At 33.9% G+C, this 288,358-nt stretch overlaps 2 protein-coding genes across 2 annotated transcripts in view; both read left to right on the forward strand.

Moving 5' to 3' along the window:
* LOC145692079 (uncharacterized) overlaps window positions 1-56,593 on the forward strand; it is a 290,578-nt gene extending 233,985 nt beyond the window's left edge. The window contains exons 15-18 of the mRNA XM_081767371.1: window positions 5,643-5,678; window positions 16,098-16,130; window positions 48,027-48,077; window positions 56,499-56,593. Of these exons, the coding sequence (XP_081623497.1) occupies window positions 5,643-5,678; window positions 16,098-16,130; window positions 48,027-48,077; window positions 56,499-56,593 (215 nt within the window). The remainder of the gene's footprint in view (window positions 1-5,642; window positions 5,679-16,097; window positions 16,131-48,026; window positions 48,078-56,498) is intronic.
* Window positions 56,594-68,332: 11,739 nt separating this feature from the next.
* Window positions 68,333-233,399, forward strand: LOC145692080 (uncharacterized). The gene is made up of 14 exons (XM_081767372.1): window positions 68,333-68,336; window positions 76,646-76,693; window positions 81,810-81,851; window positions 92,459-92,485; window positions 100,916-101,368; window positions 148,809-148,865; window positions 154,245-154,289; window positions 179,294-179,347; window positions 184,529-184,585; window positions 190,168-190,224; window positions 202,528-202,551; window positions 211,571-211,642; window positions 216,007-216,036; window positions 233,326-233,399. The coding sequence occupies exons 1-14, from the start codon at window positions 68,333-68,335 to the stop codon at window positions 233,397-233,399; spliced, it is 1,044 nt and encodes a 347-aa protein (XP_081623498.1).
* Window positions 233,400-288,358: the final 54,959 nt, after the last annotated feature.

Here is a 288,358-nt window from a genome sequence, read left to right on the forward strand (position 1 = left end):
TTAAACCGTAATATTTGAACCTTACAATGCATTTGGTATATTTAAATGTACTTATGTAAAGGTTCTAGTACACTAGATATTAAATTCTTTTTTTTACTTATACTAATTATTTACTACTTATAAATAACATAAGATTACTGGGAGAAGTGGAATAAAATTTAGTATTAGGTACCTTGTGACTTTTGACTTGATCACGTGACACAGTCTGCTGCTTATGACAAACTGGACAGGCCCGAAAATTAAACAGTTATAAATATAATTATATATATTCAACGCAGTTTGTAGTAATGATCATATAATACAATTAATTAAGAAAGTTAAAAAACTCAAATTTATTAGATAGTTTTTCATAACATTAGAGAATGTACAAGAAACATTAAAACTTCATGTGGTTTGTAAATACAGCAACTATTTCTAAAACATGAAATGTTTTCAGAATTTCCATTTTATCAAGTAACGCACCTTCACCTTAACAAAAATAAATTAATTTTGGTAATTTATTAGTTAACAAAGACGGATGCTTAAGTTATTATGTTGGCCGGTATAATCACAGTCTAGATATTTCGAATTTTTAATTATATTGTTTTGACACCTCTCCCACATTATCATTAAGTAAATATTATTGTTTCAATTGTTGCTATTTCTTACAAAAAAAAAGTGTAAAAATAATAAGTTGTATAATTTGATTCATATTTGACAAAATACAGACGGTATATCTTGGTTATTTAGCCAGAAAGAAGAAAGATACTCAAAATCAAACTCCATTGTACGTGTTTAAATTGCGTATTTAATATTTGTGTTACTGTTAATTGTTCTATATTAACTATATTGCGACAAATGGTATTAAACTCTATAAAAGTCCACTAAGAGTCAATAGACATTTTTCTGTATAAAGAATTAAAATCTAATGTTTGAACTATAGGATGTGAATTTACTCTTAAAATTATATATATGATTTGAAAAAGGTCAATACATTTACTGAACATATAATCAACTTAAATTGATATACGAACAAGCTGGACACTTTCCCCAAGATATTTCTCTTAAACCACCAAAGGTTCTACTGCTATATATTTAATAATATAAGCAAACAAATAGCAGAAAATCATTTTATCATTAGTATGGTGTGGAGTGCTATTGTCGTAATATAAATATTTATTATGTTTTGATCATTATATATATATATATAGGTTTTACAAAATGTGTCAATATTTTGGGGACATATTTTGTACATCAAAATAAGAAAACATTTCTTATGGATCTGTGCTCAAAAGTAGATAGTTTCAGAGTTATAGGGTGTCGAAAACGTGAAACAAGTGAAATTTAAATCTTCATAGCTCCACTACTATCGGACCTGTCATAGTCGGATCAAAACATCACTGAGAAACTGGTATGAGAACTATCCAAATATTCAGGCTTAAGAATACTCCAGTACTTAAACATCAATTTTTTAGAGAGATAAGTGGAGAGTGATCAAGTATTCCAGAACAGCCTTCCTAAAAATGAGTATGCAAGTACCGGAAGTTCTGAAACATGGATATTTGGATAGTTCACATACTAGTTCCTCAGTGATATCTTGACCCGACTACGATCGTTCCTATAGTAGTGGAATTATGGACTTTTAAAGTTCATTTTTTCACGTTATAGCACCCTCTAACTACGAAACTCTGAACTTCCGATCATAAGCCATGTAAATTTTTTTCTTACATTGAAGTAAGGAATCTCTTTCCAACATACTGTGACACATGTTTGTAACACCCTGTATATAGATATAGAAAATGATTTATCTGGTAACTTTGTAATTTAAATAAATTGTATACGGTGAAAACTTATTCCTATAATATTTGTGAAATCGTACAATGCCCCCACAATAATTTTGTAACATATGATTAATCTACTTACCTAACTGGACTAGGTTTGTACTAATAAAACTGTAAAATACCAAATAGAGTTATTCTACATCATTGTTGTCTAATTACGTTAACTATGTAACTTTTCAATTAAATGTAATTACTTCTATGATTTTGATTATTAATCTGTTAAATATAATTGTGAGACTTTCAAGATTTTTTTTGGTTTTAAGGTTGTTAATACGTTTCAAATGTCAATAACATAAATAGTTCGTAATTATACTAAATTTAGGCATCTTGATAACTAGAAAACCACATTAAGACATTTGAAGAGAACATATCCCATATTTTTCTAATAACGTTTGCTATTATAGAAGTTTTTAAACATTTTCCAAGCAAAAGTTTCAGTGAATTAAATGTTTCGTACAGTTTAGTTTATGAAACGTATAACAAAACATTTACTAAATTGCGAATTACAATATGCAATATGCCCTTAGTTCTGTCTCAAAGAATAAATTTAAAGAAAAACTTTTGCTAACACATAACATGAGATCACACAATTACGATTGACACTGATTGCACTTTAGGTATGACTGACTAATTTCTTTATGTTTTTATAAACTGTTTTTATTATAAAAAAAGCATAGTTTAGAAGTTATAGGGTGGCGAAAACGTGAAACAAGTAAAGCTTAAAAGTTAATAGCTCCACTACAACGAACCTATCGCAGTTGGGTCAAGACAACACTGAGGAACTGGTGCGTGAACTATCCAAATATCCATGTTTAAGAATAGTCTAGTACTTACACACCAATTTTTAGAGAGGTAAGTGAAGAGTGATGAAGTACTCCCAAACAACCTCTCTAAAAATGATTGTGCTAGTACCGGAGGTTCTGAAAAATGGATATTTGAATAGTTCACATACCAGTTCCTTAGTGATATCTTGACCCGATTACTATAGGTGCCATAGTGATGGAGCTATGAACGTTTTGACGTTCATTTATTTCACGTTTTCGGCGTCCTATATCCTCGAAACTATGCACTTCTGACCACAGGTCTATATGAACTTTTTTCTTATTTTGATATGAGAAATTTATTCCCAAAATATATGATAAACTTTTGTAACCCGCTGTATAGTATTTTAGAATTATTTACCAGTCTAACTATATATATATATATATATATATATATATATATATATATATATATATAGGGTGTCCCAGGAGGAAGGGGCAATATTTTGGGAAATGGTGATATGGGTGATTCTATGCAAAAAGTTCATTTGAACATAGGTCCTAATATCAACGGTTTAAGAGTTGCAGGTTGTGAACCATTCTTACATTTTGTTGTGCATTGATCACCCCATATTTACTCTACAAAGGTGAGACATAGCGAATTTGAAAGGTGATGGAATTTCTTTTTGAACGGTATGCAACACGTGGCAGTGATATCTTTGGAAGGGAAGCTATTGAGGGAAATTTGGGAAAGTTAAGGTTATTTAATGAAATTGGATGGCAATATTGATTCCCAAATATCCGTCAGTAATTTCACTTCCAAAGACATTACTGCCACTGTTGGATACCGTTGGACAGGCCATATCAACATCTTTCAAATTTGTCCCTGTGTTATCCCTGCAGAATAACTACAGGGTGAACTATATGCAATATAAAATCAAAAATGGTTCACAACCTGTAGCCCTCAAAGTGTTGAGATTAGGGCCCATGTTCATATATACTTTTTTGCTTAGAATGACCCATAATACTATTTTCCGAAGTATTGCCCCTTCCTCCTGGGACATCCTGTTGTTTCTAAAACATTCCGGAATGATTTTACTAATAGTAACATATTTATATCGATTCTAAGAATTGGTTTAATAAATATTAAAAAATGTTTTAGTAACATATACATATTTAAATAGTTTCTAAGAAATGTTTTGATAGATAAGTAATTCGCTAACTTTTGATAATATATAATTTTAAATGTGTTAATACTGTATGTTTGCTAATATGTTACTTAACTCAAGTAACTCAAGTATTCATCAATATTTTGGTAATCAATCGTTTCTTCAAACATTTACTATTATATAGAAGTTTTGAAATATTTCCCAAGCAAAGGTTTTTGTTAACTAAATATTTCGTAAAGCGTTTAGTTGATTAAACATATAACACAACATTTACTAACATATCTTGCTACTGAGTCTGAAGTAAGCTTACCTCTTTACTCTTTGATCTACTAATTTACGAAATATATTTCTTGTTGGCAAACTTATGGTAGTATCATGCGTCAGTTGCGAAATGACGAAAATAAATTAAGAAAAATTAGAAAGAAGAATAATGAAATACAATGGAATACAATCTAAAATAAAGATGATAAATGAACAAATCATTCTATCTACTAATTCTTGCATTGAAATGTAGAAGAAAGTTGTAAATTGTATTTATCTTTCGAAAAGGAAAAAAAAAAAAAAACTTTTAATGATCTGAATGAAGCAAACGTGAATTTGTTTATTTTTCACAAATCACACTCCAACGTAAAAATTAACAATTGTCAGCATATTTAATTTTAAGTTATAGTATGTGATTATTCTATCACAGCCTAAGTTAATATATTAACATATTTCAGTGACTTATCAATATACTTATGTAATTCTTACAAAAGACGTGTATGAAAACTGCCACTAATTTTATGTGCAACCTTTGTTAACTAAGTTTTTATTTTCAAAGATTCTCACTGTACTTCCCACAACTCATTAGTTTCTGAACTAAGTTGAATGTAGCAAACAATGTTTTATTTTTATTTTTTTATTTTTTTTATTTTTTTTAATGAGATCATTTGATAACTTACAAAATGCTACAAAATGGACTTATATGCTATTTAGAAACCTTTCATATAGCTCACAAATTTGACATTTACTGATAATAAGAATTGTTGATTTACAAGAAAAAATATCGATGTATTTATTATTTACTGCTTATTTGTTATTCTTTATTTCTTGAACTTTAAAATTAACATTGGGAATACTCTTAGGGACTTCAGGGAAAACCGTTAAGTTAAATTTACTTTGATGCACTTTATGTAGAATACTTGAAATCACTTTCTCTGTTCAGGAATAGGTATTCACTAATAAGTGAGATTATGGCCATGTACTATACGATTAATAATGGTGTTGTCGATTGAAAAGAAATATTATATTGTTCCATAAAGGTAGGAAATTATCGAGTAATTTAGGCCTAGAATTTTGAACTGCCCAAGTGTTTCATCCCAAATTTTATATAATTCAATAGGTATAGGTATTTCTCAACTACTGCGCTCTGTCTCTAAAATAGCATTATCAGTATTTATTGTAGGAAACACTAGGCCTTGTTTCGAGATATAATATCTTAACAAAATATGTACAAAATAACATCTTTCAAACTACGCCCACCCTAGGCAGCCCAAAGCCATATCGTAATACTTAAAATCCATTTTACTTCCATAGTTTTGCGTTTCCTTGTAAATATGTAATGATTTCCAACACAAATCCCAGGTCTTGCTGTCTTCGAAAATATATGTATCCTTGAACGTCATTTCTAGTACAAGCGACGTTACTTCAATATTTCTAACTCTTAGAATAAAACATTTCCAAATAATTAGCACTCCCCATTGTTTTCTCATGAGATTCAACATGAATTCAATTACTACGCACACTTTCGCGTACTAATTTCGCGGCTGAACGGGAACGGCGAATATATATTGTTATTATTAATATTTATTGTTTTGTTAATTAATAAATAAATTATCTTTTTCATATTTCAGTTCCCAAGTCAAGTGAAGAAATAACAACGGAGTCTTGTAAGTTGTGCAAATTTATATTTTTTTCTGCAACTTCCAGTTGAGCTGTCAGAAGGCAGACTAAACTACCGACATTTTCGTGCTGTGCGAAATAGATTTTATTGAAACAGCGACAACTTGATATGAGCTGCTGCAATAGGTACCGATACTTAAGTATCATGTGATCGTTGCATCGGTTTCTACAGTTAGTTCATCGTGGCATAAAGTTTGGCGTCAAATACACATAACTCAAAAGATTTCATGTTTAAACTCAAAAATCGACGAAAATGTGGTTAGTATAGTCTGGTTTCAGACAGCTCGAATAATAATACTATAATTGAGTGTTAACGTTATTACTTGCATAATTGATTTCTGTGCGTATGAAATAAGTAGCTATGGACAAAAAAGATGCAACTTTACTTTGGACCGTTTCTCAATGTTTGTGGTAGTTGATAAAATATGTACAATGACATCAAGGTCAGAGACTGGAAACTTCAAGGTCAGAGATAGAAAAACAAAAAAAAATCTTGTATAAATGAACTTTGAGAAAGATAAATAGAACTCAACCATCTTACTTCAAGTTGGTGAGTTGATTTTCACTTTAACGTCCCTTTCAGCAGCGAGGCTATATGAGACGGAACTTACTAATAAGCGTGGAATCCGAACCAGATCAGATACCTCCAGAAATCGAACCCGGGTCTTCCACGCCAGAGAGGCGTACGCCAACCGCTTAGCCATGAAGGAACTCGCATCTTACCTCTAGTATTAGCTATGCCAGTTTAAGCTACAGAGATCTACAAATTTCTTAGGGTTCTCTGGTTTTCAGTTACAGTCTAATTCCATAAATTCGTTAAAAGCTTAAAGCTAGAATATAAACATGTCATGCTGAAACTTCCATTATGAAATTTTCTTTTGTATTAATTTTTGAAAACATTCACCTAATTTAACAAAAAAATTGGTTACTTACCAATACATCCTCTCGTGTGAAAACTATTCTTCAGACGTATCGGAACATCAAGCTAGTTCCGTTTTCAGTGGTAAGCTAACAAGGGTAAAAATGGATAAGAAAGTGAAATGGAATCTTTAAGTTTTACGTCCCACGTTTATGCCGTCTAGGCTAAAAAGGACGGTGAATATTGAGAAATGAATGAAATGGTGGAATGAAGAAAGTGGCAGGAAATGGGAGAATCTCGAGACAGCCAACGGACACGGTGTTTGTCCAAAACAAATTTCACTTGGTGCGAGCTGAGATCGAACCAAGAATCCCATGCACCAGAGATGAACCCATGCTTCAAAAATGGATAAGAGAAATAAGGTATAGGAATAGGAATATATAAAACTAAATGAATGTAACGTAAAAGAAATGGTTACTGAAAAGAATGAGCAGAGCACTGTGGGAAAAAGAAAAAAGTTGAGTTTGAAAGAAGCATGGTGTTTGCGCTACGTTACTGTTGCCAGATCCAAAATACACATCAAAGTTAGGTAGCCAGATTTTGTCTATGTTGCCAAAATCCAGATTTGAATTCGGTTTATATTTATGAATAAAGAATAATTCTTTAACCTTCTTCTTCTTCTTCTTTTTTTTTCCTGAAGCTACTACATTAACTTGTTTCATATTATCTGAATGTTGTTTTAGGTGAAGTGACAATCTCGACATACCCTCGTCTTGTGACATTTTTCACTGTGTAATGTGTTCTTTAGTTCGGGTGTTAATATTGCGTTTGGTTTGACCTATGTATGAAGAGTCACATTCCCATTGAACACAATAAATGCCTGAACCATTTAGTGTATCAACAACAAAATAACTTTTAAAGCCGGTTAGATAAAGTTATTTTATTTAAATAACATTTAAATAACTTTTGATTTAAGAATACTTATTAAATCTAGAATTTGGTAACATTGATAAAATCTGGTTAGCTAACTTCGGTGTGTATTTTGAATCTGGCAACAGTGACTTAGCATAGACAACACGTTTCTTTATTTCACTTATTGTACTCTGCTCGTGTTTTCTAGTACCCATATATCACGTTATATTTATTGGTGGTACGTATTACTTTTTCCATACCATATTTCTCTTATCCTTTTCTATGCTTGTTACCTTACTAATGAAGACTGAACTAGCTTGTTGTTCCGATACGTCTGGAGAACCTTTAGTTTTTCTACGGGAGAATATTTGATAACTAACCAATTTTTTTGTTAAATTCTGTTAAGTTCGCAAAATTAATGAAAAAGAGAATTTAACAATGAAAGTTTCAGGAATTTGTACTTTTAATAATTACACCTTTATATTTTACCTTTAACCTTTCAAGGATTTTATGAAATGAAACCGTGGGAAGAAATGAGGAAACCTCAAGAAACCTTATTAACATTATTATGTCCAACACAAACTAAGATAGTCAGGAATCGAACCAAGATGCCTTTGCATTAAAGCTGTATCTTCTACCACAAAGCTACCCTACCGCTCAAAAGTGTTTTAAGAATGGGTGTGAAAACATAGGTGCAGGAGTTCTGTAAAACTATAAAGGAAACAGCTCCTTTCCATCTGTCCACTTACTTCATGCAGCAAAAGAAAATCGTCAAGTTAGAGACAATAATAAGCGAAAACTCATAAATAACTAGTGATATTATCCATTGTTCGGGACTCCCGATGGCTCAGTAATAGAGCGCTTACCTCTGGTGCGTGGAGTCTCTGGTTTGATCTCCAGTGAAATAAGTTTGTGGGGGACAACATCCTGCTTCTTTAAACTATTCCGATACCTGTCCTGAATCATAACAGAGTCTATCTGATATCTTCCGCCGTCTATTGGTAATTTCCATGTATATCTTCTTCTCTTGTACTGATTGAACCAAGTGTTCCCAATTACTAGTGGATTCTGTCTACAGAAATTCACCAGTCCCTCTCCCCTTTCATTTCTTTCACCTAAACCATATTTGCCTACGATACTACCTTCCTGTTTTTCTCCCACAACTGCATTGAAATCTCCCATTAGAATTATCCATGCACCCTTCTTCTCCCTATCTATAATTTCTTCTATTTTCTCATAATTTTCCTCTACTTCTTCAGTTGCATGCGAAGTCCTCGGTACATATGTCTGTATAACCACTAAATCCTTCGTTTCCCCTTTAAGTCTTAACATCATAACTCTATCATCAATAAATTCTACTTTCACTACCTTCTCCTTTAAGCGCTTTCCAAGAATAATTCCTACGCCATTATGACCGCCCTTTTCATTACCTGAGTAAAACATTCTATATCCTTCGCTGTTCAATACCCCGTTACCTTCCTATCTAACTTCACAAACGCCTACCAAATCTAAATTATTTTGTTTCATTTCTTCTTTAAGATTTTCTAATTTTCCTCCCTGTAACATAGTACGTACGTTCCATGTCCCTATCCTAAACCTTTTGTTCTTCCTTGTCTTTCTTTCTGTGTCTGTCGTCCCCCAATTATTACTTGCTCGTCCAATAGTCCTTCCCAAGCCATCCTCCTCCCGGAGATCCGAATGGGGGGATATTTTACCTCCGGAACTACATTTTGACCTGCGAAAGACCATTGTTCATATGTTCTCTTTTTGCTGCCAGCAAACTAGGGAAAATAGTGTGGTGGTTTCCCGTTGCCTTCCACCCCGCAGTATGTCAGCCGTTAAAGTCACTCTGATCACGCTTGGGACTAATGTCCAAGTTGCCATACCAATCACTATGATTTCCGCCAACTTGGCTCCTGGAGAACTGCTGCCTTCTCCCAGAACACTCTTCGTCTGGCTACTCCATTTAGACCAATTCGGTAGGGGTGGCTCTTCTGGTAGTGAACTACCACCGACACAGCTCTAAATTTCACTGTAGCACGCAATCCTCCCCACCCGACACATAAGTGTCTTCGTAAACGTGGTGTTTATCGGGAAGGGCTTCAAATCATGATGCTGTATCATGATGAAGCGAGCGATCTTCCTTCCTGTTGACTTCAAACTATATGAATACGTCTGTGAATTTCAACAAAAAATACATGTACTATGTACTATTAAAGTCATTTATAAAAAATCCAATGCTTTATTTAAAATCGGAGCAAATGAATCTTCAGATATATCTCTATGCAATTATTTGCAAATGCAGTAAGAGAAGAACTGTCTCAAATAGATATTTTAAAGGCGAAAAGGTAATGTGAAAAAATTTAAAGTGCCCTGATATTATTTATCTGCACAGACATTTTTACTATATTTAAGACATTCCTTAAACGTAAATTGATTTCTATAGTACCTTTCAAAGCGAGGTAATATTACCCCTAACTTCTAAAAAATTATGTGTATTTCAATATGTACTGATGTAATAATTAGATCTATAAAACATTTTAATGCACATCTTCTATTACCTAGGTAGTTCGAATTAACAAAAATATATATTTCCAATTTTCTACTTAAATCTATATCTTTATTGAAATGTTGCATTTGTAAGACTATAACAAATGCCATAAAGGTATCCCTATTTTATGAAATGTATAATTGAATTACGTCCTTTTATTACAAAAAATAAATTTACATCTTCATTTATTATATCATTTTAAAAATATGTGTCAAGTTTCATTTAATGCATTTGAAATGTATGTTTCCCAGCATTATTTTTCTAATATGTAGCAAAAAAATAACAATAATAATAATAATAATAATAATAATAATACCTGGTTTCATCCAACGTCTTATTGATACTATATCCTGTTCTTTTGTAGTAGTCTAAGATTTAAGCTATTCAAACTTGATGAACGTCAGTCTGTGCAGCGTTGCCAAAGTCACAAAACGCAAAAGCCAAACAACAGCATGGAAAAAATTATCTATACATCTACCATCAGAACTGAAGTCATTAATTTCCTACCTGCATTACCTTAAGGTACATTGTCACACTCTGTTGAATACGAATTTTGTTCTATTACACAATGCTACTTCCAATGTACTTTAACTCACTTTACAATGATGTGAAACTTAGCATAGTGTGTCAGAACGGAATACATTTTACAAAAAGTTATCATAAAATTCCTTTTCCAAAATCAGGAGAGTGTAAGTAAATACATTCTTTGTTCATTACTTATCGTCCTTCAACACTCTTAGGAAAATATTATTGCGAACCGCAAGGGAAATATGTACCATATTCCCTCAAAACAATTTTTTTTTCTTTTTTTCTTTACGAAACTTTTGTGGAATATGTTTTAATCGGGGCTGAGCGGGTTTATTCTTACTACATAAGGGGACTAAATTGATCGTTTATTTTAATCCCAAGCACAGAGGATTACGGAAAAAGTTAAAGAAAATAAACGTATTATTGTATCAAGACCGAATGAGTTTTATATAAGTTATAGTAGAACTCCACAAAATTGACGGAGGTAACACTACTAAGTTATACTTCATTGAGCTCAGCTCTATGTAGAGTGAATAATTGATAAATCTTAATGAAAATATCTAATATATTACACCAAAATGGAACAATTGTAAGGGAAATTATCTAGAAACATATATATGGAGGTTGTTAATGAACCATACCGACAAACTGAAAGAGCTGGTTCCTTACATCAAAATAAGAGAAAAGTTCATATTGACGTATGGGGAAAAGTACATAGTCTCAGAGCTAGGGCTGTCCAAAATCGCGAAAAAGCTAAATTTCGAATTCGAGAAACTGTGGATTGTGGTAGTTATCAGGGTAAAGGGAGTCACGCATGTACAATCCAGAAATGCATATTCCATCAGTGTTCAATACGTGTACATGGTATTCCGTGCAGGATGAAATTCCCAGACATACCGTTAACCGAATTTTCAGATGTGCTCTAACTTTATGCTTGGTCCAAAGTAGGTAAACGATAAGCTTTGACAATATTGAACATGGAATCCTTTGGTGGGATGTCAGAAGTGTTAAGGAGCATGGTCCCTCGTGTTCGGGAAAGGGCGTGCTGCGAAGTTATCTTTCACGCTTAGAAGTGCAAATACGTGAAATATACCGTGATGAATTACATCACAGTACACGACACAAAAGAAAGTAGAGCTGCGGATACCTAAAACTTCCGACTTCCCTCAGAAGCACTGGATGTTCGTTGTTGTCAGTGTTTACATCTTGGCTATTTGGATCCACCTTATAATCAGGGCATATCTGAGAACACTGTTGAGAGCATATGTAAGTAAAGCGCCCTGTAGAGAATGCTTTGCACACCCATTGAACATTGATTAAATATGTATTTTTGGATTGCGTATGAGTGACTTCCCTTATGCTGATAAGGACCACCATCTACAGTTTCTCGAATTCCAAATAGAGCCTGTTGAAATTTAGCTTCTTCGTGATTTTGGACAGCCCCAGCTCTGAAACTATGCACTTTTCCCCATAGGTCCATATGAACTTTTTCTCTTGTTTTGATGTAAGGAACCACCTCTTAAAGTTGTCGGTATAGTTCATTACAAACTGTATATATATATATATATAAATTGTGGGCCTAACCTATACCGCATGTGGAAGGTGAATTCACCGTTCATTCTTGAGTAATATTAAATACAACCATTGTGGATTACGAAAAATAATAAAAGAAAATGCATTATATTCTACCAGAACCGAATCAATTTTAGAAAATTTGATGTCGAACTGTGGGGACGTAATGAGAAGTTTCTTTCTTCTTCACTGATTTTAACTTTCTGGAGATGGAATGACTTTGAAGCGCATACAAAATATACGACATATTACGCCAAAGTTTAACATTTTACACGAAAATAATCGTGAACACCTTTTTGAAGTTGAGGGGTTGGGTGACTTCATACCTTTGTTCTTCGCAGATCTTTTAGACACCAAAGCTAGCTGGATATTCGCACTGTCAAAAAGAAAATATACATTCTCTTGTCATAATCGAAATTTCTTTACGTGCTTTGTGGTGCTTTGTGTTGGAAAATTGTCTCCCATGTACTCGTGACTATTTGCTACATGGAATGAATTTTATCCCTCCCCCTCCTTTTTCTCCTTATACTTAAAAGATTGTAACCGCAAACAACATGGTTATTTCTGCAAGTAGAAAAATGGTACATTCCAGGTTTCATCAAAATCGTATAAGTATTAACGAGAGTTATTGTGGAATGGAAGGACGGATTTATGGAGAGACATACAAATGCCAACCAAGGTGAATAGTAGAAGCTTCGAAAACGTTCGTTTCAATTAACAGATAACTTTTATGCAAATGTTCTGAAATCGGAGTGTTTTGTGGCTGTCAAGTAATTAGATACGCTTTATAATATATTAGATTACAATTTATTAGATATATGGAAAATGGTTAAACCAAAAATTACACACAATATATCCTCTGTAATTTTAGAAAAGAATTGCAAAGAGTACTCTAAAGTAGTAGGGATTATCTTGTTACCAGCCCAATGTAAGTGTACAACTAATAACAATAAGTGAAGCAAGCGCTAGCATAGCTTCTACTACTTGGCTCGATTGGCATTTCTGTATTCATTCATCGGTCTGCTCCACGATAACTCTCGTAAAACTTGATCAATTTTGATGAAACTTGGTATGAGTCTACCTTCCAGTTGCAGAATTTACCCTACTTGTTGGGGTTGCAATTCATCAAGCATGATGTGTTAAAAGGGAGTAAACTCAACCCCATGTTACAAATATGCTAATGAAAGGAGGAAACATAGCAGAATCCTCTATAGTGCAAATTCTATAACACACAAAGAGTAAAAAAATGGCCGACTGGACCAAGACTCGAACCCGGGATCTCCAGTAGACTGGGTGACGTTATGGTTAACGCATCGGCACGGTATGCCGCAGATCCCGGGTTTGAGTCCCAGTCCAGTTAGTCACTTTTTTATTCTTTGTGTGTTGCATATGTGGCCCATGTGACAAGTTTACACAGCTCTAACAAAGAGAATTTCCCAATATAAATCAGGTGAAAAATGTTCCATTATGACAAATCTTAATATATACTTTCTTTAGAGCATTGTAAATACTCGTCCCCCCCCCCACACACACATACACACACACACACAAAAGAATTGATATTAAAATCTACCAGGAATGACAGTTTACATTAATCTCTTTTCCTCCCGAATTATATATATGTATGTACTATGATAATCTTCGTTAGAAAGTGTTTAAGTTTGACATAATGTGTCACACATTTTCTTAAAGAATTCCCAATAATTCCCTCTGTAATGAGTTGAAATCAATGAAGTATAAAGTAGTGGATTTATCATCCTGACCCTCCACCCTCAATTTCTTGCAGGCTTTAACGATCAATTTTCCAAAATTCATTCTGGCTTTATACAACGTAATGAACATTTTCTTGACTCATTTCCTTAATTCCCAGTGTTTGCGATTGAAATTAGTAAAGGTTGTACAGTAAATTCATTCATTCTCAAGTGGTATGGATTACTACACCTTCTCCGAATTAAAAAAAAAGAAAAGAAAGAAAAAAACGTATGTTTCTCGATTATTTCCGTTCCAAGTATTCGATTTTGGTATAATATTGTACTTTTTCCGCTTCTAAGATATTTACCTTACATGAAACTAATATAAGTAAAGAATAAGATACTGGTATTGCTCCTCCCCTCTTTCCGAATTTAGAGTTCTAACATAACTTACATAAAATTCATTCGGTTTTGATACAATATTATGTATATGTTCTTTGACTTTTTTCTGTAATCTCTTGCGGGTTAAAATTAATCAAGAACGACCGGTGAATTTAGTCACCTCATATGGTATGGATCACCCCTCCATTAAAAATATATTTCACGATAATTTTCTGAACGAAATATACTTGGATTTGAAGAATTACGATGTATGTTTTGTGAGAGCTACGCAATGATTCCCTTTGAACAGTGTTTTAGAAATATCAGTGCAGAATAAAGTGTGCATTTAACTCCTGTGCCGATTTTAAGTTTAAAAATTTCAAAATATTTTTATAAAATTCATTCCATTCTGACACTCTACGATATACTGCATATATGTATATGACAATTTCACAACATTCTAAAGTAAGTTTACATACCAAGTTACATTATGTATAGTTCAAACACAATTTGTATTGAACAGAGAGTGACAATGTCAATTTAAACAATGTAGTAACTTCAGTTCTGATTAAAGATATGTAGAGAACTGATTTTTTTTTCTATTCTGCGGTTGTGTTCCGTGAATCTGGAAGCGCTGCACGAGATGGAGTTGATCGAATTTGAACAGTTTCAATTTTCGTTTACTACAAAAAAAGTATGTATTATTGACAAAATAAAGTTTCAAGCAAGGTGTTATTGTTTTACTGGAAATCAGAAAAGTAATGCTACAAATTCTATTAGGTAATTGAAGTAAAATCAAAGTAATAGTAGACATGAATTGAAAAATTTTATGAATCTAATTATAATGTCGGTGGATACTCAATTATAAGCACTTATTTGGAAGTTAGGGTTAACATTATCTCACCTAGAAACATGAGCAATAGAAAGCAGTTTGTTTCCCAAATGTCTTAAGTGTAATGAAATTTCTCTGCGGATAAACAAGATAGGGACACTTCAAAAAAAATTTTCATACTATTCTTCTTGCTTTCAATACACGCATTAATATAATCTATATAATTATTTTTTGACGCATGCGCAAATAATTATAATTGCTTAGAGATATACCTAACATGTTTGCAGATTTATATGTTGCCCGATTTAGAAAGAATATATATTTTCAGTGGAAATGAAAAAAAATCTATTTTTATAGTACACGATAAATGTTTTGTTGCAATTTACAAATATACTCTGTAGGTTGTTAGTGGGAGCGACGAGAGAGGATCGCTCGCTTCAACAATGTAGAGGAGCTCCTTCGTGGCTAAGTAGTTAGCGTACGCGCCTTTCGCGCGTGAAATCCGGGTTCGATTCCCGGCGGGAGTTCATGTGGTTTGGATTCCACATTAATCAGTAGGTCCACCTCTCATATAGTCTCGCTGCTGAAACGGACGTTAAACTGAAAATCAACTCAACTCAACAATGCCGAACATCACTAGCTACGACTCTTTGTAAGCCACAGAGTATTCTATCCAGTGTACTCAATAGTTATTGAAAAGCTAATATTCTTGTTTGTTACAACTATATATGACGTTTCCAAATACTATGGTCGATTTTTGCCACCCACCTTTCGCAATTGCTTTTTCGTTTCATATGCATTTTAGTGATTGAGAGGAGAAAAAATAATAACAGAGTGCAACATTCATGAGATTTTAAAAATAGGAGTATTTTTGAGCTACTTATTTCATATAAGCCACAACTTTAAATGTAGGTCCCAATATAAAACGAATTTTGATAGTTTTATTGCTTGTAACAAACTCTTCCACTAAAACTTTCAAGTTGTTGCTTGATGCTACACAATGGGTTAATATTTTTCTAGCCTGTAAATTTAGCTTTGTTGTTGTATACGTAATTTACTTACCATGAAACATTTTTGCAGTTGAAATTCCAGATGAAATAACAGAAGAGCCAGGTAAGTATTTCCCATATATAGTGGAATTCTTTTTTTTTTTTTTTTTAAAGTTACTTAATTGTTTAGTTAACATGATATATAGTAAAATGTAGTACTCAGACAGACAATCCTTTTCAGAATTCAAAGTATATTCAATTAGATTATTTTAAGAAAATACTAGTTACTTATGCAAATAAATATTGTCTATCGGTGTTATAACAATAGGATTACTTATGTATACTTTCAGTTTTATTTCATAGTCGTTTCTAAATCAATATATACGTAGAATTATCTTTACTGTGCGTTCAATAAGTTTTGGGATTATCCTGAAATAATTTATTTAATTACGTCAGAATAATTTATTGCCACGCTACTTATAAATACCTTCTCACGCTGGACACTTACGTAATCGATCATAGAGGCTCTGGAATGTATTCAAAACATATTCACTAGAATTCTGTTCATTACTAGCTTGAATCGAAGCAATATCCTCGAAACGCTCCCCTTGTGGACAGATTTTAGCTTAATAAGCTTTAGATAAAGCCTTCTATACCCAAATCAGTTGAATATGTGGGTGTTCAAGGACTGTGATCCTACTTTTGGACAAAAATTGACACACAAAAAAGCTGGTATGAGTCTCCACATTGTCGTGCAGAAGACACCATTCACCGACTCGCAAAATCCATGTCGGATACGACGAATTCTGACGACCAGACGCTTAATGATTTACACGCACAATGTCTCTGTCACAGACTGGCCAGGGGAACTAACTCCTAGAGAATTGGAAAAAAATATTTTGCATTTTGCGTTGGATTTATGGGGAACAAATTCTTCATACAACTTTCGCTTGTGTAACTCCTCACTCCTGATATTGTCTAGAAAAATAACGAGTTCACCTGTTATCTCCTTTATGCTCCTTCGTTGAATAACGAGAAGTACTGTACGTGCACAGTTTGCATTTACCTCACTTTGACTGCTCACCAGCTTACTCGCACGAGGATTGTGTTCTAGAGGCTAATAACCAATCTTAAAAGACTGCTCACAAGTCTACTCTACGAGGATTGTGTTCTAGGGGCTAATAACCATTCTTAAAAGACTGCTCACAAGTCTACTCGTACGAGGATTGTGTTCTAAGGGCTAATAACCATTCTTAAAAGACTGAAACCAATCAAAAACTTGCATCGACTAAGACAACCATATCCATATGCGTCATTTTGTGTGTTTCAGTCGTGGTTTATCGCATTCAACACAAAATTTGATCACTGCGAATTGCTTCATTCTGTCGATACTGAAAACTAAAAAAGAAACATTTACGACACATAAAGAAACAAACCAATTAAAGAACATATTGGTGGTGCTGAATAGCATTCGAATCGACGACTTTCTTAGGACAACACAGAACCTCTACGACCGATGCCGCGAGTGTGTGACAGAGGAACTGGTGTTGTAGAAAACTATCAAGAATTATTTTCTGTCATCGTTAATCATTTCATGGTATTCCTGGAACTCGTTGAACGCACGGTGTGTGTATATATTACTTACTATTTTACGGTCAGTATTTTGGTATTCTTAAATAATACTGCAAATAAATATTTTAATGCATTGTAATTCCTTTGTCCTACAGTGGAAATGAAGAGAACGGAAGTGTACCGAGACAGCGTAAATAATACAAAATGAAAATGAAATGAAACGAAATCTTTGAGTTTTACGTCCCACGGTTATGCAGGCCAGGCTAAAGTAGACGGTGATGGGAAATGAATCAAGTGGTAGAATGAAGAAAGTGGGAGGAAACATGAGAACCTCGAGGAAACCCATACACACGCTGTTTGTTCACCACAAAGTTCACTTAGTACGAGCTGGGATCGAACCAGTGATCCCAAGCACCAGAGGTGAACGCTCTACCACTGAGCCACCGCGGACTCTAGCGTAAATAATACGTAGACAGGGAAAAGTGGAGTAATAGTGGCTTTCGTATTGACGTTTAACTTTCCACAACTTCATATCTCTATTAGCCACATTATTTATTAGCAATATCTACCTGAGAGTGGTGACGTGGTCAATAATCTAGATTTCTTGCTGGCAACATAGAGTGGTGGGGAACAACTCATAAGGGTTTAATCCCAGCACTGGCGCAAATCCCGGGGCATGAGGGGGACATGTTCCCTCAAATCTTGGAACTGGGGAGACGGTCCTCTTCAATAATCCGATTTGAAATGTCTTTTTTTGGGAGAAATGTATGATTTGTGTCCTATTGCCACAAAAGAAAGTAAGATGAAATTGATCTTCCCAGATTAAGCCTCAAATCTGCCCAAATCTTGAAGACAATTCTGCTCCTCTGGTCCTCCACTGCATTGTTTTTCAATTTCACAAATATTTTGAACATCGCAGTATATATATATATATATATATATATATATATATATATATATATATATATATATATATATATATAATGGGAACGGTTTAACTCTTCCCCCCAATGTTGAAGATAGATTTGCGCGGCTGGTCCCTAGCAGGACCAAGAGAGGGCTACAAAGTGCCACATTTTGAAATTTGGGATTTGAAACGCAAATATGTGTGATTTCGGATTCAATATTTTTATTTTGTGTTAACGAGTTTATAGAATATTTGTTTCCATGGGACAAACCTTCAAAAATTGTATCTCACAATACGCTGACGGTTGTTATTGTAAAGGGTATCTTGTATGATGTATGTTCAAGAACCAACTGTACTAAATATAAACCTCATTCGTGGTTTGCAACCAACGTCAGTAATAGGTCCTGTCTTTCATAATGTAAAACACAAACACTCAACTGATCTAAGTGATTATGAGCTACGCAGCAAGCAAACACAAATAGTATAGATCGTGGATCGATTATATCGAACCATTAAGTATCGATTATATCGAACCAAATGTACAGTAAATAGAATGACCTTTAATAATGAACAATTACATATTATGTGAATTAAGAGAAAGTTATGTAACGTCGATTGTGATGAATCTTGCAACTTTAATGAGTAAAATCAATTATATTCATTTGACTTCTTTATCTAGCAAAAGCAAGTTCACTCCTGTTAGACTTCTAAACTGCGATTTGTACAAGTACGAGGATTCATCTGAAAAAACACCGTCCGTCTGTCTACAAGTATCAGGGCAAAAACAATGAGACATTGCGACAAATGTTATAAATTTAGTATCTCAGGAATAAGTTAAATAAAATCCCTTATCACTATATGAAAACCGGAAGTGGTAAATTTGATATTTTTTTACATTCAGGAAAAACGATAACACATAGAAAGAAATTGTCTTTGGTATGAGTTCAGTGTACTCGGAATATATTTCATGTGGACATTTATCAGCTGTCAGAAACTATAAATTTTCGATATCAATAAAGTGAAAACGGCAGCAAATAGAAAGCAATGTTATTGTATCTGTTCAGAATTTCACAAAGAGGTTTTCCATATCCACTCAAAAATCGCATAGTTATGAGAACTACTGTAACCTGACAGTGTCAAAGAACACTAATTTTATTCCAGTAAATTGTTCTTGTTAATTGTTATAATAGAACAGTTTCAGATTGACACTCTATGATCTGATTTTATTAGCTCCTGCCAAGAATTCAACCTAAATATCATGTACTAAAGTCAAGACTGCCATTGTTTATCTATAAAGAAATTAAGTACCTTTTTAAGAGAAGCAGAAGCAAAATCATTTTTTTCAGAGGCGTGTCACCAAATTGTATTTCCAGTACGGTGCTAGGCTCAGATAAAATTGTCAATAGTGGTACGATCCTAATTTTAGTGATAGATATAATCTCATTTAGCATAGATGCTATTATCTCCTTTAGCCTTAAGAGTACAGCCGTGGACTGCTAAACAAAAAAGTTTTTGAAAACGAAGTTAAATTACATTAAATCAAGTCAAATCAAATATTACAAAAGGTGTAAAATGGCACAGAATTATATATCGCTAATTTTTCAGAAGATAACCGACAACGAAAATAAATATTTAATAAATTCAAACTATAACACCGCATATAAACTTTAAAACGTTATTTTTTATCATATTTTTTAATATTAAAGAATAAACATTTTCTGTAGCATTCAAGTCAAACAGGTGAAGCAAGTAACAGAATGCAGACATCTACAATAGTTGTAAGTAGAGACCGGATGTTTAGGCACTAAAAACCTGGAAAATATACAGGCAAATAGGCACTAAAAATTTAAAAAGTAGGCAGTAAAATAGGCACTAAAATGTAACTCTAGATAACGAAGATAAACACTCAATACAATTATAAAATAAATTCAAGTCATAGATAATGTTCAAAGAATATAGAAACACACCTGTTTGTTAATATCTTCTAAACAAACCTACGAAACTAAATATTGCATGTATATTTGGTAAATACATTTTCTAAGCGCTTTATCACTACAAATTTTATACACACAGCAGTCCAACGTTTTACAGCACTTTATCAGTACACATAGCAGTCCAAAGTTTTACGACATCTTATCACTACAAAAAGCATAAATTTTTCAGAAGAAGCAGAATCCTTTCATGAATCATTAGATTATATATACTTCCCCAATAAATTCTTATTTTGAAGCAAATGCATAGAATAGGCAACATTGAGCACTGAATCAATTATTGAGGCGGATTGGGAAAAATAGTCAAAACAAAATTGGCTTAAATTCAAAATATAACACCGCATATAAACTTTAAAACGTTATTTTTATCATATTTTTTAATATTAAAGAATAAACATTTTGTCTAGCATTCAAGGCCATATCCAGAAGTTATTTGGATGAATGAGAAAAAAAAAGTTCAAAATAAGTAAGAAAATCGCCCTCAAAAATAAATTAAAATGCAATTTAAATGGAACAGGTTACTAATTAGCACATGGATATAAGATGTAAATAATGAAGTCCAGAAATTCCATAACACTAACATAATATACTTCTCATATAAAAATACTAATAATGTACAAAGTTTACGAATGAAGATTGTGAGAAAAAGAATATTGATAATTCAGGAAGAAATTGAATAGTTAATATGTTTATTCTCTAAACAAAAATTCAGATATAAGTATAAATTATCAGTTTACTGTCAAACGTAAAACTAAATTTTTAACAAAAGGCAAGAAGTTGACAGGACGAAAGCAAATATATATATATATATATTCAAGTTCATATAATACATTTGCTAAGTATTGCATTGAAAACTGATTTTTTAGTAAAAATGATCTCCGTCGATAGAGGTTGGTTATGTACTGGTTTCCTTATCAGCGTCCTCATTACAACGGTACATAGTATATTTGTACTAGGCTGGCTGATTTTAATATCAGAAGAAGAGAAAGAAAATAGATATAATGTTAATGTATGATATTCAAATGTTTAAATAATAAGACTTTGGAACGCCTTTGTCAAGACAATATATAAATAAAATAAGTGGAAGTATGACATTGAAAGTTTGCGTTATGGAGGCTCAATTTTAATTTAAATAAAAAGCGAACCGTTCTATATTTGGTGCCGAAAGCCGGGAAGGAAGGAAAAGTTAAACCGTTCTATATTTGGTGCCGAAACCTCGGAAAAGGAAGTGTATCCTTTGAAGAACAGTAAACCGAGCACCATTGAGCCTTAAAAATGAGCACTACGAATAATGAAACCTCGGTTCAGGCCGAAGTGTGGGTATTCTAAGAGGGATATCACAACAAATTAAAGACGTTCAAGATCAGTCATAACAAATTAAGGACCAAGCTAAGCGTTTTGAGGAAAAGCTTGAGCAATTGCAAGCATGCAATGACGATAAATGGGACCGACTACAGGAACAACTAAATCAGGTGAACCAGATAATTACAGTCCAATTCGGACATCATGATAAAGAAATTGACCAGAAGAACATCATAGAAACCACGGAGGAAGCAAATTTCGAATCTGCATTGGTGGAATTTGCGGAGTTCCCACAGAAGCATACTGCCGTATCGGTTGTATGAGATTATCCTAAATTCTTTCCTCATTAGAATGTTTTTGACGGCTTTGCTGATACTGTGTACAATGAAGATTCTGGTATGTATCAGTATGCGAAAAGTTATGACCATTCTTATCTTGAGAACGCTATTAACTGTCTGCGTTACCCGTATATTCAACATGTTATTAATCCTATGGTTCATCTAGCAAGAGGTAAGTTGATTCCAATATTCGTGAACTGCAGAAAGAAAACATATGTTCCTATTAGTGCTTGTGTTGATTGGTCGAGTGAATTAAATCTGTTGAATTGTACATTCAACGAAAAGAACCTAATGATGTTAGTAAACAATCCGATGACGCTTTCACAGAATGTGATGAGGTGCGTTGGTTTCCATCATCCAAGTGTGATGTTGCAAAGTTTTGAAAATCCTTCAATGGTTCAATACAGTACTAGCTTGCATCAAACTAACCTTCGTAACCAAGCTCAAAGTGTCCATGTGAGATTAAAGTGTGATTCCAATGTGAAAGGTTATGTTAAATCCATATGTACCGGTAATGTAACCGAGCCTAATTACAGAAGAAACAGAAACCATGCCAGGACAGACTACCGTGGATGTCATGTAAAGGATAAATACAGATCGATTAGGAGACACAATATTTCATCACCTGTGAAACGAAGAAGAACTGAATCTGATTTGATCGATAACACAACACCATCTAATCAGAGTCGAAATAATACGATTTGTCAGAAACGCTGTTCAGATGGCAGGAATTACGGCGAAAATTCTCAACGTAAGAAACTAAGAACTGTAGAAGTAAAGAAAGCGGAAAACCATATTCCGCTTTGTGACTTTCAATGTGACTTGAATGAACTCATTGGTCATGTAACTTAACCTAATATAGAGACGTCCCAAAAGATCTATCAAATTGATTATTAATATGACCATATATGTCTTATTGTTACGTGTTTTCTTTGATATTTGTGTTTCATACCATTTATGTGTTTTTATATGATTGCCAAAATGCAACATCAATCACATTATTCATGTTACGATGTTAATTATTATATTATGTCCTGATTTTTATCAACCACATTATTCATGTTATGATGTTAATAAGACGTTAATTATTATGTTATATCCTGCTTATTATCGATATTTCAATCTTAACCTATATTTTGTTTAATCATATCTTATATTTCATCATGTTGTGTTCAAAGAATAACTATATAAATATCACATAAATCTTTCTCCAAATATTTTTCATGAAGCGTAAGTAAATAATTAATAGTTTGTAACCAGCATTTAATGGACCCGAAAAAGGACTTAAAATTAAACAACTTGCAAATAAAATTTCGAATGTGCCTTATCGTCGTCGTTGAAATGTATAAATAAATGAAGATGATGATAAAGTATAAATAAATGAAGATGATAAAATAACTATGATAATAATATTGTTATAGAATTAAATATGATATATATGTATGCACAATTATATGAATTGTAATTTTCAAGAATACGAGGTGCATTCGAAAACTCGAATGATTGATATGTAAAAGTAAACGGTCCAGAATTCTTTTTCTCTTTATTAAATAAAATGAATAAAAAGAAAAGTCCATCGGCGCCATGATATACAACGGTACATTGTATATTTGTACTAGGCTGGCTAATTTTAATATCAGAAGAAGAGAAAGAAAATAGATATAATGTTAATGTATGATATTCAAATGTTTAAATAATAAGACTTTGGAACGTCGTTGTCAGGACAATATATAAATAAAATAAATGGAAGTATGACAGTGAAAGTTTGCGTTATGGAGGCTCAATTTTAATTTAAATAAAAAGCGAACCGTTCTATTATAGCCACTGGCATTGTCGAATTACAAAGAATGGTGTATCAATCTAATAAAATGTGTAAGTATACGAAACGTGGATGATATTCAACAATTTGATCAAGAATACAATCTAATGACGAGTTTTCGTCGGTAGACAATCGTTAGTTAGATATTCGACATATCTGAGGTAAATCCAACCGGCTTGAACAGTAGTTAAACAAAATTGTGATGTCCATGGAGCGACGTTTCCAAACCACTTATGAAAATAATACATCATCATGTACTATATCAAGCGTATAAATATTATGTTGTGTATCAAAATTTAGAAACTCACATATACAGCTAAAACACATATCGGATTGTCTAAAAATTATTTAGTCTATACAAGTAAATACGGATCTGCAATATCAAAATACCATTAGGAAACCAATTTTGCACCATTTTGTTCCATTTTATTCGATGGTCTGTCATTTTTCTAGTATCGCCATAATCTGGTATCGCTATACAATTTCTGTAGTTTCTGGTCAAAAATTTTGAATTTGATTTCCAGAGGTCTCTTTTCAAATTAACTTCATACCATTGACAGAGATCTGCAGAAACGACTAAAACAAATTATTTGCTTGATAGTAGCAAGTTCTGTTTATACACGATGGTTGCATTAAAACCCACCAGCCTAGTTCTCTCAATTTCTGACAGAAAGTTGAAAACGTATACGGTCTTCCTTTGTCAGCATGGTAGACAAGAATCTCTCCTTTTAACAGTTTCTGTCATTCATTTTGAAATGTTAAATGCTTTCGAACCAGCTATTGAAAGTACATGTCCGAGTGTATCGTTCTGACTAACCTTTCCAATTCCATTAAGTGAACAGTGTAATCTTCCTGGGCGTCAGTGTGAACTCTGTCATATAATAAAACGTCTTCACGCTTCGTCCATGATCTTATCTATACATTGTTGTAGCTTATCCAATTTTTATCACTTGTGATCAACCGCTTCAGAAAGGACTCGAGCTTTTTCCGTTTTAATAGTGATTATTAGATAGAAATTCGATCGAGTTAATGTTTCTAGTCAAATCATAGGGCATTGAAACGTTGAGCGTTTGTTTTATCCTGCTTTTTCCAAATTGTTTAGCACTATTTAGTGATGAATGTTTAGTCGCTGGTGATGTCCTGACTACCCACGTCCCAGTCTTACTCGATGTTTTCCAAAATATCATCAAATTTTACTGAAATTTCTAGAACGAAACCGACGTAATCATTTTTTCCTATTGCTTTTGAAAATATTTTGTCATAACAATAACTAATTTGTTTATAAGTCTGCGTTGCATTTCTGCCTTTACTGACATAAAATTGCAAAATCCAGAATCAGTTTTGTTAAAAGTTCATTTGTTTTCACTATGCAATACCTAATCTCTGATTATAAGAAACCCGACACTATTTTTCTGCATCAACTAGCTTCAACTGCCACATGTCCAGTAATGTCAGACTTATTTCTCTGGAACTCATATACGGTAAGCTGTGGGACACTAACACTGTCTCACGAGCATAAGGCTCAATACTCTTTAGAATACCTGTATGAAGTTACAGAAATTTCACTATATTAAAAAATCGCAAAAGATATTTCATGGAACACCTAATTTCATCCAAGATTTCTGCCTGAATAAGATTAACATCTACGTTTACAATGAAATATTATTTATATAGTAAGAAGGGGAAAATCAGTCCACGACTAAATTTGTTCGTTATTTCTGCTAGTGTTACGAGAATTGTCAGCTGTTGTAATACATGAAATGTTGAAAGTCTTGAAGCATATTTTTTAATGCTTAGTGCTATGGGATAAGAAATATAATTTACATTTCAGTTCAAGAAACAAGGAAAATATGTTTTCCCTTTACGAGGAAAAGTCCTATCTAAAATTCACTATCTTGAACACCAGTGACTTAAGTAAAAAAGAAAATTGTTCATAATAATAATTAATAAAAAGAAAATTGTCCATAATAATAATTAATAAAAATCGTAAGAATATTAAATTTTAGATGGTATAAACATAAAATATTTTTCAAAAAAAATTACTTAAATTTATTCCTCTTCACATAATCTTATTAAACTTGTCGTTCATTTCTTCCAATAATAAATTTTCTATATTTATCACCCCTGGAATAACAGTTTTAAATAATTAATGTAATTAATGAAAATGTAATTACTTTAGTATTTAAAAACTGGAAATATTTTACCAGCAATTAAAGTTTCTTTTTAATTAATTCTATTCTTTTACTTATGAAAATAACTTTTATTGCAGGAATAATGTTGTATACAAGATACAAAGTCACGAGATAAAGATTTTTAACTAGATATTTTTGTAGGGAACATTCTACTCAACACGTTTCTTAAAAGGGAAATATTATGCTGTAACAAAACCGCCTCAATAAATCCTTACAAACTATAGTATACTCACGATCTATAGTATACTATTCTAAAGGTCCGTTTTGAAACCCTACTTGCAGCATAAGTGATGATGTTGTTACCAAATCGGCAGCGAGAAAGAAGAAATTCATATTTGTTTTGAAACGTTTCTCAGATGTTTAATATTTGCCTTTATAATTTTAATGTTAGATATTTTTTTGTTCATAAATGCATGATCTCTTTTATATTTTTTTGCAAATTGAAAAAATAATAAGATAAGCATTCAAGCCAAAAATGCCTTGAAACCACCAACGAATTTATTCATATTACATTGCGAATTGTAGCCTGTACAAATATTATCATTCACGAAACGAAATTCATTCAATACCATCCTAATCACTAAGAATCCATCATTTTTGTGTCTTTCAAAAAGATATACATGTCTTTCTTTTTTGACACTCCGCACTCTATACAACATTATTCTGGTGAATGTTTCCCCCAAATATTAATAATTATTTACACAATTAATATACAACACATACAATACAACATAACAACACAATTTGCGCAATAATATTAATATATGATTCCATAAGAATTATGAAATTAATATTACAGAAAATAAAATAAAGAGTAAATACTTAATAAAGGATTGCTAACCTATTTTAAATAATACTTAAATAATACTATACTAATATAATGCAATAATATGAATATGTATATCAATAAAATATAATTATACATCCATATTGTATGCGTAACTTAAATTCATGTTTTGATTTATGCTATTTATATAAACAGATCCCAATAACAATGAGGAGGATGAGTGTTCTGAAGATACAAACAAAACGGAAAACAATAAATGGCCTGTGGATCTAAACATGTACCCAGAAGACATTATATATAAAATTTTAGGCATAGATCCAAATAACAAAGGTGGACCTGAGATCTGAAATGTAAATCCAAAAGATATATTGCGTGTTGTGTTAGGCATAAAAGAAAGTGTAAACCCAAATATAAATCCAAATGATTTGATAAGTGAGCTAATAGGCATAACACCAAGCAATAAAAACAAACATGATAGTTGGCATCAACTTATAAACCCAAGTGATAACGAACCAAACGTCCCAAACATAAACCCAAAACATAAGATTCCTGGCACATTAACAGACGATACATCGATTGAATATTCAAATCCATATGAAAATAATGAAACGCCATGGAATGCGTCACCAAATATGCAAGAAAACAAAATATTGCATCAAGTCCCAGACAAGTTAACAAACGACAAATTGACAGAGAATTCAAGCACGAACCCGATGGAGGAAAGACCGCAAACTTCAAATGAAAATATAATTGGTAAGTTGACCAGTAAAGTAGACAAACTTCCAATTTATGTTTGGCCGTATTATCTACATATAAATACACATAAAATACCTCACGATTCAAACATGAACTCAAATGATAATTTAACTAAACCATACACATATTCACAAGAAATAGACCATAATTTGAAAGAGACATTACCGAATGAAAATTCGTATGAAGATTCAAAATTTGTACAAAATAAACCAGCACTTGACGTCTCCATCGAACAGCCAATAGACAAATTCCTTGAGAAGCCAGACAAAAATATTAATGATATTAGGATAAACAAAAATCTTTATAAAAGCCATGGAGATATCTGGGATCAAATTGTAGAAACATACACCGCTGAAAATTCGCCTGAGATATTCAACGGAAAACTAAAACACAAAAATATAGATACGTCATATGACACACAAATCGACAAAATGAAAGGAATTTCAAATAAAAATACAGATGAATATTGGATACCAAATTCCAAAGAGAGACCTGAAAGTAATTATAATGACATTTTAGGCACATTTCAAGACAATGAATGGTCTCAGACCTTAAGTAAAAAACCAAAAATTGAAAATCAAGTTAGTTCTAACGAAATAGTGACTTATGAACTGTCTGATATAAGAAACAAAAATCAAAGTGATAACTGGATAACAAAATCGAAAGATAAAAAATATGATTATTTAGATCATATTTTAAACATTTTTCCCAGTATTGAATTGTCTGAAAGTTCAAGGGAGAAGTTGAAAGCTACAAGAGAGAATATCTCATATGGTAACGAAATCAATGGATTGAATAAGTTAACAAATACAAAACCGAATGATAAGTGGCAAACAAATTCATTCGAAAATCCTAGAGATATAGCTAATCAAATTTCGGAAGAGTATTCTACTAACAAATGGTCGGATATTTCAAACGAAAATCCAAAAGTTAAAGATTTAGATTTCTCAGACGGGAATAAAAAAGACGAACTGTATGAGCAATTTAATACTAAAGTAAATAATAGATTACCAATAAATTATTTCGAAAATAGTAAAGATATTTACGATCAAAATTTAGGAGAGTTCTCTGGTGATAAGTGGTTTGGATATACAAGAGAAAATTTAAAATACAAAATTCAAGCTATCTCAAACGAGAACCCAATTTATGAGCAGCCTCACTATTTAAATCACAATAGGCCAAAATATCCTTTCGAAAATGAGAAAATTGTTTCTGATCCAATTTCAGACGAGTATTCTGGTCATAAGTGGTCTGAGAATTCAAACGAAATTTTTAAAGATAAATCTCAAGATTTCTTAAAGGAAAACACAATCGACAGATTTACTCAGAAACCAATAATCTATACGAAGGATAAATGGTCATGGAAACCAAGTATGAAACCGCAAGGGGTTTCAGGTGAGAAGACAAAAGATAAACATCAACGTATCTCAAAGGCGAATGCAACTGATGAACTTAGTTCAAAAGACAATTTATCAATGAAACCAAAGAAGAAATTGAAAGGTTTAGAGAAAATTACAGGTATTTCCTCTCTTGATAAATGGTATGTTATTTCAAACGAAAACCTTGAAGATAAGGGCGGCGATATACTGAAGAAGAATAAAAACGAGCAATCAAGTAGCAAACAAAATAACTATTGGCAATCGACTAGTTTAGAAAATAGTAAAGATATATCAGCTCAATTTGCACTCTCCAGTGATAAATGGTTTGATAACTCAGATAAATATCTAAACTATGAAAGTCAAGGTATTTTCATCAAGAACATAACTGACGATTTGCACGAGAAACCAGCTAAATATCCGCTAAACAATTTGTCACCGAAACCAGACAAAGAACCAAAAGGGGTTACATATGAAATTTCAGGCATATCTTCTGATAATAAGTGGTTTGATATTTCGAAGGAAAATCTAGAAGATAAAAATGAGAATATCTTAAACAAGAACAAAATAGAGGAAATGAATACGCAATCAATTACTGAACCAAATGATAATTTAGAAATGTATTTACCCAAAAATCGTAACAATATTTCCAGTTACATGTCAGGCATATTCTCTGGTGATAAATGGTCTGATATTTCCATCAAAAATCTAAAAGATAAAAGTAATAGTTTTTCAAACAAATACGATATCAAGAAACAACCCTATAAAGTAAAGAAGAAAAGGCCAACAAATATTTTTGAAGTTAATAAAAGTATTTCAAACCATGATTCAGGTATTTTCCCCGCTGATAAATGGTCGGAATATTCAAGAGAAAATCTAAAAGATAAAAATCTAGGTATGTTTAACGAGAATGAAGTCGACGAATTGCCTCAGACACCAATCAGATACCCAAATGATAAATGGTCTTCAAAGCCAAAAAAGAAATTGGAAAGGGTTTCAGGTGAAATTTCAAGTATATCCTCTGAGAGTAAATGGTTTGATATTTCAACCGAAAATGAAGAAGATAGAAGTAAGGATATCACAGACGGGAACAAAATTAACGAATTTCCTTATCAATTAATCCCAATCCCATTTGAACCAAACAATAAAGTCGTAAATATCTGGGATCAGGTTTTAGACCTCTTTCAAAGCGGTAATTCTTACAAGACAAACTACGAAAATCATGATATCTCTCATGAAAAATTTGTCAATGTATCACCTGAAAATGAACACCAAAATCCAAACTATAATTGGCCAACTACGCCTGAAAATAATGAAAAAGATATTTCAGATAATATTTCCGAGTTGTTTTCAACTTCTAATTGGTCTGAAAACTCAAAAGAGAACTTAAAAGATAGAAGTCAGGACATCTCGATGAATCAGGAAATTGATAATTTTTCCGGACAAACAAATACAAATTCAAACAAGAATTGGTCTATGAATTCTCTAGAAACTCATGAGGGCATTTCAGATCAAGTTCCTGGTATATTCTCTGAAGATAATTGGTCTGAAAATTTAAGTAAAAATGGAATAGATGATATTTCAAATGAAAAACAAGTTGGGGATTTGTTTGAAGTACCAAACAAGATTCCAAATTATAATTGGTCAGACATAGACCCTGATATCTGGAATAAGACCTTAAACCTATTCCAAGGTAATGAATCTTCTGAAAATTGGGAGGAGGAACTAAAACATACAAGTCACAATATACCACACGAATCTCAAATCGATGAACTTCTACAACAACAAAACGAAATTGCAAATAACAGTTTGTTAAAGAAACCAAACGAAAGTAATAAAGATATTTCAGAGCAAAGTTCTGACATAACCTCGATTAACAATTTGTTTGAGAAATCAGACGAAAATATAAAAGGTGATAAGTCTGATATTTCTATCGAAAAAGAAATGAACAAATTGCTTGATAATTCGAGCGAAAACCCAAAGACTACTAGCAATGCTTACACAGGTATTTCTGATGAAATTTCAAATATGCTTACAAGTAATTCGTTCGAAAATTCAAATGAGAAACTTAAAGGTGAAAGTTTGAAAATCTCAAATGAGAATCAAGTTGTCGAATTACTTAAGGAGTCTAACATAAATCAAAATTATAATTGGTCCTCTATACCAGACACAAATGACAAAGATATTTCAAAGTATATTTTAGAACATATTTTTAACATAATCTCCGATAATAAATTTTCTGAAAAGCTAAAAAGAAAACTAAATGATAAAAGCCAGGACATGTCAAAGGGAAATGCTTATGATCGCCATCAAAAATATGAAAAGAATATATCGAAGAATGCCACACAACTACTAAATATAAGCTATAAATTGCATCATAGCCCGAGAGATAAATGGTATCGAATCTCAAATGTTAATAACAAGAAGAAATGGAATAAGATGAAATATAAATGGGCTCATAGACTTAAAAATATTAAGGGAAAAGTTATTGGAGATAACCATCCAAATAAAACATTCAGTAAGTACACACTACTATCTTCTTTAATCATCTTGACTACTAAATTTCACTAGAATAATCTAACAGGAACTAAATACATTAATGAAATATGTAATATTAATACTTAACAAACTAATTTGCATTTTACAAAATTTCAATTTTAAGATCATTAAAGTGAAGAATACGCCTAATGCTTGTGTATCTTGCTAAGTCTTCCAGTGCCTATGCGGTGAGTTAGCTTACCATATTACGATAGATCATTATACAAATTAGGAACATAGTTGTTTGCTTTACACCAAGAAACAACACAACAACTTTTGTTGCAATACAATATTCACGATTAAGAAACTGAATTCATGAACGGAGAAGTAAATTAACCTAAATTTTTAAAGAATTATTTATTGCCTAGGTCTACTTGAGTATGGTGCCATGTCATAAAAGAAACTATTCCTAGCCCATGGCGTCACTTAAAAAAATATTTGGATTTTAAAATTTAGCCGTTTTAAGTATGAGTTACACCGTTTCTTAGTTTTCCCTGAAATTTAATTTTTAATACTCTGATTTTCAAATGAGTAACACAGTGCAGTTTTAAAGATAAAGAAGATGATATGTTTCAAAGACATTGGTAGAAATTTAAAATTGCAAGCTTACAAAGTATCTTAAAATATAAAGTCTTGAGATAAAAGCAAACTATTTAGTAACCGAATTTGTGTAATTGATTGACATTTTTAGGATTCTTTGTAATGAGATTTTGTTTACGAGAAAACCATAACCATGCCTTAGAAAATGACATAAAATAGGTCTTCAGACAAACGAATTTATAAATATTACATATTTTCAAAGTTATAGGGATGGTTGCTCTCTGAACAGCCTTCTGTGAAGGTGAATAGAAATTAAAATTAAATTTTAAAAAATCTCGTATGAGTAATGTTAACCTATTTGCTTACACACGAACATCATAAGATAACAAAAAAATATCGAAGAGCCAATTAATTTAATAGACTCATTATTATTGGAGCATTATTTCAAAAAGGCCGAACTTTTCTCTATACGTTTTCGAGAAAATTGACTGTAAACTTTGGCGAAAATTTGAGATATTTCTACACATCTCATGAAGCGGAACGAAATTGGTGTCGGGTCGAAAGATTACACAGAAAGTTATTCTTGGCAGATACTATGATTTAAACAAAGAAGCAAAATGTTTCCATGCAACGGGGATACCCACAGAAAGTTGGGGAGCCAAACTAAAAGGGAGGTATCAACAAAACCAGTAAAAGAACACAATGCATGGTGACATTCATAAATAAGAACATTGAAGAAAATTCTACAAGAAATTTCGCCAGAAGGATTCCTGGAGGCAGCACAGTATCCTTCTGAGTCAGGAAAGAGAAATCGGTCATGCTACCGAGATACAAGGTTTACTAGCCCTGACCAACCAATACACTGAACAGGAGCAGTGTAAAACAATTAACGTGTAATGTGTAACTAGTGTTCGAAACTGAATGCAAAACATAGTATATAGCTCCTTAGCAAGTTGCAACAGTACATGCAGGAAATGGTATAAGAAGCAGTACATATACATTGTCGCCGGATTGAGAGGAGAATGACTTGACAGAGAGAGAATGTTTGTTGTTTTGAAGGTATCCTCCAAGAGATTTCACTATGAGCTGGGCATGGGCATGAAAGCCATTTGTCCCTGTTGTGTATCACCATAGAAACAATAAATATCCATACTACGAAACCTACAAGGTGTTTAGAATTGTTTGTAGCATAACTATATACTATTCAAAGGATTTTCTGGTTAGTTTTAGAATTATGCCATCAACGATGACGAATTGCATGAACCATGATTTTTCCACTTTCGATGAATGAAACGAAATTTGGTCGCGATGTATCTCCAGTTTCCATATATAATTCCAATATATGGGGAGAATAATCCATATACAAGGCCACAACCACCAAAAATTTTGTATTAATATTTGGACACATGTTAGGTGACACTATTCTTGAGTCATATATGCTACTGCAACGCCTGATGGACAAGCACTATCTATATTTTCTGCATTATGTTATCATTTCTTGTGGATAACTGCACATACAACGACTTATATCATTAATACAAAATAGCGTTTCAGCGTACTTTTGTTTGCAAGTTTATCAGAATTTAAGACGGATTATCCTCATAGATATCAAGAAGACCCTCGCACTTACTGCAGTTTAATTATTGTGCGTGGTCTTATATACAAACACTAGTGTGCGCCGAAAAGGTGCTACATCAACAGAACCTTCATTGAACTATGTTCGGTGTGTGTGCTAATATTCAGATACAGACTAGAATCCCCGTACATGTACATAAATTGATGATGTGACATTGCATGAAAACACTTCGAATCTGAGATAAAACTTCAATATCAGTGTGTTTGTTTTTATTATTCATAAATCAATGTATCATTGCAGTTTTTGGTGCTCCTTTGTGAGCCAGTTCTCAACCTTATCTGTACCGCACTGTTTCAATAGACCTGCTTCCATTATCTACGTCTTATGCCTTATTCTATTCCTGTCGCTAGGTCCAATAGTCGAATTGCTTGGATATGCTATCGTACCCTGGATTCTCATGGCTATATAATAAGTTATACGTCTTTGGCGTGGAAACTTATTAGCTACTGTAGTTCGAATCCAATGTTAAGCCGTACATCCATGTCTCATATGGGGACGTTATACTCAACTCAACCCCCAACCAAGTTATCGTACCCTGACCAAGTCTACGTTACTCTGTGTGCGTTTGGAAAAGTGGCTACACGTTTCTGGTACTTTGACAGTTTTGATTTCACCTGTGGTATGTATTTTGGGATTTATGATTTAGATTTCTGGACTTTCGGCATCTAAGGCCATTTAGCTCTTCACGATTTGTGTGACAACGTCCCTCGGCGACCACACAATCCGGGGAAAGGGAAGGAACAAGGGATTGGGAAAGGAAGGAAGCGACTTGGAACCTAGGTACCACCCCGGCATTTGCCTGGTGTGAATGAGGAAAACCCAGGAAATCCTCATTCAGGGTGGCTGGCCTGAAAGAGCGTGTTACACTTTTTCGACCGAGTGATCGCACTGGAAATCGAACCCGGGACCGCTCCTGTGGTATGTATTGTTGTTCGAGGATGTTAAACCTTAACACAATCAATCTTCTTATTTGCTTCAGAATGATATTGTGCTGCCTCCAAGAAATCGTCTACGCACATCTGTTGGGTGCTTCTCTTTCTTCTTTGTCGCTATTTATGCTTATCATCACGCGTTGTGTCCTCTTTTTCTATTTCTTTCTTGGCATCTATTTTCCGTTTGAGGTTCTTCATCATTCTGCGGGAATCTCCGTAGTACGATGACTACCCTGTTGGTTGTATATATATCAAGCACGATATCTAAAATTTAAGGTATGATCTCATCTCAACCTTCTACGTTCTGTGCTCTTTTCTCTTTCACCGGAATAACGCAGGACTTCGTGTATCGAGAGCACACACGTTAATCACAACATCAACATGATATAATGACATAATGATTAATTTCAGCCGTATAATGGACACGACAAAATTAGTGTAATAATAATAAAATTAAAAACGTAGATAAGTGTTCCGCGTCTCTTGCCACGTCTCTGTGCCAACCAGTTTGTTTGAAGGTCATAACTCCGTTCAAGCTTCTAAATTTATCTAATTTCAAGTATTTGTACACGTATAATGGCAAATGGTAATAATATGAAAATATTTATTTTTGCATAATATCTTGCTCAAGAAGAGATTGCAAGCCAGAACCAATCTTGTGCAACGGTGCTGACTTTCCCAAATGTATGTGGGTGCGCATCAATGGCGGGTCGTGTTATCTTTCCAAGGGAGTTTCGGTACTTTTAGTTGATTTCCTTTTAGTTAAAATCTTTTATGAACACTGTCATAAAAGGCTGTGCTGTGATAAGGTAAAATATACCGGTACTATAACGATAAGTTGGGGCTGCACTAGCTTTGTCGGTAACATGGCTGACTTAAACGCAGAGAAACGGGTTCAAACTCGATACCAAGGTTAAGGATAAGTTTCTGTAATGAATATTCTCAACATATGTAATCGTAACATTAAGTGTATACTTTAAACAACTTATGTGATACACAATGAGTACAAGAGGCAATGATATAACCAACATGTTAATTAAAGAAAATACCACATTCATTCAAATTAAAATGATAAAACAATCTTCATAAAAACAAATAATTTTACTTGTATTTCGGAAAGAAGGATTTTGTTATGAACATAAACTACACGTGACTAACTTAAAGTATTGCTTGGTTGCTTTTCCACAAACACATTTGAAACAAACAATTATGTTTTAGCGGTTAGAAATTTTTACTTATATCTCAATATTTTAATTGCGTATTATTGTTTGATAATGGCAAGTGAGAAATATTTATTTTATATTGTTTCTGTCAAAGTAAAATTCTTGTAGCTGCTGGAGTCTCGGAGCACACACGTAGTCGGTGCGCATGTTCTTGTGTACACCACTGCTGAAAACAGTTTTAGCAACCCTTTCCTCCTGCGCCAGAATAAATAGTGGAAATTAAATCCAGAATTTGTTTTAAAAATTAAAATTGAGAGCAGTTTTAGTATATCCGTTTATGTACGTATATTCATTCGACCCCCGCGAGTTGTCCTTCATATCTTATGCCTTTGGGTGTTAAAATTCGTAACCCTTTACGTAGTAATAGCCACTCTGTGTTTCCGTGATAATAACTAATGTATTTGGATCGTGGTAATTTCAATCATTATAACATATTTGGCTGGGAACATGTTTAAGATTAATTGATCATGGTAAAAACCAAAAATGCTAAGAAAGATGAATTAGGAGTAGCTACAAAAATGTTAAAAAATACAGGAATAAATGGCTGAGTAATAAAATACTAAGAAAAACCTGATAACATAGAAGTCCGCAAATTATCAAACATCACGTGATGTAAAGTTAAGAAATGCGTGTTACTTGTTGGGACAAATACATGAAGTATAATAATTATTCTACCTTGATAAATGAAGAAAGAAGTATTAGCAAGAGTAACCATTGTGTAAGGAATTGAGATGAAATATTAACAAGGTTTTTAACTATAGTTTAGATGACACAGGAAGACCTCTTCAAAGCTTTTGCTTGTATTTCAATGAACCTTCAATTATATATATAATTAATGGACTAAATAAAGTTGTATATAATTTCCAATACTCTGATTTCACTATTATTCACAAAAGCAACAGTATAAACTGGTTGTATAAAATTAACAAGTCATTAAGCATTTCACTTACAATAATTTACTTATGCATATGTCGTAACATTAACCGTGTTCGTTCTTTAAATAAAGTATGTCTAATTTTACTATAAATTTAACCAATTACACGTGTAGATAAGTGACTCTATTCTAATTGCATTTACTTATAAGTAAAGTAGTCTAATAACTATTCTAATGATACTACATGCTTATTAAAATACCTAACCAAACTAACTTTACAGAAAAAGAAGAGTCAACTGTAATAAATATTAATTTTCTTTTATTAGGGGGATTAGCAAGCACACACTTGATCTTGATTCCAGATTGGACTTTATCGTAAGGTCTAGATATTATAGCCTACACTATAGAACTGTGTGTTTGAAATGTTAATACAAATCATAAACTGTTGGACGTTTGAAATGCAACATCATGAAAGAGAAAAATTAGCAATCCCAAACGTGGCAGCTTAAAGTTAAAGAGGTTGAGACCTTGGATGTCTTTCTTAGATATGACATGCCGTATATCTGCAATAAGTTGCCACAGTTTATTAAATAGAGTTATAACACAGAGCACGTGTGTGTATGTGTATGAGAAATTGTGCAACCATGGATCATATATGTTTAATCAGTGAGTGATCATGTGGGTATGATGGTCAAAGAAGCAGCGGAGTATTGTAACTATCAAACATGTAGTCCCTCGTTATTTTGTTTAAATATAGGGTCAAATTTTATTTTAAACTAAGAGACAACAACTTCTTCGAATACCTTAGTGTACAGTTGGCTATTTGATGACCAGTAAGTACTTATTATATGTGTGTGAATACGGGGTCAAATAATGTCGTCGCCGGATTGTTGTGGGTGTGCCAAATAACGGCGCCGTCATACGTACTGCTGTCAAGAATTTTCCAGTTACTGATTAGCTACAATGATGATCCAGGTAAAATCGGAATTCGCCAAATAAGACGGTGTCATGATATTCCGTTTTTCGTGTATTATTTAAGGCACTATCTCAGCCACATACATGTTGCCTGTAAAGTTAACGGAAGTCGCTGTAGTTCGCGCAGTACCAATATGTCGTTATGTGTTCGTGGACACTATTCGTTGCCAGAAACCAGGAATTCGTTCAAAAGTAAGTGTTCAGGATGCGGCTATCTGATTTATCATAACCATACACATAATAATGTGATCTTCTTGGTCCGTAGTATAAGCTGGCCATTAGTATACTGGTATGTTGTGAATTGCATCTCTAGTAAAGGACTTCATATTCAACTAACTATTACTTCTTTGCGTCCAACTTAGACATTAATACCATAGAAGGGTAGTTCGGAATTCTTCGTAATCAAAGAAAAAACCCTGCTGGAATGCTCATTCACTGACGAACCATTGCTTGATAGTCCTCATAGACCCATGTCACTCAAATATTCAGCTATTAACAAACTGTGTATTTGTGGCTACATGGAATTGTTATAAGACCGTGCACATGATAAATTGTGTACCTGCAATGTTACTTATTTCACTATCCTGCAACTCTCTGAAAACATTCTGAAACTGTAAAATAAATCGTGGTGGCTTCTCGGTGTTACATTATTAATATCCAACAGGTAGTTTAATTTCAGAGAAGCTTAAGTGAGCAGCTAAGCTTTTTCTTCATAATTATAAAGTCACTGCTTGGCATCTCCTCGCCAAACATTATCCTTATATTCTGTTCTACGATAACTTGTGGTGAATAGATACTCATAGATACAGGCAATGAGTGACTGTCTAAAAATTCGTGCTTGCCTGCTTGCGTGCTTGCCTGCTTAACATAAAGTGATCAACTCCGTTTGAATCTCAACATTCATTGACATATATCATATTTTTATTGTGTAATTCTCATCCGGGCAATAGACTGACTATGTTAAATGTTTGTTTCAAATGTATTTGAATAATACATCTAAATGAAAAACACGTTTTAACAATTACCTACTGATTCTCATGGGCTGAAAATATGTTACTTAAGAAAATATTAAAACTAACAAACTAAAGTGATATGTGTAACCATAATACATTTATGAAATTTTCATACATAAAATAAGCATAATAGAAATGCTCGTGCATTTTATTAAGATATTACTAACTTCATTGGTTTGAATCATTTATGAATGCCACAATCCTGTTGTATAATTTTATTCCCTTTTTTTTAAATAATTTAAAATTGGATTTCTTTCAGATGAACTGTCGACAGATGACGAGCCAAGTGTAGAAAACAATAGAAATTCACACGAAGAAAGTACACAGGGTAGGCGTAATGTGGACTCTTTAATAAAAGAACTGATAAATGCTTTTTCTAAATAAACGTAGTTTTAAAACCTCGTGTAATAGTACCAAAAAAGGATATAATTTAAATAGTGTTTACACTTCAAGTGCTATTTCATTTAATATTCTTTGAATATATACTGATTAGTTTATTTCGTGGTAAGCACAATTTCTGATTTAATTCTTACTAGTCTACTTGTAATTTCATTTATGAACATTTCTTTTTAAATGTATTAGCCTGTAGATACTTGTTTGGTTTAAACTTCATGACATCAATACAAAACAGTACCTCGTAAGTTGACTTCCGCATAGTAGTGATAAAAGTAAAGAAGTAAATATTAATTACATTACATTCCTTATTTTTCAAAGGTGTTCAGCAAAATCTTTACAAAAATTTGAACTTTTCCCTTGTTCTTCATTAATTCATATATGATTTTGGTTTACCATATATATTTAAAGTTTCCTCTTCAATATGCCAAACACAAATGCAGTATTAGTCTCTAGTTTCAGCTACACGCTCCATGATAACCAAATATTGAAATAAACAAACAATTCTTAAATAACTCCTACTACCATTTGTAAGAATAGTGTATAACACACCAACAAGAAAAACTAAATTATCTATAGGTTGCAAGTACTTCACACACAAACATAAGCTCCATTAACTTTCATTTTTCAGATTATAATTTTAAAAGTTTTACCTGGATAGTAAATGGCATGACAAATGTTCTTATTACTCTGCTTTGTACGACTGTACACACTGCCCCAGGAGTAGAGTATATAAAGAGAACTGTTGATCAATTATGTTGATTTGTTTACGATAGAATCAAAGCAGTTATTTTGTATATTAAATGAAATAGATGATAAATTAAATTATCATTGTGTAGTGGAACGGAAATGATAGGGGAAAACGATATAAAACTAAAGAAACTCATCTTCTTGTTTTCACTACTCAAAACGCACATGGACTGGAAACGACCCAGTATCCTTTCACTGTAGAAGTACAAACTATTAATCTATGATAATCATAATATTGCCAGAAGTTTATTATTAACGCTTTATATTTTAAAATTTTGAAATTTATTTCGAAACATTTCACACTTATTAATTTACCTCAATAAAACTTGGCAGGAATATTATCCATAACATGTATGTAATAATGTTTAGGACGTTTGATGATTTACCTCGGACAGAGGCTACATCAGGAGTGCACAGATTACTAAACAACATTTTTTTTAGAAGCTTCAAAAAATTTTCTGGGTTTCAATAAATTTGTTGATCCTGAGGCATGTGTATAGTATCATTATAAAACACAATTCAATACAAAAATAATAATGTACTACCATAAATCTGAGGTAATTAAGATAGGAGCTGAAGCTTTATAAGCGAAAGACTAAAATTTACTTTTAAAGGAAATGTGACTTTCAAAGAACTAGTACTATTACTGGAATTATTTCTAAATTATATTCTGGAAATTATTAAATTCAGATTGATTGCAGCAGCTCGAAAAAAAAAGTACTGTTCGAGGAACTACTGATGGAAATATAGACATTGTTTTTATTTTTTCACGATAATGTACACTTTCTCTTTTAAAAACTAAATTTCTCCAAAGCTTTCAAATACGCTAATACACACAAGTTAGATAGATTTCCATCACGTTTTAAATTTCTGTAGCACTTCGCCTCTAATTGCTAGGAGCATCGGGTAAAATAATAAGCTCCAAATCTCATTTGAATATAGTTTCATCTCAAATAATATTAATGTTTTGCTGTTTAGCAGTAGTTTCTGCTTACTATTAAACTTTTGGCCAAAGCTGTAAAAATCCTATATGCATTAATAGCAGTGTCTGACGTACCAGTTTTCACAACAATGTGCAAATTGAATTTATAATCAGTAAATAAATCAGATTCTACCTTTGAGCTTACAGAACACGTAATCAATTCCTCAAAGCAGGCACAGTGTTTGTCTGCTATTGCTAAATATACTTTACACAACTGAACCCTACAACTAACAATATGAGTGAAATTTCCTTCGGGGAAGAGTTTATAACAGCAAAATGCATCGAAAGTAATATTTTTTCTTCAAATAGTGGAATTTAACTAGTAATAGTATTTGCTTTTGTGATGTAAAGTTGTTAAATTTATAGGAAAAGCGGAACCAAAAGTAAAATCATTATGTATAAAACACAAACAGTAACAAATGAATGGATAATAGGTTTACCTCGATCACTTATACTTTCGACGACTATTTCAATACAATTACATATTTGAAGTGAATGTATTTTAGTTCATTCTAAATTTAGTTTCGATTGTTCTAATATTGATTCTGTTTTTTTTTACTTGTTTGTACTTTATAATAGACAAAAATATTCTTCTTGCCTAAGACTTAAATGATATGTAGAAATTTTTAATTGAAGATTAAAAAGCAGAGAAATATTATAGTGTTCATTTTTTTCTGCAATGAAAAGAAAAACCATTTGAGGAGAAAAGGGCAAATTATTAATATTTTGTATTATCGTTTCGGTTGTTCGGTTTAAATCATCCAACGCGCAACACAACTGCTACCTGTGTAGTAGCCTCATTAACATGAAACCGCCGTTCCTAGTGTGTTGTTTCATCTTACAGGTGTCAGAGTTCCTTGTTGGTACTAGTAAACTAGAACCTGCTGTATTTCGTAGCATTTTCCCTAGCATGTCTGGTCCGATTGCAGCGCCGTGGTGTGTTAAAAGAAAGCGAAAGATTTTGTGCCAAATATCTATGCTGTTTGTTTTGTGTGGGAAACTAATTGTAGTAAAGAAAAATGAGTTGGAATAGGGATGCTATTATTATGCTGATTACAAAATATGAGGAGCATCCGTGTTTGTACAAAGTTTAAAGTCCTTTGTATTATAATAAGCATATGCAACAAAGGGCTGCAGAGGAAATAGCGACTGAAATGTCCCTTTTTAGTTTTGGTGCCGTTATTGTGCTCTTCTCCAGAGATTTATTTGCTACGTCACCACAAGATGCTTATCAAAATGCTATCGTGTAAAAGAACCATATAAATTTGTTACCATAGAATATTATACGAGATTTTTGGCAGCACGTCTGCTACGAGAAACGCTACGATAAATGCTTCCGTCTAAAACTAGTCTAATTGACAACCTCTGTAAATTCAGTATCCTCAGGTGCCAAATTTTAAACATAAGACAGACTACCGCAAACTGTACGGAAGATATTTTGAAAGGGTCAGAATGGAAGACACTCAAAGAAAATTGTGCTTCAAACTATATTTTCCACACCGTGAAGCATGGTTGCAACCCAGTAATGATATTCTTTCGTGGTATTCCGTGAGTTGTGTGAATACTGTCAGAGAAAGCATCACATTCAGTAGTTAAGTGATGTATTCATTTTAGTTGACCACATGCACACAGTTGTTCAGATGTTATTTCCGGCCAACGATGTAATTTTCAATATAGCAATACGCAAGTTCATTAACAATGTAATCAACTACACCTTTACCACCCACACCGCAGATTTCGATATGTGATCTACAATTGTTGAAAACCTGGGTCTCTTCTATGAATTCTGTCTTCGAAGCAGATAACCCCTTTCAGCCTTGCTGAAAGATTGAGTCTTGTACTATAGGTTAAATGGTACAATATTCCTCTGGAAATGAAGCATGATTTATATAACTATATTACAAAGAACAAAATCTGTTATGTTTGTTAATGATGGTCCAAAATCTTGATATATAGGAAAGTTACATTTTCCTTGTGTACAGGGTGTCCAATATATAATGCGACCCGGAGTTTGAGATAGTAGAACTTTTGAACCTGAAGTGATACACAAATAATGGTTATACCAAAATGAAGCCTTGTTCATGCATATATTTTTAAACTAGAAAGCGATGATTGAAGTACACTAGGAACGACACAGTCTTGCCAGATGTAACCGAAGGTGTAAATCAATTTTTCTGCAAAACATGTAAATTGACTTATAACTCATACGTATGGATGTTCTGTTATTAATTTTCAGTTTGCTCAGTTGGAGTAGCTTGAAAAATATGGAGCAGAAAAAAGAATTTTTCATTTCCACCGATAACTAATCGGATGGGGCGTCTGTAAAGGGGAACTAGAGAAATCGTAGTTTTCACAAATTAACACTCTGAATTGGCAATTTTGCTGAGGTTTCAGTGCATCAAAAGGTGTGTTAACGATCTGTCTACATTACGAAATTCCTGAAAACAATGAAAATCAAACTTTGAAATGATCATGATAAAATTTTTACTTACATGCACCTACAACACTGCTATTCATTTCTACGGGGCTATAGAAGAGATATACAAGAACAATTCTCGAACTATTCAAGACCTGGAAATGAACATTCGCAGTGACAATGAGAACATTACCACGTCTAATCTTCGTAAAGTTGCTGGCAACCTGGTGAAACGTGTGAACCAGTGTTTGAATCTAAGCAGGGGACACTCCCAACATCTACTGTAGAGCTAGTAACTCATTTCTAATAGTAGCAGTTTTACCGGGTGCATATAAGTAAACGTTTTATCATAATAATTTCAAAGTTTGATTTTCATTGTTTTCAGGAATTGCATAAGGTAGACAGATCCTTAACACACCTTTTGATGCACTGAAACATCAGCAATATTGCCAATTCAGAGTGTTAATTTATCAAAACTACGATTTCCCTAGTTCGCCCTTACAGAGACCCCATCCGATTAGTTATCGGTAGAAATAAAAAAATTCTTTTCTCTGCTCCATAGTTTCCAAGCTACCCCAACTAAACAAGCTGAAAATTAACAACAGAACATCCATTCGTATGAGTTATGAGTCAATTTACATGGTTTGCAAAAAAAATTAATTTACACTTTCGGTTACATCTGGCCAGACTGTGTCGTTCCTATTGTACTTCAATCGTTGCTTCCTAGTTTAAAATATATGCATAAACAAGGCTTCGTTTTGGTATAACCTTATACGTGTATCACTTCAGGTTCAAAAGTTCTACTAACCCAAACTCGGGCTTGCATTGTACAGCGGGGGACACTTCTAAATGGTACAGTTATATGGAGATTTACGGCTAAGATGTACCATTTAGAAGTGTCCCCCGCTGTAAATTGGACACCCTGTATTTCCCTTGTTTATTTGACCGTCTACAGGTACTCGGAATTCTGTATTTCAGTGCCTACTTATCTTGTAAAGTTCTTACAAATGTAATCAAACCCAATATTCCATGTAACTCTATCCATCTTGACTCTGAAACTCATTACACTTTATTTTAGTTCAAATTAACTGTTGGAATACTTGTGACAAGAATGCTCACACGGGATAAAGATGTAGCTCATCAGGGGTTGGGACTGAATAACAATGAACTCCTTTAACTTGTCAATTACATACTAATCGCATACTAGGATAGTCGATAGAAAGGCACACTCATGTCCAAAATTATTGTCGCATGTCATTAAATATGTTGTTGTAAAAATATAATTTGATAACGAATTCGCCCGGTATTTCTTAAAACGTTAGTGTGTGTATAGTGTGGAAAGTTTCATGTCAAAAGAGTAGTAAATAAGAACAATAAAACGAAAATAAAACTTTCTTGTCTATTTAGCAACATTTTGTTTTACTCATTCTAATTTTCGTATTTATAATTCTTTTCCTATGAAATTTCTCACAAATATACATTTCCCGATTATACACATAGTATCAGTATTAAAAGTACCCTGCAACTGCATTTCTCACAACTGCCCGCACAGTACGATCTCTTAATAAAACCATGCAAACAGCTATTGATGCATTCGTGCGTTGGTGTCATATATGGAGGTTGAACATTAACTCTTCCAAAACACAAGCCATAGTTTTCTTGCCACGTAGACGCCGCTCTCGAGTCCATCGAAATCCGAATCTACTTCGCCTTCAGGTTGATCTTACGCCTGTTCCCGTGTCAACTACTATTACGTATCTCCGTGTCATTTTTGATACTCATCTTACCTGGACTCCACATCTTACCAAACTCATAAGCCAAGCACAAAACCGACTTAATCTTCTGAAACGGCTAGTTGGCACAACTTGGGGACTACGAGCACGTACCGTAATCAATACATATAAAACATTCATGCGGAGTACGTTAACGTACGGACATACAGCTTGGATATCTGCACCGTTAAAATTCTACCAAAAACTTGCTATTCTCGAGCGCCATGCTCTACGCCTAGCATATCATATAAGTCTGCCGCATCCAACGAGATTACTTTATGAGATGATCGACTTTCCGCCATTACTAAATCATCTTGAACAACTTCGTATACGTTATATCCGCAAACGAATTGCTCAGCACCATCCCCTGATGCTTGAAATTGTCCGCTACGACCGTGATAATGATGCACCGCCGAATTACGTTGACAGTCCCCTTCAGCACTTCATGACACTATATCATTTACAATTAGATAACGATATGCTGGACCCCGAAATCTTTGCAGTTTATCGCCCGCATGAACTTTCATCTCATATCTATCCATCATACGCACAGTAAGTACCTATTAACAAGGGCCCCCTTCGTCCTCATCAGTTCCTGAATCGCCCCAGGGACAGAAGATAACTTCATTCGTCTGAACTAACATAACCCAGTGATGTGACGTCCATAGCACTTCATTTCATCCATTCCACTAATTACATTTGCACCTTTATTTTTGAGTCCTCAGAAACCTCCATGCTTTGTGTTCATGTAATATCTGGCAATTTTAACATATTAACTTATAGCACCTAAAATATTATCATTCATGTATGTGTTTCCTTTTATATGTATGAATGTCTATGGTTATATTAATATGATGAATAAATAAATGATGTATAAGAAACCTCTTAGACCACCTACATTTCCTTCAATTCAATCAGTCAAATTAATGCACTTACCTGAAGAAAGGGCACAACCCTTTAACCGGGATGACGGACAAAAAACGTACCCTGCAAAATCATTATACAATTATATTCTTGCAAGAAGACAGTTATAATTATGCGACAATTATTATGGACATGAGTGTATATAGATATTCATTGTGTTAACATTCCAAACTACTGTGTTTGCAAAGAAAATAATAAGGTTGGGCTAGAATAGTAACCTGGTGTGCACTGAAGGTTTACAAAACAAATAAAAGGTGAAACATAAAGGATTTTAAATGTATAATGTAACAAATTAGATCACACTTGTAAGAATGTTTACCCATTATCAATGTCTTTCATTTTTTAATGTAGGTTTGTGTTCAAATATATAATCAGTTATTGCTGTATGAGTTGCGTTTGTATTATAGGTCTGAAATATAAATTCAATACCCTCCAAAATTCAACATAGAAACTTTATAGCATCACATGTTTTCGTTTTTTTTTTTTTTTTTTCTAATGGGAAAACAGTTCTTGGTTTGGGTGAGATTAAACTCTATGTAATTAACTGATTTCTAAAACTCATAATTATTTTCCTAAATGTTGGAAGTAAAAAAGTCATTGGGTACTTAAGAAGTTCAACAATAAATATATTTGGCTTTAGCAACGTGCACAATACAATAACCAGATATTGTAGAACTTTCCCGAGTTTATGTCGATGATGTTATTCAATTAATTTAAGTTGTTCAAGTTAATTGCTACAAAGGCTTTCCAGAGAGTAAAACTTTATTGTTTTTCTTCTCCGCAATATTGCTCGTTAAGATTTAGACTACGTGACAGTTTCAAACAAAAATAGTCAAATGCTATATAATGTTGATGGACAAGAGTTGTTCTGATTATAAAGCCGTTTCTCATGAATTTTCCAGTGCTTTTGGGACGTTTTGAAAGACATTGAAAGCATGAACAAAAATCAAAAACTCAAATTTACTGACAAATCTTATCGTTTCAATATATATATATATATATATATATATATATATATATATATATATATATATATATATATATATAGCGTGATACGGAAGTGGGTGTACTCCTAATTGGTGTTTCCTGGCGGTTTTTAGATTTTAAACACATTGTTTGGTAACATTGCTTGCCATTGTCTGACAACATTGCTATCTATGTTCGTTTGTTTTCTGCTTGGCAACAGTTTTATGTAGTGAAGTTGGAGTAATCAACAATATGTTATCGAAGTCCATATGATATTGAAAAAAGATTAGTTGTTGCGATTTGGCTTAATTAAAGACGTTACAAAGGTGACAGCATTGAAAGTGTTAAAACGAAATTTACAGACCGCTTTTTTATTAATCCACCAAGAAAAGCAACAATGATGGTTTAGGGAAAAACGTGAATTTTGCTACGGACAGTGTGAAAGACCTTGCGGAGGACTGATAAAACAGAGGACTTAGCGCAGTATTCAGCTGTGTTACGTCATTGATGGTGATCATACCCATCTCTATAACTCTTAATACTCTTAAAACTTCAAGGTAACTGTATACAGGCGTTCTATCATAACCAACACTATACTGTTGAAACTAAAAGGGGCGTACTCTCACTTCATATATATCTTCAAGTAAAATACTTCGAAAATAATCTCGATCGTTGAGCAAGTTCCTCTTTAAAATAAAAATTTAATAAGCGATATTAACACGTTCGCTGCTGAGGACGCCTATCGGCGTTCAGTACTGAATTTGGCATATGCGCCGGACGCCTCTCGGTGGTTGTCCCTGCAGTTGATTCACTTTCCTGCCAGCGCTAGTGGAGGTATTGGCGAAAAAGTGAATCAGCTGCAGGGACAAGCGCCGAGCGGCGTCCGGCACATATGCCAAATTCAGTACTGAACACCGATGGGCGTCCTCAGCAGCGAACGTGTTAAAGTTGATGCACGTGAAGGAGTTATTTTAAAATGAAGAAATGCTACACCATACGTTTAGTCTAAAGTTTATGCTTACTTTGACTTCGTTTATTTTTTACAGCAATACCATTGACTACAACAAGACGAGTCAAATATAGAACTACAGAACGAAGTAAGTGAAAATATATTGTAAAATATGTTAAACTTTATTAAAACGACTTGCCTATTCATACACAATGTCAAATATTCACAAGCTATGAAAGAAAAGACCATCTCTTGTTTCTTTCTATGTACCCAGTGCTCGTATATAGATTAACCCTGGAATACACAGCGGGGTGCTGGAGCACCCCAGACGTTATACTCATCGCCATTATGGCTCTGTTCTCAGGCACAGTGGTTGGTGCTTCCGTGTATTCTCTTTTTGGAGCATGACATTCACGGTGGTGGGTGTGAAGCAAATTGTCTCGTTTTAGAACAGAATATATTCAAGGGGTGGGGTTCTCCAGCACCCCATCTGTGTATTTACGTATGTGAAATTCAATTTTTGACGAAATTCCTTTTAGATACTTTGCATGCATATTTGTTTAATTGCATGATGACGAAAGTGTGTGCAGGTTCAAGCAAGTTTATAGACTTTGTACTGAACACATTAGAAGAAGATTATGATTCTGAAGATAAATTTAGTGAGCCTGATGACAATATTGAAGTATGATCGGAAGTCGATGATGAAATTAGTGGAAGTGACACGAGTGTCTCTGAGGGTAACATCAAAAATGATCCAGCTGTAAGGGAGCCTCTATATTAGGAAGAAACGGTCATAAATGGACTTCTCAACCATCCGTGGGGAGTTTCTAAAAAAAACTTGGGTTGCAGTTAGCTAGACCCTACATGCTTGAGCGCCTCAAGAAGAATCTTCCGACTAATTTGTCTATTGGTATCAGAAATATCCTTAGAATTCAAAAAGGACTGTAACCTGTAATTGATTAAACATCTAGTCTTCCAGAGCAAGCATGTTGTCGAATGTGCCCTAGGAATAAGGACAGAAAAACTAAATCTTTTTGATTAAGATGCAAAGAGGCTGTTTGTGTTGAGCACAGAAAGGAAGTCTGCATTTCGTGCAGTAAGAAATAGCTGTGTCTGTTCAAAAATACATACAAATTCCTATTGTGTATTCTTGTAACTGATAAAGTAAAATAAATATATTTAAGTTCGTGTATTATAATTTTAGTAGCGTTTAATTATATGGGATGCGCTGGCACCCCACCTGTGTATTCACGTAAGCTTTTTTTTTTTGTCTGTGTATTCCAGGGTTAAAAAAGTTATCTCAAATAATGTCGTGTAGGAAAATCTCACTGAAACATATTAGTTTAAAGCAAAGTGATATACAGCCTCTTCAGTAATAATAAAATCTAAATTTTCAATAGTGTTGTACTTGTGACAAGTAATTTCAATATAAACATATTTAATTAAGATAAAAAATGAGATTTGTAAATAATTCCAAAATTGGCTGCAATCATTTAGGTTTGGGGGCAACTCTTTGGTAAAGATTAGAAATTTTCAGATTGCCAAACACACTTCGAGAAGAGTATAAAAGCATTGCATATTTTACAATGGAGGTATAAGAAACCGTCACTAATTGCCAAAATTTTTAAAGCACGTTCATGCCAGAGGCGAATTCCAACGTATGATGTACTCCAATGTTTTGTGCAAATAAAAACTGTAAGCGAGAATGGTGACCGTTCTCGTTTGTGCACTAGTGGCATTCAAAAAGTGCAAATCGTGCCACTTTTTATGAGACTAACTCTCATTGCCATTTCTACTAGTGTTCGGACACATTGTAACGAAACAGCTCATTCGTGGCTAAGCGGTTAGCCTACGGGCCTTTGGCGTGGGAGACCCGTGCTTGATTCCCGGCAGGATATCATGTGGTTCGGAATGCACGTCAATCAGTATGTCCAGTTTCATATAGCCTTGCTGCTGAAAGGGACGTTAAACTCAAAATCAATTCAACTAAACATCGTAACGAAAGAAATTAAATAATTAGAGACTCACCTTTAGATCATAGATCTTGTTCGTAACATCTCTGGAAAAATAACCAAACCATTAAGTGGAATGTTTCCTTCCATTCCTGTGTCAAGTGAAAGCATAAAGCAATATCCTTCTTGACACATGGTCCCGACAGTGGAATGGAGACATTTACAAACAAAGTGTTCGAAAAGATGTCGGATATACATTAATTAAAACGTCGCTTTAATGCAAATCAAATGTATCTTTAAATTTACTACAGCTACGTTGATTTTATATAGATTATCAATGTGAAGTTGTTGCATTTGTAAACTGAATCTTGTTTTTTTTCAGTTAGTACGCATACCGACTCCATACAGATGAATTACATCACAACTTAGAATGAACTACATAATATTTCTGTATATGGTTCTCTTGGTCATTTGAACTCTCTAATGCTTTGTTCTTAATGTGAGAAAAGAATTTGTTTCGAAATGAACAGCCCGCAATTATGCTCGTTAGGCTAAGGAAGACGATGATTAAAGCAAGTAAATGATAATAGAAAATGGTGGAATGAGAAAGCGGAAGGAAACGGGAATCCGCTCAAGAAAAGCCACGAGCACGGTGTTGTCCACCACAAACTTACTTGGCCAGAATCGAATCAGGAACCCCATGCACTAGACGTAAGCCCTCTACCAATTTTCCCATGAACTTCCTTATCTACTTATTACTAGTTTTTACCTAATTTTACTCGCTTTATACTTGTTCAACTTGCGTTACCAATAACCTAGAACGACAGAGACACGAACAGAGAAACATCGAGGATAGTTAGAATTCCAAAGGCTCTCCCAGCAGGAATCGAACACGGAACCCTGTATACCAAAGGCTCACCTGCTAGCCACTAAACCATCAGGGAGGGCACTGAGCCAACGTGCACCAAAGTATTTTTTGTACCTTGTTCAGAACTTAAATGTAACCTTCATACTTTAACATTATTTGTTTAATTTTCGTATTTTGACGATAACTCGAATGCAAATCAAGTTTTTTACTATCCCACAAAGTTTTCTCGAATGTAAAAAACAAACGTTAGAAAAAATAGTTGCAGTGAGTAAGACTTAAGCCTTGATCGGCTCCGTAAACATTCGGTACTTTAACCAGAAGGAAACGGGAAGAACTGTTTTGCGATGTGAATATTAGTAATTTTCACATTACTCTCTCTTAATTTGCTTCAATATTCTATGATATTTTGTCCAAAATATTTTGATATGGGAAGTATGTTATATCGGTTTGGAAACTATTGTATTCCGAATATTCTTTGCAAAATTAGTGCATATATTTGTGTACTTGAGATTAGGAAATTCCTTTTCGGAACTACTTTCGTCTTGAATCATTACTTGTTCACGTGTATTTTGTAATCTGTGGATCATAGCTGTATCAATCAACTTTCTCAAATATCTCTTAAAATTTACTACACTACTTTGTACTAGACATATGTTTGTGTTTACCATTATACAATAATCTTTTATACTTAATTACATGACCAATTGCCTAATAAAAGAATGAAAATGATCTTAATGATTTGGCAACACTTCATTACCTGTCACATAGATGATAATTCTATTGGATGTCCTATACAGTGTATATCTGGGTTTCTCAACCTGGGAGTCCTTTGGTGTGGGAGACCCGAGTTCGATTCCCGGCGGGAGCTCATGTAGTTCGGAGTTCACGTTAATCAGTAGGTCCCACCTCATATAGCTTCGCTGCTGAAAGGGACATTATACTTAAATCAACTGTACTCAACCAGGGGGTCACGAAGATAAGCGAAAGAGAGAAATATAATTATAATCTACTGTAATGCCGGAAAATATTTTAAATATTATTTAGAATTTATTTTTACTGACAGGCATATTTTTATTTTTATACATACTGTGAAGTACAACAAATTTATAGGTCTACTAAATATTTTCAACCTATGCAGAGTTGTTTGGAAATCAATTTTAATGAAAGAGGTACGATATGAAACTAATGAGAACTGCATATTGAAATACCAGAAAAATACAAATACATCAAAACCTGCATATTGAAATACAATTAAAATTGAATGCTAATGAGATACCTGAGTATGTTGTGATAGCACTAGTGTGGCAATGTCTGGTTCAATCTTCATAACCTACATTATCAAGCCATTTAAAATACTCAATAACTTTTTAACAACTATCCAAGCTTTTTAAAACCAAAATTAGAAATCATTTTTTATCATATAACTCAAAATTAAGGGAGTTATGAAGTTTTACAATTTTCAAACGGCCTCTATTCTGAAACAGTGTGACGGATCGGATTCGATATTTGTAACATGAATGAATGGATCAAATTTGGTTTTCATCCATTTGCTTTCATCCATATGCAAGAAATGGATTCTACTTTTTTAGAAATAGATGGATATATCCAGATCTCCGGAATGGGTATATTTAAAGTCCCACACGAGCTTAGTACAAACCGGAAATTGTAAGCGGGTGGCTGGCAAGAGTATTTGACAGGAATGGGGAAAATGGGGGTCGTGATAGGAATTACGTTGAGAAACACTGGTGTATATAATATTATAAAAATTCTTATAGTTCAAGACATTTCAAGTTATTTGAATTTGTCTGTTAATGAATATCACTGTCTTGGTTCACTTTTCCCAAATCATATCCCCAGTTGATATTACATAACTTCATTACATAACTTCATTATTTATGCCCATTAGAAGCTGAACCTTAGAAAAATAATTCACTTTTGAAGGGGCTATCTAGATCAGTTTTCACATTATGTAAGACGCATTTTCCAGAAGGTCAAATCACTTACTCACGACAATGGATTGCAAATGTCTTCAATGATCATTTTCTAGATAGTGTACCATTACCTGACCCCATACAAGCGAGTTATGACGACTCGATGAAATTTCCAATGCATTCACACACGATTTTTTTAATTCCAGCAACAGTAGAGGAGTTATGGAAAATATTGAGTAGGATGTCTAATTCGGGATCTTCAGGTTTTGATGAAGTTCCAGTGACTGTTATTAAATTTTGTTTTCCTTTCATTGTAAATTATCTCTGTTATTTAGTAAACCTATCTCTTGAGAAAGGATATTTTCCATCAGTGTTAAAAGTGGCAAAAGTAATTCCTCTCCATAAAAAGGGGAGTATGCATGATGTAAGAAACTATCGCCCAGTCTCCATTCTTTCCACGTTTTCAAAAATTTTTGAATATGTGATGAAGTCACCACTCTGCAATTTTTTGAATTCATGTAACTTACTATCACCATCACAACATGGCTTCCAAAATAAGAAAAGTATTGAAACAGCCTTGTTTGATTGCATGTCCAATATAGCTCTTGAATTAAAAAACAGTAAATATGTTGTTGGTCTATTCATCGACTTATCCAAAGCTTTTGATACAATTGATCATGCTATTCTTTTAAGCAAGTTGTATGCTTATGATATTAGAGGAGTAGCTCACAACTGGTTTCTGTCTTATTTATCCAGTAGGCAACAAGCGGTACAAATATCAAAATTAGCTGCAGATGGGTTTCAAACAACTTGTTCGTCTTTATCAACTGTAATCAGAGGTGTTCCTCAAGGTTCCATTTTGGGTCCTATTCTCTTCCTGATATATATAAATGACTTGTTAGAATTTATGCATCCAGCAAAATGTATTCTATATGCTGATGACATCAGTATGATAATATCAGGAAAATCAATAGAAGAAGTTGAGAGGAAATCTGACATTTTTACGGACAAATTAGTAAAATGGTTAACAGCGAATAGGTTAATTATAAATCATGATAAGTCGATACTCTTACATTTTCATTTTCCAGGAAAACCGCGTATATCACCTAGAATAAAAATATCTTCTAACTTACTCCAATATTCTTGCATAACAAAGCTTTTAGGTGTAATCATAAGTGATGATCTTTCATGGTCTGCTCATATCTCCACTTTAAACAAGAAACTAAGTAGCGTGTGTTTTGCCTTATACAAACTTCAAGGTACTGTATCGAGAGAAGCACTTCTTAGCTTTTACTACGTCAAGTTTAATTCATTAATTAACTTCGGCATAATACACTGGGGATCTGCTGAAAATAGTTTAAGCACTTTCCGATTGCAAAAGAAAGCGATTAGAATAATTTTTGGGTTACCCACAAAATCGACATGTAAAAAGGTTTTCAGAGAATCAAAAATTTTAACACTCCCCAGCTTATACATCTATAAATCTATTCTTTTTTACTGTAAAAAACAAGCATCTTTTTATCTTTAACAAAAATGTTCATGGCCATAATACAAGACAAGGTAGTGACATATTTGTGATGCATCAAAAATATGCTAATATAAGCAAAACCGTGTACATGAATTGTGTCAGATTGTATAATAAACTTCCTCTGTACTTGAAAAATATGACCAATGTTTCCACTGAAGCAGTGCGCGTCGAAGGTGTGTGAGGAGAATTGTAGACCACACTGCTTGAAAAGCTTTCCAGAGCCCCGCTATGGTGGTGGGAAGCCTTCGCGCAAAGCCTTGTTTCAGAAGGCCAAAGGCGCAGAAATCCATCTGCGACGCATCTGGTGACTTGACAGGTATGGACGAGAAGGGTATAATAGACACACCAGTCTCCGTGGCCATACGCCGATCATACGTGACAGAACAGCGAGCAATGTGACTGGATGCTTTGTCTATGTTGATCCATACTTTTCGGATGTCCCTGCCATACAACTGGGGATATCCGTTGTGTATAAGGATTCCGTGATATTCGTTTGAAAGTAGGCTGCATTCACCTTGTCCTTCGAATCCACACGATGCATTGGCAACTTCTCAGGGCTCAGAAACCTGTCACCACCATGAAACCTTTCGAAAACTTCTCGCGACATGCACGGACGAACTCGCCGCGGCCCTTCGCATCATATGGTGAATAAAAATGGCCCTGAGCTTATTGGTGTAATCAAGGTAGATCCAGGCTTCATCCTGAGTGACAATCCATTGCGATTTGTCACCTGAGAGGTACTATTCATACAACTTTCTTTCGTTCGTGAATCTCTCTTGAATGTGCCTTGGTGATAAGTTATGCCCCATCGTCTTATGACGTTTCTCCGTCCCAAATCGTCCTTTATGATTTGACACACTGTGCTCTGTGATATCCTGCATGAGGTGGCCAAGTTGCTTTGGGTGGGTGGGTTCTCCTTCCCAACTGATGTTCTGATGTTTCTCACAACGCGTAGTGTCCTGACTGGACATGCCAATTTCCTTTTCACTCTCACTACGGTATATTTAGAGTTGTTGCTTTCATAGCGCTGCCTTACCGTTGTTACTGTACGACTGCTGATATTGTTGCCCGTTGCCGCATACATTTTCACAATCACACGCACTGCATTGTGCATCGGAAAGTTTACATATGTACCCTTCCCAATAAGGTTTTACTTTATAAGACATAATAGCTGTTCACCACAACAACTTCCACACAGCGATGTACGTGGCTCACTACTGAATTCACCCTCTACTGACTTCTGGTTTCTTTTCCTACGCCGTGCTCGTCATCATATCTGTACAATTGGCCACCTTATATAAATTAACCTTCTGCACAGTTGGAAATCATTCCTGGTTGGTTCGAGGATCATAGCATAGAGGATGTTGTAGGCTGCAGTTACGAGGCAAATGGAGGGCAGTAATGCGATAAAGTATGTTAAAACTTCTGATGTTAATGCTTCTCGATTTTTCAAGATCTTACATTTCTAATCAAATTTAATACTGCAATCCTTCTAGTAACTGTTCTCATTAACTTTAAGTTTTCTTTAAAATCATTCATAACTAACCAAAGACATGAAACTCACAAGGAAAGCTCCAATGCTTCGTATTCTTCCTTTCATTCTTTTATTGTAATTTTTGTGTGATAATATTCTTTTAATGAATGAGATTACCTCCAAGTTACGTCAAAATAGACTCGAAAATGTTTATAACAAATTACTATCCAGAATTCATAATATAATTAATTTTTGGCAATGAGAATTCTTCTGCGATGATGAAATTAATTGCAATACAAAAAATGTTGCAAGGAAGAGTCCATCTTTGGACTATACGTCGTGGCTTTCTTAGTCATACCAAGAGTCAATCCCAAATAAATAAATATCAACTAATGTAATGGCAATGAATTTTGAAGCTTATTATTGACAAATATTACATTATTTTAAAAATAGACAAGAAAATTAGTGTTTCGTATGAGTTTTCAAGGAATTAACATAACGAAACAAAATTTCCACATTTCATTCTCAAAGAAGAGTGTCACTAACGATATACAATATAAGATTATAAATTTCAGAGTGCAGTTAGGTTATAAATTACAATCAATTTTCCTGTAACATTTCAACGGTGAATCACTTTAAATGAACTTGAGCAAATTAAAAGTTTAGGTTCTCAATTTAAGAATTTTCTCCTGTCTACATTAATAAACAATACTGAAACCTGTTAACTTAAGAAGAGCTTTATCATATGAAATAGGAGAGCAGCAAAGTTTTAGTACAATGAGTTTAAGTTATTTTAATTATACTTACTCTTTTCAGCAACACCAAGGACTACGACCACTAGACGACCAAGAACTACAACTACAGAAGGAAGTAAGTCATCAAAATACATTTTCAAATATATTAAAAATTAAGAAAATTACTTAAGTTTTTTATACATAATTTTAAATATTTGTAAAATAGAAAAGCTAAGGAAACTTCATGTTTTTATATGTACGAACAACGGAGATATCAAATGAATCAACTCAAACAAGCAATGTGGAAAAATTCCACAAAATAATTACAAATCAATCTTTGCTAGTTCCTTCAGTAAAATTTAAATATAGTTTATTCAAAGTGTTGTATTTCTGTTACTTGTAACCAACTATCTTATTCAATTACGTTACATTAAGCATGTCCAATCTTTTCCTATGCCCATTCAAAATGTAATGACATTTTATAAGAAAGTTTGAAAAATGTTTTGTTAATGACATTTAGGAATTTGTTCAAATGATTTTGAAATCATTTTCTTAAAATTAAAAGAGCTTATGAAATTTGATGAAGTAATATTTGAAAAAAATATTAGACTTATATAGATATATTAGAAAGAAACTGGTGTAAATGTTACTAAATACCAATAAGAATTTGCTAAAAAAAAGTTTTACTAAATTTAAAGTAGAACTTCCTCAAATATTTCGGTTAATTACTTTCTAAGTCCTACTAAGGATATTCAAAGCATTTTGGAAAATTTTGGACACTTCTGATTACAGAAACGTATACTACTTTCCAGAGTCCTTGTAAGTCCGATGAAAGCACTAACCTTAGATAATAACGAATTCTTTTAGATTTGAATCCATTTTCCGTCATTTTTGCCACTGACAGCACTGCAAATTGTATGACAAGTAGTATCACATGTATACTGTAAATTCGATGTCTATAGAGTGTACGATCATATCATAGCTACCACTCTGGTAAATACTTAAATTTTTGAAGTTACATATTTAATTACGATTTATATTTTAAATTTAAAACTATTAAAGAGAAAATATAGAAGCAACATCATAATTAGAAATAAGCTTCGATGGTTATCCATCTGCATTACGTGTTTTCTTATCGAATGTTCCCATGACATGTGGTTGTTCAGTGACATTCCTTGGTTCCAAAACGAACATGTACCTTATCAAAAACACACAAAAATCGGCAGACTACAACAAGCAAGAAAAATTGAAAAACATTCTACTGGTTTCTGAGAATGTCACTCATCCTATACAGCTTTTGTAGAGGACGTTGACAGGAAAAGCATTATTTTTTCTGAAGGGATTGAAGATGTTAAGAAACTAAATACATTCAAATTTAGTTCCAATGTCTATTTCGTGACACAGTAAAACTACCTATGTTAGAGTATAACACCGCTGAGAGTAAATCAAAATTGATACGCCGATATGAGTTTTATACATTTTGCCGCGGATAGTGCGAGTTTTGTTCTTTTTTAAAGTCTATAACTTAATACAATCATTCTTTCAACGAGGCATCTTAAAAAGCATATTTTATTTTATGTTACGTCGAACTTTAGTAATTATTGTTAAATAATATTTGAGATATTGAACAGCAGGTAAATCCGTGATTAGTACTTGAAAAAATCATGTTAAGTTATGTGAAAAATCATTAAAATAAAGAATATATATGGGGGCTTGTGTGGTCTGATAATCCCAAGAGCTACACCAGAGATAGCTTTGCTATCTGAGAGCTTCTCATGCAGGACAGGTCTTTAGTGGTAGGAGCCAGGCAGAGAGATATTGTGGTAATGGGAGCAGCTCTACCATTACAATACTGAGGATGAAGATGATTGATATCAGCAAGGCTCAGATGTGGACAAAAACAGGCAGGGACAAGATGAGTTCTATTGCTATTTCACTGCGAAGTGGAAAGAGTTGTGACACCACCACCTCTACTCAGTTCCTAGGAAATAACATGAAAAGGCAAATAAGAACAGCACAACGTCAAGAAAAGTTTTAAAATTTAATGCTGCCTACCAACCTATGGCTAAGGTGGGAAATAAGATATATATATATATATATATATATATATATATATATATATATATATATATATATATATATACAGAGTGTTAATGAGTTATAACGAAAAACTGTCATAGGTATTTTCCTCAAATGAAAATAACTTTTAAAACGTTCATAGGGATTGTATAAAAAGGTCCATAGTTCAGAACTAGTGTTATTCAAAATAATCGAAAATCTAAGTTCCAACACCTGCTATTTGGAATTCGAGAAATCGTGAAGTGGCAGTCCACATCAGAAGAAAGCAAATCATACATAATGCAACCCAAAAATGTATATCTCATTAATGTGCAAGGAATTCCCGACAATTCCAAGACATGCTCAACAGAATTCCCAGATAAGGCCTGGTTTCAAGGAGAGTGTAAAGTAGGCAGGCAAATGTAAGCTTTGACAAAATTGAACACGGAATGCATCGTCGATAAGTCGGCAGTGTTACGAGACGTCAACTTTACAACCCCTCGTGTTTGGCATAATGCGTGTTGCTATGTTTCGTTTCACACTTATACATGAAAAAACATGAAGTATTTTGAGACAAAATGCGTGTAATTTTTAAAATATTATAGTGTGAGTATTTTTACTTTTCTTTAATTTTCTAAGTTTGATAATTATTACTTTTCTACTTTACAACTTACACTAAAACGATTGAGTAAGTTGCAGAAAAATCTTTACTTATGTGGATAGAGTACTGCAAAAATTGTTGATTTTGCAAAAATTCTTTATTATTCAAGCTCCCATTATCCCCGGTCTTTCAGGTTCACATTGGGTCTACTGCACCTGGAAATAATATATTAGCTGTGATTGCAAGATGGAAAAAAGCTGATCGTTTAACATGAATTTTTGAATGTATTTGTCACCTACCTCGAAATTGGTTCTTATTATATCACTTCAGATGAAAAGCGTATCTCAAGGTGGCATGGGGAGTCAAAATTATGAAAACAATATGTCATCTCATAAACCCGTCAAGTTAGGAAGACAAAACGCAGTGTATAAACATTTCATAAATAAGCAGACACGTGTTCAGAGCATGGGAATTGGAGATTTGAAGATTGAATGGCAGATCACTAACAAGATCAGATATGCAGATGATACGGTTATAATAGCTAAAACTTGAAGGAGGACTACAGAAGATGATTACTGGAAAACTTTATGGAAAGGAAATCAGCATCGAAAAGTCGAAAGTCATAAGAATATCCCGTGGAAACACGCCCTTATGAATCAGAGTAGAACAAAGAGAACTTGGAGAGGTCGATTATTTCAAGTATCTAAGAAGTACTTTTTACGGGAACCGCTTACTGCACCAAAGAGATAAAGTCAAGAATTGCTAGAGCTAAAGAAGCATTCAACAAGAAAGATCACTCTTAACTAGGAGGCACAATATTGGACTTAAGAAGAAGTTGGTCAAAAGGGCTATATATCGAGCATTGGACTGTGTAATTCAAAGACTTGGACGTTACGGATGTTAGAGAAGAAATATTTGGAGAGCTTCAAAATGTGGTGTTGAAGAAAAATGGAGAAGACAAAATTGACAGAAAGAACAGTCAGATTTCAGTTTTTTTTTTGTAAGATGACAGGAAAACTTAAGCACCAAAATTGCATCAAATTTTGACAATTCGGCGATACCCAAGCAAAAACTATGCAACAGGATTGGTACATTCAATTTTGAACGAAATTTGGGTATGAAAGAGCATCCGCGAAATTTAATTGAGGCTTTCATCGTCAATCACAACATTCCTGTGTGTCGTTAGTTACCCGACATGGCTCTGTGTGACTTTGAGATTATTTTCCAAACTGAAAATGGAGCTAAAATGAGCTGATTGGAGTTAAGAGACGACATCATGCGGAATGTGACTGCACGGTTGCTCACCATTTCGCAAACTGTGTTACAGAAGTGTTTCCAACATTGGCGGGATCGCTGGGAGAAGTGTGTGCATTACCAAGAAGACTACTTTGAAGGGGATTAGTGTTTCAGATTTCCAAATAAATACGTGTATTCTTAACAACCAAAGGTTTGTTACTTTTCACCTAATATACGCTTTTCTTAATTGGGATCAGAAGTTTGGATCGCAATAAATATAATTTGTAATAACTTTTTTGTGCAAATGATACAAGAGACTTCCGACCGGAGATCAGAGAAGAATATTTAGGTCATCCTTCCTAATTTGTACGTTATTTGCAGAAGGTATCTTGTTTTATCCCCGGAGGAAAACACGAAACACTATGCTGTTTCATATTCTGTTTTAAACTATACATTTCCTTCTACAAAGCCTTATTGATCAGAAAGTGCATAAATGTTTATGAATTAACAAATGGAGCAGCCAAAGTTAGAATTATTCATAATGGAAAAATTGGAAGAGCAATCGCCAATTTAGAGGTACAACAAACTGATTGATAAGAAAAATATGGGCGTAACGAAGGACTAAAATATTTTATTTGTGAGTGCCCACTTCATACTGAAAATTTGAAAAAATAGAAGAAGTGTGCAAACGAAATAATGTAGTGAGAGACGGGGCACGAAATATTTATGTCTGAATCTATTAGTCGGATCAGAGTTTGGTCACCATTTTTCCCCGCAGAAACTCAATCTACGAAGAAATTTTAAAAATATCAGATTTAATTTTCATATGGCAAAACGATGTAATATATCTAGAAGTGAAAAAATGAACTACAGTAAGTAAAGGCCAAATGCGTATCACCAAACTAAAATATTTGAGTGTCAATGACGAACAGAACTTGTGCTCACTGATTTAAAGTACCTGAAAAGAATAAGATAAAATGAAAGAGAAGGAATTTAAAACAACACAGTTCGAAATTTCGTAGTAGGAAACGGGAATGCAAAAGGGAAAATATTATATAAGGAAAAATATTGTGAAAACGAGTTGCTATTCTAGCATCCAGAAAGAAAAAGGAGCTGAAATTATGGAAAAATACTCCTCTGTAAACTATGAATGAATATCAACTGGCCCGGTTTATTCAACGTAGATCATTTTTTGTCTACACGCAGATTTTCCGGATGCAGTAATCATGATATGGCTTCTGGAAATCTTGACTGCTGAGGTGTCCGGAGTTTTGGTCACCACTTTCTAGATAGTGATAATACCGTAAAGAAAGTCTTCTTCTGTGGTGCTTCTAATTTGGTGGGAAAGAAAATTGTAGTTCCCTTTGCCCCTTCCTCTCTTTCCTGATACCATACCCTTAAAATGGCTCTCATGATACAGTTCCTTCTTAGCAAATGTCCCAATCAGTTTCACTTCCTCTTATTAGTAAAATCTAAAATTCTTGTTTTTCTCCTCTGCCATTTCTAACATCCTTTCATTCGTTCCTTGCTCGACCATACTAATTTTTTCCATTCTTCTCTACACCCGCATTTAGAGTTTTGAGTCGTCTTTCATCATTTTTGTTTACTGTACATATTTGTGACCCACACAGCACAATTTGCCACACGAAACACTTTGTGAGTCCTTTTTCTCAACTCTTTGTTCAAGATCTCACAAAGTAGTAATTTCTTCCTTCCAAAGACTTCTTTTTTCATTCCTATCCTTGTTCTTATTTCACGTTCACACTTCATATCATCAGTAACAAATCTACCCAGGTATCTAAAACTATTTTCACCTGTTCTATTTTCTCTCCTCTTACGTATATAAATATATAGAAACAAATAAATCAAAACACTTCTGACTGTAGTAATTGTATTCATAATTAAGGATATGTGGTATTGCCATATTTTTATGTAACTTTTGACATGAATAAAAATGAAATAACCTAATTAACAATAACTACAAGGTTACATACATGAGATAAATATCGCTCTGCCCGCTAGTACAGTGCATAGTACGTGTGTCCTGGGAGTACGTGTTCGTGGTTTCGATTTCCAGTGCGAAAGCACAAAAAAAGTCACAATCAATCACGTTCATAAATCATCCGTCTCCTTCAGCATAAACGTGTGACATTAATTTAAAAAAAAATCATTTTTCATCTTCAGTTAAAAATAATTTACTTCAAAATTTATTAATGTATGTTGTCGTTTTCAGCTTCAAAATTTTAAATTTCCTATATAATAATTCCATGTTTTGTTTAATGATCACTACTGTGTGAAATATTAGTATTGATGATTTATTTTCTATTTATTCATTTATTTACATTTATTATAAAATATTAATCTAATGACAATACACAGAATTAACAGAATTCACCAAGTATATTTAGAAGATACAATACTTGACGACAGTTACATCGACAGCATGAAATAATATATTAGAAGAATTGAATATCCCGGAACTTAAAAAAAAACTATTACTTTTATGTGACAGCACTAAGTTTTGAGTGTGTTATTTATCAAGGTTTCTCTACGATTTATACGACTAATGTTATTAGTAACAAAAATCCAACTTTTTAAAATAAAAATTACTACTTTTACTATAAATTTTAATTATTCTTATTAACCGTTTATTTGGTCTTGTTGCTTACAAGCAACAGCTCCTTTTATTGCATTGTGCTCACAAACAATAACTTCAGTGGTCATACAATATATTTCATATTCACATTCATACATTCTTTCATAGGATATTCATGTATGTGATTTGCATATGTCTTGTTTAGATAATTTCCGTCAATAGGGAACAGTCAATCGAGTACTGCATAAGCTTTATTTTCTGCTAAAGTTTGATTCATTCGTGGTTTCTTGGTCAGCAGGAAGGTACTGCAGCAAAATCACGAAAATTACAATATTTCTAAATTTACGAAATCATGGTCAGGAAGCCACGTTTCAACCATAGAAATAAAATAAAACTTTTGTGCGGGAATTTCTTAATGCTTGTCAATTAAAATGTTAATTCGTGTGAACTATTCTAGTATGTGCATCAAAAACATTGATATTACATAAAAGTGGTGACAAAGATTAGTGGTTTTTGAAGTATGGGAAAGAATGGAGAAAATCGGCTGGGTCGAAAGGAAAACAATGAAAAGGTGTTACAAATAGTAAAGGGAAAAGAGATGCTTTAGAAGTAATCGAGAAAAGAAAGATAAAATGGTTTGGTCGATTGCTGAAAAGGAACTATATTATATGGGCTGGGCTAGAGAATGTGCTGGCAGGAAAGACAGAGAGAAGGCGTTGGATTTTACATGAGTTGCTCTGTATTAAAATAGAATATTTATTCATGAAGATGCAGAGATTAACTAAAAGCTCTGGTGCATCAATCGCTCTCAGTTGTTACCAGTCACTAGCCAATAATGACAGAATACCTATGATAATGATATTAAGAATGTCTCCGTTCGTGTGAAAACTATTATAATGAAGAGTCTAAAGCTCGAAGGATTGATGTTTTCTATTGACAATTAATGCGGAAATAAATTTAAAACTTCCTACTAAACCGTTAATCAGTTCCCACGAAAAGTATTTGACTACTTAAAGACTTTTTAATTATACTGAATTGTACTTAAATTTCTGTAATATATTTCGATGGACTATACTAACGCTGCCCTTGTAAGTAATATAAAATTGTAATATTGTGATATGTTAATTTAATTAAGATTAATATTTATGTAAAAAAAAGATACGATACAAAACTATTACAGCTATTAATATGATAATAGTAACATTACTAATAAGAAAAGAACTATATATTCAAAGAGTTCTAATTTTATAATCACGTTTTTTATAATTATGTGAAAACTGTGGCCTGATATTTCCCCGAAAAGTTGCATTGGATGCATAGATTAGTAATTATATAAAAATATCTTCGATTAGTCATCTAATTTTACTTGTATTTAAGTAATTTTATCTATTGTGTCTATATTAATATTCTTTTAAAATTTTCCTAAAATTACAAATCATAACTATATTTAGAATGTCGCTAGCAAGGAGAATGGAAGTTGTCAATATATTTTCATCAAGATTCAAATAACCTGAATTTATTATAATATAAGTACAAGTATAATACGAATATATTGAAATTATTTTTGTGCACTGAAGTCTAAATTTTAAATAATGTGTTAAGACTTTCTACTTGACTCATGCTTAAAAATAAATATGAAGTGTAATATGTATGAATTAATATATAGGACAATGATTTGGAAATGAATTGTAATTGTACACCAGATTTGATATTTAATACAAACTCTTTCTACTGCAGTGGTAGAAGGTTCTTCAAACCTTCCAGAAAATAACAATTACTCTGGTTTTCCGCTAAATTCGCATTGTAGAGTAATGTCCCATATGATCTGATGCACATAACCTAAAAAAAGCACGCATAATCTGTAAACCGGACTGTACTATCAAGACTTCATATCATTATTTTTCTATTTTGGTCAACCAATACATTTTCTACTCGGCGAAACACAAGGGTAACGTTCGTGTTGTAATATTCAATACTAAAATTAAACCGTATTAACAATCTCTAATCTATATCATGCTCCTTATTATAAGAAGTAGGTTAAAAACAGTAAATGTGCAGTGTATAAGATATTTTACAATGAAACACCTTCTGAAAGTTTCTCATGTCTGACGTGTTGTAACACTCTTTCTCTTGTTGTTGTTGTTTTTGTTTGAAAAACTAAAAACTCATAACCACTAATTTTATCAATTCATAAATGTTAACCCAGAAAAACTAAAATCTTTAATTGCAGAGTGCATATTTTGCCGGTGGGTTGTAACCACGTAGTTTCAATAAAGTTTTCTTCTATAATTATACTTATTATGTGATAAACTTAAAAATGTAATATTAAATTTAATTCAGTATAATTTACTAACCGTTTGAAGCTGTCCTATTAACATCTCAATTAAGACAATTAATGTCTGTTTGCAGTGATCGGATAATGATAAACGTTCTGTCCTCCTTATAGGGAGTTTCAATGCCAAATAAATTATCAGTTCCTTATATTTTCCTCAGTTCAATCAGAACAACAAATTTGGGAATTTTCCAAACAAAAGGCTCTGTGTTCACACAAAACTGTTTTGCAAAATATACATTCTTCTAATAAGGAAACGAAAACAAGTATTATGTTTAAATGAAACAATTGAGTAAATCTGTTTGGCAATGAGAGATACTAACGAACAGGCAACTAAAGTCCATCCGCGCTAAGCAATTGAATCGGGAATTTATGGCCATTCCTACGCTAAACCCGAACTGCTGACAGGCTGTAAACGGTGCATTTATATTGCAATATTGCAACCTTTTCTGAAGAAGAACATTATGAATTTAATACAGTTCTACAGCCTATAAAGAAATTTCCGTTTCGCTAAACTAACCTACCAAACTTATCCTAAACTAACTTACACTAACAAAACCAACATAACTTAACAAAGCACAACCCAACGATGCCACAATTAAGGATGTTTCTAATTGCAAAAAAATGTAAATAGGTACACCTGTACCCCTGTCAGAAATACGAAGTTAAAAAATATCATAGGTATCCAAGGGTTAAGAAAGAGAAAATAATGTATAGATATTTGAACGACAAATTAAGAAAAGAAACAGTCTAAGTTAGAGAAAATACACACAAGATATTGATAAAGAATAAGTAGAAAGAATAGGTAGTATTGGGTAATTTATAGAAATTTAAATTCAATGGAAAGGAAGAAAGCATAATAAATGTCTAGGACAACAACTGTAGATATAAGGATTGAAAGACCTTTCGTGGGAAAAATTAAATTCTAGGCAGATGACAAGGATACGTCGATGATTTGTATCACAAAAGGAATCAATTGTGTGTTTTGAGTATTAGATAAAAAACGAAGTATCCAAAATGACGAAAGGATTGTAATATTGTGATATGGGTTTGATAAAACTTTATAAAGGATGAAGATGGAAAAGACAACTTTGGTAAACTTTAGTAAAACTAGTAAGTTGCCATAAGATTTCTTAGATAGTTAAGAAATTAAATACAGAAATATGAGAACTATGGACTTATTAGCATCACAACTTAAGCATTCCTTCAAATATTTCAGCGATTGCAGAAACAAACAAAGGAGGAAGTAGAAGAATAATAACTTCATGTTAGGAGGGCAAATCCTCTCGAAATGCAATTGGCTGCATTGGATGAAACCGAAAAATGTTTACACACACTAAAGAAAGTGAATGTAGTTTCATTGATTTAGAAAAAGGTTTTTAACTATTTGATCCAGTCAATTCCCATTAAGAACTAAATTAGCTTGAGATGAAATAGAAATGAAATGAAATTGTTAAGTTTAACGTAACACAGTTATATCGGCTATGCTAAAAAAGACGGTGACGACGAGAAATGAAGTTAATGGTGGAATGAAGAAAGTGAGAGGAAATGGCAGAACCCCCAGGAAACCGACACACACAGTGTTTGCCCACCACAAAGTTCACTTGGCGAGAGTTGGATTCGAACCTAGGGTCCCATGTACCAAAGATGAACGCTCTACCACTGAGCCACCGCAGCCCCTGAGATGAAATAAAAGTAAACAAATCAGTAAAAATTATAATGAAAGAAGATATGACATGTAACGTAAAATTGAAAGAGGGGCTTAACAAAAATATTTCTACTTATCGATATCATTCAAAATCTACTTAATGATATAATTTTAAATGATTTGAATAGAAAAGTTCTTATTGCAGCATCTAAATTGAAAATAGGCGTAACCGTATAATACATGAGGAAAAGGTTGCAAGGAACATGACATAAAAATAAATACAAAGAATATGAAAGCAATAGTAAATGGACCAAGAGAAGAAGTGATAATTGTGGAAGTAAGAGGGAGGAAAAGTAGCAGAATGTGTATTGTCAATAGAAATAGAGAACAAAGATAAAAATTCTGAAAGTTTTTTTTCAAAGACAATGACGATTGATAAATGTTATATTAGAAAGATATTACACGTAAAGAAAATTGACATTATGTAGGTCACCGAATGAAAAATAATAAAAAAAGGTGCATGAAATATTTATATTGCCCTATAAGAAACCGAAATATAAACACTAAAATTTACAAAGAAAAGGGCTAAAAATATATATTGATTAGAAAAAGAAACTAAGATGGATGATAGGATGAATTGATAAGATGAATTATAGGCTAGGACTTTATAGAGGGAATACAATTAATGAAAACTAGTAAAGAGATAATCCCTATACCAAGACAAATACTGTATATTAGCTGAGTTCCAAAGTATTGAGAAATTGTAAATTTATCAGTAGTTTATGTATCAGTAATAACAAAAAATTATGGTGATGATTTGTTTTGCTGAGATGAAAATATGGTATTCACTACTCTTAAGTCAAGTAGCCCAATTACCTCATAATTTTACCGTAAATTTAATTAAACTAAGAACCATTCTGCATTCTTGTACTTAACCTCAGTTTTATTTTGCCAAAGATATTCATCGCTATTACCTATCGAGATAAGCACCTTGAGTTTAACTTGTACTTACTGCATTTAGTGTGTGAGTTTTTTCTATATTTGAAATTGGTTTGGTTCTGTTTTAAGGGTAAACTTGTAAACTTGATTGCAGATCAAATAACAGGTAACGTTGAGATTTGTGTGTGTGGTTGTGTGTGTATTACGTATAATATGTATGCTTATAATCAATTGTGAAATATTATGTTTGTATGCTGCATATATTTACATGACCTAAGAAAGAAATGCCTAACATGAACGAAATGCGTCCATTTCAATTTCCTTTTTGCTTAATCGCCTCTTGAATGGAATGCGCTATTCTTGCAAGGAAACTGTAAACGAAACTCAGGCCCGTAGCCAGCCCAAAAATTATTTATTCTCACAAAGATAGAATTTAATTTTTATTTCTTTTTTACTTTTCAGCAACAGAACTTATTGACTCCTTTGAAGTTACCGAATCTGCGGAGATGAGTAAGTCATACAGTTTATTATTGTTGTTCTCATAATTCGAAAACTAGCGTTTTCTTTCTATATCGTAAATTATAGTTGTAATAAAGTTGGAATAGAAACAAAACTATTAGGAAAATAAAACTGTTATGGATTAAATCTTACAGGGAAATTAACAATAAAGATTATTCAGAGTATAAGACATGTATTTTTAAACTTACTGTTCATGTATTTTAAAAGTAAGAATACAATTTTAATATATAGAGTGGTACACAATGATATGTCCACATTTCAAAAAGTAATCCCTCTCCGAATAGACAACTGCAACATTTCGCTGCAACTGCAACTGAAATATATATGGTACTCAAGAATATGCTCACTTGATGACAGGATGCCAAAGCCCCATTTAACATAACGTGTTATTGTGCGCATGGTGATCATTCGAAATTTCTTCTAAAAACGCTGCGTTCAGTGTGACGCTATATCCCTGATTCCTCTCGAAACACTATGTCATTCCCAAAATTACAACAATTAAATGTTGTTCCTAGTGCTAGTAGATACTATTACACCTGCTCCTTAGATAAGCCTAGGACACGCTTATGACTGTCTCTAGTATATCAATGTGTCTCTCAGACTCACCGAAGGAATGCCCTCCTGTACTTTCATAACCTTTATAATGGGACTTGTCTTCTAGCTCACCACGTATATCTCCAAAATGTCGAGATATGACTATACTCTGGTGTAATCTTTCTTTTTGCTTGTCGTTAGAGCAATCATTTGCTGAAGTTTGTACACACCTTTACACATCGAAGATATATATAATCAATCTTCTATATACATGCAAAATTAAAGTATATTTATTTTGTACTGACACGATGTGCAAAATCAAAATTGTTCGGAAAGATGAAAGGAAGGTTGTAAGCTCTTATAGGCATTACATACTGGATAAGAGCACCCCAGGTAGCATGGCAGATGTTCACTCGATAATTCAGTTCTTGCCAGAAGCATATCAATATATTTTGGATTATCATATATATTGTACTAAAGATGCAATGCTTTAAACCTTTCAGGTTCTATTTCCATAGGGCGTAAAAATTGCACGAATTATGTACGAAAATGTCTCTACACTATCACGACCGACCATGCTAATTCAAATTCTTTCATGCAATACGCATCCTGTACCTTCATGGTCGCCATTTGTATGTTAACTCTTTAAAAAATAACTATAACCTTTAGAGGTTTGATGTAAACTACAAACATAGGCGTTTTTTTCTTTTTTATTTCCGCCTACTTTTGCTTTTATATGTCGTTCCACTACAAAATAAATACGTTTTAGTTTTGCATCATTCTTTTTAAATAATCCTATATACGCGGTGCAGAAATGAAATACGAATTTTTAGAGAAAAATAGAATACTTGAGTTTTGGAACAATCATTATCGCATTTTTTTTAAGTTTTCTGGAATTTTTTTGTAAATGGACGAGAGCCGTTTTGGAACTAGATGACTCAATTAGAGGTAAATGGTATGTATAACGAGAATTTAATTGCGTATTCTAACAGACTATTTCATTTACTTTATTGTACTACATGTATGCGTAAAATTTCTTCACTTAGCTATATTCTTCCGTAGTTTAGTAAATATAAGAATCACTATACGAATCATTTCGCTGGTTCAAAGTCTGCTGCACATCGAACCATAATACAAGTTTTGAACATCATTGATCAAAACGTGAGGAGTGGTTGGAACGGTCAATGAACTTATCACATTGCTGCTTTAATTAATTTATTCGAACTCTTCACCTCTGATACCGCTCATCACTTGCGTTGTTCTTCCTCTTCGATAATTACCGCCCACTGTACCTTTCCATCACATTCTTAGAATGATCCGTTCGAGTGAATTTCGCTTTCTTTGTCATAGCATCCAATATTTTTTCTTTACATAGTTATATATGACATCGTTTTTCGTTGTGTTTCTACTTTACCTTCAAATTCTATAAGTTAAGTATGTTCCTTTTTCTTCATATCTGCAAACATTAAATAACTTAAAATATTTTCTAATATTTTTTTTATTTTCTTCCTATCGCTACTTCATATAGTGTAATACTTTATACTAAATACGATGAGTTTCTTCCCAATACTTAATTCAGGGGTCTCTCAAGCATGAAGGTTTCTTTCTTCTTAAAAGTTATATATATATATATTCATTCTTCCAATCATATTCACAAAATTTTAAACTCTTAACCCAAAATTACAATATTTTACTGGCACAAAACGCTTTAAAATGTACGTCCATATTTTTTTTTACAAAATATTAGAATTAATCTCTTTAACTACTTTACTGTATTTACGACTGGATTGTATTTTTAATGCCAAATCTAACGCCACTTCACTTTTACCATAAATATAGTTACAAGTAAACGTAATGACAGTAAATAACTCTTAACATAGTTATGCTGTTCCAGTAAATACAGATGAAGAGGAGATTCCAAATGAAGGAACATACACATCAATATATACGCCGGAAGAAATTCGTAAGTAAAATATAATACATAGATAATATTAGTGAAGGTCCCAATTTGGTACAATAATATTTCAAAATTACTGCAATTAATAATACTTTTATTTGTACTTAAAGTGGAAAATATGCATATTATGTGCACTTGTTCTTAAACAAAACAGAATGAGTAAAAATGTATAATTTAAAAATAAAGAAATTCATATTGATATTAAAATACATAACATAAATATACCATAAATAGTCAATAAACATTCATTACTCAAAATAATATTGTAGATGAGGTTAGATTAGTCTAGGGGAAAGAACATAACCAAAATCTGCAATTTAATATACCTTGTACAAAGGACGTTTGAAAAATATCTGTATGAACTTGTGTTTGAGGATCCTTACACCAAATGAAAATTTTAAAAGATCCTAAGAAATACGGGATTGCTTTCACAATGTCGGAATGTTTAGAATGCTACAGGAATTACTAAAAATACCGTGGAAATCAGGAACCACAAATACATACAGTCTACTGTTCGAAAATGAGATAAAACCTGTCTTCTTTAATAAGAGATTTTGCACTTTCCAAATCCAAATATAAGACTTCATCCAATATAAGAATTCAATAGACGTGAAATTCTAATTTTGAACTTAATGTGTCGATGTTTTTCATCTCCAAATGTACGCTTCCTTTACACAATGCTAGAGAATCCACTTTAGAATTGGGTATGAAAAGTGTAATAAAGGAAGCATGGCGTGATTCTCTCTATTAAACGTGTACTAAGGGTGTCTTTTGCAACGTCTACTAAGGGTAGGACAGCCTGTACTGTTACTTAAATTTTCTTTATACCTTTTCTTTCTGCAATGATTGAAAAATCAAAAACCTTAATATTACAATTCGTTTCTATCAAATATTTTTAATTGATATCGAACTATAATAAAAGAAGTAAATAATGAATGGAATAGTATACAATAATATTTTAAATAATAATTACTATCCTTTTTACAAATCCATTCTAAACACCAAGGTGTGACATTCAAGGAAAATTACACAGGATGGGGCAAATAAAAGTGTCCCGAACAATTGGCTACAATTGGACGTGAATGTATACATGGAACCGCACCACGTGTAAACACAACACCGATCCAGATCTTAGTGTGAGCTATTACAGTGTGAGTTGAGCAGTGCACAGGTGAAGATGGTAATCAAAGTACAACAGAGGGTGTTTCGTTGTGGAAAGTTACGTGAAAACAAACTCGTAGAAAGAGTATGGTGAGTTGTTTGCTCATGAATTTCATGGTGTCAAAGTGCCAGCCAACAGTGCAATGCAACGATTAGTAAGAAAATGGCGTCAGACAGGATATGTTTTGAACAAGGCAAAAATCGTTCCGATACAATCTCCAAGCATATGAAATTGTGGTCATTTTCATTCTTATGATCATTCAAGAAACGAATGTTGGATATTTTCCACATCTGCTATAAGCATCCTTTCCTTTGCTGTGTTTCTTTTTACCCTGGAACCCTGTTCTCCGGGCCACTTTTATTTGCCCCACTCTGTATATCTATAGGTATATTCGCGACAATTCTTTGCCGCAGTCCCATGACGCTTTCCATGAGATCAAGAAAGTCAAGTAGTGCCAAGTCAGAGCAGAGAAAAGTCAAGTAATCGTTTGTTCACAGATGGTATTGCCATTTTGTTGTTACCTAGCATTATGAGAAAAATTTGGAACCTATTTGAAAACATAAGTATCAAACTCCAAACTATTTGGCTAGCATTAGGAACGAGGGAGCTGATGTACTTACCACATTTGAGCCCAAAGCCGCGGATGAAAATCAATTGCTGTACTCTTCCTTCCTGTTGCACTAGAAATTTAGCTTTTAGTATAAGCGCATCTAAGAAAACCGCCGACTTCTTTCGATTCCAATGAAATTAGCATGATTGAGTTTGTGTCTACAGCAAACGTCCTCCCAGTTTGAAGCACATAGTGCATAGGTCACCATACAAAGCCGATACTGCAGTAGGAGACATGTTGCTAATAGCTTGAATGAGATAAACACAGTTGTACGCAAATGCGATTGTTTCTCTTTGCAATGCCTCAATGATACGTAAACGCCTTCTGTGCAATTACTAGTTTCGAGCATAGTTATACTGTGAGTTTGTGAATGGCCATTGGTCTTTCAACAGGAATGCCATTCACGTGAAATGTAACGTGGCATTGGCCTATTGGTGCTGTTCACAGTGGCAGGTAACAGCAGACTGGTCGCAATGCCAAAGCATTGCAAACAAGAAATCCGTGACAGAAACCATTTAGGAAGATCTATCTTACAGTATTGAAACAATCAGTAAAATTAGATCATGTTTGGTTCGCTGTAAGAGAACATGACTAATAGAGAATTATTTATAGAATTAACATCTGTATTCCACACGCATGATTAGGTATTATATTACATAGTTGCCACGAACGTCTGCAGTGAGAGTATTCGTTTATAGCCTACATAGGTGAGTAAAAATTCACAGATCTTTATACTTTTCATAAAAGATTTGTAATCACCCTTCTGATTTGTCCTCCTCTGATCTTTATTTTGTAAAATATTACGAATGCGTCGTTTACTCATGAAGTCATTAGCCCTTTCGAGAAACATACCTGGATAGTTTGAAGGATCCCTGTCAAGTGACAAAACGACGCCTGATCACAATTTGGCTTCGGCAATGACAGCTGTCATCTTACAAACCATCACAGTGTAATATCGTATACCAGACATTTTCGCTGTAGTCTAACTGCTCAAATAGCTCATTGTGTAATACTCAAGGAAGTTACAGTACACCTACTAACCATGTGCAAAGTGTATGTCTTTAACACTCTTTAGAGCAGGTTAGGGATCCATGAAGGGCAAAATTTTGTGATCACTGGTACCATCCGTCAACTTCTTCCTATTTACTAACTTTGGGTCAAGAACATTAATTTATTTCTGCAGGGTGTTCTTAAATGTAAATAATGTAAATATTTCTATTGTAAAATGACAAGTGACTTCATAATCTCTTTCAAAAAGCAATTGCAGCATTTATCCTTCAGACTTAACATGTTAATATCTTGAGCGTTAATCCCGAATAAAGAATCGAAAGAAGAGAATATATTTCGCATCGCCCATTCTGGTCGCTGCTATTGAAACACAGCGATTCGTAATATCTTTAAGACAGTAAAATGTAGTTCCTTCTGATTTGTGCGTATTCCTAAGGCCATGTACAAACAAATGAAATCCATCCATAAAAAGCGATTCTGTTCCTGCAGCACCACCCCTATAGTGTGCAATACTGCATCTCAAAGTATATCATGTCAATCAACGCAATTGCAAATACTATAGATCTTCCCAATTTAAATGTCGCACAGGAATATTTTAGAACGCTTTATATACACTTATGTCCAAAATCATTGTCGCATATCTATAACTGCCTTCTTGTAAGAATGTAATTTGATAATGATTTTCCAGGGTACTTTTAATACTGAAACTATGTGTATTATCGGGAAATGTATGTTTGTGCTAAATTTCATGGGAAAAGAATTATAAATACGAAAATTATAATGAGTAAAATAAAATGTTGAGAAATGGACAGGAAAATTTTATTTTCGTTTTACTGTTCTTATTAACTGCTCTTTTGACATGAAATTTGCCACATACATGTCTTTGCCGATTATACACATACTAACATTATAAGAAATACTGGGCAAATTTGTTATCAACTTATACTCCTAGAAAAACATATTTATAGACATGCGACAATAATTTTGGACATGGGCGTACGTGACAGAAATAACGTTATTTTCCTATACAAATAATTCTTAATTTGGTATATTATTTAATGATTTTCTTGAACTAACATATTTTTTGTTTTTATTAAGTCAGTTAAAGAAACATAAATAATGTTAATTAATCTAAGTACAAACATGTCAATACTCTTAATTTACAGCATATGTGTTAGAGATAATACAACAATGCGATTTATCTAGTAAAATCTAGTAAGGAAGTCTGTAATTTTCGATTTATCAACAAGCCGAAACTTTTGCAAACCGGGGATGTTTCGTTCTTATAAAAATCGAAATATACCAATATAATAGTCAGCATTCCAAAAACATACAAATATAACAGTATTTATGCAAAAACAAGGTTCAGATTAGATGTTATAAATTTACACTGCAAATATATAAATTGAGTAAACTTTACAACTAAAGTACACCAAATAACTTGAACTAAATATTTTAATATACGTATCAAATTTGCATAAACAACAGTTTGAAATTATATCAATCTCAACATAATTAGTAACATGTTCTTGGAAACAAAATGTTGATTGGTTTATTTTTATTCTCGTCGTCTACATTGTTGGCTATACTGAAACTTGCTTTAATCTAACTACACAAAATCTAAGTTCGAGGAAAACAAATAGAAAAAGAATAGAATTAGACTAACAAAATAACTTTACGTCTAATTTGCTTATAAACAATGGCGTTCAAATTAAAACGTTATATAAATATGTCAAAAGACAACGTGAACAAGAATTAGTTGAAAATTGATTTTCTGATTCAGATATTTGGTAAATGTTAGTATTACCTCTTCAACTCATCCCTCCATTTTTAAAGTACGAATTAATTATGTAATAATACTATGAAAATAAATTTCCTATGGTCTTTTCTAATGCTCTAGTGACTATCCAACCCATATTTAGTTTATAATGTCTCGAGTTTTATTCCTGTTAGAGTGCCAAACTGCAATAGTTCATTAACTGCAGTTCGATGTTCCATATAGAAGCGGTATCAAAAAGAATGCTAAACTTTAATCAACCAACTGATCGAAACGAAAAATGTTGTTCAGCAGCAAAGCACATAAATCTGTTCATAGACTCCTGGTTTAGTCTCAGATCATGTTAACTTGTTACGATCATCTTTTTCTTGAGTTTCATTTTTCTGTACAGATTTTATGATGTTTTTTTAGATTATTTTGTGTTTTACTTCTCTTGGTGTTTGACAGTTTCCCACATTATTTTCATTACATCATTTTCATGATTATTCATAATTGTTAGTTATCTCCTATAGTCTACAGATCAAAGCTTTGGCATATCAGTCTCAAGATTATACTTCATTTCTTTGTATGTACTCACTTAATAAGAAAATGCTACAGGTTTCTAAACGATTACACAAGGAATTGAAATATTTCCTCTGTTTCTTAAATCTACAATCATCACGTCTTTTGTTGAAACACAGAGTACTCAATATTGCTGAAGATCGTGCACTAAAATATATTGTGTTCTTTTACTTTGGGCTGAACTTTCTTTCTAGTCGGAGATACAGATGACACGCATACTAAAATGTGACTGGCAATCTAAAGCACACGATATCAGAGTGTATATATTCTCATATATCTGTTCTATTATCTATCGTGCTTTTCTATGTTATCCAGGAGTGAAGTCGAAAGCGTGCTTACCTCAATGATCTTATATTATTTTCCTAAAGGTAAAACGAATAATAATTTTAGATTCTTCTGTTAATCCGTTACGTGCTTCCCTTATGAAACACAGATCTTGAAATAGATATAATATTCTTTCAGCAGAAAAAAATATATACAGGCACGTTTTGTTTTAAAGAAAATAGTATATATATATCATAGTGTTAACGAATACCAATAGCGAAGTAGTTTACTGGGGGATTTTGACAATGATATGTGAAATTTCTTATTTTGTATAGACTTTCACACTCACTAGTATTAATTAGCTGTAGTACTGAATTCACAATTATATGGACTTTGATTAACAGAAAAGTAATTGTATGATTTTCAGTTAGTGTTTCAGGAGAATATATTGTAACAGATGAACCATCTATTGAAAGTAAGTATTATATTTGGAAATTATTTAATTGACTTCTTTTGTATTAGTATAGAATGAATACGCTTCACAAACACTTTAAACGATATTAAAAATCTGATTATTTATTAATTTTTGTTTGATAGGTGATTGCAACGCTATTCATTATTCTCTCAAGGTGTAAGAAGAAATTAATTGACATTTTCATTTCTTGACGACTGTAGTTGCTTAATTTTTAATAGTGAAATTAGTTATTTTTTGTTATTTATTGTTCTTATTGAATGCTATGAAAAGTTTAATAGTTAAATGTATTTGTGTGTGAAGTATTAGGAATTTCAGTTTAAATCTATTGTCGTCGCAAATTTGAAGCTTAATATATATGAAACGATAATCATTTTTGTTGTTCTGTATAGTTGCGAAACATGCTCGCTTACTCTGAAGGAAGAACATAGACAGAAGGTATTTGAACAAGATTCTAAGACGAATATTCGTACCCAAGAGGAACGGGAATGGGGAATGGCGGAAACTTCATAACGATAAACTACAAAATTTATACGGTTTACCAAACATTGTTAGGATCGTCCAACCTAGTAGGCTTAGATCGGTAGGTCATGTAGCCAGAATAAAAGAAAGTAGGAATACTTTCAAAGTCTTAATTTGAAGACCAATTGAGAAACGACCATTAGCAAGATTGGAGGTCAATATTAAGATAGATCTCGCAGAAATAGGAATTCAAAGTAGAAACTGTATCGTGTTGGCTAAGAATAGAAATTAATGGAGAGCTTCTGTGAACGCGTTGTTGAACCTTCGGGTTCCATAGGCCATAGAGAGAGATATTATTAAGAATTACGTAGTGTTGTTCTATACGGTTACATAGTACGATTCAAAACTTGGAAATCTTTTGTATCTAAATGTCAGTTTTCCTCGCTAGATCCAATGTACATGTTTATTATTGCGGGATTGTCCTTCATACTTAGGGAGGATTGGACATACGATAAACAATTATATTAGGGAAAAAATGCTGTCAAGTAACAAAACAAAAATATTCCAACGGTGCTTCCTGCGGTAGAATATTCTGAAGTTAAAGTACTCTCCAAGTAGGAACTCCGAACCAGGATTACAACAGAAGATCTGAAGTGATCGTACTGGAAACGTGGAATATGGGACGTTTACTGCACACATCAGAGGAGTTTGAAATATTATGGGAAACGTTAAAATACTAACGTAGCGACTATGGGAGTAAATTGAGTGGGGAATAATCTTGTAGAAAGGCGATACAAGTTTTTATTTTTTTATAAGTAAACCGAAGTTGATAGCGTAGAAACTGAAATTTCAATTAGCAATTGGATACTGCTTACACTTGAAAGATTGAATTCTTGTATGATAGTGTTAATAATTTCATTTAATGTATAAATTTAAATCTAGTGTTTATAAATTTGCAGGTATCAAAGGAAAAGAACAAAAGATATAGCTTAAGATAGCGTCGTCTAAAGAATTGTGAAGAATAATTTATAAATTCTGAAAATGCAATTGTCAGTGATGTCAATGTAAACTTAGAGAGTTCGATCAACAATTAGCTAGAAAAACGCGCATAAAATGCAACAACCATAAAGAAAGATTAATAAATATCATAGTGTCTAAAATTTAATGGTCATGTTTTCAATAAAAAGATATCCATGTTTAGCAAGTAGATTTCCCCAGTTGGAAGAGAAATCAAATTAGCAATGACTGAATTGAACAAAAGAGGTACGCCCTTATAATTGACGTCCGTGTTAGTAGAGATAAACTGCACTACTACTATCCTCGGTTGAGAACACTTTTGTGCCCTGCATCCTTGGCTCAGGGACCATGATCCCTGTTGTAGAGGCCATAGTTTAGTTGTGTCATAGTTAAATTCCTATGTATCCCTTTAATTAAGAAAATATTACTTTAAAAGATCGAAAAATATACCAAAAGAATCAAGAATAACGAACCAGTCACTAGTAGATGATTTAATTCCTGAACAAACTGCTCAAACTAAGGGTGATAAGAGCCCACCCAATCTAATTTGTACATAGACTCTTCTGCCAAATATTTTAGAAACAAGAAATCCTGCAAAGCAATTAATGGTGAAAATAAGAATATGGAAGAACAAAGGACTGTAAATGTTCATTATCATGCTTGATTTAAGGAACAACAAATAAATAATGATAGTATTACGAGAGAATTTCATTTCTCGAAACTGCCTCCCGATTTAGCAAATATTCCTTATCGGTTAGCTAGGGTTAGTCCCTCACGCTGATCATGTAATTGAAGATATTCTTTCTATTCCAAGGTGCGCTAAGTCAACATAAACCAGATTTTCTATATAAGACACATATTTCAACATAATTGGAATTTTCTTATCTAGTTTACTAAATTGTTACAATTATTACTAAATTTACTAAATTATTAGTAAATTGCAAAAATTAGTAAAGGTCTGTCTTAAAGAAATTAGTACTATGCTCAAAATTTGGAAGAAGTTTGTCAGGCTCCTTAGCGATTTGCAACCGCTTAGAGCAACAAAATGTCATCTAACCATTATAATTTAACATTAGTTTCAATTACTTGATCAAGAAAATTAAATATAGGAAAAATAACTAACGTTAAATTATATTAATCAAATGTCATTCGACACAAATGATATATACCTCAAAAAATTTGATGTAATATTAGTGAATGAAAATTCGAATATCCCGTTAAAAGCGTAAAAGTTCAGTAATAAATTAATCATGATGGCAACAGAAATTCAATGAACATGTTATCAAATCAAAACTATTGACGGAAGCATTGTAGTTAAGGAAAAAATCAATTTAAAATTAAACATTTTTAAGAATATGTAGGCGAAGCTTCAACAAATAAAATGAAATTAGCGAGAGAACATAAAAGTAGATTGATCGCGAGGAATAGGTGCTACTAGTTTGTATAAAAATTCTTATCATCGCGACTTATATAGAGCAACTTAACATTGAAGTCTTATGTAAGAATGATGCTGCCTGTAATTCGCTGTTGGTACAAAATTTGGTCATTAATATGAGATGATATTCACAAGTTAAAACTTCCTAACAAAATTTGTGATACCAGAAAGAACAAGTATACAAGTACGCGGCGAAGTTATATACAGTTTATTAATTTGTAGCATGGATCACCTTATCATTTTAGTAGAATAATAGTTCTATTATTTGAAGTATAGAAAAATGTTTTATTATGGTTTACACAGTACAAATGCTTGTGTTAATTGAACATAATGACCTTGTGTTACTCTATTTGCTTTTCATTCTGATATCTGACTACAGACTTCAAACCCATTGGATTGCAGTAAATTTCTAAATCTTCGTAGCTAATTCAACTGCCTGGTATGGTTTTCAATAATTGAAATCAATCTGCAACAAGTATAAAATCATCTAAGAAATTGCACACTTATAATGTATATTTTGTTAGAAAATGCATATGCGTAGAAAACTATTTATGTTAAAAGTGAAATATAATATAACACGTTGATCGTTATTACTGCAATTATCAAATACACCACGTAAAGCTTTGCTCATAGTAAAACATTAAAAAAATCACAGTATCAATGGTTTACACACACACACACACACACACACACACATATATATATATATATATATATATATATATATATGTATTATATCGTTGAAGGCAATTGCAAGCTTAAATGTTACAATATAGGAGTGGATATCTGTAACATGTAAATTTAGGAATGGTAGGTCGTTCTCGTTGTTCTTAGCAAATAGAAGGTTAGGTTGATCACTGACGACTAAAACAATTATCAATATTATCACCTCGATGGCTCATGTTCACCATGCTATGTGTATCTAACTACTTATTATACCTATTGAATAATCATTGTAACGTAGTTCTTGTATTTGCGCTCCATCGTTCATGCACCTAGTTCTTTAACACAGCCGCAGTGTTGTTTTCAGACTACTCTGTATCAAACCGTTAACACAAGGTTTGTGTTAACATTAATACCAGATACTTGGCGTTCAAATGACACACTACAGTGGTAGATACGGGGGAATAACTTTTCCTGTACAAAAATTGCATTATACTGGCATCGTTATCTTTTGTTGTGTAATCTACAAGGTTCAGAACATATATTTACCGTCTATAATTTAGAAGAAGAACTCATAATTAATTACTTAATATTCTAAGGTAGTTATTTTAAAAGTTGTCCTGAAACTGCTCTGATTTATAACTTAATAAGAGTTTCAAATCCAACAGAATACGGATTACTGGCTAGGTTATATGGAATAACTACGTTCCTTTGAAGAATCCCTCGCACACCTGTTGCGGAGGTATGAGACAAACATTTCTCAATCGATTAGGTATGACTTCGAGTGTCATGTTCTCCACAGCACTCTCTACGTTGCGTTGTTTCTGAATTACAACACGCTGAAGTTCATTTTCCCATGCTTTTGGCACCTTATATCGCCGAAACTGTCCCTCACTGCCTAAAGTTCTAGAGGACCTTTTTGCTTGTTCCGGTGTCAGGAATCAGCTCCGAATAATTTCTTACCTCCCTGGATATATATATATTCATTTTTTATACACACAACTCCCTCAAGTCTACATGTTAAGCTTCATACTATTGTTATAATCAGTGTAGAGTTAAATATGTAAAACAGTGCAAAATGTAGATATAAAATTAATTAATTTTTTGATGTACAGTAGTTCCTGGTAAGAGCACAATGATTTGGTGTTCATTCAGCATCATAAGGTATTACGGTATGTGCGCCATGACAAGATTTAATTTAGGGCTATAAAAATTCGATATAGAAAACAAAAATAATTAGTTCGGAAGAAGATAGACTGACAATGGTCCTCCATGTTGTATGTATTTAAACTGGACTTGACTTTTCGCTAAAAAGAAATGACATGGACACTGTAAATCGCGTGAGTTCAATCGAACTCACCAAATCTGGATGAAATTTTGTATGGTAGTATAACTTGGCCTTCTACATAAGCTTAATATTCATTATGGTATCCAAACTCTTAAGTCTTTAAGATATATGTAAAACAAAATTCAAGTACAGAACAATTTTTACGACATTAAATTAAGTTCATTAATTAAATGATCTTGTTCTATTATTTCTAGCGAGTGAATTTATAACGGAAACACTTAGATACGACTCCAATGGTGAGTATTGTTATTTCTATTCATGTTGCTTTTAAACTCTATTATCACTTAATCATAAAAAAGTATATGTTTGAGACTATAATCATATAAAATATATGATTTGCTATAGATGAACCATGGAAAATCGCATATGATTTGTGAAATGAAAATATTTAACCTCTAAATTACACTAGTCGACAAAAAAGTACCTTTTCTCTGGTACACGGAAGAAAATACCTGATTTTAATAGACCTTTTAACCTAGAATTCGAATCCGCAATCAGTTTTTCTCCATTGCCCTCAGTTTTCCCGTGACAGAGGGATTTTGGGGAAATTTCCCTCAAATTTCCTTTTATTTTTACCATTTTTATACCTGTAGCTCGGGTACCCTTAGGTAGATAAACACACAAATTATATTGTATGTTAGCTTCATTTATATTTAGTATATCCTCTAACTTTCATAAGAATCGCATTATTCTTTCTAGAGAAATAAACATATTTATAAAAAAATATGCTATGTGTACTGTTCATTTTACCATATTCATTAGTGCAGATAAAGTCACATATAACTTCCACGAAAATTACAATATGAGTACGGTTTAAACCTCATTGGATCTGAAATAAAACATATTTTTAATTATGTATACATTGTGTCACCATTTTATGTCCACTTAATAAATAATACAAAAGAACTGGGAGATATCTTCTTAATAAATGAACACTTACTTAAATTAACTAAAATATTTTAGTAGTCGACTTTCTTCTGTGTTTGGCTTCTGGAACATCTCTTTTGAGTGTCCAACAGTTATCAGCTAGCATTTGTGAACTCCACCGTCCCTGGAATCTCTTCTCCATGGAGGAAATGTTCTGTTGAAAACTTTCCCCATGCTCATTAATAAAACAGCACCAAGGTTTTCAGGAAATAAACCCAGGTGGAGGGCTGGAAAGTGAACTTTAAGGGACATGTTGCAACCCATTTCTTTGAATGATTGCAGGAAATCACTCACAATTTCACGGTAATTTGGGGCTTTCTGGTTTCCTAAAAATTTCTCTATTAAACATTTAAATGAACACTAAGCTGCTTTCTCAACCGAAGTTAAGAGATACTCAAATTTTTGGTCATGAATCAAACATCTTATTTGGGGGCCTACAAAAATCCCTTCCTTGATTTTAGCGTCACTAACCCGAGGAAAGTTTTCCTTGAGGTAAAAAATCCTGCATTACTTTTGTCTGCAACTTGCCTTAACAAAGTTTTTGAAGAGCCCCAACTTTATGTGAAGAGGAGGTAGAATTATCTTATCAGGGTTCACCAGAGAGGAATAAACAACATTCTTCTGTCCAGGAGTTTATACACGCTTTGGCCATTCCTCCTTGATATAATGTTCCGGTTTGTTTCTGCTGTCCCATTCGGAGAGGAAACAACATTTCGTACAACCAGGCTGCAAACCAATTAACAAAGAAATAACTTTTAAATCACAGCAAACGGTCCACTTGTATTTCTCATACTGAATTCTCTCTAACACAATCTTGATGTTTTCAGAGGTTTCCTTCATATTAGTTGCATAAACCAAAGGCACTGAAGCAAATTTGTTGCCATTGTGCAAAATGAAAGTCTTCAAACTAGTTTTGGAAGAGTCAATAAACAATCTCCACTCTGTACTTATATGTGCATGTCCGAGTATCCATCACAGCACAGACATTATTACAATACACTAAATCATTTTCTTGAGAATAGTAGTTTTGAAACTCTGTATGACGATTTCGAAAAATACATACTTTAGTGTCACGATGGAGCAGATACCAGCCTTTAAGTCTAGAAGCAAGAAGTTCTGCCTGTATCCTGGAGAGTTTTAAATCCCGTACGAGGTTATTTATTTCACCCTCAATTATCAGATGGAGACCCAATGTAAATGAAGATCATCTTCATAACATAAGTAGGATGATCTTCTTCATTTCGAACTTCAGTAGTTGCCTCAAGTACGTAATCCTCATTTATCGTAAGATGAGCAGGAGATACTGGTACAGGTAATTCTGCATGTGTGGAACCGGCCTAATTGCTGATTGCAAATTAGGGTACTGTACTGTGTGCTTAGATTTACTGGTTATTCCTTTTATCTGTGTCATACAAAAGTAGCACTCTGAAGAATGATCTTTTGGTTCCCTCCAGATCATCGGTACTGCGAAGTTCATGTTTTCGTTCACCATTTGCCCACCCAGTCAGACGTTTCAGGCAAGTACAACAAATGTAGTGCGGAGATCAATTCTTATCTTGGTCTCCTACACAGCAACCGAAATATGACTGATAACACTTCCTCACAAGTGGAGTAAAACATCGACGTTGCGATTTAAATGCCAGCTCCCCACATACATAACAGAAATTGTCGGGGTGATTTACACACTTCCTCGGCATCTTGTATCCTGTAGGTAAGGTATCACACATACATACACACATGAATCTACACTCCATAAATCATGGAGCAGCACAAACATAATCTAAGTCAGTGCATCACCACACAACACAATCTATTCGAAATCCACAATGCACAAACACTTCAACTTACATGCGGCCACATCTAAAACACGTCCAGCTTGGACCGTCACTCAACGCTATTTGGTCTAGGAATTAATTCGTGCGGTTTTACAAAAGATGGCGTAACTAGCTTATTGTCCCATAGTTTCGTTGATCCAAACATGCGTTGAAAACTACTGTCATTGAGCATCTTGTTTAGTATATGTCAGTTGCTTGAATCGAAAACAACATTTTTTCTTCAACTGAAAATGGCGCATTTTGTGCCTGATAAAGTGTTTTTGCGGGGAGTTATTCTTCATTGCTTTAACATGAAGAAAAGTGCTACCGCAAGTCATCATATTTTAGTGGAAGTGTTTGGTGACCATGCTCTAGCTGAGCGAACGTGTCAGAAGTGGTTTGCACGGTTTAAAGGTGGTGATTTCAGCTTGGAAGACCAAAAGCAATTTGGACAGCCAAAAGAATTTGAAGATGAAGAATTGAGAGCATTGCTTGATCAGGATTCGTGTCAAACGCAGGACGAACTTGCAGAAGCATTTGGAGTTGAGCAAACAACAGTTTCCAAACGTCTCAAAGCCATAGGAATGATTCAAAAGATGTCTTATTGGGTTTCACATGAATTGAAAAGAAAGACGTTGAAAGAAGAAAAACCGTTTGCGAATTGCTGCTTCAAAGACAGAAAAGGAAGGGATTTTTGCATCGAATTGTAACTGGTGATGAGAAGTGGATTCATTACGAGAATCCTAAACGAAAAAAGGCCTGGGTGAAGCAAGGTGAACCAGGTCCTTCACAACCGAAACGAGATATTCATTGTGCAAAGGTTATGCTGTATATATGGTGGGATTTGAAACGTGTGGTGTACTATGAACTTCTGAAACTTGGTGAAACTATTAATGGACACCGCTATCGACAACAATTAATGCGTTTGAAGCAAGCTCTGGCCTGAAAACGACCAGAATGGAATAACAGGCATAATAAACTTATTTATCAAGATGATAACGCTCGACCACATGTCGCAAAACCGGTCAAAACCTATTTGGAAAATGTCGGATGGAAAGTGTTACTCCACCCGCGATATTCACCAGACACTGCTCCGTCTGACTACTACTTGAGCGATTGCATGAATAACGATTTGATTGGACAGCGGTTCACTTCTTCAGAAAATATCGAAAAATGGATCTTTGATTAGATTGCGTCAAAAGATGAGGAATTCTTTCGACACGGAATCCGTAAATTGCCTGAAAGATGGGAGAAAGTAGTGGCTAGCGATGGACAATATTTTTGTTAACGTATTCATTTACTTTGTTTTTGAAATAAAGCTTCAATTTTTATTAAAAACCGCACGAATTAATTCCTAGACCAAATACTTACAGTCATCAGGCTACGTGAGTCATCAATTTTTCATGCATTGTTACCAGATCAAAATATTAAAAAGTGACTTATTTTCCACAGAAAGCATGCGTGTTTGTGCTTGTATTTGAGTATCCATCTATGTGCCGACAATAATACGTCAACGTTAGGTTTTTGTATTGTAACAAAATTTATCAAAGGACGAATTCTGACCCGGCCAGTGAGCCTAGAGCAATAAAATACTCAAATGCCCACCACTCAATTATTATTTAATACTCTCGGGTATAGTTTTACTAATACCAATAAAGGTGAAATGCGAATGTGGGAGGAATTCTTGTCCTATATCTTATCTCATATACGTTGCTTAAATTGCTCCTTAGAATACTGCCTTCCATATACGTAATGAAATTTAAATTCCTTCCTACAAATATTGTTTCTCAACCTAATAAAGTGACTTGAGGTTTTATACTACAGAAAGAAATAAAATTTTATGAATTTAAATGTATCTTCTTTATGATAGAGAATCTTTTCAATTAAATACAAGCCATATACACAATTTCCCAAATATATAAATTTAGGGAATAAGTAATTTTCTTACAAATCAAAACTATTTCAGTTATTTTTTCTGAAATTGACTTCAATAAGTATAATATGAACCCACCACATACAAGCATAAGATTCTAACGCATTTTATGTTCGTTATTTGAAACAACCATTATTTAGCATTTCACCAATTGAGATAATAACTACAATATTACAAAGTAAGTCTGTAACTTACCTAATACGATATTGTACTCCAGCATACTCCGTGCATACTCCAGCGCGCTTCCTCCTTCCAGCCAAACTTCGGTTTTCCACCACCCCTTACAAGTGGTGCTCTAAGTAGCATTATCATTAATAGCGCGCTAGTCTTCCGATTAGTTAAAATTTGTAAATAATACATTTATGCGCAGGAGGTTAGGTGAATCCCCCTTCACATAAATGTCCTATTATCTCTCTCTCTCTCTCTTATTTTTTATATATAATAACGAGAAATAGTTACAGTGTTTGGTAAAAAGTCTTGCATAGTATATTCTTTATTAGCTATAAATAGACACAATAGTTTATATCTCTAGAAAGAATAATCCGATTCACATAAAATTAACATTATTTATTAAGTAGACATAAAACTATGTTTTAGTGCAGTTCCTGTTTCAGTATCATTATATATAAATTACAAGTTGAGACAAAAAAATCTTATGAACTACTTTTTAGAGGGAATTTCCCCCAACATCCCTCTAGAAATTCCCTCATACAAAAATTTCGACATGGTGTACACATCATTGAAAATACGTTTTATTAGAAGTTTAATGAGTTATAAGCCGTGCTTATATTGCAATTTTCGTGCAAGTTATAAGTGTTTTTATCTGCACTAATGAATATGGTAAAATGAACAGTAAAGATAGTATAGTTTTATATAAATATGTTTATTTCTCTAGAAATAAATAATGCGATTCTTATGAAACTTAGAGGGCTTACTAAGTATAAATCAAGCTAACACACAATACAATTTGTGTGTTTATATACCTAAGGATACCTGAGCTACAGGTACAAAAATTGTAAAGAGAAGATAAATTTGAGGGGAAATTTCCCGACAATCCCTCTGTCACGGGAAAACTGAGAGTGATGGAGAAAAACTGATTGCAGATTCGAATTCTACGTGAAAAGTTCTATTAGAATCAGGTGTTATCATTTCTGTGCCAAAATCCTGTTGACTAGTGTTATTTATAGAAGTAATGATTCTTCAGGGAGGTATCATCAGTAAAAAAACATTTAAGGTTCGCCGCCCAAAACTATAGTAAGAAACCTTATGTAATGTAATGTTCCTCGTACACAACTTTGGAAGCTTCATAAAGTTTTTCCGCTTACTTTGTAGCAATAAAATATAATTTTTACACAGATGTTACTTCTGTAAGTAGACCATCGATTTAAAGATACAGTAACAAAAGTGATGAAACAAAATATTGGATTCAAAGTAAAATCGTGTAGTGATCCAAGGGCAAATACAAATTAATAACTTAAAGTGAATGAAAATATTTCACTTGAGGCATAATTGTCAGAAAACACAGCAAGAAAAAATAACTTCGAAAGTACGTTGCTCAGAACTCTTTGTTTCTGCGAGATGTTAGTCTAAGAATTACATAGAAATTAGCATGTTTCAATGTTTGAAAGATATGTTGATTTATCACAAAAAATTTGGTGAGGATAGTGTACGATTAGAACACATGTACAACTAAGGTAATGATTTAAATGACATCTCTCTATTAGATGAATTGTTTTATACTTATATTATTTATTGCAAAGTAGTAGGGTCACTTTTAATTTTAATATAACAACATACATACGAGTATTTTCAAGTCCAATGCAACCACTCACAATACTTTTTTTGTATTTTTACATCAAAGAAATGTCATTGTTCCATGACATTACCATTCCGAGTTAGCATCAAGTCTAGACACTATGCGATGTGCATTATAATTTAATGTAGCATAACAGTCGTTAGCTTTTTTCGAATCCCGTGTTTCACAACAAAGCTGAAAACCCTGAGTTGACTAAGGTGTTTCTTTGGAGGTCAAAATTGATATTACGTCTATTGTCATTACAAAATAATAACACTAAGAAACGATATGTGTACCTATTTGTTCGATGACCTGTTGTTTTTATCAGTAAAATAATAATCTCACCTTGCTATGTACCTTCAATGCTTCGTAAACAAAAACCTCCGAAATGTGATTTTCATAAACCTCATTCGAAAACTAACTTGGCAATTTAAAGAGTTTTGTACAAATACTAAACAAATGATAGACTGGAATATACAGTTATTACATTAAACTCTCATATAAGTTCTCTGTTTATGATAGGTCGTTAAAGATGTATGTTATGGCGTTGTCAACTTGGTATATGACATCATTACTTTTAACCAGTTTCGCCTGTTTCTATTGACTTGCTAGGTGCAGTCGCACGAACTGTCGAGTGTTGAGTTCGAGAGTCTTCGGGAGCAGCTCGAGATTCACATGCTTGTCAAATTTCAACACACAGAATAACTTTTCGGGGCGATAGAGTGGACTTTGCAACAGACTGAGGGCTTCGTCTAGCTTGGACCAAAATCTTTTTCACACATTATTGTTCTAGATTATCTACTTTTCAACACTGGTTATCAACGTCTTGAAAAACGACTCGAATTCGTTATGTTTCAGTAGAAACTTGCCGATATAATTTCGGTCTAGTAAATGTATTTTGCTTCAGGATTGTCGCTTCCATGAATTACTTATTTTGCAAAGACATATATGAGGCCATCAAGTTTCTCTTCAAAAGAGATTCAGATTATATGACTCCTAAGACTCGAGCTACTTCTTGTAGTTACCTTTCGCCAAATGTTGTAACACTGTTCGGTAATGGATAATGGCTATGATTGTATCATGAATGCTTAAATGTAGGTGTTGCTCTACTTGTTCCATAATATTATTCCCATTTTCTATCATTGGTCGTCCACTGTGAAGAAGGATTTTGGACATCAAAATTTCAAAACGAAAACGACTGAACCATCTTTTGGCTCTTGTTTTTGATAACGTATCTTGCTCATAAACAGCACAAATTTCTTCATGGACGTACAATCAATTATGATTTTATCAAAATAAGGTTCTAAAATGGAGTACAGTTTTGTGAATAGTTCACTCATCTTCACTGCGCAATACCTTATGTCTAATTATAAGAATTTCAACAGCTTTTACACACCCACTAAAATTAACTGAAATCAGTACAATTATATCCCTCTCGAAGCAATCGGTAAATATGGCAGAATGCTATTTAAATGCCTACGGTAGAGAACAGATACTAGGTACTTTACATTCAAATTTATAAATATTGTGAGAAATGAGGCTTTTCTCGTTCCCAATAGTCAAGAACATAAGAAGAGTACTTAGATAGCAGTAATGGAAGAGAGATCAAATAAAATACAAAGGTCAAGCGACCTGAAATGTTGGTGACTTCTGAACACTCGAAGGTATCGTACCACTAAACCTAGTGCCATCAATCCTTAACAGAGATAACCGCCTAATAAAATTAGCCGTCCAATCGGACAGCCAGTAGAGAACTGTCAAACCATAACTTGTGTGTGTAGCGCTCGCTTCACAGGAGGAACGTCAGAAGCCAAACAACCCCTGAATATCATTTTTCACTGTACGCTACTGTGCCTGCAGACTTTCATGACCACAGAACATCGTGACTGAAGCATCAACTGTTGAAAGGGAGTAGCATGGATTCCGACAGCATCATGCTAATGAAATATACTGTCGTGCCTATTCAGGCATACCTAGTTGCGTCAAGTTGTAACTGTAACCTTTCATGTGGATTCGCGATGTTTGACATGTGTTATCTCTAGGCAATGTTTTGTACCTTGGTGCACATACCGTCAAATTTCAACACATCGAAGTACTTAGATCTGATGGGCAATAACTTACACCCCATTATGGTTTTCTGTTACCCGGAAGCAGATGGACTATACCAACAAGACAACTGCTTCTACAACAGATTTCGGTTGGCTGCAAAAAGAATCAAGGAGCATTCCACTTATTTATTGTTCCGGAAACGGAGACCTAAAAGCCCATGCCCTGAAAGACCATCAATATCATTTGTGTAATCTAATGAAACCCTTCCGCAATTCACTGAAAAATATGAATAGCCAAAGAAGTCTACTTCTTCACTAATCAGTTATCCCTAATTTAGTGACACTTCAGTGTATATTTTAGTGCTCATACTGTCTGGTAGATGTTAGTCTTTGTTGAATAATAACGACGCCACCAAATATAATTTCTGTGCAAAGAATGTACGTATTTTATCTTTTATTTAGTCTCTAAGAGTGGCTGTCATATTGACAGAATCGAACATTATCCTAAAATTATTTATATATTATATTCATATTCTACTGATGGTCTTGTCGACAATTCCCATAATGCAGCCAGATGAGAATTAAAGAAATTGCAGATAATTAGTTCATAGTAGATCTGTAGATAGTTAATCGTCTGATTTAGCCTAGCCAGCATAATCGTGGGACGTAAAACTGAAAGATTTCATTTCATTTTCCATTTCTGTTGATAGTTAGTTTATAGTAGGATCGAAAGGTAACGGTTCATAGAGGGTGAGGAGATAAATTGAAGGTATAAAGTGTTCCCGGATTCTTACACTATGTCCTGTTTTTGTTAGGAAATAACATCTTTTGACGCTTTGATCGTTTTGAAGTTCTGACATTGTTTCCTGAAGTATTCTAGACCCCACACCATCAATTTACGGTGATGAATTCTATAGCTATTAGCACTCGATTGTACTATGACAATTTTTAAACCTTCTTTTCACTGATAGCCCATCTGCTTGTCTACTCAATCTTGAAGGAGGAACAGAATGTATAGCTCGTACATGACTTGCATTGTTGATGTAAAATATGTTACGCTACATCCATACATAAACTTTGCTTTAATAATATTTCTTCCTAGTTTTAAAAAATAAAATATTACCTTAGAAGAACATGTGAATGATTAATTTCGGATATGTTAAACTCTGATACATAATCCTTCTGAAACGCGAATTCAAGAAACTTCCCTTCCTGAGCATAATAGTCTAATAAAATAACTATTTGAGGATAATAGTGTTAAGACGATAAAATAATTGTTTCTGAAGTTTGAAATTTAAGATAAGGATATTGTCATTCTTCTTACACAGCTATTAATCAGTCTGTAGTAGCCATTTACTACTCATCAACTTCTAACGAAGGACCAGGTTTTCACCATAGAATGGGTGGAACAGATTGAAACATATATTGGAAGTATTGAATTAGCAATGAACCCATGAGTAATGTATTTACAAAACGATCGAATATACTTTCTTGTCTTTAACCAATGTCATCTATCAATGATGCCATTGCTACCACATCACTATTTGCTCTGCAATTTACTGTGAATATGAACAGCAAACTCTGATATCATATAACATTGGAAATGGCTGGTGTCTTGTGTTTCACTAGTATCTAATGTATGTACATATTTAAAACGTACTTTATTTTTATACATTAGAACAGTCTTACGTTTGCCTAAAACAAATATCTCCCTTTTCTTTCTTATTTACGTTTCTAATTGCTATATTACAACTCGAGGCTGAAAGAGACGAAAATCTATACCTAGCTGTTATGCATTACAATCGACTGGTGTCAGCTTCAAATCCCACGTTTGTTCATTCTATATTTTTATCAAATATTTCCTAGCCCTACTATTCAAATACTAGCATGGAACGTTTAGTCTTTATACGGCCACCATTTTAATGAGATACATTTCTCTATGTATATGTAAGGTTCTAAAATCTGAGAAACCTCCATTATGAAGTAAACACAATCTACATTTAAATCAACAGATGCTTAATACAGTGCACAGTTACGAATATAGCATCACCATGACTCATAAAAAAGGAAAATAAACTACGTAATGTAGAAAATAAATAGAGTGCAAAATCAGTTATGAAAGAAACTTACTGTTTCTGCATTAGATCTCTCTTTGCTGGTATTACAGGAGTTATATGGCTTTGGTAAATTTTCTGTCAAATTTCATTTACGTTATCCATTGATTCTTGTATCTGAAACAAAATAACGTAACAGCTATGACCATCACATATGACAGTACGAATAAATGAAACGAAATACTGTTAATGTCTTTAAAATTGCTTTTCAGAAACAGAAACCGACTTTTCCGTCCCTGGTAAGTTGGTATAACTAGATACGTATCATATGTTACCATATCCTATTGAATACTTTACTACTGTTTTCTTTTTAAAGTAACTATACTTTAGTAGTAAATAATTATTTTTCTTGGCCATGATTCTTTTTCTTTTAACAAGTGTTCTTCAAACTCAGTACATGCACAATGAGTATAATTGATTGATGTATGATGATTACAAAATAATGGGTAAGATCTGGTCTGCAAATCAAAAATTATGAATGAGCAAGGTGTTTGGCTGTGCGAAAAGTAACATAATCGTTTATGAGTCAATCCATTCTAAGTGATCAAGCATGTGCCGCTCGATCATCTCCAAAAAAATGATTTTTTTCATGAATGTTTATACCATATCAAGGTACTTCAAAACCACAATTAATTATTTTTTACAACATCTCATGGCGACACATGGGCTGGCGCCATTTTGCGTTTTTTCGATTTTAGGTGTTTACGTTGTTTGGAATATCTAAGCATGTACATGTCCTAACAAATTGAAAATTGATCGACGTCCACAACTCGTGTAGAGCTAAAACTGTGATCTCTTAACATTTTTGCCTAAAATCATTTGAAGAGGGTGAAATCAGGGCCTACAGTAGTAACATTTTTGGACATTGAAAACATGTTTGGGAAGAGGGAACAACTGACGTAGAGATCTGAACTTGTGTTTGCATGTACTCCGGTTACATAAGTTAATACACAAAAATTTACAAACCTGTAGCTGCTCCAAAGATCTAAAAAAAAAATTGTAAAGTTGGGAAATTATGCCAATTTAGCATATGTCACTGTCAATTAACTCCAATGGGCCTGAATAGAAAAATTTGAAATTTTGTGAATAGTTAGTACTTTAGTATACCATAACAAAACGCAGTATGTGTTTTTGAGCAGAAGGGGGTCAAAGTACTAAGTAATGACCTCATACTCTAGGAGGTGTTTTTTTCATAAAATATACTGCAAACTTCTCAGTGTTTACAGCGAGTAAGTGTTCACTGAGTTCAGAATGTAGATCAAAAAAGGACAACAATCTCCTGCATGAGTTAACAGTTCAAACAAGAATGAACATGATTGAGTATCATTGATATAGCAAGCAGCAAGAGCAAGGAATACCTACGGACTTTTTTTTGTCAAGGGTGCATATGACTTTCCAGTGCTGCTTTGGGTCTAATAAGACAATATTACAACTACAAGAAAGAAACGATCTTATGAGCCTTGACTAGAATAACCATTCATCGTACTTTATTTTACTTCACAACAACAAATTTCCAGTAGATTTTCTGAACAAAACACCTCCTAGAATATGACGTCATTAATACATTGACCCCCTTCTACTCAAAAACACAAAACGCGCTTTCTTGTGTGATATGTTATATTACACGGCTAAATATTCCTAAAATTTAGGATTTTTCTATCCAGGCCCATTGGAGATATTGGACATGGAAATATGCTAAATTGGCATAATTCCCCAAATTTACGATCTTTTCAGACCTTTGCGAGCAGCTGCAGGACTGTAAATTTTATTATATTAACTTATAACCGCGGACTACGTGCACTCACAAATTCAGACCTTTACATCAGTTGTTTCCTCTTCCAAAGCATGTCTTCAATGTCCAAAAATGTTGCTACTGTAAGCCCTGATTTCAACCCCTTCAAATAGTTTTAGGTAAAAATGTTAAGAGATAAAAGTTTTAGCTCTACACGAGTTGGGGACGTTCAGCAATTTTCAATTTGTTAGGGTACGTACATGCTGAGATATTCAAAACAACGTAAACGCCTAAAATCGAGAAAAAGCAAAATGGCGGTAGTCGCTGCGTCGCCATGGGATGTTGTATAAAATGATTAATTGTGGTGTTGAAGTACCCTGATATAGGATAAACATTCATGAAAAATTAGTGGTCGAGCGGCATTTTTTCTTTTTTCTTGATCATTTTGCATGGATTGAATCTTATGTTTTAAAAATGATAATAACAGAAAATCCATAGTTGAGTATTATATACGTGAAAAGTTGATAAGTGCACATCTCGTATAAAGGATTTAGAATTTAGATTTCTGGGTTTTCGGCATCTATGGCCATGTTAGCCAGTCACATATGAGGGATGACGTCCCTCGGCGAACACATTATCCGGGGAAAGGGAAGGAAGAAAGGATTGAGGAAGGAAGGAAGCGACCTAGGACCATGAAGTAGATATCCAAATACTTCAAATAATAATGGAAAATGCAAGACCTCAAATGCTAATGGAACCATTAATGTTGACTACACTTAATTTATGAGATACCAGAAAATGAGTTCGTGTAGGTTTTAAGATCTAGATTTCTGGGCTTTTGGCATCTATGGCTATTTGGCCCGCCACGATTCGAGGGATCGTGTTCTCGGCAAGCACACTATCCGGAAAAAGGGGAGGAAGGAGTAAGAGACCTGGGACCTGTAACTTAGGTCATCCAAGAATTTGCCTGGTGTGAATGAGAAAGACCCAGGAAAATTTCATTCAGACGGGCTCGAATAAAAAATCTTTTTACTCTTTTTCAACCGTGTTCTTACCGGGAATCGAACCGGAGACTGCTCTCATCGAAGGCGAGAGCGTTCACGACTATGCTAAGCGAGGCCACACCTTGAATAAAATTTGGCAATTAGATATATATTTTTTTTTCTTAAATTTGTAATTCGAAATAAACGTATATGTGAAGAACATGATTGTAACTAATCATATACAATATATTTTATTATAGTTTTTCGAATAATTCGTGAATTACAAAATTTGGTACATCTACAAGGAAGAGAATGTCATGCCGTGCAGGATACGAAACTCTATCAAAGAGAAAATCAGTTGTTTTGTTTGTGGCTGAGATTTTTTTTAAATTTAGACGATAGTATTTTAATCAGTAAGTACAGTATTAATCATATGTTACCGATGTTTGGCAAGTACACTACTATCCTTACCGCGTTTGTGTACAATAAAATTACCAGTATGTTAAATTCTAATATTTTTACTTTGGAGACAACGTAACGTGGAGTGGCTGAGAAGAAGACGTTTTTAGGTATTACCATCTCGGTATATTTAATAAATCCCTCGGAATAATTTGTTTCCTCTGAAAGATTAAGCTTTCTTAGAAGCTCACTCACCAGTATTTACCCCTTGTCATTAATGGTGTTAATTAAAAGTAAATACACAATGTTCTCGACTGTCCTGCTTGGGATTATCGGGCCTCCGTACTATACGGCGTAACTAAAATAAATCCCTAATAAAGTGAGGAAGCGTTTTGAACGATTTACTTGATTTATAACGCCTTCTTGAAAACGTAACTTTGCCAAGAAAGAGAAGTAATCTATCAAGAACTTGTCAAACGCTAAAAACTGTAAGTTTTGACTCTTCTTTTATCTTAGGCTTATCTTTTCACATTTGTGTAATCATTTACCAATGAACATAAGTTTAAATAATTTTATAATAATTTAATAAAAGTAAATAATAATTTCAAATATAAATTTAAACTTTAAATACGTTTTAATCACTTTATAAAATTATGGTACATATTATGTTAATGTTTTGATTAACTCAAATTGTATGAATATATACCGTATATCATATATTTTCTAGAATTAAGCTAAACGTTATAAAAATCACCTTAAAATGTGTACAATATTTTTATTCTTTTACTTAATTTTTGATTCGACTTTTAAAAAAGAGTAGTTCTTCATTCGACCAGATTATGTATATGGGGATGTTCACACATAAGTGCATCTAGTTTGCTTCAAGACATTTTTTAAGATCAAAATTGATTTTTAGCTCAACAGCAAATTTTTTTGGCTTTAAATCTGATTTCCTATAATTCCAGCAAAGCTGATTTCAATAGGGGATATTTTTTTAATTATTCACTAAGTTTCATGCAGCACAAGACCATTTGGCTGAAACTGGACAACATTAACATTGAACACACAAATATAAAAAGAAGAAAGAAGAACCTTAGTGAACAAATAAAAGAACGTTCACCGCTAAATTTACAATATTCTTTTCAGTTGATATCTAAAGTTTCGTTCAGTTGAAAAAATGTCGAAATCTGCTGAAACTGTGTCATAATCTTGAGCTAGTCTACAAAACAAAGAGCGCTGGATAAATGATAAAATAGGAGTCTCATATGTTAATAAATTTAGAGAACGAGTTTGCCGCAGAGAAATTCGAAGGTTAATCTGCAATAATAAGAATTCAAAATCCACTATATGATTGATGATCTTATATAGGTAAAGTAAATCAGGTGCTGGGCGTCGTTTTTCAGGGAAGCAGATAGCGTTGAAACATTAGTGAATATGTTGAGGATTAGCGTCTTTTATTTACAATATGATGGTCCAATATTCTAACTTACTTGATTATTCAGTTTCACCAGACATATTCTGCCATGCATTCTTGGAGATACAAGTTCAGTTTTACGAAGAAAATGTCTGGAAAATACGAAAAGAAGACCAAAAGCACTAGTGATTAGCCCATTTACTTCACAATTTAATGATTTAGCATCACATGTAAATTCATTCCTTAGTTTCAGTATTCGAATGCTGGGAGGGCATCTGAGTTGCAAGATTCAATTCTATCAGACGAACGTCGAAAAAAAAACATCATAAAAATTTCCCAAGACAAATGTTGAAGAGAATTTTCTGGTACATTGAGCAAACTTCAGATGTTCTTACTTGCACCAGTCAAATGTCAAGGTCAATTTCATCAGACAAGTGTTTCAAGAGTATCGATAGTCAAATGTTTCCAACAAATAAATCTTGAGAGGATACCAACTCAAACGTTTTCCAACAAAAAAGGTGTGAGAATTTATAAACATAGCCCATTTCACCTTTTGCTGTCGTTGATTACATCTAACGTCTGAGAAGGGTTTGTGTGGAATGCAAACAAGGCGAAACTCATAGATTTATGGATTACTAAAAACAAACGTAGAGAATTTGAGCCTGGAATGTCTGTATCTTAAATTTATGAACAAAAACCCTTAACTCTGCTGCTGGAGTTTCTGTTACCCTATACGAATTCCTTTTTCATCTAGATCGAAATTTTGCAGATAGATGGACATGAGCCTCTGTGTACTCCTCTACGCAATTGCTGATTTCTATCTCTTCCCAAAGTGGGTTAATGCTAAATGAGTCACTGTTTGGGTCTAGAAGATTCCACCATCATAATAATGGAACGTTTCTGAGAAAATATACTACCATATATATTCGTTTTAACTATACTTTTTTGGCGTTATTGTTTGTTTGTGTATGCACATCATGCCAGGAAAGACTGAATTTTCCTTTGACGAAATTGATATTAAGCTTAAAGAGCCTATGTCGGAATATGAAGAGTTTTTGTTATTAAAAGGACAGTGAAAATAATGAAGACACACATACAGCCAGTGACCACAATTCAAGTTCCGAAGAAAAAGGATCCAAAACTGAGAGTGAAAAACGTGAATTCTGGCAATTTATTAAAAAAAAAAAAAAAAAAAAAAACAAGTGCATCAAATAATTGAAAAATGTTCTTATGCTCACGTTTGTCAAATTACATATTATTGTCTGTTTAACAGCACAAAGAGAATAGTGCAGCAAATTCCTCCTGGTGATCAGAAATCTACCTGGGTGTTTGCTAACAGATCATATATCCATACGGAAACAGTAAAACGTACTCGCGAACTGACAGCAGTAGTTCACAGAGAGAGATAAACATGTGACAGTAGTGTGATCGACATTCCACATGTTACCATGGGAAGGTCAGTGTACTTTTAGTACAAGGAATAAGGATATGAAAATAAAGGCTGTTGCTCGAAATGTAAGATATGTCTGTATTAGGAACATGGAAACGTCTTTTTGCCCCAGCTGGCTACGAGAATTTGTTTTGTTACTTACATACGATCTTTCTTTTCGCATAGTGGATTACAAAGATTATGTACTACTCTTGAAAATTAGCAGTTCTATCACATTTTGCTGTAAACCCACTCCTTGGTATTTAATCTAAAAATATATTTCTATAAATGTGTCATTGAACAAAACAAATGCATAAATTTCTTGTCTAAATTTGTTTTGATATCTATATTCACATTTCTTGTTGTAAACCAGACAGTAACATTTATTTGTATTACATATATCCTGTTGTATGCATTTTGGACAAATAAAACGTAAAATGTACAAAACAAATTGTGCGCAATAACGTCATTTAAACAAAATAAATCATAAAAAATTTATAAATTTAAAATTGATGTAGGGTCTTATGAACCTCACTTCACAAGCACGTAAACATCAATTGAAACTACTAGCATAGATAGATGTTAACCTGTTTTCGTACATCGTAGATGATAGAAAAAAGCGAAGTTAGCCGTAAACGTAGTTAAAAAATAATATTGAATCAGTCCTTGCACTTATAAAATCTTCAACAAAGATGTTTCCGCTTAAGTAAATCAGGAACAATTAACTAAAATATTTACACTTTTGGTATAAAGCACGGCATAATACCTCCCCTAATTTAAAATATATTTAAGAAAAAGATTTCATCATTAGTCCTAAATCAAAATTCTGAATGACCTACGTTACTTACACACAATCTCTACGAAAAATTCGAATTAATTATAAAGTGAAAGTGTGGAAAATGTTTGAAAGCATAACTAAGATCGTTTTCCTCAAAACTATTTTCAGTACCTTGAACAACTTGACGAAAGTACTTTAGGTCACAATTATTTAAAGAAAGAGGTAAGATTTCAGTATGAAATTTTATATGATGTCGGTATAAATATAATGTCGGTATTTTAACCCACTAAAATTTATAATAGCATCTTCATGAAATATTTTGTACTTAGGTCAACAAGATGTGAAACAAGATGCTATACCCCAATTACTGATGTCCAATATTCCTTTCTTAAAAAGCTTTAAAAATGAAATTTCGATTTACAATTTCAAAATTATACCATCTCGAACTATAAAGCGTAACATTATAGAAAAGTCAATCTGGCAAATCAATCAACCAAGGAACTTGAGTGACTTATAAACAACTCTAAAGAGGTCCCTAACACGTGACCAATTGCCAGAAATAACTTAAAATTGGTTTAATATTCTTTAGAAGATTATAAGCGTCCTTAAACTAACCACAAATCTTTGAAGAAATTAGGCCCTTCAACGTAGTCAATTGTCAAGCACACTATCAAGGGGATGGGAAAGGAAGAAAGGATGGAGAACGAAGAAAGCGGTTTGAGTCCTGAATGTTAGGTACCATACCGTTATTTTCGTAGCGTGAATAAGGAAAGCTCAGAATGGCTCGCCTGGAAAAGCTGTTGTACTTTCTCCATAGTGTCTCCACCGGAAATTGAACCCAGGACAGCTAAGCCAGAAGGAGTACAAGTCATGCGCCGTAGAAGTACCTTGCACAGGGTAAGACCATTAAAAGTTCATTTTTGGAACACTTCGCAACTCTGCACAAAATTGCCTGATTTAACAGTTACTTGAAAAAATTGCCTAAAACTCAGCTACTATTGCTACTACTTTCACGTCAGAATTAATTGATCTGAAACAGTAAACGAGAATCAAGAAGTGATAAGTAAATCATATAATTATGTACCATACCAAATGATTGAGATAACATAATTGCTGTAGTACGTAAAACTCTTTACAATAATTAAAGTAAAACTTAATTATTTTACACTGATTGTAAATTGTACACAGAACTTAAGAAATAAATTGAAATTATTGCATAGCTCTGAAGATTAATAACATTATATATATTACGTCCGTATATTTTAATGTGATATATTGATATTATAGTTCTCTTTCTGAAACATAGTCGAAAGATGACCTATACTTGCTGGCAGGAATCGAAAAGTGATTGTGATAAGATATAACCTAGCAATATATGCTGTCAAAGGATACGATTTAATAAAGAAAACAAAATAATTTAATCAAACTAGAAAAGTGTATTATAACATGTTTACTGTTTCCTATGAACTAAGTAATATGTATGACTTGTAATAGGAAAATTAACTTCCTTTAAATACCTACTTGATTAATATGTGTATGAAAGAAAGGGGTAATTGAAACATGACGAAATTTTATATATGGTTTATTATGTGGCGTATAGTGTATTGCCACAGATAACCAACTGCACCTTCAAACTAGCACGTTAAATGTAGATCCCATGTACAGTAGAACAGTAAAGTATCTTGAAGCTTAAATCATAGGCTTCACATCTATGCAAGTAAGTAATATACTTTGCTTTCTAAGGGAGTGTTTCTGTTTTACGTAACTAAAGCAGTGCACATGAGTATTTGAGAGAATTAACATACTACTTGGAACAAGAAACAACAAATTATTTTCTAACTGAAACCAAATGCAAAGGAGTAATAAATGATTATTTTATCTTATAGTTCTATACTTGAATTTGTCATTTTAATTACTTATGGTTACTTTTGAAGAAATTTCTACAGAAAAGGAAACAGTTCTCACGAGAAGACCACCAGTACGGCCGCCAATCAAGCCACCCAAGCCACCCAAACCACCCAAGCCAACTAAGCCACCCAAGCCAACTAAGCCACCCAAGCCAACTAAACCACCAACAACAAGGAGAACAACTAGGCCACCATCAACAAGGAGAACAACCAAGGCAACAACTACAAAAAGAGCAACGCCTACTACTACTACTCCCAAACCAACAACCAGGAGAACGACACCAACAACAACAAGGAGAACAACTGGGCCACCAACAACAAGGAGAACTACCAAGGCAACAACAACAAGGAGAACAACTAGGCCACCAACAACAAGGAGAACAACCAAGGCAACAACAACAAGGAGAACAACCGAGGCAACAACAACCAGGAGACCGAAACCAACAACAACAACCACAGAGGAATTTGAAAGTGAACCTAGTAAGTAAAAGCAAATGTTAAGAGTCAAAGTCGCTATTACTAATGCAACGTATATCCAATGTTAAATTGGATAGTATTCAATTCTCGTAGTGCTACAAATGTACAGTATAGGAATAAAAGTAACTAGTATGTTTATACATTATTGCTGTACATAAACTATTATCTCAATGTGCTGTTTGTATAAGTGTATTATTACTGTCAGTGCAAATGTGTGTTTGATTACGTTCAAACGAAATGGTTATTAGACTGCAGATAAAAGTACAATACATCAATTTTAGTATTATATAAAATGCTACCAACGATATGAATCCACAACCTAATTAGTTACACGAAACAAAATACACATACTAATCAGAAAATTGTAAGTAATAAAACGCAATGCATCAAAAGTTGCTTACTTAATGAAGCTAGTGTGATACTAATACATTTATCATAATACATTTATGAGAAAATCATGGCATAATATGAATAAGCAAGTCATGTATAAGTGAAATATTAATATAATAATACCGTTAAAAACCCCGGTTTCTATTTCCGACGGAATTAAAGGGAGTGCCAGCTAATTGTTTTTGTTATTCACTATATGCAATTATGAGTCGTAAGTCTTCTAATATTTTGATACACAATATACCTGCATGTATTACACCTGAAAGAAAAACTCATTAAAATTTAAAGTATAGTCTCTCGTGTTGGACTATCTGCAGCCACCTTCGTACCTGTTTCTCGATTCCATGTCAACACAACACTTTCTGGAATAGGCGACACGGTTTCTATTCCCGACGGGAGTTGATGTGTCCGGATTCCATGTTAACAAGTAAGCCCACGTCTCATATAGCTTCGCTCTTCAAAGGGACGTTAAATTTAAAATCAACTCTACTCAACCACACCTTGTGCTTAAGAGCAAAGAAATCAACCACTACAGTTCCGAAATTCCTTGTTGTTAGAGAAGCATCATGTTTGGACCAAACATGTAATTCGAAGTGCAAGATTAGAACTATATATGTTTGTGACATCACTTTGGTGTCATCAAATTCCTGCAATTTGTTGCGTTTTTTTTTTTTTTTTTTTTTTTAGCAAGGTGTGCTTTACGTATTGCTTAATGTAGCATGCATCCTCTTTAATTGTTCTGAATATTGGTCGGCATTGATGGTAGTAACCTAAGGAATGAACTCAAAGTGAACTACCCTCTCGTGGTTAAACCAGACACTGAGCATGACTTTATGATTAAAGCGGATGTTTCACGAGCAGTTCTTTAAGTAGCCTCTCGTTGAGTCATGATTTTGCATGAAAAATTCACTTTTGACGCATTTAACAATTCGTTTTAAGAAACTCATAGGATGCGGATTTTGAATCAGGTATCGGTACACATTAGTTCTCCTTTGGGAATGATATGGGGTTAACTTATATAGCACAATGCGGCGGCTCCTAATGTTTTCCCGAATTCGTGAGGGTGATAAACTACAATGGACTCAAATAAGCAGAATTGGTTTGACAATCGTGATAAGTTGGTGGATGAATTCTTCCGAATGGTGCGTCGTATGACCTCCAAATCTTATGTCTTAAGGCGGACAAGATTTGGCTGATATTACCTAGGTAGTAATTTTTAAAACTTGCACAAAATTTCAGAAACTAATAAGTTGTTATTCTGTGGTTCATTGTGGCTTCTCCTTCTACGTGACTACCATTCTGGGATGGCGTCACAGACTTATGACCGAGTCCAAACACATTACATAACAGTTCCAGAAATCAGACGTTGTTCAACACTCATCGTTAATGGCACTAAAGATTGTTTGAACATAATGATAATAGTCAAGTTGTTACATCTCTAACGCTAGTTTAATCTTGTGTTTACGGTTATTCATGGCTTATACACGCGCCTAATGTTTGTATTGTGGAAATATTAAAAGACTTATGACTTCATTACATAATATTGCTGTAAATAATTGTTTCAATGTTCTACTGTGTTACTGCAAGTATATAATGTTCTGCAATCAGTACGAATGTACTAAAAATGCAGGATGAATCGCTAAGGTATTCCATGTAAAATGGAAATTACAATACACAGTACACACTGAAGGGTATGGAAGTTCAGGGAAGGTATCATCGGTAACCTCTAGAAACATTTTAGAAGCAGTAGAAATTCATCACCGTGCCGTAAGCGTAATTAAGGCAGAAGGTGGAATTATGGCAAAGACTACAAGTTGCAACACTTAATTATTGAAACCTTGGAAATAACACTCTTCTCCGGAGTGGGTATGGACTGGATCCATCTCTGGCGTGGTGTTCTTAGGCAAAATGTCTAAAGTAGCAACCATCTGAACGTGGGCCGTCATCTTATCTTCAAAATGTGTCCACCTTCAAACTGAAAAATGACATTTGTCCTCGAAACGCTTTGCCAGGCGTGCGAAATTAATGAAGAACGTCACGGTATTCATAATTAATCTTATGATGATCTATATTGTTATGTTCTTTCCCTTTTGTAGGTAGAAGACCAATATTTTCTTAAAAAGTTCTGTAAAGAAAGTGTTGTCTGCCTCAGATCAGCTGTCCAACAAAACTTTGCAGCATTAGGGTGCACAACACAATATCATATGTGGAAAACAAAATCAGTTTATTGATAAAATGAAGTTCATAAAAATAAATTATCCACCGCAGGCTGTCACTGACAGTGAAGAGGAATGTCAGTTTACACCACCTGCATTTCATTTGTTATATTGCGCGGAATTGGTGCTTCAAACTAATCGCGCTGCACCAGAGCAGTTCGCTGCCGAGTGGTTCTCCGAACACTGTCAAGCTATGATTATGCATTTCAGAAGACAGTGTTTCAATAGATTCTGTTTTAGTTTTCAGCGAATTGAAATGCAGCTTATGGGAAAATACAGATCAAACTCCAGCGAATATTTGAAGATATTCAGCCACAAAATAGACCGAAAAATTAAGAAAGAAAATGATTATCGGGAATGTGAGCTGAAAGCTGTGCAAAAATGTTTCTTTTATTCTGGAGGAAACCGATGTTGACATTCATTGTTGGTAGCCGATTTTTGTTTTTGGCGACATTTGGCCGATTATCGTAAAATATTCCCTGAAGTTTGGTCATTATTTTCCAACAATCGTCATTAAAATCCTTTGACAAATTGTAAAAAGGCTAGAGAGGAAATATTAAAACACCGTCTTTCACAGAAGTCAACTGGCTTCGGAGTCTCGTTCACGTTAGTTCCGCAGCCAAGTGTTTCAGAGACAAACGTCCGTTCAATTTGAAGGTGGCCATACAGAAATGTGCCATTTGAAAGACAATACAGTCGAACGGTGGTGACAAATACGTGTTATCAGCCTATCGACCCACTGTGACGAACAGAAGGAATTTTGCAAGTTGGAAGACACCATGACCCTTCACCTCCTCTATAGAAGTGTATATATCTTACAAAATGCGTACGTTTTGACCTCATCATTATGCTCAGCAGCCAAGAAAATCCCCCAATACTAAAAATGAAGCATGTATATAAAGTAAATGGCTTCTTCAAACCTTAAGAAAAATCTGTTCAATTTTGATCTTTGAACGCTCGTAATTCGAACGCACTTTGGGTCAAGGACTTCTCCGTTTGTGTAACTCTTTCATATGTAAAAAGAACTCGATTGAGCATAATATCAATATGAAGTCAGAGTAACACCTCGTGACTTTCCCTAGTAAGTTTAGATATATTTTAGCGATTCACCATGTATTCCTTTCAAGTTGTAAGTAACATCAAAACTAATATTAAAATGTATTTTGTTCTTTACGGAATGGATAAAACTTTCAGTCCGGATATACTAATTTCTAAAAGACAAAATTGTAAAATATGTCATATACACAAGATAAGGATACGTATTATCACCAGAACTGTTAGGTAAACAAATATTTACATTTTAACCACTTTAAATCGAATATGTTAAACCTCGTATTATATATTACTGGTATTTGATACACTTTCCGAACTCTCTAAATACAATATGTTAATATGAATATGGTGTTATGCTAGTGTGGTTTAAGTAAAGGTGTGTATATGTTGCAGGGATATATATGTAGTTTTCTACAACATATGACAAAGTTAATCTTGAGTATAACCAGAATATTAAAGATAATTTAGTTCAAATGATTAATCCAGTTCATCTGATGTTCTGTATGAAATAGGAGCACTAATATATCACATAAAAATGTCATTCAAACCAAAGTAATCATCATTATGTAAATCCTCATTCACAGAAGAATTAAAGATTTTTTAAACTTATATGTTAATAAATTCTTTGGTACAAATAATATGAACGCTTCCGTCCGCTACAGTAAATTTCCAAATAATAATATTATTCAGGCTTCCTAAAATGAATGTATCTGTATAACTTTCATCTTTTATTCTACTGTTACTAGAAGACTAGTTGCTTAGGTACACAGTATGATAATAAGTAGATTACTTGTTTTCTTCTCTATATGCGAGACAAAAAACGAAGTAAAATAACACAAAACAAATATAGTAATTAGAAAAAAAAAAAGTAATTAGAAAATTAAGAATATATAAGAATTAAATTTATTAATTATATAGAAATAAGTATTTGATATGATTTAGTTAGCATTCCTTTCAGCAGAATTCTATATGAGACTTGTGCCTACAGCTTAACATGGATCCAAACCACGTGAGCCCTAGCCCGAAATATAATCTGGGAATCCAACGCCTAGAGTGCGTGCGCTAGAAATATAGGATACAGAAGAACAACATCATCGTATTGAGTCCATTCCAAAAAGCTGATTCTCTATGTTTAATATCGTTCTTGTTCTGATATTTGTCTTCAGAGAGGGAGAGATATGGACCGACATATATCTATATATATATATATATATATATATATATATATATATATATATATATATATATATATATATATATATATATATATATATATACATGGTAGGTTGGGCAGAATTTTACTTTTTCCGAAAATCGGTACTGTGAAGCGGTTAAAGAGTGTCTTTTAGTGGGCAAAATGTAAGAGATTTTTCTTAGAATTTTTAGTCAACAACTTCATGTGCCGCATCGAGGTTTTATGGAAAACATATGCAACACACAATACACGGTACCATATTATACGTTTTTGACTGTGTAAAATGCACATATTCTAGCATTTTTAGATCCAACTTTAAGAACAGTTTTAACTATATGTAATTCACCTTCCCAAGCCAACTTATGTGCAGTTCTTCTTTTACATTTCAACGCTCAAAGCTACAATGTTGTGGCTTTTATATGTATGTATAAAAATGGATATTTTTAATCTAAGAGTAGTGTTTATTTTTTTGCTGCAATACAATTTATTATCAACATCATTGTTTACTTATTCTTTCGCCAAAAGATCTCAGAACTTATCATGAGGAGGTGACTGCACTTCGAGTTCCGCCCTCTTTAATTTTCTGCCATGGCCTTGTTGTGTCCTCACTTACTTGTTTACTTTTCCAGATGGCATAGCCTTTTCACGACTCAAATGTTGGTATTTCTTTGCGAGAAAGCATGGCAGTAGTAGTCCCCCCGTTATATCTAGTCGAGTCAGCAAAAATTTTTGTGACGTCATAGGTCAAAGGTCAATGACCTTGGCCCGGGGTCAATGACCTAGGGGTACCTAGGACCACCCCCTCTAAATTTTGCAGGGGTACCTTGGCCCACCCCCTAAATTTTGGCAGGGGCACATAGGACCACCCCCCTTAAATTTTGGAAATTGCCAAATTTAAAAATTGGGTGTGGTAGCCTAGGACCATAGTATGTACCTCTATCAGTATTGGGTGTCTATGTCGTTCCCTTTTATGTGTAAAAAATTGCCAAAAATTTAAATTTCGGGGGTTTTTGACCTAATTTATCCCCTTTGATGAGGTATTATTACCCTATATAGTTATATGGGCGTATACAGGGGTCCATTACCTTTCATAAGACATGGGTATATTAATGCACCCCTTGAAAAATTTGGGAGGGGGTACGTTGGCCCACCCCTTAAATTTTGGAAATTGCCCAATTTAAACATTTGGTATTATAGTACCGGACCCTAATATGTATCATGATAAATTTGGGTGGTCCACCTCATTTCCTTCTAGGGGTACAAAATTGCCAAAAATATAAACGTAAGCAATACGTTATACCACGTGTTTGGTTTTTGGCTCAATTTATCCCCTTTGATGAGGTGTTATTACCTTATATGGTTATATGGTCATGTATAGGGGTCCATTCCCTTTCATAAGATGTGGGTATATTAATGCACCCCTTGAAAAATTTGGGAGGGGTACCATGGCCCACCCCTTAAATTTTGGAAATTGACCAATTTAAACATTGGGTATTATAGTACTGCACCCTAACATGTATTATGATAAATTTGGGTGGTCCACCTCGTTCCCTTTTAGGGGTACAAAATTGCCAAAATATAAACGTAAGCATTACGTTATACCACGTGTTTGGTCTTTTGGCTCAATTTAACCTCTTGGATGAGGTGTTATTACCTTATATGGTTATATGGTCATGTATAGGGGTCCATTCCCTTTCATAAGATGTGGGTATATTAATGCACCCCTTGAAAAATTTGGGAGGGGTACCTTGGCCCACCCCTTAAATTTTGGAAATTGACCAATTTAAACATTTGGTATTATAGTACTGCACCCTAACATGTATTATGATAAATTTGGGTGGTCCACCTTGTTCCCTTCTAGGGGTACAAATTTGCCAAAATATAAACGTAAGCAATACGTTGTACCTCGTGTTTGGTTTTTTGACCTAATTTATCTCCTTGGATGAAGTCCTATTACCTTATATGGTTATGTATAGGGGTCTATTCCCTATCATAAGACATAGGTACATTTGTGCACCCCGGGAGGGGTACCTTGGCCCACCCCTTAAATTTTGGAAATGGATCATTTTATATATTTGGTATTATAGTACTGGACCCTAACATGTATTATGATAAATTTGGGTGGTCCACCTCGTTTCCTTCTAGGGGTACAAAATTGCCAAAATATAAACGTAAGCAATACGTTATACCATGTGTTTGGTTTTTGGTCGATTTTATCCCCTTTGATGAGCTCTTATTATCCTATTTAGTTATATGGTCATGTATAGGGGTCCATTACCTTTCATAAGATATGGGTATATTTGTGCACTCCTTTAAAAATTTGGGAGGGGTACTTTGGCCCACCCCTTAAATTTTGGAAATTGCCCAATTTAAACATTTGGTATTATAGTACAAGATCCTAATATGTATTATGATAAATTTGGGTGGTCCACCTCGTTCCCTTTTAGGGGTACAAAATTGACAAAATATAAACGTAAGCATTACGTTGTACCACGTGTTTGGTTTTTGACCTAATTTATTCCTTTGGATGAGGTCCTATTACCTTATATGGTAATGTATAGGTGTTCATTCCCTATCATAAGACATAGGTACATTGATGCACCCCGGGAGGGGATTCGGTATCATAGTACATGACTCAACATGTATCATGATAAATTTGGGTGGTCCACATCGTTCTCTTTTAGGGGTACAAAATTGCTAAAATATAAACATAAGCAATATGTTGTACCATGTGTTTGGTTTTTGGTCCAATTTCTCCCCTTTGATGAGGTTTTATTACCTTATATGGTTATATGGTCATGTATATAGGTTCATTTCCTATTATAAGATATGGGTACATTGATGCATGCTTTAAAAATTTGGGAGGGGTATCTTGGCTCATCCACTCGGTTTTAGAAATTGTTTAATATAAGCATTTGGTATCTTCGTACAGGTCTTCAATATGTACCACTATAAATTTGGATGGTCCACATCGTTCCCTTTCATGGGTAAAGAACTACCAAAAATCAAATTTCGGAGGTTATTGACTCCTATTTAGCACGTTATATGGTTTATTACCTCTATATGTTTATGTTCTCTTTTAAATTTGGGAATTATAAAATAACATAATTTGGTAAACGTTTTCTAGGACCCATGGTGTTTCTCTTATGGCCAAATATTCAAAATTTAAAGGTTATTAACCTGCTTTATTGTTAAATGAGTACATGATTTATTACTTTTTCATAAGACACAGGTGTATTTGTGTACCAATCTTAAATTTTGGGAGGGGTACATTTCTTATTGTCATATCAATAATTGGTAATTGTTATTTGGGTAAATCATTGTGAAATATTAGTATGATCACGTGATCAGTTATTGACCTATGATGGGATTAGGAGTCCAGGACATTGGTACATTTAAACTTTGTAGGATAATTTGAGAATGCGTCATTGGTATTGATTATTACAGCCAAATATAAACGTAAGCAATACGATGTACCACGTGATTGACCTTGATGAGGTAGTGTACAGGGATACATAGCTAACCTTATTGAATCTTATGACTCATAGTCTTAAGGGAATACATGCTACAACACTGGCAAAGTTATTGTTGATGTAATTTGATTGGTTGATCACTATCTTTCGTGCAATCTGATTGGCTGATCACTATCTTTCGTACAATCTGATTGGCTGATCACTATCTTTCGTGCAATCTGATTGGTTGCTGATTTTCAAATCTTTGCTGCATTCAGTTTTAAGTTTTGTTTAACATTTAAAAATCTTGGTTTCGTTCAACATTTTGCACTCACTGATAACTATGATCAAAACCGTTTATTTGTTAATCGAATAGTTAAAAACCGGATAAAGTTTGACGGTTAACCGTGAAACGTAAAATTTTTTTAGTTTGAAAATTTTTTGTTTGAAAGTTTTTGTTTGAAAACTCTTGTTTCAAATTTGTTTGAATTTTTTTGTTTCAGAATTTTGTTTGAAATTTGTTTCAAAATTTTTGTTTGAAAATTTTTTGTTTGAAATTTTTTGTTGCAAAATTTTGTTTGAAATTTTTTTGTTTAAAATTTTTTGTTCGAAAATTTTGTTTTGAAATTTTTCGTTTCCAAATTTTTTTGTTTAAAATTTTTTTGCTTCAAAATTTATTTCAAAATTTTTGTTTGAAAGTTTTTGTTTGAAAACTCTTGTTTCAAATTTGTGTTTGAATTTTTTTGTTTCAGAATTTTGTTTGAAATTTGTTTCAAAATTTTTTGTTTGAAAATTTTTTTGTTTGAAATTTTTTGTTGCAAAATTTTGTTTGAAATTTTTTTGTTTAAAATTTTTTGTTTGAAATTTTTCGTTTCCAAATTTTTTTTGTTTAAAATTTTTTTGCTTCGAATTTTATTTCAAAATTTTGTTTAAAATTTTTGTTTGAAATTTTTCGTTTCCAAATTTTTTCGTTTCAAAAATTTTGTTTCAAAGTTTGGTTTGACATTTTTAAAAGTTTGTGCACTCATTAGTAAAGAACCGGAACTGTTTAGAGCAAAAACCTCTGGCAACATTGTGGTGCACGTCAGAACATGATAATGCAACGTCATCAGTTTTGCATCATCGTTCGAGTTAGTATTCATGATAACATCATCATGGCTACTTGTCTGCAGTTTCTAAACACGCGTGATGTGATGAAATCATTTACCAAGATTACTGATTTACAACAGAATGTACCTTATAGAATCTTAGCTAGCCAAATGATCCCTACAGAGTTTGGATTAAGAATCGTAGTGAAGCTTGAAAATGATAAGAATATAATTTTACCAGCAAGATATTTACCCATGGAAGCATCAAAACAAGAAGAACTGTTACGTTTCTTAAATACTGGATCTGTATCTTTATGCTATAAAAGACTCTTGGGTCGAAGTCATCAATTTGAATTTAGTACACAGCCGGATTCGTCAGCAATTGTGATGAAATCATGAATCAGCACGTCAGCCGTAGTTGTATGAATTTGGTTGGTCAGCATGACGTCAGCAACTGTGATGAAACCATGAATTCAAACGTCGGCACATTCCTTACCAATGACGTCAGCAATAACTATAAACCAGCAAATACAGTGTCATCCCACGAAATCATTTGAGCAAGTGCTTTTCAGGAGGAAAGATGCGTACTTCTAACGATAAAGAATTCATCTTCGCAAGCTATTATCCAATAAATATATTTCAAACAAAACATGTGATGATTGGTATCAGTGCTAGAACATTTGAACCTGTGATTCGATTGGGCAAAGCAGAACAATTTGGTGTACAACTGACCTGTGAAGAATGGCACGAATCGACCAAATGAATGATTATTTTCATGATGAGCTAAATGTGACCATAGTCAAATCATTAGGCTCAAATCATGAAGTGGTGCTGCGTACAGTCCTCGAAGAGAAGATGGTGCTGTTACGTAAAAAGAGTACATTCCATGTCCCTCGCAACATGGTGTATCTAACACAAACGGAATGGAACAAATTTATCAGCGTATTTCAGTGTGCGAAACATGCAGTGGAAGTGTGTAACAAAACAAGTATATTCCTGAAAAAGTACTATTTTGAAAAATGTGTCATGCATATTGTACATCATGTATCTAGATATTGTGATGGTTGTCAACATCGTTCGTGGGTGCATAACTGTATTGATAAACAGTTTATTTGTGATCAAATGGACATTGAGTTTCCACCAATTGATATTGCATTAGACCTTAAAAGACTTCAACTGGAATTAAAATTATACGCTAAAGACAAACTAGTGCAAGAAGTTCAAAATACATTGTATCGACAATATCCAGAACCAGTATCTGGTATGGATGTATGTGGAGTGTAATAAAGTGATCCATTTCAATGAATTGTGTTTTTTTTTTCATTTCAAGTACAACCCCAGGTTCTGACGTGTACTATTGCACCACAATGTTGTCAAAGGTTTTTGTTCTAAACAGTTCCGGTTCCTTACTAATGAGTGCACAAACTTTTAAAAATGTCAAACCAAACTTTGAAACAAAAAATTAGAACAAAAATCTTTGAAACAAAATTTTGAAACGAAAAAAAAATTCAAACAAAAAATTTCAAACGAAAAAAATTCAAACAAAATTTTGAAACGAAAAAAATTTCAAACAAAATTTTGAAACAAAAAATTTCAAACAAAAAATTTGGAAACGAAAAATTTCAAACAAAAATTTTAAACAAAATTTTGAAATAAAATTCGAAGCAAAAAAATTTTAAACCAAAAAATTTGAAACAAAAGTTGTCAAAAAAAATGTCAAACAAAATTTTGAAACAAAAAATTCAAACAAAAATTTGAAAGCAAGAATTTTCAAACAAAAAGTTTCAAACAAAAAAATTTCAAACTAAAAAAATTTTACGTTTCACGGTTAACCGTCAAACTTTATCCGGTTTTTAACTACTCGATTAACAAATAAACGGTTTTGATCATAGTTATCAGTGAGTGCAAAATGTTGAACGAAACCAAGATTTTTAAATGTTAAACAAAACTTAAAACTGAATGCAGCAAAGATTTGAAAATCAGCAACCAATCAGATTGCACGAAAGATAGTGATCAGCCAATCAGATTGTACGAAAGATAGTGATCAGCCAGTCAGATTGCACGAAAGATAGTGATCAACCAATCAAATTACATCAACAATAACTTTGCCAGTGTTGTAGCATGTATTCCCTTAAGACTATGAGTCATAAGATTCAATAAGGTTAGCTATGTATCCCTGTACACTACCTCATCAAGGTCAATCACGTGGTACATCGTATTGCTTACGTTTATATTTGGCTGTAATAATCAATACCAATGACGCATTCTCAAATTATCCTACAAAGTTTAAATGTACCAATGTCCTGGACTCCTAATCCCATCATAGGTCAATAACTGATCACGTGATCATACTAATATTTCACAATGATTTACCCAAATAACAATTACCAATTATTGATATGACAATAAGAAATGTACCCCTCCCAAAATTTAAGATTGGTACACAAATACACCTGTGTCTTATGAAAAAGTAATAAATCATGTACTCATTTAACAATAAAGCAGGTTAATAACCTTTAAATTTTGAATATTTGGCCATAAGAGAAACACCATGGGTCCTAGAAAACGTTTACCAAATTATGTTATTTTATAATTCCCAAATTTAAAAGAGAACATAAACATATAGAGGTAATAAACCATATAACGTGCTAAATAGGAGTCAATAACCTCCGAAATTTGATTTTTGGTAGTTCTTTACCCATGAAAGGGAACGATGTGGACCATCCAAATTTATAGTGGTACATATTGAAGACCTGTACGAAGATACCAAATGCTTATATTAAACAATTTCTAAAACCGAGTGGATGAGCCAAGATACCCCTCCCAAATTTTTAAAGCATGCATCAATGTACCCATATCTTATAATAGGAAATGAACCTATATACATGACCATATAACCATATAAGGTAATAAAACCTCATCAAAGGGGAGAAATTGGACCAAAAACCAAACACATGGTACAACATATTGCTTATGTTTATATTTTAGCAATTTTGTACCCCTAAAAGAGAACGATGTGGACCACCCAAATTTATCATGATACATGTTGAGTCATGTACTATGATACCGAATCCCCTCCCGGGGTGCATCAATGTACCTATGTCTTATGATAGGGAATGAACACCTATACATTACCATATAAGGTAATAGGACCTCATCCAAAGGAATAAATTAGGTCAAAAACCAAACACGTGGTACAACGTAATGCTTACGTTTATATTTTGTCAATTTTGTACCCCTAAAAGGGAACGAGGTGGACCACCCAAATTTATCATAATACATATTAGGATCTTGTACTATAATACCAAATGTTTAAATTGGGCAATTTCCAAAATTTAAGGGGTGGGCCAAAGTACCCCTCCCAAATTTTTAAAGGAGTGCACAAATATACCCATATCTTATGAAAGGTAATGGACCCCTATACATGACCATATAACTAAATAGGATAATAAGAGCTCATCAAAGGGGATAAAATCGACCAAAAACCAAACACATGGTATAACGTATTGCTTACGTTTATATTTTGGCAATTTTGTACCCCTAGAAGGAAACGAGGTGGACCACCCAAATTTATCATAATACATGTTAGGGTCCAGTACTATAATACCAAATATATAAAATGATCCATTTCCAAAATTTAAGGGGTGGGCCAAGGTACCCCTCCCGGGGTGCACAAATGTACCTATGTCTTATGATAGGGAATAGACCCCTATACATAACCATATAAGGTAATAGGACTTCATCCAAGGAGATAAATTAGGTCAAAAAACCAAACACGAGGTACAACGTATTGCTTACGTTTATATTTTGGCAAATTTGTACCCCTAGAAGGGAACAAGGTGGACCACCCAAATTTATCATAATACATGTTAGGGTGCAGTACTATAATACCAAATGTTTAAATTGGTCAATTTCCAAAATTTAATGGGTGGGCCAAGGTGCCCCTCCCAAATTTTTCAAGGGGTGCACAAATATACCCATATCTTATGAAAGGGAATGGACCCCTATACATGACCATATAACCATATAAGGTAATAACACCTCATCAAAGGGGATAAATTGAACCAAAAACCAAACACGTGGTATAACGTATTGCTTACGTTTATATTTTTGGCAATTTTGTACCACTAGAAGGAAATGAGGTGGACCACCCAAATTTATCATAATAGATATTAGGGTCCTGTACTATAATACCCAATGTTTAAATTGGTCAATTTCCAAAATTTAAGGGGTGGGCCAAGGTACCCCTCCCAAATTTTTCAAGGGGTGCATTAATATACCCACATCTTATGAAAGGGAATGGACCTCTATACATGACCATATAACCATATAAGGTAATAGAACCTCATCCAAGAGGTTAAATTGAGCCAAAAGACCAAACACGTGGTATAACGTAATGCTTACGTTTATATTTTGGCAATTTTGTACCCCTAAAAGGGAACGAGGTGGACCACCCAAATTTATCATAATACATGTTAGGGTGCAGTACTATAATACCCAATGTTTAAATTGGTCAATTTCCAAAATTTAAGGGGTGGGCCATGGTACCCCTCCCAAATTTTTCAAGGGGTGCATTAATATACCCACATCTTATGAAAGGGAATGGACCCCTATACATGACCATATAACCATATAAGGTAATAACACCTCATCAAAGGGGATAAATTGAGCCAAAAACCAAACACGTGGTATAACGTATTGCTTACGTTTATATTTTTGGCAATTTTGTACCCCTAGAAGGAAATGAGGTGGACCACCCAAATTTATCATGATACATATTAGGGTCCAGTACTATAATACCAAATGTTTAAATTGGGCAATTTCCAAAATTTAAGGGGTGGGCCAACGTACCCCCTCCCAAATTTTTCAAGGGGTGCATTAATATACCCATGTCTTATGAAAGGTAATGGACCCCTGTATACGCCCATATAACTATATAGGGTAATAATACCTCATCAAAGGGGATAAATTAGGTCAAAAACCCCCGAAATTTAAATTTTTGGCAATTTTTTACACATAAAAGGGAACGACATAGACACCCAATACTGATAGAGGTACATACTATGGTCCTAGGCTACCACACCCAAATTTTAAATTTGGCAATTTCCAAAATTTAAGGGGGGTGGTCCTATGTACCCCTGCCAAAATTTAGGGGGTGGGCCAAGGTACCCCTGCAAAATTTAGAGGGGGTGGTCCTAGGTACCCCTAGGTCATTGACCCCGGGCCAAGGTCATTGACCTTTGACCTATGACGTCACAAAAATTTTTGCTGACTCGACTAGATATAACGGGGGGACTACTACTATGGCATAACGTATGAATCCGTCGTGACTTGCCGGCCCGCTAATGGATTAAGAAGCTTACGTCACCAAACGCCCCCTTTCTCTACGGTTTGGGTGCGGCACGGAAACGCAGTCATTCCTTCTCCGGGCAGTGGCACTAATCGCTAATGCAGCACTTCAAAATGCAGGAGTCATTTCAACGGAGCGTAAATACATTATTATTCATAGAGATAAAAGATCAGATTGGAAAAGAGAAAATTCCGTGCAGCTGTTCAAGAAAATGGGGACATAACTGAAAAATCTGTTAGAAGAGTCTTCTTTGATGGAAAAAAGACCAGATATTAACGCATTAACAAAAGGGAAAGCATTAGTATCGACGGGAAATCGAAGAACACTAAACAATAGTGGAAGAATGAGGCTCAACATAATTGTGCCGAAGACTAGTAGTGAAGAGGACATCGCAGCGTTCCTTCACAAGTTTCTGGTTGAAAACGGAACTGATCCGTTAATGTTGGTAGCAGCTGGCTGCGACGGTACACCAATTATCACGGGAACATTTAACTTGGCTCTACCTTGTTTGAAGAAAAAAATAAATCGAGAAGTTCAGTGGATCGCGTGTCTTCTTCACGCTAATGAGCTAACGCTTCTTCACTTAATAACATCGGATCCAGAAACAATTTCGGGAGCCATCGGAAGAAAGCTCGACAACTGCGAGGAAGCACACTTGGTAAAATACTAAGCAATAACTGATGACTAATTGGATGAATTCGCAAACATTTGAAGAGCTCAGTGCGGAGCAACAATCTTTACTAACAATATGCAGAACAATTCTCTCGGGATACTGTTCTTAAAACTTGGCGAACAAAAAACCAGGTCCAGTGGTCTAGTCAGTTGGGCTCAACACTCCATACCGCATTCTTCGTTTGTACATTAGCACAGCGTGACCTTGCGAGGCATTGCACAGTGGTTCCAATTATCCTAAAACACGGTCAAAATTATTTTTTTTCTACATTTCGTGTTCTGGTTGAATATATTCTAATTCATTACTTATAGTACGAGATAAAAACCATATCAAGGTACTTATAAGTGCAGAAAATCTCATTTGAATGACAGACAGACATACTCGTTTAACTTTGTCACTGTCATCGCTACCAGTTTCAAGTATAGAGAATCCAATCTGTGGCTTGATTGCTGAATTTAGAAGACCAATGACCTCTTGAAGAAGACTTCGGCTTTTTGGTTTCATCTGGAGTTGCAACTTTAGTGAGGAAACATGGGGACTGATGCTTCTAATAGGCGATGCATGATGTCAATATTTGTTGCCTCTTTTGAAGTTTTTCTTGAGTGAAACTGCCTATATTCTTTAAAATGTTTATTCCTGACATCTTGTGGTTCTTCTGACATCTGTCCCATGGGGAGCACTTTTGCAGAAACAATGACTAGACCGTGAACTAGAACTTTGTGGACGGAGGTAGGCATATAATACCAAGAATATAGGGAAACGAAGAGTTCGGCCAATTTATTACAATAATTATTAAACGCATCAACTTTGACGGAAAAGCCACTTGACAGTGAGCCCAATATAACATCGAACATGTGAATCAGTTCATGGTCTGTTCAGCTGAAACTTATTATTTCCCAAAACAATGTCCTGGCGGTATTACTGTCATTTGAAGAACCACTTCCTACTTTTTTTTTTTTTTTTTTTGGTCAAGGATGATACCTAGATCTCTTTTGAAGTTTTTCTGGATTGCTAGTTTTCGCCTATGAAATAGCGTTTCCTCTTGTTTCCTACTGCTTGCCCTGCAGTCTATACGAAATATGAGGTAAACGTTCAAAAAATCGTATCCAAATATTTAGAATTTATCTATGTCTTTTCCTGTCAGAATATCCAATTGGTTCATCATTTCCGGGTAGCTCTGCACATATAGCAATTCTGGGTGGAAGTTGAAGTTATGGCACTACATACTTTTCCATCTACCATTGTTAATGAAACTTGATGTTCTATTTGTATTATTTTGCCCTTAATTGCATATTCAGTTTTGTTCAGATTCTTAATTTGCGGTTCGAGCTTCTTTTCTGACGAGGTCCTGGGACTCTTTTCGAAACTCAAATTTAATAGGTCGAGGGTAAATTTGTGGAAGAATATGCCATTATCAGAAAATTCATCTTTTCTGCCATTTGCGTGTACTGTGACTGGCCACTACTCCCATCAAATCCCCATTTCGACAAAAGTATCATTGACCCTAGGTAGTTTTGGGGGGGGGGATTTGTTCCAATACTATTTCTTGCACTTTTAGCAGTCAATGTGTGGTATAATCTAGTCAAACTTGAATATTAACTTCAGAGTGTTCTTCTGATGGTTACATTTTGTGGACAACACAGTTTCCTAGCAACCAGAAATCTTTTAATATGTATGATGGATAGATGTCAACATTTAGAATTCGCCCCTTGCCTGCCTCAAGGAACAGAGCTAATGCGTTATCTTTTGTGTAGCTTCCAATAGGTCGGATTTTCGAAACAGACTGCTAATCTCTCCTAATTTTGATTGCTAACGTAGGCGATTTCTGCATTTCGTCAATTAGTTTTGCAGAGTCGACGTTGCCGTTTCTCTTTCCTTCATAACTGCTACTGATGTTAAAGATTCTGCAGTCTTGAAAATTTGCAGGTGCACAGTTTCCCTTCTTTTCGTTCTAACGCTGCTGTCATCGAAGTCTCCTTCATTCGTCCTCTCTTACAAGTAGAAGATGGAATTTCAACATTAATTTTGGAAGTAGCGTCTTGGTCCAAGCAATTTGCGTGGTTTTTCAGAAATGTCTGTGAATTCCTTCCCGCCTTGTTCAGTCGGCGAAATAACTCGCTACAAAATCGTGAAATGTCCTTATTAATATTTTAAGACAGCTTATATTCAATTGGAAACGGAGTATAACAACCGTGCTTACATGACAATTAATAGAAATGACTTTGTTGTTTTGCTGCGGAGCTAATCTCTTCTACTGTTTCATTTGACATAGGCAGATACTATTTACAATATAATTTAAAATCGTAGGACACCGCAATTTGTTTCTAGGAGGCAAATCTAGAATAATCATATAATATATAACAGTAGAGTTCAGCTTCGGGAAATACCGAGAAAATTTTACAGCTCTGCACATTTACAAGAATATAATTTCAAATTAACTTATAGTCACATTGCTATATATTAATTCATCAAGAACCAACTGTGTACCTTAAAATTCATTATTTTATGGATATAACTAGAGAAAATATACAAGTCAATTTACATAACACAATATTCACCAGAAATAATAACCACGGATGACAATATCTTGTATTGAAACAATGGGTATTTTACCACATTAACGCTGGAGAGCAAACCACACACACAGAAACGACTACCTCAAACTATTAATACTCTCTGACGAGAGGTTTATCTCTTCTTGCACTTCAGTTTTATTACTGCCACACGTACTAGAGAAAATATAGAGTTAAAAACGGGGATATTCGTACTTTAAAAATTCAATTTTGTCCGGGTTTTGGGTCTGTTGGAACCACATGTCTTGTATCTACAATACATCGTCAAATTGTACGAGTCACCTAGTATCTTCCGTTTGCAGCCGGAAGTGGGTACCGACTGAGTAAATTGGCCAACGCGTTATTTTTGTAGCGGAGGTGTTGAATCCTAAAAGAAAAGGCACTGAACATATCTCTCTACTGTTGGAGTTTGCCACTGAGGTATTCAGAGCTTTTCAGGGCCGAAACTGCCGTAGAATCGGTGTAGATAATGAATTCCTGTCGATCCCGGCTCCTTTCTGGAGGTCTTAGTATTCTTACGCACAGGAGGATGTTGCCACCCATGCGCTCAAGAAGGACATTATTCACGTGCCTCTCGTGTCTTGTGCCAGCTGTTATGCCGCTGGTTATAACTAGGGAAAAGCAATTTTGCACGCGGTGTCTGTGGAGTGAAGAAGTGTCCACAAAGTGTGATTTTTAAATATTTGAATTAAATTGTAATTGGAGGTTGTCTAACTTTACAATAATTTCCGAAAATGGATCTGACTGAAACGTAGGTTCCGATGGAGTTCTGTGAACCAGGGGAGATGCAGCTTACGACGCAACTGCTGTGAGTCTGGGGACGGTCACCAATGACTCATGCTGTTCACAAATGCGATTTTGAAGCGGAAGATCTGCTTTCTGCCATGTGAATGTCTTCTGTATTAAAGCCTTAAAATTCTTCAGTGAAAGGTGATGCATGTGCGAAGGAAGCATGGAAACTACAGCATCTACTACAAAATCTCTAAATGAGACGTTGGGATTGTACTTATCTGCTAGGAATTTCTTCTTAAATACAAATGAGTTAGTAGTTCTCCCGGGACTTGAACACAGGGAGGTCTGTAGGCATTATATGTATTTAAGGAAAGCTGTGATGATACAAACTGTTCCTTGAAAGCTGGTCAAACCTTCCCAATATTTTGTGCGTAACGACCTTTCCTTTGTTTCAAAAAGCATAGGGGCAGTTCATTAAGACAAGTGGGGAAATCGCTTTCATTCGATCTAGGGACCAGGTGATAATCTCGGCTAAACGTTCAAAGTCAACTAAGAATCTATCCACACTTTTCGTCGGTCCATCAGAAAATACATCAAAGGAAACAAAGGGGATTATCACAGAAACGGAATTAATACTATTGGATCTACTACTAGAACGTCTATTAGCCATCTAGTTAGCATATATGAGTAAAACATTCAAAGTTATATTCAACTTTATATCTCAGTCTGTCCATTTTCATAAGTTTCTTATTAATGTTACTTCAAACATTTTCTTTGGAAACTTTGTGTCAATATCTTTTAATACAAAAAGTTAGCATATCTTTCTGGAAAGTTACGAATTTCATGACACTTTAAATACTGTTACAACATTGCAAATGAAGTTTGTCAATATTTCTGGATTGCCTACTTTTATCACTACAATAAAGCTGAGGAAAGTATTAAGAATTTAAAGCAGTTCACTAAGTTATTTATGTTTATAAAATAAGGTCATTAGTGCGCAATGAACACAATTTATGAGATTACTTGTAATCCGTATGCAGATCCTATTTTGAATATCTTTCACTATAGTCATATAGTGGACATAGCAAATTCCCTCCCTTATGTTAGAAAATGTTCTTTATATATTTTAAACCACTCAAATAAATTTTTCCCTTTAGTGATAGTAACTGAAACATGATTGTATAAATTCATTACAATAGTGATAATTTGAACTTGTCACCTTCGTGACTGAGAAGAGTTCGTGAATGTTATTATTTAAGCATAATTTTTTTGTATAAAGTCATATTCAAGTATTTTTGTAATTTTTAGTTATTTTAAAATAGCTTTATATGAAGGATGCGGAAAAATAACGCCATCGACTTTGCAAGGTCAATCTTTATATCAGACCAACGAGAAAGCTCTAGTGAACATTTGTTAGTAAACGCACTCTTTGACCTATAAGCTGACTATTCTTTGGAAAATATATTCTCAAACTCTGTAGCTAAACGTCAAAGTAATTTCAAATTCTAAAGAACTCTGTTGATCAATATACTTTGCACAGAGTATGCTCCTTTAACAATTCGGGCATTAGATATTCGTAAGGAACATAGATTTTATAGCAGAGATTATCAAGATAATATCAGTCTTTAAAAGTCATTGGCTTTAAGTCGTTTACTAATTTTATGAAATCCAGACCAGCATACTTTTCACGTACTGACGAGTGGGGTATAAGACATCATTAGCACAAGTTTCAAGGGATAACGAAATATTTATGAAATATTTTCAGTGATAGTTTGAAGTCGTGAAGTTACAAAAAAGAAAGAAAAAGTTTAATTCACTCAATTAAGTCTTCGATTGGCTCAGACAGTAAACTAAAGAAATGGGTGCTGTAACGTCAAATTGAAAAGCTCTTTGTTTCTTTACACTTAGTCTATAAGAAAATATGGTTTCTTCTATATTAATAGATTCTTCAAGTGAATAACATGAAGATATACAATTTTTCTACATCTCTGATATATATTTAGTCTACCAAAAGTAACAGGTCATATGGCAAATACATATAATATGAACATTTACCATCTACCTATATAACGTAAATTCATCTTTCCCATACACTTAGCTTATTGACATTTTGAAATTTTTCACATTTACCTAGTACAATCCGAGGACTTGTAGCTAATGCAATTTATATGCAAATATCTACAGTGCATATCGTGCGTTAACTATATAATACAATCTAGAAGGACTGCCAAAATAATTTTGAGTAGTTACTCAACTGCAGTTTGTGTAAGGACTGATAGTATACGATATTTAGATGTTGTAACGTTAGTAGTTTTGTTGGTGTTGAACAAACCATTTTCACCCCTCTCTCAAAGAACCGCAATTGCTAGCCATTAGATCAGCTGGAATGGTGCATAGAACCTATTTACAAATATGAATATTTTCGAATATGGTTCTTATGAAGCTTATGGATATTTTTGATTTCTTTTATCTGGATGATATAGTTTTTGAGAAAGGGAATTTTACATTATTTTCTAAGACTCTTATCATACGTGTTCTGATAAAACATGTTTAAAAACTCTAAGCATAGCTCTAATTGCTGATTGCCAGGAACAAATGGGCTTCTTTACCTATACTCCTATAATCATTAGTATCCGCTTTTCGTTTTATAACATGATTAACCTTCCAGACTTTGATCTCGCTATTTCTTCAGAAACTTGTGAAAGAGAATTAAAACACTTGTGTTGTAATAATGAATGTATAGTGTCACATTAGTTCTTTCACTCATGAAGCTAAGTACAAAGCTTCTACATTAATTGTGAAATGATGATATTCGATTATATTCATTATTTCTAAAATTCAAAAGCAAGAAATGTGATTATATTAAAACATTCTTTGTGACTTAAAGATTATGTGCTCTATGTGTCTCCTAGTAGATAATAATTCATTGCTTCGGAAATATTAAATTAATTAGTTCACAAATAATGTGCCTTTTTATATTTCAGCCACGGAAACGACCGAAATATCTGAAGACGGGAATACAACTTCAGAGATAGGCGAGTAAAATTTGATTTGAAACATTTTCATTTGTTCGTAAAATTCACAAGCAGAGATCAGGCCTACACCCAAGAACAAAGTTTAGGGAGACGTTATAGACATAAATATGAGAACTCAGAATTCCACTTCTAACTTGTTTGACATATTTATTTGTAATAAAAATTGTGGTTTGTACCTGATCTATCTAGACACTTACATCTACTGACATCTTTGTATGTTCATGCAGCTTTTTCAAAATAAGTTGAATGTTTAATATAGCCATAGATATTCACCGATAAAGCTGCATTAACATAGCTCTTCTTTACATTGGGCTTTTGTGCCATTTAGAAGAACAGCTCTTAGTTTCAAGATGTATAATCATGTTTGTGGCTATGCTAAACTAAATATCTTAATGCTAGTTGTCCCTAAATCTGCTTCCTCTTAATGCTTACCAAAGCCTCATCAGGCGTTTTCTTTCTTATTATTGATTCTTCAGCCACCTGGGTTACAAGGATACAAACCCTGGAATCCGGGAAGCGGAAAACTAGTTGAGCTTGTTTGAGGTTACTGTGAAGATTGTGTAGTGTGAGTTGGGGAGCTTTGATTGATTGTCACGTTTTTCTCTAGTCAGCAGTAGCTTTCTAGTGAGCCCCCACGTCTTCCGTTTACCGTCTGTCTTCACCACGTCTTCGCATAAGTGCCAGTGCACCCCCCGAGAAACATAAGAGACTGTTTATATTTTTATATGTGGGACATTATAATTTTATATGTGGGACAATCCTGTTGCTGTTCAGTGTCAACCCAAGAGCAACTGTCATCATCGCAGACACCAACGACACCTCATATTCCTCCTGTAGTGCGAACGTACCCTCCTCCACGTAAGTGGCATATTTTCCCTACGGGAGCAGTGCGTGCTCCAAGTGTTCCTCAATTACATCAAACCAAAATTAAGTAAGTGTATCCTAACGTCGTAAATACATCAGTTAAAAATAAGTAACTTATGTAATACTTAAAAGGTATTTTCGAGTTCTTTTAAAAAAAAGGATTCCATTAAGAAGGTAAACATTATGTCAGTGAATACGTAAAAATTTTACAGATAACATACATACAGATGTACGTCAAGTGATTAATTTCATCTATCAAATATGTGGTATTACTTTGTTTTTTGGCAATATTATTTTAACTTGTAATTTTTGTGTGTAGCAGTCACTCAGGGCTACACTCAAAAACCAAAGTAATACCACATACATTACGAAACAGGAAATGTTAAAAGATGAAACGAAAGCAAAAGAGTATAACCTCCAGAACAATACAAATGCAAACAAACGTATTTTGTAAATATTGATAAATATTGTAATTTGCTGTGTGTTTTCAACGAACGGTTAATGGAGTCCAGGAGTCATTAAAATTCCATTTTACGTACACACATTGTATAAGCTGAGAGTCATCCTATAGCAAAACCACAAAGGAAGCAACTAATCCAAGAATGGGGGAACAATGACATAAGGAAGCGTCGAACCCGTGTAAAATATTAAGAGTAGAATCTTTCAGGCTCTCTAAAATTCTGTTTGTCTATCATCCATCATCATGCTCCGTCTGTTTGTGCTCAGAATCTTCCTGTCCAGTCTTTTAGCTGCTAGTTTTTACTCTCAGTCTTAGTTTTCCATCTGGAGTCTTAGCCGATCATCTATTGACTGGGAATTTTATTAATAAGTTTTACTCTAGAAAATTGATGATAATGACAACAATAAATATGCTGAAGTTCAAATGACTTTTGTTCAAGTGAAAACCGACCCTTCGTAGAAGAAATGTAAACGGACATTGTGTGCACCTGATTTTAGCAATCTGTTTGTTCTACTTTTATAAATATAACGTTCTTTTAAACTCCGGCTATTTTATGCGATTATAAATATATCCTTTACAAATGAACTACGGTCTTTTCACCTTAATGATACATATGTGACTCTTAATGTACTATTTACGTACTATGAAATAAATTTGCAAAGTTTGTTTTTTGTTTATCTTATTTGCTAACGATATGATTAATTGTAATTCTATATCAGCCTGGAACCTTTGCAGGACGTATACAACATTGAAATTTATGTTTTGAAACTTATTAATCTTATAAGCATTATCATAATACATTTATGAGAAAATCATGCCATAGTAATATGCCATAAATCGTAGGCTTATTTATGAACCTGTGCGATCCAATTACATACACAAACAGAAATCAAACTTTGTGAAGAAAGTAAACGTTTATTTTAGTTACCCCTAAATGCTATTTGATAAGCCTTATGCAGTGTCTTTATCGATTATATATGTACTTTAGGTACGCATATCAAGACAATAACTTCTAGCATTATATATATATATATATATATATATATATATATATATATATATATATATCAATTATGTCCATAAATCACATATTTCGTTGCCACATCTTTAATCCTAGAAAGACTAAGGGAGTCAATTTTGCCCACGACTTTTTATGTAGTTCATACGGATTAATATGTATTCGGAATTCTTTGTTTTTTTGTTATTGTTTCTTTTCATGAAAGGTTCGCTATTTTTCAACTGCAATATACTATTTTTTTTAAAAAAAAGTCATTCATATTGCAGATGCGAGCGTTGTCTTTCTGGGGTTAATTCAGAGACATTTTACATTACTTAAATCCATTGAGGTTCGTGTTCAACTATTTTAAGACGTTGATTATTTCAGCTAAGTAGATTCCATCAGAGGTGTAGACAAAATTCTACTCAAACACTATATATAATAAAAAGAAACTAGTAAGATATTATTTGAAAGAGTTTAAGGAAGGAAATAATGCAGCACAAGGTTCGATAGAGTTACAAATGGAGAATTCTTCTACTTTGCGTTGCACGTTTTCTGTTTCTTTAAGTTGGATTTGTGATGGGACTACAAACCCTGGCAAAACAATCATTTAATCTTCTCGTTAGCGTTTCTATGCCTTATCAAGAAAAAGAGTTTATTTTGACCTTTGAACTTATGCCCTGTCGAAAGTACAACAAAGATATGGTGTTTCTGTACGTTGCTTCGTGTAGAAGGAGTTTCTGGATACAGCTTTTCGAAGCTATTTTTGAGCTGAAACTGCTTCCCCACTTTTCGTGTTTGTTCCATGTATTCTTCGTAAAGACTGGTTAACAGCGCATTTCATGGATTCCATAGAGGTTTAGCAGTTTTCTAAGTTATAGAGCTGTTAACGGAGTTTGTCCACACTTGTCAATAGATCCCCTCAAGCAATTAAAAATTTGCACCACATATCTTTTCCCTTAGTCTCTTTGGAATGGTTGATTTACATAATACCTTTGTTCTTTAAAATATATATATTTTGCTATAAACAAATGCTCTGCGTACGCCACTGGTAGAATCTACTTAGTTCAAAATATTAATTTTGTAGGATAATGGTAAAATAGTGTTGGTTTTGTTCCCAAATCTCAACTGGTTTGGAATTAAGGCAGTGGCAGCTAATTGTATTGTTATTCACTATATGCAAATATGAGTCGTAAGTCTTCTAATATTTTGATACAATATACCTGCATGTATTACACCTAAAGGAAAAACTCATTAAAATTTAAAGTCTAGTCTCTCGTGTTGGACTATCTACAGCCACCTTCGTACCTGTTCTTCGATTCCATGTCAATACAACACTTTCTGGAATAGGCGACACGGTTTCTGTTCCCGAAGGGAGTTCATGTGTCCGGATTCCACGTTAACAAGTAACCCCACGTCTCATATAGCTTCGCTCTTCAAAGGGACGTTAAATTCAAAATCAACTCAACTCAACCACACCTTGTGCTTAAGAGCAAAGAAATCAACCACTACTGTTCCGAAATTCCTTGTTGTTGGAGAAGCATCATGTTTGGACCAAAAATGTAATAATTCGAAGTGCAAGTTCATAACTATATATGTTTGTGACATCACTTTGGTGTCATCAAATTCCTCCAATATGCTGCGTTTTTTTAGCAAGGTGTGCTTTGCGCTATGCTGTTGCAACAGAACACCAATTCAGGATACGTATTGCTTAATGTAGCATGCATCCTCTTTAATTGTTCTGAATATTGGTCGGCATTAATGGTAGTAACCTAAGGAATGAACTCAAAGTGAACTACCCTCTCGTGGTTAAACCAGACACTGAGCATGACTTTATGATTGAAGCGGCTGTTTCACGAGCAGTTCTTTAAGTAGCCTCTCGTTGAGTCATGATTTTGCATGAAAAATTCACTTTTGACGCATTTAACAATTCTTTTCAAGAAACTCATAGGATGCGGATTTTGAATCAGGTATCGGTACACATCTGCTCTCCTTTGGGCCTGATATTGGGTTAGCTTATATAGCACAAAGCTGCGGCTCCTAATGTTTTCCCGAATTCGTGAGGGTGACAAACTACAATGGACTCAAATAAGCAGAATTGGTTTGACAATCGTGATAAGTTGGTGGATGAATTCTTCCAAATGGTGGGTCGTATGACCTCCAAATCTTATGTCTTAAGGCGGACAAGCTTTGGCTGATATTACCTAGGTAGTAATGTTTAAAACCTGCTCAAAATTTCAGAAACTAATAAGTTAACATTCTGTGGTTCATTGTGGCTTCTCCTTCTACGTGACTGCCATTCTGGGATGGCACCACAGACTTATGACCGAGTCCAAACACATTAAATAACAGTTCCAGATATCAGACGTTGTTCAACACTCATCGTCAATGGCACTAAAGATTGTTTGAACATAATGATAATAGTCAACTTGTTACATCTCTTAGGCAAGTTTACTCTTGTGTTTAAGGTTATTCATGGCTTATACACGCGCCTGATGTTTGTATTGTGGAAATATTAAAAGACTTATGACTCCATTACATAATATTGCTGTAAATAATTGTTTCATTGTTCTACTGTGTTACTGCAAGTATATAATGTTCTGCAATCAGTACGAATGTACTAAAAATGCAGGATGAATCGCTAAGGTATTCTATATAAGAAGGAAATTACAATACACAGTACACACTGAAGGGTATGGAAGTTCAGAGAAGGTATCATCGGTAACCTCTAGAAACATTTTAGAAGCAATAGCAATTCATCGCCGTGCCGTAAGCGTAATTAAGGGAGAAGGTGGAATTATGGCAAAGACTACAAGTTGCAACACTTAATTATTGAAACCTTGGAAATAACACTCTTCCCCGGAGTGGGTATGGACTGGATCCATCTCTGGCGGGATGTTGTTAGGCAAAATGTCTAAAGTAGCAACCATTCGAACGGTGGCCGTCATCTTATCTTCAAAATGGAAATCCCAGAATCTAGTGATTACATCCACTAACGCCTCGCTTATCTCTGTAACAATATGGTATTAACTATATGTTTATATAGACTCGTTTGTTGTTTGTATAATAGGAAGTACCTGTTTAACTAGAGAAGTTTGCGAGGTGTTATTCTAACTTCATAACGATAGTATACTCAATCGACTCGTTTTTACATATGAAACAATTACACAAACGAAGAAATCCTCGATCAAAAGTGTGTTCGAGTTACGAGCGTTCAAAGTTCAAAATTGAATATATATACGAATTGTTTGAAGTTACCACTTTCTGAGATAGATGCTTCATTTTTGGTATCGGGAGTATTATTGGGTACCCAACACAGTGGTAAGATAAAAACATACTATGTTTGGAAGATAAGGGCACTTATTGGGGAGGAGGTGAAGGGTAATAGCGTCTTACAACTTGCAGATTTACCCCTGTTTGAGACACAATATAAAATGCATTTGCTACACCTATTCGACTGCATTGTCATTAAATATTAGTTTCCTGTGTGGCCACCTTCAAAAAGAACAATGACATTTGTCTCCGAAACGCTTTGTCAGGCCTACGTCTCGGTATTCATAATTAATCTTGTGATGATCTATATTGTTATGTTCTTTCCCTTTTGTAGGTAGAAGATCAATATTTTCTTAAAAGGTTCTGTAAGGAAAGTGTTGTCTGCCTCAGATCAGCTGTCCAACAAAACTTTTGCAGCACTGCGGTGCACAACACAATATCATATGTGGAAAACAAAATATGTTTATTGATAAAATGAAGTTCATCCAAATAAATTATCCACCGCAGGCTGGCACTGACCGTGAATAGGAATGTCAGTTTACACCACCTGCATTTCATTTGTAGTCTATTGCGCCGAATTGGTACTTCAAACTAATCGCGCTGCACCAGAGCAGTCGGCTGTCGAACTTTTCGGAGTGGTACTCCGAACTCTGTCGAGCTATGATTATGCATTGCAGAAGACAATGTTTCAATACAGTCTTTTTTATTTTTCAGCGAATTGAAATGCAGCTTATAGGAAAATACAGATCAAACTCCAGGGAATATTTGAAGATATTCAGCCACAAAATAGACCGAAAAATTAAGAAAGAAAATGATTAGCTGGAATGTGAGCTGAAAGATGTGCAAAAAGGTTTCTTTTATTCTGGAGGAAACCGATGTTGTCATGCATTGTTGGTAGCCGATTTTTGTTTTTGGCGACATTTGGCCGATTATCGTAAAATATTCCCTGAAGTTTGGTCATTATTTTCCAACAATCGTCATTAAAATCCTTTGACAAATTGTAAAAAGGCTAGGGATGGAATATTAAAACACCGTCTTTCACAGAAGTCGACTGGCTTCGGAGTCTCGTTCACGTTAGTTCCGCAGCCAAGTGTTTCAGAGACAAATGTCATCGTTCAATTTGAAAGTGGCCACACAGAAATGTGCATTTGAATGAGAATAAAGTCGAACAGTGGTGACAAATACGTGTTATCAGCCGATCGACCCACTGTGACAAACAGAAGGAAATTTGCAAGTTGTAAGACACCATGACCCTTCACCTCCTCTATAGTAAGTGTATATATCTTACAAAATGCGTACGTTTTGACCTCATCATTGTGCTCAGCAGCCAAGAAAATCCCCCAATACTAAAAATGAAGCATGTATATAAAGTAAATGGTTTCTTCAAACCTTAAGAAAAATCTGTTCAATTTTGATCTTTGAACGCCCGTAATTCGAACGCACTTTCGGTCAACGGACTTCTCCGTTTGTGTAATTGTTTCATACGTAAAAGGAACTCGACTGAGCATAGTATCAATATGAAGTCAGGGTAACACCTCGTGACCTTCCCTAGTAAGTTTAGATATATTTTAGCGATTCACGATGTATTCCTTTCAAGTTGTAAGTTTATAAGCGGACATACATAATATAAAAATGTAAATTAGATGACAAACCAAATAACATAAAATAAATTAGACATGTAAAACATTAAAAGAAATTTCCTCAACCTGTCATAGAGAAAAAGTTAACCGAAATAAACAAAATGATGTACAAAGAATCAATGCATTACATAGTTGTAAGTAACATCAAAACTAATATTAAAATGTATTTTGTTCTTTACGGAATTGATTAAACTTTCTGTCCGGATATACTAATTTCTAAAAAACAAAATTGTAAAATATATCATATACACAAGATAAGGATACGTATTATCATCAGAACTGTTAGGTAAACAAATATTTACATTTTAACCACTTTAAATCGAATATGTTAAACCTCGTATTATATATTACTGGTATTTGTTTCACTTTCCAAACTCTCTAAATACAATATGTTAATATGAATATGGTGTTATGCTAGTGTGGTTTAAGTAAAGGTGTGTATATGTTGCAGGGATATATATGTAGTTTTCTACAACATATGACAAAGTTAATCTTGAGTATAACCAGAATATTAAAGATAATTTACTTCAAATGATTAATCCAGTTCATCTGATGTTCTGTATGAAATAGGAGCACTAATATATCACATAAAAATGTCATTCAAACCAAAGTAATCATCATTATGTAAATCCTCATTCACAGAAGAATTAAAGACTTTTTAAACTTATATGTTAATAATTTCTTTGGTACAAATAATATGAACGCTTCAGTCTGCTACAGTAAATTTCCAAATAATAATATTATTCAGGCTTCCTAGAATTAACGTATCTGTATAACTTTCATTTTTTATTCTACTGTTACTAGAAGACTAGTTGCCTGAGTACACAGTATGATAATAAGTAGATTACTTGTTTTCTTCTCTATATGCGAGACAAAAAACGTAGTAAAATAACACAAAACAAATATAGTAAATAGAAAATTAAGAATATATAGGAATTAAAATTATTAATTATATAAAAATAAGTATTTGATATTACGTTGTTAGCATTCCTTTCAACAGGACTCTATATGAGACATGTACCTATAGCTTAACATGGATCCAAACCACGTGAGCTCTAGCCCGAAATATAATCCGGGAATCCAACGCCTAGAGTGCGTGCGCTAGAAATATAGGATACGGAAGAACATCATCGAATTGAGTCCATTCCAAAAAGCTGATTCTCTATGTCTAATATCGTTCTTGTTCTGATACTTGTCTTCAGAGAGGGAGAGATATGGACCGACATATATATACATAGTAGGTTGGACAGAATTTCAACTTCTTCCGAAAATCGGTACTGTGAAGCGGTTAAAAAGTGTCTTTTACTAGGCAAAGTGTAACAGATTTCTCTCATAATTTTTAGTCAACACCTTCATGTGCCGCATCGAGGTTTCATGGGCAGCTTATGCATCAGACAATACACGGTACCATAATACATATTTTTGACTGTGTAAAATGCACATATTCTCGCATTTTTAGATCCACGTTAAGGACAGTTTTAACTATAAGTAATTCGCCTTCCCAAAGCCTACTTATGTGCAGTTCTTCGTGTACATTTCAACGCTCAAAGCTACAATGTTGTGGATTTTATATGTATATATAAAAATGGATATTTTTAATCTAAGAATGGAGTTTATTTTTTTGCTGCAATACAATTTATTATGAACTTCATTGTTTACTTATTCTTTCGCCAAAAGATCTCAGAGCTTATCATGAGGATTTGACTGCACTTCGAGTTCCGCCCTCGTTATTTTTCTAACATGGCCTTGTTGTGTCCTGACTTACTTGTTTACTTTTCCAGATGGCATAGCCTTTTCACGACTCAAATGTTTGTATTTCTTTGCGAGAAAGCAAGGCATAACGTATGAATCGGTCGAGACTTGCCGGGTCACTCATGGATTAAGAAGCTTGCGTCACCAAACGCACCATTCCCTCTACTGCTTGGGTATGGCATGCAAACGCAGTCATTCCTTCTCCGGGCAGTGTCACTAATCTCTAATGCAGCACTTCAAAATGCAGGGATAATTTCAACGAAACCTAAAGACTTTATTATTCTTAAGATAAAAGATCAGGTTGGGAAAGAGAAAATTCTGTGTAGTTGTTCAAGAAAATAGGGACTTAGCTGTAAAAGCTGTTCGAGGAGTCTTCTTTGACGGAAGGAAAGACCAGACATTAACGAATCGAAAAAATGAAAACATTTGTATCGACGCTAAATCGAAGTATACTTAACAATAGTGGGAGAATCATATTCTACATATTTGTGCCAAAGACTAGTATTGGAGAGGACATCACCGCGTCCGTCCACAAATTTCTGGGTGAAAACCAAACTGATCCGTCAATGTTGGTAGCAGCTGGCTGCAATGGTACACCAATCAACAGGGGAACATTTAACTTGGCTCTACCTTGTTTGAAGAAAACACTTAATCGATAAGTTCAGTGGATCGTTTGTCTTCTTCAAGCTAATGAACTACCGCTTCGTCACTTAATAACATCGGATCAAAAAACAATTTCGGGAGCCATCGGAAGAAAGCTCGGCAACTGCGAGGAAGCTCACTTGGTAAAATACTAAGCAATAAATCTTGACTAATTGGATGAATTCGCAAACATTTCAAGACCTCATTGCAGAGCAACAATATTTACTAGCAGTGTACAGAACAATTCTCTCATGATACTGTTCATAAAACTTGGCGAACAAAAAGCGTGATCCAGTGGCCTAGTCACCTTGGTTCAAAACTGAATATCACATTCTTCGTTCTTACCTTAGCACAGCGTGACCTTGCGAGGTAATGCACAGTGGTTCCAATTATTCTATAACGCGGTCAAAATTACTTTTTGCTACATTTCGTGTTCTGGTTGAATATATTCTAATTCATTACTTATAGTACGAAATAAAAACCATAATAAGGTACTTATAAGTGCAGAAAATCTCATTAGAATGACAGACAGGCATACTTGTTTAACTTTGTCACTGTCATCGCTGTCAGTTTCAAGGATAGAGAATTCATTCTGTGGCTTGGTTGCTGAATTTAGAAAACCAATGACCTCTTGAGGAAGACTTCGGCTTTTTGGTTTCATCTGTAGTTGCAACTTTAGTGAGGATACATGGGGTCTGATGCTTCTAATAGGCGATGCATGATGTTAATATTTGTTGCCTCTTTTGAACTTTTCCTTGAGTGAAACTGCCTATATTCTTTAAATTGTTTATTCCTGGCATCTTGTGCTTCTTCTGATATCTGTCCCATGGTGACAACTGCTGCAGAGACAATGACTACACCGTGAAGTAGAACTTTGTGGACAAAGCTGGACATATAATACCAAGAATATAGGGAAACGAAGTGTTCGGCCGATTTATTACACTAATTATTAAACGCATCAACTTGGACGGAAAAGCCACTTGATAATGAGCCCAATATAACACCAAACATGTGAATCAGTTCATGATCTGTTCAGGTGATACTTATTATTTCTCAAAACAATGTCCTGGTGGTATTACCGTCATTTGAAGAACCACATCTTTTAGGTTTTGGAAAGTCAGCCTAGATCTCTTTGAAGTTTTTCTGGATTGGTTGTTTTCGTGTATGAACTAGTGTTTCCTCTTCCTTGCTACTGCTTGACTTGCAATCTATATGAAACATGAGGTAAACATTCAAATAATCTTATCCAAATATGGAAAATTTATCTGTCTTTTCCTGTGAAAATATCCAATTGGGTCATCATTTCCAGGTAGCTCCGCAAATATAGCTATTCTGGGTGGATGTTGAAGTTATGGCACTACATGGTTTTCCATCTACCATCGTTAATGAAAATTGATGTTCTATTGGTATTATTTTGTCCTTAATTGCATATTATTTTGCTGAGATTCTTACTTTGCTGTTCGAAGTTGGAAGCTTCATTTCTTTCGAGGCCCTGAGATTGTTTTCAAAACTGAAATTAAATAGGTCGAGAGAAAATGTGTGGAAGATTGTTTAAGATTGTAACATCTTACTGTTTGATCAAATTCGTCATTTGTGAAGTATAGTTGTAGTGGGAATAATGACGTCAAGAATATGTTGTTATCTGAAACTTTATTTTTCTGCCATTTTCGTGTACTGTGACTAGCTACTACTCCCATCAAATCCTCATTACAACAAAAGTATCGGTGACTCTAAGTTGTTTTTTGGAATTTGTTCCAATACTATCTCTTGCACTTTTAGCAGTCAAGGTGTGGTATGATCTAGTAAATCTTGAATATTAATTTCAGAGTGGCCTTCTGATGGTAACATTTTGTGGACAACACCTTTGTTTATCAACCAAAAATCTTTTATACTGTGAGATAGATAGATGTCAGCGTTTAGAATTCACCCCTCGCCTGCCTCAATGAACAGAGCTAATGCGTTATCTTTTGTGTAGCTCCCAATAGGTCGGATTTTCGAAACAGACTGCTAATCTCCCCTAATTTTGATTGCTAACTTAGCCGATTTCTGCATTTCGTCAATTATTTTTCCAGAGTCGACGTTGCCAGTTTCTCTTTCCTTCATAACTGCTACAAATGTTAAAGATTCTGCAGTCTTGAAAATTTCCAGGTGCACAGTTTCCCTTCTTTTCGTTCTAACGCTGCTGTCATCGAAGTCTGCTTCAGTCGTCCTCTCTTAGAAGTAGAAGATGGAATTTCAACATTAATTTTGAAAGTAGCGTCTTGGTCCAAGCAATTTGCGTTGTTTTTCAGAAATGTCTGTGAATTCCTTTCCGCCTTGTTCAGTCGGCGAAATAACTCGCTACAAAATCGTGAAATATCCTTAACAATATGTTAAGACAGTTTATATTCAATTGGAAACGGAGTATAACAACCGTGCTTACAAGACAATCAATAGAAATGACTGTGCTGTTTTGCTGCGGAGTTAATCTCTTCTACTGTTTCATTTGACATAGGCAGATACTATTTACAATATAATTTAAAATCGTAGAACACCGCAATTTGTTTTTAGGAGGCAAATCTAGAATAATCATATAATATATAACAGTAGATTTCATCTTCGGGAAATACCGAGAAAATTTTACAGCTCTGCACATTTACAAGAATATTATTTCAAATTAACTTATAGTCACATTGCTATATATTAATTTATCAAGAACCAACTGTGTACCTTAAAATGCATTACTTTATGGATATAATTAGAGAAAATATACAAGTCAATTTACATAACACAATATTCACCAGAAATAATAATCACGGATGACAATATTTTGTATTGAAACAATGGGTATTTTACCACACTAACGCTGGAGAGCAAACCACACAAACAGAAACTACTACCTCAAACTATTAGCACTCTCTGGCGAGAGGTTTATCTCTTCTTGCCCTTCAGTTTTATTATTGCCATACATACTAGAGAAAATATACAGTCAAAAAACGGGAATATTCGTACTTTAAAAATTCAATTTTTTCCGGGTTTTGGGTCTGTTGGAAACACTGTGCATTGGTGTGTCTTGTATCTACAACACATCGTCAAGGTGTAAAAGTCACCTAGTATCTTTCAGTTTGCAGCCATTTATAAGAACTAAAATGAATTCCGATTTTCCAAATGACTGGAAATCGAAAGTAGATAAGTGAGTCGCTTTAACAGTATCTCATGTAAAATAATATTGTCTAGCGAGCCGTTATTCTACTTTTCGATTATTTTTTATCTAATTGAAGATTTCATATAATTGCAGTAAAATTAGAAATATTTTAATTTCGTCGTGATGAGGCCGCTTAAAAACTAAACATTAAATGCTTACATAATTAAATAATACAAGTATTTCCACATTCGAAATTAACACATCGGTATTTTGAACAACTTTCGAAATCTTCTCAAAATATCATATAACGTTCCTGAAATATATTCGAATTTTAATTTGAATATTATTTAACTATTTTTTCTGTGAATAAGGTTTCGACATTCCAAGTGGTAAGTAAAGAAATAATTATCATGGATTTTTTACAGCTAAAAGGTATATTCTAAATATAAACATAAATTTAAAAAAAACTTATTAATTATTAAATCTGAGAACGCACCAAACACTACTAAGTTACAATCAGGTGCAAATCAGAAAAAAAAACTATCTACAGGTATAGGAAGAAAGTATGTGGTACGCATATTGAATGTTTAACTCTTCCAGCTCAAATAATTATTTCAGAGATTAAAACAAATGTCTGATTATGTTACATCCGTATAATATTAATATATGTGATCTAGTATAAAATTATCTTAAAACTAATTATAATGTTATCGACTATATTAAATATAAAGTTTAGTAAAATCATTACTTATTCTCATATGTCTGTTAAACTCTTGCCGTAATTAAAAATTTAATGTCATGATATCTATTTTACCTCAATGTTTATATGAATGTTATGTCAATGTTTATATGAATGTTCATCCATCGTTGTAAAAACCCTTTTGTTACTTTTTTCTAATATAATCAATGTATACGCTTAAAGGCATCGAGCCTTATATACAATACATATGTTTGTATGTTCGTGTGTTTGTGTGTGTGTGTGTGTGTTTGGCTACGTGTTTATTTTTATTACAAATTTTATAAATACAAGTAATTATTAAAAGTAATTATTAATATATAGTTACTGATTCAGTCAGGTTTCATTTATTCTCAATTAGAAATAGTTTTAAAAGCTGGTATGAACTGCAAGAAAATCCTTTAATTTTAAAATTTCTTGAAAGAAAAGTAAGTTATTTTATATTTCTGATATTAAAATTATTAACTATTTTCTTTCAGATTATAATAAATAGTCAGTGCTTTTGAGAGTACTTTCATAGCTGAAAGTTGTAATTACACTGTACTTAACGAATTTCGCATAATGTATCTAATAACTGCTCTGGATTCGAGGAAGTCGATTTCTCAAATCCATTTTCCGGCATTAAGTAGACTTCCTTTTGATTACTTATATTTATTATTTATGACTCATTTACTCTCAAAATGCTCTTGTACTTAACGCTTTTATTCGAAAACGTGAAATTACAAGTTTGCACCTATATATTGATGAATAAGTAAAGATTGAAAATCATATATTATTAAGTATAAACTATTATTTTCTTATACCAGCGAGTTCGATTTCTAATGTTGGAGACTCCCTTTATATTTCAATTACTCTCATGAGTCACCTGAATAATTAGAAATCCCATACGCATTTTATTTGTTAATTTATAAATATCATATTCCAAGGAAAACATTAGAACTGATAAATATGTTAAATGTATTCATATTATATTCAAGCTATAATATATCGTAATCAAAATATAGTAGAAAAGTAATGAACCACGGCATATGATATAATAAAATGTTGCAAATTATGCATAACTAAAATCAAACATGAACATCTAATTTTCGTGAATCTCCTTTCAAGTTTGAAAAGGTTCAACAAAGTAACAACTGCTACTCACAATTTTAAAAAGTGCTCATTTATTTCATAAAGATTTTTTGCCGATTTCTGTGAAAGCATACGCATACAACGTTGTACATATTTTGATTTGTATCTGTGTAACCATGTCACTAGAGATTAAAATATTAATAAAATGTCTTCTCTTTAACCCTTTCCGTTCACATGATTTCTACTCTTTCTACCCTTTAAACTCGTAGGTTCAAAATCTTCTCTAGTTAGTACATAACATTCTCGATAGATTCCAGATATATCGTAGTGGTAGCCGGAAACAAGAGCTACGTGAATAGAAAACTTCGGGCAGGTCTCATGCAATGCAAGCACTATGGAATATTTAGGATGTCAGGGATGCGCTACAGTTGAGCGGACAGGTTTAAGCAGTGCAGGCTACAATTAAGAGTTCAAATACAGTAGTAGTGTATGTTGATCAATCATTTTCCTCTCAGTATTCTTTCACGTTATAGTCTCCTTGTCCCGTACTGTCAACTCAAAAAGTAGTCATTAGAAGCAGATCGAACAACATGCACATTATCAATGACATTCAGATATTTGATACTTCCTATGTAGATAATAATCACAAGTTTTACGTGCTTGAGTTAACCGTTCGTGGTTTAACACAAGATCAATTGTAAAAACAGGCTGAATCCCAAATAGAATTGAAAATGGACTCATGCTGATTTCTCTAAGAGGCGCCTTGTTAACACAAGCATTGGCAATGTGGAAGAATTTAGGCCAGGGTGCACGTTGATCCCTTGCGAGAAAGCGTAGCGCATTCTGAATATCTCCAAATCGACTATCAGTATGATTTAAGGTCTGGTGGTCGACGTTGAGGTCATACTTGACCTTCACACCCGTGCTCTCAAGAAACTGCTTGGTCTTCGTAAAAGTGTGAGAGGATTGCCTGTCCATGTAGACCGCGGCGGGAAGAGAGTAAGGTCACAATGTTGTTCATGAAAAAATTGATAAAAGCGTCTGATGAGGGGCACTTAAAAGGAGACGTGCTGACGTGATCACTGGCTTGGTCTGTAGCTAGGTAAAAGTATTGATATTTCTCTGGTTCGGATTGAATTAACATTCCAGCCATTCCTATGATAAACATCGCATGGCAGTATTCTGTGGTAATTGTTGAACAGTCTCCACAGATGGTTTACAAGACTATTTAACTAACGAGCACTCATGGCTTTGGCACAACTTATTATGCAGCCACTTTTTATTTTTTGAAGTAATACTTCGCCTTCACTAATAGATAAAACTTCGTAGAGTTAAGGTGGATAAGTGACTGCGAATGAATTTCTGTGAATATGAAATCCTATAATTTGTTAGGGACTCAGAGCACAAGTCTACCCCGTGGGATGGTTTTTATCTTCCTATATAAAATGCCATTAGAGATAACAAATTCTTTTTGCCATTACATATATTTTCGGCATGAGGTATCTTCCGGCTGCAATGAACGTATAACTCTACATAGAAAAGTGTCCTGACGTTGTAAGTAACCAACATTAACTCAAGAGCCAATATGTGATAACCTTGCGAAGGTTCTTCAGCGTCATCAATGGTTTCTTCAGAAACTGAAAATGGTTACCGACTGAGTAAATTGGCCAACGCGTTATTTTTGTAGCGGAGGTGTTGAATCGTAAAAGAAAAGGCACTGAAGACATCTCTCTACCGTTGGAGTTTCCCACTGAGGTAGTCAGAGCTTTTCAGGGCCGAAACTGCCGTAGAATCCGTGTAGATAATGAATTCCTGTCGATCCCGGCTCCTTTTTAGAGGTCTTAGTATTCTTACGCACAGGAGGAGTTTGCCACCCATGATCTCATGGTGGACATTGTTCACGTGCCTCTCGTGTCTTGTGCTAGCCGTTATGCCGCTGGTTATAACTAGGGAAAAGCGATTTTGCACGCGGTGTCTGTGGAGAGAAGAAGTGTCAAAAAAGTGTGATTTTGAAGTATGTGAATTAAATTGTAATTGGAGATTGTCTAATTGTAAATTCAATCTTTCCCATACACTTAGCTTGTAGACATTTTGAATTTTTTCACATTTAGCTAGTACAATCCGAGAACTTGTAGCTAATGCAATTTATATGCAAATATCTACAGTACATGTCGTGCGTTAACTATATAATACAATCTTGAAGGACTGCCAAAATGATTTTGAGTAGTTACTCAACTGCAGTTTGTGTAAGGACTAATGGTATACGATATTTAGATGTTGTAACGTTAGTAGTTTTGTTGATGTTGAGCAAACCTTTTCCCCCCTCTCTCAAAGAAGCGCAATCGCTAGCCATTAGAGCAGCTGAAATGGTGCATAGAACCTATTTAAAAATATGAATATTTACGAATATGGTTCTTATGAAGCTTATGGATATTTTTGATTTCTTTTATCTGGATGATATAGTTTCTGAGAAAGGGAATTTTACATTATTTTCTAAGACTCGTATCATACGTGTTCCGATAAAAAAATGCTTAAAATCTCTAACCATAGATCTAAATGCTGATTGCCACGAACTAATGGGCTTCTTTACCTATATTCCTATAATCATTAGTATCCTCTTTTCGTTTTATAACATGATTAACCTTCAAGACTTTGATCTCACTGTTTCTTCAGAAACCTTGAAAGAGAATTAAAACACTTGTGTTGTAATAATGAATGTATAAAGTGTGACATTCGTTCCTTCACTCATGAAGCTAAGTACAAAGTTTCTACATTAATTGTGAAATGATGATATTCGATTATATTTATTATTTTTAAAGTTCCAAAGCAAGAAATGTGAGTATATTGGAACTTTCTTTGTGACTTAAACATTATGCTCTATGTGTTACCTAGTAGATAATAATTGAATGCTTCGGAAATATTAAATTAATTAGTTCACAAATAATGTGCCTTTTTTATATTTCAGTCACGGAAACGATCGAAATAACCGAAGAAGATAATACAACTTCAGAAAATGGCGAGTAAAATTTGATTTGAAACATTTTAATTTGCTCATAAAATTCACAAGCAGAGATCAGACTCACACCCAAGAGAAAATTTTAGGGAGACGTTATAGACATAAGTATTAGAACTCAGAATTCCAGTTCTAACTTGTTTGACATTATTTATTTGTAATAAAAATTGTGGTTGGTACCTGATCTATCTAGATACTTACATCTACTGACATCTTTGTATGTTCATGCAGCTTTTTCAAAATAAGTTGAATGTTTAATATGGTCATAGATATTCATCGATAAAGCTGCATTAATATACCTCTTCTTTACATTGGGCTTTTGTCCCATTTAGAACAACAGCTCTTAGTTTCAAGATGTATAATGATGTTTGTGGCTATGCTAAACTAAATATCTTAATGCTAGTTGTCTCTAAATCTGCTTCCTCTTATAGCTTACCAAAGCCTCACCAGCCATTTTCTTTGTTATTATTGATCCTTCAGTCACCTGGGTTACAGGGATACAAACCCTAGAACCCGGGAAGCGGAAAACTAGTTGAGTTTGGTTGAGGTTACTGTGAAGATCATTTAGTGCGAGTTGGGGAGCTTTGACTGATTGACACGTTTTTCTCTAGTCAGCAGCAGCTTTCTAGTGAGCCCCCACGTCTTCCGTTTACCATCTGCCTTCACCACGTCTTCGCATAAGTGCCAGTGCATCCCCCAGGGAAACAAAGTAGACTGTTTAAATTTTTATATGTGGGACAATCCTGTTGCTGTTCAGTGTCAACCCAAGAGCAACTGTCATCATCGCAGACGCCAACGACACCTCATATTCCTCCTGTAGTGCGAACGTACCCTCCTCCACGTAAGTGGCATATTTTCCCTAGTTGAGCAGTGCGTGCTCCAAGTGTTTCTCAATTACATCAAACCAAAATTAAGTAAGTGTATCCTAACATCGTACATACGTCAGTTAAAAATGAGTAAATTATATAATAGTTAAAAAGTATTTTCGAGTTTTTTTTAAAAAAAAGAACGACTCCATAAAGAAGGTAAACATTATGTCAGTGAATACGTAAAAATGTTCCAGATAATATACATACAGATTTACGTCAAGTGATTAATTCCATCTAGGAAATATGTGGTATTAGTTTGGTTTTTGGCAATATTATTTCAACTTCTAATTTATGTGTGTAGCAGTCACTCAGGACAATAAATTAGGAAACAGGAAAAGTTAAAAGATGAAACGAAAGCAAAAGAGTATAACCTCCAGAACAATACAAATGCAAACGAACATGTTTTGTAAATATTGATAAACATTGTAATTTGCTGTGTTTTCAAAGAACGGTTGAGTCCAATTTTTAAGAGATTTCAATGAGTCCACGAGTCATTAAAATTGCATCTTACGCACACACTTTGAGTATTATTTTCTAAGACTCTTATCATACGTGTTCTGATCAAACATGGTTAAAAACTGTAACCATAGCTCTAATTGCTGATTGCCACGAACAAATGGGCTTCTTTACCTATACTCCTATAATCATTAGTATCCGCTTTTCGTTTCATAACATGATTAACCTTCAAGACTCTGATCTCGCTGTTTCTTCAGAAACCTTGAAAGAGAATTAAAACACTTGTGTTGTAATAATGAATGTATAAAGTGTGACATTCGTTCCTTCACTCATGAAGCTAAGTACAAAGTTTCTACATTAATTGTGAAATGATTATATTCGATTATATTCATTATTTTAATGTTCCAAAGGAAGAAATGTGAGTATATTGGAATATTCGTTTAGACTTAAACATTATGTGTTCTATGTGTTTCCTAGTAGATAATAATGCATTGCTTCGGAAATATTAAATTAATTAGTTCACAAATAATGTGCCTTTTTTTATATTTCAGCCACGGAAACGATCGAAACCTCCGAAGAAGAGACTACAACTTCAGGGATAGGCGAGTAAAATTTGATTTGAAACATTTTCATTTGCTCATAAAATTCACAGGCAGAGTTCAGGCCCACACCCAAGAGCAAATTTTAGGGAGACGTTATAGACATAAGTATGAGAACTCAGAATTCCAGTTCTAACTTGTTTGACATATTTATTTGTAATAAAAATTGCGGTTGGTACCTGATCTATCTAGATACTTACATCTACAGACGTCTTTGTATGTTCATGCAGCTTTCTCAAAATAAGTTGAATGTTTAATATGGTCATAGATATTCATCGATAAAGCTGTATTAACATACTTCTTCCTTACATTGGACTTTTGTGAGATTTAGAACAACAGCTCTTAGTTTCAAGTTATATAATGAAGTTTGTGGCTATACTAAACTAAATATCTTAATGCTAGTTGTCTCTAAATCTGCTTCCTCTTAATGCTTACCAAAGCCTCACCAGTCGTTTTCTTTGTTATTATTGATTCTTCAGCCACCTGGGTTACAGGGATAAAAACCCTAGAATCCGGGAAGCGAAAAACTAGTTTAGCTTGGTTGAGGATACTGTGAAGATCGTGTAGTGCGAGTTGGGGAGCTTTGATTGATTGTCACGTTTTTCTCTAGTCAGCAGCAGCTTTCTAGTGAGCCCCCACGTCTTCCGTTTACCGTCTGTCTTTATTTATTTATTTCGGAAAACAACAGGCGGATGCCTAATTACAGTTTTCCATCATGATAATATAATTTAAAATACACATATGATAACAAAATAATACGATAGCAAAATACTTTAAAATACATTTAACATGATCTACACCTTATTTATTTAGAGTAAAATTCTGTCTATAGCTACAAATGTCTATCTCTGGGTGCTGGTCTGACATCTTATTATACAATAAACACATTTTTCTGACAGGCGATACATCCAATGCATCAGTCCTTTGCGCTGAGAGATGGAATATGCTATTATGGGGTCTGGTTGCTCTATGTGGGACGTGAAGTTTGATTTCTGATAGTAAATATTATGAATCTACTGTACTATGAATTATTTTATGTAAGAAGGATAAAATGAAGAGAGTCCTTCTGCTTTCAAGTGATTGTAATGATTATTTGCTTCGAAGATCTTCATACTTCTCAAATTTCGGATATATCCCTGTTTCTTTATATATTAAAAAGCGCACAAATTTATTTTGAATGTTTTCAATTTTATTTATATATTTCTTACTATCAGAACCCCATATTATTGCTGCATATTCCACCTTAGACCTTACATAGACAATGTATAGTGTTTTGAGGACATCGGTGTTAGAAAAATCACTTCCTAATCTCATCACAAAGCCAAGATTCCTAAAGGCCTCACCAACTACTCTGTTGACATGAATATCAAATGATAGGTTTGACTGCAGAGTGACTCCAAGATCAGTTGATTAATCCACTCTCTCAATTGGTGTTTGATTAATAGTATACATATTGCGGACATAGTTAATTTTCCTGGTGTATGATACTACTTTACATTTTTTAGTATTTAACAGCAATTTGTTTGATTCACACCATTGGAAAATAGAATTTATGTCGCTTTGCAAAGAAATAGCGTCTAACTCCGTGGAGATATTACGATAGATTTTTAAATCGTCAGCAAACAATAATTTGTGGGAGGATGTTATTACAGGTGGTAAATCATTAACAAATAATATAAATAATAGAGGTCCTAAGTTCGATCAATGAGGCGCACCAGAGTCTGCGACATATTCCTCAGTTAAAATATTTTTGTATCGAACGAGATGTTTGCGTTGGCAAAGATAGGACGCTATAAATTGTTGAAGGTTTTGTGAAAAATTGAATGTCACAAGTTTGCTTAGAAGTATATCGTGATTAATTACGTCGAACGCCTTGGAGAAATCTGTATAAATTACATCTACTTGTTCCGTTTTATCAACTTGATTAGCTATAAAATGTGTAAGTTCTGAGAGATTAGTTACAGTTGACCTCTTTGGCATGGAACCATGTTGAAAGGGAGATATTACTGACCGTACATGTTAGTAATTTTTTTCATATATAATGATTTCAAATACCTTAGATGGGGCAGATAGCAGTGTTACCGGTCTATCATTTTTTATTAGGTCAGTAGGACAAACTGTCTTGGGAAAGGTACAGACGTCACCAATCTTCCATTTCATAGGAAACGTAGAAGAAGCTATTGACTTGTTAAAAATAACCTGTAGGGCATGTTTCATTATTTCTGAGCAGCCTTTAATGATATACGGTTGTATTTTATCCGGCCCACAAGATGACCGTGGTTTAAGTTTTTAAGTAGTATTCTCAACATCTTCGATGTTTATAAACTTAATATTTAATTTATCCAGAATTTCCGAATTATTGTATTGCTCCATAGGAATAAGATTATAACTTGATTTATTGTGTGTTACTTGAAAATTTGCCATAAATGCATTTGCAGTAGCAGCATCGTCACTCAAAGTTTGATCGTTATAGTGAAACAAATTACTTCCCGAATTACTCTTTTTATTCTTAACATACGTCCAGAAAGTCTTAGGATTGCTTATAATATTGGCCTCACAGTTGTTTAAGTATGCATTGTATGCATTGGAAATTTCTTTTTTCGAAAGAGCTCTCAATTCTTTAAATTTGTTGTAGTGATACAGTGCGTCCCAAGAACCCTGCTTCCATTTCTTATTGTGATATGATTTGCTCTTAATTAATCTAATTATGTCACTTGAAAACCAAATAGGATAATTTAATTTAGATCTTTTTTCGGGATGCACCGGTCAAAAATAAAGTAGAGTATATTATAGAAAGAATCCACAGAGCCGTCCACAGTCAAACTATCTGTGATAGGTTCCCAATTTGTTTGTGATATTTCGCGGTACAGTTTATCAAAGTCAGTTTTTTAAAAAAATTATAATCTCTTACTTCGCTTTTGGTTGTACACTTAGCATTTCTAAAGTTAATATATTTATATTCAATTAGTAGGGCAGGATGGTAGGCATACTCGAATACAAGGTGTTTGTGTATGACCTCTACGCTAGTAAGGTTTTTAAGAGTATTAAGTCAAGCGTTTTTCCGTATGAGTTTTTAATATTATTGAGAGTTCGCAAATTATAAAAATTCATTTAATGAAATAATTCTTGACAGGTTCCAGTAGATGCTAAGAAATTAAAATCAGTTCTCGTGACCTGTGAGAGATTATAATTGCCTGTCAGAAAAATGTTACTCCCTGGTTGTAGTACGCTAAATATGTATTCAAAATATTATCTATATGTTGATTGATTTGACCCAGGTGCAATATACACAAGACATATATATATATATATATATATATATATATATATATATATATATATATATATATATACAAGTAACCGTATCTACAGAAACTTTTACTATAATACAGTCCACACTAGGAAGGTTTGGGGGAGGAATTTTCTGTACTCGACATTTTTTATTTACTACTGGTACAACACTACCGCACAATTTCTTTTACCAGAAGTAATACTATTTCTGTCAGCTCTTAACACGACATACCGCGAATCAAATAGCTCAGTCATTGTGACTGTCAGTAAGCCAAGATTCAGTTAATGCAATTGCCATATAGTTGTTACTTACTACATTTTCAGTCAGTATTTTTAGCTTGGTACAAATTCCTCTTACATTTTGAACATATATATTAAAATTACTACCTTTTCCTCTAACTATGTTGTCACTTTCACCTCTAACTTCGAATGTTTTTGTACTTACGCAGATATATTTCTTCTTACCTTGGAATGTTCAGATGGAGGGTTTGGGGAGGGAGTGGATGCTTCGTTTCCCTGTCGCAAGTTCTGTCCAGATTTTCCCTGTTCTTTATTGACAGGTGCCTTAGGCGATTCAGATGGCTGATTGTAAACTCCCTCAGCCTGGTCAGTTTCTTGGAAATACCTCTCTTCATTGTTCTGGAGTTCAGTAAGCGTGAATCTTTTTGCTTCAATATACCAATATCGGAAATTAATATTTGCATATTTCCCTTCTTTGCGTGCTTTCATTACATAGTACTATAGTTGTTTACGCTCTTGTCTTACTGAACCAGAGTAATCCTGATCCACGTAAATGTTTGTTCCACGAAGTTTATTTCTATTTTTTAAGACGTATTCCTTTTTCTTGTCACTCAAAAACTCACACACTATGGGTCTTGTTCTGCCTTGACACTTTCTTCCAACGCGGTGAGCTCTCTGTATAAGTTCATCAGTTCTTAATTACAGTCTATCACTTAACAAATCACACACTTTTTTCTCTGTAGTCGCCCAGTCTTCATTTTCTTCTTCTTTCACCCCGTAAAACATAAATTTTGTCTTCGTGATCTGTTCTCGAGGTCATCAATTTTTTGTTCTAACAATGCATTATATAGATGTAGTTCACTTAATTCACTTGTCACTTCCAATAATTTCGTCTCAATGGTATCTACCCTATCAACCAATTTCGTTACAGTTTCCCACAATATCTTGATTTCCGATGTTAAGCGTTCCTTAGCACCACAAAGGGATGCAACTTCGGCCACTACTTTTTCATTGGACTCGCGTAGAGATGATACCATGTCTTTGATTTCTGCAATATCACAACGTTGAGTGCTTGGAGGACCGGGATGCAGTTCTACACCCCCGATGATTAATAAATTAAATATTATTAATCCGTATTACTTCACCACGTCTTCACATAAGTGCCAGTGCATCCCCACGGGAAACAAAAGAGACTGTTTACATGTTTTATATGTGGGACAATCCTGTTGCTGTTCAGTGTCAACCTAAGAGCAACTGTCATCATCGGAGACACCAACGACACCTCATATTCCTCCTGTAGTGCGAACGTACCCTCCTCCACGCAAGTGGCATATTTTCCCTAGTGGAACAGTGCGTGCTCCAAGTGTTTCTCAATTACATCAAACCAAAATTAAGTAAGTGTATCCTAACGTCGTACATACGTCAGTTAAAAATGAGTAACTTATATAATAGTTAAAAAGTATTTTCGAGTTTTTTTTTAAAAAAGAAGGACTCCATAAAGAAGGTAAAAATTATGTCATTGAATACGTAAAAATGTTCCAGATAATATACATAAAGATTTACGTCAAGTGATTAATTCCATCTAGGAAATATGTAGTATTACTTTGGTTTTTGGCGATATTATTTCAAGTTGTAATTTATGTGTATAGCAGTCACTCAGGACAATAAATTAGGAAACAAAAAAAGTTAAAAGATGAAACGAAAGCAAAAGAGTATAACCTCCAGAACAATACAAATGCAAACGAACATATTTTGTAAATATTGATAAACATTGTAATTTGCTGTGTATTTTCAAGAAACGGTTAGTAGAGTCCACGAGTCCTTAAAATTGCATCTTACGCACACACATTGAGTAAGCTGAGAGTCATCCTATAGCAAAACCACAAAGGAAGCAACTAATCCAAGAATGGGGAAACAATGAAATAAGGAAGCGTTGAACCCGTTTAAAATTTTAAGAGTAGGATGTTTCAGGATCTCTAGCATTCTGTTTGTCTATCGTCTATCATCATGCTTCGTCTGTTTGTGCTCAGAATCTTCCTGTCCAGTCTTTTAGCTGCTAGTTTTTACTCTCAGTCTTAGTTTTCCATCTGGACTCTTAGCCGATCATCTATTGACTGAGGATTTTATTAGTAAGTTTTATTCCATAAAATTGATGATAATGACAACAAAAATATGCTGAAGTTCAAATGACTTTTGTTCAAGTAAGAACCGACCCTTTGTAGAACAAATGTAAAGGAGCATTGTGTGTATCTCATTTTAGAAATATGTTTGTTCTCGTTTTGCAAAAATAACGTTCTTGTAAGCACTTGTTATTTTATGCGATTTTACATATATCCTTTACAAATGAAGTAGGGTCTTTTGACCATAATGATACATGTGTGACTCTTAATTTACTATTTACGTACTATGAAATAAATTTGCAAAGTTTGCTTTCTGTTTATCTTATGTGGTTAAGATGTGGTTAATTGTATTTCTATGACAGCCTAGAACCTTTGCAGGAGAGATACAACATTGAAATTTATGTTTTGAAACTTATTAATCTTATAGAAATGGACATGAAGTCCATATCGTAATTAACCAAACTACTTCCTATACTTATTACCTAAAATTGCCCTTATCTTTTGTGTATTACAAATAATGTGCCCTTGTTGTATTTCAGAACCGGAAGTGAATGAAACTTCCGAAGGAGAAGAAACTGCACCTCCTTTTGAGCCAGGTAAGTAAAATTTAAATTTAAAACAATTCCATTTGCTCATAAAATTCACAAGCGAGGATCAGGTCTGTACTTAAGACTAAAGTCTAAGGAAATAATATAGACATTAGTATGGGAATTCAGAATTCCAGTTCCAACCTATTTGATATATTTGTAATAAGAAAATGAAGCTGTTATCTGATTCATCTAGATTCTTACATCTTCCTGCAATCATAGACTCGATCATAATAAAATCTCAAATTATTATTCAGTAATATTTGCTGAAAGCACTGGAATTCATCACAGTGCCTCTTGAAATACAAAAAATGTAATCAGTGTTTCACACTAATAATTTTCGGAATTTGAAGAACAAAATTAAAAAGAATAAATAAAACGCAAGGAGATGCATCTTCATTCAAAGAAGATCTACTTTCAATTTTTAGCTTTATCTAATATATCGCTAATTTTTCAATGATATTATTAGCTATTGTTTATTTATTTTAGTTTTAGTGTCCATATTTAGCACCGGAACTGTATGAGGTGCTATCTGTAGCGATAGCAGCAATACCATCCCTTTCATAATTTTACTAGAAACTTTCAACATGCCCAGGTAGATAGTTGTAGTTGTAGATAGACGTGTGATTAGTAACAGAAACAATGGCTGATGTGTGTTTGAGTGATCATACGTATATCTCCATACAATTGTGAACCTTTGGGACTGTTTCTTTGTATTCTTTCCCTCAGTGGTTACAGTTACAGCCAAATAAGTAAACAGGTATGACGAAAGGCGTAAAATAAAGGTTCAACGCCGTATTCGGCACGCTACTGTGGATAAGTTCTTCAATATTGGGTATCGTAATTACCAACGGTTGAGGTCGAACCTGAATGTAGTGCAACAATTGCGTTCCTTGGTGCGACGAAACAAACCACCATCTCTCAATATATTACCGAGAACAGTATAACATTTTTCCTCGACCGTAACTCCCATAATTCTGTAAGATTTTCTCAGGTAAAAATATACAGCTTGAATTCATATACTACGTTCCTCATATATTACAATATAAACAGTCTAAAGCTGTATGAACGTCATCTTTCAGGAAAGAGCTGGAAGAAAACTGCGAGTGAGGCATGGTATATAAGCTGAATTGTAACACGAAGTCCATTGTGTTACCAATCTTCCCTTGTTGTGATTCCAACTCTTATTCTAATTGGGACTTTGAAAGTGTAGAGAGCTTTCTATGGCAGCTTTACGGTTTTTCTGTGGTTGCTACTGTAATGGAAATCTTAAGCTGTTCAAAGTGGGAGAAAAGGCTAAACCAACATAGCCTGTTACTAAATAAACATTTTGGAGCTAGTACGCCGTAATTGTATTTCATATCTAAGTGAAAACTACATATTTTGCGTAGTCACACTTCAGGACAAGACGTTTATGCATACGGAGAAGTATTTGGAGCTTAAAATGTGAATTCTGGCAATCTCTTTTTAAGTCATTTTGTGGAATTCCCTGATACATTTTTGATTATCTTTGTGTCCCTACTGCTGAAACTGGACCGTCAGACCATCTACTACTGTGCACACTGCAAAACCTTTAGAAATTATATCAAGAGGAATGGATCCCATTTGACCAAACTATGATTCCACATTATCTCCTTGTGGAAACTAAGTTATGATCTTCAGCGATAGCAAACAGACACTTCTTGTACATGAAGCACAACCGTTAATGGCATCGAAATAATTCTTAAGGTGGTATCGGTGCCAAACTTATTACCGTAAATCTGAAACAATCTTCTATGCTTTGATTTAATGACTATAAGAGGCATGTGACGCAAGAGTTGTCTATGTTACATTTTTTATTTAATTTTTCTTTTGAGATATTGCAACCCACAAGTCCGAAAAGTATAGAATTATTTGTTGGAAAAGTAGGATATATATGTATCTCAACTAACTGAGAAATTATACACAAAAGTCTTATTCCTGCCTTCATAAGATAACATGAGATATGTACAGATGAAGCTAGTTTCCTCGAAATATTACTTTTGTAACGCAAACCATTCTTGCTTTTAACGCCTCATATGCTTTATTAGAATGGGTTATATCTCGAGTGGTTTAAGTGAACAGATGAACAGGAGTTGTATTCACCATAAATGTAACGATTTACATGGGCTCGAATATTGAAAAAAGTCTTTTTAAGGGCTTTTGGGAATAGAAACAAAACAAAAAGGAATTGCTTCTACCAAAGGGAAAATTTTACATAGACACCTACGATTAAAGAGATAGTGCCTTAGGTTTTAAATAATTCAGATATGCTCTTGAATGGTATTCAGAAAGCTTTTGTCCGCTGAGTTACTTTTAAAATAGTTTCTACTGATAAAAGTTAATATGTTCTTTATCTTTCAAATAATACATTGGACGGTAGGCTCCTCATTTGTAGAAGAGTTAATGCTATCAAATCCACGTATGGAAAAGTATCTTTCATTGAATCTTGCCATTACGTGTTCTAAAAACACAAACATTGTCTGCCACAATTTTAACATTCAGATTTCATCATTGATTGTACTTAAAAGTGATCAACTTAGAGAATAGACATTTGTCCAATTTATATAAAATAAGTTTAGTTAAAATTAAAACTGTCATAAATCATAATGTACACAGTTTTACTATAATAACTAACAATTACCTACGTACTAATTTGTATCAAGTAAATAATGTGTAGCAAACGTTTGGTGAGAGATATTCGAATTCGATTCCCACTATGAATACATGTGACTCAGATTCAATATTAATCTTTAAATCATGTATTATACAGCCTCATTGTTCAAAAGTGAGTTAGACTCCAATCTAACTAAATATACAACTATTTTCATTTTCCATGCGCCTACCGACATAAGTGTTGTAACTTTAATATCACAATTAATTACAAATTACTAAACAGTTTCTTTTCCTCCTTCCGCCTATGAGAATAACTGAAGATAAGATATGCTGTGGATACATGTTACATTATTTTCACTTTCCAGCATGATTTTGATCATTGCCCTCTTTATAATAGAAAACATATTAGTTTGTGGGTAAGCTAATATGCAAACTCAAAACATTGAAGAGTTGTGGGTTGCATAAGTGCCTAGGGGAAGCATTTACATATTCTTAAACTTTACTATGAAAGCAAGAAGTCTTAGACTATCAGTCAAACAAAATTTCAACAGTTTTATGTTGCTGGCAACGCTATCTCCTACCTGACGCCAAAGGATCTCGCTGTCGTGCATGAAACTTGTAGACGGTGCTGAAGGCTTTAAGGTAACAACCAGCTTCTTATTAATTTTCTGCATGTAATTTTAGGGAATCGTTTAACACGTGGCGGAAACAAGGATACAGGTAGCTTACTAAATATGTCTGCAGCAAAGAATACAAATGGCGCTGATCTATTCATGCACTCGCAGACAAAATACAGAAGAAGCAACGAACAGCATAATTGTCTCCTGTATTTTGAAAAGTTAACTATTCAAAGATTTCAGTTTTTCTTTATTGGATATATTGACCTTCCGAAGCATAACAACAGGCAGCATGATAACTAAGAAATGAAAACTATTACTACACACTCACGATGTAGCTGTTGTCCAATATGTAGAGGTAATTTCAACATTAACAACATCCTAATTACATTACTACAATGCAATCAAGTTCCAAGACAGGTAGATGATAAACGTACAGAGTAAGGAGTAGTATATATCTCAAATGAAAATGTAAATTTATCAAACTTGAGGCTACGTTAGGTAGGTGACCAAATTAACAAGATTCACTGTAGTTAAATCTTCTATGTGAATTTGTTTTTTTTTTTTTTCGAATATTTGGAAAGAAGTCAAGATAAATAAAAAATATCTATGTTCTAAAGTTTTCTGTCTTTTAAGCTAAAGCTAAAAGATGGTACACGGGAGTTTGGACTTTCCCATAACCTTTTATTATAAAAGATTTCCTCTTGAATACAAAATGTTACAAACAAGTACAAGTGCCTCTAATTACTTTAGATTTTTGTTAGTGAAGTTTAAAGGAGCCCAGCCACCATGTGTCTTCGTGAGTATTGGTCAGATGCTTCTCAATAACCCTCTAAGAGAGGAGAGTTGGAATTCTCAATGATCGGGCGTCTTAGAGAGGTACAAAGGAGCTCAATGAGCAGGCTTCTTAGAGCATAATTATACGAAGGGTAGCTTCCAATGACCAGGTATCTTGGAGAGTTGGTGGTTTGATCGACCGGGCAAGATTTAAATTTTCTCTAGTGTCCAGTCTCCTTTTATACTGAAATGTTGCTGACAGCTTGCCTCTGCCTGCATCATTTGCCTAATGTTGGCGATGGTAGTTGGCACCTTCTTCGTGGCTGTCGTCTGAAGATTGTTTACTTTAAGCACGTGGTGTAGAAATACATCCATATGGTGTGAAAAAACGTGGAATCTTAATATACTCTTTCCAAGAACGATCATAGTGTCAGTATTCTTCGAATGAAAATGAATGTAACACGTTCAATTGTTTATGATTCCATAAAATGAACAAACTTCAAGGAATACATTCGTTGGAACAGGGACACTCAGTTTTTCAAACAAGGAAATCAAGATCGATATTAAAGCACAGTTTCGAATATATACCTAATGCACGCATGTACATAATACTTCCTGTAGATCAATAATTATTGACGCATATTTACAACTTTATTAATTTCAGAAAGAAAGATACTGTAAAGATACAGTATTTAATATCAACATAATAAATAAGTACAGTAGTGTATAAAAATTAAATATAACATATTTTGGCCAGTGTTTCTTCCAGACACGTTTCTGGGGGTCACTGCCCCCAGAATCTCTTAGAGTGCCCCCGGAGGAAACCGAAATAGTAGGTATTTAATACAATAATAAATAGAATAGTATCAGCAGTGCTCCCCGGAATACTAAGTATGCCCCCCGGTACATTGTTTCTGAAAGAAACACTGATTTTGACATGTATTTTGAAGAACAGAATTTCTTCCAAAATGCAAGGAAGCCATTACTTACTTACTCCTTCTTCTGGAAGCGTCCAACCCTTAAAACATTGAACCTTCTGTATGCGTCTCTAATACCCAAACAGATTCTTATTCTTTTGTCAGTTCAAACTTCTACAACTTCTAGAACACGATTCTACATTTCCAAACAAAAAGTTTTATAATAAGAAAATACGATGTTTTCATTATCTTCAACAAGAAACAAATTTGAAATACGCCATTAATCACAACACGGAGTTAATAGGGCTAGTTTAGATGTGATTTGGAGTTCAGAGAGAATGGCAAAAACAGAAAAGTTATAAATGACGCTATAAATAAACTGAAATTTGACCTAATATTATCTGCTAGATTTACACTAGATTTTAACATCACTTTACTTGCAGAAACAGAACTTCCTGAAATAGAATCCCCGGAGATAGACGAGCCTTGTAAGTAGCACTATTTTGTTCTTTAATTTTATTCAGGTAAATAGCATTTGTGTCATTAAGACTTGTAGTACGTGTAAAACAATCTTATTCAATCCAAAGTTTCAGCGACAAATAGTAAACTGAACCATATTGGTAAAAGTAACAAATTAAACATTTCAACGAATTAAAGTTCTCTAGAAGTTGGTAAATTTATTTTAGTATTCCTCTAGGTGGAAATTCATCCATGTGTGCACCATTTCAATGTATCCAGACTGAGGTTTAAGTTTAAGATGTTGATGATACAATGTATATTTCTCCTTTACAGCCTCAAAATTAAGAATAGCATTCCTAATTAACTGGTAACTAAAAGTATTATACCGAGAGTTTTATCAAAATTAGATATTTTCTTTATTCCACTTCATAAATAAATATTACATTAATCTTCCATGGTACTCTTCTTTTCTAGAAAAAGAAATATGATTATGAAAACGATTTTATTTATGGAAGTATAATGCCTGTGGTATTGCAGAAGAATTTGGTTACTAATTGAAGCTGAGCAAGAAAATATGGGATTCTTTCTTCTTTTAAAGTTTTGGAGACTTTTTTTGTCATTGTACATTACTGATTATTTTATATGTTGTACGCGTCTATGGATAATTATTTTTTAAAAAAAAATGCTTGTAGGAAAGATGTTACCATTACAAAACAATAGTCAATGATGAATGCTAATCTGCTATGAAACGATATAAAATTACAGAAAACGTGAATAAAAGTTTAAAAAGAAATGAAACGAATGACAGAAAAATTCAATAAAAACGGTTCGCCAGAGTAATTTGAAGTTAGATATACAGGGCCCACCTGAAAGATGTGCATAAACTCCGGGAAGTGATTCGCGACATCAAAAGAAGACAAAACGTTCTCTTGCATATTGTCGAATTCCGCGTCGTGTAAGAGTGACAGGCGTGACAACCTGGAATCGAAACTCGAATTGTGACAATTGGAAAGGAACAGAAAGATGTAATAGGTATGAATCCCTACGCTAAATTGAGTTGGGAGTTACCATGTGTGTAAAAATGTGGCCACGACTGCAGATTCAATTCTTGGGTCATATACGCAAACAATAGAAGGGGGACCAAACTGGCGTTCCACTAGATTGAGAGTTATGGCGTCATCAACATGGCCGCCCGCGAAATTTCTAACAGAACTTTTAAACGCGTATAATTTCCCACAGAATACAGTGAAAACCGTCGCTTATGTCCCAAACTAAAGTAAACTATCCGCAATTATACATAGCTAGTTACGGTATTTGTGTGTGGTGCCATGTGTAAGATACAGAGCGTTCAAAAAGTCTCTATACACCTGAATTGTCACATATTCAAAACAACGAGAAAATTATTTTACTCAAAATTTATTATATTTTACGGCATAAAAGCACTATGCACAGGGCGTAGCATATACACACACATTTTCACAGCAAATGTTGGAAATATTCCCCATGAGCCTCCAAACATGCTTGCACACGTTTCTTCTTGTTCTCAAATACTCACAAGTTGTTCATGTGGAATGCTATGAGCAAAATCTCGAATAGCTGTTTCGAGTTCTTGTAGCGTGTGGGGGTTCCCTTTAGAAACAGAATTGTTTGCATAACCCTAGAAGTAAATATCCAGAGGAGTCAAGTCAGGAGACCGAGGTGGCCACAATCCCTTTGAAATTATTCGATCTCCAAAAACCTCTTGCAGTAATCTCATGAATTGGCGAGCTGTATGTGTTGTAGTGGCATCTTGTTGTATCCAACCATTACGAATTTCGTCTTCCGTTAGTTCTCCCATGAACTGTTGAATAATTTCACAATAATGAGTTGAATCTATTGTTTGTCTGAATAATATGGGGCCGACTATTCTTCTTCTGGATATTGCAATCAACACCCCTACCTTCTGGTCATGCATGACATGTGGGTTTTCTGCACACCTCAAACTTGAGTTCTGGTCATTGACGTAACCTGATGAATGGAGTCAGGCCTCTTCAGTAAAAAAAATCCAAAACATCCTCAGACTTGTCCATAAAAACGTGTAAACCATTCACAATACTGCACTCGTTTTACACTGTCGGCAGGAAGTTACTGCTGTACCGCTCTCACCTTATACGGGATAAGACGCACTTTCTTACGAACAGCCTTTTGTGCCTTACCAACACTTATTGCTTCTTCCTGGGCAAGTTTTCAAAGTGGTTTATGGTGGGTACGTTGCATTGCATCCGATATGTGTAGCATGTTTTTCTTCATCGAGCACTGACGGTCTACCACTTCGATCATAGTACATTACCGTTTCAATGCCTCTAAATTTATCGATCAGTGCCCTTACAGTGTGACGATTCGGAATAGGTGTATCCGGAAACCTAGCTGCAAACTTATCTTTGACTGTCTGTTTGTACTCACCTTGTTCACGGAACACATGTTCAACCAGAAATATTCGTTGTTCTAAAGTTAACACCATTGTTTCAGAGAACGTTAACTAGATGCAACAATCACTTCAACGTCACTTTGTCGACTGGAATCTAAGAAAGGAACTTCACGCAAGGCGATAATATAGCAGTGTTGCAAACCTTCGCATAAAATTTTATTTCATGTGACTTTGAATGCGACTTTGACATGCCACGATTCAGGTGCATAGAGACTTTTTGAACGCTCTGTATATCAAAGCAAACTCGGAAACAGTATTTTTTGATAGTCGTTTTAATTTGAAATCTGAATAACTCCGTAATTATCAAGAATTCTAAAAATATTGTAGTAACAAAAATATAAGACGGTGCCAATATATTTTTGTATCATATTATATACGGTAGTTCTGTGATTTTATATAAGAAATAGTGTGGTATATTCGTAGCTGTAATTTATAGGTATATTATATTTGTATCATTAAATTAGAGTTAAAAATGCTCCACCACGACAGATTTAGTCTTCAGGTCAGATAGTTGATAATATAGAGTGGGAGAAGTGAAATATTAATAGACTGAAACTTATGAAGTCATCAATATGGCCGCCCGTAAATATTCTAGTAAAATATTTAAAACCGTATCACTTCTCAGGGAAAGAAGATAGAATCGTATTCTTTGCGCTAAAGTAAAGCAAATTAATTATATTTATACAAAATGAATTTGTAGTGTTGAAAATTCGGTATGTACTGTTATCTATGAATTTTGGATACCGTTTCAGAGTTTAAAGTTAAATAATAAATGCAAGTGTTGATAACGTTTTATTTTTACAGAGTTAAGTTTCATAGTATTTCAGTTAGCAATACTGTTTTGCATTGTAGTTAATTGTATCTAAAATCTAGCAAATGTTTCTTTTTGGTTCAAATGTGCATAGCAACACAATCAACAAAAGGTAATATAGACGAAATCTTTGCTCATGGATTTCAAGAATACCCTCCTTCAATTGCAAATAACGCTAACAAGATATTCCGTTCCAAAAACTCTGATGTTCTTATATGCCTCCAAAATGAGGTTCAGTTCAACGAAGCAAACCGATGTCATTTCCGACTCTTTAAATTATCATGCTATTGTTTGTGATATTAGAGCCTTAATTCATTTTCTAACTCATGCGGTCGGTCCTATAACATTTGAAGACCACTTTTATATGTGTGTTTCTTGAGCCATGTTAAAATTTAAATGAGGAAAACATTGGCATTACTTGTTGTCTGGGATACTTACTATGAAGCTTTCATTAAAAACGAGACACGTGAAGATCAATTTCATGGAATGAGACAGAAGGTAGGAAAAAATATAAGGATACCCATAGATTGGTCAATGCTTCTGCGTCACTCACAACACAAACAAGAATTATTTAAATATCTAAGTGACGAATGTGTACAAAGTGATTTCTACATAACTGCAGAGTTTACTGTTTACCATGTTGGACCTACAAAAAAATGACAGAAAGATACAACCATGAAGAAGCTGACATCAGAATTATGTTACACTTATATAGGGTGAAAGCGATTGCGTGTTAGAGTGAAATTTAGAGCTATGTCATTGGTAGTTTGCTACAAGAAGATACAGATACTAACAGATAGTGAGAGAATACTAAACGCTGCAAATAGCAGGCCGCCAAAGAAACAGTAGCTTGCTGAGAACTTAAAACAGCTCAGAAATCATGGGTTACAGAAAATGAAGGAAAGGAGGGCGTGGAAACATGCTAATTCAGAAGACTGCAGAAAGAAATACAGGAAGTTAAGCAATGAGTTACAAAGAGAAACAGACAGACCAAGGGAAAGATTTTGCAAAATAAAACGTAAGGGCAGGGGTGTAGCCAGCAGGTTTTGGTAGGTGGGGCCGTCGTTTATGAAGGGGGGACAGCTGCAGTGTACAAAATTTTTAAAAAAGTGTTGCAGCTAGTGTTTCTGAGCCCTGAAAAAAACGGAAAATTTTGGTTAGGAGAAAGAAAATTTTATTTTGTGGAATCTTGAATAAGAAGTTGAGGAAAAGACTCGTGCTTCGTGTGAAGTATTGTACTGTATGCGAGAGAAACTTAGACATTACACAAAAGTGATTAAACACGACTCCAAGTTTTCGAAATGTGAGTGCAGAGAAGAACTGACAGAACTAGTTGGTTTGAGCGGAAACCGAATGATGGTGCTAGAGATGGTAGAGGAGAAAAGAACAATTTTAGATATCATGGAAAAGAGAAAAAGAAACTGGTTGGGACGTTGGCTAAGAAATAAACTGTATCATGCGTGACGTACAAGGAGCTATGGTAGCAGGAAAGAGAGGGAGGAGGGGAGGCTCTAATTGATGGAGGGCATCAAAACAGGAAAATCGTACGTGAAGACGAAGAGGTTAGTAGAAGACCGTGGTACATGGAAGCTTCTCAGCTGCTGGGAGTGGAATGATGGCAGAATATCTATGATACTGATGATGATATTACTATGATATATATACAATTATATCAATATTGTATTATCATACCTTGATTTGTTTAGCACGACAATGTTATTGTAGATTCGTAACTTATAAGCTTTGTCATGGCAAACAAATTTATAAAGATATTAGAATTTCATTACTTTCGTTTTTTTGATATATTCTAAACGCTACAGTTCACAATACATTACTTAAATGACAAAATGATGAGAAAAAGCATTACACGTGAAGAAACGACAAATAGAATAATAAATTAAGCGATATGTAGTAAACTGAAAGTAAAAATTATGCATTAATAATATTTGACGTAAAATGTTGGAAACAATTTAATAATAAGTTAATACTGTTATTCTTCAGAAATGGTAAGAAGTAAGTGTTACAGCCCAGCCACAGCAAGCAAATGACAGCAAATCGTACCATTCACTCAAATTCTCAAATTATTTGGTGATAGTCCCTAAAAAGAGAAAGAAATATTGATTATATTTCTGAAATCCTTTTATAATAGGTATACGCAAATGATATAACATAATTAGGTAGTGTTAGCAATTCTGCGTCACTAATAATCTCAGTATTTTCAAACAAGTGACTAATATTTACATAAATAAATATTTCCCCTAAATTTAATGATAAAATTTGAAATGAGAGGAAAAAGTAGTTTCAATGTACTTTGCAAATTCTTAGTGTAAATCTTTTTCAAGTAGTTCAAGAATTATTTCTTAAACAAAAAAGTATGCTAAGAAGACCCAATCGTTTTACTTTTCGAAGTCTTCGAAGCTAGTCACAAGTGCGTAGTGTCCTTTCACTTAATAATAAATGTTGAAAATGAAATAACTAGTATCATTTTTTTCACATTTATTGCTAATAGACGATGCGTTCACCTTCTACACCTGACAGCAAGTAAAATACCAGGGGTTACCCAAAAGAAACCGAGCTTATTTTTTAAAACTAATTTATTCACATTTTAAGCACAAACTTTCAATCCACCTTCAAAGTACTCTCCACTTGTACTAATACATTTGTCTAATCTTTTAATCATTTTTTTCAAGACATTGTTTAAATTCGTCTTTTAAGATGCTTGACTGCACCTCTGTCGTTTTTTTCTCTTCATCTCAGTAACATCAACAAAACGCTTTTCTTTTATGTCTTTCTTCATTCTAGAAAACAAAAGCAAGTCTGGATCATTTCGGGGCTCTTCTTTCAAAGCACAGTATGCTTCTACAAGACCTTGTTTTTATTTAGCAGTCGTGGCACGAATTTGGTAGCCACCCTTTTCATTCCCGAATCTTCTGTCAAAATTCGCTAAACTGAATCGAAGTCACTCCCGGTAGGTTCACGATTTCTTTAATGATCCGTAGTTAATCATCATTGATGATTGCATAATTTTTTAAACATATTCGTGCGTTCGGGCCATGAAAGGACGACAAGAACGAGATTTGTCATCAATTAATATTTTGCCATTTTTGAAACGGAAAAATCACTCAAACACTAGGTCGCTTTTAACATTTCAAGAGTTCCTGTTCTACTTTCTCCTAGCAAAATGCAGAATTTCACCACCTCACGTTGTTCACGAAAATCAGCCTTTGCGAAAACGACTATCACACAAAAACAGTTGCCACTATAAACTCTGCTGAAACTTGTCCTGACCTTCTTCAGCGACGGCACTCAGCTTACCGACTCAGAAAGGTTCGTTCTATGAGCTCCTAGCGACAAAACTTGGTACTACAAAAGCTCTGCCCACCAAAAAGCTAGTTAGGTTTCTTTTGGATATACAAACGTATTATTGGTCCCTGACATACGATGGCCCATAATTACAAGATCCGCGACTTCTGTGTTCAAAGGAAAGGAACCATTAATATAATATTGAAATTTCCCTTTCTTTATTCAAACACCCAATTCTAAAAAATAGTTTAGTCTTGAGATGTCAAATTCGCTTTGCAAACGCTCAATTAAAAATAAGAGTCTAGGTGTTTCAGCACGTTCAAAAATATTGATCCTAAAGGGAAAATTAAAAATGTTTACAGTATTCTCGATTTCGAATTTATATTTATTTCACTTTATTTAAACGCGAACAACGTGAACGTTTGCTAATTCATTGATATATTCATAAATCAGATCAATTCGTTAACTTTCTCAAAACTCACTAATTAATCCTTGAATAAACACATTCCATCAATTCTTTGTTTACATACAGGTGGAGCACTACAAGATTTAGAGTTATGTTCTTCTGCTGTATTTTTAGTTGATATCACAATCTACTGAACTTTTGTTAACCTTGGGTTGTCCCAATCAGTGACGGCGTAAGGCAAACTGGGGCCCGGGGCCAGTGAAGTAGGTTGGGGCCCCTTTTCAAACAATCGTGATTTATACACTTCCATTTTTGACATTCATTTACATAATCATTCTTTCTGTTTTCTCCTCCCCATTTCCCGTTGGTGTGTGTGTTTAGATCATTAAAATCTGGGATATATTAAACAAATAGGGCTGACATTCAGCATCCCTGTCTATTTTTTAAATGCTTAGAACCACCTTCAGGCTGGTATCTACAAATGAAACGACCACGATTATCATTTCATATTCTTTTCTTTTTTATTCATTTTTAAACAAATGACACGATAGAAAAAGGATTAGTTATACAAGTGGAACGAAAACTACAACCCACAACAGAAATAACAATCTTAAGAACAAACAAAACGTAACAAGCAAGAATCCAGAATTTATCCTACACCTATTTGGTCTAGGAATTAATTCGTGCGGTTGGTACGCACACATTGAAGCTGTAGTACAAACACAAAATACATAAATACCTTAAGAAAAATATTGTCCATCGCTAGCCACCACTTTCGCCCATCTGTCAGGCAATGTACGGATTCCGTGGCGAAAGAAGTCCTCATCCTTGGAAGCGATCCAGTCAGAGACCCATGTTTCGATATCTTCTGAAGAAGTAAACCGCTGTCCAATCAAATCGTTGTTCATGCAATCGAACAAGTAGTAGTCCGAAGAAGCAACGTCTGGTGAATACGGCGGGTGGGGTAAAACTTCCCATCCGACATTTTCTAAATAGGTTTTGACCGGTTTTGCGACATGTGGGCGAGCGTTATCATGTTGAACAATAAGTTTATCATGTCTGTTCTCCCATTCTGGTCGTGTTCTGGCCAGAGCTTGCTTCAAACGCATTAATTGTCGTCGATAACGTTCTCCATTCATAGTTTCACCCGGTTGCAGCAGCTCATAGTACACCACACCTTTCATATCCCACCTTATGCACAGCATAACCTTTGCACAGTGAATATCTCGTTTTGGTTGTGATGGACCTGGTTCACCTGGTTTCACCCAGGCCTTTTTTCGTTTAGGGTTCTCGTAATGGATCCACTTCTCATCACCCGTAATAATTCGATGCAGAAACCCCTTTCTGCTCTGTCGTTGAAGCAGCAATTCGCAAATGGTTTTTCGTCTTTCAACGTCTCTGTCTTTCAATTCGTGTGGAACCCAATGTGACATCTTTTGAATCATTCCCATGGCTTTCAAGCGTTTGGAGACTGTTGTTTGATCAACGCCTAATGCTGCTGCAAGTTGTTCCTGCGTTTGACACGAATCCTGCTCGATCAATGCTGTCAATTCTTCGTCTTGAAATTTTTTTGGCTGTCCAGCTCGCTCTTGGTCTGCCAAGCCGAAATCACCACTTCTAAACCGTGCAAACCACTTCTGACACGTTCGCTCAGCTAAAGCATGGTCACCATACACTTCCACCAAAATACGATGACTTTCAGTCGCACTTTTCTGCATGTTAAAGTAATGCAGCAGGACACCCCGCAAAAACACTTTATCAGGCACAAATTGCGCCATGTTCACTTAACTACAAACTGGTGTTGTTGACGCTTTAATCCACTGCACTATACTACGAACGATACGCGATGACAGGGGTTTGCAACACATGTGTGGATACACGGAACTGTGGGACGCTCCTTTCGTTGCGCCATCTCTTGTCCACCCGCACGAATTAATTCCTAGACCAAATATACTATCGTAGTATCAACGCGTACTGGAATTAGGTGGAATAGTGGAAGTAATGCTCCTAATAATACAGTTAGAGACAAATTTACGTACAAAACGTAGCAATGAGCTGATATTGCAAAAATTGCAAATAATAATATAACCGATGTGATTTTTAAGTGTAAGCTCTATGTTTTCTAGGATATTTTTGTTCGGTTCTCGTCTTTGGTGTTTCTCCTGCGCAATTTCTCATATGGTTATGTTTATTCATGGTTTCTCTCCTGTCTGAATTTACGTTAGATGGGTTTTATTTGATTAGATTTTTCTTCCTACAATTAGCCCCATTCACTTTAACATTCAGTTTCTCTCCAGTGATAATGTACGATCTATTCAGTCCCGCTGCTTTTGCCGAAATATCAATGAATAGTTAAGCACTAGAATATTTCTCTCCTTCTTGTATTTTTTTACTATTGTTTCCAGATTTCGCACTTGTTTTATGATTATATTATTTTGTATTTAATAATTCAGTCAGGTTTATAATCTGTCACTTATGACTATTTCCATTACCACTTATTAACATAGTATTAGAATATATTACAACAAAAAAAATCCTGAATATATTGAATAATTTGTGATACTATAGATTAAATATGTGAGCACCGAATTCTACTACGGGTTATACCATCCTACTTTTCATTACCACCTAACACCAGTCAATTGACAATCTGGACAGTTTTTTATTACTCTTTTGGTACTTTTGGGGGCACGGTGGCTCAGTGGTGGAGCGTCATCTCCGGTGTTTGGGGTCCCGGACTTTGTGGTGGACAAACATCGTGATCGTGGGATTTCTCGGGGTTCTCCCGTTTCCTCCCACTTTCTTCATTTCACATTTTCATTCATTTCTCATCATCCCCTTTAGCTAACCGGCATAACCGTGGGACGTAAGACAAAGATTTCATTTTCTTTTGGTACTTTTGTATTTTTATTGCCTTTACTTGAAACTACTTTCGACAGTAGTTCCACTACCATATTAGCCTATGTTCCACCAACATTCAGAATGATATCTTCCTTGCTTTGGTAGCAGCGAAAGTCTCAACTATATTACCATAATCCAGTGGATGCTACTCCATTTTCGATAGAAAGATTGGCTAGATTCGTGAATCTTTCCTGACTCATTGTGGAACGCAAGTGTGATTTTATCAATTTCATTTTGGTGAAAAACCTTTCACATGATGCGACAGAAACGGGGAGTGTTATCAAAATCTGAAGAGCGGTTGCCAAACTTTAGTAAATTTCAAGCCCCATTGAAGATACATATTTCAAGATACCTTGTGGTGAAAAGTCAAGTTCTTCTTTAGCTTTCTGAGCACACCTTAGTGAACGGATTAAATCCTTACAATCCTGAAATAATAATAAGCCATCCAGATCATTCGGGTAGAACAAAGCCAAATCACATCAACATGCTTTTAGCCTTTCCATGCTCTCACACTTCGGCCTGTGTAGTCATATTTCATTCTTTGATTCTCCAGGCATGCATCTCCTTCTACTGTGTGTACCCACAGTTATGTTCCATGTCCTGCAACTTCTTTTAGCTGTGGATATGATTTCCTTGCCTAACTCAAGTCTCCAGATATTAAAGGTGTTAACCAGGCTCTGTAACTGAATAAGAGTTTGATTGAAACTCATATCCTGAGATTGAAGGTATTTTTGAATCCGATCAATATAGAGAGATTTGCAGACGAGAAATATACTAAAGCGATGAAGTTAAATGACTGGATGCTTGCAAGAAGAAGACCAACATCTCTCCTAGTATCAAGTGTTTCAATCGAAGTGTCACGCAGATCTTCTAATACATCAATTACTACATCCAATTGACTAGTGCCTTTAAAGCTTCTGCTTTTGAACTCCATCTAGTGTCATTTTCACGTTTCAGACCAATCTTTACGTGATTTTGCAGCACATTCCATTGGTGAGTAAATCTAGAGAAGAATACCAACAAACGTTTCATTGCTCCCAACAAAGTCACCGCCAGAACGTTAACGTGCGCAGCATGTAAGCCACAAGGTTCAATGAATTATTGTTACAAGGAACGAAAATGGCCAAAGGACTTATATTCTGTATCAAAGTTTGAACTCCAGAATATTGCTCTGCCATTGTAGCCTGCTTATCACAAGACTGGCCTCTGGAATCTTAATACCAAGCTTATCACACTGAAGTTTCTTCAGTATTTCAGCAGAAATAATCTCAGCAGTCTTTCCTTCGACAGAGATAAAATCAATAAACTTACCGAACTTGAACAGAATCACGTTGTATGTCAACAAATCGAATGATTTCTGACAAGGATTCCATATGACAGCAATCAGGAGTTGAATTAAATATAATGCTGAAGTATTTTAATTATTTGAACACTTGTTTTCTTATTGAACATTTTATTCACTTTAATTTTGTGGACTGAAATGTAAATTCATACGCCAAAAAACAAGAGCAGAAATGGGGAAACCAGCTAAGCAAAAGGGTTTCGCTCGCTAAAAATTCGACTTGTAAAGGACAAAAGAAAAAAGACAGAAGGAAAACAAGTGAATCAGTGACTATAGCGTCTGCACCAAGAGCTTTTAATTAGGAACAGAATGCTAGTAACCTAATAAAGCATTATATACGTTGATCCCTTCTTTCTACCCTTCTCATGAGCTGATATATGAATAAATAAATAAATAAATAAATAAATAAATAAATAAATAAATAAACAGTGATAGTTTAGGAAGCAGGCTAGCAGACGGGGCCCCATTACTTGCATCATAAGACCTTAGAATGTAAACAACACAATATACTTTGACTTTCATTATATTTTAATCTACACTCAGTTTTTCCTTTAAATTTCTCTGAGGTTATTGAACAGAGTGAAACATTTATTTTATTCATATTTTAATCCACATACATTTTTTCTTTAAATTTCTTTGGGGTTCCAAGAGAGTAAAACTTTTATTTTATTTATGTTTCCGTATAAGCTACCTTCAATTTTGAAAAAATTTTCTTGGGGGCCCCAAGAAAGTGAAACATCTGTTTTATTTTTTTCGCCTGCATTTAGCCTTTTCCTTTCAAATTCTTTGGGGGCCCCCCAAGAGTATGAAACATTTGCTTTATTTTTCACCTATATTCAGAGCATTTTCCTTTAAATTTCCTTGGGAGCCTCCAAGATAATGAAACTTTTAGTTTATTTATTTTTAATCTACATTCAGTTTTTTCTTTAAATTTCTTTCGTGTGCCAAAGAGAGTGAGGCCCGAAGCTTATAGTTTGTTTAGCTTATACGGAAATCCAGCACTGATTAGCTTTATTAGACAGATATTTCTGTTGTTTCATCCGTTATTTGGTGTAATATTGATTGACAATTAATTGCGTTTACATTTAGGGAAGGTGTGGATTATAAACCTTGACGGCCCTTGTACGGCTCATGCTAATAAGGTTTCTTAGTAATTATTTTTTACCTACCGTCGGGGCCCCCCACAAAGCGGGCCCGGGGCAGGGGCACCGCTCGCCCCGCCCTAACGCCGCCACTGGTCCCAATGCAGACCACTTAGAAAGAATTCTTAATAATTTTGAAGATGTCACCTAAAATTGTTGTTAAAGTAGTTGTGGCAGTTTTAAAGGTGTAAATGGAATTATTGGTAACACCAATATTCCGTCCGACGAAATTCAATTCAGAATAAGTTCAATATTCGACATTTATATTTCTTTCTAAACTATTAGACTAATTAAGTAATGTTAGCAACAATTGTGTTTTAATTAACAATCATAGTCATTTCCAAACATGATATTAATATTCAAATATGGACATTTGTGATAAATTTAATGAAATACGTCAATTAAATATAGCGAATATGAAGTAAGTAGTTAGGACTCTCCAGCACCCCATCTGTGAATTAAAATGTACAGAAATCTGGTTTGCATTCCAGCGTTAATATTCATTGCAATTCTCTAGTGCGGTTTATTTAATATTCCATTAGTTATGAACTGTACGGTCGTAAAACGAAACGGCATGCACGAAATGAAATTGGCTCGAGTTATACATTGAATATACGAATTCAAATTTTGTTGTCTAAAAGTTGAAGCAATAAAAGGTATATCGTAAGTGTTATTCGTGCACTTTTAAAGTATTTCCAGAATTATTTCAGTTTTGGACTACGTCAGCAGTACACAACATACGGAACTATTAGGATGTCAATACGCGTATCACATCACTATTTACAGTTAGGTTGGTAATAGTTTAAAATTCTTCATTTTCACAATCCCTGGGTTTTATTTTGATTTATTTTGATTATATCACCGAACAAAATTTAACTAAATTAATATAATTTACAAAAGGATGCAAAGGAATAATTTACACACCTGGGTAAATCTATTTTAGAATTCAATTCTTCTCTGTAATAAACTCAGGGCCGCAACTAAGGGGGGGCAGAGGGGGCACGTGCCCCGGGCGCGTGGTTGGAGGGGGCGCCAGAAAGAAGATAGTATATCAATTGTTTTAAAAATCGCACCCTTTCCCTTGAGAAACTTATTGTAGAGGTTAAAAGAAATCAAAAGTTTACTTGGCCTTTTCCATGGGACCTCTTTTAGAGAGAGAGAGAGAGAGAGTCTCATCTAAATAGGTGTAATGTCATACATTAAAAGCTAATATTGCATTTATTTGTTCCCTTGGGCGACCACAGAGAATCCGCCCCCCTTTCCTTTTCCTACCACAAGGAGCTGTTTGTCTGTATAATTCCATTGAGTTGAGTTGATTTTAAGTTTAACGTCCCTTTCAGCAGCAAGGCTATATGAGACGTGGACCTACTGATTAACGTGGAATCCGAACCACATGAGCTCCCGCCAGAAATCGAACCCGGGTCTCCCACGCCAAAGGCGCGTACGCTAACCGCTTAGCCACGAAGAAGCTCTATAATTCCATTGAGAACAGCTCTGAAGTTTAAAACGCTGTTATCAATCGGGGCGGGGGCGAAGAGTTACCGATTTTTGTTGCTTGCTGGTGGTTAAAGAGTTTAGCTCAGACGCGCCCCTGTAATGTTACGCAATTGCTGTAATGTTTTTAAGCTAGAGGGCAGTTTTGTGGCGGAAAAGATAAGTTACACGCCTCGGTGTATTTAATTGTTTCTTGTACGCCTACCAAGGGATTTTGCGAGTGAAGGCTGTATGAAGTTTTATCTATTAGTTTTGCTTGAGAGCTTTTCGAGGCATTTTGAATTGTTATCTATCAGTCCAACTTATGCTTTATTATGCTTTATTGTTAATTTCAATCATTGTTTTACATTAATCGTGTATAATGTATAATATTTACTATACATTAAATAATCTAAATATCTTGATCTATTTATTAATATTTTATGAAGCAATTTCTTTCATATTTAATGAACTTTCTAGTTAATGCACTGTAAAGAGATATGCTTTGATCGAATCAGTTTTTTCTATCACTTGTGTGCACCTTAGAGGTGCATATATACAGAAAGAGAAAGTATACAGAAAGGTGCACAAAAAGTACAGAAAGTGCTCAAGTTCGAGAGGTACACATAACAATATAGTGTGGAGTTCTTTTGTGCTTCATTGTTGATGGAAAGTTTTCTTCTTTTCTCCACATCAAAGGATTACACCGAAAAATTTACAGAAATGAAAATAAGGTTTTCATTGTTGCATTGTTATGTTCTCAATGATTTTGCATTGTAAATATTTTTTAAAAAATATTAATATAGTATATGTTAAACTTGCAGTTAAATAGAATTTCCAAGAATTATGCTATATATTTTAAATTATGCTTTATTTTCTAAAATTATGCTTTATTATTCTTTAAAATTAGTTTCTTCTGGACCCTTAGACAACCACACCCATGTTCAAGGTACCAACCATATGTCTAAATTGCTATTATGCTTTTTATGCTTTGGGGTTGCTCTATTTATAATATACCAGATATTTTCAAGTTTATTTTGTATTGTTTTTATATTTTTAAATGAAAGCTTATGTACAAAATTATTTTTGGGTTTATTAGAACTAAATGTTATTTCAATTATAACTTTATGATGTACTAGAAATTTTCTAGTTTATTTTGTATTAGTTTCTTATTTTAATATGAAAGCGTATGTTCATAATTATTCTTCGGGTTATTAAAACTAAATGTGTTATTTCAATTAATAACTGTATAATGTGGCAGATATTTTCTAGTTCATTTTGTTTTTATTTCTTCTTACAACATTAAAACCCATTAAAGCCGAAATTATTTTTTGTTTTTATTTTCTGTGAAATTTGTAATTTTGAGTTATTTAGGTGTAAAGACCATTCACGAGAAATTTTGAGTTCGTGACGTAAGCGGTTTTGTTGGGGTGCCTCGTGATCATATGAACACGCTAGGCGTTTAAGTACTTTCGTATATCATGATTAAGTGGATGCCCTGTTAAATTATTAACACATATGGAAAAGAAAAGAGACATTTATTGTCTTAGAAATTGTTACACTTTAGAAGACAAAAATAAACACAGTATTTGGACTATGGAATTGTCAGGTTATGGAGCCCAATATCTATGGGACTTTATGGAAATTGAAAAAAAAAAGTTGGTAGGCGCACAAACCCATGCTACATTTGAAACATTTCGTAGGTACTGTGTTTGAACTCAGTGTAGTTGCACAACGTTTACGCTTAGACCGAACCACTAAGTGGTTTCTCTCATAAAGACAAACGTCATCCCTTACATGGTGTTGTTGACTGTTGGACTTAGAAATGGCTGGAAGCCCTGCATCTAATAAAATGGCTTTATAATTTTGTAAATAAGTTTGTACAATATGTCTTGCAAATTCTACTGTAAGATACGTATTTTGGTTTTTCTCAATATTAGCCATGCGATTCGTGCGATACATCAATCATCCAAGAGAGAGGCGCCCACCACCTCTTTTTGGACTTGATTCTAATTCTATAATATGAGATATTCTGGTCCATTTAATCAGTAAGTTTCATGTGCTTGCTAATATTCTCCGCATTCATACGAACGAGTACTTTCTGTTTTCATTTTGGAAATTTTGTTCGACATTAAAAACAGGCTGAACCCCGTTACACGTAACGCAGTTGTAACGACAGAGCTGTCACATCATCTTCACCAAGTCGAGTATTATTTGTAAAAACAACTTCAGCATGACTGGTAAGTTGGCACCCTGTAAGGTTGTCCATTTCCATCCCCTTTAACCGATTCTTGATCCGAAATGACGTTAGGTCTCGGAGGTTCAGCATGTCTTGCATGTCATGCACGTCATCCGATTCTAAAATATCAAGAATTTGTTGAAGTGAAAGACCTCTGTATCTAAAGGGAAAAACCATACAATTACCAGTAACAAGAGTTGCAAAAGTCATTTCAAATAATAATAATAATAATAATAATAATAATAATAATAATAATAATAATAATAATAATAATAATAATAATAATAAAAGAATAGAGTAAGTCAACTGAAAGCATGTACACACTATTCTAAATTGATATATCTGCAAAATTTTACTGTATTATTGACACCTATACGTACGTATGTAAGAGAGAAGAAGCTACTTAAACGCCTTGCGTGTTCATATGATCACACTGATGGAAAACGTCAATAACCATGACCCATATATTTTCAGATGAGTGAAATGTAATCTGTAACAACTTTTGACATCTCTAAAACATGAGCCAGCAGAAAATAATTTGAAAAAATAAGACATAAGATTGTTTTTTAATACTTACTGCGAGGACGATGCCATTTTTCTTGTATTTCTGGCGCGTTGCGGATATCTGTACCTCTAGGATACATTCACGCCGCAATGTGGAATTTATTTTGTCCGAATATCGTTAACATAACCTTCTCCTAGTAGTCAACACACAAAGCGTAAAGAAACCATGAAAGTATGTTATATAAGGCATATTTTCATAAATACTAACTGCTGTGATCATATGATCACGCACGGCGCTAATGGGTTAAAACAAAATGTATGTACAAAATTATTCTTAAAACTTGTGAGCACATAACGAATGTAATATATTCTTGTGGTTAAAGTAAGTTTGATTAAAGTACTTAAAAATCGATATAACTGGTTTCATTAAGAATGTTATTTACAGTTGCAATCCATAAGTAAGTGATACTTTTCGACTAAACCTGGGGGGGGGGGCGCCGAATTCTGTGTTTGCCCCGGGTGACAAAAACCCTAGTTGCGGGCCTGAATAAACTATATGTTAATTTAGATGTTCAATCTTTTCAAGCAATCGGAGAAGAGAAAGCAATGGTTAAAGATAATTATTACACAAACCAGTACAAAAATTTAGATTATTTAGACATTGACCATATTGAAGTTTTAAAGTTAAATGAAATTTCATTTAGATCATAGTGGATTTTCAAGAAATTATTAGATTACCTACGAATACATCATAGATATACAAAATCAATAGGATCATCAAGTATAGATAACAAATGTAGGCAGATGTAAATAGAAAGGAAAGAATCACACAGTACTAACTAACAAACCGTATAAACTATGGAGCAAGGAGGTTCAATGCCGAGTTCACAGAAGCTCTCCACTGACTTCTATCGTTAGCAAATTTGATCCAGTTTCTATTTTGTATTCCTATTTCTGCGAGATCCATCTTAATATTGTCATCTCATCTGCGACTAGATCTTCCTAATGGTCCTTTTCCGGTTGGTCTTCCACTTAACATTTTTAAAGTGTTCCTACTTTCTTTCATCTTGGCTACATGACCTGCCCATCTGAGTCACCTAGACTTGATGACCCTAACAATGTTGAGTAACCCGTATAAATTATGTAGTCACTCCTTAGAAAGTTTCCGCCGTTCCCCATACCCGATTCTCTTCGTTCCGAATATTCGTCTCAGGATCTCGTTCTCAAATACTTTCAATATATGTTCTTCCTTCCAAATAAGCAACTATGTTTAGCAACCATACAGAACAACAGGCATGGTTATCGTTTTATATATTTTAAGCTTCAAATTCCATGACAGAATTCCCGACGACAAGATATTTTGAACTGAATAATAACACGAATTCCCTGCTTTTAGTCGACATTTAATTTCTGTATGAATATGGTTTTCGTCTGTTAATATTAATCCTAAATATATTTGAAAGTATCACTTTATCTAAAGTATTATTCGATATTTTAACGCATTCATGATTTGCCGTATTATGTTCCCGACGAACTTCCATATATTTAGTTTTCTATGCATTTACTTCTAAACCCATGAACCTGCAAGCGTTTTATAAGATTTCTGTATTTCCTTCTATTGTTCTCCTATCATCCCCTATTAAATTTACATCATCAGCATATGCCATAACCTGGTGAATACCGTTCAACTCTAGGACCTGGTTGCTATCTTTGATTTTCCTTATAGCGTATTCCAGAATAAAGTTGAATAATAATGGCGACAACGCATCTCCTTGTTTCAGGCCATTTTCGACCTGAAAGCTAGTGGACAAAAATTTTCCTATCCGGACTTTGCTTTGGTATTCATTTAAACATATCTTAATTAATCTAATTAGCTTTTACGGTATTCCAAATTCTGTAAGAATGTTGTACAATGCTTCTTTTCTAACCGAGTCGTAAGCCTTTCTAAAATCAATAAATAGTTGATGTGTCTGGATATTGTATTCTCACTTCTTTTTGAGTATCTTCTTTTCATCCGCGTATGGGGTCAATCTTAACTAAATAATGTCAGAAATATTTTCAAGTATAACTTTCCAGAGCATTGCAATTAAGCAAACAAAACATTAACGTATTGAACAAGCATTTTGCGGGCTCCTTCGTAGACACAAATGGCTTTGCAATTCTAAAATTGTTTCTTAGTAGTCAAGAAAACTCAAATTTGCGTCTTTGTTCAAACGAATTGTAAGAAAAATTATGTTCAATTTTATTCTCAACGTTACCCGCTCATAGTTACTCAAATTTTAAAAGGTTCTTCCTAACTAAGAAATGATCATCAAAGACAGCTACTATTACATCGTTTTTCTAGATGCTATTTCTTAAAATAAAAGTTGATTTACGTTGTTTTAATATGTACGAGTAACAATGTGATTTTGCCAGTGTATGAAGACTATATTTTTACTAAGAAACAGAAACCCTTGTGAACCAATAAAAACCATATAATAGCTATCTAAGAAACAAGACAATTTACCAAATCAAACAGTAATCCTAACAAAGGCACTAAGCAAAATATTTAGATAAAAGTTTCAATCAGGGAAGAGAAATTTATACATAAAGACATACCGTATAACAAACAAATGAAACTACAGAGAAGTCAAACACATTCTAAAAAGTTTTAACACTGTTTCCAAGAAAATTAAGTTTTAAGTAGGTTAATCTTATAAGTTTCTAATAAAAGTAGAACTACAAACCAGCTTATCTCTGGCAAATAACAATAACTTTCTTAGGTATCTTTGTTTCATGAACTACCTTGTGTTTAGTTGTAAATTATAAATTGATGTCAATTTTGATTATAATTTTGTTTCTTATATCATAATGATTTTCAGCCATTGATATATATACATTCGTGTTGGAATATGTATATTCCAACACGATGGACAAGTTTCTAACTATAAAATAAAAGTTAAATTTTAAAAAAATAACATTGCTTAACAAACAATGAATATTATAATGTTTCAAAGTAAACAATCAGCCCAAGAAAAACTATATAAAAAACATAAAAAGAAACTGAACTGAACGTACTCCTTTGACTGAAGGGAAACAGTTTTTCAAGTATAAATATATGAATAAAACCAACAAATAATACGCCTATGTTCATTTCACATTTATAACTATATTTATACAACAAGCAGCGAAAATATATCATATTTTATTGTTTCAATTTTTGTATGAGCGTCTGCGTATGATGGCGGCGTATAACTAAACAAAATGTTGATATTACGACATGCGTTTGCACCAAGTCATGTGTTGCTAAACATTAGTTTAACTCTCGATGTGATTTCAGATGAAGGAATATCACTGGAAACATCATCCTCAGAGGAAAACAAACCATCAGAAATGGGATCTGACGATGATGAATCAGGTTTATCTGAGTATTATTTGCTTTAATATTCTTTGTGTACACGGTAAGATTTATCAATAAAAAAAATAATACGACCTAGCTGTTAACTTTAACGTCGGTAATTCAAGTATTTCATATATTAAACATCAACTTATCAAGAACAATACTGTTTGTTTTAAACTAATAATGAAATAAGTTGAATAGCAATAATAACCATTAAATCTTCGTCGTATTCTTTGTATTATGTTAGTATTTTATTTAACCAGCAATGTAGCGGAAATATTTCTAGTAATTTAAATTTTACTGATAAAATCTTATTGTGTATACCTGATTATCACTTGCAAAGCTGACTTCTGATTTGAAAAGCACAGATTAAAAGAAAGATCATCATATTCAATGGCGCAAAATTGGTAGGCAAACTAATGCAACTAAGGCCACAGAACAATACACGCTTCTACATATGAGGAATCAAATTAAATCATAGTGCAGGTCAGTGGTGCCCAACCTATTATGTCTCGTAGTGAATTTACTGAACACCTGTTACATCGAACTTACTTGATTGCTTGTTAATAATAAGTAAATTATAACAAAGATTATTAGTTTGTACGAAGTAGTGACTATATAGTATTGAGTATTGTTGCAGGCGTTGAGGGGTAAACTCATCTCGAAAATTTGTGTCGCATGTCCTTAGAAATTACATAAATAAAAATAACTCTCTTCTTTATGAGAGTAAATTTAATATATTTTCTTATCTATGATTATTAGCGTTGTGTTATACGTATAGTAACTAACATTGTGAAAGATTTACGTTGTATTTTAATATAGTATTTTCTCTATGTAAATTTCGCTGCACGTTTGCTACGTTTACGAAAATTAACGTAACATTTGGCAATGAAAATTTCCAAAAGTTGTTATTTCTTAATTGTTTGTTAAATATCTTTTCGCAAATATGTGTTTTCTTCTTCTGCACGTTTCCAAGAAGACAAATAAAGTTTTCTTCCATAAGAAAAAAAATTATTTCTATTTATATAATTTCTAAAGTCATGCGACACAAATTTTGGACAGGAGTGTATATTCTGCTTCAATTGTTTTTAACTAATTATTAAATATGTCATAATTTTTAAATTCTATAATATGGGACAAACTTAAATGAGACTCCGCGACAAATGGGTTGAGGACCACTGATGTAGGTAACAACTTTGGGAAACACCTGACACAAAATGTTTATATGTGCACAAAAGTAATAACATGCAAATTTGATACCACACACTCAACAAATAGCTATACGTGGGTTGGAACTTTAATAGTACCAGTTATTTATTTACATTAATACAAAAAGATATGTCTATGAAACTTCTCCTGTTCTTATATTTTGTCTCGAGTTTGAGAGCAAATTGTAACCAAAAATGTAAAAAAATCGTAGTATATCTGAAGCAGTGCCTGTTATGTTGATGGTTCCAATTGAGTGAGCTATGGCTTGGAGAATCTCTGGAATACTGAGAAACCACTAATTTGGAATTAAGATTGGTATAAATTGGTTTCTTCATCTTGGGAATGAAATTACTGTTACAAGAGTTTGATATCGGTGAGTATAGTGGTTGATAAAGCTCTTGCCGGTTCCCTCGAATGAGTAGAAATTTTAGACCACCAACTCACATAGACTATTTTTCTCCATTATTTGTTAGTAAAGATACCCTACTTACTGAGAAAAAAGAATACTCAGTATCAAACTGAGTAGTGGTAAAAGTAATAACCATTGTTTCCACCTTGTGATATTTATGTAGCAGTACTCCTACGATTAAATTTTCAGCCCTCATAATAGCACTATGTACTACATTTTTATTATTGGTTCCTTGCACAGTTGTGCACCAAGGGTAATACACAATTGAACACGATAGGAGAAATTTCACTATCCGCACATAATCACATGACACTTATAAACTCACATACTACTGGTATAAAATGTTCCAAAAATGAAACATTTAATATTGAAAATAAAAGAAGATGGTGAACCCCGAAGTATGTGTATTTATGGAAATAAATAGTTTAAAGAATGCAATTAATTGTACATATGTTAATTATTCACAGGACGGCCTTCAGGTTTTGAAGATGGCATGAGGGAGATGCCTACCAAATGTATGTGCATATCTCAAAATCTTCGAGATAAAGCGTTCATTTCTCGATGTAAAATGTCTACGAGAATTCAATTAATTTCATGTGTTCAATTCTTAAATTGTTACCTAACGGTATCCAAAAATCACTGTCCTTAGGTAGTCCACCAGATATCAGAGCCGCGAGATAAAAGTATCTCGGAAGCAGTGGGATATCACCAAATAAGTGCTCGATTGGCATTTGGTAATCGAGTACAAAATTAATTTAAACTTATTAACATTACAGCTGGACTCACTGAAAACTACAGCAATTATATAAGATTGCAATTTTGTGAACTGCAATGAGCTGCCTCGTATTCGTTACTTTTCTTTCAAATATTTGTTGCATTCACTTGAGAATGTATTTAGTCGAGAAAATATATCAAACAATATCAAACAGGGAGATCTTATAATTGATTCATTGTTTGCAAACAATTCGAGGTAGTAAGAAACAGAGGTTTGAGTAGTTTTTAGAAACTAAAATATGGTAAAGTTTCTATTCAAGCTTCTGAAGAAGAATCGCTATCTTCATTCACATTGCAGTATCCCTAGCACATATTGTTTTAACAAATGCAACATCAACTAAAATACAATTTCTTTCTTGTTATATACGTTTGAACATTTTATTACGGAAATGTACTGTGTAATCACGTGCTAAAATTAGTGTTATCCTAATTATTGTGTTATTCATATTCCATCCTATGCTCCTTTATACGATGCATGACATCACCGCGAGACCGTAGTAGAGGCAAATAACATGTGAGTCAACCATGAGCTTCTTGAATTGTTACGACATGAATTGGCGTAGAAAGAACGAGAACTAGGATGTCCATCTAGAACGAGACAAGCTATGACGCTGTAACACGCTTTCAGACATTATCAACAGTATTTAAGGGAATTTTCTGATGTTTCAATTCTTGGACAGTTTTGGACGTTACGCATTCAATCATAAGATCATTGTGATCATCCAGGAACTGTAGGTCATTCAGTGTCACATTCACTATCTTGTTGTTCTGTTAGAAAATTACTCTTAGCATGAATTCCAATAAAGGAACAAAAGCAGATTCAATAATCTTTGACTGATTAATAACCCACCAAAACATTATTAACATGAGGAATCTAATTGCACCCAACACTAGTTGACGGAGTGGTTTAACGAATGACAATAAATGCGTCATTCAGCTTGTCACAGCACCATTAGGTGCGGATACGGTCATCATAATCTGCAAACAAAAATGAAATTCATCCCAGAAAAGGAACATCGTGCTATTCTGCTCTCCATGTACTGTACACATCTACTCTTGTAGACTAATCACCTTGCAAATACAGAATATCTCGTCAAGTTAGAAGATATCCAAGTGCTTTCGCCAGTTTTCGACATGTGACTATATGATATGTAGCATGTGCTATCTTTTATGTCTGGGAATCATCTGGATTGTTTGTAGTAAAACATTGAATCGGACGGAACTATGCACATTATGCACTCTCAAATTTAAAATTACAATCAACATTAGTTGCATTTAAAATTTTCCCAATTTCGTTAAACATGTTATATATTCCATTGATGATTAAAAATCATCCCTTTACCTTACAATTAAAGTCAAGAAGTGATGTGGAAGCTGGTTTAAACAAACTATTTTTTTAAAAAATGGGTGCTCCACGATAATTTTTATAAAGATTTTTTCATTTTCGTGAGAACACGACTTGTTCGTTTGTTTGATGTATAATATTTATATATTTTCTGAACATTAAAAGAGATCACTAATAAGGAGCTCCTAAGTAACTAAAAATAGCTCGCGCCGATCTATAGTTAGTTAATTTTTACCTTGTCTATAGTGGTATTCTACTGGTGTAAAATTGTAAGCGTTTTCACTTCTTAATTTTATATATTGGTAGATGTATTGATATTTGTTACTCAGAAGCACGTTCTAAATTTAATTTTCGGAAACAACTGATCTGGCAAAAAAAATGTCCTTGCTATTAACAACTCAGAAAGACTAGTGGCTTAGGTTATGTTTATAATGGAAATTTGATTTTCAAAATGTATAATACATTCGTTGCCTTTGCGGCCACTGTCACAGAAAAAGCAGAAAACATCTCCCTTTACATTTCTTCTCATCTTATGTATTGGCAATCATCTTGGAACAAATTTAGTTGTTTGGAGATGAACTGCTGAGAAGCAGTGCACAAATTTTGTTCAATATTTCATAATAAGATATTGTAGGCGTTTACAATGACGCATATTGATGATATCTGATTTTTATTTTTAAAATATCCACGAGCATCTCTGGTGGATATGCGACCTGTTTTGATCTTCAAGGAAATATAGAATTTTGTATTGTTACAGCATCGTACAGGAACTCGAAAACTTTCACAACTTAAATATAGGGTTTTCTGGTCTAGAAAACCAACATTCACTGACACGAAAGTAGTTATGTTCACCAGAACCATCTAATTACAGTATTACTGTTTAGTAAGCTGTATCGTCTGATATTTGGTTGCGATTTAGTTTCTTGTATACATAAAATATCTTAGTAGTGCAGACACGACCAAACTTAACATACCATTCGTTTGTTATACTCTAAGTAGTAATTTTATACTAATATCTAATTTTTACTTGAAAAACGACTTCGATTACTGGTAATTCAAGATCAAATAGATTTAACCTTTCTAAAATGATATGTCAATGTATGTACTAGTGAATTCACTTCAAACTGTTACATTTAATAATAATAATCATTGTCGTTTTGTAAATAACGTTAAACATAACCGCATGTTACGGAGAGTAATATTATATGTTGTGTTCTCACCTACTTAATTTATTGACTATACTTATGTATTTGTCTTATTATATTCTAATTACTAATTACTCATGCTAATTTATACCCATACAAATTGTAGTTTTATTTCTTTCTATAGCTACTGAAGAATTTACGATGCCACCTCATAAACCATTTCCAACAGATCGCCCCAGTAAGTATAACCCATATTTATTACTTCTGCACAAAATTGTTCCTTCAAGTAAATTAGAAATTCTACCTGCAAAACAAATGATCAAAACAAGTTATAACAATAACCTAAAAATACAAGACAAATTGATAGTTTTAATTGACTTTCTTTAAAATATATTATACCGAAACCTTTCCATAATTGACTGTTCTCAGCTGAATTAAAAGAACAAAATAATGGATGGAAATACGTATTAAAATATATATCCTCTACCAAATTAAAAAGACAAATTTTATTGTATAGTCCAATACAATAGTGTCCCTAAAACTCGGTATTCGATAATTCAGCAGTGAGAATAAATCAATCACACTCTGACAGGACGAAAAAACCGTCCGCAGACCCGTTTGTGCCATCATAAAGTATTGTCTGAGGTCTCTCTTATTAGGTAAATTCCGTATAGTGTGTATTCATTAATTTTAATTACCATGTATAATAAAGATTCTATGTCCTCATAAAGTATGTACTTTTCCTTTATTTAAGGGTAATTAGGCAGTTCATTGTCTGTTGTATTATCAAGCAAGCAATACATAGAAGTACAGTACTGTATCTTCTGAGGATGGTTATTCATTTTTAACCCCATTCCAGATAACCCGCCATTTTCATAAACTCGGCCACCCTTTGATTCACATTAGGCCGAGTTTTCGCGACTCTACTATACATCAAAATAATCTCGATAAACCAGAGTTTATTTTCGTGGTACGTAATACTTTAGAACTACTACAGACATCAAACTATTAAACGTGTGCATTATACAACACGACAAGTCAGGAGAAAAGTAAGACTGTAGAAAGTATAGCTATTCTACTAGTGAGAAGAATTCCCGGTTTTGCAGTCACGAAAACAACATCGCTGAAAAGTGCGTTACGAGCCTGCAATAAATTGTATCAGTGAAAAAGAAGTGTCAGAGGCCATAAACGTACCTAGAAGTCCAAGCGTCAATCGTAAATGAACAGTACTTGCTATATTTTGGACTTCGTACTAAATCTTAAGAATTCTCTCCCATCTTCTTTTGTTCAAATACAGAAGCTTTTCGAATGACAGTGAAACTGTAAAATGAACAGTGAATACTTAGGGAAATAGCATTATGTGTAGCTATTTAACAAGGTGATTCCACAGGGAAATCGGATAAAATGAACCATAAGGCAATTTTTATTGGAGAAAAATATATATCAAAATGATCAAACAATATGTGGGAAAATCTTTTAGAAGCCGGAAACCAAGGATCTTTCTAAGGCCGTAAAAATACTTATTACACCATTTAAACCTGTGTTCTTCTCCATCAGCAATGATTCACACTGCTTCAAACAATACAGAGCCTGGGCCTGTGAAACACATATGATGCACAGGACTCCACGAAGTAAATCCATTGCGAATAATCGGCGATTTACATGGCGGTCAACGTGTTAATATAAATTTGTCAGTCAATAGTACGCAATGTACTCAGATTTATTAAGTTCTCGTTCTAATTAAACAGGTCAATGCGAAGTCTTTGGAAATCTGATTGATGAAAATTCGCGAATGTTAGAAATTTACTAACATCCGGTTATATTTGTTCTTTCATAAGTACTTACCTTTAATAAATATTTGTGTATGGTAGATATAGATTTTAAAATACCTCCAGACACATGAAAAAAACATTTAAAAAAAATAGAATTTACGTATTATCGTTTTAGGTTTATGGTAAGAAATTTGGAACCCTTATCAGCCTTAGACATACCTCGGTGCCCAAAACAGATGTTCTTGAAGTGCAAGCCGCGTCTGTTACCTATTACCCAACATCTAAGTTTCCACTGAACAAGATTGCTTAGAAGCACAGTTTATTAAAGTCTGCTCAAATTCCTAATTCCTCCTAACAACCTTTCCAAAGACCGTTGATAGGGTGCGACTGTTGACGACACAACACTCACTTCAACAACAGGAACTAACAAAATACATAGAGTATGCTTTAGGAAATTTCGTTGCAATTTCTTTAAAAGTGATTCGATTAATCTCTATTTCCTGTACCCTGTACATCACCATTGACTTCGTGGTATACCTGATCATCTTCTTGTAGTGAATGGCAGTGCTAGATGTATCTTTGGAAGGAACGGTAAACTATTAACCAACAAAATGTTATGCTATGTCCGGGTAGGCCCCGGTATGAAAACTTTTGTCCACGAGCTAAACCCTATGTCCGGGTAGGAAAACTTTTCTCTACGAGCTTTCACGTTAAAAATGGCCTGAAACAAGGAGATTCGTTGTCGCCATTATTATTTAACTTTGTTATGGAATAAGCTATAAGGAAGATAGCAACCACGGCCTAGAGTTGAACGGTATTCACCAAGTTATAGCATATGCTGATGACGTAAATTTAATAGGGGATGATAGGAGAACAATAGAAAAAAATAAAGAGATCTTATAAAACGCTTGTAGGAATATGGGTTTAGAAGTAAATGCAGAGACAACTAAATACCTGGAAGTGCGTCGGGACCGTAATACAGCAAATTATGGATGCGTTAAAACATTAAATAATAATTTTGATAAAGTGAATAGTTTCAGATATCTAGAATGAATATTAACAGACGAAAATCATATTCACGAAGAAATGAAATGTCGACTAAAAGCAGGTAATTCGTGTTATTATTCAGCACAAAATCTCTTGTCGTCGCGAATTCTGTCGAAGAATTTGAAGCTTAAAATATACAAAACTATAATCATGCCTGTTGTTCTGTATGGTTGCGAAACATGGTCATTTGCTCTCAGGGAAGAACATAGACGGAAAGTATTTGAGAACAAGATCCCGAGACGAATATTCGGACCGAAGAGGAACGGGAATGGGGAATGGCGGAAACTTCATAAAGGGAAATACATAATTTATATGGTTTCCCCAAAATTGTTAGGCTCGTCAAGTCTCGAAGGCTTAGGTGGGCAGGTCATGTAGCAAGAATGGAAGAAAGTAGAAACGCTTTCAAAATCTTGACTCAAAGACCAATAGGAAAACGACCATTAGGCAGACCTAGTCGCAGATGGGAGGACAATATTAAGATCGATCTCGCAGAGATTGGAATACGAAATAGAAACTAGATGCAGTTAGCGAAGGACACAAGTCAGTGGAGAGCTTCTGTGAACGCGGCATTGAACCTCCAGGTTCCATAGGCCATAGAGTTAGTTAGTTTTAAACCTTATGCTTCTTTAGCAAATGTAAATATTGCTCAATTACAAATTATTAATTTTAGCTATGGAAAATTCAAAATTGCTAATTGACTAAAGCAGTAAATATATTTTAAGAGTGTTACAGTTTCGGCTACAGACACATTATAAGAGAAATATCTAATTTTGATAGCCTACATACAATCTGAATGCAAGACACGTCCACTCTCTCTTAACAAAACGTTAAGTTTTAATTGGTTCTAAAAAGTAAATTTTTAATTAAATATTGACACTTTCTCTTCTTGAACCCCTGTTTTACACCTGTTATGAAACTTTTAAAAGCTAAGCTCTTAATTAAGTACTTTACACTTATACTTTCTTTTCGCTATTGTATTCCTGCTGTTCTCCATTATCACACTTGATTAACATTGTACACCTGTCATGCAAGGGAAAGGATTAGAAAGGGAAAAGGGAGTGTGATAAGGAAGTAGAAAGAAGCCCAGTGGACTAAGAAATATATGAAGGAACAGCTCTTACATTGTCTAATTGACTCCTGATACATGAGTTATGGGAAAAGATGATTGACAAAATAGAATGAAGGAATTAAAAGAATTAACACGAACTATTAGGACAGGTGTGCAACAGAAAAAAGCAGGTGCAGAATAGTGAACAAAAAGTGTAAGTAACAAACACCTAATTAAGAGTTTAGTTCTTAAAAGTTTCATCACAGCTGTAGAAAGTTATTAACAGATGCACAAGAAGAGAAAGTGACAACATCTAATTAAAATTTTACTTTTTAGAACCAATTAAAATTTTACGTTTTGTAAAGAGAAAAGGGCATGTCTTGCGTTCAGACTGTATATAAGCTATCAAAATTGAATATTTCTCTCATAATGTGTCTAAGGAAGACTATGTAAAATAGCTAAAACTGTAACACATACACATACCGACTGTCTCATAGTTCCTGCGTAAAGTTTAATTTCATAGTACTCAGAACTCGTAAAAGCTAGAACTGTGAAATTTGCATGCAATTTACAGGAAGGTCAGAAGAGTTGTTTGATAGTAAAACGAGATTACGAATGTTATTGTTTGCGGAGTTACAGGGTCAAAGGTCAAAATGCGATTTTTTAATGGGATTTCAATGTTAAATAGTAGTCACACATGTCACCTCTGGTAGCAAAAATTGTTATATCGACATAAATTTTAATCGGAAACAATGCGATAACGAGAAATGTGGGCATTCGTGATCCGGTCACCTCTAGCAGGTCACCTGTGACCCTTGAGGAAAAAGTTCCCTTTTGAACAGCTTATTGCACGACAAATATCCTACAATACAGGTCTACACCAGTATAAAATATTAAATGAATCAGACGATATTAAGTCGTTCAAATGATATACCTGTCATTGGGAATGGAGTTTGAGTTTCAGAAGAGAAATTGTTAAGTCCATATTCGGGAGCAGATGTTGTTAAGTCAAATTCGTTCTGCGTTTATTGTACCAGTGGCGTTGCTGCTTTGGCTTGCTGCATATTGAAAAAATGGCTATGAGACTACTATTTAACATTGAAATCCCACAAGGAAAAATCACACTTTGACCTTTGACCCTGTAACTCCGCAAAAAATAACACTCGAAATCTCGTTTTACTATCAAACAAATATCCTGACCTTCCTGTAAATAGCCTGCAAATTTCACAGTTCTAGATTTTACGAGTTCTGAGTACTATGAAATTAAAATTTACACACAAATTATGGGACTATTACTGAAACTGCCACATTTAATAATAATATTCATTGTTGCTTTGTAAATAACATTAAACATAACCGCATGTTACGGGGAGTAATATTATATGTTGTGTTCCCTCCTCTTCATTGAACTCATACATGTCAACCTGTTAATTCGTATCATGGAAACTTAATTTATTGACCTAACTAATGTATTTGTCTTATTATATTCTAAATACTAATTACTGATGCTAATTTATACCCATACAAATTGTAGTTTTATTTCTTTCTGTAGCTATTGTAGAATTTACGATGCCAACTCGTAAACCTAAAGTTCCAACAGATCGCCCCAGTAAGTATAACCCATATTTATTACTTCTGCACAAAATGACTCCTTCAAGTAAATTAGAAATTCTAACTGCAAATCAAATGATCAAGACAAGTTATACCAATAATCTAAGAATACAAGACAAATTGCTAATTGTAAGTGGCTTTCTTAAAAAATATATATTATACTGAAAACTTTCTATAATTGACTGTTTTTAGCTGAATTAAAAGAACAAAATAATGGATGGAAATACGTATTAAAATATATTTCCTCTACCAAATGAAAAAAGGACAATTTTTATTGTATTGTCCAATACAATAGAGTCCCTAAAACTCGGTATTCGCTAATTCAGCGGTGAGAATAACTCGATCACACTCTGATAGGGCGAAAACACCGTCCGCAGACCCGTTTATACCTTCATAAAGAATTGTCTGAGGTCTCTCTTATTAGGTAAATTATGTACAGTGTGTATTCATTAATTTTAATTCCCATGTATAATAAAGATTCTATGGCTTCATAAAGAATGTACTTTTCCTTTATTTAAGGGTAATTGGGCAGTTTATTGTCTGTTGTATTATCAAGCAAGCAATACATACAAGTACAGTACTGTATCTTCTGAGGATGGTTATTCATTTTTAACCCCATTCCAGATAACCCGCCATTTTCATAAACAAGGACACCCTTTGATTCATATTAGGCCGAGTTTTCGCCACTCTACTATACATCAAAATAATCTCGGTAAACCAGAGTACATTTCCGTGGTACGTAATACTTTGGAACTACTACAGACATCAAACTATTATACGTGTGCATTATACAATACGACAAGTCAGGAGAAAAGTAAGACTGTAGAAAGTATAGCTATTCTAGTAGTGAGTAGCATTTCGGTTTTTGTAGTCACGAAAACAGCATCGCTGAAAAGTGCGTTAGATCTTGCAATAAATTGTATCATTGAAAAAGAAGTGTCAGAGGCCATAAGCGTACCTAGAAGTCCAAGCGTCCATCGCAAATGAACAGTATTTGCTATATTTCGGACTTCGTACTAAATCTTAAGAATTCTCTCCCATCTTCTTTTGTTCAAATACAGAAGCTTTTCGAATGACAGTGAAACTGTAAACTGAACAGTGAATACTTAAGGAAATAGCATTATGTATAGCTATTTAACAAGGTGACTCCACAGGGAAATCGGATAAAATGAACCATAGGGCAATTTTTATTGGAGAAAAATATATATCAAAATGTTCAAACATTATGCGAGAAAATCTTTTAGAAGCTGGATACCAAGGATCTTTATAAGGCCGTAAAAATATATACTACACCATTTAAACCAAGGCTCTTGTACATCAGCAACGATTCAAATGGCTTCAAACAATACAGAGCCTGGGCCTGTGAATCATATATGATGCGCAGGGCTCCACGAAGTAAAGCCGTTGTGAATAATCGGTGATTTACATGGCAGTCAACGTGTTAATATAAATTTGTCAGTCAATAGTACGCAATGTACTCAGATTTATTAAGTTCTCGTTCTAATTAAACAGATCAATGCGAAGTCTTTGGAAATCTGATTGATGAAAATTCGCGAATGTTAGAAATTTACTAACATCCGGTTATATTTGTTCTTTCATCACTATAAGTACTTACCTTTAATAAATATTTGTGTATGGTAGATATAGATTTTAAAATAACTCCAGACACATGAAAAAAACATTTAAAAAAATAGAATTTACGTATTATCGTTTTAGGTTTATGGTAAGAAATTTGGAACCCTTATCAGCCTTAGACATACCTCGGTGCCCAAAACAGATGTTCTTGATGTGCAAACCCCGTCTGTTACCTATTGCCCAACATCTAAGTCTGCTCAAATTCCTAATTCCTCCTAACAACCTTTCCAAGGACCGTTGATAGGGTGCGACTGTTGACGACACAACACTCACTTCAACAACAGGAACTAACAAAATACATAGAGTATGCTTTAGGAAATTTCGTTGCAATTTCTTTAAAAGTGATTCGATTAATCTCTATTTCCTGTACCCTGTACATCACCATTGACTTCGTGGTATACCTGATCATCTTCTTGTAGTGAATGGCAGTGCTAGATGTATCTTTGGAAGGAACGGTAAACTATTAACCAACAAAATGTTATGCTATGTCCGGGTAGGCCCCGGTATGAAAACTTTTGTCCACGAGCTAAACCCTATGTCCGGGTAGGAAAATTTTTCTCTACGAGCTTTAACGTTAAAAAATGCCTGAAACAAGGAGATTCGTTGTCGCCATTATTATTTAACTTTGTTATGGAATAAGCTATAAGGAAGATAGCAACCACGGCCTAGAGTTGAACGGTATTCACCAAGTTATAGCATATGCTGATGACGTAAATTTAATAGGGGATGATAGGAGAACAATAGAAAAAAATAAAGAGATCTTATAAAACGCTTGTAGGGACATGGGTTTAGAAGTAAATGCAGAGAAAACTACATACATGGAAGTGTGTCGGGACCGTAATACAGCAAATTATGGATGCGTTAAAACATTAAATAATAATTTTGATAAAGTGAATAGTTTCAAATATCTAGAATGAATATTAACAGACGAAAATCATATTTACGAAGAAATGAAATGTCGACTAAAAGCAGGTAATTCGTGTTATTATTCAGCACAAAATCTCTTGTCGTCGCGAATTCTGTCGAGGAATTTGAAGCTTAAAATATACAAAACTATAATCATGCCTGTTGTTCTGTATGGTTGCGAAACATGGTCATTTGCTCTCAGGGAAGAACATAGACGGAAAGTATTTGAGAACAAGATCCCGAGACGAATATTCGGACCGAAGAGGAACGGGAATGGGGAATGGCGGAAACTTCATAAAGGGAAATACATAATTTATATGGTTTACCCAAAATTGTTAGGCTCGTCAAGTCTCGAAGGCTTAGGTGGGCAGGTCATGTAGCAAGAATGGAAGAAAGTAGAAACGCTTTCAAAATCTTGACTCGAAGACCAATCGGAAAACGACCATTAGGAAGACCTAGTCGCAGATGGGAGGACAATATTAAGATCGATCTCGCAGAGATTGGAATACGAAGTAGAAACTAGATGCAGTTATCGAAGGATACAAGCAGTGGAGAGCTTCTGTGAACGCGGTATTGAACCTCCAGGTTCCATAGGGCATATAGTTAGTTTTAAACCTTATGCTTCTTTAGCAAATGTAAATATTGCTCAATTACAAATTATTAATTTTAGCTATGGAAAATTCAAAATTGCTAATTGACTAAAGCAGTAAACATACTTTAAGAGTGTTACAGTTTCGGCTACAGACACGTTATAAGAGAAATATCTAATTTTGATAGCCTACATACAATCTGAATGCATGACAGATCCACTCTCTCTTAACAAAACGTTAAGTTTTAATTGGTTCTAAAAAGTAAATTTTTAATTAAATATTGACACTTTCTCTTCTTGAACCCCTGTTTTACACCTGTTATGAAACTTTTAAAAGCTAAGTTCTTAATTAAGTGCTTTTCACTTATACTTTCTTTTCGCTATTGTATTCCTGCTGTTCTCCATTATCACACTTGATTAACATTGTACACCTGTCATGCAAGGGAAAGGATTAGAAAGTGAAAAGGGAGTGTGATAAGGAAGTAGAAAGAAGCCCAGTGGACTAAGAAATATATGAAGGAACAGCTCTTACATTGTCTAATTGACTCCTGATACATGAGTTATGGGAAAAGATGATTGACAAAATAGAATGAAGGAATTAAAAGAATTAACACGAACTATTAGGACAGGTGTGCAACAGAAAAAAAGCAGGTGCACAATAGTGAACAGAAAGTGTAAGTAACAAACAATTAATTAAGAGTTTAGTTCTTAAAAGTTTCATCACAGCTGTAGAACGTTATTAACAGATGCACAAGAAGAGAAAGTGATAACGTCTAATTAAAATTTTACTTTTTAGAACCAACTAAATTTTACGTTTTGTAAAGAGAAAATGGGCATGTCTTGCGTTCAGACTGTATATAAGCTATCAAAATTGAATATTTCTCTCATAATGTGTCTAAGGAAGACTATGTAAAATAGCTAAAACTGTAACATATACACATACCGAGTGTCTCATAGTTCCTGTGTAACGTTTAATTTCATAGTACTCAGAACTCGTAAAAGCTAGAACTGTGAAATTTGCATGCAGTTTACAGGAAGGTCAGAAGAGTTGTTTGATAGTAAAACGAGATTACGAATGTTATTGTTTGCGGAGTTACAGGGTCAAAGGTCAAAATGCGATTTTTTAATGGGATTTCAATGTTAAATAGTAGTCACACATGTCACCTCTGGTAGCAAAAATTGTTATATCGACATAAATTTTAATCGGAAACAATGTGATAACGAGAAATGTGGGCATTCGTGATCCGGTGACCTCTAGCAGGTCACCTGTGACCCTTGAGGAAAAAGTTCCCTTTTGAACAGCTTATTGTACACATCTAATTCGGTTATAGATAATGTCAAAAAAGCATATGCACAAAGGATCTACTGAGGATCCTTTTTAGCAAAACGAAAAGGTCAGCAATATCATCAGAGGTTAAAGGTCACGTAGTAAAATGTCACATTTGATGTATTAACAAATAAGAAACTGTGACATTGGAAATTATGCTTTGAAGTGTCATAGAACACATGCATAAAGATCCTTCCAACGAGTGTGTATGGGCATAGGGAAGAGGTCATCATAAGAGATCAAAGCTCACGCAGTTAAAATTTCATGATTGGTGTGTTAGCAACTATGCAACTGCGACGTTTGAAAAATGATTTCAGCTACCATGGAACACATGCATAAAGGTCCTTCGAATTGACGCACTGATAATCAGAAGTCGTTACGTCATTTTTTTAAAGAAATCTTGTTTAGTGCACGACAAATATCCTACATTACAGGTCTACACCAGTATAAAATATTAAATGAATCAGACGATATTAAGTCGTTCAAATGATATACCTGTCATTGGGAATGGAGTTTGAGTTTCAGAAGAGAAATTGTTAAGTCCATATTCGGGAGCAGATGTTGTTAAGTCAAATTCGTTCTGCGTTTACTGTACGAGTGGCGTTGCTGCTTTGGCACCAGAGGGCTTGCTGCATATTGAAAAAATGGCTATGAGACTACTATTTAACATTGAAATCCCACAAGGAAAAATCGCATTTTGACCTTTGACCCTGTAACTCCGCAAAAAATAACACTCGAAATCTCGTTTTACTATCAAACAAATATCCTGACCTTCCTGTAAATAGCCTGCAAATTTCACAGTTCTAGATTTTACGAGTTCTGAGTACTATGAAAGTAAAATTTACACACAAATTATGGGACTGTTACTGAAACTGACACATTTAATAATAATATTCATTGTAGCTTTGTACATAACATTAAACAAAACCGCATGCTACGAGGAGTAATATTATATGTTGTGTTCCTTCCTCTTTATTAAACTAATACATGTCATCCTGTTAATTCTTATCATGAAAACTTAATTTATTGACCTTACTAATGTATTTGTCTTATTATATTCTAAATACTAATTACTGATGCTAATTTATACCCATACAAATTGTAGTTTTATTTCTTTCTGTAGCTATTGAAGAATTTACGATGCCAACTCGTAAACCTAAAGTTCCAACAGATCGCCCCAGTAAGTATAACCCATATTTATTACTTCTGCACAAAATGACTCCTTCAAGTAAATTAGGAATTCTAACTGCAAATCAAATGATCAAAACAAGTTATATCAATAAGCTAAGAATACAAGACAAATTGCTATTGTAAGTGACTTTCTTAAAAATATATTATACTGAAAACTTTCTACAATTGACTGTTCTCAGCTAAAATAAAAGAACAAAATAATAGATGGAAATACGTATTAAAACATATTTCCTCTACCAAATGAAAAAAAGAACAATTTTTATTGTATTGTCCAATACAATAGAGTCCCTAAAACTCGGTATTCGATAATCCAGCAGTGAGAATAAATCAATCACACTCTGATAGGGCGAAAACACCGTCCGCAGACCCGTTTATACCTTCATAAATAATTGTTTGAGGTCTGTCTTATTAGGTAAATTATGTACAATGTGTATTCATTAATTTTAATTACCATGTATAATAAAGATTCTATGTCTTCATAAAGAATGTACTTTTCCTTTATTTAAGGATAATTGGGCAATTTATTGTCTGTTGTATTATCAAGTAAACAATACATACAAGTACAGCACTGTATTTTCTGACGATGGTTATTCATTTTAACACCATTCCAGATAACCCGCCATTTTCATAAACTTGGCCACCCTTTGATTCATATTAGGCCGAGTTTTCGTGACTCTACTATACATCAAATAATTTCGATAAACCAGAGTATATTTTCGTGGTACGTAATACTTTTTAACTACTACAGACATCAAACTATTATACGTGTGCATTATACAAAACGACAAGCAAGGAGAAAAGTAAGAATGTAGAAAGTATAGCTATTCTACTAGTGAGAAGCATTTCGGTTTTTGTAGTCACGAAAACAGCATCGCTGAAAAGTGCGTTAGATCTTGCAATAAATTGTATCAGTGAAAAAGAAGTGTCAGAGGCCATAAACGTACCTAGAAGTCCAAGCGTCCATCGCAAATGAACAGCTCTTGCTATATTTCGGACTTCGTACTAAATCTTAAGAATTCTCTCCCATCTTCTTTTGTTCAATACAGAAGCTTTTCGAATGACAGTGAAACTGTAAAATGAACAGTGAATACTTAGGGAAATGGCATTATGTGTTTTTTTTTTACAAGTTGAATCCACAGGTAAATCGGATAAAATGAACCATAGGGCTATTCTTATTGGAGAAAAATATATATCAAAATGATCAAACAATTTTTGGGAAAATCTTTTAGAAACCGGAAACTAAGGATCTTTCTGAGGCCGTAAAAATATATATTACACCAATTAAACTTATGTTCTTGTGCATCAGCAATGATTCATACGGCCTCAAACAATACAGAGCCTGGGCCTTTGAATCACATATGATGCACAGGGCTCCACGAAGTAAAGCCGTTGTGAATAATCGTAGATTTACATGGCAGTCAACGTGTTAACATAAATTTTCAGTGAATAGAACGCAATGTACTCAGATTTATTAAGTTCTCGTTCTAATTAAACAGATCAATGCGAAGTCTTTGGAAATCTCATTGATGAAAATTTGGGAATGTTCGAAATTTACTAACATCCGGTTATATTTGTTCTTTCCTCACAGTAAGTACCTACGTATAATAAATACTTTTGTATGGTAGATATAGATTTTAAAATACCTCTTGACACAGGAAAACGACAAGTTTTTTTTTTTTTCATGAAACGGAAAGAATTAGAAATGGAAAAGGGAGTGCGATAAGGAAGTGGAAAGAAGTCCAGTGGACTAAGAAATATATGAAGGAGCAACTGATACATCGTCTAATTGACTCGTGATACATGAGTCATGTGAAAAGATGATTGACAAAATAGAATGAAAGAAATAAAACGATTAACACGAGCTATTAGGACAGGTGTGCAACAGAGAATAGCAAATGTACAATAGTGAACAGAAAGTGTAAGTAACAAACAATTAATTAAGAGTTTAGTTCTTAAAAGTTTCATCACAGCTGTAGAAAGTTATTAACAGATGCACAAGAAGAGAAAGTGACAACATCTAATTAAAAATTTACTTTTTAGATCCGATTAAAATTTTACGTTTTGTAAAGAGAAAATGGGCATGTCTTGCATTCAGATTGTATATAAGCTATCAAAATTGAATATTTCTCTCATAATGTGTCTAAGGAAGGCTATGTTAAATGGCTGAAACTGTAACACACACACACACACACACACATACATACATACATACATACATACATACATATATATATATATATATATATATATATATATATATATATATATATATATATATATATATATATATATATAGGGTGTTCATTTATTATGTAGCCAAAATCTACTGGTACCTCTCACCTAAACAAATAAAAAGGTTCATATGAACATACGGCGAAAACCGCGTCGTTTCAAAGTTAGGTGTTGCCGAAACCAAGTAAGGTGTAATTTTGAGGTTGCCTACCTCAAAAACTATAAAACATATTAAAAGCGGTTAAAGAAATATCACAGAAACTAGTACACTTTCTATCTCAATATTCATGTTTCAGAGTTAGGTCGTACCGGCGCAACGAATTTTACAGAGTATCGAAATCTTGATTTAAGCACAGATAGGAGAAAAGAAGATATGTTTTGATAGAAAATGACTAATTATCGGTTTATTAAGCTGTTATGTCGTGTACATGAGTATTATCTTTTGTAAATTTTACATTATCACTAATTTTAATACCTGCAATTACGCAACCACACATAACATAGTTTAACGTCAAAGAAAAGTTACAAGTTGCACTTGCACTTGTACTTGTACAGTACTTGCAAACCAAGTTCTAACACTAAATATCATTTGATAACGGTGATCTAAGCAAGGTAAATGTTATGGGAACAAACGATGATAAACAAATAATTGCAGAGATACAGAAATCAGAAATACTGTGAAAACGAACATTAGTGCAAAGGATTCGAAAAAACTATCGAAGAGCGGGTGTAGGATGGCACATTCACTAACATCTCATTTTTTGTATTTAACAGTAGATACGGTATATTGCGAGTAAATGGTGATGAAAGAAAAAATAGAATGAAAACTTGGAAGAAACGGAAGATCTCAAGTAAACCCATTAATACAGTGTCGTCCACTACGAATTTACGTACTTTGACGTAATAGAGTATATATCTTTTGTGTTCTGCGTACTACGCTGAACAAGAATTCAGATAACAATAATAATTATAACAGATGCTCAATGTGCCCATCGTTCGCCTCAATACAGTACTCAGAACGAGTTGACAGTGATTCACAGACATAATTGATCTCATAGACGTATTACGAATCACTACAAATCTATTACGAACTCTTTGATCCAATTCGTGCTTTTCGTTTATTTGTGTTTTATGTACAGTATACTTTTGAAGTTTTCCCACAGACAAAAATCCAAAGATGTAGGTCAGGGGACCAAGAGGCCACTGTATGGGTCTTCCTAGCTCTATTCGTTTGTCTTGTAAAAATGCTGATCAACAAATACAGGAATATCTCCCAGAAAGTGTGGTGGAGTACCATCGCGCTTAAACCAACGCTAAGACTCTCGAGAAAGGAACATTTTTCAACCGTTCCAGAAGATTTTGTTGCAGGAATTGCAGGTATGTTGCACCTGTGAGGCGTTTTGATAAAAAATTATGGCTCTAGAAGTTCGACCTCCAATATGTCTACCCATCCATTAATCGGGAATTGATGTTGGTATCGGGTAGGTAAATTTGCGTTCGGATTTCTTTCTGATCATTGGTGTTCGTTGTGGTTGTTGACAACACCATCTCGCGCTAATCCAACCTAATCAGTAAATATGATTAATGAAGGAGACATAGGGTTTTCTACACACCGATTAAGATATTATTCGCGAAAGCGTCTTCGAGAAAGATAATCTCTTTCTTCTATTCTTTGCACATGATGCAAGTGGTAGGGATGCAGTTGTTGTTCGCGAAACACTTTTCACACGGTTCCGTGGGAAATACTTTCAAGCATCTCTAGAATTTTTGATACTGGTACAAGGATCTTCCTTAATTATCTGAAGAATTATCTCTTCGTGATTAGGACTCAAGACTGTCCGAGGGTTCCCAACTGAATCATATGTAACACGCATATGCCGTATCAGTAGCAGCAAAAGTATTACGGTTAGGAAGAACACGATTTGGAAAATATTCATGATATAGTCGTTCTGCTCCATGTGGGTTCCCATAAACACAATCATACAAAAGGTACATATCTGCCATTTCATTTAAAATGTACGACTACATTGATCCCATTTGAGTAATACCACATATCAGAATTTTAAAAAAAAACATCAAAACATCTAACGAAACGCAATGCGCCGTGTGTTCTATTCAACTAAACTGCCTACGAGAATTATAGCGAAACTAAAAACACGTCTACCACAGGACGACACCAGGTAAATCTATTCAAATGAAACAAGTGCAAGTGTGTGCACCAATACAAGAATACCAGATTTGTTTACCAAACACAAGGTTTGTTTACTATGCTTATAATCTCTGTACATAAATTGCTTAACTTTGGCTTGCATAACTTTTTCATTTGTTATTCAGAGTTCAATGAGGTTTCGGAATCTGCAAGTTATTTTTATTTGATCTTGAAAGGAATAGTGTACAATCGAACGATCTTAACGTGTTAGAAAATGTGTCCATTTAAAGAAATGAAATTTAAGAAAACGAAACAATGGGACTTTTCTCTAAAGCTGTTAATCTGTATTCAAATCTAACCTTACCTCACAAAATTACCAATATCTCGTCTTCACCTCATTTCACTTATTCCCTTTCGTCATATTTTACTATTTTACATGCTTCCGTAACTTTAAAATCCCGGCTTTTTAAAAGATAAATTATAGACTTTTAGTCAAGCGGCTACAGTATCATCCTTATTTATCGTGGGACTATGGTTCATAACTGTTTTCTTTAGCAATAGATCACCTTTTTAAATGATACTATTTACATTTCTTTATCATGCACCTAAGCCAGAAAATTTGGAGAGAAATCGTGATTTTCCTCTGATTATTTTATAACAATTTTGAATTCTCTGTGTTAATGCAGATATCCGAAAATCAGCCAAAAAATACTAAGGCGTGTACTAAATGTATGTACAAAATTTTAATCTTCTATCTTGAATAGTAGAGGCGGAAAAATACAGAGATTTCATAAAGTATGGACGGATTTAATTCGCTTATAACTTACATAAAAATGCTCATATTGAAATCAAATAAAGTGCAAACTGTAGCGGAAGGATTAAACTTTTACCTGTAATCTGCACCAGCTTAGTTCATTCATCGCCACACCTCCAACTGGGCACCATTTACGTCCACACATTCGCGTAGGCGGCGCTGGAATCCACTCACAGCGTTTCGCCGTGTTTGATCCGAAATGGCAGCCACAGCCAGATTTTGTCCTTTAAGTTCTCCAAACCACTTGGCTTCTTTGCATAAACTGCCGTTTTCACATGACCCCAAAGCCAGAAGTCGCAGGGGGTATGGTCGGGTGATCTTGGCGGCCAAGCGGTCGGACCACCGCGGCCAATCCATCGGTTAGGGAATTTCTCGTCAAGGAACTGTCTCACCTTGATTGCATAGTGAGGGGGTGCCCCGTCCTGTTGGAACACGATGTCGTTCTGGATTCCACGTGCCTCCAGTTCCGGAATGAGGTATTTCTGCAACATATCCAGGTACGAATCTCCATTGACGGTCTCCTCTTCAAAAAAGAAACTGACCCTTGCCCTCCCTCTCTCAACGTGTTCAGAGTTGCCGCTTATCTAACAGTGTTGCCAACTAAAAATTTAATCCTTCCGCTACCGTTTGCACTTCATTTGATTTCATTATGATCATTTTTATGAAAATTATAAGCAAATTAAATCCGTTCAGACTTTATGAAAACCCTGTATTTACAAATGATCCTCACAATGGCCCAGATTACCCCAAAAGACCCTGATCTTAGGTTTTAAGAAAATCCTGAGATCCCTATTTACTCTAGAGTAATGTTTTGTACCTCATTCTCTTCACAATAGAACAGACTTTCAAACGGTAACATTCACATGTCTCCATCATGTATCTGAAGCGTAAAAATCGCGAAAAAGTGCTTTTTGGTTAAAATAACTTTTTTATATATATTTTTGTCCCTCTGGAACTCCTTTTCGTTAACACAGAGATCTGAAAAAATCTGATAATTACTACTTGGTGGACTGAATGTTTGTGCAAAGTTTCAGTCTTCTAGGTGCAAAAGTAAGCCCGCCATAAAATAGTAAATAAGCCTAATCTCAAAAAAATTCACGGTCTCAGGTAAAAATTTCCTGAGATATCCCAATTTATTTCAAAATCATGGTTCGTACCTCATCCCCTTCCTAAGGGAACATCCTTTCAAAGGGTATCATTCACATGTCTTCATCATGTACCTGAGGCGGATAAATCGCAAAAAAAGGATATTTTTGTAAAACAAAATCCCTTTTTTAACTTTCTGCCCCTCTGGATCCTTTGTGTTAACGCACAGATCTGAAAGAAATCTGATAAATACTACTCGGCAGACTGAATGTTTGTGCAGAATTTCAATCTTTTAGGTGGAAAGATAAGTCAGCCAAAATAATGAAAATAAGCGTAACCACTTTTTTGTATAGTTATGTCGTCATCACTCCTATGTCTCGATGCATAAAGGCGCGAAACCATACCTAACGTGTTCAACAATGCTTTTGGACTTGAGAAAACAAAAGAAAAAATACTCGAAGTATAAAGTTTTATTGGTTCTTTTTTAATTTAATAATGAAGACATTACTTTAGTACCTAAAAATAAGTACCAGAATTCCAAACGGATAATCATTCACTTTTAACATTCACTTAACGTCTGAACCTTAAGGGTAGAAACTGATATTAAATTTAAGCTTTCGTTTCTTTCCATTTACATCGTTCTAAATTGTATTTACATACTCACACTAATAGAACCAACTGTCATCTTCAGTACGCTATTTTCGTTTTTGTTCTTAAATAATTTCTCAATGCTCATTTTGGCTCGTATGCACATGCATACTTTCTAAACATAAATGTAACATTCTTCAGAGTTACAGAACCTTCACTCTTCGCTAAATAAGTTTATCAAATCCTTTCTCCTGACGTACGTTTTGACAACAATTTAGATTTCTGTATCTGTGAAATAATTTGTTCATGATATTTTATTGGTATGACGATTTTTCCTGTTTAGATGACCGTGATCAAATGATTTTAACGTTGAAACTTGGTTTGCAAATGTTATCAAAAACTTTTCTTTAATGTTAAACTGTGTTATGTGTGGTTGCATAATTACAGATATTAAAATTAGTGATAATGTGAAATTTACAAAGGATAATACTCATGTACACGACATAACAGGTTAATAAGTCGATAATTAGTCATTTTCTATCAAAACATATCTTCTTTTCTCCTATCCATGCTTAAATCAGGATTCCGATACCCCAGCTCCCTCTATAAAATTCGTTGCCCCGGTATGACCTTTAATCTGAAGCGTGGATATTTAGATAGAGAGTGTACTAGTTTCTGTGATATTTCTTTAACCGCGTTTAATATATCTTATAGTTTACGAGCTAGATAGGCAGAACCAAAATTACACTTTCCTCGTTTTCGATATCGCGTAACTTTGAAACGACGCGGTTTTCGCCGTATGCCCATATGAGCTTTTTATTCGTTTAGGTGAGAGGTATTCACCAGTAGATTTTGGCTACATAATAAATGAATATATATACCTAAAATATATTTGTTTTATTAGCAATGCTCAATTGTGCTATTTACATTTCCGGCAGAGCACAGTGCTTTCTATTGTTCCTTGAAATCGCAGATTCTTACGTTGTACGAACGAATACAGTTCTTGTACCATGCTGAATGTATTTCTATATCTTATACAGAAGGTTGATATGCATATATGTGTTCGATTCTAAACCTGCAGCCCTGCTCGCAGAATTGACCAATAGGAATGATTGAAACAAGAGTAGAAAGTCCAGATCCTCTAGCATCGCGCGAAGTTTGCGTGTGTATAGTGTGTGCACCATAGCTATCAAGTTGAACCGGTTTGAGGAAGGCTACGTTGTAGCACGTTTTCACCTGAAGTATTCAGTGACACAAATTCAGAAACAATGCAGAGAAAATGGATGTGTATTGGGTCAATGATGGTGGTCCAATGTCTTTTCCTGAGGAACGGGAGACGTCAAAACTGGACGCATGTAGATGGATCAAACTTCTATATATCTAAAATGCTCGTTAATTAAAGATCCAGCAACAACCGCGTGCCCAATTTGTGCAACTAAACACAGTATTAATCCTGCTCTGACACATAAATACATTTTATTAAGTTGATTTTGAGTTTAACGTTCCGTTCAGCAACGAGGCTACGAGGCTATATGAGACGTGAATCTACTGATGAACGTGAAAACTGAACCACATGAGCTCCCACCGGGAATCGAGCCCGGATTTACCACATCATTGGTGAGTACCCTAACCGCTTAGCCACAAAGAAGCTCATAAATATATTTTGTCATACACCCCTAACGTAGTAGGATATAGTTATTACCAATGTCGGAAAAGACCAGATGTGTCTCTCACAGTAAGTCATAGTTTTTGGACCGATACTTACACTACAGCCGTTCTCTCCCCATGTCAAAACACAGTAATTAAAACTACCCGCAAAAGCTTCTGGTGGTGTTCTAGGTGAACTTTTACCTAGCGAACAAATTCATCACCGTAAACCTTGAAAGAATCTTTTGTACACTATCACTAGAATGTTTCATTCTGTATACTGCAAGAAACGTAACAAGCCACTTTTTGTACATTCATATTAGCATCACTGAGTAATTAAGAGGCCCCATCACGGTGAAATTAAAATACCGCTAATTTTACATTAATTATGAACTAAATAAAAGATAATCAAAAAGTGGAACAAGTGCGCTCTAGACAATATTACTTTACATGTGATACCGTTATCACGACTAATGTATCTGCTTTCAATTTCTATCCATTTCGAAAATCGGCATTTATTTACGCGTTTATGAATGGCTTCAAACGGAAAGCTACTAGGTGACTCGTAATATCGGTATCAGATGTAAAAGAATACTGTCTAACAGGCTCTTGTTCCACATTTCGATTATTTTGCATCTATTTGAAGATATCACATGAATACTGTAAAATTAGCGGGATTTTAATTTCGCAATGATTAGGCCTCTTAACCACATGAACAAGAACAGAAGGGTTGTACTTTAAACCAAGTTGTATGTATTGCATTGTCGTTGAGTGAGTAATGTCAAATTTTCCTATCGTTTACGAGTAGATTTCATAGGAAAATTTAACGCAGATCTCTTAAACAGCGTCATATATTTCCCTTTTGTTTGATTGTCTGCTACCTTGACAGAAGTCTCTCATGTTTGCGTTTCAAATGCGTATTTCTCTTCCGCAACGTTGTTGCTTTCCTTGGCAGTTCTATACCAAAACGTTCACTAAATTTTACTTTTACTGTCATGCAGCTCAACAGCTATTACTAATCTTTGTTCGATAGTGAATGGACTACGGTCACTCAGTTTTCTCTCTTCCTCGGTTTCGGTCTCGTCCTATTATGAGAAATAAGACTTACACATTACACATTAACCAAGCGAAGTTCGACTATATCATTAAAAATTGTCATAAAATAATATTTGTAGCCCAAAATGGCCCATCCAATATGAATGATTAACCAGTTGAAATTGAAATTGTTTTTAACTACTTATGATGTATTAGAGAGATAAATGCGGCTCCATACATATAAAAAATATCTGTAAAACGTTTTAAAATTGAAATAAACAAGAATTGTTGTAAAGTAAAAAATTTAAAAAGTAAAAATTGAATTTAAAAATGAAGAGAAAAGCACCCATAGATATACTTATCAGAATTGCCGCCATCTTAACTCTCCTTCTTTCTTGTTTCTTACCACTTTAAAACGCATTGGTGTTACCATGGGAACATCGGAGGCAGCGTGTGAGAAAAGAAAAAAAGTAAAAGTTATAGCATATGCCAAACAATTAAAATTTAACAATTCAACATGCGTACAGCATATGGTGCACATAAACTACGGATCTACTTTGAAGAATGGATGTACAAAAATGTTAGTGCTAACGAGTAACAAAATTGATTGTTCTAAAAAGTAGAGTTGAAAGATATTTAACACACAGACTGCCATGTGTATGGAGTTCCATACATACGGCTCTCTCGAGCAGCGCCACGTTTACGGTTTTTAATACACAAACAATATTTTTTTTTCTTTTGCGTTTATTTCATAGGTGTGCATGCAGTTACATACACATGGCTTAAAAGTAAAAATTTAATGTCCTCGCCGCATGTATGGCAAATAATACAAAGAGTAAAGCATACATCTATGAGTTTACAATAAAGGTGAATTAACATAATTACTGGTGAACTGTTGCTGGTGGCGCACAGGTGATAAAGGTTTATAAATACATGAAATAGACATCTTTTAGTGTCAGATAATGGAACTACTGAAAATACAAAAAAAAAAAGCCTTTCAACTCTACCTTTTAAAAATAATATGCTTTGTTACTCGATAGTGCTATGATTTTATCTACAGTATTTTCTATCAAAAAATTCAATATATTTCAGGCAAATTTTTTTGTAGGCCTTATATCTGGAGAACTACATACAATGAAGCCAAACTCAAACTATCAATTAACTCAACATGATGTGCTTACTCCGTAAACAGGATACGAAAACTCGATTTAGGGGCCGTTCAAAAATTTTTGTGGTCCCAGATCCAAAAGTGCATCAAAAGAGCCAATATATTTCAATCAAAAATTTTCTTGTACACCTTATATCTGGAGAACTACATATAGTGTAGCCAAACACAAAATATCACTTAACTCAGTACGATGTGCTTATTCCGTAAAAAATACGAAAATTCGATTTTAGGGGCCGTTCAAAAATTTTGTGGCCCCTGCTCCAAAAACTAATTATTGGCCAAGATCGCAATCTTTTGATCCATTTTTTTGGGATCATTCCTAAAATTCTTCTTTTTAAAAGTTTGCCTAGAGTTTGTTTACACCATGTACTTTCCTATGTAAATCAAGGCTTACCTCCACTTTCTCCTCCCAGTAATAACATGCATCGTATGAAAGTTGTTATTTACTTCAATATAACTTTTATGAGTTCAGTATAATTGAGATTCTCATTTCATTAACACTCTTTTCTTTGGTAATGAATTAAATTGAGTTGATTTGGAGTTTAACGTCCCGTTCAGCAGTGAGGCTATATGATATGTGGACCTACTGATTAACTTGGAATCCGAACCACATGAGCTCGTGTCGGGAATCCAAGGCGGGTCTCCCATAATGAATTAAACTTAAGAAAGGCACTGATTGCATTACTTAAGCATTTCTTTAATTATGAGTTGAAAGTAAGTGGCTCTATTACTTCAATATGTTTTTTTATCACTTTGAGATGAGTGTAAGAGAAGTTACAATGCCAGGATTACTTGGACATTTTTTTAGTCGAAAATTATTAATCATTACGAAGTTGCGACATGCGTAAGAATGTTACTCAAAATCCAAGGCACGTTGACTTTCGAAAACCTCACATAATAGACAATAATTCTAAAAAAAATGCATCAATATTTTAATCAAATAAATAAAATCTATCATTTCAAACACACAAATTTGAATTAGGTTCATCTTGACTTTGAGAAAACAAAATTACGATATATTTGCAGAAGTTCCAGCGAATATTAAAATGTGCATTAAAATTTAGCCCAAAATGCTACCCATTTCGTATTTGTTCAAGCAAAATGATCTAGTCCAGTACTCTCCCACAATCTTATTTAGAGCCAACTTTGTTGATCAAGCTAAAGTTATGCATGTTTTAATAAAGTCATTAACTTTATTGTCTTGTTTGAAATATGATTCCTTGATTTAAACAAATATTATTTTTTTCCGTTGGAGAGTGAGAAAGCAGGATCGTTAATTTTTACTCTTAAGAATATTCCTATTTGCAGTGAATTTTTTTTTTCAGTTTGTTACAATATATAATAAATGTACTGTATTTAATCTTATTTTATCAATTTTTATCTAAGTTACCCTTCTTACCAGGTAAATCTTTTGACATAACTCAAATAGCTATAACCGAAACTGTTTTAAGATTTTGATTACTATTGGAAATGACTATAGAGGTATTAAAAATGTTTTGTAATTATGACGAAAGTGCATTATTCATATTTTGAGATTTTACTGATATTTTGATATTTCATTTGATCTTTACAGAGGAAACGGAACTGCCGACAATAAGTAAGTACTTTGGTAAGATTATATAGTTCTTGGGTAGACAGGCAGATGAAATATTAACTCAACTACTTCCAAGAGTTCGCAATGAAGATTACAATCAACGCCACTATTTCTATACAATAAAATTAAATAATGATTCCTAGTTATATTTTTGCAATGTATATAAAATAACAGGTAGCCCAGTTCGCGTTTAGCCTTCTGATCGGCTCCTTGTTCGTGACGTCATACGGAGGGACTTTTACCCATCTTAAAGCAGTATACCGACTAGCGTTATTGCGTGTGCAGTATTTCACTTGTTCTCTTGAACGATACCTCGCGATACCCAACGATGTTATAAAATTGAGGATCTGTCCATATGTACACAGCAAAAAATGAAGTGTTGAAACAACACTAAATGACTACAACTTTAGCGTGTTACTTGTGTATCAATTCAATATCATGTCATCGTCTTCAGAGCATATCAAAAATACCTCGTTACTAGCTGTGAGTATTTGCATCGTTTTTACTGTTTGGTATGAGTAAAGCTTCGCGAAATACATTTCGCATTTATAGTAAGTGACTAATAACATTCTATGTTTCTTGTAATCGGTCACAATAATATTGTTGTAAACCTGTGAATCATCTGACAAGAGTTACTTCCATCTATTTTCTTTATTTGTTATTCTTGTGTCTTAGGACGTATGAACAAAAGATGGCAGAGCTGTTGCTTATGTAACTGTCGTTAGACGATTTACAGGTTTACAACAATATTATTGTGATCGATAACAGAAAACATAGAACATTATTTGTTACTTGACACAAGTGCCAAATATATTTCACAAAGTTTTGCTTTTATTAAACGATAAATACCAATGCGAATTCTCTCAGGTAGTAACGAGTTATTTCTGATATGCTTAGAAAGCGATGTGCTTGGTGCTGAATTAAAATACGGGTAAACGTGCATTTCAATCCCGTGTTTGGAGCACATTGACCACGTGGGGAAAGATAATTCTCCGGTCCGTACCGGTGGTAACTCAGGTTACTACTAATTACTATTTTACTATCATTGTTGTCACATTGGAATTGAAAAGTTCAATACATTAATAGCTGCTCTCCTAGAAGCACGGACATCTGTCTGCTTATCAAACATGTAAAGTATGAAATGTGCTAAAATTATATACTCCGTAACATCTAAGTAAGCTTTAGGGAGAACAGATAGGAGTGTAATAGCTTATACGGGCTCGAAGATTAGTTTCCTCAATATTTCAAAGCGACTGCTGAAGCCGTTAATTTTCCACTGGAGAAGTTCTATATTAGAAATATCAACGTTAAAGTTAAACCTTACCATATGGGTCACTGTGTATCTGTTTATACTGCACCACATGTGAATAACCAAATTTCAGTGAAATCAAAGATGTCTTGTGAATTGATGAAGGTTTTGTTTTTTTCTGGGGAAAAGGTGGGATCTTAACGTGCCGATATATATGTTAGTTCTAATTTAATGCCAAGAATGTGACACAACAAACAACATGAAGAATTTAGAAGCTTCGGAAATTGATGTAAGAACTGAAGTTGTATGTTCAGCACGTTTCGATACAGGAATCTCAGTTTGAGTGGAAGTATGAGATGTTTTGGTCGGCCGCCGATTTGCAATACGTAGCAACAACAGAGACGAACAGATAAGGAAGGTAAATTAGAACTGCCTCTTTAGTACGATTTTCTACTGCAGCAACAGATGTCTTCTAAAGAACCCTAAGCTCTCGGGTACGTCTCTCTAGATGGAGGACTGATACACGCTCAATCAGGCTGAACGTTCACCATTGGAGTTTGACGTTGAACAAGGATCCGTGCGGTTACTTTCCTTGCCGTAATTCGTACACGAGTGAACGTAGGGTTACACGATGTGCTAATGTATTGGAATGCTGACGCTTAAAACAGCGAAGAAAAATAGAGATATAAGGGTGGTAACACAGACGATAGTATCCAGCCTTAATACATTCTGGTGGCCTGGACAACTTAAAAGAAGAATCAGTGAGTGAGTTGGAAGCAGTTCGCGTAACACCTTACTTTTAATTCGAACTAATTTATATCTAGAACTTACTGGCAAGAAAATTCTGACTTAATCTCCTCTTTTCCACAGTTTAAGAGATTTCAACATGAAATAACTCCCATATTGACGCTCAGTAAACGATAAAGTTGTACTTAGACGGGAAGTGTTCCAATATTATCTAATTTATATAGTTTCTCCTTTTGTTTCTAATCTAGCGTTTCCACTGAGAAAATCACTCCGTAATTTCATGATTTTTTAAACTTGGCATTATATTGCTAACTTTGCAATATATCGACCTATAAAATCACAAAACTCCAAACATGATCTCGAAATCATTGCCTTATTAAACATAAGTGAAATGGTGTAATTTAAAATTCATATTTTTGGTTGCGGCAAGTTCCCATTGAAACGTTTACGAGAACTATTGGTACTCCTCTACTAATCCCGGAGGCACGCTCTCAGTGAATAAGCACACAGAAAAATAAGCGGTAACCTACTGGAGGTTAATGGCTAATTTGGCTTCTAGAGCCTTTCTGTTTGAACTGTGCCCCCGCTGTCGCCACTGTCGTTGTTTGTTTCCCGTACCTCCCTCGAAAGAGGAGGGACAAGTTGCTGCGGCAGACATCTTTCAATTGTTGAATGCGGAAGCGTTGCCACACTGAATTATTTCACGGACTTCACTGTGCTCCGTCTTGCTAGCCACACTAAATAGCCTATGATCTTCACTCGTCAAGAACAAGAGACTGAATGATAAATTGGCAACACAGCTGAGGTCATTCGCTTCTTTTACCTAAGCTAAGAAAGGGTTTCATCCGCCAGAGGGTGGCGGGGGTGGGGCCGAAGTATAGTTCGCATAGTTTCCGAGGGCACAAGTGAAATAGACAGGCTCTATATAATTTGCAACCAGTTAATAATTTGCAACAACCCTTCTGAGATAAGAAAAATGTTAATTTCACGAGGTTACCGGTAATCAATAGAAAAAGGTTACTGGAAAATGAGTAGAAACAATAGTGATTGATTGCTATTAACCGATAGAGTGGGTTAGAAACAGGTAGCCAATTCAAGAAGGTTAATTTAATTTTCAAACACTTTGTTGGTTTCATCCGATTTTCACACAAGGTAAATTTAACCCTCCAGAACTTGTTTACTGGTAACACTGCATTACTAAAAGCACAAACAGGAACGTCGCAATTTACAATTTTACGACAATTTGCAATTCCGTAACAAGTTCGAAGGAATAGAAAAACAGTTATTAAAATATGGATTCTACATGAATTAATACAAAAATGTAAAAGAAAGTTTATTTACGGAAGTTTATGCATCTTCTGATATTCAAATGAATATATTATTATAAAGTAATGTCTTAGTACAAATAATGACGCGAGATAAAAGCACTACTAATCATAGAACTGCCGTCAAAACATTCACACACTCGTACTAATAATTTCATGGTGGATAATAGGAAATATAATACATTTTACGTTGCTTCATTGTAAAATATTAAATATACCGAGTAAAGCTTTGTTTATAGTAAAGAGTACGCGCTGTAAATTGTTATATTTTTCTGATAGGGGCACAAGGGTAAGACAACATAGTACATTAATACAACACTTCCCCGAAGAAAGGTCGCAACCCTTTAAACGGGTAGACGACAAAAAACTTACATCTGAATGATAACCTTAAGGAGTTGTCAATTATTTTCATATTGCATTTTTCTGTGTATATTCACAACCGTCAAAGTTGTGTTTGAAGGAACAATTCCAATGATTTTAACCAATTGAATTTGTTATATTAAGCAGAATACTGGATTACTATAGTTGAAGCACCTCTCATTAAACGAGTAGTCGGTTGCTCCAACTTGCTAACTACGTGACGGGTTACACACTGTGGTCGGTGGTGGTAAGTACGTGGTCGGTTAGCGTACCCTGTGAGTTATTACACTGTAACCTAGCAATATTAACCTGTAACGCAAGGTTGTAATCACCTTCCCTCGTTAACCTTTTTGGTTTGGTTGTTGGGACACATGGCTTTGTTGTCCATATATTGACAAACTAACTTGGTTACTCTCCACCTTTTTCTAGTTTACTAGTAACCTTTCCTTTTTTGCGTGCAGTGTGTAACAGATGTGATCAAGCACAATGGGAGATACACCAAACCTCTATTCTCGTTGACAAAAGCACTCTGTAAATTAAAATTCAAAGAAACACGAAAAAAGAGTACACAAAGAGCGAACAAAGAGCACACAACATTAAACCAAACAACATTTAAGACACTGTACTATACTATGCGAAAAGTGTTTTTATATTTTTATTTCTTTTCTATAGGCAGTGATGAAAATTTTCCGATTCATAAAAACATACTACGCTTATTCCTACATCGATGTTTAGTTGAGACGTGAGGTGGAAAATTTTCTTATATATTTTTCCGGAAAATTTTCCGTTCTTAACAAATATCAGTGATTAAGTAACAATTCGTCACTATTCATAAAACTGATTGAATTTATATATAGAAATGTTAAAAAGTGAAAGATCGTTTAAAGAATCTGAAAATTTTCATGGCTTAGACAATTTTCAGTACTATGTAGGAACAAGTGGAACAATTTTTCATGAATCGAAAAATTGTCTGTCCGCTACAGTGATGAAAATTTTCCGGGAAATTTTGAAACGGAAAATTTTCCGATTCGTAAAAACACTCCACTTATTCCTACATTGTTTATTAGCCGTGATGTGAGATGGAAAATTTTCCGTTCCTAACAAATGTCAGTGATTAAGTAAAAATTCGTCAATATTCATAAAATTGATTGAGTTCATGTATAGAAATGTTAAAAAGTGAAAGGTCGTTTAAAGAATCTGAAAATTTTAATGGCTCAGACAATTTTCAGTACGATGTAGGAACTAGTGGAACAATTTTTCATGAATCGAAAAATTGTCTGTCCTGTACAGTGATGAAAATTTTCCGATTCATAAAAATATACTCCACTTATTCCTACATCGTTGTTTAGTCGAGATGTGAGGTGGAAAATTTTCTTATATATTTTTCCGGAAAATTTTCCGTTCTTAACAAATATCAGTGCTTAAGTAACAATTCGTCAATATACATAAAATTGATTGAATTCATTTATAGAAATGTTAAATAGTGAAAGATCGTTTAAAGAATCTGAAAATTTTCATGGCTTAGATAATTTTCAGTACTATGTAGGAACAAGTGGAACAATTTTTCAGGTTTTCCATGCCAAAGGCGCGTATACTAAGCGCTTAGTAACGTAGGAGCTCGAAGGAGCTTAGAACGAAGAGAGAGAGAGAGAGAGAAACACTGTAAAATTTTATTTCCCAACTTGGAATAGAAAATTTTCCGGTTCCCGAAAGCTAATTGGAAAATTATAATTTGTTGCTGTTTAACTTTCCTCTACTGAAATTCAATTTTGTAGCTCTATGTGCAGTTAAATATAATGGAAAATTTTCCACCTAACATCACTATACATAATATTCAAAATTGTCAGGCCTATGAAAAGTGTTTTCCACTTGTTTCTACATCGTGATGAAAATTTTCCGATTCACAAAAAAAGTTGCTTTACTTCTTGCTTCAAAATGATGAAAACTTTCCGACTCATAAAAAGTTCTTCAATTTTTCCACATAAGGCAGAAAATATTTCGATTCGTGAAAAATTGTTTAACTTGTTCCTACATAGTACTGAAAATTGTCTGAGCCATGAAAAGTTTCAGATTCTTTAAACGATCCTTCACTTTTTACATTTCTATACATGAATTCAATCAATTTCATGATTGCTGAGGAATTGTTACTTGATTACTGATATTTTCTTAGAACGGAAAATTTTCCGGAAAAATATAGCGGAAAAATTTTCCGAAATGGAAAATTTTCCGCGGAAAATTTTCCACCTCACATCAGTATTTGTAGGGCCCGCGGTGGCTCAATGGTAGAGCGTTCACCTCTCGTGCATGGGGTCCCGGGTTCAAACCCTGCTCCCGCCAAAGTGAACTTTATGATGGACAAACATCGTGTGCGTGGGTTTCCTCGGGGTTCTCCCACTTTCTTCATTCCACCATTTCATTCATTTCCCATAATCACCGTCTCCTTTAGCCTAACCGGCATAAACGTGAGACGTAAAACTAAAAAATTTCATTTCATTTTCTTTTCTGTCGTTTTTGTCATTTTCTACTTAAACCAACAAAGATTAAACATTGTACTCATACAAAAGTAGGTCACAATCAGTATATATATATATATATATATATATATATATATATATATATATATATATATATATATACTGCAGCTGGAAGTTGTCAAATGATCATCATCCTTAAAGACTCCAACAATGTCCGACCAGTCCAGCAGTGGTGCTAGCAATTGAGAGGGTAGACAAAGAACATCCAAATGAAAGGACGACCAAATAAAACAAGAAACGAAGCTACCTCCGCAACCATACCCTATTCTCCAAGTATTCGATAGCTACAACACTGAGAGCTGCTGTTCTATCCCGTCACGATCATCTGTTATCTCCGATAACAGCAAAACTTACACCTTTAGTCGAAGCGGCATTTTATATGTTGATTGACCTATTACATGTTTCTTTGTTATCTCGTTTTTATTTCTAATTAGAGCCTGTCTATTTCACCTGTGCCCTCGGAAACTATGCAAACTATACTTCGGCCCCACCCCCGCCGCCCTCTGACGGAGGAATCCCTCCTTTTGCGTAGCGAAAACAAGTGAATGACCTCAGCTATGTTGCCAATTTGTCATTCAGTCTTTTGGTCTTGACGAGGGATGATCGTAGGCTACCTAGAATGGCTAACAAAACAGAGCACAGTGAAGCCCGTGAAATAATTCATTGTGGCAACGCTTCCGCATTAAACAATTGAAAGATCTCGGTCGCAGCAACTTGTCCCTTCTCTTTTGAAGGAGGTACCGGAAATCACATATTGACAGCAGCGCTAGCAAGGGCATAGTTCAAATAGAAAGGATCTAGTGTATGTGTTCATTGTTGGTGCCACTAAGGCTGATTGATAAATTTGTAATCCAATGTCCTGTTTCAGCACCGAGACCATATGAGACATAGGCCTACAGTTAGATTCCACACGGAATTTAACAGACGAACGCATCTGCTAACATATATACTCGCAAGAGAGTTCTCTTGTCACCTAGGAATATCCTATGAGGAATTACCAGTATATTCATAATTCTGCACTGGCTTCTGTTGTAATACCATAATTAATTAAATACATTCACAATATTCATTAAACATACAGTAAGTGATAGAGAATTGATTATTTTTGTTAATTGAGTATGGATGACTAATAAAAGTTTATTATTCAATATCACATGAATGATATTATAACTTATTCTTTGGAGGAAATCACAGTTTATTTGGGATAACTAACAATTTCTGAGAGGACAGATGATATATATATCTGAGGTTTTTCCGGCTAAACCGAGAAACATTATAGTCCTACCTACAATTCGGCTCAAACCTCCTTACGTTTAAAGTGTGTCCTCCTTTTCACAATATTCAATGCAAGTTGGGCAACGTTATTTAATAGCTTCCTTCCTGGATTAACCTTTAAACGTCGGCCACGGATTTTTAACGAAATCGTAGACTCTCGCGTTAGGGGCCGTAGTGACCCCCCGTAATTATCACAGATTCATCGTTGGAAAGCTTAAGAATCGCAGATTCCAGCGAGGTAATACTTGTACAATCCCCTCTTTATTCGGGCAAAAAGAAGAAGAAGAAAGTGAAAAGATCCGGAAAAATATGAAAAAGTAGAATTTGGGAGGCCCTGGCAACCCTCAAAATCACCTTACGCTGACAAAGTGGAGCTCATTTGTACGCGATATGCAAAAATGGTAATTAATTGCTTCAACACAATCAGAACCAAATTCCTAATAAAACGCCAAGTATATTATTTTCGAAGGGCAGTTCCAGACCTTCGTGTTGCTATCCCAGCTGACGTCCCAAATTATCACAGAGCCATGATTCATACATCGTTGGATCACAGATTCCAAAGAAGTAACACATGTGCAATTCCCGCTTTATTCGTAGAAGAAGAAAGAGAAAAATCCGCAAAAAAATATATGAAAAAATAGAATTTGGAAAAAATAAAATATGACTAAAAAAATTGGTCAACTTGGCCCCTCCCCTATTCCACACACACAACTAACAAGTACTTTTGCAGTGTATTGGCGTGTAGTGTACTACTTCATTGTTTTGCATGCCAATTTTTATGACCTTATTCCCAAAGGAGGAGGGAGGATGCCTCTCAAAAGAAACATTAAAAAAACAAAAAAGACACGAATTTTAACCTCCCTTCCCTCCGCCGTGGTATCCCTCCACATACATAAAATGCATATATTCTTGGAAAGCTTCATACTTCGGAAACACATTGACATCAAATTTATCTTCGTGCCTTAATTAGGGGCCGAGCTATGGAGATTTAAAGCCATGACGCAGGGTTACGTCAATAGGCATTTAAAGGTTAAGATACAAAAATTTCAAAGGTATGTCCTTATGATAAGTTACTATAGCGTTAATAAAGGTATAAGAGAAAAAAAATTGTTTTTACAATATCATATTTTCTCGCGTTATTATTTCAAGTTATGCTTGCACATGAAAGGGAGCGAAAACCGACACCATCACACATGCACAACATTGGCTTTCGCCAGATGTCAAGGGGTTTGGGCCAGACTTTAGAACAGATTTTTAGTAGTGGCAATTTCGTATGAACCTTTTCTGTTTTTATCGTTACTGACAATGTCGTTCAAATACTATATCGTCATTTTTTATATCAGAATAATGTATATGAATACGTATGCTCCGTGCATCCTGGTTCCTTTGAGTTACAACAGACGCTACAAATACTAGCATTGCATTTTCTTTGGGGTAAGAAAATTAGCTTAGATAATTACACTAAATGACTTGTATTTTAAATATTTTAAACATCTGCATATTTTAAATACCACTACTTTTAACATTTGCAGGAATTAATAAAACAATCTGGGAATATTTGTGGAGAACAACTCCTAGTTATAAGCCTTTCACTAAACGACCAAGTAAGTATATATAACATACAAGAATTGTAAAGAAAATTAAACATGTTTCCAGTACTAATGTATACTTCTTTATTACGTAGCTTAAATCCACTCAATTAGTGATTTTAAACAGAAATGTGGAATGAAATTTAGTCAGAAAAATCATAAGAAATCACAACTATTTACAGACAACTTTCTATAATTGGTTTAACTTTAAATGGGATACATTCCATTGCTGGTATGATATGATTAAATATGTTTCAACTCTAAAATTTCAACATTTCCAACAAGACAGCACGACGATTTTTACTTAAAATCACAAGTGTAACAAACAGCGTTCCACTTCGTTGACAATTTGGTAATACATTTTGCATAGGATAAGATTTAACCCTATCTTTCAATTTAATGGATGTTTTATTGAATTTTCAAAAGAAGCCTCGTAACAGATTATAGTTTATAAACTAAATGGCAATTTCGATTGGTTTTATATTACGATTCCAGGAATAAATTGTAAGTGTCCGTACTACATTCAGCATAGATGTAATTTTCTTGGAAAATATTATTAATTTCTGATTGTATAGGGTGGCCAGAAAATCTCTTTACACTTGAACTAAATGCTTGAAATAATGTGAGATTTTAAGATATTTAAAATTTGAACCTCTGATCCTGATACGTGATATGGCAGCAGTGCTCCTCACGTAAATTACCACATGATTGCCGCGTAACTGCCACGCGGTTACCCGCGGAGGGAGGGAATGAAGTCAATGCGTTGACCAAATTCATTGTCTCGCCTATCTGCGTTTGGTGAATAACAATGGCAGATATCAGTGATTTCACTTTGAGGAGCGTAGTGGCCAGGAGGGTACGCAGGGGGTGGGTCCTGGGAGTCCCGACTCGCCCCCCCCCCGAAATCCCGACTTTTTTGTAAATGTAGTCTACTTTTAGGGGCAATTTTAGAAATGTTTATATAATTTAGCCTCAAATTGTATTTGGAATCCCCCCGAAATGCTTTAGACCCCTCCCGAAATAAATTCCTGCGTACGTCCCTGGTAGTGGCGAGTGTGTGAGTCCAGATGCACAGAAGCACAACAACGAAAATATGCAGCAGGTAGTGGATAGCGTTCGTGAACTATTCGGTAGGGAGCTACGAAGTCGTCAGACTTTGATCGCGAAGGAGAAGAAAGGTTTTTGTCTGGGAAATGATTTAGATGCCCTTCGTTTTGATCGCCCATCAATCCGAAAGGAAGCATGTGCAGAAGTTAGTGCGTCAGTGATGCTTTCAGCCTCCAAACAGACAAGAAAATGTTGCAAACATTACGCAAGGAGCATGAACTTGGAATTCCAAGTAACACAATGCAGCTCCACGTGGAATTGTAAACAGTTCAATTCTAAAAAGACTTTCTGGCCACTCTTTGAGGTAATTCTCCTCATTTTCTGACTAATGTTTAAAGGAAATTAACGATATTGCTACAGTATATTATTATACGTAACCTCATGTTATTTTTCTGTTCAATCTTCTTTCACTGCTATGGCCTTATGCCACATTGAAACAAGGACATACAGAGGCCCTGCATCAGCTAACGAGTTCTATCTTCAAATATATATTTATAGCTCTAAGCAGAATCTTATTTTCTTCAAATTAAAACTGCATATTGCATTCTTCATTGCCTCCACTCCCCAAACAAAAATAGATAAAAATGGAAAGGGACCAGATAGAACCATATGGAAGATATGGGAGTACAGTGGATCATAATGTGCCAGATTGCATTATTGGTTTTAAGGTTCGTGTGTGGTTTTGCATTGGCATGCAAAAATAGTGGATTTCGCATTTCTGTCTGTTCACAGTCTCTTGTCTGTCAGAACTTACTGTTTCCCTTTGGGCCGAAACATTGACCAGAACAATCCCAAATACATTGGTGTGCAAACAAGGACGAAAATAAGTTATACATGCTGTATCATTTTCACAAGATTGGTAAAACTTGAATCATAAGTAGACACTAGTACTACAGTATGGTACAGGAAAATATAGCAAGAAATAGAAAAAGAAAAGTGACAATTTTATGCAGAAGCAATAGCTTACACTGAAATCATTGTGAGTCCCTCATGCAGTAAACGTCACCAACACCTAGTGGACCACTTGCGGATAAATCTCGATCGTCAATACAGCAGCGCGTCGAAGGATTGCCGCTAGTATGCCACTGGCAGCAGGGTTTCGTCGAGTCGAAACAGATATCTAGAGTCGGTGTGTTGAAGTTACTACCATGTAGCAGCGAGGTCCGCGCTTCTTCGATTCGTTGCTGAGAATCGCGGAGGGACCAACACAAACTATTGCCAATCATGTGCATGCTGTTATTATTATATACCGAGTCCATTATAGAAGTAATGCCCATTTTCTGAGAAAAATTGATTTATTGATCGAACCTGTACAAATGCTTAAAATATTTCTAAATACTCTCCCCTGCATCAATACACTTGCAAAGACATGTCTGCAAGGCCTGGAATTCAACTTAAAAGTCATCGACGGGAATATCTTGTGTAACGTGTTTTTAGATGATTTCCACAGTCTCCCAATGCTATCGTTTCAGCTTACTCTCGATTTGGGAAAACAAAAAAGTTGCACGGAGCCAAATTGAGACTGTAAAGGGGATAGGGGACCACCTGGGCTTAGCTCCGGACCAGAAAATTCGTAACGATGAAGGACATGTGGCTGGGGGTATTGTCATGGTTGCAGATCCTCGGTCACTATGCCATATACCGCAAATGTGGACATGTGTAGGGTATCAGCAATTTGCTGGATGCTCGATCCACGGTCAGAACGCAAAACATCGCGCACACGATCCACGTTTTTGTCGGTTCTGGCGGATGTTGGTCGTCCAGAACGGCGTTCGTCGTCAAAAAGTTGATGATGACAACTACTGGATGATCCTTGGTTCATCCAAACGTGCTAAAAGATGCCTGTCCATAATATCCAAACGTACTCGATGAGATTTTGTCGGGGGAACGAACAGGCCAGTTCATTCGCCGAATATCCTCTAGTTCCAAGAGCTGTGACATCTTCGCTGTTCAGAGCCCTGGTGGCCCAATGGTAAAGCCTTCATATCTAGTGCATGGGGTATCCGGTACGATTCCAGCTTGCGCCAGTGATGAGGTAAATTAGCAACAGTATCGTAATAAGGTTGACCGGTGAGTGTACGGCGTTCAGACGTTTGGAGGTCAGTATGTCCATGCAACATTATTTCTTACCGCAGAACGCCATCCCACTCCTTTCAGGTCCAGTCTTAATGTTCTTAACACCACCGCAAACGGTACCACGAACGTAGGGTGACAACGGCACATAACGTAATAACCGTCGGGCAAATACATCACTCTCGTGAAGTTAATGTGTTTGCAATTGTACACGTTGTATAATTTCGGTCCCTTCTTACCTGTTTTACAATGTAGAGGTCGTCCTCTGTGCCAGGCCGTACAGTGTGCCAGTTATTTAAAAATGTCCAATTAGATAATGTACTTGATTGAAAGTTGAATTTTGTATTGTTCCTCTGTCTCTTGTGGTGTAATTGGGAATGCTAGCCACTGCACACTAAATATCAGAAATATCGACATCGTCCCGCTATTGGCCCGTTTTAGTAAGTTAAAAGGAAAGATCAGTGTTTCTAAATTTTTAAGACGCTGGCCTCTCAAATAAATTTTCTCTGACAGAGCAACTGAAAGAATATTTGAGTTACTCCTGTTCTTTTTTGCGGGATTCATACATACATACTGCTTCCAGAATGTTACTTCAAGTTTCTTGTAGTTTCATGTCCCCTAGACTAAACTTTGATGCAGATTAAGCTTGTTTTTTGAAACCTTCAGTATGACTTCAGGGTTAAGTTTTTACTTGAAATGTTGTTAGTCATGTGGGTGAATCCTTATTAAAGTGCTGCTTGTACTGCGATTTCACCTTAGTCGTTTTTTGTAACTTTCAGCATGACTTCAGATTGAAGTTTCTCTTTGAAGGGTTGGTCTCTTTTGTGCTATTGAAGCCGTATTAGAACTAAGTGCGTATGTTTAAACTCTATACAGTTATTTTTAAGTCTATAGTTAAATAGATTTATACATATTTCTGTTGTTCCAAATGATAAATGTCTGAGTCTGATGAAAACATACAATTTTGGCTTATATATACTTTTCTAAGAACGATGTCTCGAACTGGAATTCAACTTGGAAATTTTGTACTGAATGTACACGTGTTACTTATTTAACTGCATACAAAGGCCCATTAAAAAAATAATGCAAAAGATTAATAATGAAAGCTTCCTTCGTAAAATTAAAAAATATCGCTTTTCATGTAAAACTATTCAATTTAGACATGCTTTTATATCATTGACATAAATTTTTCTTTCTAGTGCGCCCCGAACAAGTAAAGCATATTAAAAGTAAGTATTTAATGTATAGTTTGAAGATCTTGTCAATGTATTGAAATACTCTTGTATTGTACTGTATTTTTGAATATTAAGTACCAGTCTTTAGATTAAGAGAAACGTTGGAAAGTTTATATGTATGTAAAAGTTCACAAATTGTTTTTTAGATTTGTAGTGAAAGTGAATTTGGGTTGCTTTTCGTGTAAGAACTATAGTCAGTTGTTTTAAAGCAAAAGCATTAAATTCTATAATATATGATTTTAATAAAATCTTCATGTTAACTCCAATATCTCTACAATTAAAACTGTTTCAGAAAATTCTAGTTTCTAGTAATGGTGGTTTCTAGAAAATGTTATGTTTAAAACAAATCTTAGTATTTTTAGTGGCAGTTTTCGTAAAGAAAAAAGAAAGGATGCAAAAATAATTTAATAAAGGCACCAGAAAAGCATTATTTCTCTCAATTATTCTCACAGCTGCTATTTTTAAAAAATAAGAATAACTTAATATAAAGCACATACTTCTCTTTAATATACAGGGTGTTTCAAAACAACACCAACTACGATTGGGAGCTGATTGCTGACACCAAGATAGAAGAAAAAGTATATACCAACCTTTGTGAAGAAATCCATCATTTTGGAGTTATAGGCTGCTGAAAACATAAAGAAAATAATTTTAAAGGTCTGTAGCTCCAATACTATGGACCTACCGTCGTCGAGTCAAGACTTCGCTTAGGAACTAACATGTGCGCTATCCAAAATTACATGTTTCGAGATTCTACGGTACTTCCGAAACAATTTTCATAAAGGTAGTTGGTGAGTATTTCAAATTATATGCCCGTAGCCAAACTCCCACTATAAAAACTGTTGCGGAAGTTCTGCGGAATTCTGAAACATGGATATTTGGAAGTAGGTTATGTATGTATGTTCTGCAGACAACTTTCCCCCTCCCAATATTTTTGATCAGCACACAGGAAAGCACAAAGCATTTACAGAAGCGTCCAACTAACTATACATAGCGCAAAGTATTTCCATAACTATAATGTTAAAGTGAGATCGCATAGGCTTTTATGACATTTAAAATCATAAAAACTTACAGCTAAAACTACACTACATTACACTACACTAAACTACACTACATTACACTACACTACACTACACTACACTACACTATACTTAATTATATTTTTACTTTATCTTATAATGACCCCAAGCTAATGTGTTTACACCATCTCTTAATATATATCTTTTATCATCTGAAGAATCTAATGCTAGCTTATGAACGGTTATACTATATACATCATGCTTATAACTTCTAATGAGGTTTATATCTTTATATGTTTTAACATTTTTAAATAAGCTTTCTTTACAATCATTAAACTGCAACTCCTTTGATATTACAGCTTTAGTTAATTCTTTATCCTTTTTCTTTTCTTTCTTTTCTACTTTAAAAGCATACATCTTCGCTCTTAACTTAATAAACTCCGTCATTATTTTACCCTTATTCTCATCTTTCATCTTACCTATTACTTTCTTGTTTATTAGTGGTAGTCCATATATGTTATTTTCTTCATATTCGCTCGTGTCAAATTGGTCAAATATTTCTACCATATCTTTGTAAAAGTCATCAGTCTCAATCTCATATATAAAGCTATCAGTATCCATGTAACATAAATCTATATTGTTTCCATATTTCGGTTTCATAGTGTTATAGTGAAAATCATACATTAAAAGTTTTGATAATTCTAATACACTCATACCAACAAAAATTGGCTTATTAAATATCAATCGCTCTTTTTTCATATGTACAGCACAAAAATTCTCTGTAAATATTGTTCTGTAATCAAAATTTGGTTTTGCAATTAATGTTTCTACTTTTTCAGGATCACATTCTAATTGTATGGGCTGTCTCTTTCGAATACTTTCCATTGTTTTTCCGAATACTGAGTTATTCATGAGCTTATAAAAATCCTTTTCAAACTCATTTTTAGCTTGCGTTCTCATATTTGTATTTAAATCAATGTATTTCTTTAACCAGTCTGATTGATTGAATTCTAATACTCTATGCACTTTCTTTAATTTTATTGCAAGCGACATATATAGTTTTAAGTTCCTGTAGTGAATTACATATATTTCCTTATTATAAAGTGTTGTTAGTAGTTTTGATTGGTTAGGTTCTGGTGGACACATGTTTTCTGGAGCTAGTGGTAAATCAGAATGTTTGTTGTGTAAATACCTCAGATATTCTAAATCTACTTCTAATATGTAACCAGTTTCTGAGTCATCTGAAATGTTCATTATATCTATGTAAGGTTTAACCCACTTAGTCTTTACAAGGCATGTATTGACTCATCGCCCATCCATATAAGTTATTTGCGTCTAGATATGCTAGGTATGATGAATACTCATCTTTATTATAATTTGCCAAGTATTTGTTGTTAGCTTTTACATATCTTTTACTACATTGTGAGATTCCTCCTCGTATACCCTTTTCTAGCATTAGTATTTTATCATAATCAGTTAACATTTCTAAGTTAATTTTAGTCATCTTTAACATTGCATCCCACGATAAGCCAGGTGCTGTATAATACCATGCAGGATCTAATCCATATGCCTTTAAACGCATATCTTTAAAGTTTTCAAATATATCTGCTAATTGAAGGACATCTGTTTTGTTATAATGTTCAGTTAAGTCCCTCACTAACTTCAGATTGAATTCTTTACAAACTCATACATGAAGCTTATGACGTTCAGGACTCATTTTTTCTCTTGTTAATCTGTTTGTAAATTTGTCTATAGATAATGGAACAGGTTCTTCTAATTTTTCAAATGAATCAACATAATCAAATGGATAATCACCTTTAGTATTAACTAGATCAAGTTTATCAATCGGGAAAAACTTTAATGTTTCTCGAAATTGTTCTGGCTTTAAATTGCTAGTTAACTCTGCTAAACTCTTTGACATAAATCTAAATGAATCAACAAATCTTAAATTTATTCCATCTTTTGGTCCTGCTTTTATATATTTTTCATATGTTATGTACCTTTCTTCATTATTTGCGATCAGTTTAATTTTGTGCGTATCATAACAAATTGAACAAATTTGTATCATAGCCAGTTAAGTTATGACGAAATACTGAAACAAAATTAGGATTTTTATAGTTTAAATTGCAATAACTGTGAGCTGCACCTCTAAGCTTTCCAGTTAAATGATCATGATTTCTTACTTTTGCTTTATTTTTATTTATCTTATACAAACATTTTCTTAATTCATATTTCCATTCTTTTATTTTTCACTCATATCATCTCTATCCTTGTAGAACCGTATTTTTCCCTTTAATATATTTAATTTTTTTTCAACGCCTGGTGGTAAGTCATTCAAGTTTTTCTCACATATATGGCAAGTATCCGAACTGTTATAAGCTTCTATTTCTTCCTCGGTAAGCGGATTCATATTAACTATCCTTTTATATATTTCCATAATTTCTATTGCTTCTTTTTCTAACATTTCAATAAATACTTTTGCAGCATCTGGACCTATATAACTAACAGGGGTTTTATAGTTTTCATTTGAATATTTGACATAGTAACAAAAACTCATTGGCTCATGCTTTTGATATTTTACTGTTTTGCTACAATTATGTTCTATTTTTAACTTACATAAGATACATTCAAAGTCAGCAATTATCACAAATGGAACTCTTAATGATCGATTATAGTTTTGAAACTCTATTTGATTGTCATATGATTTAGGAAGTTCTATTCTAATAGCCTCATGCTCTTTACAATATAGCTCATGGTTTTCCAACTGCTGCTCATTTCCAAAGTACCTTGTTAAACATCTATCACTAAAGTATAACTTCAAGGTATGTTTTCTCACTTGACTTCTTATTAATCGTGATATGTCTTTTATCCAGAAAAAATGATTATTATTTTGATCATCTTTTACATATAATATATTAAATGTTTCTCTTGCTTTGTTTTTGTGATTTGAAGTGGTTATGCATTATAGTTCTTGTCATAGCTGAAAACATTGATAGAAATATTACTTCTTCTTTCAAATTTTGGAATATCTTTTAATTGTACTGGAAATTCAATGTTATCACAATACTTCTTTTGCAACTTATTAACAAGCTGTTTATAATGCGAAGGTCTTTGATACTGAGAACATCTGTCTATAGGTTTTAAGTAACTTGCAATAGAGTATAAGAAACATTTATTGTCTTTATTTTTAATATTAATCACCGCTTTCTTATCTTTAATTGGTTTAGGAAGTTCAATACAGGAAGAAGCTCTTAATAGTACATATTTGTTTAATCTGATTTGTAAGTATTTAATTTGGTGTAATGTCCATCCTGATCCTCTACCTTCCAATTCTTCCATTTCTCTACGAAGTTTTTGTTTTGCATGAGATATATATTCTTGTTGATTCTAATATTCTCTCGTTTGATGTCTTGTATTTCTTTATCTTTTATATAATCACAAATGAAAACAAGGTTAACTTTAACAGGGTGAAATTTTAATTCTTCTTTGATTTTGCTAATAGCAACTCTTCCACTCGTATCTAAAAATTTTATTGGGTCTTTATATCCACCTGTATTTTCAACTTTAATAGTTTGTGAACGTTTTTTAAGTGCTGTTTCTTCTAATTCTACTTTTATAGGTATACGTGTTGGTTTTGGTTCTTCAATCACAGCATCTTCAAATGGAAATATCCTTTTTAAATGTTTGCTTTTTACTTTCGGTTCTTGTTGTTCTACCTTTGTATTTTGAAAAACGTCTTTGTTGTTTTTCTTGTTTAGTCTTCTTATAAATTGATCTTTTCTTAATATTCTGTAGTTTCGTATATTTGATTTCTTTGCTTCTTGTTTAAGCTGTGTTATATTAAAATCACTATAGTTATTAACATTGTAGAATGGTAATTGCATAAGATTGTCGTGATCAATATGTCTGTCAATAAGTTCTGCTTTTCTTAATCGGGAATAACCTTTTATTCTATTCTCTTTACATTGTCTTCTTAACTCTATTACAGTAAATCTATTATAATTACTCATCTTATTTATTATATAGAAAATCAGCGGTCACTCTTCAATTTTTTATCTTCACCAAAAATTTTTAATCATTTTCGTACTATTTTTATTTTCATTTGTTCTAATACAACACTTAACATTGTACACTCCTGCCATTGTCCACACATTACCCGTTGTATTGGAACATGGCTTTCATGGGAATAACCCATCAAAGTTACTATTGATCTAATGAAAACTAAATCATTTTTAACAATCAGCTGCATCAAAAACAGTTTTAATTCCGCTGTAATAGAAATCTAATCCATCATCATCATCTTCTCAAGGGTTAACGTTTATTATGGAGTGATGTCTTCTATATTCTTCTGCTAAATCACACCAAAGGTCAGAATTGTAATAATAATCTACACCTCCTAATAAATCATCAAGAAGCTCATCGTCTTCCTCTTCTTCCAACGAATCGGTAAGACCAAGTTCATCTTTATAATCTCTTTTAAACTCGTCCGATAAAGTTTGGCACTGTGATATTATATAGAAGGTTATTTTATCATCGTAATATCTCATAAAATCTTCTGATAAATTTTGATATATAGAGATAATTTTAAAGTTAATCTTGTTATCATATTTTCTCATAAATGTTTCGGTCAATTCACCTTCACAAATTTGATTCCATTGTTCTTTAGTTAAACTCTTTAAGACTCTATCAGATAGCATCATACCATTAGATTTTAATAAGTCATCCTCTAACTCCTTGCAGTTCTCTGTTGTTGATTTTTTAAATAAATGATCTAGCATGCCTAATGATTTACTAAAATTAATTTTGTCTTCAATATTTAAATAATTGCACACATTGTCAAATATAGGTTTAACGGTAAGTATCGATGCCATCCTCGTATTATAGAAAATAGGAAAAAATTAATCATTTTCATATCTAATACAACAGCTAATACTCATTATGACAAGAAAATTTCAATATCTATTAGTATATTATATTAAGACGGGGCTTTCATGGGAATAACCCATCAAAGTTACATATACACATTTTAAAACTGAATCATTTTTGTAAATTTACTCATCGTCATAATCATCACTATCATATTCGTATTTATCACTACTCAAATCAGGTGTTTATTGTTCTGTTATTAATAATTCTTTTCCCTTTAACTTTATTTGTTTCTCTATTAACAGAGCTTGCTTCTCTAGTAGTGTTGCTAAGAGTTTAAGATCATGATGAATTAGTTTAAGTCTATCATGTAATAAATCAAAATGTTTCTCCATATTTATTATATAGAAAACCAAAAATGAAATAAATTTTAAAAAATCTAAGAATAAAAACGAACAGGTGAATATGACTAGTGCTAAGGAAATATTATCTTACAAACCTATATTTGATTGTGTATGTAAACATTTAGATATTGGTGGCTATAATGATGAAAACAAAATAAATTTTAGCGTGTCCATAGGTATGTTAGATCATTTGTTCAAGAAAGCTACTAAAGAAAAGAACTCATATCTTATTCAAAACACTCTCTATGCAAACGTTATGAACTTGTCCGATGAGATGCTAGATTCGCTGACTGATGAACAATGGTTATCTATAGGTTATGATGATTATGAGGAGGAATATAACTATGATTATATTACAGAAGATTCCATACGCAAATATGAACAGAAAGTTAATTTGAGTGAAATATGTTCATGGAAAAAGTTATCAGAAGAGTTTATAAGAGAATAGGCTGATAAAGTTGATTGGGAGATTATTTCGGAAAATCACGACTTATCAGAAGACTTTATAAGAGAATTTGCAGATAGAGTTCATTGGAGAGAAGTATCGTTTAATCAAAACCTATCTGAAGAATTTATTAATGAGTTTATAGACAAAGTTGATTTTGATGCCATATCTTATGGAAGCAAACTCTCTGAAGTTTTTATACGAGAACATGCAGATAAACTTTCTTGGTGGCGCTTATGTGGGACCCAGCAATTATCAGAAAACCTTATAAGAGATTACGAAGATAAAGTAGATTGGGCAATGATTTCGATGTTTCAAAATTTAACAGAAGGATTTATTGCAGAGTTCAAAGATAGTGTTCATTGGCATAACATTTCAATTTATCAAGACCTCTCTGTAGAGTTTATATATTTATTTAGACATTTCGTAGATTGGAGAGTCATAAAAAGAAGATATCATAATAATTCTGATTTAGGTAGTATATTGAATTTAGCATTCGATGTTACAACAGATGGTTTGTTTAATGCTTAACTAATTACCGTTTATGGCTATTATACCATAAAAGTTGTAACCTTAATTATCAGATATTAACCGATCATATAAACAATCTATATCGTTAAACAATTCTTCTTCTGGTAGGGATGTCCAGAACTCATTACCCTTATCTTTACAAATATCTAACACAAAACTTATTGTCATTTGTCTCTTATACATAAAAACAAATCAATAACAAACCAATCTTCTCCATCTGCATTCTTTAGGTCTACATGACAACTATGCGAAATAACACAATCATATGTTTCTTTTACCTCATTTAGAAGGTTAATCGAGTTTGGGTCTTTGGTTTTAGACAATATAGTCACGTCTGGATATTTTTCTTGTAGACATTGTAATTTTGTTTTTATATTACACTCTTGAATTCTTCCAACCCAATATCTGTCACTCTCATAGCTCTTTACTTGTTCTCTTTTGTCTGTTTCGTACTTTTCTAATATCTTTTGTAGTTGAATAGGGGAAAGATTATTTTTAATAATAACTAGTTTGTGTACTTTCCCTGGATCTTCTGTATGTTCTGCAGCTATTGATTTTAATTTAGTTATTTCTTGTTCTTGTTCTTCATTTTGAATTCTCAATCTTTCCATTGTTTGTTCTATCTCTTCTACTCTTCTTTGCAACTCTTCTTGATCTTCTTGAATCTGTTTAAAGCTAGAAACGAAATAGTCTTCGATAATATTATAGCATTTGTCATAGAAGTCTTGTGATATCCATAAAGAAATAGCAAGAAATAATTTTCTATATACATATGTTCCTGAGGTAATTGATGTTGTTTCTTTGTCTCCTCCTTTTACTAGATATGTAGAGCAACAGCCGAAATTCCAGCGGTTAGTTTTCTCTATTATAATCAGTTTAAAATCGCCAAAAATACCATACCAGTAATTATCTTTAATCTGTTCCTAGCAAATATCATTTAAACTAAGAGAAATATCCATAGTACTCATATTTATTATAGAAAATCATTATTTTTAACTTTATTTCATTCATTATCCTTATCTCATTCAAACTAGCCTACCGCCTTTGATAATCTTAAAGTCATCCCCACGAATTCGATTCAATGACTTTATATATGAAATTAACTCTTTAGATTGTTTATTTTCTAACCATTTATAAAATTTCTACACCCGGAATTCTGGCACTGGAAATATACGCTATTAGTTCTTTTGTTGCTTTATTTTCTAACCAGTGATCAAACCTTTTAGGTCTATATAATACGTTAAATTTAGCTTCCTCTAATTGTAAGAAGCTAATTTTCTCATGCTTGTAACATATCTCATTCAAACTAATGTTTTATGGTTATTATTCCATAAAAGACAACATTTATATTTACATTACAACATTACTTTTATCTATCCAGCTATTATGTAAATCATCAAATCCTAGCCATTTAACGTATACTTTATCACCTTTCTTTCTCAACACTTTTCCACCAAGTATTGATCTTTGTGTTTCGTCTGTAATAGTTCTGGTTCGTAAAATCTACCTTGTACATCCTATTCTAAATCTTTAATTCTATACATAGGTGGATTAGATGGAATAACTTCGCTCATAACAAATACTTCTGTTGACCAATAAAGATCCTTTCTCAAATACTTCTGTTATCCTTTCTCAAATAATCCTTTTGATTTCCTTATACGAACATGATCACCTAATTTGTATTTGGGTTTAACACGCTTATAGTCTTTCTTATACACTTTTTCCAATATTGTTCGCTCATTTTCCTTGTTAACTTCTATAGGCTTTAAACCAATTGTTCTGTGTACTCTATTATTATATTCACTAACCAATGTTGGTAATATTTCTATCCATTTGTAATTCCTTTGTGTTGTAAACTTCTTCCACATGTTTTGTTTAAGTGTTCTATTAAATCTCTCAACAACAGAAGCTTTCTTAAAACTATAGGTTGAGTAATGAATAATCCTATTTTCCTCCATTAACTTCTTAAATTCTTTTTTATAAAACTCTTTACCTTGATCAGTTTGTAAGTTATTAGGTTTTCTCGCTCTTAATATGGATTCAAACGCTTCTGTAACATTCTTACCGCCCTTATCTTTAACAGGAACAGCAAACGCATATTTCGAAAACACATCTATAATCGTTAGCAGATACTTATAGCCTTTGTTTAATTTGGAAACACCTTTTAATACTCCACTATCCATTTCTACAAGATCAGCTTGCCAAAGATCATTGATACCTTTTATAACCACACTTAGTCTGTCAAAGTTTTTTCTAGATGGTTTGTAAATTTCTTCTATAATGTCTTCTCTAACACCTTTATGAGATGAGATCATTAAAGATGGATTAAAAATCAAATACACTGGTCTAAAAGATAATTATCCAACTGTTGAGTTCTGTACGTAAATTTCGAATGGGAAGCGGTTTTATGAATTTTTTCATAAAAACGAACATTTTCCTTATAACAAATAAGAAACAATGGAAAATTATTTGAATAAGAAAAATGACGTTGAAGCATTGAGATTCCTTCGCATAGATGAGTTAGAAAAAGGTAAACCGTACGAGATAAAATTATGGAAATTGATTCAAACACAACGTTATGGTCAAAGAGTTTTAGTACATTTAGATGAGAAGTATAAGACGTTATTACCACAAAGGTATAATGATGATACTGAGCAAGTGTTGAAAGACATGAAAAAATATAAGCTGTTTGTTAAGTATCAAGGTTTGAAAGATTTAGATAATGGTTATAAAATACATCAGTTTTACTTTAGAAATGAATCCAAAAAATAACAAAAATGATTTTTAAAAATTTTCTAAAGTAAAAAATGGAGTGGTTAGTATGGACCCCCAAAAGAAGTTTATACTTACTAATAATTTCAATGTAATTGTGAAAAATGTGCAAACCGAAGTCCAAATAGTTTTTCATATTAATGGTTGTTTATTCAGCTTAAACTATGACCAATGGACTGAGTTTAAGAAATCATTGTTTCCTATAGAGAACGAAGTTAACAGAAGATTCCATTATCAGTATCCAAACTTGTAATATTAAGTATGTCTAAGTGTATAAGTGTTTTTATGGTTACAAAACTATAAAAACTGAGATCTTTAGACATACACATAAAAACAATGTTATTCGATTTTTTAAAGTTCTATACATAAATAAGAGATTTATTTGAGTTTTGTAATAATATCCTTAGAGTTATACTATCCTCAATACATTCAAAAAATTGCCAATTTATGTTTCTATTGGTTGTCGTTTAAATTTTGAAAATCAGTTAATAAACAACGGAGCTATAGCGATTTGAAAATTTCGGGAATTTTTTACAGGTTTACCTTTGAGTTTTCGGTGAAATGTTATTCTTTAAAGAAGTCTTAGAATTTTATGTAGATTATGCTAGTATTTTTTTATTTTTCAAAAGTGACAAAAATTAGTAAAGTTATTAAAAATTAAAATAGTATCCTTAAAGGTAGGAAACCACTTAAACACTCAAAAATTGCGGATTTATTTCCCTACCGGATGTCGTTTCAATTTTGAAAATCGGTTAATAAACAACGGAGCTATAGCGATTCTAAAAATAGCATCCCTTCAATACACCACTGATGACAGGGTTGCTTATTGTGTTAAAAAATTATCATGTTTATCTTATTTGGTCGTAATTCATTGGTAATAGTTTCAAGGCTTAATTCGTAATTTTATCAATTCTGGAAAAACATGTTAAAAATAATTAGTTTCCAACCCTGTTTCTATTTAAGCTTTAAGAATATTGACTTTAGCTGACATCTGGTGGGGGTTTCTATAATCAGTTTCTCTTTCACGCAGCTAAACCTAGCATTCGCAGTCAAAGTTGTCCGCTCAAAAATTTTCTGTGCTGACGGTCGTGATTCTATTTTAAGCAGAAAGACACTCCGCCAGAGAAAAGTGGAGGAGATAAGTTTTCTCAAACTAACCAGGAAGAAAAGCGTGAGATACATCTGGTAGAGGTCCAAAAGCTGCTAAAAAAGGAGAAACATATTGCAACTGCTGTAAGACTGTAGGCGTTTATGTGAGTCATGCATATGGAAGAAACATTGATATATCTATATATGTATGTTGGCGTGAGAAGGAAAAAGAAACTGGATTGTTAATCACGCCTCAAAAAAGAAAAGAAAGAGAATGATCATAAATCTCATGTACATTTATGTCATTGCTTCTCTCAACTGAATGCATGTGTGTGCGTGTGTGCAATGAGAGCTAGAGTGTATATACATATATACCTGTAACAGCTGTATGCAATATACTAAACTTTAAGCTTTTATAATTCAGTTATTTCTGAACCGATTTGCACCAAACAAAAACTATTTTTTCAACCAAAGACAGCACTATAAGTTATAAGTTTTAGATGTAAGTTTTTATGATTTTAAATACTATAAAAAGCCTATTCAATCTCACTTTAACATTGTAGTTATGGAAATACTTTGCGCTATGTATAGTTAGTTGGACCCTTCTGTAAAATGCTTTGTGCTTTCCTGTGTGCTGGTCAAAAAATATTGGGAGGGTGAAAGTTGTCTGCAGAACATACATACATACCATACTTTTGTATAGGACACATACTAGTTTCTAAGTGAAGTCTTGACCCGATTTCGGTAGGTTCTATAGTATTGAAGATATGAACCTTTAAAGGTCATTTTTTTATGTTTTCGGCAGTCTATAACTCCCAAGTAACAGATTTCTGCATTCCGGTTGGTATATACTTTTTGTTTTATTTGGTGTCAGGAATCACTTCCCAATCGTTGTCGCTGTTGTTTTGCAACACCATGTATATTATAGACTGCATGCCTTAGGGAGTTAAATATAATGTTGTAGTACTGTAAGAATATTAAATATCTCGTAATGTAAACGCTTATCTACTTGAAGATAAAATGTTTTTGTGAATGCTTCTTTCCATATCTACTGACTATTGGAACAAACTAAGTATTCATTCGGAATGGCATCTCTGTAGATGTTTAAAATTCGACCATATTAGAATTCTGTTCCAAATATTTGGTGGAAGCCATTGTGTATTTGTAAGCAATAAGTACAAAAATAGTCTGCTCACAAATCATGAATTTTCTTTCACCCAAGAAGCTTCGGAAATTGCTTTGGAAATTGCACATGGATAGTTTGGATTCAGAGAAAACTAACAAACTGCTTGATTTTGTGAAAACTCTTGCACAAGGAATAGCTCCCTTAATCCAGATTATTCTCCGATTGTTTGAAGTATTCAACGTGACCTTTCGAGTTTACGCTGAACTCGTCAACCGTGATCGTGAAAACGCAAACACGTGTAAGAAAAACTACGATTAATTTCATTCTAAGACTACAGTGGGAAAACGTTAAAAAGCGTTGTGATACAGGGCGTTCAGTAGCTTTCTATCCGTAGCTATGCTGCTCTGTAAGTGTACCTATTGCACCATATTACGAAGGTCATCCAGAAAGTAAAGAATTGTTGGCGTGGTTAAATGAAAACAAAAAATGTCAGCACAAAACTCTATTTACAAAGTCACAGGACCTTACTCTACTTCTCTATGTAATCGCCATAGTTATCAAGATACGCCATAGTTACAACGTGGGACTAGTTTTTCAATGCCGATGTTATACTCATTTGCCGCCAAAGATTTGAGACATGCTGTCATTGCTTAATTGAGTTCCTCATCGTTTGCGAACTGTTTTCTACTATTTTCCTGTGAAAAAGATTCGTGTAACGTGCTTAAAGTGAAACGTCGGTTTTCCTAAATTTTTTCTTTGACTTTTCCTTCAGTTCTTCCATAACAATTAATGGCCTTCAACTCCGATCATCTTCATGAACGTTGGTCCTTCCTTAATTAAACATAATACACAATTTCCTTACTGATGGCTCGTTCATGGCACTATCAGCATAAACATTCTTTATCTGCATGGAAAATTCAATAGGCTTAAATTTTGCGCGTTCAGAAAAAGAATGGTACTCCGTACTTTACATTTGGCAGGATTCTCGTTTGTCGGCGCCATTTTAGATCGCTGCAAAAACAAGTAGCGTATCCGCACAGTATTGACACTTGAATCACATTGAGGTAAAGGAAAGAGCTAACTGCTCCGCACGTTATCGTTTTTAACTTTCTGAATGGCCTTCGTATACTGGTCTTTCTACACACTACTAACAAGGAGGGTGTCCGAAGTGTGAATCTCAAATTTAAAAAAATGTTTGTGCAGATCGTTACGGGGGCTCATAGAATAAAGATCGGCACAATAAATTTCGGCGGAACCCCATATTTGGGTGGGGCAGTGCACCATTTGCCATTTTCGGCTTTCGTAGTAAAAATAAGCCTTTTGATTTGAAAATTGACTTCTTGTTGTCGACAATCATTATCATTCGTCTTCATTTGCGTAAAGATACTTCAATTGTTGGTCAGGGATCCCTGTGTTTGAGGGGATCCCCAGTGGCGGATTTAGAAGGTAAAAACTGGGGGAAGCCGACTCCAGGCTATGATCTATATCATGACTTTATTATAAACTTTCAAGAATATATAAATAATAGCTTCAATTATTTTTGTCACTAAAAAAATGGGGATCCGCCACGGGCTAGATCCACCACTACAGGTCCCACTCACAAGTGTGATACATGTTACCCCTTCATTTTGACGAGCTGAATTCAAACGTCATTAATTTTTTTTTTTTTTTTTTTTTTTTTTTTTTTTTTTTTTTTTTTGAGGAGCACATGTGCGACACAGGTTTCTACGTAGTTTCTGGGATGCTAAATCACAAGTTGAAAGATAACTGAAGCGCTTGAAATAGAACTGAAGGGCTGAAGTTTGGCAGAATTCCTGCTTACGTTATGTATTGTATGTTTTACAGAAATGAAACTGCTCGGAAAAGTGTTCCGCGCAATGACTTATAAAGCACCAACTACGTTTCTGGAGTGCTATATCTTCGCACTCATCACATATTATAGTGTAATTTAAGGAAAATGAAAAACTCACTGGATTAACAAACTCTGTCGGCTTCGCATCTACATATCCGGATTTATACCAATATATTTGAACACATCATGGTACCTTGGCGATGATACTTGTTCATAAACTAGTGATTGCAATTTTATAATGTTGTTACGTTGTTGAAGTTGTATATCAATTTGGTGTAAAATTACGAAATCTCTTATTTTCCGTACAAAACTCTTCCATATTCTAAAGCCCCAAATATCGAATGGTTGTACAGCCCAAGTTGTTTCCGGTGGAATCTGTTTACATAATGTTTTTTCATCCAGAATGTGTTGCTGCATCTCTTTCTCGTTAAAAGATGATCATGAATCTAGGAGCAAGACACTTTTGTCTCCTATGTTAGGAACCAAAACGTCACGGATCCACTCCTCCAAATGCAGCTTACCCATCTTTCCAGATTTTGATGCAGAAACCTTAACATTTGAGGACTGGAATAAAGTTTTCTTGACCTGTGCTCGAAATTTTCCCTTCAGTTCTGGGAATACAATCTATAATTGCCCAACTATTTTTCCACTGGCAGACATAAGGGGTATTATTGTATAGCTATGAGATAAGGCATTTTTGGATTCTGCAGAAGCTTCTACTTTTTTTGACATTGTATGCCTAACATACAGACGGTGATCAGAAAAATGGAAACACCTGAACGAAATTGCAACTTACAAGATTAATATGGTGTCAGGCCACTTTTCGCCTTCAGAACAGCCTTGGTGCGACGTGGGATGGAGGCATAGAGGTCGTGAATGGTAACAAGTGGAATTTCACACCATTCCTCGTGCAGGGCATCGTCCAGTTCTGTGAGAGAGGATGGAGGTGGAAATTGTCACCGGAGTCGTGTTTCCAAGACCGACCACAGATGTTCAATTATGTTGAGATCTGGAGATTGGGCGGGCCAGGGGAGGTGTTGAACTTCATCCCGATGTTCCTCAAACCACGATGCATCAACGCCAGCTGTGTGAATGGTGCATTATCATCCTGGAAGATGGCGTCATTGTCCGGGAACAACATCCGGACCATAGGATGCAAGTGGTCTCCTAAAATTGCGACATAATCGTTGGCAGTGATTCGTCCGCTAAGTGTGACCACAGGACCCAATGAAAGCCATGATATGGCGGCCCACAGCATCACCGAGCCGCCGCCATGTTTCACAGTTGGGCGGAGACACTGCAGATCATAAGCTTCTTTGGGCGTTCTCCACACATAAACACTGCCCGTGGTTGAGAATAGGGTGAAGGATGACTCATCCGATCATATCACACGTTTCCAGTCCTCAACGGTCCAAGTTGCACGGTCGCGGCACCATTTGCGGCGTGCGAAAGCGTTATGGTCCCTGATGAGCGGTTTGGCCCGTTCAACACGACCCTGTAAGTTCATGTCATGTAATTCGCGGCGGACTGTAATTGTCGAAAGAGGGTGGGGGAGGTGCTGATTGAATTCCTCCGTCACTTGCTCCGCAGTGATACGACGGTTCTGCGTGACAATGCGCTTTAATACCCGGCGTGACCAATGAGTTCTTCCGCCCACTGTTCCGCTTCCCCGATGTGGTTTTTCCGTGTGTTGTGTAGGCCATCATCACCTTCAACACAGTAGCCACTGCCGTCACACTCACTCCACATAACCGCGAACCAACAATTTGCCCTTTTTGAAAATCTGAGAGGTCTCCCATTTTACACTACCTCCGTCTGCTGCAGCCACTGGACACTGCTGTTCCACTGCGCCTGATGTAGTATGGAGACCGACCTAACACACCACCACCAGCGGCCCGGCTCTGCGGGCGCCACGACACCACTGCCAACCCATACATCTGACGTGTTGCCAACTACTGGTGTTTTCATTTTTCTGATCACCATCTGTACAATTATAGTGCAAAACCACTTTGATCGGAATTGTAAGTATTGTCTATATCGAATTCCGGTAACGTATCCCTGACTTCTAACTGGAAAGATATGGCCGAAGTTTCTATTTGTTCTGAAGTGTCAACGTCTACTCGCTACACGAATTTTGTTATTTCTCGCAACACAATATTATGTTTCCTTTTAAAACGGGTGCATCAACTTTTAGAACCCTTAAAGTTTTTAAGATTAATTTCTTTCGTTTTTCAATTGCCCATTTCCGAACATCCATGTAATGTACAGACATGAAATCTCTTTTGGCTGCAATTCATACAGTATGTACTGATTCTGCCAAACTTCTATTTCAAGCCCTTCAGTTGTCTTTCAACTTGTGATTCAGCATCCCAGAAACTAGGTAGAGACCTGTGTCGCACATGTGCTCCACAAAGAACTTTTAATGACGTATTTGAATTCAGCTCGACAAAATGAAAGGGGAACATATATCACACTTGTGACGCGGACTCCCGCATACACAGGGATCCCTGACCAACAATTGAAGTATCTTCACGCAAACGAAGACGAATGATAAAGATTGTCGACAACAAGAAGTCAATTTTCAAATCAAAAGGCCTATTTTTACTAGGAAAACCGAAAATGGCAAATGGTGCACTGCCCCACCCAAATATGGGGTTCCGCCGAAATTTATTGTGCCGATCTTTATTCTATGAGCCCCCGTAACGATCTGCACAAACATTTTTGAAATCTGAGATTTACACTTCGGACACCCTCCTTGTAAGTATGATTTTACCCGTAGTTCTTATTCTTCCTTGTAGTTTTCGGAACATTCTAGTTGATAAGTTATACGAAGCGAAAAGCTCGGAACATTCTACTCGAAACGTTGTGTTGAACATTTCAAAGGACTTTATGATAAGTACTGATTCTTTTCCTGTAATTTTTTTGAAGAAACGTTCATATCTTTTAAAAATCAAGGCTGCTCTCTACTCCATATTTAAATAATATTCATTTTAAGTTTCAAGTTTGGTATGTCCAGAGAGATATATTACTATTGGTAAGATTTTTACATTGAGAAAAGAGCTTTATACTCTATGCAGTATTTCCTGTAGTAATAAGAGAAACAAGAAATATTTTAATGCTATGCTTCTTTTTCATGATATTTTAAAACATTAATTAATGTTTGAGTGTTTCTTTAACAGTGATAAAATATTTATACAAACTCTTCAAGTCCCATGGTGAGTACTATCATTCTTTTATTGTATACTGCACTTAAATCTTATGTACATCTCTTAAATAATTAATATGTTTCTTACCAAAGTATATAAAAACCAGAGTTGACGCATTTATTGAAAATAAAGTTAGGCGTAACAGTTTCAATAAGTTAAAGTTATCTTCATCAAACGTTACTTGGAAGGGCTTTTGGCTTATTTATTGAAGTTAAAATTAGGCGTAACAGTTTCAATAAGTTAAAGTTATCTTCATCAAACGTTACTTGGAAGGGCTTTTGGCTTATTTATTGAAGTTAAAATTAGGCGTAACAGTTTCAATAAGTTAAAGTTATCTTCATCAAACGTTACTTGGAAGGGCTTTTGGCTTATTTATTGAAGTTAAAATTAGGCGTAACAGTTTCAATAAGTTAAAGTTATCTTCATCAAACGTTACTTGGAAGGGCTTTTGGCTTATTTATTGAAGTTAAAATTAGGCGTAACAGTTTCAATAAGTTAAAGTTATCTTCATCAAACGTTACTTGGAAGGGCTTTTGGCTTATTTATTGAAGTTAAAATAAGGCGTAACTGTTTCAATAACTTAACACTAGAAGGACGGAACCGGTCAATTTGACCGGTGAGCTTTGTTTAACATTTAATAAGTAGCGTACGTTTTAATTTTGAGGACCCATATTTAATTACTTTTAACGCACCTAGGTAGTTTAACATTTCTCTTAAAGATAAAAGTGTATTTAAAAAAATTAACGAATTATAAGCATTTTTACCTTAAAGGACTGCTGCCGGTCATTATGACAAGTGACATTTTTCTTGCGTCTTATGTGTGTAAAGCCGCGACATGAAGTTTCTATAGCTATTGATTATTTGTAGGATAAGCATAATGCAGTATTAACCTATAAACACACCCTACTGAATTAACTTAAGAGCTTAAACTAAAAAAGAAAGAAAGAAGAAGAAGGAAAGACGTCACCTGACCGGTGACAGTCCTTCTAGGTAGTTCACTACTGCCATTTTCTCGTAATTTCCACTGCAGTTTATGTCAATTTTTCTTTGAATTTCATTATATATTATATAAAACCTGTTGGGGCTTCCATTGAAAAAAATCATAGAGATAAAAAATATTATATATGTTTACTTGCATCTGTAAGTATAGTTTCAATGCATTTTGTATTTATAGTGTATTCTTTACTTTGATCAGTTTTTCTTTAATTAAATGCAATTTCTATAGCCATTGATTATTTGTAAGATAAGCATAATGCAGTATTGACCTATAAAGACACCGTACTGAATTAACTTAAGAGGTTAAAATGAAAAGAAAAGACGTCATCGGTCAAAATGACCGGTAACAGTCCTTCTAGGTAATTCACTACTGCCAGTCCTGCTAGTGTTCAAGTTATCTTCATCAAATGTTACTTGGAAGAGCTCTTGGCTCATTTATTGAAACTAAAGTAAGGCGTAACAGTTTCAATAACTTAACATTATCTTCATCAAACATTACTTGAAAGAGCTCTGGGCTTATTTATTCAAATTAAAATAAGGCTTAACAGTTTCAATAACTTAACATTATCTTATGAAACGTTACCTGGAAGGGGATCAAGGACATTTTATAACAAGGAACTGCACAATGTATACATTTTATATAACTTTGCTATGATGATTAAGTCTAGGGGCCTCAGTGGGCAGATCATGAAGAAATGTGAAACAGTAGGAGCTCGTTCCAAATGTTAACTAGAAACAATTAGAAAATTACCATTAGGAAGACCTAAGTGCAGATGGGAGGACAATATTAAGATGATTCTCACAGAAACAGAATACAAAGTACAAGCTGAATCCAGTTGGCTAAGGACAGAAGTTAATGGAGAGCTCTTGTGAATGAGTCATTGAATCTCCGGATTCCATAGCCCATATAATTAGTTAGTTAGTTATAGATGCAGGCAAATAATAGTCATCGCGTTAAGTTATTCTATGTTATCAGCTACCAAAAATTCGAACAGTTTGACCAGTTAAATAGACACTTTGTTTCCAGAAATAAACAATAATTTACATAAATAAATACTAAAAAGCCAAGTTATCTAGCACTGGTATTCAACCGAATTCAGTACATCACATGAAAGGTTCCCAAAGTAAAATAAGGTTTTATTTGGAGAGAAAGCAAGAGTATGAATATCCAGACTATGAACGTAATATATCAGTTATAATGTCAGAGAGTATGATCCCTCCTGCCATACCTTTTAACACTACTACTCTTTAAAATTATTAGGGGTCCCGGATTCGACCCCAGCCTCCGCCAAGTGAACTTTGTGATGGACAAACACCGTATGCGTGAGTTTCCTCGGGGTTCTCCCGTTTTCTCCCACTTTCTTTATTCCACCATTTCATTCATTTCACATCATCACGGTCTCCTTCAGCCTAGCTGGCATAACCATAGGACGTAAAACTCAAAAATTTCATTTTTTCATTTCTTTAAAATTATCCAAGGAATTTAAGGGAGAATCGGCTAATGGCATTCGGAGTACAAGCATGGTATTGAAGTCTGACATGTGCCAACATCTAAAACCCAGTACTAAGAGGCACTAGAAAAAAGAAAGTACATGTGGGGTTGGCGTCGGCGAAGTAACATGAGAAAAATAAATTCTGCATTATTTGTTATGAAATTGAGAAGAAAACATGTGCAAGAAAAATGGATTCAACATTTAACGTAGAGTATTGTCATTTTTACATATATAATAATAGTACCTCTTATTTTTCTTCATTATTAGAAGCTAAACATTTGCCCTGTTTCACGGGACAAATAAAAAAAAAAGTAATATAAATGGCGCCTATTAAATAATGACGCTCAGGTTGAGCGGAATTTCTCTACTGTGAGCACAATTTTACAGCACAATATTATTAAACATATATTTTAGATTTGAATTTATTTCGATCTGTAGGCTATTACATTATAATCAATCATACAAAAGGTTTACGATTTATGGTATAGAACACGTTAAATACATGAAGACGAAACTTGAGCAACAAGGACGATTAATAATTTTGAAAGCCACGCCAATGAAACCCAAATTGAAGAGGAAAGGAAAGTCATCACGAAAGCAAAGAACGCAGGAAAAGGAGATAAGAAACCAGAAAGGTATTCAATTAGGAGAAAGGAAGGGAATGTGTTAAAGAGGAAGAAGTATCTTCATGATGATGAAAATTATTCTAATGATGTTTGTGTAATATGTGGGCAGTTTAAAAAAAAAAAAGAGCTTTGGTTTAAGTGTGGATATTGTTTGTAGTGGCCACACTCTGCGTGTAATGTGCTTTCTAATACTAAAGAATATGTTCGTGAATTTTGTGATTATGGAGATGCATAAAATTCTTCTCTTTCCTTCCATACAGCAATTTGAATTTTTCCAGTTGTTTTGTGTCTGGTTATTTGAAACCAAACTCAGGATTTTAACACACTCCATAATTAATATATTGAGATTATGTTATTGTAGTTGTTTCTGAAGATTCCTTCAGTGTTTATTTTTCATTATTATCATTAAGTTTTGTGCCTTTTGGCAGGTCCTGGGATTAATGACGATTTTTTTTCAACTTTAGATTTGGGCCTGGAAATGTTTCTTCCACGTTCCTCAATTTTCAGCTTCCTCTTTCAAATCCTAATATTTTTTTTTTTTCAATTTTTCAAATCATCGATCAGCTGTGTTCTTCTTCTTTCTATTCCTCGCTTCCCTTCCATCTTTCCTTCTATGGCGGTGTGAAGAAGACAATTTCTTCGCAAGATGTTTCCAATCCAATTGGCCTTCCTACAAAGGATGGTAGCTAGAAGTGTCCTCTTCTCTCCTATCCGTTTTAAAACATCTTCGTTTGTTGCTCTCTCTGTCCATTTTATCTTCTCCATTTCCCTCCAACACCCCATTTTGTAGCTTTCCAAATATTTCTTCTCTAATTTCCGTAATGTCCAAGTCTCTGAACCATATAGTCCATTGCTCCATATATAGCACTTGACCAACTTCTTCTTAAGTCCAATATTGAGCCTGCTAGTTAAGAGTTATCTCTTCTTGTTGAATACTTCTTTAGCTATGGCAATTCTTGATTTGATCTCTTTGGTACAGTATCTAGTCAAACTACTTTCCAGATACTTAAAATTATCAACCTCTTCAAGTTCTCTTTGTTCAACTTATTTTTCTCATGAATATAAATAGAGAACATCTCACTACACAAAAGAGCAGGTTTTGAAATTATGTTTCAATTTCATTATAGCTTCTATAATGTTTGTTATGGTGTTTCATTTAATTTCTAATTTCTTCATATTAATAAACATACGTTCAGAAAGATGTGCTTTCTCTATAGTACAAGAAATGGCACTGATTTACTATCAGGATGAATACTGAGCGCCATTATCCTACCGGTAGAGAAATTGCTTTCGAACTTACGTGATTACTTTTTGACGTTTGCGGAAATAACTGTTAAGGATAGGCAACAAAGTAATATGCGAAAATATACTATATTTCGTTTCATACAACTTGTTCCTGCTGACAGTTGCCTTAATCTGTCTTTTCTTTCCTGCACGTGGTCATAACAATCAGGCAAGAACAATTGTTTCTATGGCAAGAACACGTTCAGCAAATTATAGTAGGTCATTTCTCTCGCTCCGCAATGGTAAACATTCTACCCTTTCCGTACGTACGTTGTCAATTTGAATATAAACAAATGCAGATTGTTTTAATCGAATGTCAACTTAAGTAGTGGATCTGATGATTATTGACAGCATTCTTTTCAGTTCTCTTTGTTGTCATTTAATTTTACTGAGATTTACTTGCAGTGAATAATTTCATGTTTTAATACCCGACGCAAAAACTGGCAACACAGCATTGAACACCGTGCGCGCGCAGCGAGCTGTCAGAAGGGACAAGTAGGATCAATTGCAGTGTACAAACATTGCTGTTTCAAACATACGTTTTCTTTTTTATTTTACTCCGTATAGTTTTTGAGATTTTAAAATTTTCTCTTAAGTGGTCACCATTCCTCCATTTCTCCTTAACTGCTTTCTGAGTATTGGCGATCACTTGCTTCTTTGTTTCAAATTACTCATTTCTTTGCTAGTATGTTTACTGTTTAACAGGAAAACAGTCCTTCTGTTGAAAATGTAACATGATGTTCACTCAGAAAGCAAGGAAGTTTCTGATTGACGCAATTAAAATAAAGTGCAATTGATTATAAAATATTTTTAAAATGGCATGAAATAGCAATATTTAACTGAACAACTATGTAACAACAATGAGACAACAATATTGTTACTAGCCTACGTCCTAAAGTGATTGCTAAGGAACAAAGTTCTGAACAACGAAATAGTTTTCTTTTTCGATGTCCCGTTATGACCTTTTTCGTTACAATACACACTAAGTCATGGAGTCCAGAAACAATATATTGCAAATCGAAGACTTGCTCTGGGAAATAAATTATCAACTATCCACTAATGATATAATAATTCAAATGTCTTCTTTGCAAGCAGCTAGGGATTTAATTACATTACAGAATAACCCATTCTATCAATGTGTGGTTATAGACGAAATGGTACAAATAGGGCTGGTGTCAAAATGCGTCAAAATGATGTGTTCTGAGGACCAAAATTTGCAATTTCTAACTGTAAGCATTCTGGCACATGCGACAGCAATACATATAAATAGTATTAATGTAATCATTAGTACTGGAGCAATCCCTATTCTTGTTGTTCTTTTAAAGTCAAACAGTCAAGTTGTGCAGCAAACTTTATTGTGTTTGGGAAACATAATCAGAGGCAGACCTGAAACCACAGAAGCAATGTTTAGAGCTGGAATTTTACCTGGACTGCTTAATCTTCTACATGAAAGCCCTTCAATGGATACAATGAAAATTATCATTTTGTTGGTACAAAGCATGTGCCGTAAAGCGGATATAACTCGCCAAGAATATCATTTACAATTAATATCACAATTGGTACAGTTGCTTGACGCGCAGGATCCTGAAGTAACCACAGGAGTTTGCTGGGTATTGTCTTCTCTTACTTCTAAAAAGGACAACTACAAAACAAGGATGATAGTTGAAGTCGGAGTTCTTCCACGTTTGATAAGATTATTAACCAGCGAATATACAAATATTTCTGTCATATTAAGCATACTCTGTAATGTGTCTGCAGAAGACGACGGACAGGTGAATGGTTTGATACAGGCCGGTTGTTTATCTTGCTTGGCCAAACTAATACAAAATACAGACTATAGGGTTAAATACCTGATAACAACTATTATTTCGAATATTTGTGCTGGACCAGCTGAACAAATACAAGCAGTTATTGACACTGGCTTCCTATCAACGTTAGTTGACGCCTTAGAAATACCTCATTTGAAAGTACGGGACAGGGCAATTCGAGGACTTATCAACTATACGTATGGCGCAAATGAAACACAAATCAATCTCTTATGCCAGCAGCACAATTTCTTTGAAAGATTCTGTTCTTTTCTTCTACACGGTAAATCCGAAATTGTGCTAGGAATTATTTTTGGGATTGAGAACATTTTTGCAACTATTACCAGTGTTGATAAGAGAGAAAAAGTAGCATTAATGATAGAAAACTGTGGAGGATTACAAAAATTGGAATTGATTACAGGACTTTCTAATACTGCAATTTCATTAAGATCTTCAGAGTTGATCAACAATTGTTTTCCTACAATGGGCGCTTACTACTTCTAATCACGTAATATGTACAATAATGAAATGACTAATAAAATAAATCATGTAGACCCTACACTAATTTCAAATTAATTTCATCCTTGAACAAATAGTGAGATGCACAGTGGCTCAGTGATAGAGTGCTTACCTATGGCGTGTGGGGTCACTGTTTCGATCCCCGACCAAGTAAATTTGTGATGGACTGGACAATGTCGTGTCCGTGGGTTTTCTCGAAGTATTTCCCTTTTCTTCCACTTTCCCATTCTACCAATTTTTCTGTCACCATTCGCTTGCTTTAATCATCGTCTCCCTTAACCTAAAGGGAATAATTGTGGGACGTTAAACTGAGACATTTTATTTCATTTTATTTCATGAGTAAACGTCTAAAACAATTCTAAATATGGGTAGAGTAGAGGACGAAGAAATTCATTGAAAAAGTAAGGAATTATTGAAAAAGTTAAAACGAAAATATTTATTAGAATCATATATATTTTTTTTAATGTATCCCTAAGGGTACGATGTAAGGAGAAACTAAAATGATTGGCAATGATACGCAATATTAAACTAAATATTTTCAATACCACTAACACCAATACAATTTCTCATTCATAAGTAATCAGTCAATGCCTTTTTAGTCTCTCATTCATATGCACACTCATGTCCAAAATGATTGTCGCATGTCTATAACTGTCTTCTTCTAAGAACATAATTTGATAATGATTTTGCAGGGTACTTTTAATACTGATACTATGTGTATAATCGGGAAATGTATATTTGTGGTAAATTTCATAGAAAAAGAATTATAAATACGAAAATTAGAATGACTAAAACAAAATGTTACTAAATTGACCAGAAAGTTTTATTTTCGTTTTATTGTTCTTATTTAATGCTCTTTTAACATGAAATTTGCCACACACATGTCTTTGGCGATTATACACATACTAACATTATAAGAAATACAGTCGAATTCGTCATCAAATTATATTCCAACAAAAATATATTTATAGACATATGACAATAATTTTGGACATGAGTGCACCTCAAATATGCCGAATTTTGAATTTCCAATTTTGCAAAAAAAGAAAAAAAATATTTGAGTTTAATGTCCCATGATGATGTTTGGGACGATGACGTTTGGGAGACGATGATTAAAGGAAATGAATGATGGTGGAGCAACTAGTGGAATGTTAAAGTGGGAGGAAACCTGAGTACCCAGAGAAAACCCACGAGCACGATGTTGTCCAGCACAAACTTACTTGGCTGGGGATCGAACAAAGACATCACGCACCAGAGGTAAGCACTCTACCACTAAGCCTTCCTAATTTTGCAGTACCTCATGAAATGAAATAATATATTGTCTCCAAAAAGAAAAAAAAGTATCCGGAATTCCTCAATTAAACATAAACTATCTAATTAATCACCGAAATTTTATTTTGTTGGCTTCAAAATATGCTCCATTTGAAGCAATATACATATGCGAACGATTAACTCATTAATCAAAACACTTTTGTAATCAACGTTAAACTGAAAATTATTCTATTTATTTATTTATTTATTTATTTATTTATTTATTTATTTATTTATTTATTTATTTATTTATTTATTTATTTGTAGTCATCTTACGAAATAGCTACCTGTTACCTCCTTAAGCGAAATTCGTTCAATGGATTCAGTTGAGTCAAAATGCCTTTCTCGAAGTATGTATTAATTTGAGTTTTGCAAACTGAAATAGTCAACTGGGGATAAATATCCAGTGAACATATGACTTGATCAAGGACATTCGTTGAATTTTTCGCCAAGAATTTGGTCACAATAATCGCCTTGTATGATATTGCGTTTTCAAAGTGTCCAATCCATGAATTGTTCTTCTATAGTTTAGGCCTTTTGCATGAATATTTGCACGTAAACACCTCATAACGCCCAAGTATTATTCTTTGTTGATTGTTCGTCCCTCTGGCAAGAATTCTCCTCAATGCACAACATCGTATTAATCGAATATAACAGTCAGCATTTCCTTGCTTTTGGAGAGACCTTGGCAATTAGCCTGTCACCTAAGGAATAAACATCGTTATATTTGGTATCCGAACTCGGTCAGGGATCTGCTCGGCCTGGTTTGTGTGAGTACTTTATTTCTCACAAGGAACGGACATGAACGTGTCATCCGGACATCCGAATCAAACCTAGTATATTCGATAAACATAACAAAGATATGTTCATGCACAAAGATTAGGTGCCATGAACAATGGAGTAAGTCCCTAGGGCCCATTAACCCTGCTAGTATAAAGAAAATCATGGACTCATAGTAAAATAGCTATTGCATCAATACTGTACATTGGAAAATCATGGTGTATAGTTCGTTCTCTTCAGTATGAAACAAGCTTTCCAGAGGTGCTATGTATTGGGGCTCATAACGTACTTGAAAAGGGAAAATTTTGAGAATGTTTGGAAAATTTCTTCCAGAAATCCCTCTCACGAACTTTGGACCTATCTCGAGGGGCCCAGGATAAAAGTACACAATTCAAATGTTGTCAAAATTTTTCCTGTTAAAATGAATTATAAGTCCCAATACATAGCACCTCTGGAAAGCTTGTTTCATGCTGAAGAGAATGAACTATAAATCATGACTTTTCAATGAACAATGTTGATGAAATAGCTATTTCACTGCGAGTCTACGATTTTCTTTATACTAACAAGGTTAATGGGCTCCAGGGACTTATTCCGTTATCCATGGCACTTAATTTTTTGTGCATGAAAATATCTTTGTTATAGCAGTTTCTAGCAACGGCAAACGGTAAGGACGTAGTCGTAAGCGTCTCATTAAAATTCTCCACACAGACGATTGCACTGTAACTATAGATTCTGTTTACGGATTCTGTTCACTAGCTGCCATCTTTGCTACTAGCGCTTTCTAACGGCAGACAGAGAAAACATGCGCATGCGTGCCTACAGTTGTTTTTTCTTTTAGTTGGTCCTTCATTTGATGTATTATTTATAATTGTAAGTTAATTATAACAAATACTAAAATGCCTCAAAACCCGATATTCATTTTTGAAACAGGCTGTATTTACAGTTATAACTATAATATTTGAGAATTCTGTGATGTGAAGATGAAAATAGACATTTATGTTAAGGAATTCGTTCATTTCACAATTGATCTGTCATGAAAGCTAGGTGTTGGTTTTATTAAAATCTGCACTGATAATTTTATTAACTGTCTACAATTATCTTTTATATCCAATTATTCAACATGTGTTTTGTGTTTCATGAAAATATTTGTAAAGAGCTTTTTTTTTTTTTTTTTTTTTTTTTTTTTTTTTTTTTTTTTTTTTAAAGCCAATTTTAATGAGAAGATATAAAAGATATCGCCATACCATTGATTCTAGTTTTGGAACTGTTTGTATAAAATGAAAGAGACATTTTGACCAGAGTATACAGTACTCAATAAATAATATTGTTACAGCCTCGGCAAAGTATCTTTGCCTTCATCAGACAGATTATAAAAATACAATCTCCAAGAGTACAGCTTATATATCTCAGAAAGGGGTCATATCTAGCAACCAATTAGATCCGTCCTTTCATTTTTAACATTTTTTACTTGATTACATATTTGAAACTTTTAATGATACAACTTTCACTTGAAATCTTGACCTTTTAAGTTGTACACCTGTGTTATTTTAATGAACAACCTTCCCTTTTGTGAACCTTAAATTTTTAATTGGCTATCTGCTATTCAATACACCTGTGTTACCTGTTTTTTTTTTTTTTTTTTTTCCTTTTCTGCTTTATCCAATACTCTTCTCTATACATCATGCATACTTAGTCCAATATTCCAGTTCATAAGTTCCTCGCTTTCTTCCTTTCGTATGCATTCCACTTCTTTCCATTTTCTTACAATGCTTCTTCTCCCCCTTTCCAACCCCTTTATACCTTCCCAGTCTTGTTCATGTCATGTCTCCTTCACATGTATATATATTGCGTTACTACCCGTATTAAGCAACGTAAGGACGGCGTTAGACTAAAGAGGAATAATAGTTATGTTACATAATAATAATAGACTCCTATACGGAAATACTTAACTGACAAAACGACATCCTGTCTTCGCTGACAGTCGTTTTTTCTCCTATCACTCTAGGGGCAAGAACCATAACTACCCAACAGCTTTACCAGCTATTGAATTAATTCCATTTATACCATTCTCATATATCTTGGTGTTGTTAAAACAGATTTGTTCAGATTTGTAGTTGACAAGATCATTTGTACCTAGGTAATAACACCGTGTTTATTATTCCATTATTTAGCACATAGCTGTAAGAGCAAAAGGAAATTACAATATTCTTATGTTTAAACTGTGTACACCTAATTCAAATCTAATAACGATAACCATGTAATGTGTAACTATATTTTGGGAATTGTTTTATTAGTATCTAAGTAATCCTAACATTTGCTTATAGAAATAAAAGCATGCAATTATTCTCTGTTAATGTATCTCAAAATATAAAATCCATTTAATTTTCTTTTCTTTTCCATTTGGGCATTATTTGCCATGCCAGATATTTTGAAGGGTAAGTAGAATGTATTTATTTTCTTAATACGTATTTCATCTACTAATGTTCTTATTTTCCTATTATTTCCTACTTTCTGATCTTTTGTGTCTTATCATTTTAATCTTGTTTTACTGTTTTTCTATACCTCCTTGTTTTGATTCTATTTTTTTTTTTCTGATTTACACTTGCGAAAACAAACATATCATTTTACTTGTATATTAAGTCGTGTCGTGTCGTTTCGTCCCAATCCCACCACGTGTCGTATCGTTTCGTCCCAAGTAGCATTTCGTCTCAGTAGCGTTTCGTGTCAACTCTACATATTCATTAATCAATAAAAATAGCTCGAGATGAACTGCCACGGATTTACATTGGGACGAGACGCTACTGGGACAAAACACTACTACACCAGGACAAAATGCTATGGATTTTGCCTTAGGACGAACTGCTACTGGACGAAACACTACGAAACATATCAAGTGTGCATTCAATAACCGTTTTACAGTTGAAAAATTCTATGCTCAAGTGACGATGTTTTGCCCAACGTAGTTTGGTTTCGTTAGGTAGTCTTAGGCTCAATGAAGATGAGTAATTCAAATGCTTGTTTCAGCACTTATTTAGAGGTTTCTGTATTTTTTTAAGGATTGTTAATTTAATTTCACTATCATTCAAATGTTATTGCTTCTGCGGTTTACACAGTCGCTTCATAATTGATGTTCTTTTGTATGTAAGTATATAGGTATTTCAGTGTCCTAGCAGAGGATCTACGTTTTCAATGATGGTAACATTTATATGGAGTTTTGGTAAATACGCAATGGTTACAGATTGTTTACATCTACCCTAAACTCATTTTTCTTCTTTCTTTGTCAAGAGATACATTAGACCTTATAATATTACTTTAATAACCTAATCTTAATCGAGGATTTCTTCCATTAATTTCATAATGTGTAAAATGTTAATTAACACCTTTAAGTTATTAAATAAAGACTTATTCTCTTTTTAGCTTACCAGTACCTATATCTGTTCCTTATTCTTTTCTATTAGCTTCAAATTTCCTTTCCTTATATGCGTTTAATAATATACTTTTAAATCACTAACATTTTCTTTTTCAGAGCCTTCTCAAAGTATACAATAATTCTAAATACACTGTTATTACAATAATTTCACTGTTATTACAAGGTCCTTTCATAGTCATTTCTAAACACTAATGATAATACCTCTAATTTGTCATGATTTTATGCGATATTCAGTTGTAAAGTGTTTAATAATGAACAATTTTACACTGCTATTATAAGACTAGTAGTTTTGATAAATAGACACCAGGTTGAAATGTTACATCACTTCAAATAATAAACATAATTTTATTTTGTATTATCCATACAAATCCTTTAGTACTAAGCTACAGACTTTAAAATAAGACAATATTTTGAATAGCTGCAAGAAAGATTATAATACAATTTTTAAACTATCATCAAAAAATCATCAGTAAGGTAAAAATCTTGCAATTTTTCATCTTAGTTATTTCCGACGAATCTCACGTTTTGAAGTAAACGATCTGAAAGTATAAATGTTAACTAATTAACCATGTTCAAATATTCTAATTTCGAGCTACATGATATGCTAGAACAGTGGTTCTCAAACAATGTGTCGCGAAACACTGGTGTGTCACGCAGTTCCCTAAGGTGGTTCCGAAATTTTAGAATTTAAAAAGTATTGAAGAATTTAATAATAATTAGTTAAAATCGAGATAGACTGTACCAGTTAATACCTCCAGGGGTACCAATAATGCTCAGCACTATATAGAGTCATTATAAAAACTTATTGATTTCACTATTATAATAGATAATACTACTACTACTACTACTACTACTACTACTAATAATAATAATAATAATAATAATAATAATAATAATAATAATAATAATAATAATAATAATAATAATAATATCAAACAAGTGTGTCGTCAGTCAGAAAGGTTGAGAAGCATTGTGCTAACAACAAAAGAAATATAAGACAGCACGCAGTATTATTTTATACACAAATATGTAACATCCGGAACCTATCCGCCCGTTACAAACCCTGCCTTATTGTGTGTTATATTTGCTGTTGTGATATATGTCGTTATATTCCTTCTACGTTTATTATTTGGCCAGTAATATGTACTCTCCAAATTATAAAAAATTTGAAATCCTCTTGGATGTAGCATTCTTTAGTTATAAAATATTTGTAAGAAGGTGGTAAATTGGTAAACAATCTAAAATCTTATTTCACGCTAAAATTTATAAATTAACCGAACTGTTTGCGAATCATACAATTATCAACTAAATTTGCTATGAAACTGACTCTATAGAAACTAGAGTAACTAAATCTCATATAACTTTGATGCTGCAAATGAACATTAAATATCAATTTAATCACTCGTTATCTCATATTTACTTTGTGAACGAGATTTACTTTGAGAACAGTAATCGTATTTGAGTAGATTTTCAGTTCAAATTACTTTTCAACAAATTTATCACAATATACTAATGTTATATATATCTCAGAATACGCAATGCCTTCATGGTTTCTACTGCAGAGTGAGGAACTTTATGTTTAATAGTAACTTTTTTTTAAAAAAAATCAATATTTACTTACAAAACAGAGAGTAATTTTCAGACAAATATAATTTTAGAAACTTCAAACTAACTCGGTATATTTACTAGGAAGAGGGCACATTACGAGTTGGACTCAAACCCTTTCTCCAACACACTTATTCATGTGTAAACTTTTCGTCATCAGTATATCACATTTAGTCCAGCCACCACAATAAGGTAGCAATAGTTTTACCCTGTTGATTACTATATGATTCTACTTTGTTATTCTATTTCTGTCATTAAGAAACGATTAAATGCTTCACGAAAGAAAAACTAAGCAATATATTGAACTACATGTAAGTAGACCACTTATTAATTTATCAAACAATGGATGAAACACATGAAAAGTTGCAAAGTGCAAGTAATGCTACCGCAGCCATCTTGTAAATATCTGGAGAATTGTTTCAGTCTTGATCGGACTTTCTTTTTTTAGTTTCAACCATTTTTAATGGTCAATTTGATTCTTCATTACATAATGAAAAAATAGAAAAAAAAACATGACACTAGAACTTCTATTTTAGACGCATTACCAGAGTAAAATGAAGTTGTATGGGTAATGACAACTCATTCTCCAATTAAGGATGGAATTCCCAATAAAAAGGGCGGAAACAGACGATAAACCGATCAAGATGTTAGATTAGGTTATCAACTCAATGATACTCCCAAAATGGCTCTTATGAATTATTACAATAACTTCCCTTTGTTCTAAATATGACTGCAATGATCTGCCATTTAACGAGAAAACTAAAAAAAAATAAATAAATAAAAATAAAAGGTAAATCTGCTTTAATTTGTTGAAAAATTATGATACCTTAAGGAACACCACACTCGTGTATCTAGTTACCTATCTTTGCTAGTTGCTTTTGTGCTTGATTTTAGTTTGGTAGAATAATTTTCAGTGTTTTGAAAAGTGTAAAAATACAATATGGAATAATACAATTAACAATTTTTAACAAGTAGATATATATTATACAATTTATTCTGTACAGTATAGTAATAATTACTACTTTCTTTTATACCTATAGGAGTTCAGGTGATAAAAGAACAAAACCTACATAAAAGTAAGTATTCTCAATATTAAATTATTATTAAAATATGTTTCAATGTTAAAACTGTATACTTAATCACCAACAAATTAACAACAAGTAGTCCCATCAGTAGTAAATACAGAGTCCACCAGAAAAATGTGTACACTCTTTGTTATCTTTTTTTAGCATTGACAATTGTTCTGAAATTTAAGTATATTGAAGTATGGTTTCTCTCCCAACAGATGTCCGCATTGTCAATTGTCAGTTGTGTATCAGATTTCTGTGGTGATGTTTCAAACGTTTCCAACAGCCGATGAAGCAGGACTTGTTGCTGTAGGCGTTCTTCCCGATCTTCCTTTGTGAATATCGCAAATCATTGCATGCGTCTCAAACTTGTTGACAATGCGTTTGATTGTTAGGCGGGTTGGTGGTTCAGTACCAAACTCCCCTTTCCACTGAACGCTGCACTTCGATGGCATTCCCAAACCTGATAAAAATACTTCAAAACGTACGGGCTGCCCGAACGTCAAGCGTGATCCTGCTATTTTCTTATCTCACTCACTAACCGTGCTGACAGTAGCGACATCTATTGGGCGAAAACCCGTACTACAACCTAATTTTAACTTAAAACAATTGACAATACCGACATCTGTTGGGCAAAAACCATACTACAATATACTTAAATTTCAGAACAATAATACATTTAACAGGATACAGGATAGTAATGAGTGTATACATTTTTCTGGAATACTCTGTATAGCAGGACTCATGTTGGGAAACGTTAGTCAATGAAAAGGGAATACTATTTTGAAAAATCTTCGCTCGAACAAGGGCTTATTGCGCCCTGCTCAATAATTATTGTAAAGTTCCCTGCATTCAACGAATGAACAACTTGTCAACGTTAATCTCTCATCTATAAAGTAAGGCAGATCAACTAGGATTTTTTTTTTTTTTTTTTTGCTTAAATTTACGCAAATTTCCTAATCAACGATATGAAGAACAAATATTGGCTACCTTTTTGGCTTTACATTTCAACTGTCCTTTATTACCCAAGTTGGTGTAACATTTTTTTCTACTTGAATCGGTCATAACTCCCACACAAATGGACAAATCTCCCAAACGCACGAACGGTCAAAACCCCCACAGCCAAAACTCCCACACTCAAGAAATGTCAAAACGCCCACACAATCGGTCATAACTTCCACACAAATGGACAAAACAGCCACACATAGCAACGGTCATAATCCCCACATAAATGGACAAAACTCTCACACAAATGGTCAAAACTCCCACATGCAGAAATTGTCACAACTGCCACACAAATGGACAAAACCCCCACACAATCGGACAAATCCCTCACACTCTGAAATGATCGTGATTGCACGTCTTTGTTGCGGCTCTTTATGACGCCCACTTTAGCGTTTCTGTCACTAGAAAACAGTGCAAGAAGAATAGTTGCAACACCAGTTTAAGTGGAATAAAAATGTTATTAAAAAGTACAAGGGCAAGACATGCAACCAGGATCATTTCAGAGTGTGGGAGATTTGTCCGATTGTGTGGGGGTTTTGTCCATTTGTGTGGCAGTTGTGGCAATTTCTGCATTGAGAGTTTTGTCTATTTGTGTGGGGGTTTTGTCCATTTATGTGGGGATTGTGACCGTTGCTATGTGTGGGAGTTTTTTTCCATTTGTGTGGGTGTTATGACCGTTGGAGATTATGACCGATTACCAATGTGGGGGTTTTGGCTATGGAAGTTATGACCGTTCGTGCATTTGGGAGATTTGTCCGTTTGTGTGGGAGTTATGACCGTTTGTGTGGGCGTTTTGACTGTGGGAGTTTTGACCTGTTCCCAACTTAACATCTTCCCCCTGCCCATCTTTGCCTATTGTAATTTATTAGGAACTGGGGGACGCGTACATATTTTTTTGGAGGTGGCGGGACGGCGTACTTCGCACTTTTACCCCTGTTTATACCACAATAAAGTTCTCTCAGTAGGTCACAATCCTATTGATACGCTGGGGCCGCGGTGGCTCAGTGGTAGAGTGTTCAACTCTGGTGCATGGGGCCCTGGGTCCAAACCCTGCTCCCACCAAGTGAACTTTGTGGTGGGCAAACATCGTGTGCGTGGGTTTCCTAAGGGTTCTTCCCTTTCCTCCCACTTTCTTCGTTCCACTTTTTCATTCATTGCTCATCATCACCGTCTCTTTATCCTAGCCGGCATAATCGTGGGACGTAAAACTCATAAATTTCATTTCATTTCCTGTTGATACACTATGCTACTTGATTTATATTATTCCTATCCTGTTGATGTATTATACCTCATTCTGATGAACTTTCATTCTCAACAGTCAAAGCATATTTATATACATATTTTTTTTTAAAAAAAATTCCAGAGTGTATTAAGCTTATGATAAATACTAGCAGCTATTTTATGATATTTAACACAACTTGATATAAATAACAAATAATATATTTTAACTGATACATGAATATATTTTGTTTCAAATAATAATATTTTATTGAGTATAACCATAGTATACTCGATAATTATAGCACAAACATATGTAATAATCAAATACATAATCTTCTTTCTCTCCTCAATCATAGGTTGGTTGGCAACATGGAAATTTTAAAACTCTTCTCTCGCTTGCGAGAGCTGTTTTATATTTTGATAGGTCTCTTTCTCTTAACTGCGTCTAGATATTCTATCCTTAATCTTCCTCTTCTTGGTCTTCCTTCTGCCTTTCCCTCTATTAATACGATGATTCAATCGAAGAGCCGAATAAGATGGCCAAACATGTTGTTTCTTCTTTTTCCCATTATCCTCATGACCTGTGGTCCTTCATTAGCTTCCATTAGTACGTCTTCATTCCCTTTATTTTCGGTCCATGATATGCGCAGCATTCAGCATCAACACCACATTTCAAATGTTTCGCTTAGATATTTCAGCTTTTCTCAATGTCCACTTCTCTGATCCGTAAAGCTCCATCCTCCATACTAAAGTCTTAATAAAAGTTTTCTAACGTCCAGTGACACATTTCTTGATGTTAGCAGTCCTCTTTTCCTTAATGCTTGCGCTATTCTTGAACTTACATCTTTTTCACTTCTTCCACCCGGGAATATTAGACTTCCTAAATAGTAGAACGTCTTAACGTCTACGATTTTCTCTCTCTCTAGCCATATGTTTGTCCCTTCCTGTCCTGCTCCTGTGTACTTTATCACTTTCATTTTTCTTCTTATCTTTATTTTGCATTTTTTTTTTCAATTGGTCGTTCAGGTTTGAAAGTGCTTCCTGCAAATCCTTTTCGTTCTCCACTATCAGTGCTACGTCAGCGGCAAACCTTATTGTGCTGAAAACCTATCCATTTACTTTTACGCCTTTCTTGTTTTTATCAAATACATAATAAAAATAAATAATACAATAGTATTTCCAATAGTAATTTCGTCTAACTGTAGCTTTCTGGCAATTATTATGGTAAAATTATATAAATTTGCAGCAACTGTGTTATATTATGAATTTAATAAGTTCTGTTTTCTTCTTTTTTCTTTTAAATTGACGTTCAAATGAATGTTAAATGGCAGACGTTCATCAGCGTAAGTATATGTTTGTTTTATCTTATTTTATTTATTGATGAAAAATATAGAGATATTTTCGAATATGTATAACAGAACAAAAATACTTCCAAATGTGCATCAGTGAGATAGATCATTAACCTCTTTCTGCATGATTTTTTTTTAGCGAAAAAAAAAGTAATCAGTATTGGAAATCCTCATATGGGAACTTGAAAAATGAATTAAAAATCGAATAATTTTAGATTTTTCACTTAATTCCGACGAGAAATAAGTAAGTGCCATATATGACACACTTACAACTCACAAAGAACATGAGAGATGACACCAAAATCTTTTATTCATACACGTTAATATTTCACACAGCAGACAAAACAGTCATTTGATGTCTTTGATGAATCACAAATAAAGCTAAAGTGAAAAAAAGAATATCTGTCATATATGGCACTGCATGCGGTAAGGGGTTAATTACCTGTAGTTTACGTAGGGTTGTCAACCGTCTGGTGTTTTATTGAACAGTTCGATTTTTGACCTCCTTGCCCGGTGTCCGGTACAGCCTCAAAACCGGAAGTTAAATATCCGTTAAATTTCCCTCTTACGAGTCCTATTCTTTGTTGTTCTATTCAGATTATTTTGGAGTGACGAAATAAATCGTTTGACGATGAACATGGTTAAAGCAGAGGATATAATTTGTCTTGATTTCGACTTGTCATGCGCAGAATTTGCTGAAGGGTTGAAGGCAGGAGAGTTTACTGAACTTAGCTAAATGTCAACAAAAGTATACTTGAAGAGCGCAGTTAACACAACTTCATCTTCAGCTAGGCACGTAGCCAAAGGGGGGATCCGGGGGGTTCGGACCCCTCTTGAGATAAATGAACAAAATTAAAGAAGGATGAAACAAAATGAAATGAGAAAAAGAAGGATCAGCGTTAAAAATAAAGTACAGGAAGCTTTTGATTACTTTTTCTTATGAGGAAATTTGTATTACTTGCAATACATGGTTGTGAGGTGAGCGATGTATCCTGGAAGAGTCGGGTAATATAAAATTTCTAGAAAAGTTGCGGAATTCTCGGAATTTCTGCTACTAGTCAGGGAGATTTCAAGCTTCCGAAAGCATAGTGCCGTTGTGTAACAGTGTGGACATTTTTTATCATAATTTTTCGTCATCATATCCTTGCAATATCAAACATGTTATTTCAAAAAAACAATTTTCTACTGCTCCTTTAACCTGTCACTTGAAACAGCAGTAGTTGACGGAACAATAAAAACAAAAATATATGTGGAAAGAAAGTTCTGTTAACATTTGATTCAACAGAAAAAGGAACGCAGATATTGCAAAATATTTTACAAGACATTATTGAGTATGTACTTTTTATAATAGTGAATATGTACTTTTTATAATAGTTGAGGTCATAATGAAAGGAAAATTGTTATATTTGAATCAACAGAGGAAGGATGTAAATATTGTATAATCTTTTTCAATATTTTTTTAAAATTTTACTCGAGATTTCTTCATAGTTTATTAAAATACTTACCAACATATCCTCACAAACCAATATATGTTGATAGTAAAGTAGTTTACATTGATCGAGCTCCTGGGCCTTCAGAATTTCAAGTCACCTCCCCCCCCCCCCACCGTTACGAAACCCTGTCTAAAAGAACCAATATATGTTCCAGTAAAATTGTTTAGAATGATCGAGCCCCTGGTGTGATGACCACAGTATTTCATGTCACGGACCCCTCCCTCCCTTCACGCAATCCTGGCTACGTGCCTGCCTCAGCTATATCTTCCAATTAAATGATACATCCAGTCCAGTAAAGTATCAGGGGCGGATTCAGGACGGACTTCTGGGGGGGGGCGGTAGGTTGTAATACTGCCACTTAGAGCTACTTTTAAGAGTTCCAAACTCTGGGATGTGTTTTGTTTGTATATAAAATAAGAAAAAGTTTCCTCTTCTGGGGGGAGGGCAATCGCCCCGATCGCCCCTCCCCTGGATCCGCCCCTGTAAAGTATGTAGGTAGTATGAGACATTACCTGCCCCAGCGAAGCAGTTAGAGCTTACTTTAAAGAATATTTTCTCCATGCCATAATTATATTGTCAATTATATTTGTTTTTTTGTTTTAAATAAGATGTATTATTGATGGTAGACTACAAAAATTGCATGTGCCAACTCAACCAAAACTGGAATAAGTAAGTTTAATAAATACTTCAAAAGTAACTATAGTTATTAAATTCGAACTTCTAATCGCTCAATTTTATGTGAAGTAACCACTTTCAGTTTTTCACATTTTTGACGAGCGATGATGTCACCTCTGAAGAGTATACGTACTCTCAGGAGGATGTTCGGTATTTCCATTTCCAAAAGTTGAAAAGTTGGTAACCCTAAGTCTACAGTTTTTTTTTTTTTTTTTTTTTTTTTTTTTTTTTTTTTTTTTTTTTTTTTTTTTTTGCTGGAGGTCTTTCTATTAATATGCTGAAACTTCAAACTTAAACACAGGCAAGATATAACAGGTCAAATAAGATTTTTTCAAACAATTTTATTATATTTTTTGTTATGTTGTTAAAACTTACGAAGTATTAATTTAACACCTTTTACTTAAATATTTGTTGCAGTTTTACGAAATGTTGTCAAATTAAAAAAAAAAACTACATAAATTTCTTCATCTAAATAATATTCTAATAAATTCCATATTGCTATTATTATTATTATTATTATTATTATTATTATTATTATTATTATTATTATTATTATTATTATTATTATTATTATTATTATTATTATTACTAGCAGCGTTCACCCCGCTTCGCTGCGGTCACCCCGGAACGCAATAAACTTTGTTACTTAGATAATTTTTACTTTTTCGCTTTCAAGTGATATGATAAAAACCATAGAAGATTGCAGTAAATGTTAACATTATATCGCCTGTCATTTATGTTAACCCGCCCCGCTTCGCTGCGGTCACCCCGGAACGCAATAAACTTTGTTACTTAGATAATTTTTACTTTTTCGCTTTCAAGTGATATGATAAAAACCATAGTAGATTGCAGTAAATGTTAACATTATATCGCCTGTCATTTATGTTAACCCGCCGAGTGACACGGTCATGCGGGTTGCATATAAATACGTTTATTTTTACCTATGATGAACTAACAAAGGATTTGTACGTTATGGACACTTGAATGGTCAATTATCTCAAGACACTGGTAATTAAAAATTAAAGTGATATGATAAAAACCATCTAGGGTCAAAATCCTAATAACCCCCCAAAAATAAAAGAAATTGGTTCAGCCGTATTAGCGTGATGAGGTAACAAAGGATTTGTGCGTTCTCTTTTATATATAAGATTATTATTATTATTATTATTGGCATATGACCACTTATTTCGTTCAGATTGATACGTACTATGCATGTAAACTCACATTTTACAAAATGATTATTCATGCTAAATCACACGTCCACCTATGTTAGGTGGTCACTACAATCAAGAATTGTACACATTCCGGTTCAAAATAGGGCGAAGCTGATTTGACTTCTTGGAAACACAGAATTGTATCTGTAGAAAGCAGTCATGAAGTGGCGGTGAATGTGCGTAAAATCGATTATTCATGCGAAAAATACACACTAACCTATATCAGAGGGTCATTACAAACATGAATCATTTTATTCTCTCTATGCAGACCAAGTTTCTTGTTGGAGAATTACCAATTCCTTCTTTGAACAATATTTAATAATTCGATGGTTTCGACAAATTTATGGATAGTTTGGACATCGTGTCATCTCGGAAAACTGTATTTTGAATATACATTAGAAATATACAATAAATTTCCACTAATTTTAAGATGATAAAAAACTTCATGCTCCAAAAATTAGTATATACATATACATATGAAGAATAATGCAACTTGGGAAATTACTAGTAATTGTTTCATTTATGTAACCTGCATCTTCTGAAGTTAAATACAGTTTTCCGACAGTGTGCAGAAATACAGTGTCGGTAGAAATTGATAATAAATTAACCCAGACTTTCTTCCAGAAAATTTTGTCCGTTGGGGCTACAAAATCACAATGTGAAAGAGCTTCACTGCGAAAGGACCGTGGGCTGCACAAGAGTGACATTGAATTCCAATTATATTTGTCTTAGCTTTCTAGGGGTAAAATCTCTCGGAACTATGTCTGGAGAAACTGTCTTACACGTTCCTCTTTTTTATATAGTCACTCATTTTATCCATAGAATTGCCTTTTTTGACTCCTAACTAAACTATCTAACGATCTGGCCTATGGAACCCGAAGGTTGAATGGTGCATTTACAAAAGTTTTCCACTGACTTCTATCCCTAGCCAACTGGATGAGTTTCTACTTTTTATTCCTATTTCTGCGAGATCTATCTTAATATTGTCTTCTCATTTGCGCCTAGATCTTCCTAATGGTCGTTTTTCGATTGGACTTTCAGATAAGACATTGAACGCGTTCCTACTTTCTTTCATTCTGGCTACATGACCTGCCCGCCTGATCCTCCTAGGTTTAATGACCCTAACAATGTTTAGTAAAAGGTATAAATTATGTAGTTCCTCGTTATGAAGTTTCCGCCATTCTCCAGTCCCGTTCCACTTGGATCCGAATATTCGTCTCAGGATCTTGTTCTCAAATACTTTCAAGCTATGTTCTTCCTTCCGAGTAAGTGACCATGTTTCGCAACCATACAGAACAGGCTTGATTATCGTTTTATATACGGTATTTTAAGTGTCAAATTCCTCGACAGAAAAAGCGACGACAAGGGATTTTGAACTAAATAATAACACAAATTCCCTTATTATAGTTGACATTTAATTTCTTCGTGAATATGGTTTTCGTCTGTTAATATTGATCTCTTTATGATGACATTTTGTAAAACTACATCAAATACTTTAAGGTCATGAGTGAAGAGTTAAAATTCGCACGGAACTTACAAGCAAAGTGATAATATTTTTGTTTTTCAGTATGTGAAATCATAAGGAATATTAATGCAGATACGGGTAAGTTACGTTTTCTCCTATTCATTTACGAATGTATCCCTATAAATTGTTGCAAATGCATAATGCGCTGTGTAATTATCAGTAATTATAAACTTGAAGTCAAAGTATGAAGAGGCGCAGCGTGCATGCCAGAGCCTAAGGTCGGGTATAGCCTGTTATTTATATGCACTAGGATTACTTTATTATAACCATTGTATCGTTCGGATTAAATTTGCTACATGAAACTTTCAATTTTTCTAGTGAATAAATAACTAGGTAGTGCTGCTGCCAAAATACATTTTTTTTCTAATCTTCTTTAGTTTGTTTAGAAAGTAAAGTAGTAATATTACTTAAATAGAGAAGCAAAACTTTTGTAATCATGTTGCATCCGTAGAAATTTGGTTGTTAATCGTATTGAAGTACAGAAATTAACGTTTTGTAATTATAGATTTACAAATAAATTAGTGAGAGATATTTCGGTGTCAGAATACGAGCGAGCAATCGTCAAAAGATGTGTGTAATCCATATGCAATGTCTCCTATCAATAACTTTGACTTATTGCATAATTCTGTAACTCTAAAAGGATAAATAAAGCGGCAATATCAGTTTGAAACTCTTCATCCTAACACAGCATCCATATATACAGGGCGTAACAAAAATTTGTCACAAAATTTTGAGAATAAATTCTGCACATCAAAATAAGAAAAATAGTTCGTATGGATCTGTGGTCAGAAGTGCATAGTTTCGTAGTTAAAGGGTGCTGAAAACGTGAAAGAATGAACATTAAAGGTTCGTAGCTCCACTACTGTGGAACCGATCGTAGCCGGCTCAAGACATCACTGAGGAATCACTGAGGACTAGCTTGTGAACTATCCAAATGTACATCTTTCAGAACCTCCGGTACTTGTACAATCATTTTAGAGAGGGTGTTTGGGAATACTTGATCACTTTCCACTACCTCTCTAAAAAAAATGGTGTAAAAGTACTGGAGCATTCTTAAACATGGATATTTAGATAGTTCGATTCCTTAGTGGTGTCTTGACCCGACTACGATAGGTCTCATAGTGGTGGAACTATCAACTTTTCAAGTTCACTTGTTTCACGTTTTCAGCATCCTAAGCTCCGAAACTATCTACTTTTGAGCACAGATCCACATGAACTTTTTTCTTATAGTGATGTGAGTAATCTGTTCGCAAAATAGTATGGCACAGTTTCATAACACTCTGTATAGGCGCACCAAAGAGAAGAACTCTAGTTGGTGTAGCGATCAATTGTACCCAAACACATTATTATAGAGTATTGAACGGTACCTACTGACACATCAATATTTGTGGTCAAATAATGTCATAACGTACAAAATTTAAATCAGTCGTAGCAGTAGTTGCGCTCACGGATGGGACTTGACTGATTTCCTAAGTTTAAAGAACTGGTGTTGCGAACATTAAAAATTCTTCAAACCAATCTCGTTTAGCTGAGAAGTGAATGTAGGAAAATGGTGAAAGTGTACTAACAAATTACAATTACAGATATGTTAAAAGAGTTTCTGCTTCTTTTGGCAAGTGTTTTGTTTACAATTAAATATTGCGTTTACAAGTAAAACTTTCGATGGTATCAGATTTATTACAATCTCTCTTCATTAAAAATAAAATACAAAACAGCATGTCAATACATTGTCTTAATTGTATATGATTTTTATTAACATTATAAATGAATATTTTTTCATACATAGTTCTTTTTCTTTATTTTCATGCTCTTTCGTCCATCAGATCCGGAGTTGCGTGAGTAGAAGAAATGTTTATTATATATACATCTATATATATATATATATATATATATATATATATATATTTAGTTTGGTATTGTTTGAAAATAAGTTGAATTTGTAAAGCTTCTCTGCAATTTCGTCTTCCTTAAGTGAACAGATGCTACAAAGTTGTTTGAACTATTTTAATTTCTGAACTTTCTAGGAAAGTAAATAATGTCCTTATACGTTCATATAGAGGTTCTTGAAGGAAGTCACATTGGTAAAAATTATAATTTTATCCATATTAAGGAAATAAAACTAATACACTAATTGTTTTAAATAAATATAACAACTAGTATATAAAGCAAGGATCTTATAAAATAGAGGATCTGACCTTACAACAAAAACTTGAAGCCATACATCACAGTTTCACCACCACTACTCTGCCCACTCCATCCAATAAGATCGCAATGTTTTGAGCCAACAATCATGGCGGAAACGAAAGTAGTCAATCAAACGATGGCGAAAACGAGACTAGCCAATCAGACTTGCCGATGCTTGGTTGTTTTTTTGGCTTCATTAATTTAATAGGATGAAGATACGTATAGGCAAATTCTCTATTTTATAATATCCTTGATATAAAACGAGTTTTCTTCCCTCAATTTGTAGCGAAAAGATTGTCATTTTTAGTTATGTAATTTTTTTTTTAAGAACCACCGCTGATTCATGTTGTTTAACTTACAAAGAAGCTTTATTGGCGCAATGTTTTAATTACATTATGCACAATCTTCAAAACTATTGAGACGTTTGGTACTAGCTTCATGAAAAGTCTAAGTCTTTTGATACAGAAGAATCCCTAAAACTCGGTATTTGTTAGCCCAGCAGTCCGAAAAACTTGGCCACATCCTGGCTGTTCGATAAAACCTCTCGCGCAGACCCGTTCAAGTATTTTGCTGAGATTTGTCTTATCAGATAAATTATTGTACAATGTATATTCATTAATTTTCATTTTTATGTATAGCAAAGGATCTATGCCTTCATAAAGTATGTATTTTTTTCTTTGTTTAAGGATAATTGGCCAGTTTATTTTCTGCTATATGTTCAAGCAACTAATACACACAAGTACAGTGCTGTATTTTCTGAGGAAACACTCGTACTTATTCTTTCCTAACCCCATTCCCGATAACCCGGCATTTTCAAAAACTCGGCCACCCTTTGACTCACATGAGACCGAGTTTTCGGGATTATACTGTACTAGCGTATAACATATATTTTTTTATACTCTTATTTGTATCATAGAATTGGAAATATTAATGGAAAATTAAAAGTAACAGTGTTTTGTGTGATTTTTACAATAGATTTTTTATTACTGGATATCTAGAACTCATGCAACCATTTGTTAAATATATAGCTCAGAAACTACACAAGTTAATAAGAAACCCTCAGTGCAAGGGCGCCCATCAGGGGGGCAAGGTGGAGCGCTTGCCCTCCTAGAGGAAATTGTACTTCGGAATATCGAAAACCCAATAGAATGTTTAGAATAGTTACATCAATATTTGAAACCATATTTGAAATGTCGCTTATACTGCCCACCCTTGGAAACCATGACATGGGCGCCCTTGCCTCAGTGTGAAAGTTAAACCTTGTGTATTGAGAAAAAAATTGCAACATTAAGAAACGAAACACGAATCATTATTTAATAACAATTGTAAAAATTATTCCCAGAGTTACAGTATATTTATATAAATGAATATTTTATACCTATACTGCAGACAATTGAGACACTTGAAAAAAAAAAATGTTATGATCACTGAACGTTGAACTTCTCAATGATTTCAAAGTAGCACATATATTAAGAAAAGATATATTTTTCAGGTGAACCCTTAGCAAAATTTTTCAAGAGTATACATGGTCAATTACAATTTGCAATACTTACTGTCAGGTATTATTGACAGATACTCCATTTCCAAGTACCTAAAATTGCTAAATCGAAAAGAAAAAAAAAAGTGTTACATCAAGCAAAAAATATCCATCGCAATTATAGTTGTTGTTCGTTGATTTTTAAGAGTAATGTCCCTTTCCAATATTGAGCCTGCATGAGACATGGACCTATAGTTTAACATTAAATTTCAACCACATGAGCTAACAGTGAAATCAAACTTCACGTATCGGAAGTGTATCTGCTAGCCATATAGCTATGAAGGAACTTGTACAGCAATATAATTATAATTATAATAGTAGTAAATATTTGTTTATGACTATACTCGAGACACACTGTGCATAAACTTCTACATATACAGGGTGTTTCCAAACAACACCTACAACGTTTGGGAGGTGATTCCTGATACTAAGATAAGACGAAAAGTATAGACCAACCTGGGTGCACAAATGCTTTCCTTTCGGAGTTATAGGCTGCCGAAAACATGAAAAAAATGAACTTTAAAGGTTCATAGCTCCAATAATATGGGACCTACCACAGTCGGGTCAAGACTTTATTTAGAAACTATTATGTGCCCTATCCAAATATCCATGTTTCAGAATCCTCCGGTACTTTCGAAACAATTTTCATAGAGGTAGTTGGTGAGTACTTCAAATTATATGCCCATGGCCAAACTGCCTCTATAAAAATTGTTGCGTAAGTACCTTAGGATTCTTAAACTTTTATTTTTGGATAGCACACGTATAAGTTCCTAAGTGAAGCCTTGACCCGACTACGGAAGGTCCCATAGGTTTGGAGCTATGGACCTTTTAAAGTTCATGTTTTCGGCAGCCTAAAACTCTGAAAGGAACCATTTGTGCACCCAGGTTGGTCCATACTTTTCGTCTTATCTTGGTGTCAGGAATCACCTCCCAAACGTTGTCGGTGTTGTTTTGAAATACCTTGTATATTGGTTAGTACAGGATATGACAACCTTTTTTAAAAGTTAAATTTGTTGGTAAAATCTGCCTACCTTCGAACACAAGAATACGGAAGAAGAAATAAAAAAAAAGCTGCGTAAATCATTATTACCTACATAATTTATTTGAGTAATGAAGACTACGCATGAAACATTCATTGCGCACAGTTTACTCAAAAATTTCCTGTCATATCAAAGGAACTTTGTTAACTTGATGTTTTCTTTTTTAAATAAAACTCGTTAAATTGAAGTAGTGTAGTAGGTAGTTAATACTATGTTGGTTATAAACAAATTATTATTAGACAAATATTTGTAGTATTGGATGAAGGTTTCACTGAAAAGTATGCATACCTATTATATGTATGTTATTTCGTCAGCAACTTCTCAAAGACCCTAGCAATTAAAGGAAGAGTTTTATAAATCTTGAGAAAATGATTTAGTATCAAAGAAACGTATTTTCAAAATTAATATACTACAACCGAATTTACTGATTAAATAATATGCATTTGGTATGCCCATTTTTGATAGCGAATCTACAAAGTACAGGAAGTTGACTTTATAGAAAAGATAGATTTACACGATTAGTGCCGAAAGTAATGTAAAAATTATATATTTTCTTGTTTATTTGTATCGTTCAGATTGCGCAGATGCTGGTAAACTAATTCTTCCCATTCATCGCAAGTAAATAATAGATTCCAAACAAAAACAACAAGTTACCGTTGATGTACTGAAAGCAATTAAACACAATGAACACATTTTTCTTCGGACTAGTGTCAGGAAGTGGAAGATAGGTATAACTTTGTGACCAGAAAGTGAGTGTTCAGTGCATAGACTGGCGTTACACATTTTCTTCAAGATCTCAGAAGCTCAAAAAGCAGCGATTGTCACAAACAGAGACGCTTATTTTCTTTTGAGATGACAATTATTTCACTTGCTTTGGTTCTCTGGAACATATAATAGTTTTACCCAATCGATCATTCACAGAAATATTGACACTTCAGAAGCTTAGCAAGCCATTATGAAAACGTTAAAGAAACTAAAATGCCCCTGCACTACGTACATACGACTCTAATAAAATTCTGAGCTGGATAGCCAATTTTGAAATGCACTAGTTATGCTATATCTAACTTCAACTTCCGGCATGGAACTTATATCTGTATAACGCATCCTTTTGCTTGAGCTATGACTGATCAGATTATTCAATGATGGAACAAATTTATAAGTTTTTGGGCTGCCACTGTATATGTAAACGTGGAAAAGTCTTTACAGAAGATCTAGACGACTAATGTTAAGGTAATGTTGGTAGTCACACCGATTCAACGATCGCACTGCATGGGTCAATAACAACCATGACTTAAACGGTATCTGTGGATTGCAAACGTATTGGTTTAGTAAGCTAGAGAATTGAACACAAAGCAAATTTTACTGTAACGATTTTATAACTTTTCTCTTCAGGTTATACCACGTAAAGTATTTGTCAGTATTGATATAGAATTACATGATATATCCTCTGAAGTATTTCTTAACGTGTAACTCTCACATATTCAGTACAATTATGCAGTCCTAATAGTTATCCCTTAGTTAATGCGTCCTTTAAAGTACAGTCATTTATTTATCATACAATATTCACGTGAAATCCGCAGTAATGTTCTCTTAACTTTATTTGGTAATTCAGCAGACATTAATATACAATATTCATATCCACCGCACTTCCTCAACGCTCGTACTCTTGAAATGATGAGAACGGCAAATTGATTGAACAATGGGTAGTCCATCATATATTAAGATTTTAACTCCTATTTGTCTGATCCAGTAAAGAAGAGTTTTCATGAACACATTGATTTTATGACAAAGTCAAAATTACGAAGAGTTATACATGTTTGATAGCGCGGACATATCATTTGAGTAGCAACCTGTGTGGAAAAGTATCGGAAGTACGTCTCTAGTAATACGTACAGTTCGAACTATTTTTCTCAAATTAAAACGATATGCCAATCTTTACAATACTTTCGGTATATTTCTTATGAAATTTATTTCAATGTTAGCAGCTAAAATTTTGAATAAGATTATATTGTTATACATTGTGTATTTAAGAAACACTTTACTTCTTATTGACTTGGTTCTGAATATTGATATACTATGCCTTGTATTCAAACTCTGATTTTATATCCAATAGGAAGAATTATTCATGTCGTAAAAATTTATACAGAGTGTTTCAAAACAACACCAACAACGTTTGGGAGGTGATTCCTGACACCAAGATAATACGAAAAGGATACACCAACTTGGGTGCACAAATGCTTCCTTTCGGAGTTATAGGCTGCCGAAAACATGAAAAAAAATGAACTTTAAAGATTCATAGCTCCAATACTATGGGACCTACAGTAGTCGCGCCAAGACTTTATTTAGGAACTAGTATGTGCCCTATCCAAATATTCAAGTTTCAGAATCCTGCGGTACTTCCCCAATAATTTTTATAGAGGTAATTGGTGAATACTTCAATTTATATGCTCATAGCCAACCTGTCTCTATAATAAAAATTGTTGCGTGAGTACTTTAGGATTCAGAAACATGTATTTTTGGATAGCGCGCATATTAGTTCCTAAGTGAAGTCTTGATGCGACTGCGGAAGGTCCCTTAGTTTTGGAGTTACGAACCTTTAAAGTTCACTTCTAGATGTTTTCGGCAGCCTATAACTCGGAAAGGAAAGCATTTGTGTACTCAGGTTGGTCTATGCTTTACGTCTTATCTTGGTGACAGGAATCATCTCCCAAACCTTGTCGGTGTTGTTTTGAAATATCCTGTATACTTCCAATGATTTTTTTTTAATTTACTTAATACTTAAATGGTAAATATTTATTTTGATGAATTTTCTTTCTATCACAAAGAAAGTTGCGTGTTTGTATATCCAACTTATAATCTTTGTTTTAATCTTTTTATTACCATTACAGTTGCCAAGATACTTATTGAATTACATTTCCATCCTGGTAATTATCTGAGTATTTTATTATATTTATCATTGAGAACAATATGATTTAAAGAGCAAGCAATGTTTCAAGAAATTACTTTCGAAATAAACAATACAACATTTTGTTTCAAGAATATTGTTCATACTTCTGCATTAAAAAAACTGTTCTACAGAGTACATTTAAGTAAAGATGTAGCTAGAACTCCGTTAAACTGATATTACAAGTCTGTGGATTAGAGAAGTCCTTGATTCTGTTATACAACATATTAATATGGTGCTTAACATTGTAACATGTAAATGTCCAAAAAATTTCAAAAATTTGTAAATATTTGAATAATTGTGTGGGGATGAAACTTAACTTTGATTTTTTTACATAGTGACTATTTTTTTTTTTTTTTTTTTTTGTTTCTTTTAATAATGTCTGAAAACTTTGGACATAATACTTCAAACTCTTATTAAGTCCAATCAACAGGTTCTTTAAAATTGATTAATATGTATAAGAGCTTTGAAGAAGGAAATATTAATCTTATATGGTACTTTAAAATCAATACAATAGTATAAAAAAATGATTTGTTTATTTCTTATTTTGTATTTTAAAAAATACACTATTTTTTTATTCTATTGAGTAGCTTTGAGAAAAAACACGATTACGTTTGATGTTAATGAGTTATGTCATTATTTCGACTTCATTCACTTACCTAAAGTGAAAGTTACGTCAGAATTTCTCAAGCTGAATTCATAATTCATTAAGTTACTTGTTATGTCAATAATCTAATGCTATGATATCACTAACATAAAGTCTGGTACTGTGTTTTATAATGTGATAGGATTAGAATAATATCGATGTTAAATTTGCTCAGCTTATTATTGGTAAAAGTGACAGAGCTTCTTGAATAGGCAACATTCTCTAATAACAAATATAAGTAAATCAAAATCTAAGCATATATGTAAACTATCTTTTAAATTTCAGTACAATGATTGTAAAAAAAAGAGAGATCAAAAGTTATAAGTCCTTAAAAACCATTTGAAACAAATAGAGACCTGTAAATTTAAAATTGAATATTTGTTTGCTGAAGTATAATTTCCCTCTTCAGTACCGAGGCTATATAGTTCAAGCTGGAATCCGAACATGCAACGTTCTCGTACCTGGAATAGATTTGGGATTACGTGCACGAAAAAAGTGTGCACGGAAGCAAATGGCGCAATGCAGGAAGCTATTTAGACATGTGATTATAGCTTGTGGCGTATTTGACTAGTGTGATAATTTAAGGAGCGAAACAATGTAAGATTAAGATGAGAATCAAAACCACCTCTTTGGATTAAGATACCGGTGTGCGAATCACTACTCTACCGAGTCGTCTCCCTGACTACTCACATAGCATTCAATTTTGAGCTTGATGCTCAAGCTTTGAGATTCTGACTTCTATTACTGCCTATATTAAAACTCGGTGTATATATTGAATAAACACATATGATAGTTAAACTTGCTACCATAAGATTAAACGGGAGGCGGAGGAAGCTGATTGAGGCAGTGCTCTAACCTGGAAAACTAAATTCGATCCACGCGTCAGTTTCATAGTTTTTCTTTCATTCATTTTCGCAGCCTTAGAGAATATACACCTGTAGTGTAAGGAAGATCGGTTGATACCTCAAATTTTCTCACATAAGTAACGTGTAGTTTAGATAAATACGCCCCAAATGCCATGATGAACTCTATTTATATAATTTTATAACGTTTCTTGCTCTTTTCCTATTGTTTTACTGCATTTTTGCGTTGTTACTATTGTATTAGTTGGTAAAACATTGTGATATCGTAACATTCATTTTTATCAGGCTTTTTCCGTTTTGAGAATTAAAAATATATTGTTTCTTACCTTATGATTGGTACCTTTGTAAGACAACAAGCTGCAAAGACATTTTAAATTGAGTACATAATTGAATCCTTTTTAAAAAAAAAAAAAATATTTGTTTAACCTCAAAATATTATAATTTTGTAATAGGAATACTTTTGTAAAGTTAAAAATATAAAATAATATTTGTCACTAAGAACCTATTTTTTCTTTCTTTCTCATTCCTATTTGCACTGCTGTGAAAAATGCTACTGGATCAAGACAAGAAGAATTGTAAGTACAAATATTTCAATAGCTCTACAAAACGATTTATTTATACATTTATTTATTCACAAACTTTCATACAGCAATAGGCCAATTCGCTGAAACTGTACAACATAATGGCCAAAAAAAAAAAAAAAAAAAAAAAAAAAAAAAAGTTCAACTCTCAATATACAAAGTTCTCATCAATTGAGTTCTAAAGTTTCTCTCAGTGGTAAAACTGTTACGTCCTGTTGATAATGTATTATAATCGTGTGCTAGTCTGTAAAACAAGGAGCGCTTTACAATTGATAACCTAGATGTCTTATAGGTTAGCTAAATTGAGAGATCGAGTTCGCCGCCGAGGAACACGAAAGTTAATCTGCGATAGTAAAATAATTCAGAATCAATTATGCTATTGATGATCTTGTACAAGTAAAGTAAATCAGCTCCGCGAAGTCGTTTGCCATGGGAACATAATTTCGTTAAAGTCATTAGGTCTTGTTTCTAGTAATTAGGTAACTCGGGAATTCTAAGTCTAACTAGGACGAGAAAGAAGTTTAATACAGAATCAATGCGAGATAGATTAGTAGATACTGCCATGTTCCATACAGGTGAACAATATTCAATTATCGGAGAAATAAAAGTCTTATAAAACATCGTGAGAGTAAGGAGACTTTGTATTTCAGAAAATCTAAAGCGTAGACCAAGTAGTTTCATACCTCTGAATGAGATCGAATTGATTTATGAGGATAATGTTGTTACGTATGAGAACAATTTAATAAGTAGAAACAAATTATGTTTTACTGATACACCAATCTTACATATATGTTCACGTTTAGTGTTAGTTTTTTACGTGTACACTTTGCTTTTCATCTATATTTTCCATTCTCCTACAAGATTTTGCATCTTTAAAAAGAATGGTTTCCAAGTCAGAAAAGCACCACTACCTTCGCCTCGTCACTCTTGTAAATTTCCACACGAATACATCGTAATATGCTCATGAATCAGTGCTTCCGCATGACCATTCCACACGAATACATCGTAATATGCTCATGAATCAGTGCTTCCGCATGACCATTCCACACGAATACATCGTAATATGCTTATGAATCAGTGCTTCCTCATGACTATTCCACCCCAATACATCGTAATATGCTCATGAATCAGTGCTTCCGCATGACCATTCCACACGAATACATCGTAATATGCTCATGAATCAGTGCTTCCGCATGACCATTCCACACGAATACATCGTAATATGCTCATGAATCAGTGCTTCCGCATGACTATTCCACCCGAATACATCGTAATATGCTCATGAGTCAGTGCTTCCGCATGACCAACAAATTTTGCGATAGAGACGAATGCCAATGAACGCTTTTTGAGCCTAGCGGCCATATTTTTCATAGTTTTATTTGATTTGTTAGTACATCTGTTATCTGTTACAGGAAGTAGATTTTGCTGTGCTTCACGCTGTAGTAATTTCATAAAATTACCATAAAACTACACAAATGGGACCAAGATTCATGAGTGTGTAATATTGGTCGTATAGTGAGGTAAACCAAATATCATTAGTTGTTATGATACAATCAATGCATATTCGTGTCCAATCATATTAAAATGCACGTAATTTATCCTTATTAATAAATTATACTGTGTTTATTTCAACAAATATGTAGTTTATCGTGTTATTCTATGCTTACAACGTGATATTTCAGTTGAGATCATTTAGTGCCTTAGATGAACACCAGATGGTACTGTTTATAAAGTAACTTAACTTGGGTTATTTACATTCCTTTTAACTTTCTCAAACGTAAAAATATTTATTTAAGGAAAGAAAATAAGGTTTCAAACGATTCACGTGGTTTCGAAACTGTTATACTTGGAAGTTTATTATCATTAAGATAAATGTATTTACTTTATGAATATTAAAATAGTTTTAGTTATAGGTACGAGTGTACAAATACGTTTTCTCTTATGATATGTGAGTTTAAGGTAATACTAGCATATTGTATTTAGATCCCATACGAAAGCCGTTTTCTTTCAACTTCCATTAAGCTATCACAGAAGAAGCGCGAGATGGCAAAATGCAAATCAGTCAAACATGCTCGTCGGAGATAGCACATTTTCCTAACCAAAAGACATGATATCTTTTCAGTGGCGAGTAGTGAACGTGAAACTGTATTGAATACAATCAAAGCACCCACCAATGGTGATCTATATGATGTTATTTGATTTCTCCAGGTGGCTGATAATTTCCCTGAAACTGCAAGATCAGACAGTTCAGAAACTATGTTTTACTCTTTCACGAACCACATGATTCATGCGTTTATCAAGGTCGTATTTTACCGCAAATATATATATATATATATATACTTGGCTTCTCTCAGACGTATGGTAAGCATTTCTTTAAACTCTCTGTATCACTTATAAGTAACACAACAATCACTTATAAGGTTTCCGTCATAATACTTAATCATTCATCAATGAATGGCAGCTGTATTGTGCTCTTCAACCTAGAGAAATCGAATCATATCATGTAATTCACACTTAGCTGGCGTTTCGATTGCACTCAATACGGTTTCACGCTCATTACTTCACAATGATTGAACACTCGATACGGTTTCACACTCACTACTCCACAAAGATTGAACACTCGATACGGTTTCACACTCACTACTCCACAATGATTGAACACTCGATACGGTTTCACACTCACTACTCCACAATGATTGAACACTCGATACGGTTTCACACTCACTACTTCACAGTGATTGAACACTCGATACGGTGTCACGCTCACTACTCCACAATGACTGAACACTCGATACGGTTTCACGCTCACTACTCCACAATGGTTGAACACTCGATACGGTTTCACACTCACTACTCCACAATGATTGAACACTCGATACGGTTTCACACTCACTACTTCACAGTGATTGAACACTCGATACGGTGTCACGCTCACTACTCCACAATGACTGAACACTCGATACGGTTTCACGCTCACTACTCCACAATGGTTGAACACTCGATACGGTTTCACACTCACTACTTCACAATGATTGAACACTAGATACGGTTTCACTCTCACTACTCCACAATGATTGAACACTACAGTCTGTATTTCGGTATGGAAGATATGTAGTCTCTAATGAACATATTTGACTAATTTGTTTTTTACCATCTCAGTAGTTCTCTGGTGGCTTAACAAAGTTTGAAAAACCTGCCCTGGTATATCACTAAAGCTGTGGTTAAGCTATTTCACTTTCAATTTGGATTCTACCTCTTTAGGCACATCCCTACTATTCCGCAAACTTGCTCACGAGATAAACCACTGAACACTCAAGATTAAGACATTTGGTATTATAACATCATTGTTTTTGATAATAATTAAATGAATAAAATAGAATTTGGTTCAGAGTTTTGTACATAAATGGTTGCACGCCGAATCTATGTTTCGCTCTGGATATAATTACAAACTTGTATCTTGTTTTAAGCATTTTATCCTCTTTAAGTGCTTTTGCAGGAATATTTTTTATAATATCACACGTAAATACCAGTTCAAATCTTGCAATAAGTGAATAATTACAAATAAATTATTCAAGTTGTTTACTACTGAGTTTATATTTTCGCATTATTTATCACGTAAAACAGAGCAGTCTAATGTGCATCCAATTTTACTTTTTAAAAGTTTACAGTTAATCGTAAACATTTAGAGGCAAAATATATTTTTATTAATAAACAGAGACATGATGTTATATTATTTTCTTTTATTTTTCTCAGTTACGAGGCTGTTGAATTGCCTGAACATTTCGAAACGTATGTACAATTGTATTATTACTATTATTATTATCATTACAATGATCTAGAGTATTGGAAAGTAAATTTAATTCTTCTCCGAATTCATATTTACCTAGGTATAAATATGTGTTATAGAATTTAATTATGAACGACTAATTACAGGTATGAGATGATGTAATAACTGATTTTATGCTAACAGAGATATTTGTCATACTGGGTCTTAAGACAAAGTAATTAATTGTAGATATATGTATTCTTGTGTTACGTTTGTTTACTTGAGTGTTAAATATCTTCTGCTCAATATAAAATGTAACAGATTTCATTTTACGAAAATTGTACTATATAAGTAAATTAAAGTTTAGTTATATTCTGTTTACATGGTTATTGACTTGTCAAATATATCAACCATTTAATTTACTGTGGTCTTCTTCATTGTAACGTCTTCTTCTTACAGGAAAATGCGAGACTTCTAAATCTTAATTTCCCATCCCTCGTGTACGTAAAACACTTAAGTGGAGTGACTAGAATTTAAATGCAGTGTTTTGCCGTAAATTAAAGTTATAAATCAGATACACAAGAACAAAAGGAGGAAATTATTAAGATGTAGAAGTCTTGCATTTGCTTATAAGCGGAAGATGCTACCCAGAAGAAGACAACGGTAACGGAAATAGTTGAAATATTGCAGAAGCCAACAACCACTAAAATATAAGATAACTAAGTTTGATTTTATTTATGTAGTTTGCTTAATTTTTATTGGAGCTTTAAAGTTCTTATTTGTCATGAAAAGTATCACTTTCTTCTTTTATTTTTTGTTCCATTTTATTTTGACTTCACGTTTTATGTTCTTAATGCTGCAGTCACAAAGACATGAATGCTGTTTCAAGTGCAGGATTGTCTATAGGTCACGAAAGTTACGAAAGTCACGAAAAAGTCATGAAATCAGAAAACGGTCATGAAAGTCAAGAAATAAATCACGAAATTTAGCTTTTGGGTCACTATTTTTTATCTGTACTAGAGACTGGAAAATTTTGTTCTATAAAATGTCTATGATCGGCTTTAGACGCTACCAAATCGAAAGCAAAGCATGTTTCTATCACATGAAAATTCGACCTAATTCGCACTCTAATTCGCTCTTGAGATCATCCTTCAGCTAGCAACATTGAGCTGTGGCGAATCTAATCGCATCACATCGCCGAAAGCACCTACGCTTCTAAGCAGTTTATTCAACTGTGAGGAGACGTCAGGTTTTTATCGCTCCAGAGAAAAGCCATTGAAAGTATAGATAAGACAATGATAAGTGCTAAAGAATATAGTTACTGTTATTAGTTTTTGAAAGTCCACATTTTACGGTTTGGTAAAGAAAAGATCACGAAAAAGCCACGAAATTTCATTTTGAAATTTTAGTAAACACCCTGATAATGGCATAATTAAAATTTTGGAAATTTTTCTTAATGCATGTCTTTAAATAATATATCTTGTAATTGTAATCTTAACTAACAACTTCATAGTATAAGTGGTATTATATCATAAAAATATGTATTTCGTTAATTTTTTAATGTTTAAATTATAAGTTACTTGACAAATATATTTAGGTCGATTAAATTATTCTAATAGTAAAAGAACAAACTTAATTAATGGGATTTTTAACCCTACATGACATAAATTTCTTTCAAGAACCTAACATTATTAAATTTTTTAGAAGTCACTATGTATAGCCATAAAGTTTTTTTTTTTTTTTTTTTTTTTTTTTAAGTAAAATTATATGGAAAGAGATGGAACTAATGTACACTATTTTCTCCCTGAAAGGTTTTATAGGAAGTCAAATCAAAACACAATTCTAGCCTACGTTATTTCTCTTCGAAATAAACTCGAAAGCTTTAGATAACTTATTCATAAGAGTAATTGTTTTTTCTTAAGCATATAATCATCTGTGGATAATAGACTGAACTTGTTCAGCCCAATCGAGTCGCAGATCTCCCATGAACTGTTTCAAAAAACTAAAAATATGAAAATCTGAAGGCACCACGTTCGTACTGTTGTAAGTTGTATAGTGCATTGTATCAATTTTAGCTCAAATGTATTGAACAATATGGGGACGAGCTTTGTCATGAAGTAGTTGAAGCATATCTGTTTGAGCACTTTCAACCAAACAGCACTACAAAACCCTGTTAATGTGTCGGTATATGTATGATAAGGTTGCCAAATTTTTCAGGTAGAAAGATTTTACTTTGCGTGCTTTATATTATTTCACTTTGATGGTGCAACTCAGGGGAGGGAGAAGGGGATATATATATATATATGATCGAAAATGACCGATATTCGTGTCGAATTCATAGTTTTCGGAGTCGCTGAGAAGAACAGTGACATCTCTGATGCCGTTTAAATCCAAATTCAGTCCCGCAACTTGGGGCAGGGGGGAAATATATGAAAATGATTGAAAATGAGCGATATTAGTGCCGAATCCATAATTTTCGAGGTTGCTGAGATGACACTTCCGATGCTGTTTAAATACAAATTCAGCCTCTCAAGTTGAGGGAGAGGGAGATATATAAAAATGATCGAAAATGGCCGATATCAGAGAGCGCTTCAGTAGTAGTTAAAAGTGACTGACTAACGAAATATATTACTAATGTTTCTTATTTTAACTCAGTGAAGTGGGTAATTGAAGCTAGTATATTATATTTTCCAATTAAAATTATTATTTAATGTTAATTTTATATAATATTATACTACACATTAACTTTCCGATATTAATAATTTTTCAAGTAAATTACTTTCAATTTTTGAAGTTAGATTCCAAAACGTTGTTTGTATCATTATAATTATTATCGGTCAACATCTTTGAATTCTTATGGTAGTCTTAATTTTGTTTTACTTGTTATTTCTTCTTTATTTCCTTTACGTAATTATTAGGAATTTACGTTTGTGTAAAACGAAATACTACCAAAGTATCATTTTGTAAATACATTCTGCAATAATATTTTGATTTTTTTTTTTTTTTCAATTTGTTTCATGTTCCGTCTCGGTTTGCTGAGAAGAGCCTGATAAGTGTAAGTACATATATTATTTTGAAATGTAACATAAGTTTTACTTGTTCCCAGTGGTTAAGGAAAAGCATATCGAAAAAAAAATCAAGAAGGGAAACTTATTTAATGTACTAACCTCTGTAAACAAGAAGTAGTTCTTGATGGAGGCTTCTGTCCTCAGGTTGCAGCAACAGATTTGTAATTTTGTAATTTTTCACTAATGTGACTCTTCTCAACTGTCATCGCTATTTTTTTCTCTTCTACTAACACTTTTTTCTTTTATGCATTTTTAATTTTATAAAAATTGGTGTAGTTGTATTTTTGTTTCTAATTTTTCTATGTAGAACAAAGTTTCAAGGAATTAGTTATGGTATTAACTTGTGCAGCAACACTTTATGTGTACAAATACATGTGCATAGTATTAATATTGACATATGTGAGATATATTCCGTAAATAAAACATTATGCCGTTTACACAAATTTGAAACTTTAAGACAAGATATGAAAAATTCGAGGAGGGTACGGAAAGTAACCCCCTATTGGTCACTATCCGTGAACTAGTGAAGGCAGCGCTACCATCTTTTTTCACAGACGTGCGCGGCAGATCAATCTGCATCCAGCCGTGGTAAAGTGAAGGTTGTCTGATCATTATCTCCACTTTTGTAGCGTGTCAAAATGTGTGCTGCAATAGAAAACCCCGCCAAGTGGGAGGTGCGAGCTGTTATATATTTTCTTACGGCAAGGTAATATTCGGCAGCAAGTATTCATCGGAAACTTTGTGCCGTGTATGCACCAAGTGTGATCAAACATTCATAACGATTGTAGGCCATCAATAATCACTGATGAACTAGTTCAGAAAATTGATGGAAAAGTTCGTGAAAATCGACGTTTCACAATTAAGGAGCTTTGCGATTAATTTTCACAAATTTCCACGACTGTGTTATATGATGTAGTGACATAAAGGTTAGGCTACAGAAAGTACTGTGCTCGATGTTGATAAGGGGTTGAAAGATGAGGTCACAGACTGGCGTAAAGCATAGGTGGGAGATTTTTTGTGCTGAGGCAATTTCTAAGCTAATACAGAGGTATGATGTGTGCTTGAATGTTTATGGAAATTATCTTGAAAAATAGAGCAAAGGAGTAGTTTTCAGATATATATAATAAATTCTGATTTACTTTGGTTATTCTTTTTTAACCAATCGGAGGTTACTTTCCGAGTAGTCTTCGTATGTGCATTGTTTTCAAAAGTGCACATCTTTCTGCTCAAAATATTAAAAAGAAAAAAATATTGCTTCACTATACTACTCGCATTAAACAGAAATAAGAATTTGTACTCCTAACAACTCCAAAAAGTCATTTAAGTGGTGTTACTATGTGTTTACTTTGCTGTCTTTGGACCAGTACGGATAACTACATTATATCTACGGGATACTTTCTACATAAGAATAAGAACATGCGGTAGTTATGTGAGTAATTTTCAAACATAGAAACCTTTTACAATTTTCACATTTGTACAATCTTTTTAACTCTTATTATAACTTTGATCTTAATTTTCTGTAATACGTTATCATCCAAAACTCTGGTAGTTCATATGTTTCCGTTACCTTTTAACTTTCGTTCATACTGCTATAGAAGTACTTATAACTTTGAAAAATAATTAAGATGTATTCTTGTATTCTATTTGTTAAAAAAAAAAGAAAAAAAAGTTGATGGATTTTCTTTGATTTTGTATTGCAAACTTCCCCTCTAAGCTAGTCTGGAAGTGAATGACGATGTTGTTTAATTTTAAATTTGCTCCAAGAAGAAAAAACCACAAACACTGGAATAAATATATATTTTTATTGTATGTTGATTGAAAGTTGTATTCCTACCTTTATTTGTTATAAATTCATTTTATTTCCAGGGATTAATTTTAAAGTTAAATTTACGTATTAAATTCCATTATAATGTATGCCCAGCTTAGATCACTTGTTCCTTTTTTGCTGTGACTAAAAGCAGAAATAAGTAGGAAAGTCAGATATATATAGACATATAATGGACAATATTTAATTAGTGAATTTAAAATGAAGTCAAATTTCTTAGTTTAACATCTCACTATTATGTCCTCTAGACTGAAGGGGATCGATAACACAGCCACATACACACACACAAAAAAAAGTAAATAAATAAATAAAATTAAATTAAATTAAAAATAAAAGTTCTCTGCACAGAAACTCAGGCTATGGATTGGATGTATTTCGTTACACAGAATCCCAATTTGGAAACTTCAGGACGATCGGGCATAAATTTTTTTATGGGCGAAAAACTTTAGCGATTTTGGATACGGAAGATACACGTAACACAGCCATACAATAAATAAATAAATAAATAAATAAATAAAATCGGTGTAGTGTACCCCAGGGTATTGATCCAGAATCGAAATTTCGAAACACCAAGACGATTAACTGTGTAAAGTTTGTTTCATAGACGAAAAAAGTGTGTGCTTTCTTACGTATATTCTCTCTATCCAAAATCGCTAACGCTTTTCAACCGTAAAAAAATGACAAGGCTGATCGTCCTGGGGTTTCGAAATTTGGATTCTGCGTAACGAAATACATCGAATCCATACCATGAGGTTCGGTGCACAGAACGTTTATTTTATTTTATTTATTTATTTATTTATTTATTTATTTATTGTGTGTATGGCTGTGTAATTAATGGATTGAATGATTATGAAATTAAATTATTTGTGCTCTCACATCGGAAATCGAACCTGATACCACATGCAACAAAGGCACACGCGCTAACCACTAGACCAGCGCAGAGAGCTGGGAAATGGAGAAAATTAATATAAAACAAATTTCGCGTTTAACGGGGGAAAGAAATGTCCAAAATTGGAACATATATCAATAGATAAATTTCATTGACCTCAACAAAATGATATGAATGAGTGTAAATCCCCATGCGTAGTTTTCGAAAAAAATGAAACGTTTTTGTAAACCTAAAGGCGAATACTATACGATAACTACAACCACCTGTTTGCTGTTACTTTTATGAATTGAACTACTAACTATTTTCCCAACATTAAACTGATCTTTATATACTAATACTGATAGAAGCACGCAACACTTCTAGTTATCTCAAGGATACCAATCATTAATGTCATGCTAACAAATAGTATTATCATAAAAGGGGAAACAACCGATTGAAACTTATTTTTGCACACAAAATCCTCTGTATATGCGAATTCAATAACATACAAATACAATAACACACAATAGCATACAATAACTATTTAATAACATACAATAACATACACAATGAAAGGAGGAAATTACCGATTAAAACTTAGTTTTACACACAAAATCCTCTGTAGGTTTGAAATCAATAACTTACAAATAATATAACACACAATAGTATGCAATAACAAATACAATAACAATTCAATAACATACACTAAGAAAGGAGGAAATAACCCAGATTTAAACTTAATTTTACACAGCAAATCCTCTATAGGCGAGAATTGAATAACATACAAATACAATAGCATACAATAAAAAGTGCAATACAAGTTCAATAGCACACAATAACATGCACCAATTCTAGGTCTAAAAAATAAGCTTAAATAGGTTATTTCTTCCTCTCATTAATATACGAAATCATATAGGTACTTTTATTTTCGTATTGATTAATTTCCTTGTTTCACGTAAAACATGTTTGCAGTCAGTTATAGAAAAAAATTTTAAAACTTTATGTAAGCAGAAGTATCTTAGGTAAAGATTCATAGTGATTCTTCTTTCTTTCTTCTCAATAGTGAGCTCTCTTGTCCTTGTGATGAACGTAACAATAGGTAAGTATAATTTCTGTACCGAGAGAAGCACTAATTAAAATACATATATTATTAAAAATAAACACATTCTAACTACATTTGTAACTACATTCTTAATTTATATATGTAAATCTCTTCTGAAGCATAATTTAAGCATGAGTTTGCAGATATATGCTTAAGAGGTTTTATGTTTTCTTGTGGTCCTAAACTAATCGTAATTGGAAATTGATAATATAATCTAAAAATATTCATTTTAAATTTATCAGCAGTATCTCATTCAACGTAAGTTCGCTATGTTTGTTCCCAATGTTGTCAAATCGCAAAACTATGTAGGTACTTAGAAAAAGTATACAAAAGGCAGAAATCAAGCAATTCCTCTAGGATGTACTTTCGGATAACATTATCTCCATCTTCAGCCCAGTCACAATTCGAAAGGATTTCAAACATGGGGAGAAATGTGGAAGGGTAAAATTGGTTAGAAAGGATTTAAAATATGCGAAATTTAATTCTTCTTTCCGCAAATTTACACTCAATTTAGTTAAAGGAGACATAAATGCGATTTGAGTAGTCTTTTACTACTCATTTCCGCCGTCTGGAAGGTAATAATAAAACAGTGAACTACAGTGAACAGCAGTGATGCCCACCCCCCCTTATGTCCATGATGCACCCCCCCCCCCATTGTCTACCCGTAGGTGTTCTTCCATGAAAAAATCTTCTTTTCGATTAATTTTTACACTCCCTCAAACATATTTATACAGATTTTTACCCCCCCCAAATATTTCAATGACGCACTTTGCGTCATAGCCCCCCCTTGTGGGCACCCCTGGTGAACAGCAACAAATGAGTTACCATTAATATCTGTTTATGTCCGACAATAAATATATATATATGCTTCGTATGTTTTAAATCCTTTTTAAGCAATTTTACCCATCTACATTTCTCCTCATGTTTCAAATCCTTTTAGAATTGTGACTAGGCTGAAGATGGAGAGAGTGTTCTCCGAAAGTACTTCCTAGAGAAGTTGTATGATTTCTGCGGTTGAGTATTAGCCTTTTGTTTACATTTTTCTAAATATTATTACTGCTCGCAACAGTGATAATATATAAGTACTAATTGATGTATGGAGAATTCACTAATTTTAAATCTTGCAGTTATTCTAATTAATTCTATTAATTTTGTGTGTAATAGGTTATAAATATTATTTCATTGCTTATCTAGAGTACACCTATCTAAGTTGAAGTTAGATTTCTAATTCTATTAAAATAAGATTCAAGAATGGATCTTTCAATTTGCGAAGAAACCCTATGCAGAATAGAATCTTGTTTATAATGTGCTTAGTTTTCATTACACACTTACATAAATATTTAAAAATATATTATATTTACATTCGTTTCTCTTCTCCATATATTACATTCTTTTCGGTTTTTGCAGATCTTAGTAGTACAATAACTGTTTTCTCTGTATTTTTTAATTTACATTATAGTAATCTTTACTATAGAAGTTATCATGTTTTGATGTCTAGCACTATGTAAACATTTTATTATAAAATAATCTTCTGCAAATTGATTTGAAAGGAAATAATAATCATATTTTTCCAATGTAACTTGTTGTAATTTAGTTTCTTTTCTTTCAAATTCCTTTATTTGATGGTGAATCAAGATGGTGAAGCAAGTAAGTATTTTATTACTACTGGCTCTATTATTATAAAGTTCTTTTTTCTTTTTTTTTTCTTTTTTCTTTTTTTAAGTGTCACAGAAATATAGTAATTAGGGCTGGATTCTCAAGAACTAGATATTTGAATGTGCATAGTGAGGACCGAAAAGTAATATTTATGAAGTTCGAACAATGAACAAGAGAAATAATAGATTAGGATTTACGAAGTGATGTTAGTATGTTAGTATGTGAAAATGATATTCGGATGATCAGATCTACACTTCTTTGCAGTGGTACTGAACCTATAGTCTAAAATAGAGAGACTAAAACAGTCGACCATTGAGTGATTCACTGCAGACTAGCAACTAGATAGGGTAACAACTAACTTTAATTAAGTCAGTGTGTTGTATTTGTCTTTATTTTCATCCTTTTTTATACAATTTGTTCACAATATGAACGTATGAGTTGGACACGTCACAAGAACATTTTAATGTAATAATATTTATAATTTAAATCTTACATACAATATTAAAATAGTGTCTATTTAAGTTACAGAAGTACAATTTTTCCTATTCTAATTTATATATTACGATATAAAAACAACATAAAAGTTAACAAACCCTTACATTATAGATATTCAAAAAATATATACACTTTAAACCTTATTAACTACAGACATTTTTTTGATATAACTGAATATGGATTTGCGAGATATTCTTCTACAGAATAGAAGCAGTTCTCCAGTAGGTAGTACTTGACTGCTTTATTGAAACCGAATGTTTTGTTTTTTAAAGTGGAAGAAAGCTTGTTATAAAGATTTACTGCCATGGTAAATGTACTGTTCTTATGCACTTTTAAACGTGAAGACTCTACATGAAGATCTGACGCTTGTCTTATATCATACAAATGAATATCTTAGTTCAACCGGAAGCTGCTTGTACCTATCTGTATATCTTTTCTTACAATACACTAAAATGTAACTCGAAATAATGAAGATAAATACTCAATATAATTAAAAAATAAATTCAAGTCATAGATATTGTTCAAAGAGTATAGAAATATACCTGTTTAATAATATATTCTTTTATTGTATTTATAAAAACGAAGCTTGACATGTCTTCAATGTATATTTCGTAAATACATTCTCTACAACACTTCATCACTACACATAACAGTCGAAATTGTATACACTTTATCAGTACACACACAGTAGGAGTGGCGGCTAATGTTAGTGTTGCACCGTTGCGCAACGACCAAAGTATTTCAAGAAAAAAAAAATATTATTTTCAATAGTAGTAAAGAACAGAAAAAATACTTTTTAATACTCGCATATATACACTTTAAATAACATATTTTTTACTTCTGTAACTGTCCGTTCCGTTAATCCGTTTTAAAAAGCGAAAAATAATCCGTCACAGAATCTCTAATTTATATTGTGTTGCAGCGAGCATACAACGACCAGATTCCTTCAGCGCGGCAATTGGAGCAAATGTTAAGTCTACTTTCCCCTATCTCTGAAGTTAAAGGGACTGGTCGTTGCAGTGCTTCTGCAACACAGCACGGATTCCAGTGAACGAGAAGGTTTTTCGCGCTAAAGAAGATTTCTGAATTTTCTTTCACTAGCAATTAACAAATGGAATTTGTTTTTATGCATTCATATTTTTAAATTACGGGACCATACTGAAGCAAATTAAAAATTAAGAAACTAACAATTAAAAATAGTGATTGCAGAATTACAAAATAAGAAAGAAAATATCTAGTAGAGGAGAAAACAAATGAAATTAGATCCGCATTTACAAGTTAATTCTTAGCTTATACTGATAATGAAGGCTTCTTCTACAGTAATTTGTGAATCAAATATTAATAAGTCAGTATGTAGAATCGCTCACCTCCCCTCTGTGGATAGTATTTTAGTATAAATATATTTCTTTTATAAAATAAGTATATTTTATACTCTTCAGATAATTTCCACATAAAACTGTATGATGGGGAACGCCACATTGAATTTGGGACTACAATAGTTAGCAATGCTCAGGGCCGTAGCCACGAGGAGAGTCCACCGGGTTTGGACCTCCCAAAAATTTCGAAATTTGACTAGACTTTCTTAACGAACTATACTTCTTTAACAGAGGAGTGATTGATTTAGGCTAAATATTTTATTTTACGCCTCATCATGTACTCTTCTTTTCTTATAAAAATAATTGTTCTATTATTTTTTCTAAAAATATAGATGACAGTAAGTAAGAATTACTTATCGTCTTTTCGGGTGCAGTATAAGACAGGTTCCATATTATGTAGACGTGTTGGACCCCTCCCAATTAACATTCCTGGGTGTAGAACTGGCAGTGCTGTTTGTTTTGATGTTCTTTGATTTTTGGCTTTTGTTACATGCTGATCCTTCATCTGACGGGTTTCGAGGTTTCCTTTCAAGAACATATCACATTGGTAATCGTTCTTTCGTATCGTGTATTGCGTAACAACCAAGACGGATGATTTGGAATGTAGTTTTTTTCTTTTACACACACATGTGTATGTTGATGTATGAATATGTGACATTCGGAATTCATATACCAGTACCTCTTTTGTATCAGCTGTTTTGGTTTTTAATTATTAGGTTTAATTTTATTGTGTGTGCTTTAATTCTGTAAATAACCTACAAATTCTGAATGAATTGTATACCATGACTTCTGTAAATAAAAACGTGGACAAGCTTTCAACTGAGGAAAAATTTGCAGTTAAGGCTTAGATAAAACAAAGGGCAATTCAGGAGAGTGTTCGAAAAAAAAATCCAGCTTAAATTTACAGGATATCTTATGGCAGTAGTGTTGTTTGCACCAGATACATTTCCTCAATTTATTTTAAATTTTCCTGTATAAACTGTGAATAAAGTGTGTTCAATGTATATATATATATATATATATATATATATATATATGTGTATATAACACTAATCTCTGCTACGAACTCTCTTCAGTCAACGCTGAAGAGGAATTCGGATCACTGTCAGGGACTGAGTTTGCTAGAATGAATTGTTCGTAATAATCTAGAAAAAATATTTAGTGAATCTACAAATCTTCTGAAATTAATCTATACCTATGGCGTCAGCAAAATACGAAAAGTTTTTTCCACATGAGAAAGAATTGACACTTTCAAGGAACCGAATGTCCCAAAAAAAGGTTATCACCATTGGTTATGCTTTCCATCGAAAACGACCTGACAATAAGAATACCAGAGTTCAACCAGCATGTGGAAAAAACTTAGACAGATTTGCTCCAATCAAAGAGAGGATAATGAACTTACTAAATAATTACGTTGATTAATCGTATAAAATGTTCTGCATTTTTTATTTTTTTAAAACAGAATTTTATTTAATTTGACATGTCACATAGCATTTGCATCTAAAGTTATGCTGATTAGTCAATGAGTCAACTTTATATCTTCTGTCTATTATCGTTCTTACTGCAACACCCGAAACCACAATCCACCGGCCGCCACTGCACAGTAGTGTAAAGTTTTACAGCACTTTATCAGTACATATAACAGTCGAAAGTTTTACGACATCTTATCAGTACAAACAGCACTTATATTTATCAGAAGAGACAAATCCTTTCTTGAAGTACTAAATTATAATATTTTTCCTAGATAAAGTCTTATTTTGAAGAAAATGCATAAAATAGACAACATTAGGTACTAAAGCAATTATTTAGGCAGGAATGAGCGAAATAGGCAAAATAGGCAAAATATAATTGGCTTAAATTGAAACTATAATCCCCCATATGAACTTTAAAACCTTATTTTTTGATCATATCTTTAATATTAAAGAACAGGCATTTTGCCTAATATACGGTCTTTACTGATCACCATCCTGTGCTCTGCCAGAGCACGTTTCGGAAGATCTAACAACCATTCATTAATCCTAACTACATTTTCTTTACGACACGTTCATCACAAGAGACCTAACGTATGAAGGTCAGGATCCTAGGTGATTTACCATAATCAATTATGTTTCCACCACAATATTCAAGTCATTATAGAAATTTTGACCCTTACGAAAATACTATAGGACATGAACCATCCTACTTACCTGATATGGCTTCATGGGGTTTGAAATTCCTCTCCAAGCTAAAGTTGCTACTCAAAGGAGAGAATGTTTCAAAATAGATAAGAGATGTTGGCGAACACCAAGGCATCTGTTGGAGATACCATACGAGGTATTCCTAAACTGCTACCAACAATGAAAGGACTGTTGTAACAAATGTGTTACTACTACTCGGGAGTGATCAACTTCAAAGCAAGATAGAAACCCAAAGAGATATATTTCATACTTTACCGAGAAAAGCTGAATAGGTTTTGATTATGGGTATTATTCTACATTTGGTAGTTATTAATTCAATACTTGGTTGGAATTTGTGCATGTTACAATCATAGGCAATACTATAAAACAAATGTGTTTGGAGTAGTGAATGTTCAAAGGGCCTTTCCAATTAAGATATTGAAATCGGCTCTTGATCCAAATTAGGATCTTATTGATCCAAAATGTTAGTTTCGACCTAAAAGCACCCCCAAAAAGGTTTCGAACCACCACCCCTTATCAAATTATCGTTCATATATGCTCCAAATTTAATAGTTTTAAATTCTGGTGGAGGTGGTCCAATTAATTCGAAAGTTTCAAAGATTGTAGATACTATATAGGTGTAAATGTGAACATTATTTCAAAAAAGAAATCGGTGCGTATTTTTCTTTTTTTCTTTCTTATTTTATTTTATTTTTATCGCGTGTTGAAAATTTCAAAAAATCGTAAAACAATTTAAGGGGGACACATCGTTGATTTTTGTTCAAAGTATTGTAATATCCTTAGGTAGAAAGTATATATTTTTTCAGGGTCTGAAAGTGATGGTAACATTGTCAAAAAAATTAAAGCTTGAAAAACATGTTTTTCATGGTTTTTTGGCCATTTGAGAACCCTCAAAGCCAAACCTTCGAATATTTCTTTGCCAGAGTTCACAATTTTCCTTTCTCTTTCGTCAATAATTTATTTAGAACAGGTTCTAAAATTGAAAATATTCCAATCAAGGAAGACAGTGACGAAGATTAAATGAATTATTGCAAATTATATGATGTTTGACTTTTTATTTATTTTTTTTTCATTGTCAGAGAATATTTATGTGTACTTTACTGATTTGTATGTTAAAATAAATGAATATATAAGGTAAATAAGTTTACTCAAAAGATATATATGTAAAATGAAAAGCCATTGAAATAGCTATAATTCAAACATCGTTTCCTCTCGCTTTTGTCTTAAATTAAATGTGTGTTTGTTTTTATTTTTTAGCTCTAAAACTTTATTTTTGTACCTTAAAGGTTTAATTTCTTGTTTCTGGAAGTTATAACATTCAATTGCATCTAAAATTGCAAATTGGAAAAAACACAACTGGAATTGTGTATAAAATAGATTTCAAATTGATATTTTGTAAAAGAAACATTTTAATAACAGACAAGCTTCGGGAGAAATTGCAAAACGAGCTTTAGTACTGAAAAGTACGCTACAAGGAGCGTTTCAAAGTACTCTTTTTAAATATAAGTTGAATTAAAAGTTTTGACGTTGAGGGTCCTAAAATGGTGAAAAAAATTAGAAAAACAAGTTGTTTGTTTTTAGTTTTAAATTTTTTGACAATGTTGCCGTTACTTTAAGACACTGGAAAAAATATATGGTGAACCTAAGTGTATTAAATCATTTTGGACAACAAAAAAAGCTACGTCTCTCACTCAACTTTTTTTTTTTTTTTTTCAATTTTTGACGGGAACATTTCTATACTGTATATTTGTGATGCATATATGTGGTGTATACGGTATATACTGTATATTATGGTGGAGGTTTTCCAAATTATGTCGCACTTATCAAAGGATTGAAAGAACTTTGAAAAGCACTTACATACAACGGATCTTTAAACAATTCTTTCCTCTGGAGAATACAAAACATTTTAAAAAATATCAGCCACTCAAACGTGTATTTCATGTATTCAAATATTATGACAGTGCAATAAGCTATTTATTAATAACAGTAACAATTATTTTGCAGTTGCAAGCCTTCTTCAGGAGCTTAATGAAACTACAGGTAAATAAATCATTTTTTTTTAAAATCTATTTTATATTTTAACGTTGCCATTAAGAATTTACAAGGTTAAGTTTAGATTTCCCTTTCCCGTTTGTTAAACAGAGGGTGTAACACTTCTAGGCTTGTGAGTAGGAAACATTGTATTATATAAGGTATTCCAAAAGTATGGGACATTCTGAGAAAAATAAAGAAGATCGAAGTAAATATATTCATGGAAATGAATAGTATAGAGTATGAATTAAGTGTAAACGTGTTAATCACTCACCACAAGATGACTTTCATGTTTTGTAAATAATGTCAGCAAGATGGTTATCATTTGTGCGCACATTCGTAAAGTTGTCAAAATACATCATGTATTGCTCGATGTAACATATTCACAGGAATTCTGGTTTCATGTCTTCAATTGTTACTGGCCGAAGTTCGTACACCTTTGGCTTTAAGTAAGCCTTCGAAAACAAATTATAGACCGTGAAATCGTGGAACCTTGTAGGCCATGGGATGCCAACAAATTGGGAAATCACTCATTTGCAAACAACTCTCTTAGTGCTGCAATTAATTGACGAATTGTATATATTGTTGCGTCATCTTGCTGAAATCATGTATTGTCACATATGTATGGAAATCGATTTAATCCTTGAGCAAAAAATAATTCACCGCATGAATATAATGTTGGGAATCGATGTTCACTGGTTTATCCTTAATCTTAATAAAATCTTAATAAAAAATTTAAAAACGCATGTAATGCCAGATGATAACACCCATACATCAATTTTATTGGCATGTAAGAGCAGTTCATACAGAATAGGTGGGATTTTAAGGGCCCAATATCGGAAATTTATTTATGTAAAAACGCTGTGCACCCTTCATTGAACCATGAAACTGAATAGTATAGTTCCTACTTCACATTTGGTACCTTACGTGGCACAATCTTACCTACAGTGTTGCCAAAATACGATTTCAAAACATCTCATATTTTGGAGTACCATTTATATATTGATGATTGTAGAAATATATTCCCTAACAGCACAAGATGTGCTAGGTATGTTCCATTTAGGTACCTTAGCTACTTTTTAGGTACCCGACACTAGGCACATATGATATTCATGTGCTAAGTATTTACTTCAGCTACCTACAGTTTTAGGTACTTGTTACACCTAATTGATATTTGCAACTATGTGCCACAAATATAGCATTTATATACCTGGATCAGTTTCGTACTCTAACAGTCATTTGTTTTTATGTCGCCACTTGGGACATATCTGGCATGTTCTAGGTACGTCCTTTAGGTACATACTGTTTCAGATACCCTAAGAGCACAAGATGTACTAGGTATGTGAAATTTAGGTGTTCTAAATTCATCTCCCACGTTTGATGCATTTGTTGTTTCTTTTTGTAAGCAATTGTGTACTACAAGCAACAAACGCATCAACTTTATTAGATGCCAACTGCCGCTGATGATTTGAAAGTGAATATGGAAAACCCATGAAAGAAAATAAATAGACAATCGTCATTTATAAAATTACATGGCAAGCAGATTTTATCTGATCCCAAACGGTTATCGTCGAATATACGCGGTTAAGGGAGCACTCTGATTAGCCAAATTCAAAAGACCTCAATAATTTATCCTTCTACAAGCGACATTCTCTTCATCGCCTCTATGGCCAAGTCGAAAGAGCACGTGACTAGGAGTCCAAAGTTTGGTGGTTCGCGCCCACCCTGGAGTAATGTTTTTTTACTTATTTGAAGTGTTTTTTAGACTCACTTTAATGTAAACACATTACGCATATAGGCGATTTAACATTTTTGGGGGAGTAATTTTGCGGTTCATTGACGCTTACGACATGGGGAACATACCTAGAACATACTAGGCACTTTCCCAAGGTACATGTAAGGCATGTGGTTATGGGCGGACATAGACTGTGACTATCACTTGCCATCTATGTGATTTCTCTCTCAGAGGTACATGAGGCACGTACTGGACACATTCCAATGTACCTGAGGGAACGTGATACGCATATGCCTGCTATGCAATTGTGCTGTTAGGGTTATAAATTCTTAGAAATGAGAAACAACGTATACATACATTCATGCATATTATCTTTAATTAATTAAGATTAACATTTAACTCTGTGTGTATCAATCGCATCGAATGCATTAGATACTATTTTGAACAGTCTTAAGGTTGGGTAGACAAGAATTTCTTTCTCGTATGTGTACCCCAAGAAGCACTATTTGCAAGACAGCATTTTCTGCTGCAAAGAAGGGCTTTCTGCATTTTACAGAGCACTTTGAGGAAAGACTGTTTATTTATTTATTTATTTATTTATTATTTTTCAAACTTTTATTATACCTTCTATTGCGTCTTTAATATGACAAATTTCTCTCAAATCTTTGTTCTGCTCACAGCATAGTCTGATACTTACGTTTTCGTATCTCTTTCATATTATCCACATATCTGTAGATACAATACAATACTCCTCATGAAATATTTGATCATTTTGTATTGTACAGGGTAGCCATAAAGTCACGTTACCCTTGAAAAATAAGTAACATAAATCACTAAATGTACGGAAATAGCTACACGGAAAAAAAAACTGAATGACATGAACAATGCTTTAGAGAAGTTTTATTGAGATAGGAAATATTAAGTGTCCAAAGGATCAGCCTGTCTACCGTCATTCTTATGACAAAAGGTATACGCTGTCAGGTTCTATGCGATATTTTGTAAAGCATTGCAGGTGTAACTTGAGTGAAAGCTTGTTTCACAGCTTTTGTCAGTTCGACATTGGTATCGTAAAGGCTTTGTGCAACGATGTACTTCATTAACCCACATAGCGCTTATCACAAGAAGTGAGATCTGGGCTTCGTCGTGCAGACAGATCAGAACTGTCACGACCAATCCAACGCCCAGGGAAGACTTTCGTAAGATATTCGTTTACGGCGAGGGCATAATGGGTAGGTGTCCCATTATGCTGGAACCAACATGTCTCTTTGATTCTGTGCTTCTCCAAGAGAGGAACAGACCAGTTCTGCAACATGTTCAAGTATCGCTGGTGATTCACAATACCGTCCAAAAAGAATGGACTAAAACACGTCTCTGCTGTCCCCGCCTGCCCATTTATTATCACATGCGGGTGATTGTCCTTGGAGAAAAAGACACACATTGCGTGCGCGAGAACTACTGTAAACTTCACACGCATCGGCAAAGATCACTTTGCCGCATTTGGTATTGTGTTAAACTTCTGAACGAGTGTCGCACTTGCCTCCATTCTCCGATCCTTGTCTGTGTACAATAATTATTGCACGGAGGTAGCCTAAATGGCCTAAATCACGATATGGCTGCAGGCCTAAATCTTGTTTCATGTACTTTTGCATTAGCATTAGCATCATGTGCATTAGCATTTATCAAGGTTTAACGGAACTTTGTGGCCACCCTATAC

This window comes from Thermobia domestica, chromosome 8, assembly GCF_964235325.1.
Source record: "Thermobia domestica chromosome 8, izTheDome1.hap1.1, whole genome shotgun sequence".
Classification (NCBI taxonomy): Eukaryota; Metazoa; Arthropoda; class Insecta; order Zygentoma; family Lepismatidae; genus Thermobia; species Thermobia domestica.

Bases quoted from the DNA above. Each gene is read 5' to 3' on its own strand.
- LOC145692080 (XM_081767372.1), top strand. The intron at 101,369-148,808 runs GTAAGTAAAAGC...GTTGTATTTCAG, and splicing joins GGAATTTGAAAGTGAACCTA to AACCGGAAGTGAATGAAACT. The intron at 202,552-211,570 runs GTAAGTACTTTG...TAACATTTGCAG, and splicing joins AACGGAACTGCCGACAATAA to GAATTAATAAAACAATCTGG.